At 44.0% G+C, this 259488-nt stretch overlaps 1 protein-coding gene across 8 annotated transcripts; it reads left to right on the plus strand.

The window, feature by feature from the left end:
* Positions 1 to 20379: 20379 nt before the first annotated feature.
* HPN (hepsin) lies at positions 20380 to 182794 on the plus strand. Of its 8 annotated transcripts, none has more exons than XM_069201093.1 (15): positions 20380 to 20676; positions 40864 to 40954; positions 111311 to 111421; positions 113671 to 113806; positions 116370 to 116471; positions 131118 to 131159; positions 135043 to 135172; positions 139368 to 139490; positions 140172 to 140212; positions 143137 to 143302; positions 158768 to 158958; positions 164416 to 164511; positions 168294 to 168436; positions 170895 to 171059; positions 177447 to 182794. In XM_069201093.1, the coding sequence occupies exons 4-15, from the start codon at positions 113737 to 113739 to the stop codon at positions 177483 to 177485; spliced, it is 1308 nt and encodes a 435-aa protein (XP_069057194.1). In that variant the 5' UTR covers positions 20380 to 20676; positions 40864 to 40954; positions 111311 to 111421; positions 113671 to 113736; the 3' UTR covers positions 177486 to 182794. The 8 variants fall into 8 exon arrangements, with proteins under 8 accessions (XP_069057194.1, XP_069057191.1, XP_069057193.1 ...); XM_069201087.1 differs by having other exon boundaries at positions 20544 to 20676; positions 164389 to 164511; XM_069201090.1 differs by lacking the exon at positions 40864 to 40954 and having other exon boundaries at positions 164389 to 164511.
* Positions 182795 to 259488: the final 76694 nt, after the last annotated feature.

The following is a 259488-nucleotide window of genomic DNA, read 5'->3' on the forward strand; positions in this document are numbered from 1 at the left end:
TCTGTAAGTTTATCTCCCCTCTCTTTCTTCTGTTGGGAACCCTGACCACCTTTGTGGGAGTCCCCCCCAGGTACCTTTTTGGACACTCTGGTGCTAACCCAGAGGTCCGCCTCCTCAGCAAGCTTCCTGGGATCAGTCAGCTTACTATCCACTAGGTGCTGGCGCAAATCGGTATAAGTAACATTAAGCATATGCTCTCTCAGGATCAAGTCATATAAACCTTTATAATCTGCTACTTTGTTGCCCCGCACCCATCCATTCAGTGCCTTACTAGAGAAATCAAAGAAATCTACCCATGTTTGTGTGGTTTGTTTGGTGCTGTCCCTGAACCTCTGACGGTATCCCTCAGGGGTCAGCCCAAACTTGGCAAGTAAAGTGGCTTTCTGGAGTGGGTATGTGTTTTGATCCGGTGGATCCAATGTGAGAAGTGTGTCCCTCCCCAATGGCGGCACATAACCCCACATAGCTACCCCCCATTGCCCTTCAGGAACCTCATGAGCCCTTAGTGCAACTTCATAAGCAGCTAACCATTTATCTATGTCATCTCCCACCACAAAACTGGGCACCACATTTTTGGGTATACGAACCTTCTTTTCTCCAGCAGGTCCTGTCTGTATGCTGCCACCATTATTGCTGGATTCAGACTGTCTTGCCTTGATCTCCAGCTCCTTGAGACTCAGTTCATGAGCCAACAATAGTTTCTTTTCAGCCAACGCTCTTTCAGCTTCCACTTGTTTGGCTGCTCTTTCAGCTTCTGCTTGTTTGGCTGCCCTTTCAGCTTCTGCTTGAATCTGTTTGGCTGTTCTTTCAGCTTCAATCTGTTTGGCTGCTCTTTCAGCCTCAGCTTGTTTGGCTTCTCTTTCTGCCCTCCTCTCCTCCTGTTGTGCCTCAATTTTCAGTTTTGCCATTTGCAATTGGAACTCCCTTTCCTCTCTCCTTTCCTCTGCGGTCAGGCTTTGCATGGAGACACTGCTCCCTGGTCTGGAAGGGTGCACAATTGCAGTGGTAACACCATCCATAGATAGTGAAAATCCTTCTGAGGGGCCATTTTCTGGCTCCTCTTCCTCATCATCCTCTAAATGGGCTTCTGCCCAGGCCCTCAGCGCCACTTGAAAGTCCTCCTTTCTGGAGGCCCCTTGGGTGGGTACCCTTAATGCCCTGCAGAATCCTCTTAGTTGTTTGACCGTGTATGTATCCAACTGGACTAGGTCAAAGTCCCCTGTCTGAGACCCAGTCAGAGACATGTTGAGTGAGGATTTAGTTTTTGAAAATTGTCAGGAAAAAACGGATTTTCAAAAAGAGATAAAAACCAAGTTGACCTTCAACTGTGGGTAGGTAGTGAAATACTTAGCTACTGTATGTCAGTGCACAAATACAAGTCCTATCCTCACCGCTGATCACCAATGTTAGAAATGGGGTTTTTGGTTGGCAGTCAGGTTACCCTCTGTCCAAGCAAAAGCCCTCACTCTAGTCAGGGTAAGTCACACACTATCCAAGATTATCCTGTGCCCACCCTCTGGTAGCTTGGCACGAGCAGTCAGGCTTAACTTAGAAGGCAATGTGTAAAGTATTTGTGCAATAAATCATACAATACCACCATATAGCACCACAAAAATACACCACACAGTGTTTAGAAAAATATATAATATTTATCAGGATAATTGTAGGTCAAAAAGAATAAAGATGCAATGGAAAATTGTAGAACTATCACAGGAAAGTGATATAAAGGGTCTTAAGTCTTTAGAATGTAATAAAGTGTCTTTCAAGCACAAAGTACCTGGTTTCTGGTGGAAAATCTCCTCAGAGGGCCACAGGTGAAGAGATGCGTGGAAAAAGGGGGGTGTGCGTCGATTTCCTCTCAGCACACACCGACTTGCGTCGTTCTTTTCCACGCGGGGAAGTCGGGCGTCGTTTTCCGGCGCGCAGACAGTCTCTTTTTGTGGATCGCGGGGATTACCAGATGTCCCGGGTCTGTGCGTGGATTCTCCTGCTTGTTTTCCGGCTGCGCGTCATTCTGCGGGGCTGCGCGTCGAAGTTTCGATCTCACGGTAGGCGTCGCGTCGATTTCTCCTTGGAAGTCGAGCGGCGTTGTCCTTGCGAGGCCGTGCGTCTAAAGTTTGGTCTCACGGCAGGCGTCGCGTCGATTTCTCCTTGGAAGTCGGGCGGCGTTGTCCTTGCGAGGCCGTGCGTCAAAGTTTCGCACTCACGGTAGGCGTCGCGTCGATTTCTCTTGGAAAGTCGGGCGGCTTTGTCCTTGCGAGGTTGTGCGTCGAAGTCTCGATCGTCCCGAGGGCGTCGCGTCGATCAGCGTCGGTGTGCGGCGTTTTTCTCGCCGCGAAACAAGCTGTGCGTCGAAATTTTCGGCGCACGGAGCGTCCAAGTGAAAGGAAGAAGTCTTTTTGGTCCTGAGACTTCAGGGAACAGGAGGCAAGCTCTATCCAAGCCCTTGGAGAGCACTTTCACAGCCAGACAAGAGTTCAGCAAGGCAGCAGGGCAACAGCAAGACAGCAGTCCTTTGTAGAAAGCAGACAGGTGAGTCCTTTGAGCAGCCAGGCAGTTCTTCTTGGCAGGATGTAGTTTCTGGTTCCGGTTTCTTCTCCAGCAAGTGTCTGATGAGGTAGGGCAGAGGCCCTGTTTTATACCCAAATGTGCCTTTGAAGTGGGGGAGACTTCAAAGAGTGGCTAAGAAGTGCACCAGGTCCCCTTTCAGTTCAATCCTGTCTGCCAGGGTCCCAGTAGGGGGTGTGGCAGTCCCTTGTGTGAGGGTAGGCCCTCCACCTCCCAGCCCAGGAAGACCCATTCAAAATGCAGATGTATGCAAGTGAGGCTGAGTACCCTGTGTTTGGGGTGTGTCTGAGTGAATGCACAAGGAGCTGTCAACTAAACCTAGCCAGACGTGGATTGTAAGGCACAGAAGGATTTAAGTGCAAAGAAATGCTCACTTTCTAAAAGTGGCATTTCTAGAATAGTAATATTAAATCCGACTTCACCAGTCAGTAGGATTTTGTATTACCATTCTGGCCATACTAAATATGACCTCCCTGCTCCTTTCAGATCAGCAGCTGCCACTTCAACAGTGTATGAGGGCAGCCCCAATGTTAGCCTATGAAGGGAGCAGGTCTCACAGCAGTGTAAAAACGAATTGAGGGTTTTTTACACTACCAGGACATATAACTACACAGGTACATGTCCTGCCTTTTACCTACACAGCACCCTGCTCTAGGGGATACCCAGGGCACACATTAAGGGTGACTTATATGTAGAAAAAGGGGAGCTCTATGCTTGGCAGGTACTTTTAACTGCCAAGTCGAGGTGGCAGTGAAACTGCCCACACAGGCCTAGCAATGGTAGGCCTGAGACAAGGAAAAGGGGCTACTTAAGTGGGTGGCACAATACGTGCTGCAGGTCCACTAGTAACATTTAATCTATAGGCCCTAGGCACCTGGAGTGCACATTACTGGGGACTTATAAGTAGATTAAATAGTTCAATCAGGTATGATCCAAAGTTACCATGTTTACAGAGAGAGAGCATATGCACTTTAGCACTGGTTAGCAGTGGTAAAGTGCGCAGAGTCTAAAAACCAGCAAAAACAGTATCCACAAAGTGGAGGGAGGCAGGCAAAAAGTTAGGGGTGACTACCCTAAGGCTGTCAGGTCTAACAGATGCCTAAAAAGGTATTGTGGACAGCCAGCTGTCAGAAAGCTTTTGATGAGCTTCAGCAGGCTATGTGTACTGCATCTGTCCTAAAAAGCCCACATTACTCCAAAAAAAGAATTGTCCAGACAGATGCTTCTGAACTGGGGGTTGGCGCAGTGTTATCACAACTTAACTCAGAGGGCTAGGATCAACCTGTTGCTTTTATCAGTAGGAGGTTGACCCCTAGAGAAAAGTGTTGGTCTGCCATAGAGAGGGAGGCTTTTGCTGTGGTCTGGGCCTTGAAGAAGTTGAGACCATACTTATTTGGGACTCACTTCATTGTTCATACAGACCACAAACCTCTCTTATGGCTAAAACAGATGAAAGGTGAAAACCCTAAAGTGCTGAGGTGGTCCATTTCTCTACAGGGGATGGACTTTACAGTGGAACATAGACCTGGGAGTACCCAATGCAGATGATCTCTCCAGCTATTTCCACGTAGACAATGAAGACTCATATGGGCAAGTTTAGCCTTATTGTCCCTCGTTTGGGGGGAGGGTCATGTAGGAAAGTACCATCTTTCTTGGAATGTTACTCCCAATTTCTACCTATTTGTCAGTATGTTTTGCCTGTCTCACTGGGATCCTGCTGGTCAGGAACCCAGTGCTCATAGTTTGTGGCCTCATGTGTGTGCTGTCAGTAGTGCTTAACTGTGTCACTGAAGTTCTGTTAACCAGAATTTCAGTGCTTATGCTCTCTCTGCTTCCAAATTAGTCACTATAGTTTAGGGACTTCATATTCTAATTCCAATTGGCACACTGGACCCCCCTTATAAGTCCCTAGTATATGGTACCCAGGTACCCAGGGCATTGGGGTTCCAGGAGATCCTTATAGGCTGCAGCATTTCTTTTGCCACCCATAAGGAGCTCAGACAAACCCTTCTTCAGGACTGCCACTGCAGCCTGCATGAAATAGTGCACACACTACTTCACGGCCATTTTTCACTGCACTTAAGTAACTTGTAAGTCATCTATATGTTTAACCTTCATTTACTGAAGGCTAGGTGGAAAGTTACTAAGTGTGAGGGCACCATTGCACTAGCAAAGGTGCCCCCACGCTGTCCAGGACCAATTCCCCAGACTTCATGATTTCAGGGATACCATTACACGTGCGCACTACATATAGATCAATACATATATGTAGTTCCAAAATGGTAACCCGAATATGGCCATGTAAGGTGTATAAGATCATGGAATTGTCCCCTTATTCCAAATCTGGGATTGGGGGGCTAACCCCATGCAACCTGGGGCTCCACCATGGACCCCCAGTACTGCCAAACCAGCTCTCTGATGCCTGCACTGCAGCTACAGCTGCTGCCACCTTACAGACAGGGCTCTACCCTCCTTGGGTCTGAGCAGCTCAGTCCCAGGAAGGCAGAACAAAGCATTTTCTTTGGGAGGAGGGTGTTACACCCTCTCCCTTTGGAAATAGGTGTTACAGGCTTGGGAGGGGTAGCCTCCCAGAGCCTCTGGAAACGCTTTGAAGGGCACAGATGGTACCCTCCTTGCATAAGCCAGTCTACACCGGTTCAGGGACCCCCAGTCCCTGTTCTGGCACAAAACTGGACAAAGGAAAAGGGAGTGACCACTCCCCTGTCCATCACCACCCCAGGGGTGATGCCCAGAGCTCCTCCAGTGTGTCCCTGGCATTGCCCATCTTGTTTTCCAAGATGTGGGGACACTGGAGATCTCTGAGTGGCCAGTACCAGCAGGTGACGTCAGAGACCCCTCCTGATAGATGCATACCTGGTTAGGTAGCCAATTCCCCTCCCAGGACTATTTAGGGTCTCTTCTGTGGGTTCCTCTACATATTCAGCTTGCAAGTTTCTTCCAGGAATCCTCTGCATCCTCTGCTTCAGATTCTGACTGTCGGATCAACCACAGACTGCTCCAGGAACCGCTGTAACTGCAACAAAGTATCCAGAAAGGCTACTGTGGCCCTGCAACTTCAGCTCCAGCCAGCAACTGCAACAGTTTTCAAGGTGTGCATGCACTGAGGACTCCCTGCCTTCACCCTGCAACAGAAGAACCGAAGGAATCTCCCGTGGAGTGACGGAGTCACTTCCCTGCTCCTGCAGGCACCTTCCAAGATGACAACGGGTTCTCTGGAACTCCTCTCCTGATGACGAGCGTGCTCCCTGGAACACAGGTGGTAGACCACTTTGATCCAGACTGTCCTAAGGACCAGCCATCCAAATTTGGCGAAGGTAAGAGCTTGCCTTCCCAGTTTGTGACAGTACCCATGTGCACTGCATCATCTCTAGCTCCTTGGGATTCTGTGCATTTCTTCCAAGAATCCTTTGTGCACAGTGTAGCCCACGTCCCCAGCACTCCATCCTGTGACGCACAACTCGCTGCGTTGTTCTCCGGCGGCGTGGGACCTTCTTTTGTTGTGCTGCATCAACCACAATTTTCACATTCTTTATCCACATGTCCTGGGACTCCCGTGGGGGCTGCCTGGTCATCTGTGGGCTCTCTCCAGTGTTTGGAGCCCCCTCTGACTCCTCAGTCCAAGTTGAGCCCCCCAAGTCCCTTCTGGGTACAGGCAGCACCATTTTGATGCAAACCGCAACTTTGCTTGCTTGAACCAAGGCTTGTTGGACAAATCCAGCTACGCAAAATGCCTGCATCTAACTTCTCGATGTGGGACATTTCCTGCATCATGCAGGATTCTGCAGCCATTTTCTTTGGTGCTCTTCTGCAGACCGGAGAATCCTCTTTTGCACCATCTTCTAGGTTGGCAGCGTCTCCTGTCCTTCCTGGAATATTCTGCGACTTCTGGACTTGGTCTCCTCTCTTCACAGGTCTTCAGGTCCAGGAATCCACCTTTTGTTGCTTGCAGTCTTGCCTGGTTCTTGCAATACCTCTAATCACAACTTGTAGTGTGTCCTGGGGAAACCTGCAGTACTTTACTCCTACTTTCCTGGGCTGTAGGGTGGGGTATTTTACTTACCTTTGGTGTTTTCTTACACTCCCAGCGCCCCTCTACACACTACATTTGCCTAGGGGGGAATTTGAGATTCGCATTCCACTTTCATAGTATATAGTTTGTGTTGCCCCTAGGCCTATTGCATTCTGTTGTATTTTCTACTGTTTGCACTATTCTATAACTATTTACTTACCTGATTTTGGTCTCTAGTCTATATATTGTGTATAATAATTACCTCCAGAAGGGGTATTACCTCTAAGATATTTTTGGCCTTGTGTCACTAAAATAAAGTACCTTTATTTTTGGTAACACTGAGTATTGTCTTTTATTGTGTATAATTACTGTGTATCTTTAGTGGTATTGCAGGGCCTTTGCATGTCTCCTAGTTCAGCCTAAGCTGCTCTGCTACAGCTACCTCTAGACAGCCTAAGCTGCTAGAACACTGCCTACATTTCACTAATAAGGGATAACCGGACCTTGTATAAGGTATAAGTACCTAGGATACCCACTACAAACCAGGCCAGCCTCCTACAGAATACTGGTAAAACTAAAGATGCATATGATGAAAATGTTTTTTGTGACTATTGTAATTGTCCCAGTTTGCATCTTATGCAGATGGCTAGACCCAGCGCCACTTGGTCATTTATCAAAGGAAAACTTGTTATTTAGCCTGTCGTCATTTGCATATTCCTAATTCCCTTATGATCACTGTAAGTGGACCCACATGCAAGGACGTTTTCCAGAAAATATTTCCTTCTCTCCAACATCCCCAGCAACTTCTGCATCAGGTATGTGAAAGCAGCTTATGCAGAAGCAAGCACACCCAGCATGCAAACAAACTGATATGACACTTCTGTAGTTACAATAAGAGGTTAAATGTCCACAATTAGGATGCAATTCTACCTGGTGGTATGCACTAGATAGGTCCAATACTGAAAAGTACCTTGCATCCTTCACACTGGGCAACATTCCATTAATATTTGGCAAAGGATGCTGATCCCATCATATGTTCTAATTTAAATCTCAAAAATTTACACACACATAAGTATCCTTCCATCCTCATTCTGTACTATTACTATGGGTCTAAGTCATCCTGATGCCTCTATCGGTTCATGAGTTTATATTCATAATATTATATATATAACTATATATATATATATACATATATATATATATATAAGTGTGTGTGTGTATATCACTATACGCGTGACACGTTCATAGGTCATTGCATAGTTTCTAAACAAGTTGTTTGATTTGATGGTTATGAGTTTCTGTTTTTATTTTATCTATCACAATAGGTACATATTAGCTTAACTATTTATGTACAAGCATTTCACTGTTGAAATATCAAGGAAAGATAAAATAATGTTATAAAAGCACACAAATAAATTAACTTCAAATACTGCAACTCTTGAAAGTCTGTGTTTATGTTTATACGATACAACTTTAAATCACGATATATTATATTTCTTACACATATATCCCCCCTACTATGTAATTATGTATCTATATATTTACTCCTATTGTACAAAAGTAGAAAAAAAAAGAAAAATATGTATTCACTTGAAAGCTTTACTCTGTCTCACCATCACCCTATATCTCTTTCAATCTATCCTCTATTTAGTAGAATGGGTTTGGGATGAGTCAGAGGGTGGAGATAGAGGACCATGCCGCTGTCCCCTGAAGAGAGGCTAAGACCGAGTTTGTTCTGTAGCTGACCCTGAAGATTAAGATCCATTTGGTAAGAAGCTGGCTATTTTGAGTCTTGTTTTAAGGAGGGCCCCTGCACTGCCTCTGCCCCTGTTCTCTGCCAGCCTTTTCATGGTGGTGTTACTGCCATGAAAATCCTTAGAGCAGCGCTGGCCTATCGGATTAGGATCCCCGCCTCCTCCAGACCCCCAGGATCCAAGATCCTGGAGGTGCTGGCGGTTCCCTGTTGGTTCGAACGCCAGGGTTTTAATGTGGTAGTCGGACAACCGCATTGGCAGCAGTCCAGACCGCCACCGCGAGTGTGGTGGTCCATAGACCGCCACACTCATAATAATGGCCCATAGTCTCAATGGATGTTATTGTTCTCTTGTTTTCATTTATATTTCCAGGTGGCTAGTCTCATTGTGATTAATTTGCACCATTTCACTCTTCTCAGTAGTTTGTGCATTTCCTTCTGGTTGCAGAGTCCAAGGTGTTTACTTTATGGCTCTTACGTGATTGTAAGGATAGGGAAGTGGCTAGGGGTAGATGGTCACTAGTCTGCTGGTGCATTATTGAAAAGTTCAGCAGTTGGCCCGAAAGTACTTTACTCAAGAATAAATCATGCACTCTGGTACTCCTTAAGCACTTTTAGAAATGGATCTCTAGTTGGCAGTGGTTTGCACCCTGTCCACGTAAGGACCTTCACTCTAGTCTGGGTAAGGGAGTCACACAGCTAAGACAACCGCTGCTCGGCCCCTTTGTAGCTCAGCACGAGCAGGCAGACTTATCCCAGAGGCAATATGTACACATTTGCACAACACACATAACACCAGTTACACAATAAATACACCACAAAGGAAACTTCACAACAGGTGATATAAAAATAAACTGTATTGCACAAAACATCATTAGACTGTAGACCAAAACAACATAAATCAGCTAAACCAGCAGGTGTCAGGTCAGCATCATGTGTGCAGAATAAGGAGAAGCATTTCTCTATTGTACATGTCGTAAAACACTGCAAGTGAAACATTACTGTGCATATTTTATAACCCCTGAAGCAATATCTGTGCTCTTTAGAAGAGACACAACATATACCAATCCCAGAGCACAACAACTGCAGCATGTAATAAGGGAAAACACACCTGTCACCATACCAGTATAGGGCCCAGAGCTCCTAGGCTCCTATAATGGGTTGTACCATAGTTAGGGATCTACCACGCCACATACAGAGTCTCCTGTGCTCTTTACACAGTAAATATGGTATGTTCTCCGATTGTGTTAGCAGGATCGGGGACCTCCGTCGAGGGTCCAGTCCCGTTCTGTTACTTTCACAAATGCTCCTGCACCCTCAAAGGTATGCCGCCCATTGTGGGGAACCCTTTTCCTGTCGCTGCAGAGGGACCTCGTTGGGTTCTCTTCTCATTGGCAGGAGAACAACTGACAGCCTTCCTCGTCCTCGCAGTGTGACTGCCGACTCCTGCATTCCTACTCAGGACAGGGAAGGGACCCCAGTTGAGGGTTCCCTCCCCACCCTGCTACTGAGTTGGGAAGCCAGCCACTCCTCCTGCGGGAGACCGTGGTCAGTCCTCACGCTCAATTTCGCACAGCAGCTATCCAAGTCTGTGCAGTGTAGCTGCTGTTTTTAGTACCTGGAGCCTTTCTTTCACGGAGCCCATCCCCCCCACCTTGCCCGCATTGGCATTAGACAAGCTTACCAAGCAGTCCAGGCCACAGTGGTGAATGCACCACAGTAGGTGCCTGCTGGTGCCCCTGAGGCGCAGGATAGGGCACGCTTACCTCTGAGGCCTCTCTCCTTCCCGATACTTCCTTACCCTGGGGGGTGGGAGGGCTTCATACTGGAAGCAGGGGAGCTCACTTCATGCTCCAGAGGAAGCCATTTGCAGTGCTTGGTAGAAACATACAGGGCCTCCCGCAGCATTCACCTCACACAGGTGTCATTATGATGAGAGTGCTCTTCACGCGCTGTCTAGACACATCATACAAGCGATCCTCACGTATTGCAAATAACAAGAACTAAAGTGCTGTTCACATGCCGAGCCCCATAAAGCACTCTCCTCATGCTCCACAATGGCTAGGGGGCTCTCTACGTGTGCTCAGATGGAGGACAACAGCACACAAGCAACACAATTGCATGGGTAACAGGAGGGCACACAACCCAGCCCCTGGAGACAGCTGAGGGGACACAAGGCTGAAGGGCCTGGGCAAGCAGGCCAGCACAAGGTCCTGATGTAGCAATAGCAGTCCCCCTAGTGTCCTAGCAGGTCACAGGTCTGCCCAACAGCAGGGCAGTCACCAGGCAGCACGTGGCGAGTCCTTCCAGCAATATAGTGTCCAATCCTTAAAGTGTCCATCAGTGTCTGAAAATATGTGGGACAACCCCCTGTACGTATGCACATATTGCGCAGCTTCCACAAAAGGAGTGAGGGGGTTCCAACCAGAATTATCTGGTTCCAGGAATGTCCCCTTTCTCCTCCAGCACTAGCTCCAGACATCAGTATGGGGTGAACAAGCCTGTGTGTGAGGCCAGGGCACCGCCTTTACAGATGCATGCATGCCTATCCTCTACCTCTCCCACCCCAGGAAGACCATTCAGTATGCAAATGTGCTCTTGTTACACCTCCACCCTCCCTTTGTACAGGCTGTCTGAAAAGTATGCACAAAGCCCAGCTGTCACTCTGCCCCAGACGTGGACTAGAGTCAAGCTTCAAAACCACCAGAGTTATAAGCACAGAGAAATGCCCACTTTCTAAAAGTGGCATGGTAATTGTTGGAAATGGGGTATTTTGTTGGCAGTCAGGTTACCCCCTGTCTAAGCAAGGACCCTCACTCTAGTCAGGGTAAGTCACACACAATCCAAATTATCCTGTGCCCACCCTCTGGTAGCTTGGCACTGAGCAGTCAGGCTTAACTTAGAAGGCAATTTGTAAAGTATTTGTGTAATAACTGATGCAATAACACAGTAGAACACCACAAAAATACACCACACAGTGTTTAGAAAAATATATCATATTTATCTGGATAAATACAGGTCAAAACTATTAAGATGCAAAATGTATATGTTGAAATATCACTGTAGAAGTAGAAATGATATAAAGTGTCTTTTAGTCTCTTAAAAGCAATAAATGTCTCTTGCAAGCACAAACTACCTGGTTTGCTTCTCAAGCTCCACAAGGAACCGCAGAGGAGGAGATGCGTGGAAAACAGGGAGGTGTGCGTCGATTTCTCGGGCCACACATGGTGATGTGTCATTTATTTTTCACGCAGGGAAGGCTATGCGTCAATTTTTGGCGCTCAGTCTTGGATCCTCTTCGGGTTGTGGAGTTTTCGGACGCCTCGTGGACGATGCGTTGAAATCCAGCACTTGCAGGATGAAGTCACAAGGGCTGTGTTAATTCGGTGGGTGTTGCGTGGAAATTTCTACCGCACGGCAGGCGCTGCATCGATTCCTATCAGGAAGTTGGGCTGCATTGTTCCAGCTCAGCTTTGCATCGATCCAGTTGCTGTGCGTTGAAATTCCGGTTGCTACGCTAGTGCTGCATCAATCTTCTCCTTGCGAAGTCGGGCTGCGTCGTTCCGGTTCGGCATGCAGTGAATTTTTCACCGGGATGCAGGTTGTGCGTCCTTTTCTGCAGGCTGTGTGTCGATTTCCGCCACACAGGGAGTTCTTCTTGCAGGAATGAAGTCTTTTTGGTCCTGAGACTTCAGGGAACAGGAGGCAAGCTCTAGAAAAGCCCTTGGAGAGCACTTCTCAGCACAGCCAGAGAGCAGCAAGGCAACAGGGTAACAGCAAGGCAGCAGTCCTTCTCAGAAAGCAGTCAGGTGAGTCCTTTGGGCAGCCAGGCAGTTCTTGGCATGCTGCAGGTTCTGGTTCTGGTTCTCTTCTCCAGGAAGTGTCTGAGTTGGTAGGGGCAGAGGCCCTGTTTAAATACCAAAATGTGCCTTTGCCGTGGGGGAGACTGCAGAGTGGCTTAGAAGTGCACAAGGTCCCCTTTCAGTTCAATCATGTCTGCTAGGGTCCCATTAGGAGGTGTGGCAGTCTTTTGTGTGAGGGCAGGCTACTGTCCTTTGACATGTAAGTGTCAGGCCCTACATCCTTCCAGCCCAGGAAGACCCATCAATATGCAGATGTATGCACATGTGGCCGAGCATCCTCTGGTTGGGGTTTGTCTAAGTGAATGCACAAGGGAGCTGTCTACTGAACCTAGCCAGACATGGATTGTAAGGCACAGAAGGACTTTAGTCTAAAAGTGACATTTCTAAAATAGTAATATTAAATCCAACTTCACCAGTCAGCAGGATTTTGTATTACCATTCTGGCCATACTAAATAGGACTTTCCTACTCCTTTTAGATCAGCACCTACCACTCAAACAGTATATGAGGGTAGCCCTAATGTTAGCCTATGAAAGGAGCAGGCCTCACAGCAGTGCAAAATGAATTTAGGAGTTTTACACTACCAGGACATGTAAACTACACAGGTACATGTCCTGCCTTTTGTCTACACAGCACCCTGCCCTATGGATTACCTAGGACCTACCTTAGGGGTGACTTATATGTAAATAAAAGGGGAGTTTTAGGCTTGGCAAGTACTTTTAAATGCGAAGTCGAACTGGTAGTGAAACTGACACACAGGCCTTGCAATGGCAGGCCTGAGACATGGTTAAGGGGCTACTTAAGTGGGTGGCACAAGCAGTGCTGCAGGCCCGCTAGTAGCATTTTATCTACAGGCCCTGGGCACATATAGTGCACTTTACTAGGGACTTATAAGTAAATTAAATAGGCCAATTGGGTGTGATCCATTATAATCATGTTTAAGGGAGAGGGCATATGCACTTTAGCACTGGTTAACAGTGGTAAAGTGTGCAGAGTCCTAAAACCAGCAAAAACAGTGTCCAGAAAGTGGAGGGAGGCAGGCAAAAAGTTAGGGGTGACCACCCTAAGGCTGTCACATCTAACAGTAATAAAAAGAACCACCTACACCATTACGCAAAACTTCTCACTACCATTCCAACCATACCAAACATGCCTACGCCACCCCTCATAGATCAGACAATACCACTAAGCCATAGAAAAGGGAATTTCCAATGCAATCCTGCGAGAGAGGCAGCACTTGCAGTAGTGAGAAACCAAATAGGCTGTTTGTTACTACTAGGACAGGCCACACAACCAGGCACATGTCCTACCTCTTACCTACACAGCACCCAACCCATATGGCTAGCTAGGGCCTACCTTAGGGTGACTTATATGTAGTAAAGGGGAGTTCCAGGCATGACAAATAAATGTAGATGCCAGGTCCCTGTGGCAGTAAACTGTGCATGCAGGCCCTGTGGTTGCAGGCCTGAGACAGGTTTGAATGGCTACTTCTGTGGATGGTGCAAGCTGCTCTGCAGGCCCGCTAACAGCATTTAATTTACAGGCCCTGGGTATAAGAAATACCACTATACAAGGGACTTGTATGCAAATTAAATGTGCCAATGAGGTGTAAGCCAATCATACCAGGTTTCGAAGAGAGAGAACTTGTGCTTTAGCATTGATCAGCAGGGATAAAGTGCTCAGAGTCCTAGAGCTAACAAAAAGAGGTCAGAAAAGTAGAAGGAGGGTGGCAAAAAGGTTTGGGGATGACCCTGCAAAAAGGGCCAGGTCCAACACCATGTATGTAATAGCTATGGCAGTAGTCCGCGTTTGTACCTCCAACTTGTGCGATTGTCATGTAAGTGCATTTTTCGCAATGGCCAAGGTTGAATTTATTGATGTTAGTATTGCATTGTGGTGTAACAGGCTGATGAGCTGGAGTTTAATATTGCTACATAATTGTTTCTGTGATTCTTTCATTACTGTCAAAGGTATCCCATTCTTCTTGATTGTAGCTAGTTTGTTCAGAGTTGTAGAACTCAGTTGTCATGCGCTCCATAAATGCTCACACTACCCAGCCCCTGTGTTGGTAGTCCAGAGTTATTTAAGTGGAGGCAAGAACTTCCCTACCACCTTATCCTCTACAGCTTTTCGGTGGACTTGTACCCTCCCTGTACCTGTCCCCCTGATGTCCAACTGTATTGGTGTGGAGTTGACAATCTGCATTAATGGGGGCACAGAGGCTTTAAGCTAGTTTCCAATATGTCAACCGCTAGTATGTTGGTTGTTGTCAATAGAAATGGACTTGAGCGATAGTTTAATTAATTCAGTTATTGAGAGTTGCTCCCCTAGTTTTGTGCCGGAGTTGGCTCATCATCTTGCAGAGTCTTTTTGGCTGGTGGATGTTTCAGTCCTCCTGCACATTTCTGCTCTGCACTCATACTGTACTTCAGTAGGTTCCAACATATCGTCGAAGGAGCTGTATGTAAGTTTCTCAGCTCTTTCCCTCTGGGAATTTGCTGCTCTAGTAAAATAATTGCTTATTGCATTGGCACTGGTCTGAGTCCTGGAGTTTTTATACTCCGAGAGTCGAGATGTTGCTTACTTGTGGTTGGTCTCATCTTAGTGCTCCTATTATACTTTCCTTTCCATTTGGTCATGGTAAGACTCTGGCTTAAAATCTAAACTCTGTAAAAGACTTTCCAATTCTCTTGGGAAGTACTGCCTCTCTTAAGGTCAGTGAGGAAGCACTTCCAGGCTGTTCATGCTTAACACTTTTCATGCGGCTACTGGCTAAGTCTAAATTAAGTGCCAGAGATATTGTTTTGGTGCCCTCCTCACTTTCTTATTGAGTTCTAATTTAATTGGAGTGTTGTGTGGTTATATTTTTATAAGGTGACTGGAGGTTGGCACAACTAAGGGTAACAGGAGGGTACCTGGAATGGTAATATCAATATCAATGTCAAGTCAGTTGCCGATGTAAGGTCAGAGTGCCACAAGCCACAGTGGCATAGGGCCAGCTGCTTCTGCAGCAACTTCCTGAGACCTTTCTCCCCACACAGGGTGAAGCCTAGCAGCTTGGTATCTCTTAGTCTCTCCATCTCAATGCTCACTGTTTCGATACTGGCCCCCGCCTCCTCACCTCCGTGCTCATTATTTAGGTTTGGTAGTTTGTTTCTGTGCCTTCTTTACCTTGCACTTGGGGCTTGTTCCTATCTCTTGATCTGAAGAGAAATCCATGGAGAATCACTAGGAGTGTGTGACTTTACTGGGAGCTTTGCTGAAGGCCTCCCCTGAAGTCTCTCTAGAGCCTTCCTGGAACCTCTTGAGGGCCGCTCTAAGCGCCTGTCGCTGCTGCCTCCCTGGGGCTGCAAACCCCCCTACCACTGCTGAGGTTTCCACCTATCCCTCTTTCAGAGCATCTGCACACACCGCCCTTGCAATGGCAGGCCTGAGACATGGTTAAGGGCTACTTATGTGGGTGGCACAATCAGTGCTGCAGGCCCACTATTAGCATTTAATTTACAGGCCCTGGACACATGTAGTGCACTCTAATAGGGACTTACAAGTGAATTAAATATGCCAATTGGGTATGATCCAATGTTACCATGTTTTAAGGGAGAGATCATATGCACTGTAGCACTGATTTGCAGTGGTAAAGTGCGCAGAGTCCTAAAGCCAGGAAAAATGAGGTCAGAAAAAGAGAAGGAGGAAGGCAAAAAGTTTGGGGGGTGACCCTGCAGAGAGGCCATTTCCAACACACATCTATAATAAGACTTATTTTCCAAATAACTTGTGATCTTGTCTTTGTTGCTCAGCTTCACCCTCCCTAACATTCCTTTTGCTTCTTGAACTTCTGAATATTCAGGTTTATGACCAACTTTACACACCTTTTCTTTAATCTTCAGCTCTTTAACGTAGTGAGATGTGTTCTCATTGCACTTAGCCATGTTAATCGACTTTTGCGAGGAAGGTGTTCTTGGATCCTTAAATTACAAGTTCTTTTAATCAATTGGTCTCTTATAATTTCTTCATGGAGGTCATTGAACTCGCAAGTAGCTGTTAATGTGTGCAACGCTGCTATGTATTGATCTATCAATTCACCAGGACATTTGTTTTCTTGACGAAATTCTCCTATTGTGCTTTGATGAACATTTCAGACACGTTCTCTGATCCTTCTTCCATGTCTGAAAGATAGTTGTCACCTTCATCAGCCCTGCTCGTCTTTGGGAGTGCTTTTAAAACTTTTCTACCTTCCACTTTATGACAATGTTTTAGCATATGAAGTTTTTTTGCCCACAAATGCAACACCCACACAGCTTCAAAATAGATTTCAAAGGCCTCAACAAAATAATACCATGGCATGAATGGTTCTGCAGCACTATCTATAAATGCTAGTGGGGCTGAAATAGATTCCATGTGGCAGCGATCTCTCAAATGGTGCAACGGACCTGATGAATTTGTGCACCTGAGAAAAGGTTAGACAATTCCTATTTCTTTTTTCTATTTTCTAGGGAAGGGTGTCCAATGAAATTGCAGGTTACTTCTTCCACTGTTAATTGACTTGAACGGGAAACATCCGGAACAACGACTTTGGAACAACGATTACATTGTTAACGCAAGCAGAACCACGATTGCGTTAATGATGACTCTCTTTTTCTCTGACTTAACCACCCATGTGCTGAACAACGCACATGCGTGGTTAAGGCAGAGAAAAAGGGAGAGTGCATCAGGAGAGGACGTGGTCAAGTAAGTGGGGCTGGGGCAGGGTTGTCGGGTAGTTTTCGGGGGTGGGGGAGGCTGGGTTATTTTTTTTTTAGGGGTGGGGTTGGGGATTAGGGGTAATTTTGTTTTTAGGGACGGCGGGTCGGGGTTGTTTGTTTTTAGGGCGGGGTGGTAATTTTTTTTTAGGTCTTAGGGTTGGGGTAGTTTTATTTTTGGGGTGGGGTGGGGTTAGGTTTTAGGACTCAGGGTGGGTGGGGGTACTGGGGTAGTTGTTTTTAGGGGTGGGGTGGTTGGGGTAGTTTTTTTTTTTAGGGCAGGGGTGGGGGGCCGGGGAAGTCTGGAAGGTCGGAGGTAGCGGGGGTCGGGGTAGTTTTGTGTTTTGGGGTGGGGGTCGGGGTAATTAAGTTTTTATGGGTGGGGTGGGGGGGTAGTTTTGTTAGGGGCAGGGGTGGGAGTCTGTTGTTTTTAGGGTGGGTAGGGGGTCGGGAAGGTTTTTAGGGCTCAGGGTGCGTGGGGGTATCGGGGTAGTTTTCTTTTTAGGGGCAGGGGTTAGGGAGTCAGTTTAGTTTTGTTTTCAGGGGCGGGGTGGGGGGGGTCAGGGTAGTTTTGTTTTACGGGCTGGGGTGGGGGGTCGGGTAGGTTTTTTTTAGGGGTGGGATGGGGGTCGGAGTAATTTTGATTTTAGGGTGGGTGGGAGGGTGATTGTTAGGGGGGTCGGGGAAGGTTTTAGGGCTCAGGGTGGGTGGGGGTACTTTTGCTTTTAGGTGTGTAGGTGGGGGTTGGGTAGTGTTTTAGGGCAGGTGGGGGGGCTGGGGTAGTTGTGTTTTTAGGGTGGGGGTGGCATGCTACAACCATGCATGCCGTTCCCCACATGCCTTTACGAAAAATAATTGTAAAATCATGCGTGGTAAAGGCATTCGTGGTAACAACGCGGTCGTTGTTCCGACTGTGTTGTTCAAGCATGCGAGGTTGGCGCATGCGTTGTTTCATCATACAACCGACTCAAATACATCAGCATATGGCAGCATTTAGTGTTGATAATTATTGGAGGGCTTGTGTAATCGTGAAGATTTCCATATTATTATTAGGACTCTCCTCTTTGTAAGTCTCGCCTCAGACAGCGCGTGTACTGTTTGTTGCAAGACATTTTGTTACCTTACAGTGAGGCTTAGGGCCCATCCATCATTTAGTGCTCGGCTTCATTGTTGCTCTCATTTGCTTCTAATTCATCAGCTTCTGTAGGCTTTCCTTCCTCTTCTTGTGTTTGTCTCTTTCCAATGGCATGGATGCATTACTGTCCTTCCACAGCTCACTTTTTCATCTGCAACAATTTTCATTTTGTTTGAGCACAGCTGTCATTTTCCTCCTGACTGCCCTCCATTGTCTGTGTGCTTCCCCCAGCACTTCCTGTCCATGCTCTGTTGTATGTTTGCTTGCCCCAGTCACTCCTACCCACCTTCTGTTGTCTATGTATTTGCCTCAGACCCTCCCATCCACACTTCAGTGTCTATCTGCTTAACCCAGCCCCTCTCACCCACTCTCTGTTGTCTGTGTATTTACCTTAGCCCCTCCCGATCAAGCTCTGTTGTCTGTGTGCTTGCCCATCCCATCTTGCTTTCCCCCGCAGAGTGGGTTGAGGGACAAGGAAACAAAAGGCAGGGCAGGCAGAAAGAAAAGGATGAATGTGGGGGAAGAGGGTAAGTGATACACATTAGTGATATCCGTATCATAGCACCTTTTAAAATATTTAAAGACATGTTTTAAGTATTTTTAACCATGCTGCACAGCAGCTGAGCTATTGCAAATCATGGTTACAAATCACTGCCAAATGCAATAGCTCTCATAGGCAAGACATATGGGCTCTGCCACTGCTTGTTAAAAGTTGTTTGCAGAAGAAAAACTTTTGCTAACATCCACTCATTTTTAATATTATAAAGGTAACTTGAGAGAAATGGCACATCCACTCTCTGTGGCAACTTGCTAGGAAACAAAATAGGAAATGGCTATGGGCGCAGTGGTGAAGGAGCATCACAGCTGAAAACTAAAACGATGGTTGAGCATTGTTTTATTTTTCAGCTGCTGGCTCAGCTAGCAGCATGTGCAGGGAGGAGTAGGCTGGGCCAGGGGAGGGAGGAAAGGGTAGGGTGGAGTGCACTCAAGTGTGCATGTGTGTTTGGCCGTCCATCTTAGGCTGGCCAAACATGCATACACACTTAAGTTTCTCCAACCCGGCTGTGTAGAAACTACACAGACTCTCATGCAGTGTCTGAGTGGCAGACCAAGCCCTCAGACATCCTGGTGCTGCTCTCATGCTAGGTTTAGCATGAGAGCAGTGCCGGGATTGCATGGTTAGCCTGTACTGGTGTCCCACTGCTGGGACACTAGAAGAGTAGAGGACAAAAGTGGCAGGCGGCATCGGTAACGGTAAGTTTAAAAAAAATTTTTTTTATCTCACCTCCCCTGTCCCTTCACACCCCCTACCACATTACCCCCCACCACCCCCTGACATTTGCGGCAGTTGCTGCTGGCATAAATGTCACAAAACTAGAAAACATCCCTGAGCTATGTATGCGTAGGCCAATAATTGGATCTGCGTTTCTGTTTTAAAATTCTCATAATCCTAATGAGATGATTTTGTGAGTGTATTATAAATGTCAAACATGTCTCAATCTTTTTCTCATGTTTGCTTTGGGATGGGCGGGATAGAGACATCATTTAAGCAGTGGTGAGAGAATCACCAAAGGCACCAGCCAAACTCTTAGCTCAACTCATGATCCCCATGGACCCTCCAGCCCAAAACGAGCTGAGCTTTCATGTGGCTTCTACCTGCTACCCACGTGCCAAGAATTTAAGCCAAAGCATTAACCTTTGATTAAAAACAGGAGAGAGAGAGAGAGATGAACCCGAGGTCAATTTGGTTTCCCTGCTAGGCAAATATTTTATTACACTGAGGTTTCCTATTTATCATTATTGTATTTGAGAACACATTGAAATACGTGAGTTCAGTATGTGCACTGAACAAAAACCTATATTATATTTGTTTTAGTACACCGTAATGTTGCTCTATATATATAATAATATAATAAGAATGTAGGGGACACATAGGGTGCCCCTGACAACTGCTTTGCCTCTTACGTCACTAATGGCATTGTCGTCAGGGCGCGGGTTGAGGCAGGGATGCACCGGCGCTTGGTGCAACACTAAGTGAAATCTGCAAACTGCAGTGCCTCCCACCTGCGCCGTACCCTGCCCTCCACCTGCCGGGCTGGCACGCGTAGCTCGTGCGCAGGTTAAGGTGGGCGGAGGGATAGCGGGACAGGTAGAGTTGCAGCCTAGGCTTCGGAGCGCGTTTCCCAATCAGCAGAGCGCGTTTCCCAATCAGCAGAGCGCCTCCTGCACTTCCCTCCCCGTCCCCTCCTCTCCCTGGACTCCCCTCTGCCCCGCCTGACGGGAATCCGACCCGAGACTCCCACAGTTACGAAAGTCGAGGCAGCGCCCTGGTTGCGACTCCTGAGTTTCCAGATTTCTTGTTGGATTTCTGCTGGTTTTTTTGGGGCTCGTCCGACACCGCATTCGGGGCCTTTGCACCCCCCTTACTCTACGCCCCCTGTTCTAGATACCTCTGGAATGTGCTAGTGAGGGGGATGTTGTCGGCCGACGGGGGCTGTTACCGGCCTGAGACCTCTGCGGAACGGAACACTTCCCTCCGGCGGGGGACCTTCAAATAGACTCGCGGTGGCTGAGCCAGAAGGCCCCTCGGTAAGATGTTTATACTAAATACATTAAAAAAATAAAAAAAATGTATTAGGGCGCAGACTTTTAAAATATCTCCCAACTTCCTTAATAGCAATGCTGCGTTGTCACCATCGCTGCAAGATGCGTCTGGGCTTTCCCCGTTTGTCTGAATAGAATCTAAAAGCCGGTGATTTCCGGAAGAGTGGCTTTTGTCCCCTCGGATATCCAATCTAGGGCAAAGTAATCTGACAAGTGAAAGAACTGAAACGTTAAACCCAGCTGCGGACAGTGCTGGATCTGTTAGGAAATGTGGGTTCCCTCAAGAAGAGAGATTATTGGTGGAGCTCAATGCATAGACTAATGTACCTCAAACTGCATAGCGACATTAGAAAATAACTCAGAGTTCAAGGCCAAGGGCTTTAGCTGGCTCCAGGACTCCATTTTTGCAGTATTTCGAAAGACATGCTTTCTCCACGGATTCCCTCACTGTCACCCTCCAGTGGCGCCCCTCATCTCTCCACAGCTCCTTTTTCGCATGCCTTTATTTTATTTTAGAATGTACGGTGTCTGTGCACTTAACACCACACACAATCATATACATTATACGAGGACAGAGAACAAATGCTACTGAGGACAATGAGGGTCACGAGTTGTAGGAGTCACATGTCATCCTTACAAGTTGACAGTATATTTTAAAATGGTTTACTCTGGAGAAGCACACGTTTAGGATTTAAAACGTGCCACAGTGGTGTGCTTTACTAATGCATTTCTATTCAAGTTGGGCCCTTTTTAGCAAACTGGAAAAACATAACGTTCTAAACTACACAATTCAGTTTTCATGCAGCTCTTTGATGACAATTCATTGGCCTCTGTGCTATTTTAGTGGAGTAACTTATGACCAGCAAATAACAAAAGGATGTCCGCAACAAGGACAGTAACCCACTGTGCTATCCACATAAAAGTCACTTCTGTGATCTGCATGCAACACGTTCTTTGCATCAGGCACATTAACCATCTGTACTACCTTATGATGAATCAAAACTGACACCAGACAAAACTCTGATTTTTACTGTTGACCGAAAACTGGTGGATACACTAAGAACACTATTGCGGCTGTTTTTAAATATATTAGTTTTTTATGCGCACGGCGCTCTCCCCTCTGCAGGTTAACACCACTATCTACTTGTTCATAGGATGGGGTAATTCAAAATCCACTTCTCGTGTAATAAAATTCAATTTTCCCATCTGGTGCCATACATACAGGTAAGAGATTATGGCAGTGTTCTTAGTATATTAGAACTCAGAACAACCTCTTGGATCATGTCAGAGCTCACACCACATCAGGTGTCAGTTTCTAGCAAGGCTGTAATTTTGCCACCTTTCCTGTAAATTGACAAGCATGGGATGCAAGTAGGCAAAAAAGCATCAGATTCACGCCTGGAGTGGCCCATGGGCCTGTGCATTCGAATGTTTGTTTGTGCACACCTTCAAACTTACATGTTTATCAAGTCCTCTAAAATCTACTCCCAGATTTGGAAAGGTCGCAATTTACTCTAGACAAGTGCAGGAATATTTTTTGCCAGAGTGAGAGAAAGAAAAGTGTGGGTCTATGGAAAGGGGTTTCTCGATAGGAAAAAACAGAAACAAATTGCAATGGATTGGCAAGAATTTTCCTAAGCAAATATACAAATGTAAAAAGGAATTCAGAAAAGTTGCTAGATGTATGTTTTCTAGGACTAGGTCTGTAAACACTTGTGAATGCCTGAAAGTCATACATCTGCACCAGTGCAAGGCTGCATGCCTATGAGTACACTTTGTGACATTCTTTAAGAATGGGGAACCTAATTTATTTTTCATGATGTTCATAATGGCTTTACACTGATTCTTGAAAACTAAGGCCCATATTTATACTTTTTGACGCTAAACTGCGCTAACGCAGTTTAGCGTCAAAAAGTTTTGCGCCGTCTAACGCCATTCTGAAGCGCCATGCGGGCGCCGTATTTATGGAATGGCGTTAGACGGCGCAATCAGACCGGCGCTGCCTGGTTTGCGTGGGAAAAAACCACGTAGACCAGACAGCGCCGGCGTAGGGGGAAGATGGCGCATGGGCGTCTTAAAATGGGGCAAGTCAGGTTACGTCGAAAAAATCGTCTTAACCCGACTTGCGCCATTTATTTTCGACGCCCATCCCCCATCAACATGACTCCTATCATTGTAAAGATAGGAGTCATGCCCCCTTGCCCAATGGCCATGCCCAGGGGACTTCTGTCCCCTGGGCCTGGTCATTGGGCATAGTGGCATGTAGGGGGGCACAAATCAGGCCCCCCTATGCCACAAAAATAAAATATAAAAAATAAAAAATAAAACTTACCTGAACTTACCTGAATGTCCCTGGGGTGGGTCCCTCCATCCTTGGGGGTCCTCCTGGGGTGGGCAAGGGTGGCAGGGGGGGTCCCTGGGGGCATGGGAGGCCACCTGTGGGCTCATTTTGAGCCCACAGGCCCCTTAACGCCTGCCCTGAGCAGGAGTTAAAAAGTGGCGCAAATGCGCCGTTTTTAGCCACGCCAACTCCCGGGCGTCTCTTTTGCCCGGGAGTATAAATACCACGTAAAGTCCTGGGAGTCATTTTTTAGACGGGAACGCCTCCCTTGCATATCATTAACGCAAGGAAGGGGTTCACGCTAAAAAATGACGCACATTCCGGGAACTTTGGCGCTATTCGCCTCTAACGCCATAGTATAAATATGGCGTTAGTTGGCGTTAGTTTTGCGTCGAAATTGCGTCAAAAAAAACGACGCAATTTCGGCGCAAACGGAGTATAAATATGGCCCTAAGGGCCGTATTTATACTTTTTTTTAGCGCCGCATTTGCGCCGCTTTTTGACGCAAAACGGCGCAAACCTACAAAATACAATGGTACTTTGCAAGTTTGCGCCGTTTTTGCGTCAAAAAACGACGCAAATGCGGCGCTAAAAAAAGTATAAATACGGGCCTAACCTTTTTGTTCAATATTGGCATGTATCAAACACAGTTTTATTAAATCTTGCTTCACAGAAATGGTATTTAAAGTTGTCTAAGTTTAACAGTGTTTTTTCAAGTTGCCATTTTATGTATACATTTATTTTTGCCAGGACACAATCACATTTCTGTCATGCTTCTCTCTGGCTTTGCTTAAGATCAGAGAGCATTCTGGGAGTATTTCACATAGCCTCAAATTGTTACATCTTGCAAAAGTGTACATTGTGTAATTGCAACCACTGTCAGTCATGCAAGCTGAGCTTACAGCTCACTTGATTTCTTTGAGCTCGCCCACCCTAATAGGGTTTGCATCAATGAACCACATCTATAATTTGGAACAATCATTCATGCGAATACAAATCTCTCAGTGGTGGATGATTCTCTTTCTCACAACATTCTGTGGTACTATACAGTTAAAGTGCTTGTACCACAGGGCGATATGGCCAACCTACTTGTCCACTGGACAAAACAAATATGAAAACTTGTTGTCCTTCCCCTCAAACTATATTTTCTGGGTGGCAATCTACATTAACTTCTGCCCAAGAATAAAGGAAGTTCAAGGGTCGGTATTTTTTTCTTTGACTGTAGATAAAGATGATATATCAGTGATGGGAACTAGATGTGGATTTAGCACTGTGGTAGGTTTCTGCTGTGAGTGCAGTCATACAAATCAATAGACTTACACGTGTATTTAGTTTATTGAAATAATGCAATTTGTAGGTGGAATTCTTCATGAGCAACGTGGCATGTTACCTAAGTCAAGATTTTCAATCAAAAAGATTAAATACTCAGTAGGACCTGCAAGAACTGTGTGACATCAACATTTCATCACTTAATCACAGTTTTTCATGCTTCTTCCTATAGATAATGTACACTCTTACCCTGATACTGTGAAGGAATTGTCTCCGTCATCTGCACAGTATTATTGGTATGGTCACTAGCTGCTGTGAGTCTTTGCCTGATCACACTGACTATAAATGTCAATATTTTGTAATGGCCTCAATGCAGGATTTTGTCTCTACATCAATTAGAATTATGCAGGTGAGATCAATTAAGCAAATGGGGAGGGAGATATGCCCAAAATAACAGATTTGAGTGTAGTAGGGAATGTTTTATTGCATGATTAATAGTATTGTGACTAGGCTAATGTTATGTGCAACATTTCCAAATTAGATATAACTTTGAATTGATGGATTGAGCCCCACCAGGTGCCTCCATCAATCTGTGAATTCATCGGGGTAAGTCCTGCAGCTATTCCGAAGCCTGATCTCTAGTGACATGAAGAAAGACAATTCACTGTTGTAGATAGATTTTTTTATGGACTAAGAGCTGTGAATCCGTGTTTATCAAAGCACATACCAAATCTATGCAGTTGACCACTGCATGTTTAACAAAGATTTTTTTTAAGTGTAGAATTTGCACAAAATTCCAAAGTATTCTTCTTTGAAAAGTGATAATCAGTAAAAAGTCCAGCAAAAAGTTAGTTTTGCAGGTGAAAAAATGTACGAGACTTAGGCCTTCGTTACGACCCTGGCAGTTGGACCGCTGCCAATGTGGTGGTCCTGGAGCCACATTATGACTGTGGCGTTTCTGCCCCAGTTGGACCACCATCACCACCACTTTTCAGCCGGCCAACGGCCTGGCAGTACCAGCGGTCCCAATCCGCCAGGGCAGCACCGCCACCAGCGCTGCCCTGGGGATTACAAGTCCCTTCTCCGCCAGCAATTACATGGCGGTAGCCCTGCCATGTAAAGGCTAGTGGAGACAGGGTCATGGGGCCCCCTGCACTGCCCATGCACTTGGCATGGGCAGTGCAGGGGCCACCAGGGCCAGCCCCGTCGCGCTGTCTGACAGTGAAAAGCGCAATGGGTGCTGGTGCACCCTACGCACTGCAATATTGCCGCCGGCTCAGTTATGAGCCGGGGTCAATGTTGTGGGCTGTTGTCCACTGGGCCAGTGGGAAACTCCTAATGGGGCCCATGGAAGGGGACCGCACTGGCGGTAACCTGACCGCTGGAGTTTGTCAGTCAGCCCCTTCTGCCAAACTCTTAATGTCCCCCTTACTTGCAGATGGGTTCTCAGCAAAAGTATTTTGAGATGGAAACTTTGGCCCACATGAGGTTTTGCAAAGTTAACACACTTCACATGTTAGTCTATTGCTTAGATTGCTTGTAAAGAAAAACATGAGATCATATATTTTACAGTGGGATGCAAGGACGTGTGTATTTGTTTAATGCATATGCACCTTATAATTAGAGTAACTCTGAAAAATAGCTGAGAATCCAGTGTAATACTTTATGGTTATTACAGCAAGTCAGGTGACAGATGGGTTCCTATTTTGTAGGAGAACAATGTTGTAGCTCACCCCAGATTTTTCAGAATCTATTTTTGCTGAATGTAATACTCTGTACAATTTACTAAGCAGGAATAAAATGTCTGGATGGTCAAATTGACTTACCTGTTATTGACATATTCAACTTGCCTATAGGTCCCTAGTATAATGTATATAAACTGGACTCTGGGCCTGGAAGGTAGATGCCACCTCTAGATTGCAGCACCTATCTACAGAGTTGACCTCTAAAATACATCTTCGTGTCTAACATATGTAGCCAGACTGCAGCAGCCTAATAGCCTGCTGCAAATCCGTCAAGTTAGGATTTTTGGAGGTGAGGAACCCTTTTCTGAATGTTATAAAATCACTTCTATGATGACATTGTCGTCCACAAACTATGGTGTCTGGAATTGAAAAGCTTTTTTTTACCTGTAGAGTTGTAGCCAGATCCTAGAAAATGTCAAAGTAAAGATAATAAACTTAAATCCATAACTTGTTACAGGTATCACCTAAAATAGTCATTCAAAGAATATTTGTCATGTTTATAAAAAATCCAAATAATTGGTGATGTTAGGTTTAGCATAGGTAACTTTTAGAAAGTAACTTTTTCTCTGCTTACTTTATTGTTGTTGTCTGAAGTTCCTGCAGGCTAATTTTCATCAACCTGTAAGCGGCTGCCCAGCCAGTGCTTGACCTTAATGAGATGTGAAAATTGCTTAGGCCTCGTGACATGATAGGCTCCGTGTGGGGCATGTGATTCCTCTCAACTCAGGAAAGACAGCTGGGGACGTTCCAGGAAATTCATTCATTTGAAAGGGGCAGGGTTGAGGTCTTGTCATTCACAGGTTATTGTATAGTGAAACCTAGAGAAGGGCAACACTTTGTTCCCATGATCCACACTAGCTACTACCAGTTTAGAGTAGACACAAAAGAGAGCACGGTTCATTTACCTGGCCATACCTCTAGGTAGACAAATGCACTTTGTACAAGGGAGGAAGAGTTTCCTCATTTTGGATTTTTAGGAGTAAGGTGTACTGTGGGATTGTTTCAAGCAGGGCAAACAATAAATACTGAAAAAGTGGCTAGGCTTACCCCCGGACAACCTTTATCTCATTATTTAGGGAAGGGCCAGGAGTCACCTTATTTACTGGCAACAACCATGACACCCCAAGGAACAATCATCAGGGCATTTACTGGATCTACAGAAGATTAGAAGAGGACTGGACCCTGTTTGCTGTAACTTGAGAGGAGCCCTAAAGGACTGGACCAGGTCCCTTTTGTACCCAGGACAAAGGAGAGGAATTCAAGGATCAGTTGGTTGACCTGGACAAGGATTGAGCCCTGCTGGTGGCCTTTGCTGAAGTGAGTCATGATCTCTAAGTACTGTCTCTGAGGCTTGGGAGCCTTACACGTGACCCAGAGGAGCTGCTCCAGAAACCTTGAAAATGTGGTACTTTGAAAATGTTGGAGCTTCTAAGACCTCCAGAGAGTCAGCAGGACCTCCTGGCAAAGGGGACCGATTATTATGCAACTTTCTCAGACACAGCTTTACGCTGGCTTACCTCATTGAAGGATTTTGAGATTCATAAAAAAGACTAATAGCCTGATTTATATATTGGGTTACTATGAGGGGTTACTCCATCACAACGGTGAGGAAATACAGTACGCCAAAATCTAAATCCCATTGGATATAATGGGATTTAGATTTCATCAGACAGGATATCTGTCACAGTTGTGATGGGTAACCCCTCCGCCAATATCTGAATCAGGCCCTAAATCAGAAGCCAAAAACTTAGAATGGGATGAGCCCACCTGGTGTATCTGACACATGCTGTGGTGCAGTTTGCCTGAAACGACTATCTTTAGCACTCAGTGGTTATTGGTGCTATTTTTACTTCAAATTTTAAAAGTCATATCTCCATTTCCCCTTCTCGATTTTTTTTATTGTTTTGGTATCATTCTTTTTATTAATATGTACTCTATTTTTCTAATTTAGTTTGGGGGGTTTATTCCTTGTTGTTTTGCCCTTTAATACTGTTTTGGTATGGCGTAAATACTTTACTCATTGCCATAAATTAAGCCCGTCTGCTCTGTGCCACAGCTACCAGGTGTTTGAGCTCAGGTTAATTTAATGAATTTTGGGTGATCACCCACACCAGATCACAATCTACTTCATTAAAAAAAAGTGTTCTTTGTAATGATGTGCCCTCCGTTTCCTTATGAAATGCAGGGGGATTGGTGCATTCTGATTTTGGTGGGGAGGCTGTTCCACATATGAGGAGGATAGACAGAGAAGACCAGCCTTATGGTTTTTGCTTTCATTCATATTTTCATCTCGAGCCTAGCACCGTTTTGGTTGCCATTATGGCACAGTCTACATGGCCTTGTTGGTGATATAGCTGATGTTGAAAGTTATGCAGGCCCTGGGGTGGGATTAAGTTCTTTCACAATTTGGGTTATGTGATATAATGTCTTTAAACCCTTGATGAGATTGTCTCCAGTGTGTAAGATGTCTTTGACGATGTCTTTGAGGAGTTGACAGAGTGATACTGAGTACTCCATGGAGCCTCAGTTTATTTTTTCCCGCATTCAAGACGACCAGGGTTTGCGTTACAAATTTTGATAGGTTTCTGGAATAATGGTTTCACTTTTTTCAGAAGAGAGAACTGGTACAAAGTTATCAGTGTTTTTTTGGTAATGGATTCTGTGATGGTGAGTTCTGCATTTAGTGGGTTTTGTGTTAATTCGACAAAGGTGTATTTTAGAATTGGGTTGAATTTTTTGTGACAGGTTAAAAGATAGTTATGTCACTTGGTAAGGTACATAATAACACTATGTAAAATGTAGGCCAACTCGTTCTTTCTTTACTCAGAGGTCGGCAAATTGAGCCTGTTTTTAGGCGCTTAGAAACAAAAGCAATATAAGGACATAATCATCATATAGAAAACACCAGAAACTGAATTGTATTCCAAAGCCTGAATAGTTGGTTTTCATTACCAATTTGAACTACGCCATATTCATGACCCTTGCAAAATGAAACGCTAAGTAAGCTGCCTTGGGTACTTTGTGGCCAGCACTGGAATATCATTTTCGTGTTTCTTCTGTGCAGATAAGCGTTCCTCCTTTAATTTGTGAAACAGATCAAACGTTTTTGAAGCAGCAGCCTTCCACTGCATGCCCTGTGCCCTCCAAGGTACCACCTGCCGCTTTTCCTGCTGCCCTTAAACCCTTTGCTCCCACTCCTCCATCCACTTGTCTACCTGTAACATTTACAATAAGACAGTGGGAGGGGCATCATAGCCCCTAGGCTGCAAAAGTTTAGAGACACCTTAATGGAACGGTTGCTCTTCTATTAGCATTGGCAAATGGATGCAAAGCCTGTGGCATTTCTAGAGGGGGCAAGATGGGGCCCCAGCCACAGCTCTTCTTAATCGGTGGCCCCACCAGTTTTATGTGCGGTCCATTGTGTGCCCTCCCTAAAATTCACATCCAGGGATGTCACTGTGCAAAGCAAGTTGCACAAGCCGATGCCCTGGAGAGCTGAAGAGGGGTGGTTGGAGGCTCTCTCCTGTTTACACAGGGAGAAGCAGGACTTTGATCCATCTGTCTGTGTTTGCACTGTGACTATTTTTGTGATCAACGTTTCATGACCGTACGAAGTAAGAAGTGGCCTCACATATGTGTATGTTTATCTGAAGACACTTGCTGTTATAGGAGCATGTGCATGTGTGCAGGCATGTGGTGGTCAGTGTATGTGAATGTGTACCCACATGTATGAGTGTTTGTTTTTGGATCCATAGGTAAAGTGGTAATTTGCCTCCATCTCACAGTCGGAGCCTAATACATATATTTCCGCTTGCTGTGTTGGTTTTCACCATTCTGGCCTGTTTATTTATTCAAAGGTTCCTTTCACTGTCTGCAAGTCATTTTCACACTTTCCCTCGATAAAGCAGATATCTCTTGGTTATCATAGGGGATTTCATCCTGTGTACCAGCCTTAAGATGACCCTCGGACAGGACTTCATTCATACAGTAGATCCAAACGCCATCTCAGTCAATGTCTGAGAGATAAAATAGCCCCCTATCTCAAAATAGGCACCCAAGACTGTATGGTAGTATCAGCCTGCTCCTTCCACGTGCATAATTTAATGCCCATTCCTACCACACTTGTTTTAGTGGGCAGAATATGGTGCTGTCTTTAATGATTGGCTCAATTGCAGACTACTGCAATGCCCCCTGCTAACGAATTAATACATATTTAATCCAACTTCTTGAAATAATTCAGAACTATTTGGCAAGACTTGAGGTGGCAGTAATCTACCTTTTGTGCCAATAAGAATATAGGGGGTCATTATAACCCTGGCGGATGGCGGAGAACCGGCGGTAAGACCGCCAACAGGCTGGCGGTCTTACCTTGGTGAATTATGACCATGGCGGTTACCGCCATGGTCATCTGCCGGTTCTCCGTCCGGCCTGCAGGGCTGGCGGCCGTCAGTATACCGCCGGCGGTATTTGGACCCGGCTTACCGCCGTGGATTTCCAGCGGTTTCAACCGCCATGAAATCCATGGCGGTAAGCACTATCAGTGCCAGGGAATTACTTCCCTGGCACTGATAGGGGTCTCCCCCCTCCACCCCCCACCCCGACTCCCTCCCCTACACCCCCACCACCCCTGCCACCCCCCAAAGGTGGCAGAGCCCCCCTCCCCGCCCGACCCCCAACATAACATTACTCACACACACCTGACACGCATGCAGGCACCACCAACACACACACACGCACACACCCCGACATACATGGCTACATCCACACACACAGTCAGACACGCACACCCACATTCAAACATACACGCACACATCCATACAGCCATACCAACAGCCATACACGCACTCATTCCCATACACACAACACCCCCGCAAGCATACACGCACCCACACACCCCCTCTACATACACATACGCACACCCCCATGCACGCACACAACACACAACACCCCCCACCCCCTTCCCCTAACGGACGATCGACTTACCTGGTCCGTCGATCCTCCGGAAGGGGACGAGAGCCATGGGGGCAGCTCCGCCGACACCACACCGCCAACAGAACATCGCAATGGCGAATCACAGGACGTGATTCGCTGGGCGGTGTTCTGTTGGCGTGTCGGTGGAGCAACCTCCACTTCCCCGCCGCCCGGAAGTATGGCTGTTGGCGGCTCTCCGTCGGAATAACGACGGAGAGCAGCCAACAGTCATAATACGCCGAACGGGCGGTCTTCCGCACGGCGGTCCCTCGGCAGTCTTGCAAAAAGACCGCCGAGGTTGTAATGACCCCCATAGTTTCCTGTAGCAGCTGTAAAAAACTAACAAGCATTTGCAAGGCAATGGGTCTCGCATTTGCTCGAGTTAAAGCTATTAGCTTTGTAAAGTCCTAACCGGACTTTTCTTGCAACATAAACTGAAAATCAAAAGCAAAACAGTTTCACATAAGTGAGCCGACGGCCACCATGAGTGCAAAGCAGACACACAAAAGGAAACAGAAGTTTGCTCGCAGTGAAACGGATCGGCAAAAGTGCAAGTATCCACGTAACTGGCAAAAGTGCAATTATCCCTGTAACCAGCAGAAGTGCAGATATCCTTGTAACAGGGTCGATGTCATGCAAAGCGATTGACTCCTGCCCAGCGGGATCACACTTCCTACGAAATAAAGAGAAAAAGTAATCCTGAAAACATGGAGCCTCGTACCTTTTCAGCATTTGGCCGGTGCCCTCAAGGCGGACTAAACACCAGAAAAGGCATGATGTATGCATTGACGTGGATCGACCCCTTGGAAGAGGTGGCGGCATAGCCATTATTTATAAAAACACCTTTAGGTGCGTCACATCCTCCTTTGACATTCCAGACTGTGAAAGTTTAATTTTCTCTCTTTATCTGTCCCCCGCTTTTACTTTTTCTGGAATGCTTCTCTATCGGCCTCCTGGACTTGGTACTCGCTTTTTAGACTCCTTACCGGAGGTCGTAGCCAGTCTCATTTGTAAATCCCCTAATTTTACTATTCTTGGGGATTTCAACATCCATCTTGATAATGAAAACTGTCCTCAAGCTAAATCACTACTAGCTTCTCTCACTGCACTCGACTTAACTCAACATGTAATTGGATCCACTCACACCAAAGGCCATACTTTGGACCTTATATTCAGCAATTTCCCTTATCTCACCGCCCGCCTCCTTTGCCTCTAAATTGGACAGATCACTCCCTTCTATCTTTTTCTTTCCCCTATAATGTCATACGAGATCTGCAATCCACTTCTTTAACCTCCGGGCGTATCTGGTCAAAGCTGATTTCCAGGGAGTGGCGTGCTGCTCTCCAAGCCTCTCTTAGGGTCAACAGCTTTCCTGCCTCTGCAGATTCATTTGATGAGTGGATTTCCTCCTCTTTGGATGGTATTCTGCCCATTAAATCAAGAGTCAATAAGTCATCCCATAAGGCTAAACCCTGGTTCTCTCCTTTCTTATTAGAATTAAGAAAGAAATGTAAAAAGTTAGAAAGAATCTGGAGAAAGAATTACAGCCCCTCTGACAGATAAGTATATAGGCAATCTATCAGACTCTATCACCAAAATATTAAAGCCGCCCAGTCCACCTACTATGGCACAAAAATAGAAAATTCCCCCTGCTCTCAGAAGGAAATTTTTCAGATCTTCAAAGAATTGACCATAATCCCTATGCCAGCCCCTCCCACAGAGTCCTCCGTTGAATATAGTAATCGCTTGGCATCTTACTTCCATGATAAAGTCATCAAGATATATTCTGGGTTCTCTTCCTCTCTTCCCCTGGAGTCATTAGAACATCAAGCAATGGATCCCGCCTTTTCTGGAATCGCATTAACTGCTTTTGCACCTCTTACGGATGCTGTAACAACCAACCTCCTCCTTAAAATTAAATCGGGCTCTCCCCTTGATCCCGCCCCCCCTGCCATTCTCTCGCGGGTCTCAGATATTGTTGTTCCTCCTCTCACAAAAATACTGAATCACTCCTTATCTTCAGGTTCTCTCCCTTCATCTTTTAAGCACGCCATCATTAAGCCTCTTCTAAAAAAGCCTAAGCTGGATCCTTCTTTATTGGAGAATTATAGACCTATTGCTCTCCTTCCCATCTCAACAAAAATCCTGGAGAAGCATGTCAAATATCAATTAACCAGCTATCTGGAGAGCCACGAACTCCTCCATCCTACTCAAATGGGCTTTAGAGCTCACCATAGCACGGAGTCAGCTCTCCTTACAGTGACGGAGTCAGCCCGTCAACATTTGGATCAAGGGGCTTATGTAGCCGTTATTTTACTTGATCTTAGCGCAGCTTTCGATACGGTGGACCATAATCTTCTCTGTTGCAGGCTCTCTGAATTAGGGATAGAAGGTTTAGCACTGTCTTGGCTTTCTGCTTTCCTTAAAGGAAGATCCTTTCAAGTTCTGGATAGAGCCTTTTTCTCTGAGATTTTTCCATTGACTTGTGGAGTCCCTCAGGGCTCCTCCCCGAGTCCGACTCTTTTCAATGTTTATCTATCCCCGCTGGCTAAAGTGATTGTTCCTTATAACTTTTCCCTGGTCACCTATGCCGACGATACTCAGCTTGTGGTATCACTATCTAGTTCTGGGGATTCATCCGCGGCCAATCTTTCTTGCTGTATGAAGGATATTGGAGACTGGATGATTCAATCTAAGCTTAAATTTAATGATGGGAAATCAGAAGTTATTGTCTGGGCAATGGTTCCCCAGCCTCCCCCCTCTCATCGCACTCCGAGGCTTTTAACAACCTTCCTCCATCCAAGGCTCAGGTAAAAAGCCTTGGCTTTTGGTTGGATTCCCGCTTGACTATGGATTTTCAAGCAAAAAAAGTCTCCTCTACATGTTTTGGTATTTTAAGAGTCCTTAGGAAGGTTTTTAACCTTCTACCCTCTACAGCTAGAAGAATCCTCGTTCAAACTCTGATTCTTTCCCGCCTTGCCTATGGGAACTCTCTGTTTCTCAGTTCCCCGGCTTATGTGATAAAGAAGTTGCAGACAGTACAGAATGCAGCAGCCAGGCTCCTTATTGATCTTCCCAGACATCTGTCCGCAAAGCCGGCTCTTTCAACACTTCACTGGCTCCCCATCAAGCAGCGTACCCACTTTAAAGCCCTGCGTATTGTTCACAGGGCCCTCCATGATAAGGGTCCGATGTTCTTTAGAAAACGGATCCTTATCTATGCCCCCTCCCGAAGTCTGAGATCTTCCTCCTTCCGACATTTTAATATCTTTCGGTTTAAGAGAGCTTGGGGAGCCAATTCCTTCTCTACCAAGGCTGCCCGCCTTTGGAATGATCTTCCCTCTGAGCTTCATTATGAACCCTCAGAGCAGCTTTTTAGGAAAAAACTCAAAACTATCCTTTTTTGTAGGTAATTTTCTGGATCTTCCTTGTCTCTGGCAGTAGTCATGTTATGCTAGCGCTGGGATGCCTTAGGGTAACTATGCGCTTTATAAATCCTTAAAACTAAACTAAACTTTCACTAATTAAATCAAGCGAATTTTAAAAGGCAAGCCCACAAACCAACCAAACTCATGGGCATGACATGGGCGTGGTTAAAAAGCCCACAGAGGGATTACACCAGGGACAGAGCGCTTTGCACGCTCGACCCTTAAAAGGGTTTATTCAATTGTTCTAAGTACACTTGCCTAATAGGGAAAGACCCAAATAAAACTGTATAAATTGTTATTTTTTATTAAAATGATTGTCGCAAGCATATAGCACTGTGTTTAGGCAGTACGTTATTTTCTTTTTTTTTGTGGTATATCCTTGCAATAATAAAACAAATCAACATCTCTCTAGCTTCCAAAGACCAGACCTAGTGCCTTGGCCAACGCTTTTATTTTATGTATTCAGAACAATAAAGCATGAAAACAAGTTGGGTGTTTTTAAAATTGTTTCATTTTATGATATATTTAGAGGAGAACTAAACTGCTGAATGCATTTATTTTAACAAATGGAAAGTTGTATGTTCTATTGAGACCTGCAGAACGTAACCGTTACTCATTAAGACACTGTTTACCTTCAGGTCCTGACACTGCTTTTGACAACTTTCAGTCAAAGGAATGCATGTCAGAGTTAGGGGATGCAAACCAGGGGGTGCAACTGCAACTAATGGTCACGCCTATTTAAGAACCATGATCCGTTTCTTAAAATTTTGGAGCTACAAACCGCAGCAATTCTACCAATCTTAAGCCAACGTCTTACTTAATACCCTACCATTCAGCAAATTTCTCTTTGAGGGAAGATCAAGGAACATACTCTCCCAAAACAATAAATCCTTCAGCTCCATTCTATTTAGCTGCCAACCCTTATTTTTAGCAGATGTGCCTTCTGCTTTCTTTTGCTTTGTTGCACCAAGATACAGTTCCTCGTTACGACCCTGGCGGTGTTAAGACTGCCAGGGTTGCTGTGACGGTCTGACCGGCACCAAAGCAGTGGTCCAACCGCATGGGCGGCGCTCATACTGCCACATTATGACAGTGGATGGTGTGCCGCAGTGGGACTGCCAGCACCGCCATTTTCCTTCCAGAGGAGGGGCTGGCGGTGGTAGCGGTCCTAACCCGCCAGGGCAACACTGCATGCAGCGCCGCCCTGGGGTTTACGAGTCCCTCCTCTGCCAGATTTTACATGGCAATTTCACCACCATGCAAAGGCTGGCAGAGACGAGGTGCTTGGGGCCTCATTGGGGCCCATGTACTTGGCACGGGCAGTGCAGGGGCCCCCTTGGCCAGCCCCATTGCTCAATTCACTTTCTGCGTTGCACACAGTGACTTGCGCAACTGGTGCTTGTGCACCCTACCCACCTCAACATTGCCGGCGTCAATGTTGTGAGTTGTTTCCCGCTGGGCCAGAAGGAAATTCATAATGGGGCCCACAGAAAGGTGGCTGCACTGGTGGCAACCTGACCAGCAGAGTTTGTCGGACAGCCTTTTCTGCCCACCAAACTTGTAATCACTCCCATAGTCCCGTGTGAAGAAGCGCTCTATAAGTTCACTTTAGCATAACATAAAAAAATTCAAATAGCATAACTTAAAAATATAAAAACAATAATCCTGATCTATGTTGGTATTTTGAGGATGTCTGTGCCATCTACCTGGCACAAACCTTTGCCATAATATTCATGCAGGTATTTGACCAATGTTCTCCTTTGGAATTCTTGGTAAATTACTTAAATCCTTGCGTAACCTGGTGTCTCAAAAAGTGGAATGGATCCAAATTTCCCTGGGACTAAAACCTTATCACCAGGGCCACATAGGTTTTGGAGTACAGGAGTGGCTCTGTGTGGGAACACTCCCAAAATAAGCTGGGGTTCAGAAGGTGATTGAGCATGAAAGGTGCCTTTACATCTTGATTTTATATTGTCATATTTACTATGTATTTAAAGAGAGGGATCAAATGTCAGACTACATCTCCTACCAAAATTCTGCTTAGTCTTTTAACACGTAGATCAGTGTTTACTTTTCTTTCTCTGACTGCAAATTTGAAGGATTTTGTAAAGTGAACTATCTAATAATCTTGCTGGGGTACTGAGCGTGTTGGAAGGAAATGCTGCAGGATGTCACTTTTATTTCTGGCGCATAACATTTAAACAATTGTAAGTGAACATTTCAAAACAAATCAGAAGTATTCTAATTCAAAGTGTGATGGAAACAAAACATGAATAGAATTAAACAAATCAAGACATCTTTCTTTATGGTGTGCAAATGATAATCTGCCTGAAACTCAACACAGACAAAATGGAAGTGCTGATCATCACCAACAAACACCTCCTGGTGGCCCTCAGAACTGGGACCCTCACCCACACTGACAGACCATGCTCGCAGTCTCAGCATCATCCCGGACAGCAAACTCTCCTTGAATACCCAGGTTAATGCAGTCTCTTCCACCTGCTTCCTCACTCTTCGCATGCATCCAGAAAATCTTCAAACAGCTCCCTATCAACACCCTAGGCACCATCTCTCAAGCCTTAGTCACCAGCCGCCTGGACTACGGAATGCTCTTTGTGCAGGAATCACTACAGACCTGCTGAAGAGATTGCAATCCATACAGAATGCTGCAGCCAGACTCATCCTAGACCTCCACAAAAAGACCCAAATCACCCCCCCACCTTTAGAAATTCCTGTGGTGCCCCATATAGAAAAGATGTCAACTCAGGATGCTAATCCACACCTACAAGGCCCAGCAGAACCAAGGACCAGCCTACATCAACCACCGCATGAAGTTCCACCAACTCTCTAGACACCTCCTGTTCCCTGGTGCACTCCCCACATCCACCGAAGCAACAGTAGAGGACGTTCCTTCTCCTTCCTTATGGCTAAATCTTGGAACAACCTCACCATGCACATCTGGACCACCACTTCACTCGTAGAATTCTGAAGACACTCAAGACCTGGCTGTTAAACTGCATCCACCAATGCAGCACAACTCTTAGGCCCTCATTATGACATTGACAGACCTTTTGGAAGACTGCCGTGCTGGTGGCCACTAAAAGACCGCCAGTGTTGGTTGTCTCACGACTGCTGTATTTCAAGCCAGAGAATGAAGATTGCTAGATTACAGCCATAAACCCGACACCGCCAGGCCGGCAGAGGGCGAGAGAGAGGCGGTTCCACCACCAGCATTGCCACACCACGAGGGCTCCGTCTACCATATTACGAGCAGTAATATGGCACAGCGGTCCTTGCATGGCGGTGCGGCATTGGTGGTGGAAGCACCGACATCCACCCCCTCCCGGACAGCCACCTGGACGTGGGCTGCTGTGCAGCCCAGACAGGTAGGTGGAGCAACCAAAAGGGTGTGTGTATGTGTGTGTGTGTGTGGCAGTTGCATGTGTGTGGTGTATGTGTGAATGTGTGCAAGCATGTCTCTGTGTTTGTGTCCAAATAGTTGTGCATGCGTGTGTGACTGTATGCCTGTGTGGACGGGTGGAGGAGTGTATGAATGCAGGGGGGAGTGTGTGTATGAATGCAGAGGGGAGTTTTGTACGAATGCGGAGCGGGTGTGTATGAATTCGGAGGGTGTGTGTGTATGAATTGCGAGGGACTGTGTGTATGAATGCAGAGGGGGGAGTGTGTGTATGAATGCGGAGGTAGTTGCATATGTGTGAGAGCAAGTGGGGGTGCGTGTACGTCTGTGTGAGAGCAAGTGGGGGTGTTTGTATGTATGTGTGCGGCCCCATGGGGGGGGTGTCTGCAAGTGTGCAGTCGAGTGGAGGGGGTGTCTGTAAGTTTGTGGAGGGGGTGTGTGTTGTGTACTTGTAAGTGTATGTGTAGCGATATGGGTGTGCATGAGTACGTGTGTGTATGTATTATGTATGTGTGGAGGGTGTGTGTGAATGAGTGGGAGCGGAGGGGGGATGTGTCGGGTTGTGAGTGAGTATGGGTGTTTGTATGGAAGGGTGCGACTGAGTGGGGGGGTATGTCGGAGTGTGTTGAAGAGTGGGGGTGCGTGAATGAAGGTGTGTTGAGGAGTGGCGTTGCATATCTGTGTTTGGTTGGGTGGAGGTGCATGTCTGTGTGCAAATGAGTGGGAGTGTCTGGATGTATGCGTGCATTTGGGTGGGGATGTCAGTATGTATTTGTGCGGTTGGGTGGGGGTTTCTGGATGTATGTAATCAGGTGGGATTGTGTGTCTGCAAGTGTGTGGACATGTGGAGATACATGTGCTGACGACAGGAATGGGGATTCCTGCCGCTGGGTGCATTACCACCAGTGTTTTCCTGGTGGGGCAACAGCCGCAAAAAGCCTGGCAGTTTGCAGCCTCTTAATATGTCCGGCGGTCTTAGGAGCTCACTGGCAGCCATGCTGGTCTGAACGCACCGGCCGAACTGGCGGTGTTGTGGCGGTTTGGCTTTGGCCAAACCGCCAAACTCGTAATCCGCAGCGGTTAGACTGCCACCCAAGTGTAGCGGTCTTAAGACTGCCACACGTGTAATGAAGCCCTTAGTGCCTGGATACACTCTGGGGTGATTAGCTGTGCTTTATAAATCTTGATTGATTGATTGATACATATTTGCTGAAACTCAAATCCTCCACTTTATCCTTTTTTGTTGGTGCGCTATATAGTTTTGTCAGTAAACCTGCATGCTTGTATGATTTGTATGTTATTTCAATAGAAAATGTGGTGCCTGCAAATGACAGTGCGCTTCAGCACCATAGTTTGAAAAAATTTGCGCCAGTGTGCTCCAAAATTCACGACCGGCCACATACCACACCATTACCACACTCTTGCTGAATTCATTTGCTACTGTTGTTGACTATGACTTCAGTGATGTATCATTGATGGCAGCACCCAGTTCTGTGAATTGTTCCAACGCCACTGCCGGGGTGTGGTGATTTACATGTGTAACTTCTTTGTAAAGGCTGCTTTTTGCTTGCAATTGTGAAAATGTACTTTAAGAACCTTGTTTAGCGCATTTTCAATAATTGATCCCATACCAGGACATAAAGATTATGTACGAATTCAATAGAAGCTGGTGCAAATCTGTTAGACATTAACAAGGACTTGTTCTGTGCCTATATGCAGGACCTTATCCCCCAACTCTCTCTTTCAGTTTCTTCCAGATAACCACTGTTCATGAATGAAGTGCGATTTTTCCATTTCATGAGCTCCCTGAAACCCCTGTCATACTGCATTCAGGTTCTAGACTACAGCCTGCTTCCAGGAATTCGGGGATTTTTTTGAGGAAACAAATCAAAAATGACTGCAGGTTTCCTCTACTTTAACACAGCAGTGCAATGTGTTTTGTTTGTTTTTAGTTTTTTCTAGAAATTGCGCGCATTCTGTATACCAATTCAGAGTATACTATCTAATCCTAAAATAATCTTTTGTGTCTGGCGTGAAAGTATTGGAAATTTGAAGGGGAGTGATGCTTCTAAGGTACAGCCTTAATTAACCATCTCTTCTCCCTTTTCTGATGTATGCAATCCAGCTCCTAATATTTCATATTTTTATCCTGGTGTGTGTGTTTAACTACAATCTGTGTTTTAAATCTAATATTTTCTTTTAGTCTGACAGATTGTAACCTTGCAGGGCTTGCCAGATGGATTGTGGCAGGAGTCTTATGTTATTCTACCAATTTGCAAGAGACCCCCCCCACTCAGTCTGTATTGGTTGAAGTAAATCTGGAACAAGCTAGTTCAGTGCTTCCACCCCAGTCGCCTTTTTCCAACCCCTAAATATTTATCCTCCTCAAAGTCTGAGAGTCTCCATTCACTTCTCCTTCTACACAAAAATAACAGAGAGAAATAGGAAACATTTCACTTCTGAAAGAACATATTTACCCAAGGAACTATCATGAGCTCCAGGAACGCATGTTTTATTTCTCCAAAATATCAAAATGAAGATCTGTTTTGAGCCTTTTCTAGCTTTGTTTCTATCAATTTTAATTATGCTTTCTTAATCTGTGCAGAATCTGACTGCCACAAGGCTCTATTCATAGGTTGCATTTTCCTTGCTGTAGTGGGCTAGGCTAAAAAGATGACTGCATTAAGGGCCTTATTTATTTAGATATAGACAGAATTGGTACTGGCTTCGCTTTTACGTCAACTATACAGTCCGACCGCTCTATTTAGATGCTGGCGGGCCCATAGGTGATAGACCGCCCGAGTCCTGCAGTACTCACCAGAACCTTACACCCGCGTCAATGGTGCAGTTGGTGGAACCGCAGACAGTTTTTCCACCGGGCCAATCCCGATGTGCCTTCCCGCCAAGGCATCTGTGGCTTTGGAAAACCTCCACACCTGACGTGGCTGATTGGAGGGGATGCAAGGTGGAAACCTACCTTTTTTCTCTTTTCCACTTCAGTTTCCATTATGAACCCGATTGTTAAAGTCCTGCTTTTGCTGCTGCTACTTGACCACAAAGAAAATCGATCCTGTCGTCAACGGAATCGAAGGTGAGCATTTCATATTACACATTTACATTGAATTGTCACACTTTTGCTCTGGACAAGTGCATTTAAAAGAAATGTCCTAAACAATTTTACCTACATGTGAAGTGCATATTTATTTCACCTGGTTGTTTAAGAAATTAGAATGAACATACGTATATCAACACATAATCATAAAAAAATTGTATTATAGTGGTGTAACTCTTCAATGGAAGAATTAATACATGCACCAGATTTTCAATGTCCATCACCATTGAAAGCAGTGACAACGTTTGGACCTGACAATGGGACATGTCAGAGAAATGCTATGTTTACAGTTAAGAATGTGAGTATGAATATGTATTTCACTGTTACATCAATTACAGCCCGTCAACACAAAGAATTGTACATAAAAAAAATATTATATGGCAAACTTTGTGTGAGTAAAACTCAAGTAATCATTCAAGAAATGCTTCTCTCATGTACACTATTTTGGCAATGTAACACATAAGTGACAGTGAATAATGTTTGCAAGATACAATTTCACCACAGTGTATTGCCCTTAACTTTCCTGTGACCTCCTCAGGGACGGGCATCTGATGGGATGGGTGGGATTAGGTGTGGCAGGGTCAAGGCAAGGTTAGTTAAGAATTAGGAAGGAGTAAGGGTTGGAGGAGTGGGAGTGGATTGCCTAGTTGGGGTAGAGGGAGCTGGAGTGGGTGATGTGGTTTTGTCTGTGTTTGTCAGTTGCATGTGGGTCTGGTGTGTGTTGTGTATGTTTGCTTAAGTGTTGTTTGGCTGGTGTTTAATCTTCAGGTGATTGTGGTTGTTTTGGTTCTGATTGGTGTTGCCATGTTTGTAGGTCTGCTTTTGTGTGAATGTGTTGGTTTAGATGAGTGTGGTTGTGGTGCATGTGGGTATAGTGTCAATGGTGTGTGTATGTTCTGTTTTTGATTGTGTTTCTTTGTGTGTTTTCTGCATCAAAATGTTAGTTGTGGTGGCACAGGCTCGTTATGTGAATGGAGTGTTTTGTATAGTGTGCTAGGCAGGTAGACACATTTAGCCACAGTACATCAGGTGTGTGCTGCTAGCACCCATCCTATAGCACCAGGCATAGCACTATGTTGAACACCACCAATGATGGACTCCCTCCATCAGGAATCCACCACTAGGACAATGCAAGCACAATGGTGAAATCTAAATATGGTCGGCGGTATCCCAGCCTGGCGGCGATGGAGTAATGTCAGCCAGCATAGAAGTCCGCTGTGCCGTCGGCCATGCACCTGTTATGTGACAGAAAGCACTTGGTTGCTGCGGACAGAGGTTCAGCTGGCTGGCATCTACATATGGTGGGTGAGAATCTGTCAACTTGACAGAGTTCTTGAAATTGCTGGAACCAGTGCCCATTTTCTCTGTTAGCCCCGATGGGAATGCCCCATCTTCATCGTTGTACTGTGTCTTTAGTGCATATTGGAAAGCATCCAGGTTATCACGTCTTTACCAACAGGCCCCATCTCTTTCCAGACTCCTTTGTGGATCACAGCATGGCACTGGTCAGGGTTGATAGCAGTTGTTACATATGTTTCTGAAGTCCGTACTCCCGGATCCACAGGATGCACCGTCACCAAGGGACAGTCAAACATACAAAGGTGCATTTCCACTGAGCAGTACAAAGGAACAACTGGTGATGTTTCAGTTCTAAGCGTTGCACAGCTTTTCAAGGAACAATTGGAGACACTTGGCATCACTGACAAGCGTCTCAGCAGTATGGCTTCTGCTCCATTCATGGATTGTACCAGCAGTCCCTCCAACTCTCTTTAACGTTGGAGGTGGGTCACAGTAACCTTGAGATGAGTTGGGGCAGTTGGGTACACACACACCACAGACATTGTGCAGGGCCTCCCTTACGGTCTCTTGTAATGCTAGAAGTCCCCTGAGCACACAAGTGTCAAAAGAACTTGCAGTTTCTTGATACGCCCTCTACTCTGGGAAGCCTTTCCACCAACTGTATACTGCAGGGCTCTCCTTTGGGACATTCTTCTCCTACATGGTGACTACTAATGCCACTCTCTTATCAGCTAGCTAGGCTTCTCAGCCTGTGTAGGTCCTCTGTTTCTTCACCAGAACATTGTGTACTTTGGCAGATGATAAGGGTCCTCCTATCTGTGAAGCTGGCTGTAGGTGACACCAGCTCTAAATCTCAGAGAATTCTCCAACACCCAGTGGGTGACACCCAACATCAGCCAGACAAAGTCTTAGAATACTGACCTGTGTTTTCATTCCTCCTCTTATATCCTACTTCCAGAATGGGCTTGTGGAGGCTACCCTTTCAGCCACTCTCTTTTCCTGTCCAATGAAAGGAGAGTTACATGTGAATATTTCTTCTACAGGAAACACAAAACCCATGCACAAAACATTGGAAAGCATTCACAGTTGATACATGCAGCACATACGGAGCAGGAGGAGTGAAAAAAATAAATATGTAGGGAGGTGGGGGTAGTCATAAAGAGAAAGGAAACACATACAAACCCATGGATGTGCAATAATACATTTAAAAAGTCCCCTCTTGGTGGCATGGTTGAAGCACTGCGCTGGATGGCGGTGTTTCTGTGAGCTCTGTGGAGCCACTACCGTGCCAGAGCCTTTAATATCGTGATTCAGTCACTTTGACGGTGTTGTCAGAGGGGGGAACTGATAAGTATCCTGTTGGGAGAGTTGCAATGTATTGGGTTCCCGGTGCTGTGGCGGTCTGACCGCCAGATAAAGACCCTGGCAGTCAGACAGCCAGAGTTCCGCCAGAACGGCCATGATCCATGATCCCAACAGCACTGCCCTGCAGATTATGACCTCGTTCCCCGCCAGCCTTTTCATGGCGTTTTCACCACCATAAAAAGGCTGGAGGAGAAAAGGTGCAGGGGTCCCCCTGCCCAGCATCCTCGCAATATTCACTGTCTGTCTTGCAGACAGTAAGAATCGCAAGGGTGCTGGGGCACCCTGCGGGCTACAGCATAGTCGCAGGTTCGATTACAAGCTGGAGACAATGTTGTAGCCTGCTACCCACTAGGCTGGCAGGTGGAAACAGTGGTTTCCACCCACTGACCTAGAGGGAAACCGCTAATAGGTCTGGCGGGTTGGTCGCCAAGAAGGTGGCGTACACCCTGTTGGGAGTTTGACGGTCGGGCTTTCCAGTCCGTCAAACTCAATATGAGGACCTTAATGTTTGAACTACAGACCGTCCTCTGTTTCTTGGCAATGACTACCTGAAATTTACAACATTTTATATGCTCCTCTTTCCTGATGTTTTTTCTATGTGATTTTAAATGCCTCCTACCCCATGATATATTTACAATATGCCTTCTGTGAGTGCACTTCTGATCACTATACTAACTGTTTCACTTAATGGCTTGTATAGTTTCTGAGTGCTTGTCAAAAGAAGGTGAATTATTACTTATGGACTATAGCTATGTCAGAGTTTGACCCATTGCCATTTCATTTTGTCTCCCCTTATCCTCCCCCACCAGAGCTGTGCTACGGTTTTCCCCTATTTCCCCCTCTCACTCTGTCTTATGCCATGGCGGACTCCAAAGAGTCTGGGAACAAAGGGGAAACTAAAATGAACTAAACAATATCCCCCACTTCCTGACTCTCTTATCAAGGGTAAACTTGGACATTCAAATGCAATAGAAGCCCTTTTATCTAAATTAAATGCTGTGCATGACATTGTGCAAAGCACTAAACCTAATATTGGTCTACTTCAAGTAGAGGTGGCAGCAATCAAGAAAGATAGGAAGGACACCAGGTTTAATCATGCTGAAGATAGAATACTCAACATAGAGTATCACTCAACAACACATGAGAAGCCTCTTCAAAAGATCAATCAGGTTGTATCATCTCTCAAACGAGATGTCATCGACATGGATGACCATAACAGCTGTGGCACTCTTAGGGTCTTTGGCCTCCCTGAGGGAGTGGAGAAGAAAGCTACATCTGTGACTGAGTTTCTGGAATCCTCAGTCTTACTACCCTCTAAATATCATTCCTTAGAGAATTTAAAATACAACATGCCTATTGATCACCTCCTTTCCAGCATAAACATTCCACACCCCAGGTCTAGCTGTTTTTAAACCCCTACATCTTCAGCACGCAGAGACTTCTCTTGCACAAGTAAGGAAATCCAAAGGATCCTCTTGGCAAGGGACTTAGGGCCAGATGTAGCAAGCATTTTGCATGCCCACTGGCTTGGGATCCCCATTTCGCATTGGCGAAATTGGGATCCCAAGCCAGTGCGCTGCAACACTAGGAGTAGGACCCCCCCTTGTCCACGGTATCAAAAACCTTTTCAAAATCAATAAAAGGAAGTGCCACGTCGTGAGGCAATTGGTGACGCCGTGCTAAGGCCACATGAAGACGACACACAGTGCTGCATGCTTCGATTGGTCATAAATCCACATTGGTCCGACTGGATCAGTAGTTGCAGGATCCTCTTAAGATGGGATGCAAGAATCGAGGTATAAATCTTCACTTCACTGTTTATGAGGGAGATTGGCCTGTAGTCAGCACATGACCGTGACAGTGGTTGAGTTTTGGGAAGCACCACTATAGTGGCCATATCCAACCCCTCTGGAAAGGAGCCCAGTTGGTCAACCTCCTCATATAAGGCCTTAAGGTGTGGCGTCAGGTCATCCTAAAACACTTTATAGTATTCCAGTGGAAACCCGTCAGGACCAGGAGTATTTCCACTTCCCAGTGAAGAGATTGCCTTGGTTATTTTCTCACTTGTTATGATTTCGTCTAGGATGGCTGCTTCTGCATGGGGCAGTTCAGGAGGGGAATGTCTGTTAAGAATTGACGGGCGTGGTCTGGGTTGATCGTCAGGGAGGTCCTGTACAGTACCTCATAGTAGGAAGCTAATGTATCTGCCATATCTTGCAGCTTGGTTACCATTTCTCCATGTGTTAATGATTTCCGGAATAATTCTAGATGGTTGGTGGTGCAAGGCTAACCAGTAGAGCAGTTTCCCATTTTTGTCCACCCACCCATATACCTTGGCATTAGCCGCATGCCAAAGATATTTAGCTGCTTCTAAAGAGTGATCATGTATCTCTTCCCGTATAAGCAAGAGTTGCTAAGCTCCCTTATCACTCGGTTGTGTAGATTGTTTCCTTTCCAGCCGGATGGTTCAGGCTTCCAGTTGGGTAGTGTGTTAGTGTCTGGGACTTTTCTTGAGAGCAGATGAGATCCTTAGCCATGCCCCTCACCACTGCTTTGCTTGCCTCCCAGAGAGTACCCACCGATGAAACCAGGCCCTTGTTAAGTATTCCTGAATTGCTTTATGCAATTGTTGGGTATGGACTTTGTACCACAGATACCATGCTTTCATTTGTCACATTGGGCGGACCAAATTACAAACCAGAGTGGCGCATGGTCTGGGAGGATCTCAATGTGTGTGAGGTGGTGGCAGTCTGTAGCAGGTAATAAAACAAGGTCTATTCTAGATTGTGTACGGTGTGCTGCTGATGTATGTGTAAACTGACGGCGTCGTGAATGCCAAGTTCTCCATGCATCACATAGCCCCAGTGACCCCAGCCAACTCGACAATCACGAGGCCGCAGTCTGCCTTTGACCATGGGGGGTTCTGTAGTGTCCCAAAGGGGGTCAATAACTCCTTTAAAGTCTTCCCCATAATAGTGATCTCTTGGGGCAAGTCTAGGAGCAGTTAGGTGAGGTTGCACAGAACAATGTGTACAGCCTTGGAGTGACATATACACTTACAACATTGACATTGAGTCCCTCCACTCTCCCCATCAGGACCACTTACTGCCCTTGTTGATCTCGCTGTACCTGAGTGACTACCATGGGGAAGGAGCGGTGAAGCATTATAGCTACCCCCCTCGCTCCACGAACAAACGCAGCATGATAAACCCTGTCAAAGCCTCTACGAGCCAAGAAGGGACAACAGTCCCCGAGAAGATGTGTCTCTTGTAGCAGGAGCATACCAGGTCGGTGGCGGTGGACGTATGCAAGTACCGCTGTACGACTGATCTCATCCAGAAACCAATAACGCTCCTTCAAATAACTTGCATCGGACCAATCATATCTGTGCGTGTTAGTCAATTGAACAGTCTCCTGTGGGCCTCTCTTGGCACCCCCTCGATCCTTGACCAGAGGAGTGGGATTATTGCCCTGATATTTGCCATAATGCCTATTCTCCAGTAGTGTATGCCTAAGTCCCTGTGCATTTAGTTAAAGGAACAAACATTGATCCTGAACAGCAACAACTGGTGCCACACAACTTCCCTACCCCCAACTCCCACCCCCCCAATACTTCCCCAAGAAGCATCTGACGCCCTTGAACATTGAAGTCTTTAAGTCTTTAAGATCATAATCCCAATCTAATGGGCAGTGGTGGACCTCTCCATAAAGCAGGATTAAAGAACATATGTTGATAGCAGTTATGTAACAATAGATGAACAAATGTTAATTTTTACTCGCCCTGCCTTCTCATACTGGAAATGTCACAGTGCCAGACTGCAGGACAAGTCAGAGTTGCTAGTGATACCTAGGCGCTCAGGTGTCAGTCCCCATACCGGCAGCTTCGTCGCGGCACTGCCAGCATGAGTGATTGCTGGTTGCTCAAGTGGTGTAGACTGAGTGACTCCCCCCTGCAGGAGGCCCACAGGGAAGCTGGACAGAGACCTGCGCTGCGTTCCGTGCCTCTGAGAGTGCGTGCGCTGCAGTTGATTTTGGGACCGCAGTAGTTGGTTATCCAGTGTTGGCACCCCACAGTCCCGTGGGGAACCAAGGCCAGAGGGGCCCAATGGGATCTCCTCAGTTATCCATGTCCATGCTGCTCTGGGGGTCTCCAGAAAATGAGTTTTGTTGTCATGAACCACTCTGAGTCAAGCTGGAAATGGAAGACAATAAGGTACCTCCATTGCCCTCAGCTTCTGCTTAACCTCTTCATAGGATCTACGCTGTTGCTGGACTTCTCTTGTGTAGTCTGAGAATATGAGGACATTTGCTCTGTCACAGCTCAGCTCGCCTTTAGCACTGGCCTCCTGTAGCACTGCGTCCCTATATTTGTAGGTAAAGAACCGGAGTATCACTGGCCTTGGAGGGGATCCAGGGGGAGCCTAGTTGGTAGAGCCCTATGAGTTCGCTCAATTGCAAACCAGGGTGTGAGGCGATCCAGCAGTACCCATGTTTTAAACCAGTCTTCCAAAAGGATGACAAGGATAAGGCTGCTGTACCCTCGGGAATGGCTATGATACATATGTCATTACTCCTTGCGCGATTTTCAGCGTCTTCCACTCTGCGATGCAACTCTTGACGTCCAAACTAGCAGCTTGGACTCTTGAGATTTAAGGGCGTTCACTTTGTCTTCCACCGTGGATATTCTAGATTCCACCTCTGTAATCCTTGTAGTTGCGTTGCAGAGGTCTTTGAGCACTAGTGCCACATCAACCCTGACCTGATAGGAATACGCCATTCCATTAAAAACTTCCAAGGTCTCTATTTGTGCACAGCGCATGATTTAATGGATGTGTGGGATTTACAGAACCCGGGGGGAGTGATTTTACTTTTTCTCTTCTCCCCATATTTCCTTCTCCAGGATTGATTACATTCTGCTCAATGCTGGGTTAGCGCAGGATTATTTGGATTCTACAATATAACCTATTTTGACATCCAATCATGCTGCTATTATTGTCTCTTTTGTGTTCTTCCTGACGCGAATGAGCAGGGCACGTGGAGAATGAACACTGAACTAATGGATCCTGAGGAGGACAGAATATGGCTGAGAAAGGAAATCTGCCAAATCTGGAGGAAAACTCTGGATCGGTTTCCTCCCCAGTAGTCTTGTGGGATGCTCTGAAATGTGCTTTCAGGGGTTTTCGTATTAGTCTGATGGCTAAAAGAAATAAGGATATAAAGGCATCTTTGGCCTCTCTTGATAAGCTAATTAAAGGGGAGACATCTCTTGTGAAACATACTAGGGACCCCTCTATATTGCCTGAGTTTAAACGACTCAAATATGAATACAATGTTATTATAAGCAAGAGAGCTCATTTAGAAGTACGGTTCAAAAAAGTAAAAACCTCATCTATTTAAAGAATGCCAGTAAGTGCTTAGCTGCATATCTTAAATTTAAACACAATAATTCTATTATTTCAGCACTTGTGGATTCTCAGAGGGTCACTAAAACTAAGACGGCTGATATATTAAAGATTTTTAGGAACTTTTATGAGGTTCTCTACACTGTGAAAATCAGAGCTTTGGGAGAAGCATGTGTGATCTTTCTTAACTCTGTTCCTATGAAATCTCTCTCGGATGCTGACAACAGTCCTCTTAATAAACCAACCAAAATGAGGGAAATCATACAGGCAGTTAAACTTATTCCTGGGGACAAAGCCCCTGGGCAAAATGGCCTCCCGATTGAATTCTATCAATCTATTTCTGACACAATTTTGCTCCTTTTGGAATCCTTATTACATCACTTTGTTACGTCCGGCCCGGCCCAGGTAAAGGTACTGCTGCAGAAGCTACTATAGTTGTAATTCATAATGAAGGGAAGGACCTTCTTGAAGCTAAAAATTAAATACCTATTTCCGTCTTGAGTATGAAAGCAAAGATATATGCAAACATTCTGGTGAAATTACTAGAGTCCTTTATTCCTAAATTATTACATCGGCCATAGTCTGGATTTGTTAAGGGAAAACAGGCATGTTAAAAATGCTCATCTTTTTTGTCACGGTATCAAGTAAGGAGCCCTTTCTGATTCCCTGGCCTCCATTGTAATAGCCTTGGATGCTGAAAAGGCTTTTGATAAGGTATATTGGCCCTTCCTTAAGGCTATCTTGGATCGTTCTAATCTGGGTAGTAATTTTTGTTCAGTGGTTATGTCCCTTTAAACAAACTCTATTGCTAGAATAAGAATTAACAAGGCTCTCTCTCCCCCACGTTTCCTGTTCTCCATAGTACTCTTTAGTGCTGTTCTTTTTTTCCATTTTTATTTATTTTTGGCTATAGATATTGTGGCATTACTTGTGGCTCACATACATTTAAAACAGCTGCTTATATGGGTGATATTCTTATATTTTCTGAAAACCATGATAACACTACTCCTAAATTCCTTTCTATAATCCAGTCTTTTGCGGAATTTTCAGGATACTAGTTGAGCAGAAGAAAGACAGAGGTTTTGCCTTTAAATGTTCATTGTCTTGCTTCTTGTATTGGGCATTCAGGCCTTCACTGGCAGCCAAAAATGATTAAGTATCTTGGCATATGGTTTTCTAAGGACTTGGCAAAATCAACAACTTCTAACAAACAGAAGATATTAGATAAAATCTAAATTGATTTATCTTCATGGTCACCTAACTTCATTTCTTGGTGAGGCAGACAGGAGACTCTGAAGATGATGGTCACACCACTTGTTTTTGGCCATAATGCTTCCTGTCTGGCTGCCCTCTAGTTCCTTCTCTTTAGATAAATTAGCATCCAGCTTTATGTGGTCTAATAAAAATACCTAGGATGAGTCTTAAGAAACTTAGGACCTTATTTAAAAGGGCCTAGCGCCTCCTTGCGCCACATTAGCATCATGTTTCATGCTAGTGTGGCCCAACAAGGCCAAAATCACTGCACCAGATTTACAAATCAATGCATGCACCACTTTGTAACCCCTTGCGCCACATTATTCCTACGCCAGGCATAATCTTTGCAAGGGGGTGTTCCCCTGTTTGTGGGGGGGTGATAGAATGGTGTGAAGAAATCTAAAAGATTTCTTTGCAGCATTCTGTGCCGCATTTGGAAAAGTGGGCACACCATTGGTTACAGTGGGGCCCTATGTACTGTTCGGGGTTAGTGCTAACATTTTGGCTCTAACCATGAACAGTACATCAATTGTTGACACTATTGCCCTACCCTGTGCCATGGTGTGCCGTATTTTAAATACGGAGCACACATGGTGGTGATAGGGGGGCCGCAACGGAGCAAGGAAAGTGGCGCTGCACTATGTGCATCACCACTTTTCTTAAATCTGCCCCTTAGACGTCTGCACTCATGGGTGTGTGTGACTTGCCAAATGGGTTTGACTATGAAACAGCTTTCCTTGTGGCCCACAATGTGGGTTGGCTTGATACCGCTGTTAATATGTTGGTTCCTTGGCTTTTAATTGAACGTCATCTCATGCGCTCTCTTTTCTAATGTTTAACTATGAACTCTTTAACTCTTGAGCTCAGCCCTCTCATATTTTTTACAATACGATCCCAGCTCTTAGACTTTTGGTCAAGTCAATGTCTCCTACTCTATGTAAATCCTGAGCTAGCTCCTTATGGAATAACTCAAACACATCTGCTATAATTTCACTTGACCTAGGCCTGGTTTGGGCCATAAAAGGTATCAATGTAGTATCCGATCAGAAGGAAGATGACGGACCTCCATCATTTTTACAGGCCAAATATTAACTGTCTAATATGTAATTTTATAGCATTCTAAAGATAAAAGCAAATATTTCAAGACTTGGTAAATTACCCCGCTCAGATTTCTCTTTTTTTATCCAACAAGTGAGTCGATGGGGTCATGTAGCATCAAAAATATACAAAACGTTACGCAGCACTCTGGTTAATTTCTCGTTACCTCTTAAAAAATGATGGTTGCCATACTTACAAGAGTCAAACTTTCCCCCAATGATAGCTCGTTAAATATTTCTTTGAATCGCCTTAGTAATAAACTAATCTCTATCTCAAACATGCTTCTACACTGCTCATCTTCTTTACGGGACTCTAGCTAGAATGTTTAAGGTAAAACTGCTTTATTGTGATCACTGTTGGTCATGTAAGGAGTCCACCAGTAACCTTGATCATATGTTATTTATGTGCAAATATCTCTCTACCTATTCGACAGAAGTTCATGATCGAATTGAGCATATTTTTAGGGTATCTTTCCTTCTTTCTATTCCTCTTATTCTGCTGGTTCCATATGTATTGATCCCACCTTTATGTGCATCTCATAAGGATATGGATCTATTGGATTTACTTTTGACAGTGGCTGCAAAAGTCATCTAGGTAGAATGGAAAGCTCTGAACAATGTTTCTTTTCATACATGGTGGGATTGGATTACTTACCATAGGAGCATGCACAAAAATCTATCATTCTATCCAAAGATACCTGTCCTGTCTAATCGCTTCAGCAGACTCTGAGTGCCTTTATTGCTTTAACATAATGAACTTTTTATTACCACTTTGTTACTGATTTGTACTTTACATCTTCTTGGCATTTTCCCCTTCCCCTTATTATTCTCCACTACTTTCTTCTTTTCTTTTCTTTTTACTTCTTATCTTTTACCAATTCTATTTTGTTCTCCATTTTTCTTTTTATTCTCAGTACTGTGAATATTCCCCAGGGGTCTAGGATTCTTCGACTTGTATTTGCCTTCTTTTATATTATTATATGGTGTTCTTCCTCACTATCTGTAAATTTGATTAATATTCTTTGAATGGTGAGAACTTGTTGTTAAGTTTATGCTTCCCTTTATATCTGAAGCACACCAACATCTTTTTGCACATATATTTGATTTTATGTCTTCTGTTGTTCTTTAATGTATGTGGTAGTCCCATATTAGTGTGGGTATTCAATGTACTCTTTGTGTGTGTTGTGTAATCAATAAAATATTTGGAACAAAAACGTCCCCTCTCTTATGCCGTGCAAGGACCTCTTCCAGGCGGAACAATGAGCCCAAACAACTCTTGCACAGAACAAACAGAAGAATGTGGCTGAAAGCCTGTTGGACAACATAGCCATCCAATCATTGTGGGAGCAGCTGACCCAATGCCCATTCTAAGTATAGTTTTTGGAAATTTAAAGCAATAGGTTTGCCTAAAGACATAAGAAAGGAAATAAGGCATCTTTATTTGTAACCTCATATTCCTCAGTGCAAAGTGGGGGTAAGATAATATAAAGGGATGAGTCCAAACTACTGAGCGAGCAAGTGAATAAATAAATCATGCCCCACTAGAAGTAACTTACTAAGGCAGCACCTTGAGACCCTCACTGGTGATTTGCCATGCTTTACAAATGTATGATTGATTGACTGAAGGCAAACATGATATGACAATGGTGAAAGCCCCATTGGTGTGAGTTCTATCCAGCCTATGGTGAGTGCCTCACAAAAAGGCCTACACTGGAAGAGGCCGCTGAAGCATGATTGTTACCTCAGTTAATGAGGATCATCACAATGTAATGTTTCTGGTACTAAGAAGTATTTGACTAAGCAGAGGACATCAAAATTCAGCTGGCCACTAGATTCCTTTAAGTCAATAATGAACTGATCATTTGTAATCAATATAGATTAATGACAGATGGGAAGAAGCAGTCTTAAAAGAGTTGCACTTTGAATGACTGAATTATATGATGATCAACTGGAATGTGCAGTGGCACCCTTGAACACTGAAGAGTATTTGGGAACATGATGAGCTAGATGTTTTTGCTTCAGCTATAGAGGCTCATGGATTTTCATGAGTCCATGTGAAAGATAGCTCTTGTAGAGAAATACTTAACTGTCAGGAATTATAAAGAGGAACAACACAAGGATGACGTCTGTCCTTGTTATTATTTGCTGTATTAACAGAGCCACTAGAGGAGTCATCTCTGTTAGAGGCTATTTAATTCTAGATGAACATTGAACATAGAGTATCTCTTTGCTTCAGTGGTGATGTTTTAGGGTACTTAAGGGGCCCAGTAAAAACAGTACTCAAGCTACTAAAAGTGATTTATGTTTTCAGTATCTATTTGATTTGCAGACACTTCACCACATGACAAACAACAAGAAACTCTTTATGCCAGTGTTTGTCCCATGGTGAATTTTGTTTTTGGTCTTTTAACAGTGCCTTTCTGTGCTTCCACTGCCCTTCCACTGAGTCTGCAGGCATTTTGCCACCTACACCTGCAGCACTGTTTAATTAAGCACCACAGTGCAGGTACCAACATGTCCATCTTTGTAACAAAGAGATTAATTACAAAACTAAATAACGTTTGTAAGCATAAAAGAAATGTTAAAAATGTGGAACATGCCTTGAAGGTGTTCAAGGTCTAGAAAGGCCCAGTGGTTGCCCACAGGTGTTATAGATAAAGATAACATGAGTGATCATTTTTAAACATTAACTTGCTTCTACACAAGGAAGAAGAGAGAGAGGAGAAATATGTAGAAGAAAAGAACTCCCCATGCAATGAACTCATTGAAGGAAATAGAGGAAATATGGGGAAAAAAGCAGGACTCAGATTGGCCAAAAAAAACAAAAAATGCAAAATCTTACAAAGTGAATGGTTTGCCATACAACAAAAGCAGCTAAAATGCAATTAGTCAACTATTACATTATTTAGGAACCAATATAATATTGCTTTAAGAGACTTGTGTTCATATTAGCAGAATTCCACTTATCCATCAAAAAATTGGCAGTTCTAGCAGCAAAACCCTAATAAAGTAAGATATATTATTGTTATGATGTGGAACCAAATAACTATGAGATCATAGATAGTGATTGAGACTCCAAAGTTAGATGAACAGCAGCAATGTTAAAGATTTGAGATAGCACTATTACAATAGCACGCAAGTATGGTCCTAACTCGGTGATTCATCTACGTTTAAAGAGGGTTTAAAATGAAGCCATTGTAAATATCTTGTGGAAATTGGAGCACTTTTGTTTTAGCACAGATTGATAGACCTACAGAAAATTGACTAGAAACATTAAATAAATTATAAACAGTCATACAGAGTTCAATTATAAGCTTATACTGAACGGCCAGCTTTAGAAGAAAGGAACCTATTGATTAGTGAGCATACTTTTTATTCATCTCATCGTCATTATCTAGGATAGACTACTATTTGGTTTCCAGAGTTGTATTGAATAATAACATAAAGTAGAAATAGCACAATGAACCTAGTCAGACTATTCCACATTATCAATGCTTATTGACCCAGAGTACGTCTCATGCATAAGGAATATTGTAATATTAACAAAACAAACACAACTCATATCATTGGGTGGATTCTAAGCATATTTAAGAGGTATAATCTTAACATTTTAATCTAGGACATGTAGAGAACAAGAAAAACTAAAGAAATTATTAAACAAAATTGGTATTCAAAATAATTCATTACATGGAAAAAATATATGTGGAAGAACAAAGGGCAGCGCCGCCAAAATATATAGGATGGTGTTATGGAAAATGCTACTGCAAAGAATCATTTTGAACTCCTCAACAAATCCAGGAAATTATTAGTGCATCAAACAAGAGAGGCAAATGTAGACATCACCCAGTCAACTTCAGAGATCTTAATAATAATACAGTTGGAAATTAATCAAGATATTTAGATGCTGAGTATAAAGAGAATTTAGCTGTCATGATTCCAAAACCAGGTGGATCTACTTAGTTAGAATTGTGAGAACCTAATAAATTGGAATCTTACAAATGAAAAGACAACAAGACCTGACAGAATTCCAACAGAAAAAGGGGAAACGTTTCTGCTCAAATCCTAAACACTTTATATCATATATGTGCCCATTTTCCATGTGACTGGTCAAGAACACAAGCTCACAGTATTCTGTTAACTGCAAAATGATCCAACAAACTGTGCTTCATATTGCCTCATATGTTTGCTGAACAAGGATTCTAAAATCTACAATAAAGTACAAGCAGGACGCATGCTGAAATACATTCAAAACGTTTTTTGTGAAGATCAGCAAGGATTTATGACAAATAAAATGATTATAAAAATATTTCAGAACATATAGACTGTATTGATGATGCAACAGTGGAATCACATCCTTTTTTAGCAATATTTGTAGATGCTGAGAAAGCTTTTGATCACATGTAATGAATGGGCTTATTTATGGAATATACTTTTTTCCATTTCAATTAAAAAAAATAATTAAGCACTATATCATTGTCCCATCACACGGATCACAATGAATCAAAACATAAGCCAGATCATTGTCATCAGCAAGGGTACACATGCCCATTACTACTTCTGCCTTTGATCTATATGTAGAACCCCACTGCTTTGTACTAACCTGAATCATCAAGGTTTCCATCTGGATACAGCACAACATAATGTTAAATGTTATGCAGATTATTTGTTAAACCCATGTTCAGATTCTATGTTATTTACAAAAGCAATCAAAGCTGCAATATACTTCAAAGCTATCTCACAATGTTAGATTAGTATTGATAGAAAGGATATTATGGTGTGGAATACCATGACAGGAAATGAGCAATCAAAGCGTATGTCAGACAATGTCATGTACCTATTGATAGTTTTCTCCAAACAAATACATTACATTGTCCCCTAAAATTACTTGCTAAAATGTAGAGAAAGTAAATAGCTACCACCTCATAATCAAAAATCCTTAATGGCTAGATTGTACTACGTTAAAAGGACAATTTTATCAAAAATAATTTACCTCCTTCTGCAGCTTTCGATGTATGTCCCTCACAGCTTTTTAGTAGGTTGGAATTTAGGGTTTACCAATTCAGCTGGAAACCATCAAAGATGGCAATAACTTCAACAGATAAATGTAGGATTAGCATGCCCCACATTCTGCGCCTACTACTAGGCAAGCAGTCTACATTAGATGCAATATTTCTGGCCACCGAAAGAAGTGCAAAATAAGAATTTGAGCCTGTATCTGTCTACAAAATGTTATCCAGCCTAAACCACTATTGAGATATCTGTTGGACCCATCTCTGTTGGCTTTAAGAACTCTGCATACTTTACCAATGCTAACTAGTGCAAAAAGTGCTTACTCTTGATCCTCCTAACATGGTGAATTTGGCTTATGCCTAATAGCCACTCTTAAATTACCTATAGGTCCCTAGTAAAGTGGTACTACATGTACCTAGGACTGGTAAATTAAATGCCACTAGTGGGCGTGCAGCACTGAGTGTGCCACTCGCTTAAGTGGCTCTTCAAACATGTCTCAGGCTTGCCCCTGCAGCATTTGTGTGTAGTTTAAACTGCCATTTCTACCTGGCAAAATAAACATTTTGCAAGGCCCCAGCCCTCCTTTTTAATACATTTAAGTCACCCCTAGGGAAGGCCTTAAAGAGCCCAAAGGGCAAGGTGCAGGGCAAGGTGCAATTTATAAGACATGTAATGTGAATACATTTTGATTTGGCATTACATGTTGATGTTTCATTTGTGAATCAGGTATAATTGTAAATATTATTGCATGAGCACTCATGTAGGCCCATATTTATGGAAATGTTGCACTGCGTTAGCGTAATTTTTTTACGCTAAAGCAGCACTAACTTAGCTCCATATTTATATTTTGACGCTACATCCGTCAAGTCTCAAAATATCAGAGTTAGCACATTTTTGGAAGCGCCAACCCACCTTGCACAGAATTGCGTCAATGATATGCAAGGTACGCGTTCCCTTCTAAAAAATGACGCTAGCCCCCCCCCAGCGCCATATTTACCTCCCACAGCAAAAATGATGCAGACTTAGGTAGCAGACCCAAAAAATGACGCTAAGGCTGATTAGGGTCCCAATTTAACGCATGGTCGGACCATGCATTAAAGTGATGTTAGGCACAGTTCTATGGAAAACACCATGGAGTTCACCATAGTTTCACCATATTGGGCACATAGATGCCCACCCCAAACCCCAGCATCACCACCATACACACCACATGAACACCGCAAGTGGAGGGAACCCATCCCAGGTAAGTATACATTCTTTTCTGTCACGTGCCACTGAGGGCCTCTTACATGGGGCCCCCTGGCTGGCAATGGTTCTGTTGCGGTTGTCCTGGGGACACAGGGTTGTGGTAATGTCTCCTGTCTATACTTAGACAAGCGTCATTTTTTGGCTGCTTGTGTGACCAAAAAATGCCACTAGGCTGACTAGTGGCAGATTGTTTGCAGCTAATCCGTCTAACGTCATTTTTGACTCACTAGCACCATTTTTCTTAACACCATCCATTTCTGGCTAGCATAATTTCTTTAGACGCTAACCATTCCTTATTGCCATTGTGCGTCTTTTTTAAAATATGAGACACGTATAGCACTAGGGAATGACAGTAGCTTCTTGTAAATTTTCCATAAATATGGGCCATAGTATTTCACACTACTCTATTGTGGTCTCAGACAATCTAGGATCAGGGCAGGGAGGAAGGAAATTCCAGACACATCTGTAGGGGAAATACTCGAGAAGGTTCTCCCACGTTCCCAAGTCACAGTGGGCACCATGTATAAATATTGGACCTTTCAGCTCTTCAGATTACTTCTGGACCTGTGGGTTCTAAAGAAGAAGGACTGCCCAGCTGTGTGAAGTTGAAGTCTGCCCTGACGAACAAGGACTGTTCTTCTTCTACTTTGTTGCTCAAGGACGTTTCTGCTGCTGTTGACTGCCATGCTGAGGCCAGCCTGCGTGTTTGGGCCCAGAATCTTCAGAGTGTCTCCAAGGCTTAGTCGTTTGCACTCCTGTTCTGAGTTACAGGGGCATAACAGGTTCCTCGGTGCTGATGCAGCTCTATGCAGGACCACTCATCGCAGCTTCTGCTCTCCGGCTTTGCTAGCATGACTCAGAGCAATGCATCTCATTGCCAATGGAAATCCTTGCAGTACCAGCAGCTTTATTGACCTCGATGCAGTATAGTGCATTGCGATTCCCACATCATAGCCCTTGTTAAGCAGCTCCAGCAGCACTGAATAAAGGCATGCATCTTGACACAGAACCTCACACCATAGCTCCCCTTGGTGGTAACTAGACACTAACGCAGCACAGTCCGACACAGAACTTTGCATCTTGACATCCAGGACACAAGGTAATTTTAACAGCAAACTGAACTCAGTGCTGTAGGCAGCCAGCTCTTCATCTTGCTTCTAAGTGATACTTTTCTTCAAAAGATTTAAGATTGCGTATCTCCGGTTCTACAGATTCGATTTTTGTCCTTTTGGAGTCAAATAGTTTATAAAAATGTGTTCTATATTTCTAAAGTGATGTGGGAGTTTTTGTGTTGTGGTTTCACTTTCTAGCTGTTTGTGTGCTGCATTAATACTTTATACATTGCCTCTAAGTTAAGCCTGTCTGCTTTTGTGCTAGGCCACCAGAGAGTAAAGCAAAGTTTAATTTAATTTAATTACTTTTTGTGGTTTACCCTGGCAAGAATTGTGGCTGTTGCTTGAGTAGAGTTTCATCCCTCCCCAACTAACAATCCAAATTCTCACACAGACTATCCAGTCTCATGTAGGGTTAACAGTGTCACTGTAACATCTTTCAAATATGTCCAACATTCATCGAGATTATTTGTTTTTACTTTGGCATACTTTACTTTGTGGTGCTTTACTTCACGGTTCTTACCATTATAGTCTTTGCATTGCTTAGTGTTATGCCAGTGGAATCGGCAGTACAATGCAAGTCATTACTTCATATTAAATGTTTGACTTCACCTCTTGCAAAATATATGCAGAAACTTGTTTTGGTTACACCAATTTAATAAATAAAAACTTGTAAAGTTTTGAAACATTTTTTTAAAAATTTTAAATTACAAAAAAACCCTCTTCACCACTTGTCTCCAATCATCTTTTAACCATAAATCCCCCACTATCTCTAAACACCATACATCCCTAAACCTTGAAGACCAGTCTGTCTTTTAAACACCACCTATCCCTGAACTGTAAACACACATCTCCATCCCTAAACTCCAGCCCTAAAAATCCCTCTCTACCCCTAAATACCACCCATCTCTGGACCCCAATAATTATTTTCCACACTTTTAAACTACCACTCATCTGTGAACCTTAAAAAACCCTCTCCAGCCATAAACACAATTCATCCCTTAGCCCTAAAAATCTCTCCACCCCTAAGCATCACCCATCCCTGAACTGTTGGACTCCTCTTCACACCCAGTCCTTGAGCCATAAAAAACCCTCTCCACTTCTGAACAGCATCCATTTCTGAAGGCTAAGATCCCTGACCACCTTTAAACACCACCCACCCAGAACACTAAAAATTCCTCTCCACCCCAGACACAACCCATCCCTGAAATATAATTCTCTCTATCCCTGAACACCAACCATCCTTGAACCTTAAAAAACCCTCACACCCTAAACTGAAACACGTGCCTGAACCATAAACCCACTTTCCACTCATAAATACCACTCATCCAGAAACCTAAAAAACCCTCTCAACCCCACCCATCCATGAACCCTAATAGCCTTTCTCCACAAACACACCCCATCCCTGAAGTCTTAAGCCATCTCTGAATTCTAATAAACCCTCTGCACCCCTAAATACAACTCATTCCTGAATCCTTAACCCATTCTTCACTCCTAAACAACCATCCACACTTAAATCCTAAAAACCCTATCCACTGTTAAATACCACCCATCTCTGAACACAAAAAAATCTCTCCACCCATATACACCAGCAATTCCTGAACCCCAGGTTCCCCTGCTTGCTCCTCATCCTAGAACCCTAAAAAACCCTCTCAAAGTCTAAATACAACCCAACTCTGATGGATAAAAGCCATCTCTCCACCAGTAAACCCTAAAACTCTCTCTTCACCCGTAAACACCACCCATCCCACTACCAAAACCATAGTATACCACTTACCTATATGTGAAGTAACAAATCAGTTTGTGATATCATGTAATGTAATAACTCCTGATGAAGTAGTTATAATGATAGAAACACAATGAGGTAACTGTACAATGAAGTATTTAATACCAATGTTAAGGTAGGATACCATCGTAGGCCACATTCTCCCAACCATATTTACCAACTACAGACTAGATTCGTTCAGAGATGACTAACAATGTCAGACTAGCCTTTCTCAGAAAGATGCTTTTTTTATTCCCCTCACTATGTGTCTCTGGGGGACATGGCTGACATGAGACCATGTCCTCGTATACTAATCACAGAGTCATGGTAATGGTAGTACAGTTATTCATCAACCTGCTCAGGCTTCTCGGAGGAAAAGAGCTTCTGAATGTGAGACAGACCTCTCCATACGGTGCTGATGCTTAGCGTCAGAGAAATAAAACTATAAAACTGGGTAAAGTGTGTTCACATAATTACTCTCACCACCAGATTTCATCACTCAACAATAGATCAGGCTCTAATATGAAAATCAGAAAAAGGCACAAATCTGTAAATTTGCAAATGCTTTCCCTCACACTAATCTGCACTAACTGCAAAAAGTTATGATGTGTTAGCCATGTGAGGCATTTCTTTGGAGTCTGGGCCAGTCAGTGTTTAATGGGCAATATACACAGTGGCTTAATGTTGGTGTCCGGGCTATGTGGTAGTGATGTACACAACTGATGAGTAATACCTATGGTAATCAAAATCTCTGCAGTGAAGTGATTACACTTTTACAAAGTGTGAACAGAAATGATGGTCAGTTATAGCCAGAGATGAGGAATTGAAATTAGTTGTGTGGTATTTGAGGACCTGTTGGACAAGAGAAAGTGTGTTGTCATCGATTTCCAGACTGGTGGGAATTATCAGTTGAGGGGGGATTATTGTTTAGGTAAGATAGGCTGGTCCCTCTGGATGGTGTGTGAAAGAGATTGATCAGTGTGGTTCATAGGCGACACTCAGGAATGATTGTGAACGAAAGCTGTTGCAAGAAAGGTATTGGTGGCTGGTTATCGGGTAGCAAGGGAAACAAAAAGGAAGGCCTTCTGCAATGTGTGGACGGTCAAATAGGATTCTTGTGTCACGAGTTCCAATCATGGTGGGAGTGTGGGAATGTTTGGGCATTGATTTTCATGTCCACTGATCTTTTTTTCACCAGTGGCATGTAGGAATGCCATTGGTTTGATGATTCATGAATAGAATTTATTGGAAGTAAGATTTGTTGATAAACCAAATACTAGGTCTATCATTGAATTCTAAACTGATTTGTTGTCCAAATGAACAAAGCTACAATTGTTTGAACATTCAGGCTAAGGGCCTGATTTGGATATTGACATACAAGGTACTCCATCACAACTACAACGGATATTCCAACCTCTGTATTAGAATACTCTTTTCTATAATTCCATTACTTTGTTTGGAATGCTGTTTGCTCACATTTAGCAGTGGTCACTTGGGAGGTATTGTACTGCAGAGAAGACTTGCAGTGACTCTGCTGCTAATACATAAAGTCAATAAATCTTTTCAGACAACTTACTTGGCTCCAATAATGTTACTCGCCATAACATGTTTTTGACAACGAGTTGCTTGATCAAACCCAAGCAGACGGCTAACAGTGCTCCAATTGCTCCAAGGTCTTGTTGATCTGAGTCAGAAGGATGCTCCCCTGAATTACCTCTGAACTCAAGTGCAGAGTGTCATTAGCACCGGACCAAACAAGTGATGCAGCTGTGTCACTGTGCTAGCTCCATATTTTCAAAGTGACACACTTGGTCAAATGGGTTACTTTTCCTGGCCCTGCGTTAAAAAAAACCTGTGCGGTATCTGGCTGTGTCACATAAATTTTAATGTATGCAGAGTTAGTGTTCCATCAGAAAAAGTCACTTACAACTGATGCAGTGGTATTTACAACATTTCATGAAGATGCATCACGCATAGCCTGCAATGTGTCAGAATTCCTACGTCACCAAAACCCAGGCATATGGACTATGCTGTGGCTTTAAAACAGGAATCTGGCCATTGAAAGTCACTTCACACCCCGGAAGATGTCTGTTACGCACCTCCCCACTGGTTCGAGTAGGTCAATACACGTGCCAATCATGTTGTAGGACCACTTGACCAACCTGAAAGCATTACACCTATGATACTATCATCTTCTGCAAACAAAGCAATGTGATGGTGTATACGTTTTACAAGGGGCAGGCCAAGATTCTCACTTCTCCTAGGAGGAATGGATTCCCAAGTCCAAGACTGCGTACTTCAAAAAGACAATAGCTAAGTACACACATAGGTAGATAACACATGTATTTCCACTTCACATTCCAACATATACTTTGATTCACTTACATTACACTGTCACTCACTATATCACACATACTTAGGTCTCAGAATGCACATACGTTGACTGTACCCACTGTAATGTGAATATGAAGTTGCCTCCTACTGTGCAAGAGAAAAAAAGAGGTAAAAAATCACTCTCTCCAATGCATTATTGTGTCTCCAGCCCGGCGGCCGTCACACTACCGCCGGCGGTATCATGACCCGGCTCACTGCCATGGATTTCATGGGGTTGGGAACCGCCATGAAATCCATGGCGCTGAGCACTATCAGTGCCAGGGAATTCCTTCCCTGGCACTGATAGGGGTCTTCACCATCCCCACCCCCGAGTCCTTCTCCGACACCACCGACCCCCCTGCCCCCTCCCCGACCCCACCCCCAACATCACATTACTGATTCACACCCGAAACGCACGCAGGCACCACCAACACACATGCACGCACACACACCAATAAACATGCCAACAGCCACACACACAGTCATACACACACACCCACATTCAGACATACACGCACACATCCATACAGACATACATAGAGACAGCCACGCACACATTTCCAAACACACAACACCCCTGCATGCATACACGCACTCACACACTCCCTCTACATACTCACACGCACACCCCCATGCACACACACAACACCCCCTCACCCCCTCCCCTAACAGACGATCAACTTACCTGGTCCGTTGATCCTCCGGGAGGGGACGGGATCCATGGGGGCTGCTCCGCCGCCAGCACCCTGTCAACAGAACACCGCCACTCCGAATCACAGAACGTGATTCCGTGGGCGGTGTTCTGTTGACGTGGCGGTGGAGGTGGCGCAACCTCCACTTCCCCACCGACCACCAGTATGGCTTCTGGCGGCTCTCTGTCCCGAAAAGGACGGAGTGCTGCCAGAAGTCGTAATGCGCCGAGTGGAAAACCTCCTGCACTGGCGGTCTTCAGCACAGCGGTCCCTCAGCGGTCTTGTAAAAAGACGGCTGAGGTTGTAATGACACCCATGGTGTTTACACTAAAATGAATTATAATTTTTAGATTTCAGATTTCAGATTTCGTAAATTGCCAATTGCTCTATCCATTTAGGGTGTCTTCTGCCAGTGTCCTGGGCCACATGACTGTGAATGGCTCTGCTGTTTGGTTGTGTGTATTCCTGACAAACTGTAATACAAAAAGGGCTGTACCTTGCTCCAGATACATTTCAAAGGGCTTTGTCTCCTGCATACATAAACGAAACTGACACCAGGCTTGCCCTGTCTTTTCTTCCTACATACTTCTTGGAGGCTTGACAGGGGAAGGGAAGAGCCAGAATCAGAAATTAGGGTAGTACAGGGAATGCCTCAATTTCAAAGGCTGGCACCAGGTATAAATGTTGGACCTCTTAATCTACTCTTCAGTACACTCCGGAGCTGTGGACATTACAGAAAAAGGACTGCCTCACTCCCCATAGGGCTACTCTTCTGCCCAAGGCCTACCTTATTCCCCAGAGGACTACGCTGCTGCTTGATGACTGCCTTGACTCACAAAGGGATGCCCTGCTGCTCTCTTAGAAAGAAAACTTGGCCTGCTCCCTTCATCCCAGGCTACCTGGGTGACTCTGAGGGTCAGTTCGCTGATTTCCTGTCTGAGCTGCAGGGACACAACACTCTCCAGAGGCCTCTCTGCAACTTCCCAGCAAACCGTGTGTATCTAGACCCTCATGGACTTGCAACTTGGCCTGCCGGAGCCCTGTTGGCCTCTGCTAGTGTGAGTTCCGGATCCCCAAGTGATAACCCCCCCAAGTCTTGGACCCATTGGAGTGCACTCCTCTCCTTGAAAAGGAGAAATCCTGAAGTTTTGTGCTACTCATGCTCCTGTGTATCTGACTCTTCAGACCACAGCGACAGTCAGCAACTACCATCAATGCAAGATCGGCACTATGCGCTCCAGCAGCAACCACCTTTTGCGACACCTGACTGGTTCTTCGTGATATAGAGATGCCAGCCTGAGCTACCCAGCTTTTGTCTTCATGCTACAGCGACGACCAGCCATAATGTTCTTCCTTCTCCTCACTGCTTCCTCCACTAGGAACAAAACTCTTTGCGCTGGACTTTGAGAAGGTAACTGTTTCAGTGGGATTAACCTGTTTCTTTATCCTACCCATGCTCCATTGCGGTAGGCCTGAACTTGTGACTTTCCCCCAGGCTAGCAAGACCAGATGACTGTGTCTTGTGGAAGTGGCACATTGTCTTACGTTCTACATCTACCTCTAACTTAAAAATTGCACAACTCCTGATTGTTTTTTTTTCGGTCTGGTCTCATTTTGTTTATTAACTCTGTTTTTCTAAATTTGTATGGGATTTTTTTATGTTGTATTTTAACTACATTGAATTTTGTATTTTGCATAAATACACATTACCTCTAAGCTAAGTCTGACTGCTTTGTACCAAGCAACCAGAAGGTTAAGCAAATGTTAATTTTAGTAACTTTGTGGTTCACCCTCACAAGTGATGATACTACCTTCCTCAACCAATAACCCAATTTGTTTCCTACAGTGTGGAAAATTGTTTTACTGCTGCAGTTGACTTCTTCAGGTCTAGCCCACGTTCAGAAGAAGTTTGAACGAAAGCTAGCAAGCATGACGATGTACTAAAAATGTAAAGATATGGCCTAAGAAGAAAAGTTTACATGTTAGTTTTCATCTTTTTATCAAAATAGCAGATGAGTTAACTATGGAGATCATATTGTAATAAAAAGTGAGAAACTAACACACCCCTCCAGTATTAGCAAAGATTTGATACTTAATGTTCGTTAAGGTCAATTATAGTCCTCTGTGATTAAGAAGAGAATTGGAGCTGTATTGCCCTGACATGGATAAGGAAAATGACTTGTTGGTTAGGGATTGTCTCATTTTATTAGCTTGTTGAATACATTCAAGTTGAGTAATCCACCTTTAAACCCTATTGATTTAGCTACTAGTCAGTAGAATAAAAAGGGAATAAATTAGGAATAAAAATACATTTGAATAGACATGATTGGCCTATTTCATTTTCTGTCTCCACAATACAGCTTTGCTTTTCTATTGATGGCTTATCATACTAGGTGACCAGAAATACTTTTTGTGGCTGAGCCAACTGCTAAAAAGGCTGCTATTTTAATAGAGATGTAGATTCAAGAAAGAAATTCTTAGCATCGGACAACTGTGTTCAATTTGTGGGTTCAGATATGCAAAGCTTTCTGACTAATTCTGGAGTGCAACATCTTAAGATCTGGCTTTATCATCTACAATCCAAAGGCCTTGTTCAGCAAATGAACAGGATGTTGACTTACTTATTATGTGGGCCAAAAATATTGAATGTGCGCATTCAATAATAAAAGTGTATCCTTTGACTTGTTAAGGGCGCACAACCCAACATTAGTCTTGTTTCTATCATGGATGGCCAAGTGGCTTAGAATAGGGGAAAATTAGTCTAGTTTTATTGTGCTTGTGCACATGAAAGGAAATGAGTAACAGGATAGCAAATGAATTTAATGTAGTACCAGAAAACACAATAAAGAAGTTTCCTTTTCTTTGGGAGACATTGTGCACATCAATATGGAGGTGTTAGAAAAAAGGAAACATATTATGGTTACCCCATTTCTATAGAGAACGTTTTTGGCATTACAGATAAAGGGCCTGATTACGAGTGTAGCGATCCTTGGACCACCACACTCGTGGTGGCTGTTGGACCGCTGCAGTTGTGGCAGTCCGATGGCCACACTACACTATGCCAACCTATCGCTGTCTTTGCCGGAATCTTTGATCTGGACGGACTGACGGTGGCTAATTTCTGAATCTGCCAAAACAGCGCTGAAGTCAGTGCCGCCATGCTGATTACGACCAGGTTCTCCGCCAGCCTTTTCATTGTGGTTTCACTGCCATGAAAAGGCTGGCAGAGAACAGGTACAGGGGGACACAGGGAGGTCCCCCTGCCCAGCACCCTCGCAATGCTCACTCTCTGTTGTGCAGATAGTGAGCATTGCAAGGATGTTGGTGCACCATGCATGCGGCAGCATTGCCGCTGGCTCAATTACAAGTCGGCAACAATGCTGCTGCACTTTTCCGCTGGTCTAATGGGTGGACAACTTGGTTTCTGCCCGTCAACCCAGCAAGAAAGTTGTAATGAGCTGGCACGGAGGTAGCCAGTATGGCAGCAGCCTCCCTGTCGGAAGTTCGGTGAATGCGTCATCCTGTCCGCCGAACTCTCAGGCCCAAAGTTTGGGGTAGTAATCAATCAATATCATTCAATCAGAATTTATAGAACATAGATTATCATCCACAAGTGTATCCCATCACGGTGGTGGAATGTGGAAATAATCATAATGTGTCTCTAAATGAAAATGGCAAATCAGGGAGTGAACAATGGTGGCTTGCATATTCCATACAGAAAGCTCCCTTCATAAATCTTCTCTAGTGACTTGTCTACCCTGGAAGTTTAGACTATATCATTAGCACATAGGGTTGTGTCAAATATATCTTATTCACTCAAATAGGATATGTTTTTCTGTATACCTTCATTTATCTTACATGTTTTCCTGGTGTTACCTTTTAGGTTCCCATATATTTTTAGCTCAGTCTTGGTTTAGCAGTTTTATTTTTGTTGTGTGTTTGTTTCTTGGTTAGGTGATCTTGTTTCCAATTTCTTTCATGTTTAAGTATGGCTTTTGTTTTCCTTGTGAAAAAGGAGATAATGTTGTAGTCTAGCTTTGTAGTTCACCTCTCTATTAGAGTGTTCGTCCTCTATAATCCCATATATTTGTTTGGAATGTTGTTTGAGAGAGTTCCACAGTAGTCACTTGAGAAGTGTTGGACTGCCGAGCAGATTTGGTGTGCCTCTGCTACTAATATTGGAAATCAATAAATACTTTCAGACAAGTTCCTTGGTTCTTGGAATGCTACTTGCCATAACAATGTATTAGTCCTAGGAGTGGGTTATTTGTTGTGTGCTATGCCCTGAATACTGTTTGGTGGTGTTGGAGCAATAGACCTGAACCAGTGATTTAGGTTTTTACCAATTTATCCGGAAACATGAAGTCCCCTCTTACTACTGAGCCCATGAGAGTGGCTCTTGGACGCAAGTGAGGAATTAATCTGAAGCTGCAAATCGACAATTTGTTATTATATATCAAATACGTTTTCATGGGAGTCAATGATGAGATTTTGGTGTGAGTTTCAAATCTTTATTAAATCTTTAAGTAATTATTTATTTACAGTAACTCATCAATATTAGTGAAAATATCAATATGATAGAGAACAAAACATAAAGTGCATTACATAAAGTTTAGCCCTATTCCAATCTAAGAAAAATGTGAAGAAATGATCAGACAGAACCCATGAAGAGTGCCACATCTGAGAGGTGAAAGCATGAAGCTATAAGCATATATTTCATATCATCAACAGAACTTCCCATAAAGAGGATTAAAAACCTTATTAAACTCAGAGTAGCTTAGGTTTGGGCAGAAGAAAATAAAGGGTCTCTCAGAATGAATCTTGGAAATGTCAAAGAGAGTCTGGGAAGCAAGAGTTTAACTATCAGTGCAAGCTGGTTTTTTATCACCTTTTGCCATAAAACAAAAGCAGTACAGGGATAGAGCATTACATTGCTAGGGGAAATCACCCCCTTTCCAAAATGCTTCTATTGAGAGCACCTATTCATAAGAAAATATTCTATGGAAACTAAACTAAACACTTTAAGATATTATTATATTTAATAAAAACATGTTGATGAGAAAGTTGAAATATTTGTGCAGTCCATTGTCCCAACACATGTGCGCCATCAAAGTTTTAACATTATGTTTCTGCCACAAGTCAGGGTAAAAGAAAGAAGGAAAATGAATTTAATCAGCGACTTTAGTCAAATACATATGACTATGGAAACTTGTTGTACATACTCACATTTAAAGTACAACATTCCTTTGAGGCCTCCACATTGTGTTTCAAATGTTAATTATAATAATCTTCATTTAGTTAAAACACTCCTACAACTGTTTTTTTTAAAGGAATGAGATGTGTTATAGCCTGCTTTTCTTTCATTTGCAAATTGGGTACATTTCCTAAATGGGCTGGGCTTCTGGAATGAAGAGGGTTGTTTTCAGTTGGAAATTGAGCTACACTGGGCTGGTCATATTTTGTGTGGCTCTTATGAAGTTTAATTTGTCACATTTATTCTGGATTTAGGGCTGTATTTATATCCTGGCAGTTGTTGGACACCTACGATATTTTGTGGCTAGTTCTGAAGGTCATATGTGAAGTTCTGTGTTAAGTTCAGAAGCTAACACTTGCTCTCGCTGTACATTGTACACATCACATAAAAGGCCTCATTAGGAATATCATCTCCCATTCTGGAGGCACAATCTGAGCATGGTGTTTTGTCTACATTTGATATCTCATCTGACACACTACCTGGAACATTGAGCAACATTAGAAATGCATTTTGTCCATATCTAGTGTCTTTGTGGGGAGTTCAGAATGTCACTGTTCTAAATTTGTCATCTGGAATACTGTTTAATTGCACCACCATCTTGATTCAGTATCCAATTCTTGAGGCCTCATTTTGAGAACTCTCTCAATCTCTAATGGGACCACTTATTTATATCAGCGTGGCAATTTTGTGTTCAGTTATGGAAACTACCTCTGGCATTTGGGCCTCTCTGTGGAGATCACCTCTACCATGTTGTTTTCACATTAGAAGTTTGATAAGCTGTCAAGTCTGCTGACACATAATTTTCATTTTTTTACTAAGGTAAACAAGTTTACAAATAGGAGAGAACAGTAGCTTTAATGAGTCTTAAATGTAGCAGAAAATAATTACATGTTAAGGTCACAAGTGGCAGAGGCTGAACTCAAAGGTTGAGGTGGGTTGAGGTGCCTTGTTGGGGGACCAGCAAAGTAGTTTCTCCTTTGAGAAATGATGCCCATATAAGATTAATGATCATTGAAAAATACATCATTTCAAATCCTTATGAATTGTGAACACTGTTTATGAGTTTAAAACCACCTGGAGAGTTGGCGATATCCCGAAGGTTCATTGTCTCTTAAGCCTTGCCAACAAGCAACCTGGTTTATTGCCTAAGGAGTGTAGCCGGGCTGTATACTCATTGTATTTATAAGAGCGGAGGTGCTCCACTATGGTGGCCTGTCTCATCTGGGAGAGGGCAATTGTCCTATACAGTCACTGCATTATCTGCATTACGGAGGTCCACTGATAGCTCCTAACAATAGCTCCTAACAAACTCTGGCTATGTTTTGGAGACAGACCCCCCTCATAACCACCTTAAGAGCATCCCAATCAATGCCCCTGGTCGTGGCCATCACATGGTTGTCATTGAAGTTGTGGTTGATGTGTATAAGATGGGATTCAAAGAATGTCTGATCATCTAGTCTATCTTCTTGTAGTTTACGGGTAGGGACCAGGGGAGTGAGTGTCTCCTTAGGTGACGTCTATTGTGTGTGCTGTGTGATCTGATAGTACCTGACCCAGGTAATCAGAATGAAATACACATGGGATTAGGTCAGAGGAGCACATAAAATAGTCTAGGCAGACATAGAGGTTGTGGCGGACAGAGTAGTGAGAAAGGCAGAGTTGCAGGTTATGAGTGCTCCATACTTCTAACAACAGCCATTGCTGGACCCAACTAGACAATTGCTGGGAGTGTTGACAGATCGGTTGTGTAGAAAAGGGGGGGAGCATCTAAAGAAAAGCGAAGGCTTCATCTATCGCAGACTGTAGGCTCTGATTCGAGGTATCTGGGAAGGGTCCCCTGTGTGTGTTGTTAGGTTGTGTTGTGTTGTGTTGTTAGGTTTGGGGCAAGCTCTGCCCTTTGACTGAGTTTATGTAGTAGTCAGAGGGCGCTAGCTACTCTCAAGGGAGCCTCAATCCTATCCCAGGCTGATTCTGTATTTCACTGCATGGAAGGAAGAACGGTGCTGGTGAGTCTGCCTGTACAGTCCAGGAAAAGATGCAGCAGTTTTTGTATTCTGGGAGTGTGGGGGGGCTGCTCCTTACTGCCTATAGGATAGCATCCCTGATGTAGAAGTTCTCATCCACATCTCCAGGAACTCAGGCATCGGCTTGACCCCTCCGTCCCAATGGAAGACTCGCTATTGTTATGGTTGATTCCTCTCTTTGGCATCCTCAGTGTGGAATTTTAGCCTTTGCATTCTCTTCAGGAGGTCCCAGGTGCTCTATTACTGGGCCTTTAGCTAGGGGGGTCATCTCTGAAATGTGGCGCTCTGTGTTGGTCACCCTCGAGGCCAGCTTCTATTGGCCCTCGTGAAGAAGGCCATATTCTCCGTGGATTTCCTCTATGCGGGTCTCTGCCGACATACAGGAGGTTTCAATGTCGTGTTAGATGGCATCTAGTCCCACAGCTGAGTCTTGAAATTGCTGGAGGTTCCCGGTCCCATTGTCCAGTCCCTTCCCAGTTGGGATGTTGGTGAGGATGGACAGGACTGGTGCTTGGTGATTTTCTGCCTGCCAGTGTCGGCCCTGGATTTGGATCCTCTAGGTTATGTCAGGTTGGCGCTGAGCAGCTGTGAGTTCGTGGTGAGGCAGAAGTGTATTGCTGGTTGCTTTGAAAGGGCAACCCTGCATCCTAGACCCCTTGTGGGGTCAATTGAGCACGGCAGAGTTCATGTTTTTTTTGTGGGGGAATGGTAATAGGAAGCCAGAGGCAGTCCGCATGGTGGGTCCGGGTCCCCGCCTTAGGGTCCTCATGGCAGGGTTCCCCTTCTGTATTCAAGGCCCGATGCCCATAACCTCCCTCATGCCACCGCTCCCTTTCCTTCCACTTGACCGAAACTGAGCCATGACAATGTATATCTAACATAGGAGCTTGTTGCCTGGCAGCTGGAAATGGATCGCTGGTGCTGTGTGTAGAACCCGTTCCCCAGAGAGGGGCTCCTAACCTCACTCCAAATGAGAGGTAAGACAAATCAGAGGTTCTTCTGGCACTGACTTGGCTGGTCCACGACTGTCAGTGGGGTTACACCAAAAAGTAAAGAGTGGAGCTCCCAGTGTCTTTCCCTTGTGTTTCAGCTTGGTTCCTTGCTACAGTTAGTTCATGTCCCCTTCCCCTCTGGGCAATGTCTCTTCACCCTCAGGGCCCAGCTGTGCTGTGACTCCACTCCCTCAACGTGGTTAAGGTGGCTCGCACGCAAACTAAGGTCTAGTGCGCAGGCACTCCCCGCTCCCAGTAACTCTTGGCGGCTCATTGTGCAGGCCCGTGGTGGGCACAGCAGTGCGGGCATGCGGTTGGCAATTGGGGGACTCTATGATGTAAACAATGTAAACTAATTGGCTTGATCTGGCGCCCAAAGAGGAACTGTTTGCCTCCCACCCCGTCCAACAGGAATTGTCGCACTGGAGGGGTAATGCTCTTGGTCCCCAATCCACATTCCCTTGCCTGGAGAGCCACTTGCACCTCATGTGAAGGATCGGGCTGTCCTCTTGGCCCGCGCAGTGTTTTTCCAGTGCTCTGTTGAGGGCGGAGGGAGGGGCTCTAGGCAACACACGACTCCCTAGGGCCACCGAGCAGGTGGGACATCAGCGCTGTACTACTTCACCTTGTGGGGGTCCCAGCAGGTCTGTGGCAGGGTAGCACTTCGCCCCGTCAGCAGGTTTTGACCCCTGCATGCCATCCCTCCAGCTGCTTGGAGTCGATTCAGGTAAGTCGGCAGGCCTGCAATTTTAGATCTAACGGGAAGGAATACCAGAATGGGTTGTCACCCCTTTAATGGGTCTCGTGCAGTCCTGCGCCTGCACCATGGTCCTCTGCACAAGTCAAAAGTGAGGTAAGGTATCGTTCAGCCCACAGGTGCTCAGGGTAAGGGCAGGATTATGGAGATTGCAGGCCTGGGCTCCGGAGCTTTTCAAATGTGCAACCCCCATCTTTGGCTGCTTGGCCACGTCTCCAGGGGTCATCTAACAATATTGTTTGTTACCATTACTGTCCCAACAGACAAGCAGTGTAGGAAGGTTAATTGTGAATTATGTGGTACTGCACTTGTCTCCAGGCCACAGTGCTGGTTATCCCACAACTGCCTTTTGCTGCACTTCAAGTAGAAGAGCCCTTACTGCGGGGTGAAGAAGTGACAAGACTGCTTTCTACATCATGAAATTTCTGCAACACATTTTCCTCACCTCTGTTATACACAGACGCTATAGGGGATCATTACACTTGGCTAGTTTTGTGTAGACTACAATCACAAACTGTATGCAGGGGCCCAGCTTTTGCTACTCAAAAGACTGTTTAGAATACAAAAACTGCAGCAAGACATTTCCTACAAGTTTGCCTAATTGACCATATTACAACAGTTCTTCAAGAGTTTCGCTTCCTACCCATGCACAAGTGCACTGCCTTCAAGGTAGCTCACACACCTACCTATGTCTAGGGTCCAACTTTCAGCCAAGTACAATTGTAAGGCTTTTCACAGAATTGGATTTTTTGCTGTAAACAACAACCCCAGCTAATCACTGTCCCCAACATAAGGCATTGTATAAATAGAATCTTCAGCCAGGCATTGAAAATATTGAACTCCATTCCATCAGAGACAGCATTCACCACTTGGAAAACATGGCTCTTCCCCAACAGAAGATAATGGAATGCACAAGCCAATACAAACTGAGTCCTACTCTGTCGTGGAGTATGATGACACAGGGTGCAGTATCATACCCACCATAGAACTGGAACAAAATCTTCTGCAAGGATGGTAGGTACAAGCATGCACACAGCAATCTCTGACTTATCTTTGCTCCACTCCATGCATAATTGCAGCTACACATTTGCAGCAACATAAGAGCAACCATTTCCAATCATGTAATACACCAAAACACTTACCAAATTCATCACTCTCACATTGCCACACTTTTCCACCCAGGCACAACAAAACACACCATGTTTAATGTATATTGTATTGTAAAACAAAAAATTGTTCCCTGAAAATTGCTCACTATTGCAATCTCATCTACAATTTATTATCAAAGAGCAGCTGTAAGCATTTGGGGTTTCTCCTGGTACCACAGTGGTTGACAGGAACAGGTCTGTTCAATTAAGATTATTTAAAAAGAGAACAGTGGCCTAAGCCAGACAGCAGTGATTTGTGATATGTAATCTGCTGTGAGAGTACTGGCTGGCAGACAGAGAGGGACGGAACTGCTAACGCAATAAGCTTTGGCAAAGCCAATAGGTCGTGCCCATGAGAGTTATTGGCTTTGGCAATGTTTGGTAGCCATGCCGTACTGTAGCAAAAATGCTTTGCTGTGTGAATAAAACTAATTTTTGAAAAGTGCTATGACGCAGCTAGGGCTAATGTGCTTCTGTTTTTTTAAAGTGCATTAGCACTGGTGTTATCATCATTCTTTTTTTTATATTACTAATATTGTTAGCGTTCTGCATAGCAGCCACACTGCTACACAGCATGGCTACAAATCATTGCCAAAGTGAGCAAGGTCAGTGCTGTACCACATCAACAAAAGGCAATGGCAGAGCCAATAGTCTCAAAGGTGAGACCTGCTGGCTTTGCCAATGTTTGTTATATCTCAGCAGAACACCCCTAGTGAAAATACATTTGGAAGAAGATCTGTTGCCACAATAAAAGCAGATGACATCTGGTGTCACAATAAACATTCATTTCAAAGGGTGAAAGTTTTTATTTGAAGTGTGTGTGACATAGTAAAACATAGCTGCAAAAAGGTTGATCAAGGGTGACAAGGGAGAAGAAAGAATACAAGTATTACCTCAATCACAGCACGATTAATTGAAGGATAGCAGTCGGTACTTGGTCCAGGCACCAGCCGAAAGAAGAGAAAGTGAAGCCAACAGGCAGTGGCCAATTCGAACACAACAAATAAGAGTGACAATGAACCAAACAGATGCAAAGCAATGGGTGAGCTGCAAGCCCCTTGTTGTACACAATATCTTTCCCAAGTGAGAGCATGTGCAGAGCCTGCGCTGTTGCAGGGGAGACCTACAAAGCCCTGCAGAATGCATTAATATCAGGCCAAATTGTACTGAATTAACTTAGTAACTGTGCTCATAATTCTCAGGGAGGAAAATGTGGAGGAAAAATAGGCAACTGGTGCATATTACAGCACATGTTTTACACTTTATTAAAAACAATCAGGCCTTCATTACGAGGCTGACGGTCATGAGACCGGCAGCCTCGCAGTGGCGGTCTTACCACAGCGGACCTGGTGGTGAAGACCACGGCCTCACAAGTTGTGGTGTTTGGCAGAAGCCAAACCGCACAATGCCGCCTGGCTCGCTGGGGCGGTCACACAGATGTGCCGGCAGTGAGCTTCTCCAGCCTGGTGGCAGGCTACTGCCTGCCGGCTAGATTACGAGCCTTGCAGTCACCCCGCCATGAAAACCCTGACGGTAACGCACCAGGTGACAGGAATCCCCCTTCCTGTTGCTGGCACATGCACCCCCCACACGTCCACACACATGCAGATACCCGTCCACACACTTACAAACACCCCTCCACCTTACACATCCATTCTAACAACCCCACCCACTTTCACACTGATATACACACACAAGCGCACCCGTCTCTGCCAACATTCACAGCCCCGCCCCTCCCCAATCATCCACACCCACACCCAGTCACGAACGCATACATTTGCATACACCCCAATCTGCATACACATAAATTCACATACACACCCCTCCACATACATTCACACGCATATGCATACATTCACACACACCCCTCTGCATACGCATACATTCACACACACCACCACTCACTCACAGACTTGCATACATGCACCCCCACTCACTCGCTGACTTCCACACATGCACCCCCACATGCATGCATGCCAATACACTCACCTACTCACTCGCACCCCGACACAAACCCCTCCCCTCCGCATACATGCAGACACACACCGCCAACCGCTCGCTCACAAACATGCAGTCAGACACCCCCATTCGCACACAAACACGCACTCAGACTCCCCCATTCATGCACAAACCCGCACACACCAAACACATGCACCTAACACTCCAAGCTCCCCCTTTCGGACAATCAGCTTACCTTTTCCGGTGTGCTGGTTGTACTGGAGGGGATGGGTCCTGAAGCTTTTGCACCAGTAGCACCACCACACCTGCAGGACTCTGCCAAGCAATATTACAGCTTGTAACATGGCGGGTGGAGCCTTGCTGGTGTGGCGGTGATGGTGATGCAACCGCCTCTGACTGAGTCTGACTTCTACTCATAATTGGGCGGAAGTCCAAGCACAACTCCTAATATGGCAGTCAGCAGACCGACAGCACTGGCTGCAGCAGCTTAGGCAGTCTTTCGAAAAGACCACCAACGTTGTAATGAGGCCTTCATTTCTGATTAGGAACTGATAAATAATGACAGTACTGTAGGACCTCAATTGCAAAAAGAACAAGTGATGGACGAAATGCTGAACAGTGTTGAAAATTCACTCCCAGTACAGAGATCTGGGCCTAAATCCATTGTTTTTTTACTATCCATGACATTCCTGTTTGGACCCAGTCATAGGCAAATGAGTCTTGACCCTCTTCCCTATGGGAACAGTCCAGCCCGAATTGACAGGCCAGGTCTTCCCTGGACTGGAAACAAGCATCCTGGGACCGGTTTGGGGGTATCACCCCTCCTCATCTAGGCTAGGGCCTGTCACAGAAAACAAGCGAAGGGCTGAAGAAAATCATGTATTTGTGATAAAGGAATTTAATTCTTAAAAGAAAACATTGGCTACTAAATCAGACATACATTTTCTCTGCAGTAAGGGCCAGATGTATGAAGAAACCACTTTGCGATTCTCTAATAGCGATTTTTAAGAAATCGCTATTTCTGATTCACAAAATGGTATGTATCATATTTGCGATTTGGTAATAGCAATTTCTTAAAAATCACAAATGTTATTACTGAATCGCAAATAGCGATTGTAAGCCCATTCGCACCTACGGGCCTGTAGGCCCATATTTGCAAATTTTTTGCATTTCCCAAATTGAGAATTCCTAACTGAAATTCGCAATTTTGGAAATCTAAAACCTCAGGGTGCTGGGGTTCTAAGGCCCCCTCTGCTGCACCCCAAAAAATATTTCAGGACATGTAAGGCGCACACATGCCAAAGGGGCATGTGTGCGTTACATGTCAATTTTAAAAATGCATTTTTAATGCATTTTTTAAATTTGCACATGGTTCCCACCAAGTCTCACTTGGTGGTAATTGTGATTCCTCAATGCCCAATTCGCATTAAGGAAAAGCTTGGTACATGTGCTTAAGAAATCCCAAATAAGGATTCCTTATTTGGGATTTCTTATTTAGAGAATCGCAAATTGCGATTCTCTAAATGGGCTCGAACTTTTAAGGAATCGCTATTTTAGAGATTCCTTAAAATTGCATAGCGAATACCTTTCATACATAATGAAAGGCATTTTTGCATTTGAAAACTGCCATTCGCACTTTTTGCGAATGCAAAAACGCTTGTTACATGTGGCCCTAAAAGTGATGCATGTCTAATGTAATGTAACTCAGTAGTTTAAACCCACTTTAGATATTTATACAAAGAGAAATGACACTGGTTTTGAATATTGTACCTTGAAAGTATACCCAAATACAACAAGTTGAAGGCTGGAACGCTTGAGTTACACTCAGCCACTGGCAATCGCTCAGAGCAAAATCCATAATTGTTTGCCCACCATGCCACATCAGTTTGGATCCAGCCATGTGCAAATTCGTCCTGACCCTATTCCTCATGGGATCAGTTCAGCACCAAACTACTAGGCCAGGTACTTCCCAAATCAGAACACAGGCAAGCCAGGAACAGTTTTGCCTTTGTTATAGGCTCTTTAGCTGGGTACAGATTGGTTCCAGTGGCACTATGAACTCGGGACCCATGTCTAGGCATACTCAGAGAGATCTCCTTAAAGACTACTGAGGCATTTTTACACTTAGATGAGTGAATGCCTGTAAAAGAGGTTGACAACCACCCAATGTGGGTGATGTGACATATGCATCCTGTCCTGCGTGTTTCTTTAGGTTATGCTCATTATCAGTTATTTGCTTTTCAAATTTTGGACACATATATATGTTGTTGAATTCCTACCATTCCGTCACAATTGGTGGGTGATGTCATCAGTGATGTCTTCAATAATGGAATTTGGGATTTCATTAGTGATGTCATCAATGATGTCACTTGACATGTTTTTTAGTTCTCATCTCATTCTGTCGCTTAACTATAATGTCACTTTAACCTTTGTTTTTCAATTAATTTGTGGGCTGGCTTTTAATGTACACCAAGTCCTTTTTATGATACCTAATTTTAACATATTTTTAACCATTATTTTTCAAGTGAATTTCTTTTTTATATTCTAATTGAGCTGTAACACCTTCTTCAGATGGGCAACCCTACTGGGCATACCACAAGTACAGCATTAAAACATCAGGTCCCAAAACTGTATTGCATTGGGGCCTCATTGTTTAAAAAATGGAAATCACTGGGATTACCTAGGTATCCATTACTCACCCTAAATGAAAAATCAGGATGTACTCATCATGCCTGTTAAATTACTTTTATTATTCTTTGCCAGGACACAGGTGGCAAGTCCAGGAGTCCTGCAATGGTGGCTACAACATTTTCATCCCGCTGTTGCATCGATCTAATCCAAACACTCCGGTACCATGATTCCACCTTGGGAACCACAGTGCCGAATAGGATAATAGATCAGGTTTGATAATCTTTTGAATTATGGAGTAATGGTTCCGGTACTGTAGTGTTCCCACAAATTAATGCAAACTATTTCTGAGGGGCAACCCTTTTACCGGCCCCCACCACTGCAAAACCGGCCCCCACTCTTCCAGCCTCCTGGGGAAACGCCTGATGCCCGCTATGGCCAGTCTGACCCAAGTCAGAGCCCCATTATAAAGGCTTATTTCTTGAAAATGGTTGGCAGATCATAAAAAGCATGGTTTCTTGGTAAAGTTCTAAGTTTGTGGCAAACTTTCATATGGAAATTAAATGGAAAATCACACTTTTGCAAGCCTGTGGAAATTCTCACTTTAGTATAACCACATTGGGACTACTGCTGCCAGTGTAATATCTGATGTTCTATTTTTTTCCACTCATTTTGCGTTTTTATATTTCAGCTTCCCTTCACTAAGCTTAAACTTGTTCTTATAATCTTCTTTAGCTGAGTTTCGTTAAGTATATATACACGTCATTATAACTGTATCATTCTTTATTTCACATTTATATTGTTGACCCTTTTTGATTAATTGACGATATACATATCGTCAAAATACATACATACACATGGATTCAAGAATAGTAAACACTATGTACCTATATATGTTTACCATGATATTATTTTTGTGGTCTCGGATGGCTGCAATAGTTTTGCTTTAGAATATTACCTGGAATGCAATTATCTTCTGAAACATTCACCTGAAATCAGGTGTTTGAATTCGCCATTTTGAAGTGTTGTGAAGGTTCTCATTGCATGAAATAACATATTTCTGGTAGAAAGAAAACTAGCCCACAAAATGTAGCATGTATCTTTTACAAAAACTCCTTTTTAAGGATATTTTTAGACAATATGTACTTTTGTTTGGAAATAAAACACCTGGTTAATAAAGTTTTTTTAATTGGGCATATTTAAATAAAATACTTTCCAAAACTGATAGAAACGACCTATGCCATGGGTAGGTAAGCCCATGTCAGGAGTGCAAGATTGGATTATTGCACTTGAGTATTGTATAGGTTTTCGTTGTCATAATTCAGAATAGTTCATATATTTCCAGTAATAACAGAACATGGTAGAAAACCTTTCCAAGGATGGAATATTAGGTGCTCCCAGATGCTACTGTCACTACGGTCTTTGTTTATATTGGCTGGAAAGGTCGTGATGACTAAGCATTTTATAAAGTGGACTTTTGGATGGCACTTAAACAAGCTGAACAAAGTTCAACATTTTTGGAACAGATTTCGATTTCAGTTTCACAACCTTGATGTTGCACAGAGTTTTCGGGTTATTCTCCATTCTGTAAGCACATCTTTTATAGTTATATTTTTAAATTATGAGCATGTTTCAAATATAGCATAAATCCTGTCTCTGACAGTTTAAAGGTTATACAGTTACTCCTGAGTAGGCTGTGTCCTGTCCACCCCCTTGTAGTGAATCTGGAACCATAGCAGGAAGGGCAGGACATGTGTGCATTTCAAAGGCATATCTTTGAAGTCTCCCTCATATCAAAGGCATCAGAGAGTATAGGAACTGGACCTCAGACACCACTACTTCAGTACACCCCTGGACCTGTGGTTACTCTGCCAGAAAGAAGGGCTGTTGTACTGCTGAAGGACTGCCACTCTGCTGGACTGCTGTTTTTCTGGACTCCTGCTTTGCTCTGCTGACCTGTTTCCTTGTGCCTTCTTGCCTGGGAATGAGGAGGACTGGACCTGCATCTCTCCATCCCAAAACCCCGATGACACCAAAGGCTAGTTTACGGACCTCTTGATCTCAAGTCTCAGGGACATAAAAGACTTCCAACCACCCTGCACGTGGACTCTGCAATGTGTGAGTCTACTCTGCAAGTGGTGCCACCCCAGTCCTGGATCTTTGGAAGTGGTCCTGAGGTGCTTCCCAGTGGAACTAATGCATTCTCTCTGCCGAGCTGCGCATCCGTGAGCAGAATTGATGCATCTGTTCAGCTGAGTGGCGCATCCTCATGCAGAAGTGACTCATGACCACTGCTGCGGCTCGACAACCACAAGTAAAGCTCCACATCACAGCTTTACTTCTCATTGGAACCTATACATCTTCTCAACAGCTCAACACATCCCTGTCATCAGACTTCACACCGCAAGCCCAGTTGATGGGATCCTCACCATTGACAAAACAGCACCTTCCACTACATCTTGGAATCAATGCTCACATCAGCTGCCCAACACTTCTTCGCCTCTAGTCCACACAATGCTCTGCAAACAGGTTTTAAGATACTTTGTTCAGGAGGCTTAACAAGGTCCTTGTAGCCAGCCTGTGCTCCATCACAGTCAACCTGAACGTTTGACTTTGTCAATGTCCTGTGCGACCAGACTGGCGCTTTTTGATTCTAGTGCTATTCTACAGTTTATTCTTAAACAATTCATAACTGAAGTTCTACTGATTGGATTGTTGTCACTTTCACCTTGTGTATTTAGTAAATTAATCTGTATCTTCTAACCTGGTGTGGGATCCTTTTGTGTGTTGTATTTTCACTATTTTACCTTTTGAAGTGTTGCACAAATACTTCACTCATTGCCTTCAAGTTAAGGCTGACTGCTTTGCGCCAAGCTACCAGAGGGTGTGCACAGGTTAATTTGGGTTTCGCTTGAACCTTACCTTGAAAAGAACTGTGGTTGCTGCTTGACCAGGGCTAACACCCCAGTGAAACAACAATGCAATTTCTCACATAGGGATATAGAATAAACATTAATGCCAGCCATTAACAGACACTATTTATATTATGCTACTTCATTGCCTATGATGGAGCTCCCCTTATTCCAGTATTCCACTTTAAAGCTCTCACATTTTTTAATGCCCTTTCCTGGTCTTGGGCCTATAACAGGAAAGAGGACATTTAGGGCCAGATGTAGCAAAGCTTTAGCGAGTTGCAAACAGCGAAAATCGCCGTTTGCGAGTCGCTAAAGCCCCTTTGCCATGTAGAAATGCATTTTGCGAGTCGGAACCGACTCGCAAAATGCATTTCCGAGTCGCAAATAGGAAGGGGTGATCCCTTCCTATTTGCGAGTCGCAATGGTATGCATTTTCATTTGCGACCGCGATTGCGGTCGCAAATGAAAGCGCAGTTATCATCCACTTGAAGTGGATGGTAACCCAGATGCAAACGGGAAGGGGCCCCAATGGGACCCCTTCCCCTTTGTGTCTGGCACAAAAAATAATTTTTCAGAGCAGGCAGTGGTCCAATGGACCACTACCTGCCCTGAAAAATACCGAAACAAAAGGTTTCGGTTTATTTTTCAAAGTGCAGCTCGTTTTCCTTTAAGGAAAACGGGTTGCACTTTGAAAAAAAAAAGACTGCTTTATTAAAAAGCGGTCACGGACATGGTGGCCTGCTGTCTCCAGCAGGCCACCATCCCCGTGAGTGCCCCTACTCGCAATGGGGTCGCAAATTGCGACCCACCTCCTTAATATTAATGAGGTGGGTCTTTGCGACCCCATTGCGAGTTGCAGAAATTGTCTGAGACACCTTTCTGCATTCCAAATTGCGAATTGCAATTTGCGAGTCGCAGGGACTCGCAAATTGCAAGTCGCAATTTGGAATCTTCCTACATCTGGCCCTTAATGATGTATTGCTATTTTAACATACACTCACCAGGAAAAGACTTAATCGAAAAGGGGGAACAGAGAAACCATGAAAAGATGGAGCAGAAGGCCTGCAGCAGCCATTATTCAACTTCTGCCATTGTCATCAGTCAACATACGTAGTCAACAATTTATTAATGCTGAGGGCTGTACCAGACCCAAAAGCTTCTATTTCTGAGTTATGGCTCTGAACCGGAGGACGAGGCTATAACAATGAAGATAGTCTTTAATGACTGGCATAAATACCTGAGGAAGGGTTATAATGGTATTGGAAAATCTAGCTGTTATTGGTACTCTGCCACTCCATTGTTGGCAATGGAGAGCACAACATTCTATGTGCCAATATAGCGTTGAAATCTGTTGTTAAGTCTTCTGTCATTGTTACAGCTGCCTCTCACAAATATAGACTCAAATTGATCTTTGACAACTGGTATCGCCCAAGGTAGAATGGGTATAATGCTGTTGGAGTATTTCACTCGCAATGGATTAATGCTCTTTTTCAAACCTTTGAAGAGAAAAAGATTGGTATTCTCCTCCTGCCAAGGTCTTACCACATAGCTACCAAATTATCGTTTGTGGCAGACAAAAGGATAGCTCCATCCATAAGCATTTTCCTTCCCTTCACCACTTCCAGTAACCTGCTAAAACCACACCATCACAGAACGACATGGTGGAAATTGCCTCCTAATTCTGACACGGCCTCCCAGAGTAGAATGATGTTTTCGAGAGTAGGAGTGGGGCCCAGTAGTTCGTAATTGTCCCCCTAGTGCCTTCCTGGTATCTGAAATTATTTTTTGCATTCCCCTACAGGCCATCCATAGAAGTGTAGGATGCCTCAGGTACTCCAGAGGATTTCTTTAGCCCCGGGGAGCTTAACATGATTAAGTACAAAGAAAGAGGAGGGAGAGGAAAGTGAAGCCCTGCAAATACGTCCTCCCTAATATACTAAAACTCACAAAACAGTATTGCTGGGCTACAGAGCTTAGAGATTGGACTTTTTACTGCTGTATGTTTCAACACAATGAGTAGCTTGTTGCATGCATGTTTGTGCTGACTATAGCCCAACAACAATCATGTTAGGAAGAGCCTACAACCACTCAAATAGGAGCACTTAATATTTTATGAGGGCGATCAGAGGCAACAGTCCTACAGGAATAGAAGACTGTCTTAAAATATCAGCCAATGGTGTTTTGCTTCTGGGAGTTTCAGGCAAGGTGTACAAAACCTTAAGAGAATGGAAGAGTAAAGTTAGTATCCCAACATCCTGATTTTGGTTGACAGCCATCCTAGTACCCAATAAAGGTCAAGAGACTTTCATCTGACTTATGATGATAGCTACATGTCTCACATATCAGTGATCTTGGGGTGTAGTTGACATATACAATGACAAACAAGCAAGAAACCGGAAACACGCTAATAGCTGCGACATTGATCCCTTGATAAATGGTGACTTCAAACAGATGTTTTCTCTTCACTTCTATGAAGTCCCTCACTCAGTGTCAGCAGGAATCCTGGGATTTGTGCAAGTATCCGTGCATGCTCTTGTTTGTTTGTTTGTCTTTGGTTAATGTTTCCTAGCATCCGTGTTGTCTCTTTAACAGGCGACCATTGTCACTGTGTTTTAATAAGTCCACCAAACAAGCTCCTTTGCCATGAATAATAAATGTCCGCATTAGTGAGACCCGTCGACCAAATGTATTTGGAAGCGAAATGTAACAGAAGTCTCTATATTTCTTGGTGACAGCTAATACAGACCACAACCACAAGTTAGACGGACCACATTTATAAAATAGGACAACAGGGATACAGACCAGGTTTGTAGACCTTTTAAATAGACATGTGCTATAGGCTGCAATTCATGTTCTGCAGACAAATTAAATCAAAGCAAGATAGCACTATCCAACACAGACCATGAATAAAACCATAGAGTCCTTTTAAAACAAACATACTGGGCCACTGATAAACAAAGTCCATGTTCATCAAATTGCTCTATATTTGTAATGCCTGCCCACAAAATAAAAGCAGTAACTGAACACATCAAAATCTATGTTTTGTTTGGAAAGTCTGGGAAACAGAGACAGCATAGCCTGAGACTAATAGATATGTTGAGCTGTTTCTATGGACCTCTCTTCTACTCATTCTTCCAGGCACTAGTTTTTATAGTATTCCATTGTTCAATGTATCTCAGCCATTTGTCAGATTCTGATCTAAATTCCATCTGATAGATTGGTCATCTAAACTAATTCCAGAAAAATTGTTGACACTTTCATCAGACTCTGAAAAACACTGTTCCAGTATGAAAGATCTCATGAGGAAGTCCATGATGACAATCATACGCTGACAGGTACATATTGTTACTAGAGAGATTCTCTACCCCAATTCTGAAAAACCGGAATGTGGTTACAGTCAATGTATTCCCACTTCTGTCCTACATTTTCAGTTCTCACACATGAGAGAGGAAGCTACACTACATACTCCTGCCAATAATTTCTGCCCTGAAGTGACTTCTCCTGCTGAAGAGACATCCATGTTGATGGAAACTGTGACCTGGTTTGACTCTTTCATTAAGGTGGAATTTCCTTCATAAATATTGGGATGTGATACCTCCATTTGTTTTCGTTAATGATTATTCTGCATTGTCCCCGTAATTATTTGATCAGACTTCCCTCCCCAGTTTACTTCCACTCAAATGCATATTTATTTATGAGACAAATGTTACAAGTAGTCACAATTTAAACTTTTTGATGAAAATTTACGGTCTAAAGAATAAAAGGTCTAAGAAAATATTCCAACGTAAGAGAATGAAGACAAGAGCCAGATCCCAAATTTTCTTCTTGCATAACAAATATGTAGCATTATCTGCACAAAAGAATGTGTGAGATTATGGCATTGTGTTTTTCCACACAGAAATCTGTACTTGTTTCAGTAAAGACCCTATAAAACACCTGCATATAACCATGTAATCTATCCTTTGTATGACTGGGGGCCAATATATTTTTAAAGGGATCAAGAGATATCATCAATTACTATTATAATTCCAAGTGTTCAGTCTGATACAATGTACCAGTGTAGCGAGCTATAACTGAGCAGTTTTTAGGCTCAACTGTGAAAACTGTAACAACAACATATCAAATGTATAGAGCGCACAGTTGCCAAAGTAGACATCCAGGCTCTTGTAATAGAATAAAATCTCTTAATGATTAGTGGTTAAAGATGTATATTGTAAGTTGAAGCCTACAATGACTTTCCATAGCAATTTGGTGAAATTGTGGAACCACAGTTTCTGTTTGTTTAATTTCAGCCAATGAACTGTCAGTGGAAATACCACACATATTAATGAATGTTTGTCAATATACTGTGTGCCACAAAGAAAGTGCACCTTAAGAGGACACATCTTGGAGCTATGCGCATTGGTATGTTTGTCTGTAATGCAGTATAATTGATCTGCAGACCTGTAATGTCTATCAAATAGTAAACAACAAACATATCCTAAAGAGGGTAGGCTGAGAATCGTGTGACTGTCCCATATACACAGTGCATAGATGCTCAGCATACTCTACTGATGCAGCTCTGTAGTAAACATGGTGCATGGCTTGGAGCATGCATTGGTGAAGCAGCTACGATGTGTGCCCAATTCAATCTACCACCGTAGGATTGTCATTTATGTGTGCTACAAGAGTGGCACTCTGAGTTTATGCACTATTGGTACACACAAACAGCACCAACTCAACCTGCAGACTTTGGCTTTTTGGCCTTACATGATGAACTCCTATAAAGCAGTGTAATTAAAACCATTATTGAGTTGTAATTGGATTTATTACATAACGTCTCATCTGTTATGCATTTGAATGGTGTTGTAGGAACTCCTAACCCAGTTGGACTATCCTAATTAAAAGGACTGTGATCCAGGACCAGTTTTACTAAGTACAAGGATTATTTGTTTCACCTAGCTGTATGGATACGGCTCAGATTAAGGAGGCCAGAACAGAATGCTGCCTCTGAAGACTTTGTCAGATTGTTTTTGGAGTGGACTACATTTAAGCTACTGTATAAGGTTCTAAAGAAAATATTGTCAATTATTTCAGTACCTTATAAATGAATCACCCTCATCAAATCCCGACTATGGTCCCTTTAAATATTTTGAGTGGGGCCGAAATGTTGACAGAATAAAAGCTCCATAGGGCTTTGTAGAGTTACTATCAAGAGCAGAGTGGGTCATTATAGTCAAACACAAGGAGAGTTTCTCCCTCCTATTTGGATCCTTATGCCTTCCGGCTTACTTCCCTTTTTTGGTTTTTCAATGGCTTTATCTGTATTGTATTTATGTTTTTAGAATGGATGTGTGGTTGGGTTAATGTGACTCTCTTTGTGGTGGCACAAATAAGGCCTTTCTGTTTTATATATTAATATGGGAGTTTTCGGTATATACTTTTAAAAACACAATTTGCATATTTAGTTGCACTCTTTTGATTTTGAGTTTGGTTTTCAGACAAGTGTGACTGTTTAGCTAATTAATAAATGGGTGTAAAGTCCAAGGGGCATTTTCTTGATATGTTCATTTGAATATATTACACAACAGGGTCAGTTGGAAATCACCATCCATTGGCCCAGGGACCTTGCCCTAGGGAAGGACACTGTTCACACAAACAGATAAACATGACTCTTGTTATCTACAGTATGCAGCTTACCCCATATAATCAGGAAGAAGGGATACCCAGGTTATTGGAACTGATTATAGTGTTCACATAGATCGAGTAGGCTCTTCTCTCAGGGGTGCAAGTATAAAAACAACTGTAATTCCACTGTCATCCTCCCCATAGCCTGGTGAGGACGGATATTCTACACAACTATGGGTGATCAGTGGGTTAGATGTGGTATTTACACTGCCCAGCATCTGGCAATGTTTTGTTGGTGATTTTGGTGATAGAGCGATTTCATGCTGTAAAGGGTTTTACTGCCTCCTCATTATCCCAACCAGTGAGGCTGAGGCCTCTCAGCACCTCATCTAAGTTTACTGGAGACACATTCAGTCTGCACCTAGATCATTATCGCTAGGCAACCTTGCCCTATATACATCTTTAGAGGGCTTTTCCAATTAAAAGAATATATGTAGAACATAGAAAACATGCTGCCTTCTAAAAATAGATGGAAATGCTAGTAATAATAAAACTAAATATAGCAGCAGGTGTTTGTATTGTAAATAGTCTATTGTTTTAACGTTAAACCTGTTGGCCTTCTTGGAGTGGTAAAACAATACACTATGGACAACAGCGTTCCATAGTGATATCCTGGTTTAGAGGAATTGGCCTTGTGAAATATAGCGCACTGCAAATGAAATGAGTGGCAAGCAAGCAACCCATTAGCACTTCTTGGAGAGCTGAATTATTCCCTTAAGCATTAAAGCAGAAAAAGGAGATGCAAAGACATGAAAGGGGAGCTAGAAAAGGAGAAAATTCAATAGTAAGTGACTGTCCCACCAGCCCTAATAATGAAGCACACTCATTTTCAGGTAGGTGTTGTGGGCGTGTCCAGTCTTCTATTTCTTTTGATAATTTATTTATAAGGTGACACATATAGGTTAACCATTAATTAACCTTCGAGGTTGACACATAACGTTTACGCTTATGACCTATGTGGCCATGAATCACCAAACCAGTTTAATAAAGTTCAAACATTTATTGCACTTTACATTAACAGTGCTAAGATCACATAAATGAAACACACGACTAAAAGATAAAAGTACAGAAACAATACAGGCTGACCAAATATTTGAAAGAATCTTAACCTAAACAAAATATTTATCATTAAGCATTCAAGAACCACCATGCAGAATAATAGCAATAACAGATGTATGATAGACACAGAATACATTTAGTTATCGCAGATGAATTGTTCACAATCAATTTATATGAAACAGTCAAATTTAGAATCTGGCATCCTTAAATATCACTCTGATTTGATAAGCCTGTTTGGACATCATCTAAAAAGAAAAGAAGACAAAAAATAATTTGTAAAATATCTGACTATGGCGCTAACCAAAAATAGCGGTTGAATTTTCTAGAGAGAGAAAACATAAACATCTACAAGAAAGACAAATACACATTTGGTTATACCTCTCCTAAATGGATTAGCAAGCAGCGATGTCTGTGGAGCATCTTCTGGTCTTCTTCATTTGGGCAATGACATAACAGGGAACAGTTCAGTAATGTTTGATCTTAATGCATCTAAACTCACAGAATCATAGGCAAAGAACTAAGGATCAGAAACAGTTCACTAGCAGAGTAAAATAAAGTCTGCAGACAAATGAGAACTGAACTTACATCACTTGAGTTTTATATATTAAATCCCAAGAACGCAACTAACTAAGCTTCTATTGGTTAGTCTATGGTGTGAATTAGGTCAGAGCCAATTAACTTGACTCCCCATTTCAGAAGTATCTTTTCTTCATTTTCTGCATTCACGATTGGCTCATCTTCCCTCACTCCAGTCACCAGTTTCCGCAGTAGGATACAATTGCTGCAGGTTATCCATGAGCACTGCAAACTATTGTTCCTGGGTGCACACTATCCCACCCAGGAAGACACACAAATGTTACAACATAAGAACATAACTTTTTTCACAGTGAGCAAGTCACACAGAATGCAAAACATATGTTTGCAGCGTTAACGTTTTAAACATTGCCTCTGGAAAATCACTAACACTTGAGGCCTTTCAAAACCAATGCTAAAACATGAAGAATAAAACATTTCATAATACATTTCAGAATATTTAAACTGTTAATCCTTTAGGAACATATAATTATTAATTTTTCAGTACATTTAACTAGGAATAAACACAATACATTTTCGTTAGGCAGTTATTTTCATAATAATTTGCATTGTTTATGGTGTCCACCATATCACCTACACGTTTTTTATTTATTAATACACTATTTTCAAACAACATTTTACTTTATGTTATTTCACACTATATTTTAATATTAAAATTTTCATTAATAATGTTTGAACTCCAAAAGTGTACACATTTAGGCAGAAAATGCCATGCAGACTGAAACATTACTGCATGCAGTTCGCTGTCTTAGAAGCAGAGTGTAAATGCTAGTCAGACAGACCAGTAGCAGAACAGAGTGGGCCCAGGGGCTCTCTGTGTATCTAAGTGGACATACATTTATTTAAAGAATGTGTGTGCTATAAAATGATTTTTTATTGCAAGATCCTGGGAGGCATCTAAGTAGAAATTCTACCTACGATTAATATATAGTGCCGCTCTTCTCCCTCTAAGTTTTGTCACAGGCAGGAACCAACACAAAAACTATTCACTACAAAGGTCATCTGATATTTCTTGTCACAAAATACCTATCTGTAATCTTTAACCCCTTCGCTGCCAGGGCTTTTCCCCCTCCTGTGCCAGGCCTTTTTTTGCCTATTTGGGGCAGTTCGCGCTTAGGCCCTCATAACTTTTTGTCCACATAAGCTAACCAAGCCAAATTTGCGTCCTTTTTTTCCAACATCCTAGGGATTCTAGAGGTACCCAGACTTTGTGGGTTCCCTTGAAGGAGGCCAAGAAATTGGCCAAAATACAGGGAAAATTTCGTTTTTTTCAAAATAATTGGAAAAAGTGGCTGAAGAAGAAGGCTTGTGGTTTTTCCCCTGAAAATGGCATCAACAAAGGGTTTGCGGTGCTAAACTCAGCAGCTTCCCAGCTTTCAGGAACAGGCAGACTTGAATCAGAAAACCCAATTTTTCAACACAATTTTGGCATTTTACTGGGACATACCCCATTTTTGCAATTTTTTGTGCTTTCAGCCTCCTTCCAGTCAGTGACAGAAATGGGCATGAAACCAATGCTGGATCCCAAAAACCTAAACATTTCTGAAAAGTAGACAAAATTCTGAATTCAGCAAGGGGTCATTTGTGTAGATCCTACAAGGGTTTCCTACAGAAAATAACAACTGAAAAAGAAAAATATTGAAATTGAGGTGAAAAAAACATCAATTTTTCTCTACGTTTTACTCTGTAACTTTTCCCTGCAATGTCAGATTATCGAAAGCAATATACCGTTACGTCTGCTGGACTCCTCTGGTTGCGGGGATATATAAGGCTTGTAGGTTCATCAAGAACCCGAGGAACCCAGAGCCAATAAATGAGCTGCACCCTGCAGTGCGTTTTCATTCTATACCGGGTATACAGCAATTCATTTGCTGAAATATAAAGAGTAAAAAATTGCTATCAAGAAAACCTTTGTATTTCCAAAAAGGGCACAAGATAAGGTGTTGAGGATCAGTGGTTATTTGCACATCTCTGAATTCCGGGGTGACCATACTAGCATGTGAATTACAGGGCATTTCTCAAATAGATGTCTTTTTTACACACTCTCCTATATTTGGAAGGAAAAAATGTAGAGAAAGACAAGGGGCAATAACACTTGTTTTGCTAATCTATGTTCCCCCAAGTCTCCCGATAAAAATTATACCTCACTTGTGTGGGTAGGCCTAGCGCCCGCGACAGGAAACGCCCCAAAGCGCACCGTGGACACATCCAAATTTTTGGAAGAAAACAGAGGTGTTTTTGGCGAAGTGCCTACCTGTAGATTTTGGCCTCTAGCTCAGCCGGCACCTAGGGAAACCTACCAAACCTGTGCATTTCTGAAAACTAGAGACCTAGGGGAATCCAAGGAGGGGTGACTTGCGGGGCTCGGACCAGGTTCTGTTACCCAGAATCCTTTGCAAACCTCAAAATTTGGCTAAAAAAACACATGTTCCTCACATTTCTGTGGCAGAAAGTTCGGGAATCTGAGAGGAGCCACAAATTTCCTTCCACCCAGCGTTCCTCCAAGTCTCCCGATAAAAATGATACCTCACTTGTGTGGGTAGGCCTAGCGCCCGCGACAGGAAACGCCCCAAAGCGCAACGTGGACACATCCAAATTTTTGGAAGAAAACAGAGGTGTTTTTTGCGAAGTGCCTACCTGTAGATTTTGGCCTCTAGCTCAGCCGGCACCTAGGGAAACCTACCAAACCTGTGCATTTCTGAAAACTAGAGACCTAGGGGAATCCAAGGAGGGGTGACTTGCGGGGCTCGGACCAGGTTCTGTTACCCAGAATCCTTTGCAAACCTCAAAATTTGGCTAAAAAAACACATGTTCCTCACATTTCTGTGGCAGAAAGTTCAGGAATCTGAGAGGAGCCACAAATTTCCTTCCACCCAGCGTTCCCCCAAGTCTCCCGATAAAAATGATACCTCACTTGTGTGGGTAGGCCTAGCGCCCGCGACAGGAAACGCCCCAAAGTGCAACGTGGACACATCCAAATTTTTGGAAGAAAACAGAGGTGTTTTTTGCGAAGTGCCTACCTGTAGATTTTGGCCTCTAGCTCAGCCGGCACCTAGGGAAACCTACCAAACCTGTGCATTTCTGAAAACTAGAGACCTAGGGGAATCCAAGGAGGGGTGACTTGCGGGGCTCGGACCAGGTTCTGTTACCCAGAATCCTTTGTAAACCTCAAAATTTGGCTAAAAAAACACATGTTCCTCACATTTCTGTGGCAGAAAGTTCGGGAATCTGAGAGGAGCCACAAATTTCCTTCCACCCAGCGTTCCCCCAAGTCTCCCGATAAAAATGATACCTCACTTGTGTGGGTAGGCCTAGTGCCCGCGACAGGAAACGCCCCAAAGCGCAACGTGGACACATCCAAATTTATGGAAGAAAACAGAGGTGTTTTTTGCGAAGCTCCTACCTGTAGATTTTGGCCTCTAGCTCAGCCGGCACCTAGGGAAACCTACCAAACCTGTGCATTTCTGAAAACTAGAGACCTAGGGGAATCTAAGGAGGGGTGACTTGCGGGGCTCAGACCAGGTTCTGTTACCCAGAATCCTTTGCAAACCTCAAAATGTGGCTAAAAAAACACATGTTCCTCACATTTCTGTGGCAGAAAGTTCAGAAATCTGAGAGGAGCCACAAATTTCCTTCCACCCAGCATTCCCCCAAGTATCCCGATAAAAATGATACCTCACTTGTGTGGGTAGGCCTATCGCCCGCGACAGAAAACGCCCCAAAGCGCAACGTGGACACATCCAAATTTTTGGAAGAAAACAGAGGTGTTTTTTGGGAAGTGCCTACCTGTAGATTTTGGCCTCTAGCTCAGCCGGCACCTAGGGAAACCTACCAAACATGTGCATTTCTGAAAACTAGAGACCTAGGGGAATCCAAGGAGGGGTGACTTGCGGGGCTCGGACCAGGTTCTGTTACCCAGAATCCTTTGCAAACCTCAAAATTTGGCTAAAAAAACACATGTTCCTCACATTTCTGTGGCAGAAAGTTCGGGAATCTGAGAGGAGCCACAAATTTCCTTCCACCCAGCGTTCCCCCAAGTCTCCCGATAAAAATGATACCTCACTTGTGTGGGTAGGCCTAGCGCCCGCGACAGGAAACGCCCCAAAGCGCAACGTGGACACATCCAAATTTTTGGAAGAAAACAGAGGTGTTTTTTGCGAAGTACCTACCTGTAGATTTTGGCCTCTAGCTCAGCCGGCACCTAGGGAAACCTACCAAACCTGTGCATTTCTGAAAACTAGAGACCTAGGGGAATCCAAGGAGGGGTGACTTGCGGGGCTCGGACCAGGTTCTGTTACCCAGAATCCTTTGCAAACCTCAAAATTTGGCTAAAAAAACACATGTTTCTCACATTTCTGTGGCAGAAAGATCAGGAATCTGAGAGGAGCCACAAATTTCCCTCCACCCAGCGTTCCCCCAAGTCTCCCGATAAAAATGATACCTCACTTGTGTGGGTAGGCCTAGCGCCCGCGACAGGAAACGCCCCAAAGCGCAACGTGGACACATCCAAATTTTTGGAAGAAAACAGAGGTGTTTTTTGCGAAGTACCTACCTGTAGATTTTGGCCTCTAGCTCAGCCGGCACCTAGGGAAACCTACCAAACCTGTGCATTTCTGAAACTAGAGACCTAGGGGAATCCAAGGAGAGGTGACTCGCGGGGCTCGGACCAAGTTCTGTTACCCAGAATCCTTTGCAAACCTCAAAATTTGGCTAAAAAACCACATGTTCCTCACATTTCTGTGGCAGAAAGTACGGGAATCTCAGAGGAGCCACAAATTTCCTTCCACCCAGCGTTCCCCCAAGTCTCCCGATAAAAATGATACCTCACTTGTGTGGGGAGGCCTAGCACCCGCGACAGGAAACGCTCCAAAGCGCAACGTGGACACATCCAAATTTTTGGAAGAAAACAATGCCTACCTGTGGATTTTGGCCTGTAGCTCAGCCGGCACCTAGGGAAACCTACCAAACCTGTGCATGTCTGAAAACTAGAGACCTAGGGGAATCCAAGGAGGGTGACTTGCGGGGCTCGGACCAGGTTCTGTTACCCAGAATCCTTTGCAAACCTCAAAATTTGGCTAAAAAAACACATGTTCCTCACATTTCTGTGGCAGAAAGTTCGGGAATCTGAGAGGAGCCACAAATTTCCTTCCTCCAAGCATTCCCCTAAGTCTCTCGATAAAAATGGTACCTCACTTCTGTGGGTAGGCCTAGCGCCCACGAAAGGAAATGGCCCAAAACACAACGTGGACAGAACATATTTTTTCACAGAAAACAGAGGTGTTTTTTGCAAAGTGCCTACCTGTGGAGTTTGGCCTCTAGCTCAGCCGGCCCCGGGAGCCAGGGGGGGCAGAAATGGCCTAAAATAAATTTGCCACCCCCCCAGCCCCCCCCCCCCCCGGGAGCGACCCTTGCCTACGGGGTCGCTCCCCCTGCGGGAAATTGGCGCCAAAAAACAAATCCCAGGTGCTTAGTGGTTTCTGCCCCCTTGGGGGCAGATTGACCTAAAATCGGCCAATCTGCCCCCAAGGGGGGCAGAAATGGCCTAAATACAATTTGCCCCCCAGGGGAGCGACCCTTGCCTGATGGGTCGCTCCCCATCTTGAAAAAAACAAAAAAAACACAACAAAAAAATTTGCCCTGGTGCCCTGAGGGTTCTGCCCCCCCCGGGGGCAGTTCGGCCTAATAATAGGCCGATCTGCCCCCAGGGGGGCAGAAATGGCCTAAAATAAATTTGCCCCCCCCAGCCCCTACCCCCCCCGGGAGCGACCCTTGCCTACGGGGTCGCTCCCCCTGCGTGACATTGGCGCCAAAAAACAAATCTCCGGTGCCTAGTGGTTTCTGCCCCCTTGGGGGCAGATTGACCTAAAATCGGCCAATCTGCCCCCAGGGGGGGCAGAAATGGTCTAAATACAATTTGCCCCCCAGGGGAGCGACCCTTGCCTGATGGGTCGCTCCCCATCTCTAAAAAAAAAACCAACAAAAAAAAAACACAAAAAAAAAAATGTGCCTTGCCGCCTAGAGGTTTCTGCCCCCCGGGGGGGGCAGAAATGGCCTAAAATAAATTTAGCCCCCCCACCCGCCCCCAGGGAGCGACCCTTGCCTAAGGGGGCGCTCCCCCTGCGTGACATTGGCGCCAAAAAACAAATCCCCGGTGCCTAGTGGTTTCTGCCCCCTTGGGGGCAGATTGACCTAAAATCGGCCAATCTGCCCCCAGGGGGGCAGAAATGGCCTAAATACAAGTTGCCCCCCAAGGGGAGCGACCCTTGCCTGATGGGTCGCTCCCCATCTCTAAAAAAACAAACAAAAAAAAAAAAAAATTGCCCTGGCGCCTAGAGGTTTCTGCTCCCCCCCCGGGGGCAGAAATTGCCTAAAATAAATTTGTCCCCCCCAGCCCCCCCCCCCCACACCCCTGGAGCGACCCTTGCCTACGGGGTCGCTCCCCCTGCGTGACATTGGCGCAAAAAAACAAATCCCCGGTGCCTGGTGGTTTCTGCCCCCTTGGGGGCAGATTGACCTAAAATCGGCCAATCTGCCCCCAGGGGGGCAGAAATGGTCTAAATACAATTTGCCCCCCAGGGGAGCGACCCTTGCCTGATGGGTCGCTCCCCATCTCTAAAAAAAGAAACAAAAAAAAAAAAAAAACACAAAAAAAAATTTGCCCTGGCGCCTAGAGGTTTCTGCCCCCCCTGGGGGCAGATCAGCCTAATATTAGGCCGATCTGCCCCCGGGGGGGCAGAAATGGCCTAAAATAAATTGCTCTCCCCCCCAGGGAGCGACCCTTGCCTAAGGGGTCGCTCCCTTTGCGTGAAATTCACGCAAGGAAAAAAATCCCTGGTGTCTAGTGATTTCTACCCCCCTTGGGGGCAGATTGGCCTCATCAAAATAGGCCAATCTGCCCCCAAGGGGGGCAGAAATGGCCAAAATACAATTTTCCCCCAAGGGGAGCGACCCTTGCCTAAGGGGTCGCTCCCCACCAAAAAAAATAAAATGAAACATAAAAAAATAAATAAAAAAAAAATGGTCCCTGGTGCCTAGAGGTTTCTGCCCCCCCTGGGGGCAGAAAAGGCCTTCCCGAAAATATGCCCCCCCTGGGAGCGACCCTTGCCCAAGGGGTCGCTCCCTTTTGTCAATATCAGTAAAAAAAAAAAAAATCCCTGGTGTCTAGTGGGTTTTCAAAAGCCGGATTGCAAGCAATCCGGCTTTTGAAACCCTCGGAGGGACTTCAAAGGGAAGGAAATACTTTTCCTTCCCTTTGAAGCCCCTCCGGGCCTCCCAGTCATTGAAAGAGAAATGCAAAGCATTTCTCTTTCAATCGTCGCGCTGGAAGCAGAGCTTCCAGCGCGACGAGGGAGGCCCCTGTGATTAATCAGCACGCGCGCGCGCGTGCTGACGTCACAGGGGGGGTGGGGGGGGTCGGGGTGGAAGGGGAAGTTCTTCCCCATCCATCCTCGACTTGGGGGGAAGATGGGGGTTGCACGGGGGCGCGCTAGCGCGCCCCCAAGCTCCCCTGTGCCATGGACGAGATGATCTCGTCCAAGGCACAGGGGAACTGTAGCCTTGGACGAGATCATCTCGTCCAAGGCACAGAAGCGGTTAATATAGAGAAATAACACTCCGCTCTTTAATGTATGATGTTTTCAACATATTCTTTTCACTATCAATATGTCAACCCTAATGTGTTTATCATAACTTTTCATAATAAACAGATCAGACCCATGGCTACAGAAATATTTTATGTAGTAAACCAGTCAGGTCTGTAGCAGTTTCAGTGGCTTATCACAGTAAAGAACTAGGGCCTCTAGTACTGAGCATATGCTTTCCAACAAGGCAGCCATCAGGCATTCAGTAATAAAATTACATAGCATAAAAATCACAGTTGGCAAATCAAAATACTTTAATTCCTAAGAGGGTCGAACAAGGATTCTGATAGTAAAAATTGTCTATACCCACGATTTGTCAGAGGAGTAACTAGCACTAAAATACTTGCCTACTAGGCTAATCGTTGAGATTCCATGTAACAAAACACTAATCTCTATTAATTACAATCTACCCTTAAATAACTATTGACTTTAGCATGTGCTTTCCACAATCAATATGTCACATCTACTGTGTTTATTTTAACTTCTCATTATAAACATTCAGGCCTCTAACCTTTATCATTGGCTTGTCACCATACCCAGCTCCGAGCTACTGGGTGGTACCCACAATACAGTTACACATATGTAGGAAATATAGGGGATCATTACAACCCTGGCAGACGGTGTTAAATGTGCGGTAATACCGCAAACAGGCCGGCGGACAAAAAAAGGGAATCATGACCCTGGCGGAAACTACCAACAAAGACAGCCACTTTAACACTCCGCCCACCACGGCGGTACAGACAAGCAGCGCGGCGGTCACCGCCAACAGACAGGCGGGAGACAATGTACCGCCCATAGTATCACAATCCGCCACCTTTTCCGGGGCGGATTCACCGTAGATAAAAACATTGCGGAAACAGTTCCAGCAATGGGAAAACGCTCACCTTAACACATCCCACGAGGAAGGAGGACAACATGGTGCCGGAATTACAAATCCTACCTGACCTTCTCTTCCTACTCATCTACGAAGACCAGCGCCGGTGGCGGGGAAGACATCAGTGAGTACTTCACCTATGACATAGGGGAGGGGGGAGGAAAAAGTTAGGGGGACACACATGCAACACTCCCACCCCCACCCTCGCATATTACAACACACACACCAATGCATTAACAAACATCACATTAACAACCCACAACCCCCCGGAAGAATGCAAAGACAAAACAAAATCAGTTCAAACATTGTAATGTATCAATATACATGTGTCAACTATATACAGATATATATAAACTCATACAAAGGTATATACAGTGCGAGAAGCAGTGCAGATATGCACATCTCAATGTCCGTGCACCACTAGTCCAAAAACGCATGGGCGAGGCCCACACAAGATACCTGTCCACAAACGGAGAGAACACTGCCGGGGCATCAGAGAGAAAAACTACAGGCACCTCAGGGGGAAGGGAAGGGAGGGCACCTCAGCCGGATTACAGCACCACGCCACATCCACAATGGGGCTCCATGCCCACTGATGTATCCTGGGGAGTGCAAAGCCACAGTCTCACAAGTCTTTACAGTGGGTGGGTTGCCCACTGACCAATCCTGGGGAGTGCAAAGCCACAGTCTCACAAGTCTTTACAGTGGATTGGTTGCCCACTGACAAATCCTGGGGAGTGCAAAGCCACAGTCTCACAAGTCTTTACAGTGGGTGGGTTGCCCACTGACCAATCCTGGGGAGTGCAAAGCCACAGTCTCACAAGTCTTTACAGTCGGTGGGTTGCCCACTGACCAATCCTGGGGAGTGCAAGCCACAGTCTCTCAAGTCTTTACAATGGGTGGGTTGCCCACTGCATTATCCTGGGGAGTGCAAAGCCACAGTCTCACAAGTAGATAACAGCCTCCACTGGTTCTGGAGGGGGACTGGTGCCCACAGTGCTTCATCCTGTGAAGGACAGACGGAGTGGATGGATCTCTCCACTGGTTCTGGAGGGGGAATGGTGCCCAGACTGGATTAGTCTCCCGTGACAGTTCCTGTCCCGTCACTGTCCCAGCTGCACATGGGATAACGATTCTTGAAGTTGCGGTCTTTTCCTTCTGCAGCGGTGCTTGCCCTGTTCAGCGGTGCATGCCCTGTTCAGCGGTGCATGCCCTGTCCAGCGGTGCTTTGCCATGGCGGTCTCTGGACTGTTCAGCGGTGCTTTGCCATGGCAGTTCCTGTACTGTTCAGCGGTGCTTTGCCATGGCGGTTCCTGGACTGTTCAGCGGTGCTTTGCCATGGCGGTCTCTGGACTGTTCAGCAGTGCTTTGCCATGGCGGTCTCTGGACTGTTCAGCGGTGCTTTGCCATGGCGGTCTCTGGACTGTTCAGCGGTGCTTTGCCATGGCGGTTCCTGGACTGTTCAGCGTGCTTTGCCATGGCGGTTCCTGGACTGTTCAGCGGTGCTTTGCCATGGCGGTCTCTGGACTGTTCAGCGGTGCTTTGCCATGGCGGTCTCTGGACTGTTCAGCGGTGCTTTGCTATGGCGGTCTCTGGACTGTTCAGCAGTGCTTTGCCATGGCGGTTCCTGGACTGTTCAGCGGTGCTTTGCCATGGCGGTCTCTGGACTGTTCAGCAGTGCTTTGCCATGGCGGTCTCTGGACTGTTCAGCGGTGCTTTGCCATGGCGGTCTCTGGACTGTTCAGCGCTGCTTTGCCATGGCGGTTCCTGGACTGTTCAGCTGTGCTTTGCCATGGCGGTCTCTGGACTGTTCAGCGGTGCTTTGCCATAGCGGTTCATGGACTGTTCAGCGTGGCTTTGCCATTGTGGTTCCTGGACTGTTCAGCGGTGCTTTGCCATGGCGGTTCCTGGACTGTTCAGCGGTGCTTTGCCATGGCCGTCTCTGGACTGGGCACTGGTGTGTGGCATGACGGTCCCTCATTGCCCAGCGGGGCTGTGGCTGCCGGGGCCCACCTGGGCAATGACTCCGGTGGTGGTCTCCTGACTAGTGACGATACTTGGGCCCTCCTGGGCAATGCCAATGGCGGTGGTCTCCTGACCAGTGACGATACTTGGGCCCTCCTGGGCAATGACTCCGGCTGTGGTCTCCTGACCAGTGACGATACTTGGGCCCTCCTGGGCAATGCCAATGGCGGTGGTCTCCTGCATTCCCATGCATTCATGTTCCCTGAACCCAGCCCCTTTCCCTCTTACAACCAGCCCTCTCCACCCAGGCCTAGCCCATACAACGTGCTCCCTGTGTACTTACCTGTTGGTCTGGAGGACCGTAGAGTAGCGTGTACTGGGGGAGGACCCCGTCTACTAGTTTCTCCAACTCCTGAGCAGTGAAGGCAGGGGCCCTTTTCCCAGACGCAGCAGTCATCGTCGCTTCCAGACAGGTCACAGCAGCTCTTGCAGTGTAGGTCCTCTCCTGTCGAAGGTCAAGTATCGAGTGATTGAACAGCTAGAAAATGGCGGTCACGTCCGCAGCGGTGACGTCCTCGGCGGTGCGTATCATCACCACCGGCACACCTGTTCATTGGCTCCTGGGACCCGTAGGGTCCTATGTTAACCAATGCAGCATTGCGCCGCGGTCTACGACCGCCTATCGCAACGGTGTGCAACGCCAGCGCAGTTACCTCCCAATCCCATTGTCCCACTTTAGAGGTCAGGCATCCGCCATTTCAGGGGACCACATGGCTTCTTTTACTACTGCGTCACACATAGCTAGGCCTACACTCAACACACATACAGGAATGGTTTTGTGTTTGGTGTGGTGTTCTGTGTATCTGTGGGTACATACCTGGAACTTTGTTGACTCTGTGGTCGCTGTTATCCTTCCTAGGCACCGTCAGCTGGGACAATTGAGAAGATGGCGGAATCCTCCGGTGTACCGACCGCTGGTGGACCTGTTGACAGTGGAGGAGTGACATTTACTCGTCACCTACAGGTTTGACCGTGCCACAATCCAGGAACTAGGTACCCAGTTGGAGCCAGACCTGTTGTCATCAATCCGCCATCCCACTGGAATCCCCCCTGACGTGCAGGTGCTGTCAGTGCTCCATTTCCTTGCAAGTGGGTCATTTCAGACAACAGTGGCCACGGCATCTGGGATGTCCCAGCCTGTGTTTTCCAACGTGTTGTCCAGAGTGTTGGCTGCCCTGCTGAAACATGTAAGGAGATACATCATTTTCCCTGAGGTGGAGGATTTGGCTACAGTGAAAGGTGACTTCTATGCCCTTGGACATATCCCCAACATCATAGGTGCTATTGATGGGACCCATGTAGCTCTGGTCCCCCCCACAGGAGTGAACAGGTGTACAGGAACCGGAAGAGTTATCATTCGATGAATGTGCAGATGGTATGTTTGGCAGACCAGTACATCTCCCAGGTAAATGCTATGTTCCCTGGCTCAGTGCATGACGCCTACATTCTGCGGAATAGCAGCATCCCTTATATGATGGGTCAACTCCAGAGGCACCGGGTGTGGCTATTGGGGGACTGTGGTTACCCCGACATGTCATGGCTACTGACCCCGGTGAGGAATCCCAGGACCAGGGCAGAGGAACGGTACAATGAGGCCCATGGGCGGACTAGGCGGGTGATCGAACGCACCTTCGGCCTCCTGAAGGACAGGTTCAGGTGCCTCCATATGACAGGTGGTTCCCTATTCTACTCACCCAAGAAGGTGTGCCAGATCATCGTCGCCTGCTCGATGCTTCACAATCTGGCTTTGCGACGCCAGATGCCTTTTCTGCAGGAGGATGGTCCAGATGACGGTGTTGTGGCAGCTGTGGAGCCTGTGGACAGTGATGAGGAGGAAGCTGAGGAAGAAGACAACGACAACAGGGAGTCAGTCATACAGCAATATTTCCAGTGACACACAGGTGAGAACATTTTCATTTTTACCATTACATTCACTGTCACATGTCTTCCTCTATCCTGTGTGTAATTTCATAGCATTATTTGGTAACTGAGTTGTACCTTTCCATTACGGTTTCACAGGTGTGGTTACCAACGTGTGTTATCTGCCTGCATCCTTCAAGGACTTGTGATGTGTGACATAGGTATGTTGGCTTTACAACTATAAACGCATTTTGACACTGTCATTGATAATATATTTTACCAAATCACAGACTGACTCCAGATTTTTGTGTGGTTCAAGGGTGTTTATTGAAGTGTACAAAAATGGAGGGGGGTTGTACTATGGTGATGGGGGACAGTGGAGGAATGTCCATGGCAGAGTCCAGTCCATTGGTCACACAGGTGCACTGCCCATATGGGCATAGGAAGTGGAGCTGGGGCAGTTAAAGTATGGACAGGGAAACAAAGTGGGATAGTGGGAGGACAATCAGAGTGGTCTAATTTCCTGGCGGGGGTCTTGACATCTTGCTCTGTCCTGTTCCTGGATCTCAGGGACCGCTTGCGTGGTGGTTGTCCGTCTGCAGGGGGTGGGGTGCTGGTGTGGTGGTCCTGTGGCTGGGCGTCCTGTCCACTAGCGCCGGCGGAGGTGGTGGGCTGTTCATTGTCCATGCTAGTGTCAGGGGCCCCTTGGAGTGCCACGGTGTCCCTCAAGGTCTGCTGTATGTCCTTCAGCACCCCTACGATGGTGCCCAGGGCGGAGCTGATGGTCCTGAGCTCCTCCCTGAACCCCAAATACTGCTCGTCCTGCAGGCGCTGGGTCTCCTGAAACTTGGCCAGGACTGTTGCCACTGTCTCCTGGGAGTGGTGGTATGCTCCCATGATGGAGGAGAGGGCCTCTTGGAGAGTGGGTTCCCTTGGCCTGCCCGCCCCCTGTCGCACAGCAGCCCTCCCAGTTCCCCTGTGTTCCTGTGCCTCCGTCCCCTGGACCGTGTGCCCACTACCACTGTCCCCAGGTCCCTGTTGTTGGGGTGGTGGGTTATCCTGGGTTCCCTGTAGTGGTGGACACACCGCTGATTGACGTGTCCTGGGTAGGGAGGTATGGACCCGCTGGGTGGGTGCTGTGCTGGTGTTACCAGAGGGTGGAAGGTCAGTGTTGGGCTGGGCCTGTGCAAGGGGAACCGACTGTCCCGAGGCCCACGATTGTCCGGGCTGGTCATTAGGATCCAGTAGGGCAGAGCTGCTATCATCACTGTGGGCCTCTTCTGGGGGTGGAGTGGAGTTGTCTGGACCCTCCGGTGTGGTGACGGTCCTTCGTGATCCTGCAGGAGCATAAGTGCATGATTATTGCATGTGTGTGTGTCATGGTGTGCAATGGGTGGGTGACCGTGTACACCAGTGCAAGCATTCCTGTGGGGGGGCTTGTGTGATGATGGTTGGGGGGGTGTTCTGGGTATGTGCAGTGAGCATGCTTTGGTGCGGGGTGACCATGCTTAGTTGTGTCATGGAGGTGTTGGGATGTGTGGTTTGTGTTATTAGTACATTATTGAGGAGTTGTAGTGATAGGGGAGGGTGTGAGGGTGGGGGTGTGTGATAGCATGCAGGTAGGGTGGGGGATCTGATAGTTAAGATTTGACTTACCAGTATCCATTCCTCCACCGACTCCTCCGAGGCCCTCTGGATGCATGATGGTCAAGACTTGCTCCTCCCATGTTGTTAATTGTGGGGGGGGGAGGTGGGGGTCCGCCGCCAGTCCGCTGAACCGCGATGTTGTGCCTGGAGACCGCTGAACGCACCTTCCCCCGTAGGTCGTTTCACCTCTTCCTGATGTCCTCCCGATTTCTTGGATGCTGTCCCACAGCGTTGACCCTGTCCACGATTCTTCGCCATAGCTCCATCTTCCTGGCTATGGAGGTGTGCTGCACCTGTGAGCCAAATAGCTGTGGCTCTACCCGTAGGATTTCCTCCACCATAACCCTGAGCTCCTCCTCGGAAAACCAGGGGTGTCTTTTGCGTGACATGGGGTGGTGTAGGTGGTGTGTGGGGTGGTGTATGTGTTGATGAGTGTGGTGATGTGTAGTGGTGTGTGGTGTTTTGTGCGTGGATGTTGTGTGGGTGATGGTGTTGTGTGCCTCTGTGTGGTGGGGTTGTCTATTCTATGCTCTCTCTCTGGCCTTCTTCAAAAATGTTGGTCGTAGGGGTTTGTGGGTGATGTGGGTGTGTGTTTTATATTGAATTGGGTGTGTGGGAGTGTTGGGTGTATGTGTATCAGGTGTGTGTATTTTGAATTATCCAATGTGGCGGTGTTTTGGAGATGTGTGTGTATTTTGAGCGCGGCGGTGTGTACCGCCAATGGAATACCGCAGTTGAAAGACCGCCGCATGGATTCGTGGGTCGTAATAGCATGGCGTATTTCTGTTGGCGTGGAGGTGGAGGTGGAGGTTTTGTTTTCGCCAGTTTAACACTGACCTTTGGTGTGGCGGACTTGTGTGGGTGTCTGAATTTTGGCGGATTCCGAGATATGGGTATTAATAGCTGTGGCGGGATTCGGCGGTCGCGGCAGTGTATTGGCGGTCTTCTGCACGGCGGCAAGCGCCTTTTACCGCCAATGTTGTAATGACCCCATAGTTGTCAAAACAATGCTAAATCCCTACTCAGGAGCCTCATAAGAATTACCATAGTGTGAAACCATCAATCCCCATGCTGTTTTCAAGTGGATACAAAACACCAAAACCCTTGCCTTCTACAGTAATCTGCGAGATCAGACCTCATGCTACAGAAATATTTTTTCCTAGTGAACCAATCAAGCATGTAACACTTAGGTCAGTTTGCAAAGTACGACACTGGGCGCAAAAGTATTTTGCAACAAGTTCTTTGTACCTTTGACCATATGTTTTTAGGTTTAGCTTCTTAGTTCCAACATGGTGTGTGTTGAAGTCCATCCTTGATAGAGTTCTGTTTTCTATTTATAATTATTTTTATCTGTTTGTCCTTTGTTCATTTTGCTTTTGTTCAGTCAGTGAACAGGTGCTTAATAAAGGTAATAAGTACAATGACAATAATAGCAATAAAACCGCTACCTTATATACTCACCCCTCAATAATTATTTGGTGAACTTGATGACTGTTAAGCAGGCAACAAAGCCATTCCTGATACAATATGTTTTTACCTCATAGCTTTACAAAGTGGTGGAATAAATTACCTTACAATGACACAAAATGAGTTTGACTATTTTACTGAACTCTGCATATCTTGTAACCAAAGTCTGTGTATCTATCTATCTATCTATCTATCTATCTTTCCTTAACTTTTGTAGAGGGGTCTTAACCCCCTTAATTAGATGCTGACGACAGAGGCAAATGGCAGGACAAAAAGTCTTCAACAATAAAATAAAAAAAAATCTTGAAGGCTTTCCTGATCTGAAAGCCTTTGGAACATGACATAATTGATACTGGTCTGGGTGTTCACTTGGTGCAGCTGTCTTAAATGTGTCTAATAATTTCTAAAAACTGTGTTCAATGTGTGGACATGTGTGTGCAAAATTATATTTACAAAGTTTTGCTAAGGTGGCTATCTTCACAAAACAACAGATGCATGTTACGTTTCTGTGGAAAATGTAATGATTATTTATGTGATTGTTCTTCATTTTTTTTTTGTATGGGTATTATATTGCAAAAGTATTGATATTTGGAGGTCTTTCTTTATGAATTCTTGTACTATGTGATGTAATACATATGGTTATACATTACATCATGTTCTTTCCTTAATTTTGTACCATAGATTCCTTTGTTAGGTTGAATACATGTTTTAGTCTGTCATTAATTTCTGTACTTGCTTTTGGAAGCTTATTAGATCAGCTGCTGTACAGGTTCTAGAGTGTGTAAATACTGCAGCAGTTGGAGACTGACTCCAGACCTGAACAGTTGGTGATGCTGTCGTGGATCTTTGGATTAAAGACTCATGTGTGAGAAATTCTTCTTTCTCAGAGTTGGGTAAAAAAGTTCTATGTGCGTCGGAGTGTGGATCCACAGAGCAGTCTACAGTGAGCTTTGTCCTATGGTTTTCAGGATGGAAAAAAATAAAATAAAACTGGACACACAAGTTATTGTTGTTTACCACGTCAAAGGAAGGCGTGAGATGGAATTCCTTACAGCAGCTCCCTCTCGCCTCATCAGAATAGGGTGTGACGTACACACTGAGAGACATTGCGTCAAAACAGTGCACAGCGTCAACCCAAAGAAGCGTGTGACATTAGCAACCATGTTAGAAATGCGGGGTCATGTGTGTCAAAACAATGCAGTGTGTCACCAAGGAAGTGTGTGATGTTCCCATGTTGAAACGCCAGCTCAAGATAAGGCAAAATAACGTGGAATGACAAATTTACGTCGTCAGTGCTGTCCTGCGGTCTAGTTTTCAGCACAACGTAGTTCAGATAATTTAGCGTTCACGCTGTGTGGGCTTCAGAATTGTTGCGCTGTGGGAAGTACGTTTTGACCAGTAGTTATGAACATCGTGTGTTGTAACTTGGGCGTCCTCCTACATGGTATTTGACTATTCATTTATAACACTCATTTTCTGTTGTGTTACTTATTCTATTTGTATTCTAGTGACAATTTTATCTTTTTAAAGCTACAACAGACAATTCCTGGAATTACATTTTCAGTATATATTTCATGATTTGCAGCAGTTTTGTTTTAGGCTTTTTTCACAACAAAGAGTTGCATTATTAGTTCAGAGTTTATTCATTTATTACAAGCATCGTTTTGACTGAACATTTGCTGTTTTCAAGTAGCGCATGGCTTCAAACCAGACAGTGGTTCAACCGCCACCTTTTCTACAGAAAGCGGGTAAACCAGAGGTAAAGTGGATTGAATGTCTATGGAAATTTGGAAATTACCTCAAGCTATCGATGCTAATGATTATTCTCCAGCTGCAAAATATGCACTTCTTTTCAATCACTTCGGTAATACTGGCAACAAGTGTTTGATAATCTACCACCCATTTCAACTCCTTTAGGTGATGACCTGGTTTGGAATGTTTATGTGGAAGGAAAAGAAAGGATCAAAAAACAGTATTCAGATGAACCAAATGTGTTGTTGGAGAGATTTAAATTTGCAATGTGTAAACAGTCGGTTGAAGAGTCAGTTGAGGAGTATATACCTACTCTGCGTGTGCTGGCTGCGAAATATGATTTTGGAAGCAATGTTAATGTGTATATTAGGGATCAGTTTGTCTTTTATTGTTCTTCAAGAAAATACAGGAACGTCTTTTAGCCTGTCGCAATCCTACTTTGGAAGAAACGATTGACTTAGTAAAGGCCATTGAAAGATCCATTGTTACTTCAAAAGTGGTGTGCAGTCAAAATGGGCAATCTATATTCAGTCATGTTATGGATGATGCTAATGTGTGTGCAGTCACTGATAAGTATTTTAAATAAAGAAAGGGACAGGTACAAACTACAAGGTCTTGTTATCGATGCAGTTCTCGTAATCACATTGGAAACAATACTTTGTGTACCGCTCTTGGGAAGAAGTGTTTGAAATGTTGTAAGTTAGGTAATTTCCAAACAGTATGCAGACAAACTGGCCCTAGCTATAGCATGTCCACTAATGGAGCTAAATTGAAGACTAGTAATGTCTGTACTCAGGATATGGATAGTATGAATCAGGACTGCATGAGTAAATTTTCTAATGTTGTATTAACAGTATAACTACCTAATCTCAATGATCATCAGCCAGTCAATCATCAAAGGTCCCATCTGTTAGGCACTTATAGGTACTAGGAAAATATCTGTTATGGCAGACTCAGGAGCACCTGTGACGATTTTGGCAGGTAGAACTTTTTTCAGTCTATGTTCTAACACAGAAGTGGCTGATGCTGTCGTGGATCTTTGAAATAAAGACTCAACTTTAACCTTTTTCATTGTGTGAGAAATTCTTCTTCCTTGGAGTACTCCACACCTCAGAGACCTGACCACGGTCTCACTACAATTATTTAAACCCAAATCTCAGAAAAGCTGTTGGTGAAGCACAAAACCCCCAACATCACACTTCCTATGTTTGATAGATTCTTGTGACAACTGTAGATCGCAATAAACCCTGGCCCTACACATTCTTATTGGAGCTGATAGCTAAACACAGAACATGGCGTCATACGCAGCGGTTCTTCATTTAGGGATGTGATTGCTTACCTGCATTGGGAGTTTTGAATTGACTTGCCATGAAAAAAACAGTTCATAATGAAAACTTACAATTATTTATCATAATATTTTATGGGACAAGGGAACATTAGAGCTGTCTGACGTATGTAAGGCTTCTGCTCTGTGCGAAACATCAGAAACAATAGTGAAATAACTTTGCTGAATAGGGGTTTAAGGTCGCAGTGCTGATCTTAGGAGGCTCCCAAATGCAGAAGGTAATATAACTGTGCAAGCCTAACTAGCTAAGTGGACTGTCAAGACACAAAAGATGCAAAAACAAAAAGGTGATGAATGGAATACTTTTAAAACAATGGATTGGGATGCAAACCCGAAATGATTGCCAGTGACTGAGATTGACTCAAGCATTCCAGCCATCACCTTTTTGTTGTTGCAGTTGCTGCCCTAAGTGCAACAGGAATTCCCAGACGTGTGTCCCCATGCTCACTGCATCTATAGCTGATAAGTCCATAATAAAGGTGAAACCGGTCCTGGATTACTTGTTTTTGAGTTCAGGGAGAACCCGGCCTGGCAGTTTATGCTGGACTGTTCTGCTTGGAGGAGGGTAAAGGCTGACTTGCATATGGCTGGGTACAAACAGAGGTGGCATGGTGGGTGAAAAATGGCGGTTTGGGATGCAGCCCGAGCGGTTGCCAGTGGCTGAGACAAATGTGTAGAAACACAAGAAATGAGTCAAACTCATGAACATAATGACGTGCAAGACAACAATATCTGACCTGCTAGCAGTAATAAACACAAAAGTAGCCTTACTGAGAACATCCACAAAAACTAAGAGAAATGACTAAAAACATAGACCAAAATAGCAAGAAGCAAGGCTTTACACTGGCTAGTACAGCCTTCATATCAGGCAAAATGTGAGAGCAAGTCTAAACAGTAACAACTTTCAAATATATGAAACCAGTACTGACACACCTGTGCTACTATTGATGAACCAGCAACAGAAGTGGTGAAACAGCTGAGTTGTTTTAGGTATTTTATTGCTCATGGCAAGGTAGCATCAAGAGTCCAGCCCGACCCCCCTAAGATGGAGATCATCTAGGGACTCAGCACGTTACCTAGATACATACAGTAAAGTTTCAATCTGAAATATACACATTTACTGATATTAACATACGTTCCATGGTTGTAGTTGACAGGAACATAGGGGCCTATTGTACAAAACAATTTTGTTCTTACAAAGCCCTTGTTTCAGTAAATCAATGAGCTTGTGATTGCAAACCATCTTTCTGCTATGTAGCAGAACACTTTTACAATTTGAGCTTTTCTGACTTGTAAATGGCATTTTGCAGCCCATTACAAATTACAAACAGGAACGGGAGCCCCTCGCTTGCTTGGGAGTCAAAATGGAATGTATCAATGCTTTGTGACCACAAATGTTGGGTTGAGCAGTCTCAGAGGAAGCAGGTAGTGTTGAAGGGGACCACTGCATTCCCACCCAAATGTGTTTCTTTATGGTATTATTTTTTCATGGTTAGAGGGACCAGCTAAAAAACAGTTTCCCATTTGGGAAAGTGAATATGAGGTTGGTGGTTCTGCCATTCACAGAAGATTATTCATTGTGTCCTTAATAATTAATATTCATTAGGTATTTCAATCTGTAACCCTATTGACATGGACTTTTCTCAATGTGACCTATTTATACATAGGTTGCTTTGCAAAATGATAAGGTGTTTGGAGGGTGCAATTCACATCTACTACGTGCAACCTGACTGTACATATATTCGGTCCTCTGTTATTAGAGATATCATTAAAACTACAAAAAGAGAACAAAAAGGCACCTTTGTGAGCCAGAGACTTTCTTACAGCACCATTTCAAGAAACTAAATTTTTAAATAGTGATTTACCACAACCATCAATTTCAACATATTATTATAAGGCAGAGACTCAAATAAGTTAAATCTAATGCTTTTACAAAGAATTACTTGCATGTGTCTTTGGCATGGAGTGACAATGACAGCTTCCCTTTTTTAGTCTTTAGAGATTCAGGTGACAGGGCAAGGCAGGATGTCCAAAGCTTTTATTGTTTTAAAAACGATTTAGCAGCCTTTTATTTGTTTAATAACACCTACTTAATTTTCTTTGCTCAAAAGCAAATTAGGTAAATTGTGAAAAAATACACTTTCAAACAAATGACATAAACATATCTGTAGCAAAAAAGATGATGCTGTCTTTTATTGACAAACCTCACAAAAAGAATAACTCAACAACTGAAAAAGGGGTTTTGTGCCTAAAATATCTTCTAACATGAGAAAAGGAATTGATTTTTGGAGAAAAAACTATTTTGCTCAAAAAATAAAATCGATGCTTAAAATATAGTTATTCATGCAGCGTCCAGACACATTGGAGCACTTTGTGAATTTTTAGTCTGGAACAGGATTAGTTCATTCTTTGTGGCTGGAAGAGCAAATCTGTGATGCAAATTTCAATTTAAATATAAAATAATTTTCCGGTTTACAACATCCGGTTTACCAACCTACCTAGAAATGCAGAAACATAAAGTCCCCTCTCTTACTGTGTCAAAAGTAAGTAGACCTCACAATTCAATTTACATTTTCATGGGAGTCAATAATGAGATTTTAGTATGAGTTTTAAAGCATTATCAAATCTTTTTAATAAATAGTCATGTATTCAAAGTCATCAATGTTAACCAATAAAACAGAAATACAATAAAAAGCAAACATGAAGCATATTCTATAAACGTTAGTCCCTATTCTAAGCTAAGGAGAGCGTGAATAAAAAATCAAGTAAAACCCATGAAGAGCTCTTAGCTCAGATATGAAAGCATTAAGCTTTTTCATAAATCATAAGCTGAACTTTCCATAAAGAGAGGTTCACGAAACTCAATAGAGTTTCAGAGCAACATAGATTCAGGCAAGGAAATAAAGAATCCCTCAGTGTGAAACTGTGAAGTGCCAGCAAACGGTCTGGGTCAAAATGTATCTGAAGAAAGTCTCAAGGAAGATTCTCTAGATTGTCAAAAGAGTATCTCACCCTACTCTAGGAATTTTTCCTATCAGCGAGTGTCACAAATTGTAGCAGGAGTTCATTGTCTCATCTAATCAGACAGATGTCTCTTCATTGCAACAGTATTGCTTCCGCCAACTAAGCAAACTAAACAAACAGCATCCAAACTATGAGATACAAATATGCTATAAAATGTAACAAGACCATCAAGTCAGTTTAGTTTTTTAGTGCTTGTTGCAATAAGACAAAATCAGGTCATCGTGATAGCTGCACATTACTTGATGAAGTCATTCTCTCTCTCATAAGCTTCTATTAACAAAATGTATTCATAAAGAAACATTTTATAGAAATTAAACTAAACATTTTAATACATGATTATATTCTATGAAAGCTATACGTTTGAGAAAGATGAAGTATAATCTCCATTTATTGATTCTGTTGTTGCAAAATCACATTTACGTCATTGAAGGTTTGTATCTTGAATTCTGCAGTCTATTTTGGAGAGTGGTCAATAGCTCCCTAGGCTATTACGTTTATACCTTATAGGTATTGTACAATGTGTTTTTCTGTAATGTAAAAGGACCACAGCCGTATCTCCTCTTTTTTAATCCACTTGTCACAACGGAGATCTTTTATTTATTAGGTATGAGTTGTTCATGCCAAACCCATTTTAATGGATTCTGTGACTACCTAATGTACAGATATTTTAAAAGAAAAACCCATGCAATCATTTACAAATATGTGCAAAGGAGACACCTATTCTAAAACAATTTAAAATTTGCAGTTAAAAATTGAACAAAGAGCCATACTGCCATATTTTTAAAACAATTACGAAAATAGACTTTGAGATCCGCCTTATGAGATGTGATGACAAGAGAACAGGGCAAAGAACATCCAGTGCTGGCAGAGCTTTCCCACAGTGTCCTTTTGCTCATTAACTAGTTTGTACCACTGATGGCACGCTTAGTTCCAGAACAACTGTGTTGGCACAGTCCAAGCATTGTGAAATGTCAGTCAAACCCCCCTTTACATACTGGTGTTACCCAGAAACACATGTCTAGATTCAGAGTGTACAGCTTCAGTGCATGGTAATGAAACATATAATCTTGTCTCATTTTCTTTTAAGCGTGTTGTCCAAATTCAGCATCACAATACCCTGACTCCAGATCGTGACGTCTGCTCCCAGAGCCAAGGTGGATCATTAACTTTTACCCAACAGAAATGGCAGGGAAGGGCGGTGAGTAAAGCAAACAGACTGCTGGTGGAATTCCCAGGGAAGGACGGTATGTCTCTTCTCTGGCAGGGTGGGCATTAAACATTAACTGGATGTGGGAAGATGAAGCAAGTAACCTGCCTCTAGTGACATTTCTTGGGGATGATGGAGAGGAGTGGAATTTCACAAGAACACAAAACTGGTCTTTCAGTCCCCTGAAACCCAACTTTCTTTCCCGTGAGGTGGAGATTCCAATGTTAAATAAAAGTGTCCCCGCTACACATTACACTGAAGATAGACAATACTTTCAAATAAAATATTTTAACGAGAATTGAAATGGTTCCCTAATACTTGTGCTAGGTCATTGGGTCCACTCTACCTTTCTCGTTTACAATTCGAGTATGTTGCATAAAGTGTGTTTCAAAGGATGATGGGAAGCAGCATTCACAGGTAAGCCTGCATTCAAGCTAATCCTAAACCTGACTGGTTATACTCCTTTAAGTGTGCTAGGAGGGTTACACTGATGAAATTGCCTCTGCCACAGGCTTAAGGTTCGTCATTGGACGACAAATTATGGAAGGGAAGGAGCCATCCTGAAGTGGATGTGTATTAGTAGGCATAGAAGGATGGCTGCGCCATTGAAGAGCTGATAGTATAGAATACTTTGAGATTGGCTGGTTGACAGACAATGTAATGAAAAATGTGTCAGTGCAATGATATTTATTCACTGGTTATCGAAAGTATACATACATGTGATATTATTGATGGCCTCTTGGACTGAACAGCCCACTGCATCCCCACCTCCAACCCTAGATCTTTCCACAGCGAACATACCATGTCATTCAGCATTCCCTCCTTCATGGACTAGTTCCATCAGCCACCTCATCAAACTCCTCAACAGATAGCTACAATCATCTCAACAGCCTCAAACAAATCATCCACACATACATGAAGACCCATCATAAAACGCCCAATCCATCATTGATCTTAACCAGCCAAGATCTCAAAGAGAAAACAGACAAGGTTGAGGAACTCATTTGTGAGACTAAAGCACCAACAGAGATTGTTCTGTATTTTATATATGTTTTACTCTCTTACCCCTAATAAGGCCCCAGGGCTTTTCCAGGATGATTTTGCTCCGTTTGTCATGCATGGTTGGAAGATTGTATGGTCAGCTGTGAGCAATACATTGCAAAAAAAAACCTAAAAGAATATATTACTTGTCAAATTAAGAACAGCATCTACATACTGAAATGCCATTATGGGTTACTATATGTATGCAACATGAGAATCAGGCTGTCTGAGCATAAAAGCAATATATTATCTAGAAATATCAATCTTCTGTGGTAGTTATATAAGCCAGCTGAAGTTCCAGAACTTGAAATTATATATACAAGGGCTGACATTGACATGTAAAATTTTCTTTGATGCAAAAAGAAGTCTATAGGATTAAAAGAACTGGACAGTTTACAACCAGAGGGCCTTAAACGATCAAATGGAAATGGCTTTCTTTCTTTAACTGCTGATTTGTAAAACTATGGCTATATTTTCATAATAATCAGCGTTACCTTTTGTATTACCCTGTTCATCAGGTTGTACTGTTTGCTCCATACAGTTTTGTGCTAGTTTATTCTCTTTACTATAGATGTGTACGCATACCACATGGGTCTCATGGAGAGTCGTTCTCTTTCTTCGGGCCTTGCTTTAACATCTTGTTTGATTATCCACTTTTTACACTCACTTGGGTGCTTGTTCTCTCCCATCTTTATACATAGCTGTTTTAAACTGGCATAAAATCCATTCGAACTCTTGTGATGTTCTTTTCTTCCACTATTAAAGAGTTGGTAGTATACCTATTGGACCCTTGCACAGCAGGACTGCTTTCACAGTGAGGGCGTCTTACTTATAAAGTTAATTACAATGGGCAGTTACTTACTGCATGAGTGGTGGATAGGAATTTCTCGGTTCATGCATTCCTCAATGCCTGGAATTAGGAATGTTCGATTCTCCCTTTTTCCAGTTCGGAACAGGAGGATGTGGAAGCGGTAAACATTCCTGTGATTTCTCATCTGCTTCCTACTGAGTGGAAAAAGGACATTTCGCTCATTCTACATTTTGTGAGCCAGCCACAAAAATCACAAATCTATTCAGATGCACCTCATTAGAAAATTATGGCTTGTCCACATTCTAACGAACAAGTGTACTTGGCTTCTAAACTTTTGCATTTATGCATTACCAAAACCAATAGTTTACTTTTTGCCCTCTTTTCACAGATCCCTAAACATTCAACAGAATCAGCCTTAGCAGCTATTCGAGCTCACCACGAGCACGATACACTGATGTCACAGACACACCTGCAAGAGGAATCAAAGTTTACAAGATGGCCGCCCCCGGAAAGCATGGAAAAAGGTAACATGCAAAGTGTTGATTTGTGGCAAGCTTTTCAATTTTGAAATAACATTTCAAACTATATAAGGAGAGGACCTACACTTAACGTTCTGCAACGTTTTACACTGATCTTAGAAATACATGGAAACTTATAATCTGAAACAGGACCCTTATCACTGTTCATGGATTTTTTTTTTTTCTTAACCCCTTCGCTGCCAGGCCTTTTCCCCTCCTGTGCCAAGCCTTTTTTTGGCTATTTGGGGCAGTTCGCTTAGGCCCTCATACATTTTTGTTCACATAAGCTACCCACACCAAATTTGCGTCCTTTTTTTCAACATCCTAGAGATTCTAGAGGTACCCAGACTTTGTGGGTTCCCCTGAAGGAGACCAAGAAATTAGCCAAAATACAGTGAAAATTTCGTTTTTTTCCAAAAAATTGGAAAAAAGGACTGTTTTTTGCAAAGTGCCTAACTGTGGATTTTGGCCTCTAGCCCAGCCGGCACGTAGGGAAACGTAAAAAAGCTGCACAGTTTTGAAAACTAGACACCTAGGGGAATCCAAGATGGGGTGACTTGTGGGGCTCTGACCAGGTTCTGTTACCCAGAATCCTTTGCAAACTTCAAAATGTGGCCAAAAAACAAATTTTCCTCTCATTTCGGTGACAGAAAGTTCTAGAATCAGAGACGAGCCACAGATTTCCTTCCACCCAGCGTTCCCCTATGTCTCTCGATAAAAATGGTACCTCACTTGTGGGGGTAGGCCCAGCGCCCGCAACAGGAAATACCCCAAAACACAACGTGGACACATCACAATTTCACAAAGAAAACAGCAGTTTTTTGCAAAGTGCTAGCTGTGGATTTTGGCCTCTAGCTCAGTCGGCACCTAGGGAAACCTAGCAAACCTGCACAGTTTTGAAAACTAGACACCTCGGGGAATCCAAGATGGGGTGACATGTGGGGGCTTTGGGTTTCTAAAACTGACCCATTGGACCCAGCCTACAGCCCCTAGGGTTTCCGCACTGAAAAGCATTGGGCGCCCGACGCTGTTTGCACACCCTGCGCCCGGCTGCCTCTGTGCCTCTTAGGGTGTGTGTTTGGTGGTCACCTGTGGCGCCCTCTGCACTCTCCTAAACCCCCCAGGTCTGTGTCCTGAAACCATGGGCACTTACCTGCAATCTCTTCTCCACTAAGTCCCTCAGTCCTCATAGGATTCCATTGCAAACCTGACGCCAAACTTGACCTCTGCACCAAGCCAGTCCCATGTTGCTGGTGGTGCACCTTTGGGGTCAGCCTAAACTTTGACCTCAGGACATCCTAAATCTCGAAGACTGGAATCATAAGTCGTGTACTTACCTGTTGTCTGTGCTAGCACCCCCGCATTTATTTGTAAACTGCTTTACTTGCTAAAACCAAACAATGTAGATTTGATACATATGCCTGATACCTAATTACAACTGTACTTACCTGCAACAAAGCTCTTCCGCTTCCAGTAATAAAGTAACAAAATATATTTTTGCTATATACAAACAATTGGCCTGGAGTCATTGAGTAGGTGCCTCATTTAATGATTATGTGTTTACAAAAAATACTTTACACTACCCTCTGATAATCCTAGCTGCTCGACCACACTACCACAAAAGAGAGCATTAGTATTATTTACTTTAGCCTCTGTTAAGCCTCTGGGAAACCACACTATGGCCCAGATTGAAGAATGCCTAGCAATACATTAGAGTCATTTTTGTTTTCACGCTAATGTGGCGTTAGGCTTCCAAAATCGCTGCACCATATTTACAAAGTGGCGCAATGCATGCAAAGCGCCACTTTTTAATCCCTTGCCCCACATTATGCCTGCGCCAGGCATAATGTATGCAAGGGAGTGCTCCCCCCTTGGGGCTGGGGGCAAAGAAAATGGCACAATGAAATCGAAACAATTTCTTTGCACCATTTTTGGTGGCATTTTTAATGCCTGCTGCATTAAACGGAGGCACACCATTGTTTTCAGTGGGTCTCAATGGGCCTTTCAGGATTAGCCTAAAAATGTTTGCCATTAATCCTGCAAAGCTCCAAACTGGCATCAGAAGGTTTGACCCTAGTTCCCTAAGTACCTCCATGGTGTGCCGTATGTTAAATACTGCACACGCATGGTGGCGTTAAGGGGGTGCTAGCAGGCACATGAAAAGTGGCTCTGCATTGGAATTCAGCGCCACTTTTCTTAAGTCAGACTCTATATGTCATTTTGATATAGTATATACAGAGCCAGTGTCCTACACGGTAGACTAGCTAATACTGTACCACCTTTTTAAATCTTTCCCCTTCCATTAACTGGCGGCTAAGTGGTGTCAATTTTCCTAAAACTCCATATTATATATCAGGACTGCATCATGACAATAATGTGGTGAAATTATGTATTGGAAGGAAATTTTCATACACCCTCACAAGCAGAATTTCATCCTTGAGGTATGCACCTCAATAAATGACCTAACCAACAGAGTTATGAAATGGCCTACAGATATTGTGTTCATAGTCACTTTTATGTCTTTAGCTACCTATTCCTATATGCTGTCTTTCTTTCTGTCTTTTTCTAGGTAGCCCCAGAACAAGCTACTGGTCGAAGTCAAGGATTGTTTGTCTGATGATCTGCATCTGTGTCATTCTGGGTGGCATTGGCAGCACTGCTTGGGCTGTAGGTAAGCTTTGAAAATATGTCATGTGCCACATTCATTCTTTACAAACTCAGTCTTGCATCCACTGATGTGATTATTGCGCCCATCCAGAAGGTTACCTATCGGTTTTAGCTTCTAATACTTTAAGCACATAGCCTTAGAATGACCATTATTACAGAATCTATAATAACTACTATGCTTTTGGGATTGCCATGGAATCCTATAATTAGTGTATTGAGTCTTTGCAATTAGGAAATAGTGAGAGCCTTGGGACCACCCATGAGTTCTTATTTACTAAGACACCCTGAATTGGGTTTGAATTAGGAATACGTTTTAAAATGATTTCTTATTTTAACTTTTGTCTGATGCCCAAACCCTGTAATAGACTTGTTAATTAAATAATTTATGGTAAACTCAGAAATGGAATTTGTGGCCAGTTAACCAAACGCTGCTTGTTAGGAATTGTAAAGATAGCTAAGGGGTGTGCGGGGGTCTAATAGCTACTTGTGTTATCCTCCCACATGGAATTTGATCAGATAGATACTTCCTTGTGGAAAGGCCTTGTTGGTGAACACATTTGTGTAGTAAATTGACAATTATTGAATGTGTGATATTTTACACAGCCAGGTTTACCAAAAGTGGTCTTTTGACATTGAGCATATAAAAGAAAGTAAGGCTAGATCCAGCAGAGCAGGAATTGGGTGGAACAGCAAATGGTTTTAGGGCCTTCAAGAAGGGTAGATTGTTGAGAAGGTTGCTTATTCATTAAGAGAGAGGGGTCCACTGTTTGGAGGATTGAATAATAAAAGTGCATTTACTGGGTCATCATCTATAATGAATGGATGGAAAGGAAAGATTAAGAGGGCAACTTAAATTACCAGATGCATTTTACTGGTGACACTTTATTATGATGAATATCGAAAAGCATGATTAGAGTTACATAGTCCATCAGGGAGAGTCAAAGTGTCAGGCGTGTCTGTTTCAAACGCCTGTGAAATGACAGAGAATACAATGGAATGTACACATGTATAAGAATAAATGTCTTTGTTTTTACTTCAATACCATGATTTGATTTGTTTTGATTTTTTTTAAGCAAAATGTATGCAAACACCAAATTCTTTTCACTGGGAACCAACAAAAAGAACAAGCACCAGGTCACATAGGAATTTATTGAGAGAATCCTTTTAATTTCCGATGGGGCCAGTACTAGCAGTTACTGCCCCCTTCACAATTATAGGATCCACAGGTACACTGCAAGTCTGTTTACTTAAATGGGAGGAAGCTGCTGAAATGCGTGGTAAATGAATAGGTAGCAGACCAATTAGATCCACAATTACACATTCCCAGAGAAATCATAAGGTATATACAAAGTGGGCAGTTGCCCAGGAATGCCGCATTTCAAGGGTGCCCCTGGAAAAGGAAACTTTCTCCTTCTCTTGATCACCCCTGTCTCTTTCTATATCTCAACCTCTCTTCTTCTTTCTGCCTATGTCAGTCATTGGCTCTCTGTGCCCAGTGTTATCTTAGGGAATTGGGGGCAAGACATAATACAACCTTTTTGGGTGAACACTCCTTCCATGCAAGCTTCAAATAGGCAAAAATGCTTAATAGTGTTCAAAAGTATTAAGCACTCCGGCCCCCAAAATATGTCTTGCCCGGGACCCTAAAAATCCTTAAGACTACACTTCAGGATCCTCTGGCAATTCCTCATTTCTAAAAACAAGGACTGATCTGAGCTATCTTATTTTTATGGTGATTTTTTCCAGATTTTTGGACCTCAAAACATAAATGAAATGCCAGCCTCGCTTATATGTTTTGCCATGGGAACCTGTAGTAGGTGCTGGCATTGAGATTGAAGCGTTATTGCAGGGATGCAAGAGAGGGGGAAGCGAGCCCTTTGTGAATCATCTGAGTATCTGCACCTATAAAATGGATTATCTGCTCTACAGCCCAAAAATGTATGCTACTGTGGGCCTGAAGGACCTGGTCAAACTTCTTCAAATGGCAAGTGGAACACATCGCTGTATTATGGGCCTGCTGGAGTTTCGACAAAGCAAGGGCTGGAAAGCAAAGATATAGTTGTTACAATACACTTGTTGAAAAAATAGAAGCATAAAGGTCTTTAGGAAGAGGACGAAGTTCTCATCTTAATAACCTCAGAATTTAGAAGATGGAAGTGAAGACTCCTTTGATTTGGGCATACCATTTTGCAGCGTCTTCCTTCGCTTGACTGACCCTCAAGTCATGACAAACACCAACGTTGATCAGTAGGTAATCAGTTTGAGGGGGGTGAGTTTCAGAGAAAGACTCAGAGGGCAGGGGAAAGTGAGATGAATGAGGATTGGCAGGAGTGCTAAGTGAAGAAAACACAATATTTTGTAAAAGAACCAACATTTTTGAAGACTTTCGAAGCAGAGATGGAGAAAATGCGTGTGTGCGTTTTCCTCTGTGTATATTAAAATTTCTTGTGAAATCCGACAGACACCATACCAGACTGAAAGCATCTGTACCCAACTATTTTACAGGAAATACATCTATTAGGTGGATGTAACACCTCAAACAACCCCCATGAAGCTACGCCCTTGGTGGCAGGACAGGTCAGTTCCACCTCAATGGTCGGGGCAGCAGGCAGGCCCGGAGGGTTGATGCAAAGTCAGTAGTGCCCCTCTGGTTCAGCAGGCTTCTCATCCAGTTCTTCTTTTGTGTCCATCGAAGATCTGTCTTCCTGGTATCATGGGGTCTCCTAAATTCTCAATTTAGGAGGTGTTAAGGGGAGTGACGGTTAGTAGCTAATGAGCTATTCACCCTTGAGGTCATTACACCCCATAGAAGACAACTTCCTGTGGTGAGTGGGCATCACCCCTCCAGAGGTCCTAAATTTCACCACACACAAGATGGGGGGATTTCCTAGGTGTCAACTTCAGGCTGGCCACCCTAGGGGGTGTGCCTAGCCTAGAACTGTGACACACCTCCTGCATAGCTAATTTACCGCTGGTCCAGATGCCAAATGGGCCCTAGGGCAGGAGGGTTGGCACCTTTCTCTGAGGAAGGCCAGGTCTGCGTAGTAAAGACTGTGGGCTTCTTTGAAGCTCCTTGCCTTGGAATGCAGGACATCCGGTGTTGAGAGGTGTCCACACCCCAGCCCGGACAGGCTTTTGTTTGTGACCTCCAGAGAGTGAAGGCTCTCCCCTGAGGGGTCAGATTCCGGTCTGTTGGTAGCAGACTGGCCAGAACTGGTCAGTGAGCTCACAGAAGTTGGTAAGTTTTCAGGGGGCACCTCTAAGTTGCCCTCTGGGTGCATCTATTATTAAATCAATCACTGTAATCAGTGAGGGTTTATTAATATGAGATGTTTGATATCAAACATCCCTAGTTTCAGTGAAGCCATCATGTAGCCGGGGAACATTGAACAGTGTCCATCACATGAATTTAAAATGGCTTCACTGCACACTTACTATGTCTAAGAATCAACAAAGACATAGGAGGGGCATATCTGCTCTTGCAGATATACCCACACATGTAATATAGTGCACCCTACCTTAGGGATGTAAGGCCTGCTCTAGGGGTGACTTACAAATATTACTTGCAGTGTTTTAGGGGACATGGCGCACAGAGCGTGTGGCATGTCTTGTTTTCACTTTTAGGGGGCACCTTGTTATGCACCCTGAAATGGCAGTGTGCAAAGGGTTGGTGCTTGGTCCCTTAAAGAGGCAGCTCTTACAGGCCCTATTCAGGACCCATTTCCTAAGTACCGATGGTACCATTTACTGCTACGGACAGACAGAGATGCTAAAAGGCCTGGTCACTTGGGGATGAAGTGACCAGGTGTCTTGTTTAGGGGAATAAACACTGGCACTCAGGTCCTGGTTAGCAGGAACCCAGTGCCCTTCAGTCAATGTTGCATCAAAAAAACAGGGAAAAGGTTGGGGGCAGTACTGCAACTAGAACTCAGCTTTCTACACTTACTTATAGGTCTCCAGGAATGATCTAATTCTAGACATAACCTCAATGCACACCCCAGTATCCAATCCAGCTAAGCATCATACATGTGTGTTTGAATATTTAACCGAGAACTAATGCAGTCTGACAGGTGTGAAATGCAGCTGGATAGTTACAAAAATGTTTGATTCTTCATTAACTGGTCAGAATAGAGTGCATGAAGGCGTTAATCTGACTCCATTCTTTGCAATCAAAATCCCTTAGTCCAGCATTTGAGTCTTGTTTATTTTAGAGTGGTCAAGAGTAAGCATTGCATGGGTCACCAACATCCTATATAGTAGCTGGATAGTACAACCTATGCGCTTATACATCTAAGTTCTATTATAGAAGTGATTTTGCTTTCTGGAGAAATTTAAATATAGTAGTCTCTTACATGTATTGCAACATGAAGCTTGACTTTTATTTGCACCCGCAGCAATGCAGAACAATCCCTCTGAAGGTAAATATTTTTTAGTACATATGACAGGCTTCCATGCTTTCGACTTTCTCCAATCGAGAAAGGGCATGCTCATTTAAGAAATGTTAGGTACATAGAGAATGCCACAGTGAGGATTCTTTGCAGGGAGCCTACTGCATGTGAAAGATAGAAGAATGTCCATAATTCAGGGAAGTGGAGGCCTCTGTTGTAGCAAAATGGGATGTACCATGGAAGCATCATTAAAGAGAGAGGGTACCACAGAGCAGAAACCTGGATTCAAACTGTGAAACCCCCACTCACAGCATAAAAGGCAGTTCCGCTCATCCAAAACTACTCCAACTGGAGATGGAACTAGTGTCCTCAGCCAGAACACAGCCCTCAAATGAACCCATCTAAGGCCTGCACAATAACCTATGCTTTACCATGCCTACCTGTCTTGCTGGTTGATGTCTGCCAAAAGTTTCCTTTTGTACAGCAGATTTCATACAACCTGTCTGTAACTATGAGGGATGTATGCCAATGTCGAAGCCAGTTTCTAGTCCGTTCATTTTTTAAAGGTGCTTTGATCAACTTTATTTGAACTATCAAGCTTTAGTTAAAACCTTATAGTGAAATTCATTGTAGGGCCTTCCCAACATCACCTGTACAATTACATCAAATTTTTATTTAATTTTCACCATTGTTGTAGCCCTAAAATGTTTAAATCACACCTTTCGCGACTAATTTAACAAAATGTTCTTAACAGATATGCTCCAACCTCTCTGTATAGTTATTTTAAATTAGTGGTGAGTTAAATTAAAAACTTCACTTATGAAGTTGGGTAGAATTTGACAACTCCAAAAATATGTGAAGCAGATTATACTTCTTACTTTATATGAGGCAAAGTTTATCCCTTAGAGCCTTCAAGGCATGATTATTTTTAGATGCAGAATGGCCCAGGTAGGACCTCCTCCAGCATAACAAGGTTAAGTGTGAAGACTGGGGATCCACCACTTCAGGTAAGAGGTGTCGAAAGGAGTGCTCTCAGCTGAGGCTAGCTTTTTGGTTTAAAAAAATAATAAAAAAAGAACTTCATAATCTTTACATTTCACAGCGCCTAAACACAAATTTGCAAGTTGACTCACTCTTTAATGTTACACCTCTCAATTTTAAATTTTAAATTGAAATTTGGATTGTGGAAAGGTGATTGTGTGTGCTTTAATATCTAAATTATAAAACTTCCATGTATTGGACAAGTTAAGTTCACACGGTGTGCACCCTTAATATCAAAACGAGAATATTAGTGGCACAGAATATTGAAAATAGAATATCAAATCCAAAATATTGACAGGTAAATAAGTGTAGATTTTCTATAACTGCAAGCAAGTGGAGTGCCCGACACTGTAGAGGGCGGCCCCTGGAGGTTTCAGTCATCTGCAGCTGCGCGGACGGCAGTGTCCAAAGCTGTGGAGGCACAGGGCCTCATGCAGCCATGAGAAGCAAAGGCGGGTATGAGCTAGTGGCACAGCCATGCAGGAGACCTTGGCAAGAGCGGCTGCGCCTGGGCTGCATTGGGTGGCTGTGACCACCGCTGGGACACAGCCCAAGTAGAGTTTAGACTGAGACGAAGCATGGAAGCATGATCTGTAAGTAGGGGCCAGGGTCATGCTGTACCTAAATAAGACAACCAGCTCTGAGGCCAAATGGAGGTGGTTGCTCTAGTTACCTGGGGTGACATTTCTTCCAGAATGGATATGGGAAAGTCGAGTATGGCACTGGAAGACACTGGCCCTATTTGAAGCAGTTAGTAGCTGAACTGTCACTCTCATTGGGAACACACAGGGGCACTGATCTGAGTTGGTGGAGGGATGAGAAACACTACAGGATGCCACATATCCTAGCTGTAGATGAATGCTTTACTGCCTTTCTGCAGATAAAGTGGCCCAGTGGGAGGAGTGCCCCCCATGAAGCACTGGGAATGCACCTGCAGGCTGAGGCCTGATCTGGAGGACGCTTAGTGGCCCTATTTAATAGGCAGCATAGTATGGAATCAATTGGTGGTGAATTGGGACTGCTCATTGTTGCCCCTGTATTCTGAATCCTGCTAAAAACGTCTCATGGACAAACCCATGGGTAAAGACAAGCAGGCATTGCCACACTCGTATAGGAAAATTGACAGGTTCACAAAATTGAAGGCAGGAGCCAACCATGGCACAGGTGGCAATGGAGGAGGGGCCCTCTAACCTCACAGCCTCGATTCTGTTGGCCATGCAAGATTCACACCAGTCAAACCAGTCATTGGAGAGGAAGAGAGAAGTGAGTTTAAAAATCACCCTGCTGAAGCAGGATTTGAGGAATAGAGTCAATAGAACGATGGAGATTGAAAATCGCATTACTGAAGCTGAAGACACTCCACACATTCCAATCCCAGATCATGAGACTCAAAAGGGTGCTCCCGAAAAAGCAATACAGTCAATCTGGCATCCCAGAGGGAGCAGAGGACCAGCAGCTACACAGTTGGTAATGAATGAACTGCAGCGGTGGGTAATTAAAGAGGAGTTATTGCTATATTTCATTGTAGAAAGAGCACACAGATTGCTGGTCTCTCACACATCACTTGGGGTGCCACTGCGGCTCGTGATGGCCCAGAAAATAAATATGTGAACAGGGAAACTATCTTGAGGGGCACCCACAAAAAAGGAAAGTTGATGTGTGGTGCATCTCCTGTTATGGTTATTCCATTTTACACACTCAGAGTGCAAAAAGAACATTGTTCTTTCCTGGAAGTCAAACTTAAAATTATGAAAATACAGCATATGCTTCTATTTGCTGCAAGTTTCATAGTGATCTATAAGGATAAGATACCTTTCTTTTGCACCCCGGAGAGTGCATGGGACTGAGTGGAGCAAACATCCAAAGCAACCAGCTCTCGCCTTAGGGTTCCCTGGAAAGGCAGAAGAGGGTGGGGCCTGGAGGCATTTGCCACGGTGCACATGTCAGAGCAAAACCCACCACCTCTGCAAAGAGAATGAATTTACTGATCCAAAGCTCATAAAACCATTGTCAGGGCATGACATAGCTAGTGATAACATGAGTAAGACTTGATTTGGCCCACCAAAAACTACGGGACCATCATGCGTGTGCTCTACCTGCACCTTACATGATAATGGGCCACACCTTCCGTGCTGCAGCTCAGCTCCAAAGTTTCAATCTATTTGTTGATCCCAGCATGTGACTTTCGTGGGGGGAGAATGGGATATTGTTTTCCAATTAGGGTTTGTTGTGGGCCTTCAGATACTTCTAAACAGGGAATATTTAGTGGGAACTTTTGAGCTTGCACTCAAAACAGTAGCAAGTTTTTCACATACATTCACCAGAGTTTACACATACATTGCCTACGCCATGGTTGCGAACAGGGGTTGGATAATCCAGACGGGTTACAAATTCCTCTCCTGGAATGTGAATCACCTTAATAACCAAATCAAATGGGGTCTCATTGAAGGCATGAGAGGCAGAGGGACTTCTCCTTCTCTGGGGTGCATGATTGTTTCTCCCAAATTGACTGTTGCTTTCTCCCAATGACTGGCATTCAAGATTTAGTTGCTGCCACAAGGAACCTCTGACAACTTCCCAGTTCTCTTCTGAATATACAGGAGAGAGGAGCACACTCCCACTTTATGGAGAGTTGGGGCCTGATTTAGAGTTTGGCAGACAGGTTATTCCCTCACAAACATGATGTATATCAAATCGTCCATATTACAAATTCCATAGGATATAATGGAATTGTCATAGCCGGATGGGATTTCCAACACTTTTGTGACAGAGACATCCTCCAAACTCGAAATCACGCCCTAACTTGGAGCTTAACAGATAGTAAATTAATGAAGGACCTACATCTGGATTCGGAAGGATTCTTAGCCAATAGATTCAGCTGTATTCTTCTGAGGCACATTCACCGCAGTGAGGAGGAGGCAAGGTATGTCCCTAGTCAGGTCCCAAAAGAGGGGCAGAGGTGTGGATATAGCCATATTTGAAACAAGATTACTGCATCTCCCCTTCAAGATAAAAAAAAATAGTCCAAACTAACCTTGAGGACAAGACCAAACTGGTCAGGTCCCAACTAAATAATATCTCAGTGTAAATATCCAGAAGCCTGTAGGGATGCTACAGTAGTCATTTCTGCAGTATGCCACCACAAAGGTACTGCAATGCAACATGCTTCTCCTGCCTAAATAACACTACTAACCAAGGAATTCAAATTCTTACAAAAACCTTCAAATTCAAATTCTTACAAAAACCTTAGTCAGAAGGAGAAGAAGCAATTGAAACACAAATAAAAAGAAAGGTGATGTCCACATTTTGGTGACATTGGTATGTCCAAACACAGAAAGAGAAGAGGTGTTTTATCTGTTCACATCTTGTGTCAGGTTTTTAGTAGTCGAATACAGTTACCATAGTTAATATTGTGTAGATTCAGAATATTGCATGTGACTCATAGCCTCAATATCTCAGAGATGTGGAATTATTACTGCTTCTTAGGTCTAACACTAGGATTACAACATCCTGATGAAGGGCGATGATAGTACTCTGCTGGCACCTAAACAAAACTTGCAACTACACAGCACAAATTCCACCATCTACATAAATCAGTGCAGGGGACATTCACAGTAGCCAACACCGTTTAGGCTCTGCCATTAGGTAAGAACACCCAATGTGGACATGTTGTCCATCCACACATACACGTTTGAGAATGTTTGGTTTAGTTTGAGTGTTTTGTAAAGCACTGCATTCACCCCAAAGGGTGTCTTCGGCTTCTTCTTTTATTTTCATAGGTCTGCAATCTCCCTATGATGGAAGGGAAAGGAATCCCATTTCTAGCAGTAAAACAGAAAAAGTGCAACCTCCAACCAGTTGACAGCACATTTTAGAAATAGCAAAAAAGAGTTTGTTCTGTGATCTTAATTATCTCGCTGGCTATTATATATTGAGTTGGGAGTTCAGAACACAGGCAGAAAAGGATAAGAATATTCTGTGCACCAGACACATAAATTTAAAGAGAATTTGAACTTTACTTTTGAAGACCAAGATAGAATACAATAATAAAGACACATTGAAACAAAGACATTGATTATCTGCCCCTCGTGAGAAAATGTAAATAGATTTAAGAAACACTTCAAAGAGCCAGTCTTTCTCACTGCATTGAGTTGATCCACCATAGACAGTTGAGTCCATTTGTACATCAAAGTTTTTTTTCCGCAGGCTGATAATAGTGGTTTGGGAACCAAGGAGTGTGTCCAGAAATAGAGGACCCAGAAAGGAGAGAGTTGTGCTGGACAATTATCTCTATCTTGTCTTCATTCCATTTCAGTTGATTTGTGCTCTCCCATCCTTCAACTTTGGATAGGCAGACATTGAGGGGCATATTTATGAGCCCTTTGCTCCACTGTTCATCCCTTTTTGTTCAAGGCCCAAACCTTGAAATCATATCAGTGAGGCCACACAAATCTACTTTGGGTGGTTTAGAATGGCCTCAGAGAAATGGAGTAATGCAAGGCAGCACAAATCGCTGCTCTGCCTTACACTGTGCAAGGGAGATGTCCCATGGGTGTTGTGGTGGGAGTTCCAACTCAACACCCATGGATTTTGATGAAACCCCAGATTTAAAAGAGCTTGTAAACCTGGGAATGCCCTAATGCCCTCCTATTCTGCAACAAACATAGAAAGGGCAACAATCCACCCATGATTGTTTTTTGTGCAGGAAGGTGTCCTTCCCTCCACAGAAACAATCCTGTCTGCAACACAGACACCCTTACACCATGGTGCAAGGCTGCCTGCATTGATACTTGGCAGCCAAAACGGCACCAGTGCAGTAGGAAGGGACAGGAATGCACAGTATTGCGTAGATACTGCATATTCCTACCAATTACCTTTGAAGCAGGGCAGTGCAGTAAGGTGACTTACTGTGCTGCCCTGCATCAAAAGCCCGTAATTATGGGCCTGAGTCGTTAACATCATCTGTTATCTTCAGCACAATCTGAGTGTCGTAAGCATGCTAAAATAGGTCAAAATTACAAGAGCAATTCAGTTTGACTAAAGGGATTTTGTAGAGATTGAATAGTAAAGGAGATAAAATAGAATGCTATTTTGTATTGTTTTGATTTGCTTAGATTTAAGTTTTGATATGTAAGCGAATACGATTAATTAAATATATCTTTTGCATGGCTAGAAAGCGGTTAGGTAAGTGATTGAGTTATCTGAAATATATTACATATCACTTTAAGTAATGAAAAGGCACATGTTATGAACTGTTAGAGTGCTGTTTCCGGGGCAGAGGTTTTTTGGATGGTTCTTAATCCTGTCTCTATGACCCATTGACTGAAATGACCCATTGACAGCTTCCAAAGCCAACTTTCGCTGAATGCCAAGTCTTTTAGCTTTACCCTATGATCCACTCTTACCGTCAATACCTACATTCCCTGAAAAAAGTTTCTCTTGTAAAGTGAAAAACATTTCTTTTAGAAAGCGACATAAAAGCTGTTGTTTAAGCTCTCATACTGTATAATGGTAATGCCCTGCTCCACGGCCTCCCAGATTACATCCCTTAAGAGCATCCACCACACTGCAGCATGTCACATCTAGTGGCTGAAGAAAAATGATCTTATCACCTCGATCCTGACGGATCTCCATTTGGTCCTCTTGCCGGCCAGCACTATTTTGAAAACAAGCTGCGTCATTTACAAAGCCGTCACAACCAGTGATCCTGCTTATCTGTCGGACAAGCTCATCATATTTAAGCACATAGGCAGGACACCATCAGAATGCAGACTATAAAGTGTAAAAAAGAAATGCATCATACATTTTTCCATCTATGCACCCAGGATCTGGTACAACATCTCTGTATCTATCAAAACCGCTCTAATGCTGTTTCAATTTAAGAAGAACGACAAATTACATACCAATGTAATAATGAGCCACAATTGAGCTACGACTGAAAAAAACGTGATTGACTTTATGCTTGTCTTTCATCTCATACAGTGCTCTGCTGACTTTTGGCTAGGTTTGTTCTATAAAGGTACCATATATCTACATACATACATAACTATATACATATGTACAAACATTGCCACTGTAGTCCTTAATTCATTTAACTCTGGTAGAATGTTGAAATAGATTTCCACTTAATGTTTTGTTATGTTCTGTTAGAATACTCAAATGCTCAAATGCCCATGGATGTCATGGCACTGGTTCAGCCGTATCTTGTATTGAAACCATACTACAGATCAAACAGCTGGGTTTTCAAGGCTTTCCGGAAGGCTAGAAGATTTGCCATATCTTTAATCTCAAGAGACAAAGATTTCCAAGATTTAGCAGCATCAAGAGTGAACCATCTTCCACCCCAGGAGACTTTGTTGACTCTGGGGATAAAAAGATTTTTAGATATTGCTGACCATAGTGTCCTAGTTGGAGTGTACTATTCATACAAAGTCTTCAGAAAAGCGAGGCCCAGACCATGCACCACTTTATAAGTGATGCATAAGAGTTTGAACATTATTCTCTGTTTTATAGGAAGCCAGTGCAGTTTCCTTAGCCCCCTGGAGGCTGACTGGAACTTGGGGTTCTTCAGAAGGAAATGTGCCACTGCATTCTGCACTGTTTGTAGTTTGTTGACTAGCTGTTTTTCTATGTTTAAATATAGACTGTTGCAGTAGTCTAGTTTAGTAAGAACAAGAGGTGTCACCACCAGTATCTCTAGATCCGAAGGAATGTAAAGGAGGATTTTCTTTATAGTTTTTAAAGCGTAGAAAGCAGATGACATAACAGAGTTAACCTGGTTGAAGTATGACCGGGGGCAGGAGTGGGCCTAACTCTTGTGGCCACCAAGAAGGGGACCAGAAGGAGGTTTCAGTACCAAATACCAAAACCTGAGTCTTCCAAAGTTCAGTTTCAGACAATTGTTGTTCATCCAATCGCTGATCGCTAACATAGAGTTACGGAATATAAATCCCCTATTGATATAATTATTGGCACAAGTGATGACAATTTGAGTATTGTCTGCATAAGACATAAGAGAGGAGCCGGAAGATTATATCAGGTCGGCCAGGGGGTAGCATAAACATTAAACAAGGTGGGACTTAGTGAAGGTCCTTAAAGGACCACACATGGGAGTGAGAGAGAATTTGGATATGAATTTATCCTGGGATATGAAATTATCCTTGTTCCAGGCCATGGAGATTCAGGGCAGTGCCTCTGATCCCTAACTGGGAAAGGCAGTCCAGCAACAGCTTATGATTGACCATCAAATGCTGCTGATAAGTCAAGTACACTAAGTACCACCTCCTTGGTCCAGTGATAGTCTGATTTCCTCCGTGGCCTTAATGAGTGCTGCCTCTGTACTGTGCCCAGAACTAAATCTAAACTGAGTTGGATCTAGTAGGCAGTTGCTGCCGAGATATTCCACTAACTGTTTATTCATGATCTTTTTCACAATTTTAGCGGGCAAAGGTAGTCTATATGGACCGATAGCTATTGGGATCCAAGGCTTTGAGGTTTGTGTGTTTTTATTAGGGCAGCCGTGACTCACGCTTCCACTGTGAGGGAAAATAGCCCTCTTAGAACATGCATGAGAATATTTCAGTTAGTCTGGCAGCAGTTGAGTCTGGTGCTAGGATGACCACCCTTGGAGGGCAAGGATCACAGGAGAGATCCAGACTTAGTAGATCTAATTAGGCCTACTACCTCCTCCATTGAAGGGGGTAAAAACTCATCCAGGATGCCCAAACTGACCTGGTTGGAGGTAGCCAACTCTTCACTGACTGGATGAAGGGTAAAAGTGGAAAGTTTAATATAAACTTGTTCCACCTTGCTTTTAAAGAAATCTTCCAGAATACTGCAGAAGTCTTGGGTCTTGCCAGCCAGTTTGTCCATCTGTGGTGTTAACAAATTAACTACTGTCTTAAATAATGCCTTTTTGGAATTTTTGGAGGATTCAATTTCGGGGGGCGCAGACAGGCTTTACTTTGGCGTCAGCAGCGCATCAGTTGTGCGGACGAGCTCAAATGTTGAGTAAATAGTGTGCCAGGGGGCGTGGTTAACATACTGTGAGGCGCGATCAGCAAAAATAACCCCTGACTCTTGTCCCAGGCTTCCCTGAAAAACAAGAATCTACTGGTAAATAAAAGCAGAGTTAAAATAAATGTGTGAAAACGAAATGATGGAACTATTAAAAAAGTGGAGAAGCACTTCAAATATGGCTCCCAACGAGTGATATGGGAGTCAGGCACCTCCCAAACAAAGTTCCTACGAGGAAATTAAAATGTGGGCTCATACAGGTCCAGCAATGCTGTTCGGACAAGCTCTGATTTTGAGCAAATATCCCGCCATAGACTTGGGGCATGCTAGGGAGTGTAGCTAATGTGCAATGAGGTAGATCAGCAAAAACAGTTGGGCAACTTAAATAACCCCTGACTCCTGTCATAGACCACCCTGAAAACAAGAATAAACCGAAAAATAAAAGTAGACAACTAAAAAAGGGAAAAAGCCCTTTAAATATGACACCCAATGAGGGAAATGGGAGCCAGGCGCCTCCCAAATAATGGCACTGCACTGCCTACAAGGAAATAAAAATGTGGGCTCATAAAGGTCCAGCAGAGCTGCGCTGAGGCGCTCTGATGTTGAGTAAATTGCCTGCCATAGACAGTGGTGTGGCTAATGTGCATTGTGGCACAATTAGCAAAAATAATTGGGCAACTTAAATAGCCAAACTGGGGTCCAGCAACCCCTGACTTCAGTTCCAGGCTACCCTCAAAAACAATAACCTCCTGGTAAATAAAACTAGAGTTAAAATAAATGTGTGAGAACAAAATCATAAAACAATTAAAAAAGGGCAGAAGCCATTTAAATATGGCGCCCAAAGAGTGAAATGGGAGCCAGGTAACTCCCAAACAATGGCACTGAAGTGCCTAAAAGGAAGTGAACATGAGGGCTCATACAGGTCCAACAGAGCATATTTTACGAAGCGCTGCATCGTTTCCTTCTCGTTTTGTTGGGATAGTGGTGGGGAATGGGTGGGGAGAAAGAAGGCATAGGCAGGGTAGTGTAGCTTCATTCTTAACTCTTCTCACCTTATATCTATCTTCCATCTTTCTTCTGTGTTTCGAAGGAAAGACAGCAGTACCTCCTTTCCTGGAGACTCCAGATTCTGTGTCATTAGACAGGTTCTTTTGCATTTGTCTTCTGATTCCATCATCTTATCATCTCTCTCTTCCTTTTTGCAGTGACATACGCCTTGAAGAGCGACAATCAAGGTCTGTACTATGGTAAGGGATAGTTAAATTTAATATACATTAGACTAGTTGCATAACCATTACAATTCACTGGTTGTCTGATTGAGTTCCAGGGGTATGGCTAAAGCACTCTTTAATGTAATCAAATATGTTGCTGTGTACTTGCCTCGTGCACAAAAAAATACACAAAGATCCATTATACATCTTAATTTCTGATGAATGGAAGTATCTTGTGTGAGCACCTCTTAGGTGCACACCTACTGTAGGTGATGACTGCATGGGCCAATTTTCTTGGTACTTAGAATATGTGCAGGAGGTGGGTCATAAATAATTTACTCCATGTGGTCTATAGACCTGTAGCTTAGCATGGTGAAGGCACCAAAATACACTTAAGTTTCATTGATTAAACTGCTGGTCTTGTAACCCCTGGGCATGGTTTCAGATCATGGCTTCAGCATTTGACCAAAGTTTCTGGCAATGCCTTATGGACATGGACCTTATATAGTGTGTATTTGGAATTGTCTAAAGTATAATAAATATGGGTCCACTTTCAAACCCATTACTCCCTGATTTCACTTGGACCTACATTCGGGAATTGCTTCAATGATATGCATTGTGGATGCATTTAGGCCCATGAAGAGTCACAACTACTTCATAAATATTAGCCAGAATATTCAGAGGGATCCATAGGTGGATTATTAAAAGTATTCCTAAACTGTCATACTTCCCTGTGACCGAGATGGGAAACATCCTGAACAACTAGGTCTAAACCACTACTTGCCTGAACCCCTACTGCTAAACAACTAAAAAGTCTCTACAACTAAGTACTAAACAACTACTGTCTAAACAACAATTGTGCCTGAATAACAATTGCCTGAAGAACTAATTTTAAGGTAAGGTTTTCTTTTTGGTTTTTATGGTTTATTAGTTGTTTAGAATATATATATATATATATATATATATATATATATATATATATATATATATATATATATATTAGTTGCTCAGGCAATTGTTATTCAGGCACAATTGTTGTTTAGACAGTAGTTGTTCAGTACTTAGTTGTAGAGACTTTTTAGTTGTTTAGCAGTAGTGGTTTAGGCTATAGTTGTTTAGGACCTAGTTGTTCTGTCACATATTCGACTGAGATTCTGGTAAATCCGTTGGCTACTCTACCTAATGCAGGGCTGTGCTACATGGAATGCCTAAAATACTAAAATAATAGTACCAAAAAGTACAATGTCAAGAATATATGACTTTTGAAACATCTAAAATGGGGTTGCACTTGTGTATATTAGTATGTTTTAAGAAGCTTTTACCAAATACATATGGTGAACCTCATATTGTTCTGAGTTAGTGGTATTATCCATGGAATCCGTTTTACCTACATGGCACCTAACCAGAAATTCTTTAACTTCTTAGCACTCCGCAATGCCACTACGATTACTGGCAGACAAAAAAAAAAACCTGTGTCTAAATGGTGCTATTTACCATATAATCCCTATCTGAGTGTATTGCATGTGCCAAGGAGTTGTACACATGACGTAGCTTTCAATTTGTCAAAATTATCCCTTTGGCTGAAAGACACTTAAAATACAGTCCTTCTATGCCTCCATTGCTCTTGACTTGAGTTCCTGCCTGTTGCCGAATGCCACTGAACTTTGAATCTCTGTAATAAATAATATACCTTTAGTAGCTGTGTCTTGTATGCTGTAGACTCTTGCTGTGATTGTACAGCACTACTTCTGTAATGTCTGAAATATAGATCTCACCATCATAGTCAGAACTCCCATACTAATCTGCAGAGCATTAACATCGTCTGGCTGATTAGGATTATGTGGCATGGAAGACCAACTTTCTTCTCAAGGTTATCTAAACTGAAAATTATGCAGCACGTTCTCTGTCCGTATTATTTTTATCCATTTGAAATAGAAACAAAGTTTATGGTGAAACTTGCAAATTTTACAAATTATGTGGCAGTCGATCCATAATTATTCAATAAACTCTGACACAGAAGCATCTAAATCTACTAAGTCTCACCATTTCCCATTGTTTTATTAACAATTTATTCAAGAAAGATAAATATTTTTAAGCCATTTAGTGCCCATTGCTAGCTGCACTTTGAAAAAAACAGCTTTTTCAAGCTAACAGCCCAGTAATAAACATGTAACATAAAAAAACTAGTAGTATGTGTAATACGGTCCTGTATTGGTTAAGGGTTCTGGGGACATTTGAAAACCACTCTACCTTCGCCCTTGTGGTTTATGATGTCACCACAACCCCTCAATGGCAATATTGGACCAAAGTACACATTTGGCTGTTATGCATTTTATATATGATAAATCTGTGTTCTGACCTTTATTTTTCATTATTGATTGTCCGATCTTCCATCATATATAAACCCCATATCCATGTACACCTACAATATGCTAGGATGTGCAATATGCTCATAACTGTTGCCCTCTGTATGTCCAAAAAAACTACATGGCAACAAACTATTAAGTAGCAACATGTGACCTCACAGTTGATTTTCCTCTGATTACTGGCAGTGGTAAAGTAACGCAATCTCCATGTGCCTACTCGCATTACCATATAACCCCTATCAGAATAAATAGCATGTACTAATTTGTCCGGTTAGCGTGGCAGTGACACTCGTACCTATGCAACAGACTATCTCAAATATCCCTTTGACAGACTAACCCTAACTTCGGATCTTGCTGTGACTGCATAGCACTTCAGATTGATCCCCCGTGAATATTCACATGATTCTGGGGCTGACTGTTTTCTAACTTGGTATTGTGCTGCATAACACTTCCAATGGATCCCTTGTGAACACCCAGGTAGTCCTGTCAGAAAATGCCACGTAACTTGAAAAACCTGCAGCCTAGCACCTCCAGTGGATCAGCCAGGTGGTCTTGCAGATGGAGAGCATGTAAATCAGAATCATTCATAGACTTGTGGCACTTACCATAGATTTTCCTCTGGACATCTGAGAGTTTCCTTAAGATTAGCCACTCCTGATTCCATTGAACTTACTATTGACTAACCTATGACTGGGTGGTGTCTGCCGTTAACATATCATTTGAATATTAGGTTTTTTTTTTACCTTTTGTTGTAAAAAGTAAAATGTTTTTTTACATAGCAATTCATAACATACTTAAACTACCGAATTTACCAACATAGAAGTATGCTTTGCTTGAATTCGAAATTCTGGCCATCAGATCACTGCAGATAGAAATGGCAAGCATTAACTCTAATCCATTGTGCTGGAATCATTGCATAGCTTGTGCCATGCAGTTCTCAACAGTACATGAACCTTACAGTGGAATCCCTATAGCTTCTTAGATAACTAACATGAAGGTCCACTCACTACGTGAAATGGGAGCTTACCATAAAATCCTAATCACTGTCAGGGGTGTAGCATGAAAGCACTGAGATTGCCATAAATCCCCCATGTGGTAAGTGGAGGAACTTAGCATGAATTCTCTGTAGTTTTTCAAGGGGGTCATCAAATCCCCATCATTCATTAAATTCTCATCAATAAATGGAACTGAACACAGAACCTCCGTTTCCTTAAGTGCCTGAAGCTTACTAAGACTCTATGGAGCTTATCATTTATTCTGCTGCAATGCATGACAGTTTTTCTTGAAATCCCCATTGCTACAAAAAGCATACCATTAAATACTTCTTCTGTTATATCTGCAAACCTTGGTTTATTCTGTTTACCATGTAACCGTTTCTGTCACTCCTAGTAAGGTTTCTTTGACCTCCCTGCAAAAGCCTTCCATTTATCAGTGTCACTAATCATGGTGCCTTCAGTCACAATCTCCTCAATAACTCCTAAGATTCAACAGTGCATTCATTGCATGGCCCTTAAGAGCATCTTTTTTATCTTTGGTTTATATGTCTTTCACAGTCCAGGTTAGTTCTGCAGACTCCAGGCTGACTGTCTACGATGAGGCGGAGGGGAAATGGCGGCTGGTCTGTGCCACAAGTGCAAACTCCTTGGTTGCCACGTTAAGCTGTGAAGAGATGGGCTTTATCAGGTAGGGATGGGAATGTCATGGTGGTGAATGGATGCAGTCTTTGTGCACTGGATGCTTTTAGTGTTATTGCTTGCATGAAGTAAATGTTTCAATCCAAGCACAAGTATGTATTGCCTTCGGTTCCAATGGGCTATGCCTGTTCTCAAGAATTCACCTTCAATGGCTCTTTCCTTTGAACTTTATGGAATCCTTTCCCTTCCATCTAACTACTGATATAATTTAACTAGGTGTCCCATTGCATCAGCACCTGTCCTAATGGTCTAAGGGATGTGGATACTGATCAATATCCTATGCATCATCATTGCAGATGCCATAGATTGGCATCACCTTTCCATTAAAACAAATCACCATCAGTTTCCCAAGACTGAATAAGACTGCTTGAAGTATATTATTGACTAATTCCATACTTTAGCAACCCACTCTTTTGAGCAAGAGTATTTACATCAGAAATGTTATAACGAACAAACATATTAGTGCTAGATGAGAACATCCGCAGCAACATTTAAACCCTCATTCTAGGTGGGCCATTTATTTTAATCCTTCACACACATATTTCTGCATAGCATAGGAAATTGGAGTATTAGTTGACGGGGTGAAAACCCCGCTCAAATAATAATCACAATGCTTGTTAGGCTGAACCAAAAAAGTCACTAAATGAACCTGTGCTTAACATTCTGGTAGCTTAGCACACAAGGCAGCATTGAAAAACAATTTTGGAGAGTTTTATTGCCAAGACTTGTAAAAGTTCATTACACATGTCCTACTTTTTAAATATCATGCACCCCACCCTATGGGCATTTAGGGCCTCCTTAGGTGTGATTTGTAAGTATTAAAAAGGAAGGTTTATGCCTGGCTACATATTTATTTTGCCAAGTCGAAATAGCAGTTTGAACTGGCATGCACAGGCTGTAAGGGCTGAACTGTTGAGATATTTGACAGTGATACGTTAATGGATGGCACACTGAGTGTCATGGTCCACTTATAGCATTTAATTCACATGCCCTAGTTGCATATAGTGTTTTATTATAGGGGCTTAGAAGCAAATTAGATGAGCAAATTAGGAGTATGCTAATTTTAGCATGTTTAAAAGAGAGAGCACGTTCCACTGTTTAGAAGAAGTAAAGTGGGCAGAGCCCTATCGCCAAATTAAATGGGTTCAGCTAAAGAAGGCAGAAATCAGGGGAGAACCCTGCAAAATATGGTAATTTCCCAAACATGGAGATCGGAATTATGAGTTTTGCTGTAATTAATGCATCCTCACAAATTCTTCCTAGGTTGATTCCAGAAGTTTAAACATAATGATATTTAGTCAGGCAAATGCCCAGTTAATACCAGTTAAAACCGGTACCTGCTGATTTTGGTGTGGTAGGGAATGTTATGGTATGCTCAATTTTAAATAGCACCACTTGCACTAGTTCTAAATGATCACACCATTTAAATTCTAATTCCTGGATTAGGACATTTTAAAATGGGTGATAGTTCACCTCCAGCTGGACCACTCTTACTGAAGACATTGGAAATAAGGATGAATGGCTGCTGTTTAGTATAGGAGATGGCAACAAGGTCATATAGACAAGTATAAATAACGATAGGTGATTATTTGAGGTGAGTATGTGGATGATAATTATTTGTTGGATGAGAGTGCTTGTTGACAGCTGTTTGGTATTGGGTGCCCTTGGAAATGTGGGCTTGAGAAAAGGTATATTGAGTACGGGTGTGAGAGAGGTAAGCAGAAGCGGGCCATGAAATACTTCAAATGCAAGGGCTATGAGATTATATAAATTCCTGTCTTCGATAGAAGCCAGTTGGCTTTGTATCAGCAATGCGTGATGATTTTTATATAAGACATTAAAGAAATTTCCATGGAGAAGTTTAGGTTAATTGGATGGGTGGAAGGAGCAATGCAAAAGACCTGCTGGTAGTCCCTAATCTTATTTGTCAAATATGTGCATGGATGGGGAAGTGTGTGTGGATTTTACCAAGGGTAAGTACCCCAAACCTTGCTGTGATGACTTTATTGTAGGTGAAAGACTCCACTTGCATGTTAGTGTTGAATGCTTACTTGGGGTGGAGACATGTTGGGACATGGAGAGAAGTAATGGAAATGGAGAAAATAAGCACAGGGTGCAGTTCAGAAGAAAGGCAGGGGAAAGCTAGAATTGAATGTATGTATGAATGAATCTGTAAGCACCAGGGACCAAGATGAAAGAACGGGTCTGCACTTCCAGAATGTGATCTTGGCAATGTTTGTAGAAGGAAGGAACTAAGCAAAACCGAATGCATGAGTATAGTATTGTGATCAACTGGACTGGTGTGAAAAGTGGAATGAAGTGTCAAATCGGTCAAGGAGTGTTCTGTTGTAAACTATTGTGAAGAGAGGACCTCACATGACCCCCAGTGTCATGGTGGTAGAACCCCAACACTGTGTAAAAGTAGGCTTTTTATTCAATTGACTGGATAAGAAGCAATCATTTTCTTGTTTAGACAATACACACCTTATTTTGAAATGTATATTTTTTAAGTATATATGCCACACAATATGGTGGTAGTAGGGGACCACAATGTCTTTGGAACAGCAGCAAACAACTGCTTGTGGAATGGAAGGAGAACTTGAAAGTAAAGTAGGTTCGAGGCAGGTTACTTCATACGCTTGTAGCTCCAGTCGAAGGGAGCAGCTACAAACCGTCCGGAAGCAAGCTGGCCAGTCACAAGTCAACAGAGGTTTAATTTGCCTTTTCAGATAATTCCTGTCTGGGTGATCTTTAACTGATGCAGAATCACCTCAGCCTACTCAGAAATAGCAATGGCAGTATGAACATGGAAGTAAATTAGGGCTAGTTAGAGGGAGTAGTGACTACCCTTTGCTTGCTTTTTGGTGAATCAGGTACTTACCTTGATAATGCTGGTCTCAAAGGCCATGTAGGAACAGCAGTAACAGAATGCATGAAGAGTATTCAGAGTCATGTTTCGTTTTTTTAATATCCTCTCCTTGCACATACTGGAGCAGCACAACAGCAAAGATGAGGATGTTAATGGTAAAGAATGTAACAATGTGTCAAAGGATACGTCATATAACCTCATAGCCCGCTGAATAGAGGTATAACGGCTGTTAAAGGCCCTGAATTTAACATATAGGCCTGAGCCACAGACTTTAATAACCAATACAGCCCGAGGCAGAAGAGCTATTAGGCTATTAGAACATTCCAACCTCTCAGGGAATAATGCTCTCATTTATAAAAAGAGAAACAGAATGACAAACATTAGATCATAAAGCAGAAGGATTATACCAGCCATTATTTGCCATGAGGCACATCATTTTCCCCAATGAAGCTCCCAACATTCCAATGTTCTAATAGAGAATTATAGCCTGTCATAGTGGGCTATACGGGCCATTAAAGGCCCGCTCCAGCATTAAAGCCTTTGTCAAGGGAGCGTACATTTAACCGTAGAAATAGTCCAGCTATGTCGGGCTATAAAACTAGTAGAACATTCCACTCCATGGGGACAGACTGTTCTAATTAGTAAAACAAAGGCATTTCTGAGCCTGACAGGGTTGAAATCTCCCTCTGCTCCCAAACATTTGTTCACAGCTGTTGCTGTGACTGTACAACAACTAACAGAACAAGCAGGGCCATGGCTCTTAGCTGTTGAACATTCACAGCAAGAGCTGTGAAAACAGGCTGACGTTAGCCTCTGGTTCTCCCCGGCTTGGTTGAACTGCTTTTTGTAGTTCAGCCAAGCCAGAGAGACCCAGGAGCTGTGTAGCATTCACCCCTTCTCTCCATCTGAAACCCTACTACGTCTGAGCTACAGGAGAGGGAAGGGCGAAGGCTGACTGTGTTGCCCTGCACAGCCTCTGCCTTTCTTTTTACTCTGCCTAAATAATATATTTTTGAGAGGCAGGAAAAAGAGAAAGGCAGATGCTGTATATTAGAACACTGGATGGTGCGAGCAGTTCATATAGGCCACTGCTGCTCCATTGTCTTCAATGGAGCTCCCAACATTCCAGTGTTCGAATATCACTTCTGCTATTCCTGTAATTTGGATGAATCAATGCACAAGTTTATGGGGTACCAAACTGTATGTCATGGATTGCAGCTGTGATCCCTAAGTTACATTCACATGTCTAACTTCTGTATTTTTATGTATGATCTGGGAGCATTCCTACAACATACTTCTCTCTGGTCTGTCACAGGGCCATGGGGCACTCAGAGCTAGATGTAAAGACTGCCGGAGCTAACGGGACCTTGGGGTATTTTTGTGTGGATGAGAAGCAGCTCCCCAGTGCCAAGCGGTTGACTGATGTCCTTTCACCATGGTAAGCTGGTGGCTTGTGCGTGAAGGAATTATCTTGTGCTACTTTCTATCACACTGTGCTTTTTTGGTACACTTCAAGTGTTGCTCTCTGTGGATCACTGAATGAATATCTCTTGCGTCCTGTACAATGAAAAATAAACAGTGTTTTCCAAAATTGCCAAGAATCATTTTATTAGGTTTTGTAAAATTACAATTTCTACATTGCTGGTGTCTAGGAGAAGCCGATGAGTGCCCCCCATGGCTTTTCCAAGTCAAGGTGCTGTTGAGTTTGACATTTAAAAAACATTTCTTTAGGGTACAGCCAATGTCTGTAAAATGGCTGACCTAAGACTGTGATGGGTATCCTGACTATCCTATCACAAATGCCACAGTCTACAATGCCCTTTAATTCAGAGGTCGGGATATCTGTCACATTTGTGATAGAGTATCCCACCCTCCAAACTTTAAATAAGGCCCTTAATCTGAGTAGTTAACTTCTCAAAGTTAAACTTACAAAGAAGTAGACCACCTGCTCTTAACATGGGAAACCTGGCTATTTGTTCCTTGAAAAGGGAATCAAAGTTGTTGAATTTCACCAAAGCATCTTCACACCATGATGCCACTCTGGTGTTTGATTCTCAGAGTTTGAACCTACATGTTACATTCTAACATCTCTCTGACAGTTGTATTTTTCCTTTTTCAGTGAGTGCCCGAAAGGACTGTTCCTTGCCATCCAGTGTCAAGGTAGGAAAGACAGAATTGAAGTTTATCAAGGTTTTGGAGTACTACTAGTGGTATGCATCCGCCCCACTCATAGTGTCCTATTTCAATGGCTTGAATTGAGATGGAAAGTTCATTCAATGTATTGTATTGAACATGATGTCTCTGTCTTGATGAGAGGATACCAACTTTCTGACCCTTAGTTCTCCCTCTTTTATGACATTTCCTCTGACAGGCAAATGTCATATAAGGTGAACTACAGGTCCAAAAACCTTTACTCAAAGACGCTGTTGTTCGATACTAGTTGGTCTCCTCTCCCAGGAGCTATTATTACTTGTGAGCCAAGGGGAATACCTCAGAAGGAAGGATTGCAGCCTAAAGCAAAGACTAGTTACTTAAAAACAGAAAATGTGAAACACCAGAAAAAAATGTAATTCATTTTTTTATTTCCTTTAAATAAATATGTGCTGGGGGAATGATATTTCTACAAATTACTTAACAGAAACTAGTGAAAAATCGATTTCAGCAAAAAAAGAGTGCAAGCGCACAGATACTCATTTGCAGCATAGTGCTGAAGCCCGTAATAGGTTTTCAAAACGTTAGTATGTATTACAGAATAAAGTTCACATCCAAGCTCTGTGAGCTGCCTCTAACAGGCTGTGTTAAGGAGGTTGAATCATTGTTAACCACCTGCCATTTTAAATGTGATAATGTGTTTAACACCTAGGTCTTGTCTGGGTTGCCATGGGCCTGCTCTTAAGCACATATCTGCAGGTTTCTCCAGATGACATTTAGGCATCCTGCACCATGTCATATATGCACACTTAATGCCAGCATTGTTGCCATCTTTAATCAAGGGCCTATGCACTTATGGACAGTTTAACAATCATAAAAACGTGAAAGGGACATACAATATAATGATGGTTGTTCTAATTAGTTAAGCTGAGAACAATGCACTTGCTAATATGATGCACAAATGAATTGTTGGGAATTAGGTTACTGGTTGAGGGAGGTGAAACCGTACTCAGTCAGCCATAACAATTTCTGTTAGGGGTAAACACAAGCAAACCCCAAATTAACCTGTGCTTAACACTCTGGTAGCTTGGCACAAAATCAGTCAGGCTTAAGTGAGAGGCACTGTATAATGTATTTTTGCAGCACCTCAAACAGCAATAAAGTGGAAACACAACACAAGAAAAATCCCACACCAACAATAGAGTTAGATTCAATAAATTGATACCAAAATGACTAAAATCCAATTAGTATAACAGTAGATATGCAATTTTAAAGCCTTGAGTAGAACTAGTGCGTAAAAGCACAAACTGTGGTAATCTGTTTGCGCCAGACAAGGAGAAAGTCAAAGTTCAGGCTTACCACAGTGGAGCATGGGTCAGATACAGGGACCCAGTTAGGTCTGCTGAGCAAACGTATCTTAAATCCTGGTTAAGGAGCTCTGCGAGGTCCCTGCATCAAGTATGCTTCGCGCAGCCAAGGTGGTGCAAGGGCCTCATGTGGAGATGTACCATGAGAAGGCGGTTCCAAGGAGCTGCGAGGCTGCGATGTGAGGTCCTGCATCATCATCTAGGATACCGCTGTGAGGGGCTTGAGATGTGAAGTACTTCATTAAAAATGCGTTGTGCATCAACTGGTTCTGAAGAAGTTGCTGGGCTTGTGATGTGCAGTCCTGCATTGTCATTGAGGATGCCTTCCTTTAGAGGCTGTGGGCTGTGATGTGCTACGAAGTGCTGCGTTGAAGATGCATCGCACAGCAGTAGCGATGCAGAGTTTTTTGAGGCAATGCCTCATTGATGCAGTTCTGATGCAGAGTTTTGGGAGGTGATGTGTCTCACTGCATCAGTTCTGCTGGGGCCACGGATGCTTTCACGATTTCATGACTGCCAACACTTGTTTGTTTAAAGCAACTCTTGTCCCTTAAACGCCCAGGCACTATTTTAAAAAACACAAATGTAATTAAGCATACAAGGAATGATACAGGAGTGAACATGAGTCCACTCACCCACAACAATAGCTTCAACTTAGCACTCTGTCGCCATTTTAAGTCGGATGTCGGTAAATAGTTCATTTGTTTCCAAAACCAACTGCATCTGACAATTTCAAACACATGCATTACTAATATATCTATGAACAGTCTATTATTTCCATAAAATGTGCGATACTGATTAACATTCTGAGTGAATTTAAAGTTTATTGCATATTTATAGCAAGTCAATTAAGGATGACTTAGCAAAGTGTGACTTATGGCAAATGTATCTCGAGTGCATGCTCTTACACAAACGTACTTTTACATAAACGTGTCTATGTAAGGGGGAATACTGCCCCATATGCTGAACATACTTGTGCCCATAGTTATACTTTTTTAGCGCCGCATTTGCGACGCTTTTTTGACGCAAAATCGGCGCAAACATACAAATTACAATTGTAGTTTGTAAGTTTGCGCCGTTTTTGCGTAAAAAAACGACGCAAATGCGGCGCTAAAAAAGTATAAATATGGGCCTTGGTCTGTGTGACATGTACAGCACATGGGAGTTTAGCTTAAGGGATGTGAGGGAGCTCGGTGAGGTCAGTGTTTCACTGATGTGAGGGTCTGTCCACAGCCTATTCTGATTAGACCTGTCGTGACAAGGTAGCAGTTAGCTAAAGTAGCAGAGGTGGTTTCCTGGTGCCCACCGGTGCTGAATTGTGTATGCTGCCCATTTGCTAAACCTTGCTATCATTGATCTTGTCGAGGAAGGGCAAAATCCCTTCTGGTTAGCGCTGAATATTAATGAACCACGAAGCTGAGTAATCGTTTCTCGCAAAACCCACTTCCTGCCTGCATTACCAACCCTGTCTGATTTGCAAACTGTACTCTGTTTTGGTGAAAAATCCATTGCGGGCACCAATGTGTACCTTTTGTGGTCTCTTCCATGCATGTTTCTGTTTTGCAGACTGCGGTCGAAGGAAGCTGCCGGTTGATCGGATAGTCGGAGGGCAGGATGCCAGTCTAGGAAAATGGCCATGGCAAGTCAGTCTCCACTATGATGACACTCACCTTTGTGGCGGATCCCTCATTTCTTATGAGTGGGTTCTGACTGCTGCCCACTGCTTTCCTGAGTGAGTAATATTAGGATTGGGAATTCGGTGTACAGCTCTAGAATTAGCGTAATAACTCTTCGCTTATTTCTAGCATCCATTGGCTGTGATTTACATTTGTATAATTTTCCAAATATGAATAGACAGCAAATTAGTTTTCCGTTTCACAATACGCTAGATGGCTGCTCTCTTACAAAGAAACATTCAAGTTGAATCACAGTGCATTCACTCACTCATTCATTGCACTCACTCGGGCTAAGAATAATCTATTCTCTGCTCGCGTGCAGATCTTGCAGGAGTCTTCACTGCCTGAGTTTCAGGTTTAGGAAGCTTTCCCCTCAGAACAAGTGTGGGCGTGAAGCCTTCAAATAATAAAGCCAAGGTTAAAGTGAAGTGATGGTTATCCTTCGGTATAACGCCTTAAAGGATATTGGAACAAATACCCTGAGAAATTCACCTAAAACTACCACAGTTAACGTGCAGCTATGCTTACACATTGAGAGAGACGCCTGTTGAATCCACAGGTTATGGTTAGAAGCACAATCCGTAAGTCACACAACAGCCGTGCAAGAGACAACTTTCACACTACTGCAACAAACATGACCTCACCCTAAAGGAAACAGATACAATTACAAATGTGAGTCATCTCACAGGTGAGGTTGCATACCATTCTACCCTTGCCCCTTTGACAGAGATGGCTACGAATGTAGTATTGTAATTGTATTTATATAGTGCTTACTACCCCTGACGAGGCGTCGGATCGCTTTTGGGCTACTCCGGAACCCAAGAGGAATAGTGGTGACAGTGTAGGAAATATGAGTACAGCATTAGTATCATTAATTATGAGTACAGCATTAGTATCATTAATTATGAGTACAGCATTAGTATCATTAACTGGTTTGCATATGCGTCATTGTTTAATTTAATATAACTTTAAAGTTGTGTTTTTTTTTTTTTAAATGTTGTTAGGACATGAGCATTGCATTTAATGTGCGAGTTCTGGCTTACACAATGGTAATTGAATGTTAGCTGTAATAGATAACCCTGGTAACCCTAAAGAGGTTCAGATACCTGAACAGGCAATTTAGTCACATTGCTCACTTTATTTTCAGTTGTCCAAGATGAACGTTCAGAATATTTAACTTGAGGGGACAGTCAGTTGTATAGCTTATCTAGCTAATGGGGAAGGTTCAGTACATATCATAGCCAAGCCCCTAAAACCGCTCCAGTATAGAAATTTGCAAATGCATAGCGAAAATTAAGTGTGGATACACTGAGATGCAAACTCTTAGAGAACATGAATGGACACTCAGTGGCATTCCCCCACACTTTATTGGCTACAGGTAAGACCTTTCTCAGTGGACAGTTAATGAGAGATTCTGCACACACCTATAAAGCAGCTGCAGCAAGAAGCCTAATACTTGAGTCAGAACTAGTGATGGTTATGCACATGTACCACACAAACCCCACCGAGGCTACAACTGGCTCCCTTACAGATAAGAAATATGAACTCAACTCCATTCTTACAATGCAGGCAGAAAATGCTGTACTGTGGATCAAACACCTGCATTATGAATTTAGCAAAAATGCGTACGGCTCTTGGCCCTTCCAAATGAAAGAAGGTGCAGCTGCGTCTACCATCCCTGCCATTCACAATACTGCTAAGGTGTTAACTAACGCCATACACATTATATAACAAGAGCCTTTGTTACCTTCTACAATAGTATTCAAAGCAGGAGTCCCTCAACAGATATTTTTAGATGCCTTAGTTCTTCCTAAGTTCTCACAAGCACACCAAAGGGATCTCAGATTAGGTTGCAGATGCCACAAAAACAAGCCAGTGGGTAAAGCACCTAGAAAGTCTGGGTTCCCAGTAGAATTCTACAAATCACAACACACGAGATTGCTCCTCTATTGGGTAAGCTGTTTAGGAAATCCATCAATATCCATCAATATCGGATGTCTTGCAACAGGATTTAATAGGGCCTTTATTTCATTGATCCCCAAACCAGACAGAGATCCACTTCAATGTGAGAACTACCGGCCAACCTCACTGATTAATAATGACATCAACCTTTTAGCGAACATCGTGGCAGTGAAATTGCACTCTAGTCAGGGTAAATCACACACAATCCAAATTATCCTGTGCTCACCCTCTGGTAGCCTGGCACTGAGCAGTCAGGCTTAATTTAGAAGGCAATATGTAAAGTATTTGTGCAATAAATCATACAATAACACAATATAGCACCACAAAAATACACCACATAGTGTTTAGAAAAATATATAATATTTATCTGATAAGATGCAGGTCAAAACGATCAAAGATGAAATAAGTAAATGTTGAGATATCACTGAAAGGTGATATAAAGGGCCAGATGTATCAAAGGTTTTTACCCATTCTACGTCTATGGGAAAATGTGTTCATACATATGGCCCAAAGTGTCTTAAGTCTTTGCAAAACAAATACATGTCTCTTAAAAAGAATAAATGTCTCTTGCATGCACAAAGTACCTAGTTTGCGTTCAAAATCTCCGCAAGGGACCGCAGAGGAGGCGATGCGTGGAAAACGGGGAGGTGTGCATCAGTTTCGCCCCTTCGCACACTGACATGCGTCATTATTTTCCACACAGGGGAAGGCTTTGCGTTGATTTCCTGCGCGTGGACTTGGTTCCTCTTCGGGTTGCGGGGTTATCTGGCACCCCAGGTGCGTGGAATCCTGGGCTTGCGGAGCAAAGTCACACGCACTGCGTCGATCCAGTAGGCGTTGCATGGAATTTTCTCCCGCATGGCAGGCTCTGCGTCGATTTCCCTCTGTAAGTCGGGCTGCGTCATACCGGGTCAGCTGTGTGTCGATCTGTTGGGTTGTGCGTCAAAGTTCCGGTCGCACCACAGGCGCCGCATCGATCTTCTCCTTGCGAAGTCACGCTGTGTCGTCCCAGTTCGGCGTGCGTTGAATTTCTCACAGCGGGGCAGGCTGAGCGTTGTTTTTAGCAGGCTGTGCGTCAAATGTTTTTTGCGCAAGGAGTCCAGTTGCAGGAGTGAAGTGCTTTTGGTCCTGAGTGTTCAGGGAACAGGAGGCAAGTCCTATCCAAGCCCTTAAAGAACACTGCTCAGCACAGCCAGAGAGCAGCAAGGCAGCAGGGAAACAGCAAGGCAGCAGTCCTTGTCAGAAAAGCAGTCCCAGTGAGTCCCTTGGGCAGCCAGGACTCTTGGCAGGTCTGGTTCAGGGATTCTTCACCAGCAGGTTTCTTGTCCAGAAGTGTCTGTGAGGTAGAGTGTCTATCCCAAGAGGTGCCTGTGAGGTAGAGTGTCTACCCCAAGAAGTGTCTAAGTTGGTAGGGTCAGAGACCTTGCTTAAATACCCAAAAATGCCTTTGAAGTGGGGGAGACTTCAAAGAGTGGCTTAGAAGTGCACAAGGTCCCCTTTCAGTTCCATCCTGTCTGCCAGGGTCCCAGTAGGGGGTGTGGCAGTCCTTTGTGTGAGGGCAGGCTATTGTCCTATGACATGCAAGTGTCAAACCTTCCACCCTCCTAGCCCAGGAAGACCCATTCAAAATGAAGATGTATGCAAGTGAGGCTGAGTATCCTGTGTTTGGGTTGTGTCTGAGTGAATGCACAAGGGAGCTGTCAACTAAACCTAGCCAGACGTGGATTGGAAAGCACAGAAGGATTTACGTGTAGAGAAATGCTCACTTTCTAAAAGTAGCATTTCTAAAATAGTAATATAAAATCCAACTGCACCAGTCAATAGGATTTTGTATCACCATTCTGGCCATACTAAATATGACCTTCCTACTCCTTTCAGATCAGCAGCTACCACTCAAAACAATGTATGAGGGCAGCCCCAATGTTAGCCAATGAAAGGAGCGGGCCTCACAGTAGTGTAAAAACTAATTTAGGAGTTTTACACTACTAGGACATGTAAACTACACAGGTACATGTCCTGCCTTTTGCCTACTCAGCACCCTGCCCTATGGGTTACCTAGGGATTACCTTAGGGGTGTCTTATGTGTAGAAAAAGGGGAGTTTTAGGCTTGGCAAGTACTTTTAAATGCCAAGTCGAATTGGCAGTGAAACTGCACACACAGGCCTTGCAATGGCAGGCCTGAGACACGGTTAAGGGGCTACTGAAGTGGGTGGCACAATCAGTGCTGCAGGCCCACTAGTAGCATTTAATCTACAGACCCTGGTCACATATAGTGCACTGTACTAGAGACTTATAAGTAAATTAAATAGTCCAATTTGGTATGAGCCAATGTCCCAATGTTTTAAGGAGAGAGCATATGCACTTTAACACTGATTAGCAGTGTTAAAGTGTGCAGATTCCTAAAGCCAGCAAAACTGAGGTTAGAAAAAGAGAATTGGAAGGCAAAAAGTCTGGGGATAACCCTGCAGAAAGGTCATTTCCAACATATCCTTGTTCCAGCCTAAAGCCAGGGTAGACTAATGAACTCTCTGATGGACTTCCCTGCTTAAGGCGATAGAACATGACAATGGCCCACTACTGCAGGGGCACTTGTCAGTTCTACGCCTTTCTGACTCAGTGAGGCTCCTCTGTCTATACTGTCTGGGGCCACTGAACTGACCCATGGGGAACCCTTCTCATCACCTGAGGACCCCATCTGTGAAGCTCCTAACTTTAATTTGCTCACAGATGCATCCCAGTATGCAGACAGTACCACCATGACCAACAAAGTGATGTGGCCTGTTCCATTCCTTGGGTCTGATTTCTGTCCCTAACCAAGGGAAAACTCTGTCCACAAGGACAGAAACTAACAGACGCTACTGACAGCTGTCAGTGTCAAGAGCCAGGCCCCAGACCATCCACTGCTAAGTGGAGACCCTGAGGGGGGCCGTTGGATGAGATTCTCCTCCAGCTGGGGGGGTTGGTAGGGAGCTCCCAAGGGGCTCCTGAAGCATCCCAGAATGGGGGGCAGTAGCCACAGGGGTCCTGCACCCCTTCTCCATTCTCACCAGTTCAGGGGTGGGTCCCTGATAATGGTCACTCAGCCCAGCGTCTGTACCCCGAGGCTCAACAGAGTACAAAGGTGAGTCCTTTCTCACCTTGCCTCTGCATATGGGCTCACATACCCTCCTCTGGGGAGTGGTACTGCCAGACTTCTGAACTGCCAAGGCGCCCCTAGGGGTCAACCCTCTCAGTTCTCCTGACACTAGGGGTAACTCATTCCCCAGAATGCAGTCAATGGCAGCTGGGGACTAATTATGACCCGTCTCTGTATCACCTCCCCACCCCACTCTAGGGACACCAGGGCCATGGGGTGGAAGAAATCCTCCCCAATGGCTGGAGTCACTCTACACACCTGTCCGGTGTACTGCTCTGGTGGCACTAGTCTCTCCACCATCATGGTAAGACTAGCCCCTGTGTCTCTCAGAGCGGTGACTGGGACCCCATTCACTCCCACCTGGTGGAGAGTGACGACTCCCACCCTCAGGGATCACCAGTTTACCCTCTGAGTCCACCTCCCAACTAAAGGAGATGAAGAAATGGTCTACGCCCTGCCCCTGGGAACTACTTTCCCCCAAGGCCACATGCCCCCCCCTTAGATGTCCCAATAGTAGGTGATTTCTTTGGACAGACAGAGTCCCCTTTCCTGTGTCCTAGCTGGGAACACTCAGAGCAGCAGGGTTGGGAATGGGATGCTTTGGGCCACTGCCCACCAGAACCACCACCCTGTTTCTCAGATGGGGCATGGCAACCCTTTCCTCCCCCCTTACTCTGGGACTTTTCGGGGTCATCTCTAACCTCACCCTCACTCTGTTGGGGGGAACTGGAACTACCCTTCTTGGGGTCACTCTGAGATACCTTTTTGGACACTCTGGTACTAGTCCAGAGGTCCGCCTCCTCAGCAAGCTTCCTGGGATCAGTCAGTTTACTGTCAACCAAGTGCTGGAGCAACTCTGTAGAACAAAGACTGAGCATATGCTCTCTCAGAATTAAATTAAATAACCCTGTATAATCATCTACTTTGCTGCCCTGCACCCATCCATTCAGTGCCTTACCAGAGAAATCAAAACAGTCTACCCTAGTTTGTGTGGAGAGTTTGCTGTCCCTGAACCTCTGACGGTATTTATCAGGAGTCTGCCCAAACTTGGCAAGTAAAGGGGGTCTTCATGGGTGCATATATGTTTTGATCCCTAGGATCCAGTGTAAGAAGTGTGTCCCTCCCCACAGCTGGTACATACCACCACAAGGCTGCCCCCCATTGCTCTACAGGAACGCCATGAGCCCCTAGTGCAACTTCGTACGCAGCCAGCCAGTTATCAGTGTCATCTCCCACCACATAACTGTGCACAACATTTTTAGGTATACCAACCTTTCTTTCTTCAGCAGGTTCTGCATGTATGCTGCCACCATCACTGCTGGACTCAGACTGTCTCGCCTTGATCTCCAGCTCCTTGAGACTCAGTTCATGAGCCAACAACAGTTTTTTCTCAGCCAAGGCTCTCTCGGCTGCAACTTCAGCTCTCTTAGCTTCAATCTCTTTAACTGCTCTTTCAGCCTCATCTTGCTTGGCTTCTCTCTCTGCCCTCCTTTCCTCCTGTTGAGCCTCAATTTTTAGCCTTGCCATCTGCAATTGAAACTGTCTCTCCTCTCTCCTTTTCTCTCCGGTCAGGCCTTGATCAGAGACACTGCTCCCTGGTTTGACAGGGGGCACAATTGCAGTGGTAACATCATCTACTGATGGCAAAAAATCCTCTGGAGGAGCCATGTTCTGGCTTCTCCTCCTCAGCATCCTTCTCTGAATGGGCTTCTGCCCAGGCCCTGAGCGCCATTTGAAATTCCTCTTTTCTGGAGACACCTTGGGTGGGTACTCCCATATCCCTGCAGACTCCTTTCAGCTGTTTGACAGTATACGTCTCCAACAGGGCCAGGTCAAAATCTCCTGCTTGAGACCCAGCCTGAGACATGTTGAGTGAGGATGTTAGTCAAAAATTGACAGGAAAAATTTAAATTGCAAAAAAAGGTAAAAATCAAGTTCACCTTCAACCGTGGGTTGGTAGAGAAATACTTAGCTACTGTATGTCACTCCACAAATGCAAGTCCTATCCTCACTGCTGATCACCAATGATAGAAATGGGGTCTTTGGTTGGCAGTCAGGTTACCCCCTGTTCAAGCAAGGACCCTCACTCCAGTCAGGGTAAGTCACACACAATCCAAACTATCCTGTGCCCACCCTCTGGTAGCTTGGCATTGAGCAGTCAGGCTTAACTAAGAAGGCAATGTCTAAAGTATTTGTGCAATAAATCATACAATAACACAATATAGCACCAAAAAAATACACCACACAGTGCTTAGAAAAAATATATAATATTTATTTGATGAGATGCAGGTCAAAACGATCAAAGATGCAATAAGTAAATGTTGAGATATCACTGAAAAGTGATATAAAATGTCTTAAGTCTTTGCAAAACAAATAAATGTCTCTTAAAAACAATAGATGTCTCTTGCAAGCACAAAGTACCTGGTTTGCGTTCAAAATCTTCACAAGGGACCGCAGAGGAGGCGATGCGTGGAAAACGGGGAGGTGTGCGTCGGTTTCGCCCCTTCTCATACTGACTTGCGTCGTTATTTTCCATGCAGGGGAAGGCTTTGCATCAATTTCCGGCGCGTGGACTTGGTTCCTCTTCGGGTTGCTGGGTTTTCTGGCACCCCAGGTACTGTGTGTGGAATCCTGGGCTTTCGGAGCAAAGTCACAAGTGCTGCGTCAATCCAGTGGGCGTTGTGTGGAATTTTCTCCTGCACGGCAGATGGTGCGTCGATTCCTCTCTGGAAGTCGGGCTGCATCGTCCCGAGTTGGCTGTGTGTCGATCCAGTGGACCGTGCGTCGAAGTTCCGGTCGCAACGCAGGTGCCACGCCAATCTTCTCCTTGCGAAGTCACGCTGAGTCATCCCAGTTCGGCATGCAGTGAATTTCTCACCGTGGGGCAGGCTGTCTGTCGTTTTTAGCAGGCTGTGCATCTAATTTTCACACCACAAGGAGTCCAGTTGCAGGAGTGAAGTCTTTTTCGTCCTGAGACTTCACGGAACAGGAGGCAAGCTCTATCCAAGCCCTTGGAGAGCACTTCTCAGCACACCCAGAGAGCAGCAAGGCAGCAGGGCAACAGCAAGGCAGCAGTCCTTGTCAGAAAAGCAGTGCCAGTGAGTCCTTTGGGCAGCCAGGCAGTTCCTCTTGGCAGGTCTGGTTCAGGGATTCTTCACCAGCAGGTTTCTTGTCCAGAAGTGTCTGTGAGGTAGAGTGTCTACCCCAAGAAGTGTCTGTGAGGTAGAGTGTCTACCCCAAAAAGTGCCTAAGTTGGTTGGGTCAGAGACCCTGCTTAAATACCCAAGTGTGCCTTTGAAGTTGGGGAGACTTCAAAGAGTGGCTTAGAAGTGCACCAGGTCCCCTTTCAGTTCAATCCTGTCTGCCAGGGTCCCAGTAGGGGGTGTGACAGTCCTTTGTGTGAGAGCAGGCCCTCCACCCTCCCAGCCCAGGAAGACCCATTCAGAATGCAGATGTATGCAAGTGGGGCTGAGTATCCTGTGTTTGAGGTGTGTCTGAGTGAATATGCAAGGAGCTGTCAACTAAACCCAGCCAGACGTGGCTTGTAAGGCACAGAAAGATTTAGGTGCAGAGAAATGTTCACTATCTAAAAGTGGCATTTCTAAAATAGTAATATTAAATCCAACTTCACCAGTCAGCAGGATTTTGTATTACCATTCTGGCCATACTAAATGTGACCTCCCTACTCCTTTCAGATCAGCAGCTACCACTCAAACAATGTATGAGGGCAGCCCCAATGTTAGCCTATAAAGAGAGCAGGCCTCACAGTAGTGTAAAAACAAATTTAGGAGTTTTACACTACCAGGACATGTAAACTACACAGGTACATACCCTACCTTTTACCTACACAGCACCCTGCCCTAGGGCACACCTTAGGGGTGATTTATATGTAGAAAACGGGGAGTTTTAGGCGTGGCAAGTACTTTTAAATGCAAAGACGGATTGGCAGTGAAACTGCACACACAGGCCTTGCAATGGCATGCCTGAGACAAGGTTAAGGGGCTACTGAAGTGGGTGGTAAAATCAGTGCTGCAGGCCCACTAGCAGCTTTTAATCTACAGACCCTGGGCACATATAGTGCACTCAACTAGGGACTTCTAAGTAAATTAAATAGCCTAATTGGGTGTGATCCAATGTTACCATGTTTAAAGGGAGAGAGCATATGCACTTTCGCACTGGTTAGTAGTGGTGAAGTGCGCAGAGTCTAAAAACCAGCAAAAACAGTATCTCAAAAGTGGCGGAAGGCAGGCAAAAAGTTTGGGGTGACCACCCTAAGGCTGTCAGGTCTAACACTGAGTATCCTGTGTTTGGGGTGTGTCAGAGTGAATGCACAAGGGAGCTGTCAACTAAACCTAGCCAGACGTGGAGTGGAAGGCACAGAAGGATTTAAGTGTAGAGTAATGCTCACTTTCTAAAAGTAGCATTTCTAAAATAGTAATATAAAATCCATCTTCACCAGTCAGTAGGGTTTTGTATCACCATTCTGGCCATACTAAATATGACCTTCCTACTCCTTTCAGATCAGCAGCTACCACTAAAAACAATGTATGAGGGCAGCCCCAATGTTAGCCAATGAAGGGAGCAGGTCTCACGGCAGTGTAAAAACTAATTTAGGAGTTTTACACTACCAGGACATGTAAACTACACAGGTACATGCCCTGCCTTTTACCTACACAGCACCCTGCCCTAAGGGTTACCTAGGGCATACCTTAGGGACGTCTTATGTGTAGAAAAAGGGGAGTTTTAGGCTTGGCAAGTACTTTTAAATGCCAAGTCGAATTACAGTGAAACTGCACACACATGCCTTGCAATGGCAGGCCTAAGACAAGGTTAAGGGGCTACTGAGGTGGGTGGCACAATCAGTGCAGCAGGCCCACTAGTAGCATTTAACCTACAGGACCTGGGCACATATAGTGCACTCTACTAGGGACTTATAAGTAAATTAAATAGTCCAATTGGGTATGAGTCAATGTCACCATGTTTTAAGGAGAGAACATAGGCACTTTAGCACTGATTAGCAGTGGTAAAGTGTGCAGAGTCCCAAAGCCAGCCAAAATTAGGTCAGAAAAAGATAAGAAGGAAGGCAAAGGGTCTCGGGAAAACCCTGCAGAAAGGCCATTCCAACAATCCTAATCTGGGACAAAGTTCAACTATCCATGTGGGGGCGAATTCAGACTATTAGAATGATGATTGCACCACACTTTAATTATATTTGTAGTATTCTACCAAATCCAATATCAGTGACACAACTCCTCTTTATTTACCACCTGACATATATCTACTGTACTGTATATGGTAGGGAAACTCTCCTATCCAAAACTATCATACAGCTCAACATTTACCACAACTAGCTTACAACTTTCACTTGGAGTTAGAAACCCCAGACTGGGTTCTGTTGGAAAATCACCTGCAAGGAGGAATCATCGACATAGCAATTTGTCATGAGAAAACTCTTTCTGAAGGTCTTAAATAAATCCCATAGTGACAGGAACCATTAGGATGAGGATAACAGGCCACAAACCGTCGAGCAGCATCCTATCTTACACTCTAAGGTACCCCTATGGCACAAGTCAGAGATCCAGGTTGAAGGGAAGAAGCTATACTGGCAAGCATAGGTGCAACATGGCATTAATAAATTAAAACACATTAAAGTGAAGGAGTCTCACAAAACCTTCCCAGATCTTACTGTAGAATTCCAGCTTGAACAGAAACACTTTTTGAACTGCACGGAATTGAAGGCTTACCTGACTAACACACTGCGAATAAATGAAAAAACAGGAACATGATACAACTTTTTTGATTATGTACAAAAATAGGGCACATATCGGAAGATACTCTCCGGCCTCAGTGAACCATTAATCAACTGTCTGTACTCTAAACCAATGGTGTCCCATCTCAAAGACAATTTGCAACCACTCTTTCGTAGATCATATAACGAGGAAGAATGGTCTGAGTGTATGCCCAATTATGACCAAGGCCCGAGGAAGGCCAGACTTATGTTCAGCTTCTTTAAGAGTCTGCATAATCGACACTAGCCTCCTTCCAAACATCATAGGATGAGATTTACTCCAAATGCACAGTGCTGCAGTTGCCATTCTGTACAAGGAGAAATGATACATATTTTATGGTCTTGCCCAACACTGCAGCCTTACTGAACATGGAAAAGACTGTAAGACACAAGTGAACTTTTCATCCCATTCTCACCTGAACTAGCCATTCTTCATGACATGCAGGATGTGGTTCGCATCAAAAACCACAAAAGGCATTGCTTAGATTCTTCCCTAGGAGTGGGACAACTCTGAATACTGCGTCACTAAAGATCCCCAACATCCAGCGGTGGCCACCACATAACGCAAGGAGAGGGGTGGAGCCCAGAGACAAGGTCCCTGCCGCATCTCTTCCTCTGGTGTCCCAGCATTCACTGCGGGCAGTACGGGCGACGCTTCTTCGCCATAGCATAGGAGCTGCCCCTGCCAACATGCCCAGAGTGGTGGAGTGGCTTGAAGCAGTGGTAACAATGGCTTTCCACAAACGTGTGATTTATAAACCTGACAACTAGCTTCACAGATTCAGTGAAATCTGGGGGCCATATCTGCAATGAATCATTTCCTTTTGGACATCACATCATTCTATCAAACATACCCTCAAACGACCACCTGTGAGATTTAAGTATCATATTTATACTTCCCTATTCTCCTTCTCTATGCTTTCCTCTCCTTGCATTTGTGTACAAAATATGAAATAATATGACTAGGATAACACATGTATTACCCATCTACGACTATTACTTTTGGCTTATATTCATAACTATATGTTATAAGCTTCACAGCTCGATGTACCATAGCACTCTTGCTTGCATTGTTAAATGTACACCTACTGCATTACAAGTGAAGTTTGTTTAGTTGTAAACACAGTAAACACAAGGTCAAGGCTTCGTTTTCATATCAAGTGCTTTGAGGGAGTTGAGTATTTCAAAATTGATGCTATCTTTGTTGGGACATAACATTCCTCTGCATGGTGATGGACGTGCACCCCTGCACTGAGTGCCCACCTGTACTAATGTCTGAGATACTGATGTCTGGATCCCTAATGCTGTTTTTTGTTGTACTAGGCAAATACAGATCATTTGTGGGTGTCATGACATAGGCCTGTCTCACGGTCTGAAGTCTTGTTAGACCGGGAGGGGCACTGAAAGCGCTAGCCTCATATTGTTGAGAGGCTACTGCTTTTGCTAGTAAGCAGCATGAGGACAGTGATGGCAGAATACTGTGTAGTGATCAGTAGGAGTGAAAAGTCTTTCTAAGCCTTTGTCACTGGAGAGGTTCACTCACTTTAAAGGTACCACTGCTGTGTGCTTAACTCACCCTTGACCTACATTGGTTTGGTGTGAAATGCTGCTTAGTGCATGAGTGATGTATCTGCACTGGATGTCTGCATGTTCTAGGTATAAGCGCCCCTGCAATTGATACAATACATGAAGTTTGCAGTGGGTGCATGTTGAATGGGTGTGCTGGGTGTCTGTGTACCTATGACTGGTGCAGTTCATGAAGAATACAGATCTGTACAGTGCATGCATATTATATGCATTTGCTGGATGTTTGTATGCTTATGAGTGGTGCAGCACAGGAAGGATACAGTGCTGTGCTGTGCATGTGCTGTATACATGCACTGGGTATATATGTGACTATGGATGGTGCTATGCATGCCAAACAGTGGGTTCCATTTTGGGGAACCTAGGCCTGCATGCTGAAACATGATAAGGTAGAGGAATCCCCCAGACAGATTTCTGTATTGCTCCTTTCCTGTAAGCTGGTGAGACGCACACTGGAGAGGAGAGAGCCAAGCTTCCCCCATACATTTCACACAGTGCTGTTTGATTCAGTGGGAGGTCACAAGGAAGGAGTCTGGGCACATCTCAGGAAGGAGATGGGGCTAATAAGAGAATCATAAAGAGTATGGCTGGTGCCCTGGGCTAACCCAGGTGTGAACTCGAGTCACTCCCATAACCAGTGTTGTGGGGCTATCAGCACTGAATACTCCTGCTGTGACTGCTTTCAGAAGGAAGAAGAGTGCAGCGACATGGGCACTTGAAAAGAACCAGACCCCCTCCATCAACGTCAAAGATTCAGTCTCAAAATCGTATTTGGTGTCTAGAACTGGACTATAAGAAATTGAGCTTGAGACCTCAAAAACTTCCATCTTCTAAGCAACCAGACTGGGTATGTGAGGAGGAGAAGCTCTGCGAGACCTCTGCCTGTGACCAGGATTCGGGGCCAAGACCTGCTAATCTCCCTTCTAGTTGAGGGTACGTCACACAAGGAACTGAAGACCACCTGCCCTGAAGCGTGGATCACCTGTGCCTGCCTGCTTGCCAATACCAGAGTTCCTTGAGGAAGAACAGAGAATTGGAGGGAGCAAGCACCTGTGAGAGCCCTGTTGAATGTACTTCCTTTTTGAGGTTGAGAAAATGGCTGCTGCACTGATCGGATTGTTCCCCATGTGTAGTACAAAGTCGTTGACTCTTGTATGCTAGAAAGGTCTGCTGCATGAAGATTGCCAAGCTGGGAGGGGTAAACCCCCTATATTGGGAGGGCGACCACCAAAGACTTTGCTATGAAGAGTGGGCTGCAGCTCTCTACAGGGAAGATAAGGTAACTGTATGCCAGAGGGGCTCTCTGGGAGCAGCAACATATGTGACCTGGTATACAACCCTCTGCCAGAGAAGTGAGGCTGCCGTAAGTGAGGGACTGCTTCAGGACTGTGGCATCACCACCTCCCTACAAACACGCACACAAACACACACACCACAAGATGAATCAAACAATTACCCTGTACGGAGGTGCCTTAAAGTCTCACAACCATGTGTGAGAAACTCTATGCCTGCTGAGTATAGCTCGCGCAGGCTATGTGCAGCAAAACTCACCTGATTCAGCTGTTGCGGCTCCAAGTCCCCATAGACAAAGTGCACTTAGGAACTGCTGATTCTCCAATCCTGCAGGTGTTAGTAAGACTGATTTCTGGCCATTATGAACTTGCTTGATAGTTAGTGCTGTGGAGCTGAACTCTTGAGACTCTGACTCCTAGGGGAGCTTGCCCTGGATGTTGTTCATAGTGAATGAGGAATAGCCACTATTGCTAGGATCAAGAAAGGAGTGGTACCCGGGGACCCGCCTGAAGAAACACTAGATCCCCAACCTCAGGGGTACTGTGTGATTTGTGAATGTTGAAATTTTGCTTTGTGCTGGTAAAAGTAGAAATAATTTACTTCTCTATTTTCATAAAAGTGAGTATTTGGCTGGACAATGAATGACTGCTGCTGCTGCACATATTTTAACTATTATAATTTGCCAGCATGTCAGTATTTTTCTGGCAGTTGGTTATTAGCTTTTTGTGACCATCAGATATCTGGGGCCTCCAATTTTATGTATTGATTCTTTAGACCCTTACCTGCAATTAGTTTCTTACTGTTCTATCTTGGTCTCTGCTATCATTCTACCAGAATGCATATCTATTGTAGAATTATTGCTAGGTGATAGGTACCTCTTGTAAAGGTTCTAAAACACGTTGCCAGACTTAGGAATCATGAGTAGGCAGTAATATACCTCGTTTTTTATGGTCCTAAAATTATATATAAGAAACAAAGGAACACTATTAGAGACCTTACTCTGTCATTGTACGGGCCAGTCTAAATATTTTTGTATTGTACCTTTTGCAACTGAATTGTATCAGGTCAATGGCAGTTTACTGGCTGCTTGAAATTGCATGGTCTGATCAACTCATCATCGACATCTGGTTCTTTTATCTTCAGTGGTGATGCTGGGGACTGAACAAATAAACTGTATAGCTTTCCATATCTGCTCACTGGCAACTATTCACTTAGAGTACTTTGAGATGTATAACAGATGTTTTTTAAGATATTGACAAGTACGTATTGCAACCAGGTGTACGTTATACATGGAACACTTATTTTCCAACTGCACCTGGATTAACTTGTGCATGCAACATGTTTTCCAGTCAGAGTAACTTTATTGTACTGATGTTGTCTCTTGCCCTCATTCCCAAAACACTTTTCTTTCAGCCTTAGTAGTGTCTCACTCATACTCCTTGGATTTAATTGTGATAACCCTGATATTGTTATGCTATGTTTCATCTCCTTAGATTTGATCCTAGGCTGGTCGCACTCTCTCAATTGTTATTTCTCATCAACTGCCACAAGTTACTATTCACTCTTTATATTTAATTTTATCTCAGTTTTCTATCTTCTGGTGTGTTTTATCTTCCTTACATAATTTCTTTCTCCTTGTCCTACCACCATTCTTCATTTCAGAACATGACAGCCCCCACCCCGTTCGTAGTCTTCTATTCGAAGTTGTGATCATGACTTGCTACTGGATACTCATGCCCATGTTTCTTTGAACTGCAGAAGGAATCGTATTGTCAGCCGATGGCGGGTTTTCACTGGAGCTGTCTCTCAGAAGTCCAATAGTGCTCTACGCCTGTCTGTGAAGGGCATAATATACCATGCCGGGTACCTGCCCTTTATGGATCCTAATAATGAGGAGAACAGCAATGACATTGCGCTCATGCACCTCACTACACCCCTCGGGTTTACAGGTGAGTGTTTTGATACTTTACTCTATTTTTAGACAGTATTGTGTAAATGTGCAAGACACCATTGAGATATAGTTCTATCAGGACTTAGCACTATTAAAAACAGACTGTGCCTAATGTCTGGGGACCTAAGCCCTAGGCATCTCTATCTGTGTAAAAAATAATTCTGAACATATGTGCTTGAGGACTGTTATGGGTCACAAGTTTAAATTCAATGGAAAATACCTTGAGTGGCTAACTCTGCTTTTTGCTGGTCATTTTAATGCAAGAGGCACCATAGCTCAAATATTTTGTATCTGAATGACTGTTGGATCCCAAGTTGAACCTCAGAAGATGGTTAATGGTTAGATAGAGACAGTAGTTAGATTTCAGTCTATTACTTTTAAGGTTGAAACTGCCAAGAGTCTAAAATAGAAGATACATCTTGAGACTGAGAAAGGGTAATGTATGTGTATTTCGATTTTCAGACTGAGCTGATTTACATTTTGTTCTATAGGGAGCATAGTCTCGTCTCCTTAGGTATCACATAGATGGGTAGAATGGCAATAGTCAATTCCAATACAGTTCACAGAAGAAAGTACCTATTTCCATGTGTATGGAAGTGATTGTGTAAGTGGTTTTCAACAAAATAATGCTCTTTAATTTTTATCCATCAGTCGTGTTGAGATGAATGATAAAATAGTCATTATAAACATGCAGAATGCGTAAGGGGTCATGTCTACATCATTTTGATCTGCGTATATTTAATTGTAGACTGTGGTAAATTGCAGCTTCCTGGATAGCTACAAGTTTTACTGTGGTCATACGTGTTGGTTCTGCACAATTTGCTTCCCTCCTAATTTTTTACATCTTCAGTTCACAATGCCTTGGTACTTCTAAAATTCATGTTATAATTATGGGCATTCTCAGCCAGTAAAACATATATGTGTTAAAAAAAGAGGTGCTGGGGGCCAGTGCTCAATTTGTAATATGATGAGTGCTGGTGCCTAAAGCTCTTCTCTGGCAGTGCTAGTAAAATCCAGCATACCGGATATCAAGGTTGCATAGTCTTGGATTCACTTCAGCCCTCCTAAATCCATTACCAGGCCCAGTTTGTGTGTCTTTACCTTTCTGGCACACTGTCAATATGTATTAAAAGTGTTGTTCCCCAAAAATGAGAACCAGTGGACCCCACTGACAAACAACAGCTCAAAGTAAGCACTGTGGGGGCCACCAGAATCTTGTGGTTCACCACTAATTAGTTTACCATTTCTCAATTCAATTGCCACCTCTATACAAATCAGAAATAATATAATCATGCCAATATTATTTCTGATGCCCCTAGCCACAGGGCCATTGTATCTCTGCTGTCTGCAATTAAGCAGTTAGATTCATGAACATCCATTTGAGGCAAATTTACCTTGGCTGTCATTACCTATGGTGTGGCTACCTCGCATATAATTCTTTGTTTTGTAGCCTGAATAATGAAACCATTAATGAGCACTGCACCAACCCATTTATGTATTTCTATATCTGTTTTATTTAATGCAGAAGTGCCCCAGGGCAACAATAACAAGTTGCCTGGATGCAGTGATTAATAGAAGGATTTAGTTATTGTCTGAGAAAGAAATCAAGGTGCTAAGATTCAAATGACCAAACATTATAGGAGAAATTGAGGAACAAAAGTAAACAGTTAAGGGAATGTATCATTGTAAGACCAAAGGAGTAAAAGTCCCAAGAGGATCAACCTATAGCCAACTTCCTCTGAAAGGAAGATTTGGGGCCTGATTCTAACTTTGGAGGACGGTGTTAAACCGTCCCAAAAGTGGCGGATATACCACCTACCGTATTACGAGTCCATTATATCCTATGGAACTCGTAATACGGTAGGTGGTATATCCGCCACTTTTGGGACGGTTTAACACCGTCCTCCAAAGTTAGAATCAGGCCCTTGGTCTTTTCATCAGAAGTGCCTGTATTTGGCTCATAGTCAACTGGGGGATTACAACGCTAGACCGATTCAAGAATCCTTAGTTTACAACATGAACTGTTGACTCAACATGAACCTTTTGTATTCTTTCTTGTAGGTATCACAAACATAAAGTCTTTATTAGGTATAAAGTGTTTGATATCCACCAACAGTCTGATTTAGAACTGTGCTTCTTTTTACTAATGTGTTTATGTGCAACTGGAGATTGAGATTCTTGTCAAGAATAACACCTTGTGATTAAAAATTATTGAGCTGAGGTTGAGTCATAATTGTGCTAGTGTTCAGCAGTTGAGAAGTAGGCTTCAGTAAGGGGTTACGTTTCAGAGAGACGGTGTCATCCAAAATAGGATTTTTCCCAGGATCTGTTCCATGAGATGGTTTGAGGAAAAAATGCTTTTTTATAAAGCTGTGTATCATCTACATAGATTTTGGATGTAATATCAGGTTGTTTGTAGGCGTGAACCAAGGGTGAGAAATAATAACCTAGTGGTGCACCTTGCTGAAGTGGGGACTGGCTGGAGTAGGAGTTTGCAATTTTTGCATGTTGACGTAGTGGTTCACAAATAAGGAGAATAAGCTGAGACCCATTCTTTTAAACCCCATTCTCTCATAGAGAATTTTCAACAGTGTGGGATGGTTGACCGTGTCAAAGATAAAAAAAGAGTGAGGAGGCAAGAGGTCTTTTGTGGAGGATGAGGAGAGCATGCTCAACAATGTGAAGCATCATAGTCTGAGTTCTGTATCAGACCCTAAAGCCTGACAGGTGATTATTAAAGAGGTTGTTTTCTGTGCTGAATTGCTTGCATATATTTTCAATGCTCTTCCAGAGCGGGCAAAGAGAGGGGATGCTGTTTCTCAATTGCCCTTGTGAGATTTCTCTCAGTTCAGGCCAAGTGGGGCTGGTTTTCTAAGTTAAAGTTTCTCTTGCTTGGCCTGTGAAAGATTGTGTAGCTAACTGTTCTTTCTTATTGATTTTCCATTTGAAAAAACAAGTAGAAAGTTCACAGTTTTCTTCTTCTGTTGTGTTAACTGTTTTTCCAGATCAGAGTCGATTTGTTGGTTTTGCAAGGTTTACCTCCCAGCAAATAAAGGAAGATTTGGTATCTAGGATAATTGTCTTATAGTATTTCTTTTCATGTGTAGTTTATTAACATTCTCTCTTGTTAAAATGCCATGTTGGTTCCAACTTTTTAAGAACCTTTCAGTACTGGTTAAGTTGTTTTTGAGAAGCAGCATGATGATGATTTGTTTTTTTGCTGTTTAAGTTAACTGAGGTCATCTTCATCCATGAATGCATTTATGGTTTTTTGGAGGGATCAGCCATTGTTTTGGCTCCTGAATTCGTTGAGATGCATTTGAGAGATGCATTGATTTTGTCTGAAAGAGTGTTGATATCCTTGTTGTGCTTTGCTTTTCTTTTGCTGTTCTTTGATTTGTACTCAAAAAGTTATGGAAGAAAGGAATGGAGGAGTGGTCTGATCAATTGATTGGAATTTGGGGGTCTTGTTTGTGTTTTCACTTGCAATATATAAGTCGAGGCGATCCCTTAGCATGGCAGGTATGCTTTGTGTGAGGTCAGTACTGTGTAACAATAGCAACAGCGATTGCAATGATTGAGCGGTGACGGTCTTCAAAATAAAGACTGAGAACAATGTGACCTGTACAGTACTGGATAGTAAAGATTTGGTTGTCTCTTGAAGAGTGATACATGAGATGCAGTTTGGTCTAGATGTGACTTCCATTTTCAATCCTATGGAAAGGCAGTGGAACAGTTAGAAACTCTGCGTTCCTAATTCAAGAGAAAGACATTGGAAAGATTAGAAACTCTTCTCTGCCAGCATTTTTACCATCAATGGAGTTTTATGCTTTATTGTTACCCACCATCTCTTTTCCCCATAGTGCATGCAGGCGTTAAAGTAGTTGAAGTGATTAGAAAGCCTAGGACTTGTTGAGAGGTGTTGCGGATGAGCTCTCCATAAAAAGATAAAAGATCCAGGTCATCTTTTGTTGTTAGGTCTGCAGGTGCGTGATTTGGCATCCTGTTGCCCACAGTAGATGTGATCATAGAGTGTAATTGGGGTAAGACTGTAGCATCATAATCCAATATACTTCTAATATCAGAATTCTATTAAGTAGATTTGGGCTTTCTTTTGTCTATACGTATTTCTGGATTGAGTGGTGGACCAGTGTTCTATCTCTTTCAAGAGACTTGGGAGGGCAACTATTTATGAGATTTAATAGAGGATTGATGAGGGGACAGAGATTACATGTTCTCTTTCAGGATGAACAAGAGGAGGCCAATCTTTTGGCATAGGAAGTATAGCTTGATGGGCAAAGCGTTTATGCATGCATGCGAGACTGCCTGAACATTGGGACCAAAGGTCTGTACTCACCTCTGGGTAAACCCATGTTCGAGTTGTCATTAGGCAGTACAGAGGGGTATCTGGGAGGGAAAGAGGGAATGCTTTAAAGTGAAGGAAAAGGGAGTTTTCTCCCTAGATTTGCAATGTCAAGAGGAGAAAGATTAGGTTGGTTGGCCGGCAGTGAGGAGAGATTGGGGAGGTTTGCAGTGGGGAGTGGACCTCAGAATGTAACTTGTACCATTAATCACAGTGGAGGGAGATAGGGTGGTGATGGTGAAGTGATGTATCTTGGGACATGTGGTTTGACCCATGAAGGCTTCACAGGTATTCTATGCTAGAGGAATAGGTCAGGGCTGATTAAACATTGTGTGGGTGTCTTGAGGTATGATTCATAATGTGACATGGTATATGTCTCATATGCAGGAGTGAAATGTCAGGGCCATATTAAGACAACCACCAGGGGTAAAAATGGGATCAGGGTGAAAAACGCAACAGTTACCTGTTTTAAAAGCCTTTCGGGGAACAAGAAGAAAGGATCTAAAATGGCATTGACTTTCTGGCGTACTAGCAATGCCATCTAGAGAGGCAGATGTGAGTTCAACCGAATAAACGCAAACTCTGCAACACTGAAACTCCAGGCAGCTTTGTATATCCCTCGTTGTGAAATGGATGGACCTACCCATCTATACACAGCTCCTGGGGATAATAATGTGAAAACCATAACTAGAGAGAAAGATGAAATCACAGAAACATTGCCTTGGTGAAAAAAACTGGGAAAATCAATTTGCTGTGTTCATTCATCGTCTGCCTGCTGATTTTTAACCCATGCCAGACAGGAGAGTATTAGGGAATTTTTGCTGTTTTGTTCTACAATCAGCATCCCCTTCCCACAGAATGGAAAACATTTTTGCGCAGCTCTAGAGCTGAGGGCATGACTTCAGTCTCATGCACAGTGGAATTCTACAGTTCCCAAGTAGACACAGTGGTCAAGTGATACCAGTCCGCTGCCTAATTCTGGTTATGACAAATCACTGCTTTTCTCAGTATTTTATAATATACAATGTGCACAATGATACCCATTACCTGTACTGGCTTTAATAGGACCTGCCTCTTCTCCACTGACCATAGAGTATGTGCAGCCAGCTTGTCTTCCTGCCATGGGACAAGAGCTGATTGATGGCAAGGTGTGCTCGGTGACCGGCTGGGGTAACACTAAGTATTACGGTAAGTAACTGAGCTAAATGTGCATTCTTCCACACGTTTGTGTCCTACCAATCAGTCTCCGAATGCCTGTACCACGTACAGTCGTGAATGTGAGTATTGCATTACTGATACCGATAAATGATGTAAAATACAACTATTGGCTGCTACTGTCAGCTTTACCAGTTACTTTATTGGTCCATAATATTAGGACACTCTATCTGTGTGGTGCTGTAAGCCTTTGAATATGTAAATAAGGTGTGCCATGTCAATTTTCCAGTTTCGATCGTTGGTTGTTTTCAATGCTGCATTTGTTGGAGAAGCGATTATTTGTGTTCTCATTATGAAACTTTGAAGAATATAAATTTCAACTCTCCTATAGAGGATGAAGAAATCATGTAGTACGCAGCTTTCATGCGTAGTTTATTCTACCTCTTTAGAGTCATGCATAGAACTGACTGATGATGAAGAGTCCATGCCCTTGAACCCCCAGTTCAATACATTTTAGAAGCAAAACATCCCCAACATCTGGTCTGCTGGTTAGTTTTTTAGTATGTGCTAAACAGGAACACTCAGGGAGTCATTCAAATTAGGGCAATAATAGGATATCTGAGAACATTGGATACATGGTCCTTTCATCTCCTCGCGTTTCTGTCCTTCGTGGGAGAATGCCTTTTTGGCTCAACTATCAGTAGAACTCATGCAAGTGAGCGAACATGGTGGTAATTGTTAGAGAGGCTGTCAGATTTATGGATTTCCACTATCGCCATTCCCACCAGCCTCCATTTATCCAGATATATCAGCCAGTTAGGTCCAAAACAGACTAATCTTGCAAATAACTCCAAGGAACTTGGCAAAGAATCTGAGTTCGTGGTGGGCATTAGTCATGCCTTTTCCAAAGATAGGTTTGGGATCTGTAAGTAAGTAGAGGAAGGTCTTCCCTGATGCAATACTCGGGCAGTTCTGCTGTCACATATGTCCCCCTTTAACAACTATCACCATGAAGGTGGGAGTGGTTTCTGGTTACAAAATGGATATTGGCATTAGAAGTTGCTGAAATGTGATGCTTTCATTCACAGTCAAATCATTGTCCTCTGTTAGATAATGCTGAATATATTGGGGTGCACTTGAGTGCTAAACCATATTTCATGAAGGCCACACAATAAGTTCTTCCTTGTTTTCTCAGTTATTTTATAAAAACATCCAATTTACATTCAGTGCATATCAGTGCAAACTAACAAAGGTAGTGGCCCTTCTCAAACATACGGCATGAGGGAAGCTCTTCCACCACGTTTGATAGACCTGCCCATGTCAACTGTTGCTACTGTTAACATCAGTATTCGCCTCATTAAACTCAGCTGTTTAATCTTTGCAATTCATTCCTGACAAGTAGCACCCAATATGGTCTCTGAATAGCCCGATCACATTTCCTGTTAGATAAACTCACTAAAACTGTCATTTAATACAAGATTACTATTAGTTAGCACTTCTAACCTATTGATAGTCACCAATGCTATTTAATCAATTAAGTATGAACTATCAAGTGAATAAACAAAATTTGCTTCTTTCTAGGTGATCTGTTTTTGTGTAATTTCAAATAATATGAACTTGGAAACAAGAAACTCGTATTGTGTTACTTAGCAAATGTACCTGAAGAATATAAAATTGGTTCTTACATAAGAGACAGTAAAGAATTAGGTAGGAGTGAGTCCCAGGACCGTATTTCCTAAAGTGCTGCAAAAGGTGCTACAATTGTGTGTGTGCGTGTGTGTATGTGTGTGCATTTTTTGCTGCCCAGTGCATTGCGGAACTACAGAAGTTTCCATAGACTCTTGTGCTGTCTCCTCTGTAACACAAATAGTGCTGGCTCACATATTGCCACGCTGGCTTACATATGGTCACGCTGGCTTACATATTGACAGGCTAGCTTACATATTGCTGGAGCTATCCTATAGGGGCACTTCCTCTTTTTCCTGGTGACGTGGACCCATGCAAATGAGGAAAACATACACTATTCTTCTGTGACTGCACCATGTTATGGAGGTAGCCGCAGGGGCAAAGAGACCTTGAGAAAGTGCAATGATTATGGCCCTCATTACAACTTTGATGGGCGGCGGAGGCCGCCCGCCAAAGTTGCGCCGCAGGAATACCGCACCGCGGTCTGAAGACCGCGGCCGGCATTCTGAGTTTCCCGCTGGGCAGGCGGGCGGCCGCCTTAAGGCCGCCCGCCAGCCCAGCGGGAAACAACCTTCCCACGAGGACGCCGGCTCGGAATCGAGCCGGCGGAGTGGGAAGGTGCGACGGGTGCTACTGCACCCGTCGCGTATTTCACTGTCTGCTATGCAGACAGTGAAATACAAGCGGGGCCCTCTTACGGGGGCCCCTGCAGTGCCCATGCCATTGGCATGGGCACTGCAGGGGCCCCCAGGGGCCCCGCGACACCCCCTACCGCCATCCTGTTCCTGGCGGGCGAACCGCCAGGAACAGGATGGCGGTAGGGGGTGTCAGAATCCCCAAGGCGGCGCAGCATGCTGCGCCGCCTTGGAGGATTCTGACGGGCAGCGGAAAACCGGCGGGAGACCGCCGGTTTTCCTGCACTGACCGCGGCCAAAGCGCCGCGGTCAGAATGCCCTAAGGGGCACCGCCAGGCTGTCGGCGGTGCTCCCGCCAACCGCGAGCCTGGCGGTCACAGACCGCCAGGCTCGTAATGAGGGCCTATGTGTCTCAAAGAGGTGGCACACAGTCAGTCAGCATCCTGAGGGCCACCCGCTGAAGGGGGAACGGGAGTCCCACAGACCACTTTACATTTTCCTGAAGGCAGGTACAGAAACTAACTACATCCACCTACAGAGGAATCCCTGGCTCCCTTTTGAGGTGCAGGCAGGTGCAACCTACTCAGTGAGACAGAGCGGCTGCTTCAATCCGCCAGTCCATCTTTCCCTAATACTCTGGCCCACAGCAGATGCGGGGCAGCCCAATGTCAAGGCTGCCCTGTGGAGAGTCCTTTATTAGAAGTAGAGTGCACCGATGCACCGTTATGAAGCTGCACTGCCGCATGAACAGGGATATTGTGTCCTATTTGTAATAAAGCATCAGGTAATTTTGTAGGATGCAGTCTCATAGTGCAACACAGTCCATGTATGGAGCTTAACAGTTTTTTCGGGAATGTGATTTGTAAAGTAGCTACTTGAAATTTAATTCTAGGGTCTTGGGATTGTCTGATGAAAACCTTAGAAAAGTTACATGAACACCAGCCATAACTGCTTTCCTGGCTACTGGTGCAAAAGGAATTTTGTTTAGTAGTCTCCCTGAAGGGAGAACCTTTTACACTGTTGGCGCACAGTGGCTTATTGTAATAGTATGCTGTATTTGTAATATAGTCCCAAGTACCTACAGTATGGTAGTGCAACATTGTCAATGTATGGGGGGGGCTTAACAACTTTGTCAGGAACAAGATTTCTAGAGTAGCTTCTTCACATTGAATTTTAGCGCCTTGAGAATGTATGTTCCTAAAGATGACCAACTTTGAGAAGTTAGATGAACCCCAGCAGAAACTGGTTTCCTGGTTACTGGTGCAAATTACACATTTGAGGGGGAATTGTGTCTAGAACTCCCCCTGGAACCCCCTCCTATGTTCACCATCTTCTAACTGGTATCCTACAACAGGAGGGTTCATTTCTTTTAGTTTTAAGGGGAAGCACTTACATTATTGGCGCAGAGTGGCTTATGGTAGTCGCTCATAGTTTATTCCGTACTTCCCAGATTCAACCAGTTTTTTTTCTCCAAACTCTTCTTGTCTCACACAGGCCAGCCGTCAGACATCCTGCAGGAGGCCAGTGTTCCCATCTTAAGCAGCAGCATGTGCAACGGTCCAGACTTTTATGACAACCAGATAACTGCTAAGATGTTCTGCGCCGGCTACATTGATGGCGGTATTGACGCTTGTCAGGTAAAGGCAACAGTTGGGCAGACTAGGAGGTAGCTTACTGATTTATCCAGAATCCAGAATATTTTGGTCAATTGCTGATGGTCGCATTAGAAATCATAGGTTTCTCGGATGTCAGCTTGAGCATTCAAACATATCCAGTAGGCAAGGAAGCCAGAATTACAATGATCTGTTTACAAATAGCACTTTATATTTCTGAGATTGTACTTTGTGTTGTGTTCTATGTAAGTATGGCCTAGGTTCATCAAGCCAGCAATTGTACAGAAGTTCCAGGTTTGACAAATTTAGAGTCATCGGATGGTCTGACTTTTTTACCCAAAGTAACTCCTGCCTCCATGATGAAAATTAGAATAGTGACAAAAGCCTGACTTGTCAGTACTTTGTTCTTTCTGCTTATGAAGCAATAAAAATGAAGGTTCCTCCTTTGTTAATAAAAGAGCTAATGTTATGTGCAATTTTTTCCTAAACTTGGTGAGCATGGTGTGTCAGAAGTAAGCCTACTGTACTTCATCTGAATATTGAATATGCTTAAGACTCTACAAACCAGCGTACTATGGGAACTCCTACATGCAAGGGGTAATTAAGCTAACCCAGTGTGAACTTAGATTGTCTGGCATACCCTGATATTGGTGAGATGTCTTCTTTGGGATGGAAGGTAAGTATTTTTAGTGGAGTTAGCAAGGATCTGGGAAGTGGACAAGGGACATTGAAGCACTCATTTACTGAGACGATGATTAAGTGTCTGGTGATAGCACACTCAACTCTAGAATATAAAATCACAAGGATAATTGTGCAGCTGGGTCCCACATGATGAGGAAAACTAAAGGTGCCTGCCAAGCCAATTAGAGTTTAAATGATGATCCAAATAATCCAAAGGAAGTAGTCCACAGGAACCAATTGAAGAGATCAACTTGTACAGTACAGCAAAAAAAGAATCCACAGTAGAGCATTGGACCATCGTCCAACTAAAGTGTCAGGAGTGACGTCGAAAATGTAGTTCTTCCAAACTGAAGTTTCACTCTGTCTTCCAATACGACCAAGAGTGAACCGCCACTCCTGCCAAAATGACCCTGAGTGAACTGTCACATCCCATGGGGAGAAAACAGCAGAAACTAAGGCTCTCTGCACATGTCTTGAACACTTGATGGCAGTAGCACCAGCTGCCTCTCCTCCCCTGGGTTGAAATAGCTTTCATCAAACTGTTTGTGTAAAAGTGGCTCGTTGAATCAGGTGCTCCCCTACAACCTTGTGACTGCAATTTGGTTGTTATATTTTAGTGCATTTCCCATCTCATGTGCCACATTGATTCACATGGTGGACCAGGAAAAGTAAAAAGCCAGCAGTCGTGTCAGAAGAGCTGCCCTGTAGCATCGGAGGGGCTGCCCTTCAAAGGGGGACCCCTAGTGCCACTTCCAATAATATCTACGCCACACCATGTTTTCCAAGAGCAGATCCACCAGTGACTCTACTGTACGAAAACCAAATTCCCTGTACTCTAAATGAGATGAGGTAAAAAGAATATGGATGTTCTCTACTTGTAGTTGATCAGTGGTCATGGTGGGATGATAGAGGTCGCTGCCACTGAGACCTTTTGTTGGACAGCACAGTATCTAAAGGTAAATCATTTTGATCTTGAAGTGTCAAGGAATAGTGATGGCAATTAAATGGTGTCTCCATTGAGGAGATGAATTTCCAAGATATCTTGAAGATCTCTGTGTTGGGGGTTCCAAGCATTTCAAATCCATAGCCTTAGCACACACGGGGTCTCTGTGGTTGGACAAATGCACCAGCAGTTGCTGGGTTATTCTTGTATTACCTCTTAGGATGGAGGAGGATGTTTTTATTGAAGGCAACACATATATAACATGCCCACAAGTAATGTGCTGGGATTGTAACAATAATTTAAACCCTTGATTTCACATAGGGTGTATACTTTTCTTAAACCAGTTTTTGCACCCTTCTTCTTTAACTCTACATCATAAATGAACATTATTCTCGCTTGTTTGTGTGCTTTATTCCATAATCTGCTAACATTGCTACCTGCTCACTTGTTGAAATTACTGTCTTTTAGGCTTCTTCTTAATGTATGACTCATATGGGATATAATCATTCCCTAAAGACACAAAAGCACAATTTAAAACTGTACCTATGCCTGTAGTGGTACTTCTAGTTGTTCACGTCTTTCTGAATGCTCAGGAAAGACAACCAGACAAAGCCATATCACCATCCACTAGATAGAAAGGCTCATTATAGTCACAATTAATTTCGACTTTTTTAATTTGACATAAGAACTATCTCAGATGTCTGATGCGGACATTTCAGGGCCAACTCACTCATTCACTCTTCGATGTCAAATAGGATATGTTTTGGGAATGGTCATTCCGGGTGCTCTTGGAATACATTACAAAATGATTGCTATAATTTCATGATGGTAATTATCTTCCCTTTATTTTTTTCATAGGGGGACAGTGGTGGTCCCTTTGTTTGTGAAGACAGCATCTCCAAAACAACACGCTGGCGGTTATGTGGGATAGTGAGCTGGGGAAGTGGCTGTGCACTTGCCAAGAAACCAGGGGTTTATACCAAAGTGAATGAATACCAGCACTGGATCTACCAAGTGATGAAGGTTGGTCATTCTAGATCACCACATTCCTGTGGAATGTGATACCATTTTTATAGCCAGTGAAAGTATTTGATACAAACCTTCTTTTGCTAATTATGGCCCATACTGGCCTTACTTTTTTTAATTGCTGATCATTAATTTTAATTTTTCATATATGATCATGTTTCACCACATGCACATATCTGGCTCCACCTTACTATGGCCCGCATAATAATGACACCATGGCGTCCTAACTATAGATCCAGTAAGCATACCCAACAACAACAGAAACAAGAAGCTAAAAAGAACCATCATGCCCCACGATTGAAAAACGGGATTTGATAGATAAATTGTTCATTGAGTATCAATAGACAGATATACTTTTCCATGTTCAGAATGAGTCACACCCACAATTAATCATGACCTCTATTGTTTTACTGGTGTAACCGTATCTCATACATAAATTTACCTAGTGAGCCTGTTCTGCTATCCTTTGACCATCTTCATCAACTCCACAAGGCACTTCCATTTCCATTAATTTCATACCCACTCTCCATGGCAGAGGCTTATCTGAATTACCATCAGTAAACCCTCCCAGCTGCCCACTGTCACCCTTTAGTCTGTGCCTTTTATTGTGTTTAATTATCTTGAAAGACCATTTTCGCACCTCTTTAAACCAAAGTGTACACGTGGATGTGGTGTGTGCCTTCCACCCCATAGCGATATTCATCTTGGGCAATACTAACCCCACGTTTGTGAAGCAAAGCATACTTTTACATTTTTAAAGTGCTAGATCAGTCCCAGTAAACAGAACAAGGGGGCCAGTAATACAGTCTTTGCTCCATTTCACCTATCGGTCCCATGACCGATGTCCATTAGGTCTGGATTCGCAAGCACTCCAGCCTGTGCCTGTTGACACCTGGGAAAGAGGTCCACCGACCCAGGAAACACCTTGGCTATGCTTTTTGAGGCTAGAAATAGATTATCTTATTAAAATTGGGGGTTTCTCATGGAGATCTTTGTGTCGTCTAGAGCAGTGACCGACTCATCTTCTGAAAGGTCTCCCCACCGAGACTGTTCCCATCATGCTTTCAAAGCGGATATTGTGATGTATAAAGAAGGGGCCATTGTCGTGTACAAGATGATCACTGCATGCTTACAAGATCCCAACATGAATAGTCTGCTAAGAACACCCATCAGTAACTATTAAAACATATCAAAACTCCACACATTTGCCTTTACTATACAAACACTATGGGCCCGATTGACAAGAGGTACTTCTGAGCATGTGAAGTAATACCGCTGTAGTATTACTTCAAGTACTCATGAATGTAATTCACATATGTATGGATATAAGTCTTTGAGAATGCCTGTCCTATGTTAATGGCTGATTCAGAAAAACGTTTATGAGTAAAGGAAGTAGCTCTACAGTAGTACGTTTTTATGTTCTATTACATGCCTTTGTGAATTGGCCCCAAAACTGGCAACTAGCTATTAGTAAAAGTGCAAAGAGGACGTAGCTATTCCCATTTATATTAATTGCATATGACTGTTCCCTGAATATTCCTATTTAAGATGTTTTGGGGCCAATTCACAAAAGCTTGTAAGAGCGTGTAAAATACTGATGCAGGAGTACTCTAAAAAACCTTTGAGAATAGGCCTCAAATTGTAGAGAGTTGTCCACCATCAGCGCATAGAACTCTTCATATGTCGTTCTACGTTTTAGATGTTTTAGATGGATGTGTGGGAATGATAAAAGGGGAGTACATATGAAATCGGGAATGCATACTACAGAGTGGGATTGGTCAAAAGTAAAGAGAAGTTTTGGGAGTAGCACAGGAAGTGAAATGTGAAACTACACCTATAAAAGGGGATATCAGATGCAAATCAGTAAAGTTACACCCATTTCTTCCCCAGTAGTTTTACAGCCGAACTAGGTTCATGTCTATTTCAGCCAGAGCCCTGGATTAAGTCAAACCTTTCACTTTTTCAGTAAAGATTACTGCAAGGGGAACACGTGGAAATCAGTGCTGGAAGGTATAACACTACCAGAACAAATACCACCACCTTAGCAAAACATTAAAAAATCGTACTCATTTTAATTGTTGTATGCTCCCATACAAATCAAGTTGTAAATGTCAATACAAATATAAGAAGATGAAGTTAAAAAAATATTGTTTAAAAAATAGTCATATGAACTTCAACATTGTGTACATCGAGATACATCACATCGTACAAATGTAAACAATTATTAAAGGATAAGAACTAAAACACCATAAAACCGATGTAAAGTCATATGACTGTAAACATTGCATACACCTATACAAAATCATATTGTAAAACATGTAAAACGTTAACAGTAAACGGAATAAAATGTAAAAAAAATGAAACTATATTTACTGCATTAATCTGTAATCATTGATGACGCCTATATAAATCCCTATTTAAAATTGTAAACATAACATATGAACCTACATAGAGAGATTACAAATATACAAATTGTTAATGAATTGTAAAAACATGTGACTCATCTCACATCTGATACTACCTATGCACACTAAAAACCACATCATAACACAATGCGTGTTCTAAATATAGATGTAGAGAAGTAGATGGAGGGATAACAAACTTGTGGAGGAGTAGATGAGATGGGCTTCCAAGGGGAAAAAGTGTTCACCATTGAAAAAAGTACTACTGTACCTTTTATTTTATCTTTTCATTTAAAGAGTTTTATATGGCGCTGGCAAGATCCGAGGGTATCAGAGCTCTTTACAAACTTTTGATTGTCGAGCATTGTCAAGGCACTGTTGGATAAAAGTAGGTTACAGGCTAGAGTCCTTTGAGGTCATATCAATTACAGATTGCAAGACCACAGGATTGAGTTTTTTAAAGTCAAAATACAGCAATTCCTGTGGGGAAGCAAGCAATAATGGGAAACACGAGGAGTAAGTTCCAATTGGGATTCAGGTGTGTTTTAGGCATTGATTGAGGAGAAGATCTTTTTATTGTTTTTTCTTTAACCTCAAGAAGAAGGGGTTTGTCCTGATGTTTACTGAGAGGGAATTCCCCATTCCTGGTGCATTGCCAGAGAAAGAACATGAAAGGGCTTCTTGTTTGTGTTTTTGGGGGGATGGGAAGCATAGTGTTTGAGCTCCTTAGGTTTCTCAATTCTTCTGCCTTAGTGTCTTTGGAAGCAAGATAGGTTGGTTTTCCTGTGTGAAGAGCTTTGTGAGTGAGATAGGCAGTTTTGCACCAGCAATGAGCTTCAGTTGGGAGCCATTTCACGTTTTTCATGGCGGGAGAGATGTGACCGTGATATTTGATTTCAGTGACCATCCTTGCTGCTGCATTTAGTTTGGCTCTAAATTGAGCTAGGTGTGACTTCGCAGTGCTAGTGAGGGGTGAAATTCTATAGTCTAGTTGTGAAATAACCAAAGCTTGTGTGGCGGTTTTTAGATCATGCTGGGGGAGGAAGGGCTTGATTTTATGTAGAAGTTTTAGATTGTGGAATTAATTATTTGCTGTATTCTTTATGTGAGGGCTCATGATCAGACTTGGGTCAAGGGTGATCCCCAGGGATTTGATGAAATCAGCCAAAGTCAGTTTCCAGTTTCAAGAGTAAATGAAATGTATCCATTTTTGGACTTGAGTGGTGTGTCTGTTATTTATTAGGAAGAGGAATTCTGTCTTGTCTTGGTTGATGTTCAGATGGTTGTGTGTTAGCTAATTTTGGATTTTAGTGAGCGTCGTGTTTAATCGTCTTAAGTCCTCTGGTAGGGCTATTTCTAAGTAGAGATGGATGTCGTCATCATAAAGGTCATATGGGATGCTAGCTTGCTTGAGCATGGTGGCGAGGGGCTTCATGTAAATATTGAAGAGTGCAAGGGAAAGCACTGGGCCTTGGGGGAAACCCCAGGTGATGGCAGAGCGATCTGAAATAGTGATGTTTAGTTTTATTTGTTGGGAGTGGTTTTGTAGGTAGGAAGTGAACCACTTCAGAATCAGGCCTTCAGCTCCAATCTGATTATGGAGGGATTTTAGAAGCAGCTTGTGGTCTGCCCTGTCAAAGGCCAACCAACAAGTCTAAAAGGATGAGTAGGCAGCAGTTATCAGCATCTTGCGACTTGTGTAAGTCATCTGCTATGGTAAGAATAGCTGATTCCTTGCTGCAACCCTTTGTGAAACCAGATTGGAGATGGTCAAGAAGGTTGTTGGAGTCATTGTGTTAGTTGAGTTGGGAGAGAATGCATTTTCCAGGATTTTTTGCCAAGAAAGGGAGGTTGCAGATAGGGCTGAAATTGTTGGTGACCTGCAGGTCAGCATCTGTCTTTTAGCAAGAGGGTGACTTGGCCTAGTTTGAGGCCATCAGACATAACCCCATTGCTCAGGGAGCTGTTTATTATCTTAGTCCAGAGAGGGGTTAGGGCATGGTTGAGGCTTTATGCTGGGGGGGGGGGGGGGCAGTGGAGGGTCAGCAAAATGGAAAGAGGGCTTGGATTTTGCAGTTATCTTTGAGATGTCCTTCTCTGTGAGTGGGTTGAATGACTTCCATCTCTTGTGGGTAGTAGGGTATCCTGAGTTGAGATAGCATTCTGCGGGCTCAGGGATGGGGTTCGCTGTTTGGGGGTTCAGAGAGGGAGAAAGAGTAGAGACTGTGGTTGGCTGGGACTGGTGGTTAAAGGGGAACTCGATATTTGTGCTCTTCTTGTTGAAACATTTAGTGAAATTGTCACAGCATTCTTTGGTAACATGAGATGGGTTGTGGATGGATTTTTTTCTCCAAAGTCATTCTGCAACTGCCTTCTTTCAGTGCAAAGGTCTTAGTTAAACCATGACCTCACAGGGGTATTTCTGATGTTTTTGAGTTTAATAGGAGCAATTTAGTCTAGGATGACTGTTATCATTGCATTGTAGTGATTTGTAAGTTCAGTTGTTGGGAGGTTATCTGTAGGGGAGAGTAAAGACAACATTTTGTCTTCCAGATGAGCTAGGGAGATCTGATTTATGTTATGAGACCACTGGAAGTTTTTCTGAGGGTGGATTAGGGGTATTTCCGCTTAGTTGATTTTGAACAGAATGATGTGGTGATTTGACCAGTCAACTGAAGGATGTTATTAATGTGTACTGCTTGTGTGTGGCCTATGATGGCATTGAGGGTTGAGCCTCTGTTGTGTGTTTGACTTTTGCAGTGTTGGGTAAGCCATTTACTGCTTAAGAGTTAATTTAAGGATTGGGTGAGCGTGTCGTTCTCCACATTCTAGTGTAGTTTAGGGTCACCTAGGATGATATTGTTGCCACTGGTTAGTGAGCAAAGTGTTACGATTTCCAATAGGTGTTCGCTGAAGCAGCAAGTGTTGTTTGGAGGGTGGTATACGAGGTGACATTTTGTAGTTTTGTTATTTTTCACCTTTATGTTTGCAGAGAGCTATTTAAATGTGGAGTATTTGAAGGTGTCTGTTTCAGTCATGTGTATGGAGTTCTTGTGGATAATGGCAAAGCCACTGCAGAGGTGGTCCTCCCTGTCTTTGTTAATGACGGAGAAACCTGGAGGGACTAGTAGGTCAAGGATCAGATAGGAGCAGTTGTTTAGCCATGTTTCAGTGATTAATGCAATGTCATGGTTCAGGATGGATTTCCCCAGTTCAGTTGCATGCCGATCTGCATTTTATGACCATGCAGTTCAGATTATTGATGAAAAGGAGAAGTAGAGGGAAATAACGGGGTAGGGTTGTTGAGGAAATTAATGGATTGGAGTTTAGGGTTGGTGATGGTTCTAGGGATTGGATTTAATTTAGTAGTTGGCTTGGTTAAGTGATAGAAACATTAGACATTGGCTTTTCCCATTGTGGATTTGTAGTGTGTGTGCAATTCAGCAGTAGGACAATGCCTACACCTGAAAAGCTCAGATGGGTTTGGGAAATTTGTGTATGGCACAGCTTCCAGGCATATTCCTTAGAAGGATGAAGATTGTTAAAAGTACTTTAAAATGTGAGTGTAAATCTCTCCACATATTTTTATTTATCCATGAATTTGCCCCTTTGTGTTCTAATCTAATTAATGTTCTATTTTCACTACTCACATTCGAATCTGATTTTCACTTGATTATATTTCATACTCTTTGTTCCATTTTTCCTCACTTGTCTCTGCTTCTCTTCATTCTCTCCTCTAAAAATAATTGAATTGCATTACTTCCCATTCCCTTTTGCTCTTCCCTTTTCTTTTCATCTTTTTTGTTTTCTCTTTTCACTTTTTGCTGTTCTGTCTCTCTTAATTTTGCCTTGTCTTTGTATCACTTCTCTAATCTGCTTCTCCATTTCCTTGATCCGCTTCCATTTCCCCCATTTTTTGTCCGTACTTATGTTGTGCACCCATAACTTACTTCCTGTCTTTATCTGCTCTCTGTCTCTTCAGATTCACTCTCAGGTCAATGGAATTATCAGCATGAACTGATGGTGAATTGGATTCTTGAAAGAAGACCAAATTATTCCCTCCCACTGGGCCTTTCGATTGAATCAAAACCACCAGCACCAAAGTCAGCAGTGCTCACAGCAATGCCAAGCTCTGCAGACTCAGTTCTTGTGCCGGTTCGGAAGGGGTTGTTCATATGGTATGCTTGATTTTGTGAGGGATTCTATATGCAATGTTAACCATATGGGGCCAGATGTAGCAAAGGGTTTTACCCATTCTGTGTCTATGGGAAAATGTGTTCGTACATATGGCCCATGATCCTTTACACTGACCTTCAATGGCACCTGCATACAATGTGGACAGACAAGACTGCCTTATCATCCTCAAAGGAACTACTCGTAAAGTTGCTCTTTTTTTCTTTTTGACTCAAACTGCCTTCATATAGGGTGACCTGCATATGCAATTGACTAATCACATGAGCAAGGGAATTCATCACAGCTTAAGAAGAAAGTTTGTCATGAATTATGTCAAAATGTTGACATAATCCTTCAGTTTAAAAAAAATTTAACCTGGGTGCTTAAAATACCAATTTGACATCAGTTTTAACTGTGATGATAGAATAATCCTTGTAGTACATTTAAAATAGGAGCAAAGAAAGATAGAACTTAATAATTCGTGCCTTTCTTAATCTATGAGGATGGTAGATAATGATTACTCAGCAGACAGTGGAGAAGCAACGGTGTGCCGAGCAGTGTTCACATTATTGGGTAAACCCCAAAATGGCCGGCCAGTCTGCTCATTGTAAATCGGGAGAAGGATATGTTGGACCTCATTCTTACATTGTTTGCTAGACACAGAATGATCTTTTGTTATTAACTCACCGTCATCAGTAATGCATTTACTCATGGTCTAAAGGCTCACTGGCATGAGGACAAGAGTTCCCCCATATCTTCTAGCATTATTCTACTATCTGCCTATGTTGCACACTATATTTAACAAGTTGAACAAAGCTGAAAGAATATTAAGGCTTTAACAGAAAACCCTTTCTGTCTTCAATGTGTTTCAGTTAGTAAGACAGATCACCCTGCATCAGTGAAGTCTGCAAAAAAAGTATTATTTTTAACGAAATATCCACTCACAATGCATCCAATTTTGTGCCCGTTCAGTGAAAATGAACCTAACATGGACGATAGTCTCCTAAAATGCACAACACTAGCTCATTCCCTCCGACATTATTCTAAGCTTAGGCCTTGAGGTTTGCTTCTTCTCCTGAAAGTGGACTTCAGTGTTGTTGTTCAAAGAAACAGGGGAGAGATATAGCCTCAAATCTATATTTACGATGTAGTTAATAACAATTAAAGTGACCATAAAGATCAAAGATTTCAGCTGAAGAATAAGAAGAATTAAAAAAGGCAACAACTGGTCAAAATGTATGCTTGTTTTTTCAAAAATGGGCCTTTTGCTTCAGTGGTCATGAAGGAGTTATAATCTATTATTATTAAGTTAAATGGTTGACCCTGAAACCGAATGACAGTATTGCTAATTCTGGCTACTCTGCATATTGGAAATCAAATAAGGTGACCTGGAAGAATGGATAAAGTTGTTTATTGCTGAGGTTGGGCTCTCAGTACAACCGGATTTTCTTAAAGTTCTCTTATTTTCCCAGCGCCTTGAGACCCTCACGGGTGAGTTGTTGCGCTTTACAAAAACTGATTGATTGATTGAGTTTGTCTTTTTGTAATGTAGGCCAAAATGGAATTCTTAAGCTTTGGTAGCATACAGGGGTTGAGCAATACAGCAAAACAAATAGTGAAACAGTTAAAAAATAAAGAACATAATATTCAAACCAACTTAGTAAAAAAGGAATTTCCACATATATGTATGTAGTTTCTGAATTTTTATCACTGAAGTCCGTTTCCTGGTGCTTGAAAGTGAGTTAACAAGAACAAGATATAAAGAGGCGTTTATGCAAGGCCTCTTCAAACAGCCAACTCTAAAACATGATAAAGTGAACAAAATTGTCCTTGAAGGCCATCCTACGTCACAGGTTTAAATATAAAACAAAGGATATTCTTCCAGGACAAAGTACAATGTTTAGATATACTGTAAAGCTTTTCTAGTTTATTTGTGTGCCATACCTGCAAAGGTGGACACGTTTGTTGAAAAAAAAATGTTTCTCCAACCTTACACTTGCCCCGAGCAGGCGACAATATATGGCACAATATATGGCACAAAGCTCTGCCTACCTTTTTATTACCTTTCTGTCTACGAATGGTTTCATGTCATTGCCCATGTACCACATATGGGATGCTCCCTTCACGCAAACTACAAATCTCTAGTTTGTGTTACTTTGAGGCAACTTTCAAGCACAAGTCAAGATTTGGATTGGAAAGTAAATCTCGTTTAAGATCTTGCACTAGTTTGACACTATAAACATATAAAAGCTTGATAAAGCTGACCTCTTGTTTCTTTATTTGCATTTGTACAAGACATCAGACAAAGTCACTAGAGGAAGACAGACCAGAAGAAGGGTTTGATCCATTATAGCTGGGTTGATGCCAGCATGCACAAGCGAGTCCTCAGCTCCCTTAATTGTACTGGTTCTTTCTGAGCAGTTCCTAAAAGTATGAATTATTGTTTGGTGTCCTCAGCTACATCGCCTGCATGCGAATATAGTTCATCTTACTTTAAAAAATTGCTGTGGTTGACCACACTGTTGCTTTATTCACTGGACTGGTTAAAACATTTGTAGAATATGTAACTCCTAAAAAATAAGATTCCAAAATATAACTTTAAAAATTAAATATCAGTTTCATGATTTTCAATACAAATACCCCTATGCTGTATGAAAATTCAAAGATATATATACATTTATTTGAAAGGGGTTTATTTTAGATACAGGTGATTATTGACCTATTTGTGTATCTGTTCCCTGGCAATAGCTAAAATATCAACAATAACAAGGCACAGTCTTAAATAACATTCTTATTTCTATCACAGTGTTGTACAGGAGCAGGCAGCTCTCATACTGCAGACATATGTGTGAACTTCGTACAGAGACCTAAGGAAGGCCTCGCTCCGGTGTTCATTAGGGAAATTTTGCCACTTGAACTGAAGCAGATGAGAGCTGAGACAAAATGTATTGGTTTTTGTCTGTAAATGGATGAATGTTTACTGGTTCACAACAACTCTGATGTATTCCTTCCACAGCTTCACCATAATTCTATACTTTAGCTTTATCCTCTTCTGCCTCAGTTCCCATAGCTACTTAGTTTGTATTAAAATGCAAGTACGGTGGATAATCAACAGAAACCTTTGAAGTTCAAATTACTTTCACTATTGGATTTTCAGCCATTTTAATTTATAGTTCCATTAGCAGGCATCTAACGCCCTGTCTTCATGTGTATATATGTACTCAAACATGGCTCTCTCTTGAAAGAGATGTCAGCCATGAAACATCAATATAATCCATTATGTCTCTCTTTGATCTGGCACCAGGAGTAATGGATGTGAACATGAGTGTATGATGATCCTAAAAACATGAGTGTATGACATGAAGTTCTATCCCCTGGAGGACATTAAGATGTTTTAGTGCATGTTTTTCTTTAAGCATGTGAAGTATCCATTGAAATTTACTTTCTTTCCTTAAAAATGTTTTGTGACATTTTTAAGTAGTACAGGAGTTATGATGAACATATCATTCATACTTACCATTTTACTTTACCAATGGATTGCTATAAAGTGCTCTTTTTTTGGCCATCATAATCTGTTCTTATTAATTAGTTCAGAAGTAGTGCACCCAGTAATTACTGATAATGCAGGTTATACTATTTCTGAACATTTTCACTTATCTCAAGCAATTTTACCTAGTGAAACATAGAAAGGAAGCATCTGTGGTATGACTTTTCTTGGTAATAGAAGCCAATCTCTGAATCGGAACAGTGAATATGTATGGTTGGCCAGCAAAGCATTTATATTAGAACATTGTGGCCCCATCTCCAAATTCTGAGTGGAGTAATCAACAGAATGGATAATGAGGTACTGAATCCACTCATCCCCTTACAAACCTAAATCCTTACGTTGAAATTAAGCTCTGAATTGACCACCTCACCTAATGAGGGATAGCAATACATTGGGACACATTTAACCTGATGTATAAGACGGGTGGGAGGAAATGTGGACGATGGACAATCTGCTTCACATAAAATCTTGTTGCTTCTATCAGTCTGCAAGACTTGAAGGTCATTTGAGTAACTTCAATCTCAGTCAGCAGCCTCTAGCCCGGTATGTCTCAGTCACTTTCGGAAAGAAAGCCATGCATAAAAGTACAGAGACCTTCTCTAGCAAGTCACTAGCTACAAAATCTCAAGATATGAATAACCACTAATCCTAAGGCTACAAAAGTAATGATACTACTGTATATTGAACAAAATAAAGTAAGAAAGATAGAAGAAACAAAGAAAGGAAGGATGAAATGAAGAAAGGGAAGTTAGCAGAGCACGAGCATGTCATTTACATTCAGAAATCTCAACAAACAATCAAGAGATTTTTTGTGCAAGAAGTCAGATATGAATAATCAATAGATTGCGGCATTAGATTTAAGGGCCAGGTGTGTTGCATAAATATGGATATACCGTAATAAAGACAGTGGTAGTACCCTTGGATCAGTTGTTTGTAACCAGCAGCCAGCATACCATTCATACTTAACATGCATCATTGCAAAAAGACCTGTCACCGTTGCTAACAATATTTATTATGTCCAGTAAAACCATTATGAGAATATCTTCCAGAAGATGGTCTTCTGATACGCAATCCCACTATTTCTAAGAGCTAGGAGGATTTTCTCCCTCGGTTCCTTCTACCAGCATTCTTCTGAAATTAAGGACACATACATTTTATTATTCTGTTAGCATCTTCCTTCTTGGAAGATCAGATAGTTTTGGCTAAAATTATTACTAGGTACACACAACATGGAACTGTTGGTGCACATGAAGAAAACATAATCATCAGTTTCCTAGCTGCACAGTTCCTTGAAACTTTAATTAAACATACAATTGTTTAGTCATAATCTCATGGTGGCGTTGAAATTTGTTAACTAAATTTGCACTATCTGTTGATTATTTTGACAGAAAAATGCAATCCATTACTGTCATGCCATGCCATATAAACTGATGTCACATTTGTTGTGAAAATAATTTGATGCTTTTTGTAAAGGTGATGATCTAGTTTAGAGTTTCATGAACACTGACAACTTGTTTGCTTTCAACCTGTAGCATAAGATACGTTTCAAAAGTTGTAAATATGCCAATATTTCAATGTTCTTCTGTTTCAGATAAAATGTTTCAAACTTACAGTGTGTCCCTATTTTTATTTTCTATTCTAAAGCTTTGCCATTTGCATGTTTTATATGTTGAATTGAATCAGCTCTCTGCATATGCTTTGGGCTGCCAGATCACATAATTTGAGTCTTTCTTAAGTTTTAAAAATAATTTAAATCACTCTTGGCATATTACACAAAGATTCAGTGGGAAAGGCCAAGCCTGTGACTAAGATGACCTCAGGTCATTGAAGCTCCGGAGGCATCACCCAAACGCTGTCATCCCCAGGCACAATCTCACCTCTGCTATGTGCCAGATCCCCTAGCCTGGGAGGTGCAGGGGGCACTGCGCCCGATACTGCAGCTCATTTGCCCCGAAAAATACTGGATCAGCAGCTACTTCATGAGCCCGCTGCCATGGCCTGACATGGCCTTTGGAGGGTCCATGCAGACAGGGTCTGTGGGAGAGCCTGACGGCGGGGCCGTGGGGTGCACGGCCTGGATCAGTGGCCATCTCTGTTTGCCACTGATCCAGGACCATCTCTGCATTCGCGCCCTCCGTGCATCAATGACATATCTGTTAAGCCATGGAAAGGCCTCTTCAGTTCAACAAGGACGTGCCCAGCTGTGTCCCTTACTCCATAGTCATGGAGGGCCTACCAACGAACCCAGCCAGGACAGAGAGCCCTGAGTTCTTTATTTTCCTGTGCCTTTCAAGACTACCTGCAACAAGTCAGCGCTCCGAACCACTGCTATTCACCTAAGTTCAGCTGCATATGGATCCAATCTATCAATTAAGGACTGAGCAGTGAGTTGCTATATGAAAACTGACGTGGCAGGGCCTGCTTACTATCATTCGCTAATATTGCTTGACGGCCTCCACCTGGGCCGAGCTGTGACTTTCTGGCACCTTGTACTGTTTGAGACCTTTTTATGTCCCTTCTCCACACTCTTGGGACCGATTCAGCTGCCTCTCTGTGCCTTCCTTCACCCTAATAGGTGTCGGCCTCTGCCCTCTGCTCCTGGCACACTATTGCTGATCTCAGCAGTGGACTCTAGTAAGGCACAACACTACGGCATGCACTGTCACCACCCTCTCGCTGCTTTTCTGCATCACTGGGGGATGACACTATTAGATGCCTCTCTCTTTTACTGGTGCTTGGCCTCACCCCATGGTGCCTGACGCGCTATAACTACACCGGAGTAATGGGATGTGGGGTCCCTAAGCAGAAGCAGCTTTCCTTCGAGGCCACGAGCAACAGCAACATTCTCCTCCAGGTACTGGAGAGCCTACCCCTGGAGCTGACTTGAAGCCCTCACTTCAGGGCACTGCCGCCATCATGGCTGAGTTGCAGGCTGCCTTGAAAGCCATATACACAATATTTGACACCTTGACTAATCGCTCAGACTGGATGAATGAGCATCTTGACCATCACACTACAAGATTCTGTGGCGCAGAGCGCAGGATATCAGAGATCAAATACGAAAATGTTGCTGTTCTGAGGTGCTTTGAAAAAGTGGAGCGGCTACTGAAACCCCCTGTTGCTAAAAATTAGGACTTGGAGGCTCAGTCACACCGCAATAATGTACGCATTGCAGGGATAGCGGAGAACACCAACACAGAGTGCAGAGTCATTTTTGTGGCAAAACAACTGGTGGAACTGTTTGGTATTGAGGCCTTCACTGATACCTTTGGCATTGAGAGTCCTATAGATCATTTGGACCACGTTCCATACCTGGAACACCTCCCCGACTGACCATCGCTCGGCTCCTCAGTTTCTGAGATTGAGACACGGCACTGCATCAGGCTCGCAAGAAGGGGCCACTCTAATATCAGGACTTGACACTAACCCTTTTCCCAGAGTTTACACAGGCAGTCTAGGAGGCATGACGTAAGCTCGCCAATATGAAAAACACTCTCCAGAAGTGTGGCCTCAGGTATGACATGCTGTATTCAGCTCTTGTGCGAGTGGAGATGAATGGACGACACTATGGGCCTCATTAAGACCCTGGCATCAGGCAGTACACTGGTGGTAACACTGCCAAAAGGCTGGCGGTTTACCGCCAGTGGATTATGACCATGGCGCATTAGCCACGGCCATACCGCCAGCCCCTCAACTATACCGCCAGGCTTCCATAAGCAGCGCTGCCCTGGGGATTATGAGTCCCCAACCGCCAGCCTGTCCATGGTGGTAAACACCGCTATGGAAAGGCTGGCGGAAAAGAGGATTTGGGGTGCCCCCAGGCACAGCCCGCTCGTGCATTTTGCAGTGAAATGCACATCGGGGGCTGCTGCACCAGCTGCACATCAACATTGCCGCCGGCTCTATTATGAGCCGGCTGCAATATTGATGTGACTTTTCTGCTGGGCCATTAGACGGAAACGCTGTTTCCGTCCGCTGGCCCGGCAGAAAAGTCATAATAGGAAGCCACCAATACCGCCAGCACTGTTGGTATACTGGCGCCTGCGGCTTTGGCAGTCTTTTTGAAAGACCGCCGAAGTCATAATGAGGGCCTATGTGTTCACTACTCCTGCAGATGCTGTTCAGTTCTGCAAGCAGCATAAGATCAGCAGGCCTCGCCTAGACTCCCACTGCTCACTGGGTCTATAGCTCCCTCTACATCTGGATCTCAGCATAGCCCGCCACCCTGAGCCATCCTTTCTTTGTATGTATTACTTAACCTGTTTTTTTGCTGTACAGATACCCTGTTGCTCTGGCATAAATAAACTTTGCTCTATGGGCACAGCTGACCTTCGAATTGCCCAATTGGACCACTTCCATCTATATGCTTACCAAACGTACAAGTGGGTGTTGCTCCCTTGAACCTTGTCACCCTCTGAGATGCATAGCACCCTGTTTGTTCCTCTGATTTGTTCAGGGGTTATTGGGATTCACCAGTTGTTGTCGTTTCTGGTGTGGGTGTAGGGAGGGTGTTCTATTGTAATATTGTGCCTGATCACATTTGCTAGATCACTACTTTGTTGCATGACATTCCATAGACACAGTGTTCTACACATGCAGGATATTCAATTTTGGCTACATGATGCAATGAACTAGTGGGGACCGGACACTTGTTCTCCCCTGTATGACATGGAACATCAGGGGCCTCAATAACCCAAGGAAAGGGAAGCAGGTTCTTTCCAACTGATTTTTTTCACACTACAGTTCATATTCGCAAGGAGTATTTATCCTAATCCATAAATGTATTGCCTTTGTGTGTCAGGGAAGTGTCTCTGATCCAGAGGGACAGTACCTGCTGGTGCAGGGATGTTGGCGGGTACAACTGTGTTAATGGTAAATGTATACACACCAAATGTTGATTCCCCAGAGTTCTATCATGAACTCTCTGCTCTGATGGGTTGTTCCCAGGCTGACTATGTCTTAATCAACAGTGACATAAACATTGCATGCCATCCTCACCTTAACTCACCTGGCTCTGCAACGGTCACTAAGCCACATTTTCTGCAGGCACTCGCTGACCTTGACACCTTTCAACTCACTGATGCATATCACCTTCTTCATTCGCAAGTGAAGGATTATACCTTTTACTCTGCCCCGCACAGCATCATTTGGACTCATATCTATCATTAGTATATGTCTATGGAGCACTAGTATGACTTACTGATATTGCACACAAACGCCGCACTCTTTTGGATGATTCCTCCATAATGGCAATATTACTCAACCCGTGTCAGAGTCCTTTGTCAAGGTAATTACGCTTCCTCGAAAATGCAGTACACAGCAAAGTTTTCTGTACAGGAGACTGAGATACCATAAACAAATAATTCATGACTAATACTGGGTCTGTTTGAAAATGCTATGTACTCTGGGAGGCCTTCAAGGCCTATACCAAAGAAGTATGTATCGCTAAACACACAGGAGTTCTCTGTCTTATCAGAAATGACCTAGCCAAAGTGGAGGGGAAACTATGCAATATTGATATGGTAGACATGTCCACCACACATATCCCACATCTATACAACAGAGCCACACTGATGCAGGAATTTTGAGACCTGGCTGCGTGGGAGGTGCCATATTTAAGCAAGTATGCTAGAGCACTCGGGTATGGTGAGGGTGAAAGGCTGGGCTGCACATTGGCTCAACTCCTGCAGCCGCCATAAAATGCAACATATGTGATGGGTCTCTTGCAGGCTGACGGCACGGCAATTACCAACAACACCACTATCGAATATGTGTTTACAACTTATTACAGACAACTATATACCTCATGTGTAGGCGAGAATGATTCAGCCCTGGCTGAGTATGTAGCCGAGATAGCCGTTGTTTGGTTCGAGTCTCGCCAGCAGCAATTCCTGGCTGCCTCAATTACTTTTAGGGAAATATCTCAGGCTGTAGGACGCCTGGGCTGGATGGTTTCAGGAAACACCTACAAATCATAGGTCTATGCTGAATCGCATGAAATAGACACACTTCCCCCCATGCTGCGAGAAGATGTCATTATCTTACTGCTCAAGCCCGGTAAGCTTCTCCGCCTTCACACCTCCTACAGACCATTATCACTTCAAAACCATTATAACAAAACATTGGCCAAAGTAATTTCCCCTTTAATGGATGCTATAATTTCTCCCATGCAATCTGGTCTTGTCATACACCGCTCCACCTCAGTCTTTTTTTTTTGCACTTCGCTGTGATAAATCAGATCTCTCCCACCACCCCTGTGGCAGTTGCCTCATTAGACACTGAAAAAGCGTTTAACTCCATCAAATGGTCATTCCTTTAAGCTGCATTACCTAAATTGGGAACTCCCAATAGCTTTAGAGACCTCATTATGCTACTCCTAAACACCCTTTGGCGGGCTTTAAAACAAATGGCACACTCTCCAAGACTTTCCCATAACAAGAGGTACACAGCAGGGCTGCCTGCTCTCCTATTTATTATCGCTATGGACACACTTGTCAGGCATCTTCAAGAACCTCACCTGGATCGTTACTGGTCTCTTTATACGTGGATGATATATTGCTAGTTGTCAGCGATCCACATACCAACCCCTCAGCAACCCCTCCCCCACCTGAGAGGTGGCCACTGTACCTTCTGTCCTCGACTAGCCTCTGTAATGGTGCATGGATTCCCCTATGTATCTAGGCATTTTCTTTATATATGGATTGGTCCGAGGTGATACACCATAACTATGACCCTGCTATAGATCACGACTCAGATAGAACGTTAGATTAAATTGCAATTGGCAGTGGCCGGGTGCAGTGCCATCATCAAAATGGTGGTTCTTGAACGATTCCTATACCTTTTTAAAAATATTTCAATTGCTCTGACCAATAGCTTTTTTTCTACACTGTAGGGACTTTTAACATTGCTTATATGGACTGGCCACCGACTTCATATTCAATGGGACACAATGATACTCCCCTATGACCGAGGCAGCTTCAGGGTTCCTGATATGCACTTATACTACTTAGTGGCTCAATTGCACTTCACATATTATTGGTATCACCTGGATTCCAGAATAGCATAGCTCAAGTCTGAGAGATTCCAAGCACCCAATCTCCCCCTTCCTTCCATACTCCCTCGGGGACAGCTGCGGAATCTCACAGAAATACAGTCTCTTTCTACCCCCTGTTGGTCCTGGTACAAACTTCTACGCTATTTGGGCTGGGAAGCCCTACATTTTCCACATATACCCTCACACATAACCCATGGCTTCCACTTACCCTGGAACATTTAGTATAGTGCTCACTTACCTCATATCAGCTGTGTATTGTGGGTGATCTGTTTATTAATGGTACCCTGAAGCTTAGTTCCACCATGGTGGAAGAGGGTGGTCCAGTACATATGAACAGCTTTGTATTCCACAGTTTGTATAGTACACTGTGCAATACCTTACCTACATACCCCAAGGAACCTAAAGCATTTTCTCCCCTCACATTAGTAATCTCCACCCCAAATAGCTGCTGATAAATGTCAAGACTCTACCACACTCCTTTACAATACGGCCCACTGGTGCAGAGAAGTCCAGAGCTGCCTTGGGGCACTCCATCCTGGATAAAACCTGGTAATAATGGTGTATGCAAACTAAGCTAATCTCAAATAATTATCACCACAAATTACTTCACTATAAATATCTACACTGAGCATACACAACCCCTAAGGCCTTAGCCAAGCTTGACCCCAGTAGACTATATTAATGCCGTAAATATAAAATGGACCAAGCTGATTTTGCCCACTTGTCATAGAACTGTGCAGTAATCAAATCATATTGACAGGGGATTTTTTTCCATGCTGTCTCATATTAGAAAAGACATTTGATGTAGACCCTCTGATGCCCCTGCTGGGTTATGTTAAGCTCCTTGCCCCCTGGCCTGCGGAGCTTCATTGTCATTGCGTTGCTTCTAGCTAAACAACTAGTGGCTCTCCATTAGGGCAATAGCTAACTCTCCACTGTAAGCAATTGGTTGCAGAATATGTCGTAATGTGATACCACCAGTGAAATTTACACCTCCCTACAGCCACTTACCTCCAGATCTAAGGACACTTCAAGATTATGGGGGTCATTTTGTCCCTGGCGGGCGGCGAAAGCCGCCCCCCCTGGCGGGAACCGCCATTTGGCCGCTCCGCGGTCAAAAGACCGCTGGGGCCATTCCAACTTTCCCGCTGGGCCGGCGGGCGCTACCCAAGGTAGCACCCGCCGGCCCAGCGGGAAGGGGGCCTGCAACACTGAAGCCGGCTCCGAATGGAGCCGGTGGTGTTGCAGGTGTGCGACGGTTGCAGTTGCACCCGTCGCGCTTTTCACTGTCTGCTAGGCAGACAGTGAAAAGCAGGCTGGGGCTCTATTAGGGGGCCCCTGCACTGCCCATGCCAGTGGCATGGGCAGTGCAGGGGCCCCAGGACACCTGTTCCCGCCAGCCTGTTCCTGGTGGTGAATACCGCCAGAAACAGGCTGGCGGGAAGGGGGTCAGAATCCCCTGGGCAGCGCTGCCCTGGCGAATTCGCCCAGTCGGGGGAAATCCGGCGGGAAACCGCCGCACCCGGTTTTCTGACTGCGGCTTTACCGCCTCGGTCAGAATGGGCAGGGAAGCATGACCCCCTATGTCCTAACATTAGACTCTTCACTGGAGCACGGAGATGTGAACTGATGCTTCTTTCACAGTTGGTGCTTTGTATTATATGTAGACTGTCTAACACCAAGGTTGTATAGTACTGATAAGATGTGTTTTTCTTTTCTACCGTCTGTCAATCATTGGGAATTTGCCCTTTTCTGCCATTTTCTCTCCTTCTTCCTTCCGACTCCCCCTTTCTTATGCATTGCTTATGTGCCTTTTTTTTCTTTTTGAAAAATGTGACACAAATATTCAAAATTAAGACATTGTCAAGGAGACACAAATAATACCAGGAGAATTTACTAGTAAAACATAGTACATGCATATTGCAGAAATACATCTTTAATGTTTAACTAAACCAGTCATGCATGTCAAGACATATGTACTGAATCGGTTTGTAGACATTGTCTACTTAGGTGATCAAAAACAGCTATGCCAGTATTGTTAGGAGCAGGTAGAGAGACCTTACAGACCTGATGAAGTATCTTGAGCCTATTGAGGACTACATTAACCAGGAAACATGTCAAGAACTAGACACGAAGGGTTGTAACTCTTTGGTTTATGATTGCCACATAGAGACATTACTTAAAATTGTAGTCTGCCTTAGAAATTTTTAACAGTTTAGGTCCCAGCAGAGAATATTCTGAGAGACTTCTAACTTATTGTACTAAAATAATGGTGGTCGTTACGTACATGGCAGTCTGGACCGCCATTTCGGCAGTGGTGGTAATTTCCGCCAACGGCATGGTGGTCCAGACCGCCATATAATGAACGTGGCAGAACCGCCATGGATGAAACGCTGCCACCGCCAGGCTCCTGCCACCATGCAGCCTGGCGGTGGTGGCATTTCAGATCCGACAGGGCAGCTCCGGATAATGAGTCTGATTCCACCAGCCTTTCCCTGGCAGTTTACACCACCAGCGGAAGGCTGGTGGAATGAGTAACTCAGGCCCCCCCGGGGGGCCCTTCACTGCCCATGCATTTGACATGGGCAGTGCAGGGGCCCTCATGCACAGCCCTGTCGTGCATTTCACTGCCTGATTTACGGGTAGTGAAATGCACGACAGGTGCTGCTGCACCTGCCGCACTGACACATTGTCATCCTCCATTTGGAGCCGATGTCAATGTTCAGGCCCTGTTTCCAGCTGGACCTGCGGGCAGAAACTTGTTTCCGCCCGCCGGCACAGCTGGATGTTCATAATGTGGCCAGCGCGGGGTTCTGCGTGCTGGCGGTCTTCGGTCGACCCTGCTGAGATCATAATAAGGGGTTAATAGGTGTTAGCCAACCTAATTATTGGTCCTTATGTGGAGGCCTTAATAATGGCTCTTCAAAAAAGAAAAAAAAAAGTGTCCTGAGTTTACTGAATTCCACACCTTGTTAATTTTACCATTTGGTGTGAGGAGTGAGCTGAATGATTAAGTCTACTGCTTGCATTGGTCAGGGCTTTGCACCCTTTTTGCTCACACAGATTTGAGGAATATGCTTACAACCCTAATGATTACGGCATTTTTACGTCACTTAAGGCCACTTCCAAGTTATACACCACTTAGGATTTCGCAATCTTGTTGTGTTGCCTAAGCTAGGGCTTCATAGCTGCCAAGTTACTCAGGTTGCTGCTCCACTCCAGGTTTTTTTCCTCTGAATTCTGGGACTTGTAGTCCTGTTTTATAATAGAATAAATAAAACTACAGGTCCCAGAATTCAAATAAACAAAACCTGGCCTGGAGCAACACATCACACATGGACCTGGAAATCTTGGTTGGCCTAGGGCTCTGGCACAGTTCTACAAAGTTCGGCGAAAATGTCAATTCAGATTACTTGTTTATTTTGTATATTCACTATCAGACCTTAAAATGTAGTTATCATGGAACCTGTAGCCGACTTGTGTCACCAAAGTTGTTAGCAAAGTCATGGTTTGGATGAATTGACACTTTTATGAGTTCTGCGAAAGTTAATGACATGCAGCACATAAGCCAAAGACAGACAGGCTAAATTAGCATGTTCGAAATGGAGTCTGGTTTTGGGTATCTTTATTACATCCCCTGCTTGTATATCGAGCTATGATGTAATTGAATCAAATGCATATGTATGACATCATTGTAGGGATTCTGTTTGACAGAAATAGCGTAGAAATTCATGGTCTCAGAATACAAACATGAAACTTCATATCTGAAATGAACTAATTAATAAAATCAGTACAAACAGCATAAAATGAAAATATGTAAAATAGCCTAAAATGATGCAGTAAGCTTTGCATGAATATTTCTTTTAAGCCTTGCACGCTTAAATCAGTACATTAAAACATTCTACTACATAAAATATGTTATCATATCATTCATCTATTAGGAAGAGATGTGTTTTGATAATTAAGTAGAGTAGGCATGATATTGAGTATGCTAAATTTGAAAAAAATAATGTGGCTTGGAAAAAATGGAAATGAAATGAAAGAAAAATAGTCCGTTAATAACTCTTCTTCTTTATGACACAGCCTTTGAATGGATACAGAATTCTGTGCATGTTTTTTGTTGAATTAGGGGACAACTTCTCCTAGGCGTCTGCTGCGGATGTTTCCTAGAATGCAGGATTGCAGGCAGCATATGAGTGAAAAATGAGATGGATTGGTAATGCAGAGATATTACCGGCTACTCATGAGGTGGATAGACTATAGACTGGAAGAAATGCTGTGGTTCCAAAGCACTGAGAGATAATGAAAGTGCTTAGAAGGATGGTTCAAATGACATCAGTCATGTGAACCACTGCTCGAGAAGCTTTTCAAAAGGTGATGCTCTTCTATCATAGTTAGCATGGGCAGTTGCATTGCTCGATAATGCTGGGGTGTGGCTGAAGTGGTTTCTGGAGCAAGCTCACATCTAGGAAAAAAACAGGGGCTGCTACAGATGTGGTTCCAGGTTCACTTCAGTGGCACAGTTCATACACCAAAAAACAGTTTTCACTTGTAGAGCATCCATGTTGCGAAAGAACAAGATCCACTTCTCACTCGGAAAGCCATCTATGTCCCATTTGGTGCACTACGGTTTCTCAGCACTTTTGCTTACCTGGATACGTGTACTTCATGTTGTCGATATCCCTGATGGACCAGGAGGAAGGTGACAACACCATTGCTCGGTAAGTAGTAGGATTGGGGGAATCCTCCAAAAAGACATGATACTAAGGAGCGAAAAAATGATGGAATATTTCTGAACACAGCTTTGAATCCAGCCCTAAACTAAATCTGTTCTTGCAAAGTGCACAATACTTGTTATACTGGCCACGTTAAAAATCGTTTGTACGATAATACTAAAATGTCTTTCGGTGAAATGTTTCTGCTGCAAGCTTGCTGATTTTATCAAAACGCATGTCTTTCCTATTACTCCTAGGCCAAAGGATACCTTTAATTACATGTTTAGGTGGTGGGTGAAAGGTTCTTCCACAGCACTGTATTGTTTTAGAATCCATAGTCACATAAATCTGTCTTGATTCAAACCCGCAGCAGCTGATGTTGGTTAACATTGAAAAAAAAACATTAATTAAAATTGTGTGGTAACGGACAAAATAGGAATTACTGACAAAACAAAAGTCAATCAAGGCATCAAATTCCATGCACAGAAATAGAATTTCACAGTAGTGAATGAACAAGAGTGATACACACAGGATCGTCTTCATTTAAACACATGTAGGCGAAATAAAATTTAAACAAATGAAATAGATGTGAATTTTCCTTGTACCAGCCCAATGATGTATATTTCTGGCAATCATGAACATCACGAAAATTAAAAGTTGTAATTGGCAGAGAATGAATTCTGTGTATCAGTCATCTCACAGGTCGATTTTCACAAACAGTAAATGTGGGTTTAATGTCGTGTGTGGCTTTGTATACACATACTCTGCAAACTCATGCCATCTAGTTTTGGGTCCGGAGTGGTGCAAGTTTTTTTCTTTAAATACGTTTTTGAGTCACTGGCTCAAGTGACTCCTCCTCTCTGTGATACTGCGCATTGGCATCGACTCATTTGTTGGATTGTTTTCCCGCCGGTGGATGAGAAAAGAGAGTAAGAAAGGAAAGCATTGACAAAGATGTCCATGCAAAATGTAAATACATATAAGGGAAATTATAGAGAAAGTGATGTCCATACAAAATGTAAATACACAAATAAAAATATGTAGAAATATAATGTAACAGCATTGGTCCCAGGCGTTCTGGGAGGAGGGAGGACACATATGAACCTACAGCATTACATGCTACATACAGATACAGAAGTAACATTTTCTGTTCGATGGCATGTGTGGCTGTAGATACACATGCTCTGCATAGACTGTAAAGCAGTCCCTGCTTTGAAGCAGTGGTAGCCTTTAGGAGCTGCAGTAGATTGGAAAAGTATACGTAGCAGCTAAAGAATAGATGCTTACTGTATAGGTAACAGTTTCCTTTTCTTCATTTGATCAATGCTTACAAATTATACTTAGAAGTAGGCAGATTAGTCATTGCTGTCCGTGGCAATGTTAAATTGTAGGACTGAAAAATAGCTGTTTCCTTTAGACGTTGCCAGGGCACATAATTTGATTTAAGATTTTGTAAAGCCCAGTGTAGTTGAATTATAGCTCTAAACTGAGCTCGGCCATATTGTAAAAAACTTAAGTCTCCTTTAAGGAGACGTAATGCTATAGATGTGATGGTATTCAATGAATACACTCTTTTTGAAAGTGTGTGCATTTCATTGTCGATAATCTTAAAAACCTTTTTTTTACCTGTCTGGTGATATGTTTGTGCAGCTTATTTTTCCCATTTATTATAATTGGCTTACATTCCTGCAACTAAACATCATATAGTTCTAGTAAGGCATGATCAGAGGAAATCAGAAAAATCCATATTCTCTTTAATTAGGGACAGATGCTCCTTCACAGGAGAATGGAAAGTGCTAAGCATGGTTGGCACTGCTTACCCACACAATATATTCAGTAATGTCTACAGGTATGCATCTGTTATATTGGCAGAACAATTAGCTTTTACTCAACTTAGTGACCTACTGCACTATTCTAAAGGTATTTCATTCAGAGTGTGGAAAGGCTGAAAGGTTCCACTCTGAATCCTTCTTGATGTCCACTAGGATTTGCTGTACAGAATTGGCCACCTACTTCTTTTTAATTTGGTCAGTGGAGATCTGTCAGTTTTTCTTTGAACCAGTCAAAGGAGGCAGGATTACAGTTTGTTCACCTTTTGTCCCAAGAACTGGAGCAGGTGGCTTAAATGATGGTCCAACTTGCGTATCATCATTCCTCAAACTAGGGGGCATATTTACAAGCCCCTTGCCCTGCATTTGCGTCTCTGCAACAGCAGCTCAAACCACTACATCATTTCTATGAGGCAACGCAAAGGCAGTTTGTGTGGCTTTTAATTGCCTCATAGATATGGAGTAAGGCAGGGCAGTGCAAATTGCTGCGTTGCCTTACTGTGTGCTAAGGAGGCGTCCCATGGGGTGGGCTTTCCCATGCAACACCCATAGATTTTGACACATTTTGTAAAGCTGGTGATGTACCAAATCCTTATGCCTCCCCAGTGGAGGCACAATGAGTAGAAATTTATTTTGCCTCATTTTCTCCTCTTTCTCTCTGCAGCACACAGAGAAAAAGGAAAATGCCTCCCAGGATTTTTTGTGCAGGAAGGTGTCACTCCTTCACAAAAACAATCCTACATGCAAGACTGACACCCTTGCACCATGGTGCAAGGGTGCCTGCGTTGGCGCTAGGCAGCCCATTGTGCACCAGCACAGGGGGAAAGGACAGGAATGCGCTGTATGCTATAGATAGGGTTGCTTTCCTGCCCTTTCACTTTGACACAGGGAAGCGCAACAAGGTGACTTGCTGCACTGCCCTGTGCCAAATCCCCATAAATATACCCCTAAATCCCAGCCATCAGCATCTTCTCTTTTCCAGTGATGGCTTCAGAATGCTTCATCTCAGATAGCTTGTCTCTGACCTCTTGGATGAATGAATGAAACAGTACTTGATAAAGCACAGAGCTGCTCGGAAAAGAAGTGACCTGGCTCTCAACAATCAGCTTAACCAAAAGCTAAACCTTAACAAAGAGCCTGGAGGCGGAGCCTACAGGGGAACAGGTGGCTGAGCTGGGGGAGGTCCCTTAGCTGTCACAGTGGCAGCAGGAAGGGGGACCCACCAGGGAGGCATTCTGTGAGGCACTGAGGACATGGCCTACTCTAGTGGGTTTGCGGCGTGGGTCAGCCTGTGTGCTGGTTGTACCCGAGTGCTTCAGAGCCTTCCTGTTGGGCCTGGCTCATGATGTGCCTTTAGGTGGACATTTGGGGCAGGACAAGACCTTGAAACAGCTTGTCACCCACTTTTACTGGCCATAATGTGCAGGCATTGAGATGCTCATTGCAGGTCTTGCCAGACTTGTCAGGCAAGTGCCAAGAGTGGGGGGAAATGTAAGGCTCCCCTCCAACCCTTTTCAGTGGTCAGTACCCCCTTTGAAAGGGTCAGTATTGACATTGTGGGGACTCTGGATCTCAAGACAGCTATAGGCAACAGGTTCATCCTGGTCTTGGTGGACCATGCCACCTGGTACCCAATCACTGCCCCTGTGGTGGGTCGTGCGTTGATGGGGGTTTTTACCCACATGGGGTTCCCCAAGGAAGTGGAATCTAATAGGGGTACCAACTTCAGATCTACTTATATGAAGTCTCTGTGGCAGGAGTGTGGGGGTAAGGTATAAGTTCACCACTCCTTACCACCCCCAAAGCAATGGTCTGGTTGAAAGATTCAACTGCACCTTAAAAAGCATGATCATGGGCCTGTCAGAGCCCTTGAGCTGGAAGTGGGACGTCCTCTTGCCATGTCTTCTATTCACCTACAGGGAGGTGCATCAAAAAGGGCTTGAAGTTAGTCCTTTTTGAGTCACTGTATGGCCACCCTGTCCGGGGACGTTTGAGGCTCATAGAGGAGAGCTAGGAGAAAGCCCCCAGTAAACTTTCCCGGGATGTATTTAGCTACATGCTGGCCTTCAGAAGCCAGACTGCTCACTTCAGAGCTCTTGCACAAGAGAACCTGGAAGCGAGTCAGGCAAACATGAAACAGTGGTATGACCAGAATGCCACTCTGGTCGAGTTTCATCCTGGGCAAAAAGTATGGGTAATGGTGCCAGTGGAGCCTATGGCACTCCTCGACAAGTGGACTGGGCCATTTGAGGTGGTGGAGCGCAAGAGCGAAGTCACCTACCTGGTGGACTTGCGGACTCCCAAGAACCCTTTAAGGGTCCTGCATGTGAACTGTGTCACTTTGAGCGGCCTGAATTGTCCATGCTCCTAGCGACAGATGATGGGGTGAAGGAAGAGAGTGAGCCCTTCCTGACCTGTCTGCTGTAGAAAAAGATGGGTCTGTGGAAGGAGTGAACCTCTCCCCCTCCCTGACCTCAGAACAACAGAGGTACTGTCACCAGGTGTTGGGTCAGTTTGCCTCCCTGTTCTCCCTAATCCAAGGGGTCAGACACTTGTGTACCCATGATGTGGACACTGGGGACAGTCCACCTGTTAGACTTGGCATCATTGGCATGGGTTCTCCTAACTTTTTGCCTCTACTTCCCAGGTTGTTTTTGTGTGCTGGACTCTGTTCAGCGCTGGACACTTTTACCACTGCTGACTAGTGCTAAAGTGTAAGTGTTCCCTGTATAAATTATATGTGTATATTGGTTATCCATGATTGGCATATTTGATTTACCAATAGGTACCTAGTAAAGTGCACTAGAGGTGCCCAGGGCCTGTAAATCAAATACTACTAGTGGGCCTGCAGCACTGGTTGTGCCACCCACACTAGTAGCCCTGTAAACGTGGCCCAGATCTGACACTGCAGTTTCTGTGAGTGCAGTTTTAAACTGCCAATTCGACTTGACAGGTGTACCCACTTGCCAGCCCTAAACCTTCCCTTTTTATACATGTAAGGAACCCTTAAGGTAGGCCCTAGGTAGGCCTATGGGCAGGCTGCAGTGTATGTGAAAGGTGGGAGATGTACTTATGTGTTTTACATGTCCTGATAGTGAAATACTTCCAACTTTGGTTTTCACTATTGCAAGGCCTATCTCTCTCATAGGTTAACATGGAGGCTGCCTTTGAATATGATTAAAGCATAGATTCCCTTTGGGAGCACATAGACATGTGGAGTTTGGGGTCTCTGAACTCACAATTTAAAAATACATCTTTTAGTGAATTTGGTTTGTTGTGTAGGTTCTCATTATCCTAATGAGACTACTGGATTCTGGTGGCAGAATCACCTGTACTGCGGGCGACTGAGTCTGAACCCGCACCATGTGACTCTGGTTGGCCTAATCCGGGTTTTTTCTGGCTAACTCGTAGTGCCTCATCTCCACCCAGGAGCAGGGATGATTAAGGCAACCGGGTGCATGACATAAATGACTCCTCAGGGGAATCGTGGTCACATCAGTTTCTCTCAGTTACATTAGTCTCACATGTGCAAGGACAATCAGAGGCAGAATGAAGTTCAATAAGGTTTTATTGAACTAACTGCATCTTCAATAATAAAGCATGTATTGCAATAACTAGGACGATGAAGCACAACAGAATTAAAATGGTGACAAGGAGAGTAAAACACATGAATAACGTTACCATATTGTCACTAGTGTTCGTAAAGATAGTTCCTATCTAGGCTATGTTAGAGCACAGCATGTTAAGCTCTAATTCTGCCCTTCAGGTTCCCCCTGGGAAGACATCATCCCTCATACCTGAGCAAGAGGCCTGTGGTCTACATAGTCAGCCGGTGCGAAGCAATCAGCATACAGTCGTGGTCATCTGGCTGGATTCTCCCTCTAACGTACATGGGTCAAAGTAGTGTTTTTATAATATGTAAGAGTGTGTATGTTTCTGTGAACACTGGAGACAATGCATACCACTTTTGACGGCAACCTATCTTACTGCAGCCTCGAGAAAAACACAGAGTGAAAGAAATGTCTTGTTTAAGAACGTAGTGCTGACCTAGGCAAAGGACAGTTAGATAGAGAAAATAAAACAAGACCGTAAATGTGGCTATTGTTAAACTAATATAACAAAGCTATAATAAAACATATAAAGGTTAAAGTGCGCAACAGCAGGCCTAGTGTGCTAAAATAACGTGTATAAAGCAATAGCTAAAATGGCTACACAACAGGTTTTTAGTGTGTTTGAAAATGCCACTCCAGTTGAGGTGTCACTTACACCTGAAAGGGCTATGCCAGCCCTCATACAATACAGTGGCAAGACAGGATCTTGAGAACAACAGAGACGTCTCTTTGAAGTAGGCCAACATGGGGGCTGTCTTTAAATATGATTAAAGTGTAAATTCCCTTTGAGAGCAGACAGACATTTGGAGTTTGGGGGTCCCTGAACTAACAATTTAAAAGTACATATTTTAGTGAAGTTGTTTTTCAGATTGTGTGTTTGAAAATGCCACTGTTAGAAAGTAGGCATTCTCTTGCTTAAACCATTCTGTGGCTCTGCCTGTTTGTGGATTCCTTGTCTGGGTCAATTTGACAGTTGGGCTGTTTGCACCTCTCCTCTAGACAGTTACACAAAGGGAGCTGGGGTGTGGCCTGCATATCCTGATGGGCCATCTGGGCTGAGAGGAGGAGAGGAGGAGAGGAGTGGTCACTTAAACCTGAAGGGGCTGTGCCTGCCCTCATACAATGCAGTCTCTAACCCCCTGATGTGTGTCCGGGGACCTGGCCTGGGCAAGGAAGGATCTTGAGAACAACAAAGACTTTCCTTTGAAGTAGACCTACTTCAAAGGCAGAAAGGGTATAAGAAGAGCACCCAAACCCCTGAAAATCAGATGACTGCTGGAACCAAGAGGAACCTCTGCCAAGGAGAAGAGCTGGAGAGGCTGGAGGAGGAGTAATGCCCCTTTGCCTGTTACTGTGTTTTGCTGGGCTGGCCTGCAGTAGCTGCTTCTGCCTGAGAGGGGATAAAGGCTGACTTTTGCGTGACTTCCCACTGGTGAAGAATTTGCAAGGGCAAGAATTGAGCTTGCCTCCTGTTGTTGAAGTCTCAGGGACAACAAAGACTTCTCTCTGCCAGCACTTGGGCTTTCTGCTGAGAGTCCTGCCTGCCAAGTGGTGCCCTATACTGTCTCTAGGCCCTTGAAAGGTGCAGCTGGGGACACATTCGATGCAGCACCAGCTTCATGGCTGAAAAACTACGCACCGCCAGCCTCGCGGCTAAAATCAACACTCCACCTGCATCGCGGCTGGGAGATCGACGCAACATGGCTGGAGAAATGACGCGCAACACCTGCATACGCAAGCCCCCACGCAGGGCGGTTTCTTGACACCGTGCGACCAGATTTCAACACAACATCGCTAGGAGCAGCAAATCAATGCAAAGCCTGCCCGGGCCCAAGGTACCTGTCTGGATCAACGCATCTCTCTCTTGCGATAGGGAAGAAACAACCCACACCAACCCGACCGGAGGAGTTACGACGCACACCCATGCTTGCGAGTGGGAAATCAATGCATCGCTGGCCTTTTCCGATGCACACTTGCCTGTGCGGCTTTATTTTCACGCTACCCAGGTACTGTTGTACGCTAACAACATTCTCACTGTTTTCTAAAGGACTTAGGACTCTTGCTTTTTCAGTTTATAACTTGACTTGTGTATTTTGGATTTTTTTAATTTTGGTCTTGTTTTGTTTATCTATTTTTCTAAACCTGTGTTGTGTCATTTTGTAGTGTTTTCATTGAGTTACTGTGTGTGTTGGTACAAATACTTTACACCTTGCTTCTGAAGTTAAGCCAGCCCACTCATGCCAAGTTAACAAGGGGGTGAGCGGGGATTAACTGAGGGTGATTCTCCTTTACCCTGTCTAGAGCGAGGGTCCTTGCTTGGACAGGGGGTAACCTGACTGCCAACCAAAGACCCCATTTCTTACATTGGTGATAAGGGGTTGGGATTGGACTTGTATTTGTACTTGACATACAGTGATTAAGTGTACACTACTGTTTTCAGTGCATTACGTGGCCACATACTACTTGTCTTTGTGATTTTTGCTTTTTTCAAATTTTTGGATTTTTCCCTACTTCCATTTTGTGGTAATCCTTGATTGACTTTTGAACTCCATTTGGGAACTTGTTTTTCTGCTTTTGGAAATTTGCACTTTTAACTCTTCATCATGTCTCAGTCTGGAGATGCATCAGCTGGAGCTGCCTCAGATTTAGCGAAGCTGGAGAGCTGTAAAGTTGCCTAGTTGAGGCAGTTCTGCAAAAACCTTGCTTGTCCCATTAAGGTCTCCACCAGGAAGGAGGAGCTACAAAAGGCACTGAGGTCCTAGATAATGGCCAAGGAGGCTGAGGGGCACACATCTGGTCCCTGAAGCTCATTGGGGGGCGAGTCTGTTGAAGCACTTTGAGGTAGAGAGAAGGGATACTCTGAAATCCTTAGGGGATCCCCAAGGGCTCACTTACCATATCATGAAGGAGCCCTGATCACTAGGTATGGTCTCACTCATGATTAGTATAAGGACAAGTTTAGGTCCTATAAGAAGAAGGAATCCCAAACATGGTTGGAATGTGTTGATTCTTTTTGCAGGTCACTGGATGGTTGGGTGAAGGGCAGTAAGGTAACAATGTATGATGGGCTTTAAAATTTGATTGCTTGGGAGAACTTGTACAGTTTATGTTTTCCAGAGCTGCGTCAGCACCTAATTGACAACAAGCTGACTGACCCCCAGGAAGCTTGTGCAGGAAGAGGACCGTTGGGAGAGCACCACGGTCCAAAAGAGATATGGGGAGACCATGCCAAGAGTGGGCAGGGTCCCCATCAGAGGAAGTCGGGGGGAGTAATGGTAAACAGTGGGAGTTCTCTAAAGGGCCCCAACCTAGTTCCCAGGATAAAGAATCCCAGCCCCCAATAGAAAAGAAACCAAGGATCTCTACAGGGAAACCTGCAGAGAAGGGATCTTGCAGGTGCTCTGCATGTGATCAGGAGGGTCACATGAGGGGGGACCCCAAATGTCCCAAGTGGACACCGGCACCCACTGGTGCTCAGTCACAGGGTTTGGCCAGTGTAGCGCTTGGGGAGCAGTTGGTTCCTGGTTGGTGGGAGCCAGCTGAGATTACCCTTGTCTCACCAGGGGACAGTGAGATGGGACAGAGGACCCTCATGCCTGATAACACTAAGAAATACAGGCTATGGGTGACCATCAATGGATAGAGGGTGGAGGCTCTGAGAGACACAGGAGCCAGTGTGACTATAGTGAGTAGTCACCTGGTGTCTAAAGAGAAGATAGATCCCTGTGTACTTCAGCAACTCAGATCGCCTGTGCAGAGTGGCACAGGCTCCCTTTGAATGGGGGGGTTCTCAGGTTCCTTGAAGGTAGCTGTGAGTCCAACGATGCCTGTAGATTGTTTGCTTGGCAATGACCTGGAGGATTCCCCTTGGCAGGAGGTGGAACGCAGGTCACACTTGGAAATGCTGGGTCTGCCTGGGTGGGCCTGTGTGTCTACCCGGTCTATTGCAGCCCGTCAGGGTGATCAGGAGATCCTGGAGCCTGACAGAGTGGCCCAGGTGTGTGCCAGAAGGAGGAAGGGAAAGGGGCACAGGGAACCGGCCCCAGAAGTTCCCATGGTCCAGGAGGAGGCTGAACCTGAGGGGGAGGCCCTGGAGCATATAGTGGAACAGGTGGCTGAACTGGGTGAGGTCCCTGAGTTGTCACAGTGGCAGCAGGAAGAGGGGCCCACCAGGGAAGCATTCTGTGAGGCAAGGAAGTCATGCCCCACACTGGAGGGTTTGCGGAAGCAGGTTGCAGACCAAGCGGCTGGCAAAAAGCCTGGATCACATTTGATTTACTGGGAGGATGGTCTCCTGTATTGCGAGCCTAAGGTTCCTGAGCCTGTCTCAGCCTGTGTGCTGGTGGTACCTCAGTGCTTCAGAGCCTTCCTACTGGGTCTGACTCATGATGTGCCTTTAGATGGTCATTTGGGGCAGGACAAGACCTTTGCGCAGCTTGTCATGCATTTCTATTGGACCCAAATGCTCAGGCACTCTGATGCTCATGGTAGGTCTTGCCCAACTACCTTTCCCTGTGGTTAGTTTCCCCTTTGAGAGGGTTGGTATTGATATTGTGGGGCTCTGTATCCCAAGACAGCCATGGGCAACAGGTTTATCCTGGTCTTGGTGGACCATGCCACCCGGTACCCGGAAGCCATTCCTTTGAGATCCATCAGTGCCCCTGTGGTGGCCCGTGCATTGATGGGGGATTTTACTGGCATGGGGTTCCCTAAGTAGGGGTACCAACTTCATATCAACATATATGAAGTCTCTGTGAAAGGTGTGTCGGGTAAGGTACAAGTTCACAACACCTTTCCACCCCCTAAGCAATGGTCTGACTGAGAGATTCAACTGCACCTTGAAGGGCATGATAATGGGCCTGTCAGAGCCCTTAAGGCGGAAGTGGGACGTCCTTTTGCCATGCCTTCTGTTCGCTTACAGGGAGGTATTTACAGGGAGGGTGCCCTAAAGGGCTGGGCTTTAGACCTTTTGAGCTGTTATATGGTCACCCTGTGATGGGACCTTTGAGTCTGGTAAAGGAACCTTTGGAGAAAGCCCATGCGTGCGTCGTTTCTTCTCTCCCGCAAGAGAGCGATGCATCGATCCGGACAGCACTTCAGGTCCGCACAGGCTTTGCGTGGATTTTCCACGTTCTGCGATGTTGTGTTGAAATCCGGTCACACAGTGTCAAGAAACCACGCTGCGTGGGGCCTTGCGTCGTTAACAGCAGTCACGGCGGGTGTTGCACGTCATTTCTCCAGCCACGTTGCTTCGATCTCCGAGCCGCGATGCAGGTGGAGCGTAAATTTTAGCCGCGAGCCCGCCGGTGCGTCATTTTTTAGCCGCAAAGCGGGTGGTGTGTCGATTGTTTCCCTACACGGCGGTCTTTGCGTGGATTTCTGTCCTTTTCCACCAGCTGCACCTTTTAAGGGCCCAGAGACAGGTTAGGGCACCACTTGGCAGGCAGAACTCTCAGCAGAAAGCCCAAGTGCTGGCAGAGAGAAATCTTTGTTGTCCCTGAGACTCCAACAACAGGAGGCAAACTCAATTCAAGCCCTTGGAGTTTCTTCACCACTGGGAAGTCACACAAAAGTCAGTCTTTGTCCTCTTTCAGGCAGAAGCAGCTACTGCAGGCCAACCCAGCAAAGCACAGTCAGAGGCAAAGGGGCAGTACTCCTCCTCCAGCTTCTCCAGCTCTTCTCCTTGGCAGACGTTCCTCTTGGTTCTAGAAGTAATCTGATTTTCAGGGGCTTGGGGTGCTCTTCTAATACCCCTTCCTGAATTTGAAGTAGGCCTACCTTAAAGGGAGGTCTCTCTTGTTTGTGAGATCTTGCCTTGCCCAGGCCAGGCCCCGGACACACACCAGGGTGTTAGAGACTGCAGTGTGTGAGGGCAGGCACAGCCCTTTCAGGTGCTAGTGACCACTCCTTCCCTCCCTCCTAGCACAGATGGCTCATCAGGATATGCAGGCTACACCCCAGCTCCCTTTGTGTCACTGTCTATGGAGAGGTGCAAACAGCCCAGCTGTCAAACTAACCCAGACAAGGAATCCACAAACAGGCAGAGTCACAGAATGGTATAAACAAGAAAATACCTACTTTCTAAAAGTGGCATTTTCAAATACAATTTAAAACCAACTTCACTAAAAGATGTATTTTAAAATTTTGAGTTCAGAGACCCCAAACTCCACACCTCTATCCGCTCCCACAGGGAATCTACGCTTTAATCATATTTAAAGGCAGCCCCCATGTTAACCTATGAGAGAGATAAGCCTTGCAACAGTGAAAACTGAATTTGGCAGTATTTCACTGTCAGGACATATAAAACACATTAGTACATGTCCTACCTTAAACATAAACTGCACCCTGCCCATGGGGCTACCTAGGGTGTCTTACAAGTAAGAAAAGGGAAGGTTTAGGCCTGACAAGTGGATCCACTTGCGAAGTCAAATTGGCCGTAAAAACTGCACTCAAAGAAACTGCAGTGGCAGGTCTGAGTCATGTTTACAGAGCTACTCATGTGGGTGGCACAACCAGTGCTACAGGCCAACTAGTAGCATTTGATTCACAGGCCCGGGCACCTTTAGTGCACTTTACTAGGGACTTACTAGTGAATTAAATATGCCAATCAAGGATAAGCCAATGAACAATACAGAGAGCATATGCACTTTAGCACTGGTTAGCAGTGCTAAAGTGCCCAGAGTCCTAATGGCAACAACAACAGGTCAGAAAAAAGAGGAGGAAGGAGTCAAAAAGATTGGAGATGACCCTGCAAAAGGGAAAAAGTCCAACACATGTCATAACCGTGAAAATCTACCAAATTTGTTTTTCAATGTTGCAAGGCCTATCTCTCTCATAGGTTAACATGGGGGCTGCCTTTAAACATTATTAAAGTGCATATTCCCTTTGGGAGCACATAGAAATGTGGAGTTTAGGGTATCTGAACTCACAATTTAAAAATACATCTTTTAGTAAAGATTGTTTTTAGATTGTGTGTTTGAAAATGCCACTTTTAGAAAGTAGGCATTTTCTTGCTGAAACCATTCTGTGGCTCTGCTTGTTTGTGGATTCCCTGACTGGGTCAATTTGACAGTTGGGGTGTACATAAGATTACACTACAATTTACTGTTACCTTTGGTATCTAAGAGTTCCGTTGGTGTGGATACTATTGGAGTCTGTGTGTTCAAACGCTGATAGTGAAATTGAAAGTGAAGTAGGACTAAACTTTCATACAACTTACAACTTTTGTTTAAGAAAAAAACCTCAAAGAAATGGAAAGAGGACTCACGATAATCGTGAATGAAGGAGAAAGGAAAGACTAGACAACAGTGACAAATTTATATTAATGTGTTGTTTTAAATAGATAACAGTGACGACTTTATTTTTGTTAATTTATTATTTTAATTGAATATTTGTATTGTTAAAATAGGTATTAATGTAGGAATTATTTAGCTGTACAAATCGCATATATATATATATATATATACAATGCTGTCAATTTTACCACCACCTGCATTTTTAGAGGGTCTTGGGGATCCGATTATGCAATGGTAGGATTGGCATGAAGCATTTGAGACGTACTGTATTTGGAAGCAATGGATGGATGTGCATTCACAGCTAAAATGAAGCTGACGATGTTGAAACATAATTTGGGGGTTGAAGGTAGGAAGGTTTGGAAAACCTTACCAGGTATTAGAAATGCAGAACAAGTAGGAACTGATAATTCTGATATGGAAGAGGAATTGTTTGATGATTATGATAAGGCAATAGGAGCTTTGGAGGATTGTTTTGGTTAAAAAGCAAGTGTTGTGGTGGAGAGACATACATTATTTTCTCATGCACATGGTGTGGATGAGTCCATTGACCAATATTGGGCTGTGTTACATAATTTAGCTATTACGTGTAAATTGAAAGGTTTACAAAATGAGATTATTCAAGATTGATTAATAGGACAAGTAATATAAAAATGTAAGAAAAATTACTAGGCATGAAAGAACCAACATTGGAAAAAGCTATTGGTGCGGCTAAGAGAGTGGAGAGCACATCTAAGTATGTAGAAGAGTTAAAAAATCGTGACAGTATTTGTAAAATAAAAGAGCTGGGAACTAGAAATCAATTTAAGGAAGAAGGAAAAAAATGAGTAATAAATGAAAATTATAAGATAGTGTGTTATTAGCAGTAGGAGTGTAAAACATTGAGCATTGGTAGTAATTGTCCAGCAATGAAAGTGAAGTGTTGCAAGTGTAAAAGAATAGGTCATCTTACCAGGGTTTGTAAGACTGAGGGAAGTGTTACTAAAGTGAATTGTGTAAGTGACCAAAGAAGAGTTGATAAAATATACGTGGAGAAAAAATCTGATTCGGAAGAAGTGGAAGTGTTGATGGTACAGGAAGTGGAAGACATATTAAAATTGGAATCATACAATACAGAATATTGCCCTCCAAAATGCTATGTAAATATACGTGGGAAGGAAATATGTATGTGGGCAGATTCTTGTTCTTCTTATACATTAATCAGCAAAGATATATGGCATGGGTTGGGAGGCATGGAATTACAAGAAACACACATTCAACCAGAAGTATATGGTGGTGGTAGAATAACAATTTTTGGCTGTTTTGAAACCAAAATGTCTTTTAAGTATAGAAGTGCTCTATGTATGGTTTATGTGGTGGATAAAGATAAGTTGTTGTTAGGATTGAGAGATCAACGCGCTTTAGGTATAAAGTTAGATCCAAATGAGGAAGATCAAGTGTTGGTAACAGCTCCTGATGCTATTACAAATTTGTTTAGGCAGAATTATCATGTATTAATGGCATGTTGATGTGAGGTAATAGATTGTTGGTTCTGAAATCATTACGAACTAAAGTGTTATCTGCTCTACACGAGAGACATGGTGGTATGTCTGCTATGAAGCGCAAAGTTTGATTGGATTTTTGGTGGCCAGGTTTAGATCATGATGTGGAAAGATTTGTTAGAGAGTGTATGGCATGTGCATGTAGTGACAAGACACATATTACAATAAGTACACCAGTGATAGCTATGGATTATCCTGAACATACATGATTAGGGATAGATGTATGTGGTCCATTTGATATATTAGGAACTGACAAAAAGTTATGCTGTGGTGCGGATGGATTATTATTCAAAATGGCCAGAAATTACTTTTGTTAGGGAAGTGAAATCTAAGGTAATTATAGAGTTTTGTAAAAAAGTGTTCAGGAGAGAAGGATATCCTGAGATTTTAGTTTCTGATAATGGTCCTCAATTTGTGGCAAACAAATTTTAGGAATTCTTAAAACACAGTGGATTTATGCACAAAAAAACTTCTGTATGTCATCCTCGTGAAAATGGTCTAGTTGAGAGATTTAATAGAGTATTGCTAGAAAATATACACCTTTTTTGAGAAGTTAATTGGATTGGAAGAAATAAATAAAGAAAATGGTTTGGAATTATCGTACAACACCATATTCTTTAACTGGTGAAACTCCATTTGTATTGTTAAGAAGTAGGAAGGCTTGTACTATAGCTGTTCCAGCCTGGATGAGGAAGATACAATTGTGAGAGTAGATGAGGAAATATGTAGTTAGATAACAACAAAAGTACTGTTCCAAAGAAAAGATTGACACAAAGAGTAGGAATATAAAATTGAATGTTGGTGATGTAGTAAAAGTAAGAAAATTCCAGGATTACAGGAAGGGTGAATAAAAATGGTCAGATCCTAGGAAAGTTCAAACGGTAATGAAATATTCTGTGATTTTGGATGATGGGAAGAGATGGAATCTAAGTGTAGCAGCATTGAGAGACATACATTTGTAAAAGAAAGTCGTGAAATAGTAACGGAACAAACAAATGTAAAGGAAGACATTATAAAATGTAAGAAATGGGTTAGGAAGATGGAAACATACAGTGAAGCAAGCGTCAAAGGAAAATTTCAAGAAAATTTGGCTGTTAGAAATGGGGTCTTTGGTTGGCAGTCAGGTTACCCCCTGTCCAAGCAAGGACCCTCACTCTAGTCAGGGTAAGTCACACACAATTCAAATTATCCTGTGCCCACCCTCTGGTAGCTTGGCACTGAGCAGTCAGGCTTAACTTAGAAGGCAATGTGTAAAGTATTTGTGCAATAAATCATACAACAACACAATATAGCACCACAAAAATACACCACACAGTGTTTGGAAAAACATATAATATTTATCTGATAAGATGCAGATCAAAAGAATTAAAATGCAATCAATAAATGTTGAGATATCACTGAAAAGTTTTTTAACAGCAAACCAAGGCCCTCATTACAACCCTGGCGATCGGTGATAAAGCGGCGGTAAAAAAAATGGAATTATGACCACAGCGGAAACCGCCAACACAGACAGCCACTTTAACACACCGACCGCCACAGTGGTAGTAACAAGCACCACGGCGGTAACCGCCAACAGCCAAGGTTCCGCCCACTGTATTACAAGAGGCCTACCCGCCACCTTTTCTGGGGCAGTACCAATGACAACAAAAGCATGGCGGAAACAGATCTCAGAAGTCAAAGGACTCACCTCTGGAGATTCAGGGAACAACCATGACGCCATGGAGACCGAACTGCAGATCTTCCCCATGCTGGTCTACCTCCTCCTACACCAGGAATACCAACGTAGGCGATGACCACCACGGAGACTACTGCCACCTAGCACACATGGGAGGGGGGAGGAAAAAGAGAGTGACACACACACACGCAACACACAACACCCCCACCCCCAACAACATACACACAAATACATGCAACAATATTACACATCCACCCTGTGCCCCTCAGGAATAATGCAAGGACAAAAGGAAGTGATTGAAGTGAGTGTAATAAGATAAAAATCTAGACAAACGTCCTCAAAATTCAAAACATTATTTACAGATATACAAATGGAGGGACACTGCCCAGTCCATAATGTCTGTGGGCCACAGGGCCACATCACATAGGCCAAGGCCCCATCTTACTCCTGCATCAACACGGAGACAACACTGCTGGGGCATCAGGTCGGAAATACACAGGCACCTCAGGGGGACGGGGAATGGTGGGGGCACCTCAGCTGGAAGATGGTACAACACCACTTGTCCTGGAGGGGGCAACATGCCCACTGGTTGGTTCTGGGGAGTGCAAGGCCACAGTCTCTCTAGGGGATGGCTTCTGGAGGGGGTCTTGTGCCCAGTGTGATCCTCCTGGCAAGGATGCGGTGAGTGGATGGCTTCTTCCACTCGTTCTGGAGGGGGCCTTGTGCCCTGTGATGCAGATCTTTGGGAGTGCAAAGTCACAGTCTCTCACCTGGGTGTCATACCCACGGGATTCTCATTGGGCAGGATGCATTACACTCCATGGAGGCAGGACTACAGACCATCCGCCGGCGGCGACGGCTGCACACTGGTGGCAGTGCTGGTGTCAGTGCTGCCAGTGGTTGGGGGGGCTCCAGCCCTTCCCCTGCAGCCTTGGATGGCTGAAGCGCCATGGTTGGTGTTGGAGACTCAGATTCTGTCACAGCACCAGGCCTCCTGTCCATTCTGCCTGCAAGGGCAGGCCTTTGCCCTTGCCCTTGCTGTCTGGTGGTGCCTTCTTGCCCTTGCCATCTGGTACTGCCTCCTTGCCCTTGCCGTCTGCTGGTGCTTCTTTGCCCTTGCTGTCTGGTGGTTCCTCCTTGCCCTTCCCCTTGTAAGCTGGTGGTGCCACCTAGCCCTTGTAAGCTGGTGGTGCCTCCTTGCCCTTGGCAGCTGGTGGTACATCCTTGCCCTTCCCCTTGGCAGCTGGCGCATGCACACTGCCAGTGCTGATGGGTGTCACCTTGGAACCTCTCACAACTGCAGTAGCTACCGAATCTACAGAGGCTGTGGACTGGGTGGCTGAGATGCTGGCCTGGGTTCTGTCCACCCTGGACCGACATGAAGGACGGGGGGAAAGGGGTAGGGAAGAGGTCAACGGTGGAGAGGAAAAGCTTCTTAGAGACACTGGGGCGGGAAGAGGGTGAAGGTTTGGGAGTGGAGGAAGAAGGAGTAGTTGTAGGAGGTGTCTGCTGTGTTTGGGTGTAGGTGCATGGGCTGGATGCTGTTGTGAGGTGGATGGCTGTTGGGTGTCTCAGTGCTTGCGTTTGTGTACTTTGGGAGGAGGGGGCACAGACAAAGTGGGAGAGGACACTGGGGACGCATGCATGGGTGTGGGGTGATGACTGCCAGTGAGGAGCATGTAGTGATAGGTGTGATGGTCATGGAGGCAGTCGGTGTGGATGTAGTGCATGCAGGTGTGAGTGGAGACACTACTGGGAGGGAGGTGGACAAGGAGGAGGAGGGGGACACAGTGGAGGCAGTGGGTGTTGTCATGTCAGCATCTGGATGGTGTTTGTGGGAGTGCCTGTGGGATGATGTGTGGTGCTTGTGTTTTCCTGAACCACTCGTGTCTTTTGTCTTGGGTACAGACTGGTCTGAATGTGTGCTTGGGGTAGGTTGGGGCTCAGGGGAATGGGACTGGGCAGAGGAAGTTGGAGGGGGAGGCTAGAGACAGGAAGAATGGCTGCCATCTGGGAGGAGGCCAGAGTCTGGAATGATCTCTGGTGGCCCGCCACGCCAGTGTGAATGACCTCCAGTTATGCATTTGTATTTTGCAAATGCCCTGCCAGGCCCTGGATGGAATTCACAATGGTTGACTGCCCAACAGAGATGGATCGCAGGAAGTCACTAGCCTCCTCACTCAGGGCAGCAGTGCTAACTTGGGCAGGGCCTAAGTTGCCTGGGGCGAAGAAGATGCCCACCCTCCTGGGTGAGCAGGCACAGGAAACTCGCTGAGGGGCTGCTGGGAGGGTGGTGCTGGTACGGGGGTGGCGGCTGTACCTGTAGTTGGGGTGGCCACAGAGCTGTCCGCCAACACTAGGGAGCTTCCATCAGAGGAGGTATCACTTTCAGAACTGTTCCCTCCTGTCTCCTCAGTGGTGCTCCCCTCGCCCTCCATCCCACTGGTACCCTCACCGTTGGTGGATTCGTCCTCCTGGGCCCTGTAGGATACAGCTCCTTCGATCGCCGGTGCCTCTGCTCCTCCGCCAGATGATACTAATGCACAGAAGGACAGATTGACAAAACAAAAAGGGGGGAAGAGACAGAGGATAAACTTGGTCAATGGCAGCAACACTACCACCATTGGCGTACACAACACACAGGGGACAGCCCTATGCACTAGGCAATGCACTACCAGTCACAATGCTAGTCATAAAGCCACGGACAGTAATACCTAACGCCGGTTGCAGCATACCTGAGACCCACAGAGCCCTACCCAGTAGTGGATGCCCACTAGCTTGTTTGGAGGTGGAGTTCATCAGCCCCTGCCCAACATGGAAGCTACCCTGCAATGTCTGGCCTGGCCTAGGGGCACCAACAGGTGCACATCCCCCACCCAGAGACCACCCCACCATGCGCAAGTAGTATATTGAGAACTGTACTCACCCCCTTGTGGCTGCTGTGATGCCCTCAAGCGCCCATCCAGCTCCGGATAGGCCACTGCCAGTATGCAGGACATCAGGGGGGGTCAGGGTTCGATGGGCACCCCTTCCTTGCTGGGAGGCCATCCCCAGAGGGGCCTCTGCCGTCTGCCTTGCCCAGCATCTCAGGTCCTCCCACCATTTGCGACAGTGGGTGCTCCCCCTGCCGTAGATCCCCAGGGTCCACACGTCCTTAGCGATGGCATGCCATATACCCTTTTTCTGATGGGCGCTGACCTGCAGACAAATTAACATAGAAAAAGGTATCAGTCATACCGTCCGGCCTGTTACACTCATGGCCCACAATAGCCCTTCCATCCCCTTACGCACATACATTGCCCACCATAAATGCAGCACGCTGCCCAGGACCCCTCAACCACCCCCCTTACATGAGGCCCTCACATACAGCACTCCATGCATTCCTGCCCCATGCATCATGCTCACAGTGTACTCACCTGTTGGTCTGGAGGCCCATACAGCATTCGGTACTGGGGTAGGACCCCATCCACTTGTCTCTCCAACTCCACAGCGGTGAAGGCCCTAGTGACACGAGCCATGGTCAGTTCCAGACACAGGTCACAGCGGCACTTGCAGTGTAGGTCCTCTCCTGTTGAAGGTCAGGTAGCAAGTGAGTGAACAGATAGAAAATGGCAGTCACGTCCGCGGCGGTGCGTACCGTCACTGCCGGCGTACATCACCATTGGCTACTGTATCCCATAGGGCCCAGTGTTAACCAATGAGGAGTTGCACGGCAGTACTGGACCGCCTCCCGGAACGGCGCACAATGTCAGCAGCATTACCTCATTTCCACCTGTCCATCCACACAGGACAGGCGGCCGCCATTTCAGGGGGGGGCAGGCCATGGCACTTAACTGCGTCACAGCATACATAGGCACATTTTGGGGCTAAACATCAACATACTGTTTCTGTCACAACATGCAATGCACTGTACATTTAGGAAATGTTCAAAACTGACCAAATGCTCATTGTTTTTCCCCCTAGATTACAACCGCTGAGGATGAATAGGAGATGGAGACATCCCCCGTGTACAGGCCCCTCTTGGACTTGGCAACAATGGACGACAGGCACATTATCCTCACCTACAGACTTGATAGGGCCACAATCCAAGAGCTGTGTGCCCAATTGAAGCCAGACCTGATCTCACCTATCTGTCACCCCACTGGGATCCCCCCTCTTGTGCAAGTCCTATCTGTGCTCCATTTCTTGAGAGTGTTGTTTGCCCTGATGAAACACATGCGCAGCTACATCGTTTTCCCCCAGGTGGAGGATTTGGCCACAGTGAAAGCTGATTTCTATGCAAAGGAACATATCCCCAACATTATTGAGGCAATAGATTGTACACATATTGCCTTTCACCTCCCCCCCCCCCCAGGAGAAAGGAACAGGTGTTCAGAAATCGAAAGAGCTTTCACTCTATGAATGTGCAGATAGTGTGCCTGGTGGACCAGTACATCTCCCATGTGAATGCAAAGTATCCTGGGTCTGTGCATGATGCCTTTGTCCTGAGGAGTAGCAGCATCCCATATGTAATGGCTCAACTCCAGAAGCACCGGGTGTGGATAATAGGTGAGCCCATGGTCCCCACCCATTGGATGTTGGTATATGGGTGTGGGATTGGCCCTAAGAGTTAGTTTCTGGCTAACTGGTATCCCTCGGTATTTGCAGGTGACTCTGGTTACCCCAACCTCTCATGGCTACTGACCCCAGTGAGGAATCCCAGGACAAGGGCAGAGGAACATTACAATGAGGCACATGGGCAAACAAGAAGAATTATAGAGCGAACCTTTGGCCTCCTGAAGGCCAGGTTTTGGTGCCTCCATCTAACATGTGGATCCCTGTCCTACTCACCCAAGAAGGTGTGCCAGATCATCGTGGCATGTTGCATGTTGCACAGCCTTGCCTTACGTCGCCAGGTGCCTTTTCTGCAGGAGGATGAGGCTGGAGATGGGCGTGTGGCAGCGGTGGAGCCTGTGGACAGTGACGAAGATGAGGCAGAGGATGAGGATGAGGACAACAGAACAGCAATCATTCAACAGTACTTCCTGTGACACACAGCTAAAACACTGTAACTTCACCTACCATTGCAGTTTTGTGTTGTAAATTTTCACTGGCAGGCTGATGTTCCCACTACTATGGCCACTTTCTGTACCCTTTGACATGTCTATTCACAGATATCTGTGCCCCACTCTGGCTCCTGGTGTATTGATTGCAGCAAACTGCAGGCCATACCTAAGTATACATGACTGTACAGTTGAATTGCAATGTCTACAGATTGTTAAAAAATACATAGTTCAATCACTTGACAGACTCAATACTATTTTTTACATGGATGTTTATTCATGTGCTAATAAGTGGATGGGAATTGCTATAGGCTGGGGGGTGGTGCAGGAGAGTCCAGGATAGAGTTCAGTCTATTTGTATCAAGGGTGCATAGGTAGTAGGGCAATGGCCGTTGAAGGTGGACAGGGTGACAGAGTGGGACACAAGGGTGACAATCAGGAGAGTCTTATTTCCTGGTGGGGATCTTGGCAATGTTCTTTGGCTTCTGCTTGGACCGCAGGGACTGTTTGCATGGTGGTTTTCCTTCTGCAGGGGTTGGGGTGCTGGTGGCCTGTTGTTCCTGTGGCGGGGCCTCCTATCCACTAGCAACAGCGGAGGTGGAGGGCTGTTCATCGGTGTGGCTAGTATCATGGGCCCATTGGTGTGTGCCACTGCCTCCCTCATAGTGTTGGCCATGTCTGACAGCACCCCTGCAATGGTGACCAGGGTGATGTGGATGTCCCTCAGGTCCTCCCTGATCCCAAGGTATTGTCCCTCCTGCAGATGCTGGGTCTCCTGCAACTTGGCCAGTATCTGGCCCATCGTCTCCTGGGAGTGCTGGTATGCGCCCAGGATGTTGGTGAGTGCCCTGGGCCTATCCTCCCCTTGTCGCACAGCAGTACTCCCAGTTTCCCTGTTGTCCTGTGCCTCGTCCCCTAAACCGTGTGCCCACTGCCACTGACCAGAGGTCCCTGATCATCCTGTGTTTGTGGTATGCCCTGGGGTCCCTGTAGTGGTGGACACACTGCTGATTGACGTGGGTGTGGAACCTGTGGAGATGTAAATGCAGTGTTATTATTTCTGCGTGTGACATCTTGTGCATGGTTGTGAGTGCCCTGTCAGCTTTGCCTTGTGTGAGTAGTTATTTTGTGGGCTAGGTGATTCTCTCTAGTGTGCATGCTGTGGTGATAGGTGTCCATGCAGGTCTGTGAGTCGTGTCCATGCATTGTTGTTGCATGCAGTGCTGGGTACTGGGAAGGGTGGATTGTGATGATGGGGTGTATGTGAGGTGGTGGGGTGATGGGGGTGAGGGTAGGGGTGGGGGTATGTGATGGCATGCAGGTAGGGGGGAAGTAGTAAAGATTTGGCTCACCAGAGTCCAGTCTTCCTCCTACTCCTGCCAGGCCCTCAGGATGCAGTATTGCCAAGACTTGCTCCTCCCATGTTGTTAGTTGTGGGGGAGGAAGTGGGGGTCCACTGCCAGTCCTCTGTACTGCTATCTGGTGTCCTGCTATCACGAAACACACCTTCCCCCGTAGGTCGTTCCACCTCTTCCTGATGTCATCCCTTGTTCTTGGGTGCTGTCCCACGGCATTGACCCTGTCCACGATTCTCCACCATAGCTCCATCTTCCTAGCAATGGATGTCTGCTGCACCTGTGATCTGAATAACTGTGGCTCAACCCAGATGATTTCCTCCACCATGGCCCTTAGCTCCTCCTCAGAGAACCTAGGGTATCTTTGTGGTGCCACGGGTGTAGTGTGAGTGGTGTGTATGAGGGTGTGTGGGATGATGTGTTGGGGTGTGTGCTGTGAGGTGTGTGAACACGGCGATGCATCATTTAGTTTTCACGCAGGGACGGCTGTGCATTGATTTCCGGTGCTCTGTCATGGATCCTCTTTGGGTTGCGGGCTTTTCAGATGCCCCGGGGACGATGCGTGGATTTCCTGCGCTAGCAGGATGAAGTCACAGGAGCTGCTGATCCGGTGGGCGTTGCGTCGCATTTTCTACCTCACGGCAGGCGATTCCTCTCTGGAAGTCAAGCTGCATCGTTCCGGCTCTGGTGTGCGTCAATCCAGTGGGCCGTGCATCTAATTTCCTGGTCACTACGCTTGCGCTGAGTCGATCTTCTCGTTGCAAAGTCGGGCTGCGTCGTTCCAGTTCGGCGTGCAGTGAAATTTTCATTGCGGTGCACTGCGTCTAATTTCGCCACACAAGGTGTCCTTCTTGTAGAGATGACGTCTTTTTGGTCCTGAGACATCAGGAAACAGGAATCAAGCTCTATCCAAGCCCTTGGAGAGCACTTCTTCACCACAGCCAGAGAGCAGCAAGGCAGCAGGGGAACAGCAGGGCAGCAGTCCTTCACAGAAAGCAGACAGGTGAGTCCTTTGAGCAGCCAGGCAGGTCTTCTTCGCAGGATGCAGGTTCTGGTTCAGGCCCTGTTTAAATACCCAAATGTGCCTTTGAAGTGGGGGAGACTTCAAAGAGTGGCTTAGAAGTGCACAAGGTCCCCTTTCAGTTCAGTCCTGTCTGTCAGGTTCCCAGTAGGGGATGTGGCAGTTCTTTGTGTGAGGGCAGGCCATACACCCTCCCAGCCCAGGAAAATCCATTCAAAATACAGATGTATGCAAGTGAGGCTGAGTATCCTGTGTTTGGGGTGTGTGTGAGTGAATGCACAAGGAGCTGTCAACTAAGCCCAGCCAGACGTGGATTGTAAGGCACAGAAAGACTTAAGTGCAGAGAAATGCTCACTTTCTAAATGTGGCATTTCTAAAATAGTAATATTAAATCCAACTTCACCAGTCAGCAGGATTTTATATCGCCATTCTGGTCATACTAAATATGACCTTCCTGCTCCTTTCAGATCAGCAGCTACCACTCAAACAATGTATGAGGGCAGCCCCAATGTTAGCCTATGAAGGGAGCAGGCCTCACAGCAGTGTAAAAACGAATTTAAGAGTTTTACGCTACCAGGACATGAAACTACACAGGTACATGTCCTGCCTTTTGCCTACACAAAACCCAGCCATATGGGTTATCTAGGGCATACCTTAGGGGTGTCTTATATGTAGAGAAAGGGGAGTTGTAGGCTTGGCAAGTACTTTTAAATGGCAAGTCGAACTGGCAGTGAAACTGCACACACAGGCCTTGCAATGGCAGGTCTGAAATAAGGTTAAGGGGCCACTTAAGTGGGTGGCACAATCAGTGCTGCAGGCCCACTAATAGCATTTAATCTACAGGCCCTGGGCACTTATAGTGCACTCTACTAGGGACTTATAAGTAAGTTAAATAGTCCAATTGGGTATGATCCAATGTTACCATGTTTAAAGGGAGAGAGCATATGCACTTTTGCACTGGTTAGCAGTGTATATGCATCTCACTGAATAAAAAGCACCATTTGGATAAGAATTCCTTATTTATTGAAGAAAATAAGTTGTTTTAGATTTTATCCGCGAAGCAGGTGGCGCATCATTTTTCTTCCACATTGCAGGTGGTGCATCGAACATTTCCCTGCACGGTGTTCTGTGCATGGATTTCAGTCCTTGTTCTGCCAACTTCACCTATAAAGGGCCCAGTGCCTGGACTGGGCACCACTTGGCAGGGCAGGAGTCTCAGCAGAGAGTCCAGGTGCTGGTAGAGGAAGTCTTTGATGGCCCTGAGACTTCAAAACAGGAGAGAAGCTCAGATCAAGCCCTTGGAGATTCTTCTCAAGCATGAATGCACAACAAAGTCCAGTCTTTGTCCTCTTTCAGTCAGAAGCAGCAACTGCAGGCCAACCCAGAAATGCACAGTCATAGGCAAAGGGGCAGGATTCCTCCTCCAGCTCTTCTCCTCTGCAGAGGTTCCTCTTGATTCCAGAAATAATCTTGAAGAAATCTAAAGTCTGGGGTTTTGGGTCCACTACTTATACCCGTTTCTGCCTTTGAAGTAGGCAAACTTAAAAGGAAGGTCTCAGTTGTTTACAGGATCCTGCCTTACCCTGGCCTGGCCCCAGACACACACCAGGGGTTGGGGACTGCATTGTGTGAGGGCATGCACAGCCCATTCAGGTGTAAGTGACCACTCCTCCCTCTACTCCAGCTCAGATGGCTCATCAGGATATGCAGGCTACACCCCAGCTCCCTTTGTCTCACTATCTAGAAGGGATTTACAAACAGCCCAACTGACAATCTGACCCAGATAGGGAATCCACAAACAGGCAGTCACAGAATGATTTAAGCAAGAAAACTCCCACTTTCTAAAATTGGCAATTTCAAACTGACAATTTAAAAACCAACTTGACCAAAAGATGTATTTTTAAATTGTGAGTTCAGAGACACCAAACTCCAAATTTCGATCTGCTCCCAAAGGGAAAATGCACTTAAAAATGATTTAAAGGCAGCCTCCATGTTACCCTTTGAGAGAGATAGGCCTTGCAACAGTGAAAACCGAATTTAGCAGTAGTTCACTGCTGGGAATGTAAAACACCTCCGCACATGTTCCACCTTTAACATAAACTGCACCCTGCCTATGGGGCTACCTAGGGCCTACCTTAGGGGTGCCTTAAATGTATAAAAAGGGAAGGTTTGGGCCTGGCAAGTGGATACATTTGCTAGGTCGAATTAGCAGTGCAAGACTGCACACATAGATACTGCAATGGCAGGACTGAGACATGTTTACAGGGCTTCTCATGTGAGTGGCACAATCAGTGCTGCAGGTTCCACTAGTAGCATCTGATTTACAGGCCCTGGGCACCTCTAGTGCATCTTACTAGTAAGTCAGATATGCCAATCATGGATAAACTAATTAACAATACAATTTACACACAGAGCATATGCACTTTACCACTGGTTAGCAGTGTTAAAGTGCCCAGATTTCTAGGAGGAAGGAGGCAAAAAGATTGGGGATGACCTTGCAAAAGGGCCATGTCCAACAAAACCCCCTTAGCGCCTTGAGATCCTTCCGGGTGAGTAGTTGCACTTTATGAAACCTGATTTGATTTGATACTGTGAAATCAATAATAACATTTGCATTGATAATGATTTAAGAATTTACATGAATTAGGCTAATATAGAGAAATCAAGGGCCATATTTATACTTTTAGATGCACAACTGCGCCAAGGCAGTTGTGCGTCAAAGTTTTTACCGCTGGCTAACGCCATTCCAACGCGCCATGCGTGCGCCTTATTCGACGTTAGCCGGGGTTGCGGACTGGCTGCGTAAAAAAAAATGACTCACACCAGGCAGCGCCGGCGTATGGAAAAATGGGGGTTGTGCGTCAAAAAATGGTGCACGTCAGGTCTGAGGCAAAAATCAGGCCTCAAACCGGACTTGCGCCATTTTTGTTTGACGCCCAACCTCCATTGACATGACTCCTGTCTTAGCAAAGACAGGAGTCATGCCCCCTTGCCCAATGGCCATGCCCAGGGGCCTTATGTCCACTTGGCATGGGCATAGTAGCACGTAGGGGGGCCCAAATCTGGCCCCCCATGCCACTTAAAAAAAACGAAAAAAACTACTTACCTCAACTTTCCTAGGATGGGTCTCTCCATCCTTGGGTGTCCTCCTGGAGTGGGCAAGGGTGGCAGGGGGAGTTCCTGGGTGCAGGGGAGGGCACCTCTGGGCTCCTTCCGAGCCCACAGGTCCCTTAACGCCTGCCCTGACCCAGGCGTTAAAAAAACACCGCCCATCAGGCTGTGCGTCGTTTTTTAAGGCCCACCCACTCCTGTGCGTCAAAATGACGGCAGAGTATAAATAAGGCTCACAGGCCTTAAAGTCATTTTTTGGAAGGGAACGCCTACCTTGCATATCATTAACGCAAGGCAGGTTCCCCCTTCCAAAAAATTACGCACATGGTGGGATTTTGACGTCTGCGGGGTCGGGCGTCAAAGTATAAATATGGGGCAGGGTTTGTGCCGAATGTGCGTCAAAATGTTTGACGCACATTCGGCGCAAGCAGACTATAAATATGCTCCCAAGTGTTTTGGAAAATGTGCCCTCCGAAGTGGCCACCATTACGTGTACCACATTAATAAACAAATTACATTACCTGTTTAAATAATGTGCACAAGAAGAATAACATGTATTAGTAGACCATACTAACGTATAGATGACATGTATTTGCTTAAACTTATTATGCATAGATTAATTGAGAAATTTTGGGCCTATTCGACAGAGCCTCATTCTAAGTTTCATGGCATTAATAAATGTTCGTAAATGTTGGCCAAATAGTTTGTAATGTTGCAAAGTTAAACTAGATGATGTCTTAACTTTCTTGTGAGAACTGCCTGCTGTAATGCCACATACCCTCTACCACTACAAATCTATGACTGATGCATGAGAAGCAAATGTTCCCATGTTTACAATGGCTTCACTGACGCGATTGTGAATTAAAACTAAAAGTTACCTAACGAAAACTGGTGACAGGAGAAGAGGAGCCAATCATTGACGTGCAAAAGACTGTCTAACTATGTCACAGATTTGAGAATTAATAATTATTGGTTCAGCTGTGAACAGCCGATATTCTGACCAATGACAATGTGAGAAAATACTTTATGGATTTACCCCGACTACACTTTGCAGGAGAGTTAGTTCAAGAGAGTCCGAAGATGAGAAGCAGTTAGTTCCAGTTTGAGTTCGAGAGACGTTCCTGGAGAGATCCAGAGCAGTCCTTGGTACCTTGTCTCAGACTCAATACTTAGCCATTGATTAACAATATGAGTGTTAGTTTATTAGATGATGCCCATCTAATTTTGTTCGCTAACTTAGAACTCACCTTGTCTCAGCCAGTTCCTGTGACTTCCACACCTGCAAATGCTGAGAAGATGGATGTCCAGCTGACGAAGAAGTTTCTGCTTGCTGATCCATTCAGGAGAGGTATAATGAAATAAAAGTGTATTTTGTCATAGATTTTTATTCTTTCTTTCTAGGTACCAACTGCTATATTTTTGCTAGAGCCATAGCTAGATGTTTTTCAAAGTAACTTTTTGTCTGACTTTTCCTTTCTGCATAAAAGCCATTCATGTCATCTGAATTAGAAGGTTAGTTAGAGTGTCCATATTCAACAATCATTATTATTAACCAAGGATTGATTTTGTTCCACTGTGAATGCCTAAATGTATGCTATCTCATTAGTTCAGTTGTTGCAAATATTACTTTGTATGGTGGCTCTTGAATGTTTAACCCCTTCTGTGCCCAGGACGTAATGGTTACGTCCTGAGGCACAGTGCTCGTGTGCCCAGGACGTAACCTTTAAGTCCTGGGCACAGAGCACAGAGGGAGCGCTAGCACTCCCTCTGTGGTGTTCTCCCCCCACACCCCAAGACAGGGATGGAAGGGGAAGCCCTTCCCCATCCGCCCCCGACCGCCCCACACCCCCTGTGACGTCAGCAATCAAAGAGGCCTCCTCCCATCGTGCTGGAAGCTGTGGAGGAAGATGGAGAGGCTGCTAAAACGCCCACTAGACACCAGGGATTGGTATTAGGCCGATCTGCCCCTAGGGGGGGCAGAAACCTCTAGGCGCCAGGGCAAATGTTTTTTTTGTTTGTTTTTATAGAGATGGGGAGCGACCCATTAGGCAATGGTCCCTCCCCTGGGGTGCAAATTGTATTTAGACCATATCAGCCCCCCTTGGGGGCAAATTGGACGATTTTAGGTCTATCTGCGGGCCAGCTGAGCTAGAGGCCAAAATCCAGAGTAGGCACTTTGCAAAAAACACCTCTGTTTTCTGTGAAAAAATTTGATGTGTCCACGTTGTGTTTTGGGCCATTTCCTTTTGTGGGCGCTAGGCCTACCCACACAAGTGAGGTACCACTTTTATCGGGAGACTTGGGGGAACGCTGGGTCACCGAAATGAGAGGAAAAGTGTTTTTTTGGTCAGATTTTGAGGTTTGCAAAGGATTCTGGGTAACAGAACCTGGTCCGAGCCCCACAAGTCACCCCATCTTGGATTCCCCTAGGTGTCTAGTTTTCAAAAATGCGCTGGTTTGCTATGTTTCCCCAGGTACCAGCTGGGCTAGAGGCCAAAATCCACAAGTAGGCACTGTGAAAAAATGTGATGTTTCCACGTTATGTTTTGCCTTCCTTTCGTGGGCGCTAGGCCTACCCACACAAGTGAGGTACGATTTTTATCGGGAGACTTGAGGGAACACAGAATAGCAAAACAAGTGTTATTGCCCCTTGTCTTTCTCTACATTTTTTCCTTCCAAATGTAAGGCACTATGTAAAAAAGACGTCTATTTGAGAAATGCCCTGTAATTCACATGCTAGTATAGGCACCCCGGAATTCAGAGATGTTCAAATAACCACTGCTTCTCAACACCTTATCTTGTGGCCATTTTGGAAATACGAAGGTTTTCTTGATATCTATTTTTCACTTTTTATATTTCAGAGAATTAATTGCTGTATACCCGGTATAGAATAAAAACCCATTGCAAGGTGCAGCTCATTTATTGGCTCTGGGTACCTAGAGTTCTTCATGAACCTACAAGCCCTATATATCCCGCAACCAGAAGAGTCCAGCTGACATAACGATATATTGCTTTCAAATATCTGACATCGCAGGAAAAAGTTACAGAGTAAAACGTGGAGAAAAATGGCTGTTTTTTTCACCTCAATTTCAATATGTTTTTATTTCAGTTGTTATTTTCTGTAGGAAACACTTGTAGGATGTACACAAATGACCCCTTGCTGAATTCAAAATATTGTCTACTTTTCAGAAATGTTTAGCTTTCTGGGATCCAGCATTGGTTTCTCACCCATTTTGGTCATTAACTGGAAGGAGGCTGAGAGCACAAAAAATTGTAAAAATGGGGTATGTCCCAGTAAAATGTAAAAATTGTATTGAAAAATTGGGTTTTCCAATTCAAGTCTGCCTGTTCCTGAAAGCTGGGAAGATGGTGATCTTGCCACCAAAAACCCTTTGTTGATGCAATTTTCAGGGAAAAAACCACGAGCTGCCTTCTGCAGCCCTTTTTCCCCATTTAAAAAAAAAATAAAAATGTTCACTGTATTTTGGCTAATTTCTTGGTCTCCTTCAGGGGAACCCACAAAGTCTGAGTACCTCTAGAATCCCTAGGATGTTGGAAAAAAAGGATGCAAATTTGGTATGGGTAGCTTATGCGAACATAAAGTTATGAGGGCCTAACTGCCCCAAATAGCCAAAAAAAGGCTCGGCACAGGAGGGGGAAAAGGCCTGGCAGCGAAGGGGTTAATGTTAAATGCTTTGGGGAAATTAAGGTTTGGCCACTGATTTGGTCAACCTGTGTTGTTCATATATGTCTATCAGCTAATATTTAGATTACTTTACGTGACATTAGCATTGTTAATCTAGGAAAATAAATATTCTAACTTTTACTAAAAGGTGTGGTTATTCATGGTCACATGGACCATGGTGCGTGAGCTTTATTGACTCAAACCTTTTGACAAATGTTAAATGTATTTTGGTATGTTATTGTTAATTGGGTTATGAGTAGGTTTTTGTGCCCATGGGGGAACACTCTTAACTTAGCCAAAAGTTCCTTCGAACCCCTAATGCATCCTCTTATGAATAAACTACAAAAGACAAATAAAGTCAGAGGCGCTCACAACACTCTTGTCCCTGCTTCTGGAAATGCCTCTAGGAGTGCAAGAACACAGGAGGGTATACAGACTTCATAGGTCTCCTAAGTATTTGTTGAGACGGTTAGATGACTCCATAACGCTCATTGTTATAATTTTTGTAAGCGTTTGTTTATGCTTCTGTTTGTTTATAAGGGGAGGGGATGTGTTACTTCATGAGCTAGTGTTGGTTTGCTCCAGATTAAGAATGTTGCTGTTGTCATATTTTAATGTTCTATTGTTCTAATGTTCGATGCCTTGAGTGGGAGTTCCATACTAGTCATTTGTCTGCTGGCTGGTGAGGGAGCACCACATTGAGGCCGTTTCCTGCAGTAAAGGTTTTTCACGTCCTTGATGGGCAAATTTCTTTACAAACCCTGGCTGGGATTACCCACTGTTGACTGCAGGTCATAGTAGATGTCAGTGGAGTTATTTAACTGTCTAATCCATCATGCTGGCTACTGTTTATGTTGTACCTACCAAACCCTACCACGATAATATCAGAAATGGCTGGTCCAGGCAGAATGCACTAGTGTTATTGTCGTGAGGTTGAGGCCTTGCTTAACAGCAAGGGAATTGCAGCAGAGGAAACCAAGTAAGCAATGAGAGAGGGATTATGGAAGACAAAAAGAAATAAGAACGGAAAACGTTTGTGGACATCATCTTCAAACACAATTTACAAGCCATGCTTCATCATAGATCACCTCATCGCACCCTGGAAAAATGGTACTACCTGGTAGGTCCCATGTGGGACTATCATGAGGGAGTTCTTGGAAATTACTAATCTGGATAAATCTGTGATCCATGCATTTGAACTAAAAATACCTAGGATAAACCACACGGATTCCTTTATTGGGTGGTAATCCCGGTATTTGTAAAAATTTGCTAGAAAAGTATTGTCAGGGGATGTTCTTGGATACCATGACCTTTATGTACCCCTGTGGTGCCGACATGTTTCTGCCTTCTTCTAGAATAGCTAGATCTTGGGCTTTCATCAAGGTGTATGTAAAAACCACTATGGATAATATACATGAAAAAACAAAGCACGAAGGAAAGGACATACTTCTCCTTATGAGAACAATGGTAAATTTACAAGATGTAAAGAGACAGAGGGAAATGGTAGTGCTAAGGTAGACAATTAATGAGAAAAAAATGTATATACCTAAAAAACATTTTAAAACATTAAAAACACACTTGTGCACTACACACGAGGCACACAACTTGCTCGGTTGAGTAACAATAGACACGTAAAGGTAAACCGCATGCTCAACTGCTGTGCAATCCCTGCTACCTCACCTAATTCAGGGAGATCCTGTACCTCATGGTTTGTTCAGCAGTAGGCAACTACTGTTGTCACACTCTGCAAGGGATAAGTAGTATACATAACCCTATCAATAGGGTCTGGCATCTTGCATTTTCTGGCTTCAAATTCAATTGGTAATAAAATCTTTCTCATATTTTTGTATTTAATACTCTCAGTTTATCCTCATTTATGCCTTCCTATAAAAAGACCATGTTTCTGCCCATAGCCAAGTTAAACAAACATCATGGTCTTGGTCTATAGTTAAACATTATTCAGCCAAACCAGGGAGAAAGATTTCCTGTACTGGAAAGAGTGTATGTTGTGTACTTCCTCAAAGAAGGCTGCCCTCTGCATTCCTACCCTGCCCTTCTGAACAGCCATCTAATAGAAAGATAAACTCCATGTAACTATCTTTTTACGTTATCTCGATCCCCTCCCCATCCTTGATGCAGGATCTCTTGCTTCTGTGCTGGTTAGCTGATCATGTTCAGGCCGCAAGGCGAGGTGCGAGTTATGCATCTCACTATTTTTCAAGGATGTGACACGTTATGTCAAGGAGGTGTGTTCCATTAAAGTCTGGTGAAGTGTAGTTTGTTATGTGCCCTGCTGTTTGCTTAGCTCCAGGACACCATATTAATCAAGGCTGGGACACGTGCCACTAAAGGTTCCTGCAAGGGGCTAAAAGTTTCAGACCCATGTTTAAGAAAATGAGGCGCATCAGAGATGATGCACCACTTTTTCTACACACACCTAGCAAGACCTAACGACACTATGGTTGCACCGTATTCATCATACGGCTCACCATGGCATTCATTAGCACAATAGCTTCAACATTTTTAAAGCTATTGTGGCGCTTTACAACATTAGCGTCAACATTTTTTAGCTAGTGTAGCAAAGTGCAAGAAGGCCCATAGGTTTCAATGGGAGCGCAATTGTAACGCCTGTTCTGAGCAGGTGTTAAAAATGATGCCAAAAATGGCACAGTGAAATCTGTTAAATTTCACTACGCCATTTTTGCGGGCCTTCTAGTGCTGGAATGCCCCACTTGCATACACTATGCCTGGCAAAGGCATAATGTGACACAAGGGTTAACAAAATGGTGTAATAATGCATTTTGTAAATCTGGCACAGGGAAAAAGCCACTTTAGAGTCTCCTTAGTATAAAAAACAATGAAACTATGTTGCCACTAAGGTGGCAGTAGGGACTCTTAAATATGCCCTACAATGTTCTATGTTCATTATGGCCCAAGCCAAGTGCCTCACGCTCATGTACTGCATCGTATGAGGTCCACCCATAATCTGGCTGGGAGGAGTGCATCCAAAGTCAGAGTGCACTAATCCACACCCTACCCTGCAACGTCTGGTGCACGTCCTGAAGGGGGAAAAAAGAAAACAATCAGTTCAATGCAACGTCTTGCCTGATCAAACACTATCACCTCATTTTCCCCAGGTCACTGTAGCCTTTAATAAAGGATTGTGAGATGCTGAGTTGTCACTATGTAAGTTCTTATTAATTTCAAAGAGAGGTGAGTACTTTTCTTTCCCTGTGTTGGGAGAGTCTACCTGGTGCAGCAAGGGGTTTATTACCATATAATAGGTAAGACATATTACTGTATTATGGATGTCATAAGAAGTTGTTCATAAATTCAAGAAATGTTGCTACATGCAGAACTCCACACAACGATTGCTAGTTTCAGGTCATGACCTCAAGTGTGAGGAAAGTCCCGTGTACTCAACGGCATCACAAATGTATGTGGGACATTGTGACACATACACAAATAATATTACTGTCTTGATATAATTATCTGCCAAGAGTACCACATGAGTAATTGTCGTTCAGTCCTTGGGTGTCAGTGCGCAATCTAAACACCCAAGGCTGTTTATATTTAAGAAGCGGCCTATTCATGTTGGTGCTTCTTTTTCCTGTTTTTTTTAATAATGTAAACTTTGCACTTGTATAACCCACTACTCACCTGTTAGGGTCTCAAGGTGCTGTACACATACGGCTGTGGAACCCCTCCTGGCCTTTCCCTGTGAAGGGCCTATTCCTGGCAACTCCCAGGGCGAAGCCAGGCATGGAACCCCTCCTGGCCTTTCCCTGTGAAGGGCCCACTCCTTGGCAACCCCCAGGATGAAGCCAGGCATGCAAGCACTGTCAGGGCAGTTGTGGAGATTAAGCAAGCTATTGCCCAGAGTTACAGAGTGGGACCCATTAATTAGATTAGGCACCAAGGCGAGAATTATCTGGTCCAAGGGAATTGAGCCCAAGACCCGCCAAGGCAGGAATTGATCGCTGGTCCTGAGCCAGATCTTTGCATCAGGGTCTGCCGCTCTAACCATTGTGCCACACTTCTCCACCTTTCAATGCTATCCGCGCTGTGCTTCTTTACACTGAAATGTTGAACGAGTTTGGTGTTGTCTTTTTTACACCTTATTGTGCTTCTGTGTTCTGTAATTCTTGCACGAGCTTTTCCTGTTGTTCTGCCAATACACGGTAAATTGCAAGGGCATTTAAGTACTTAGATTACGTTGCAGGAATTACAGGTAGTGAGGTGTTTTTTTAAACTCAGGTGTATGGTCTAAGATTACACATTTCTCTGTGATTTGGCATTCCCCTCAGTTCCCACACGGTTGTCACAAAGTCGCATACTCGCTCAAAATTGTAAATGAAGACCTTTTTGAGACCTTTCAAACTTCAAGGACATGATTGGGTGTCTGAAGATGCAGCCAGACCCACCAGTGGCGCGTGGAAACCTTTAATCCACATTAATCCACAAAGGGTTCCTTGCGACAAAAGTACCCTTCAATTTAGAGGTCAAGAACCTTCGCTTTGAAGGCTCAGTAAGGGTGCTGTTGGCTTGCCAAAGTAGTAATTATGGTAATAAAAACTACGTTTATCATGTTTTCGTCACCTTTGGATTCCCAAAGACATTACGAGGAAAGAAACAGAAGAAGAATCAGTAAAACCAAAAAAAGTATTGCACAATAATTTTTGTCTTGTGGTGATGACGCTCGCCTCGTGTTTCCAGACACCCCAAGAGCTGTCAGTGAGGGACAGGATTGAGATGTATGTATCCTGTCAAGAAAGCAAAGAGAAAGAGTTGTTGCGTCTATGTAAAGTAATTAACGTTTGATGGCGGGATTACTTGTTCATTCAGTTTCTTTGAGGGGTTTCTACCATGCCTATACATGTCACCCTATAGCGTGGGTTGTAAATAACATGACAAAGTTCCATGTAGACTCTTGAGGACAGCTTTACTAAAATGTTGCACTGTGTTTGTGTCACAAAGGTGAAGAAGACCAGTACAGGATGTTTTTTAGTAATCTACTTTCCAGTGCAGAACCCGTTTTGCGCTGCTAAGTAGTCTGAACGTGACGCGAACCAGCCCCCATGCGGTCATTCCATTTATGATATCCTCTGGCCACGCCTTGCGAGAGGATGTAACACGTGCACATCCTGGGGCATACTAGCGACGATAGGTCATGCCCTCGGGAAGTACACGCCTGTTTCTTGTAAGCATGTGAAAATGCTTTCACACAAAAACATTTCCAGAACTACTCGTGCGAACCTGCGACTTCTGAAGCTTCTCAAGAATTCCGAAAAATATACTGCAAGCATACGTGTAAGCCTACTACAGTATTTCTTCAAAAATGTCATTAATCATGCCCAATACTTGAACGCCGCGCTTGATGAATAAAGTGCATTGAGATCCCCAAGCTATTGCGATTTAAAAAAATCATCAGACTTCGCAACCTCAAATATCAGACTGTAGTAAAAGTACTTTGCAAGTCCGGAAAGGTCTTTTTCACCCAGGTAGTGCCTTGTTAGCTTATCCTCAGTTGCAAAGAAGAGGGTGGTGAAAGGGGCGAATGCCTTCAGATCCTTTGTTGTTACAGTTGTGGTTGCAAATCATTGTTGGTTACTACTATCGTTAGCATTCAACTCTTACCTTCTGAATGTTGACGGGGTTGGGGGAAAACATTTCTTTCTAGGACCTCTACTTGTTCCCACCAATGATGTCCCCTCCATCTATTTTTATTTTTAATAACCATCCTCTTGACAGAGGTTTCGTATGCAGGTACTGCAAATGTTGTGGTTGCTTGCTGTGTTTAGAGGACCCCGACCCCTGCAACATGCCCTCTACCCCCTAGATATTATTGTGGCAGGAGGTTTTGTGACCTTTTGCTAATGCTTTGCAATTTGTTCTGCGGTTGATTATGCTAACGCACCTGGTCCTTAGTAAGTAAACTTATAAGGGGACGCGTATAAGTCGATGTACCTTTTGATTCGCATGGCGTATCCTAGCTGCGGTGTAACCAATGTTCATCAATAATCAATACACAACCCAATAACCATTAAGCAAAACATTGATCAGTAGCTATTAATTTCAACATTCATGAATAACCACAACTCAATATATCTTTTAGCAATTTTATTTCCCTACTGGTTACAATACTAAGTCATGAGGTTAATTCAAACTTTATTCAAATCCATTCAAGATTAATTCATTAGTGACCACCAGTAACATAATCTAATCAGATCATGAGAAAACATGCATTCTAATGCCTCAACATAAACCAAAAACAATGAATATGTTAACAGGAGTAGCAAAATTCAGCAAATTAGTCCATCAATCGTTTGTAACCATATATGTCAACGTCTCAGGATAAGAACCTACCTAACCCAGATTAGCATTAGCATGTGGGACTTCATGCGAAAACAGTTTAGAACCTGAATTTGGAAAAACATCCAGCTTAGGAGAAAAACTATCTAGACAGCGCAGTTGGTACCTAGAAAGAAAATGCACAAAAGGTAATTCAGATTGTCATAGCTACCTATCCGCGGTATGGATCAGCAACAAAGTCAGTCTTCGTCTTCAGGTCATCAATCGATCAGCATCTCATCAGGCTCTCAAGAGCGGAGCCCAATGACAGAATCTTGAATCTCTTCTCCCCAATATTGCATCAATTTCGAAATAAGGTCTCTCTCTGGACATCTGCACCTAACATCTCTGAACTCTACCCTTCTATCATGCCATTATATCAAAGTCGCCCAGACTATCCCCCAATTACTAATTGGTCAGTTAATCACTAGTTATGACTCTATCCAATAATCTTAATTTTTTGAGTCCTGGGAACGTACATCTCGTCTACTTTGCATCGATTTGGATACATCTTTTTCTCCGTCATCTCCTGTTCGTCAGTTCATTGCAGAAAATTTTAGCTAACCAGTTTTATTAACCAACGAGCGGTTCATGGTCAGTTCAGCACATTAGCTTCTCTTCATTGCGCTAACGATTCAGCTTCTGCATGAGGCCTGGCAAACTAGGCCACAACTTTGGCTAAGTTAACTCTACAATATACTGCAAAGCACACGTTATATATCTCAATATGACATAGTACTACATCGTTTTAATACATTTTCTGTATTTCATACATGCTATTTATCTTATTGGTACATTTGTGAATCTTGGTGATCGCCCTCCGAGGGCACATTTTCAAACGTGCACATTATTTTTCAAACTACTTAAACATTCATTAATAATTTCTAATAAATATATCTGCATTATCAATTTGTAGATACATCATTTGCACCGCCAAATGAAAGTAATGCTGTAAATTGAACAAAAATAACTACTGGCGGTTCTGTCCTTTGTAAACCAGGCCCTCAGTTTGTTGCGAAACATTTTAGTGGGAAGATGTGGCCTAGCGCCAATGACTTTGGAATTGGAGAACCAGGGCCCAGATTTATCAAACTTTCATGCAGCAGAGGTCACCTTGCTGCACTGCGTAAAAGGTAGAGGGCAGGAATGAGCCATATTTAACATTATATGGCGCACTCGCGTCCTCTCTTTGAGCTGGTTCACAATGTATTGCCGTGCGCCAACGTAAGCACGCTTGCGCCACACTTCAAGGGTGCCTGCGTTGTAGGTAGGATTGTATTTGTGCAGGTAGGCAGCTTCTTGCACAAAAACAATCCTCTGAGGTTTTTTCTTCTTCCTTTGTGTGTTGCCTGCCTAAAGCAGCACATGTAGAAAGCGGAAAAAACAAGGTGAAACAAGGTGAAATGAAATATTTCTCCTCATTATGTCCCCCCTGGGAAGGCATAGGAAATTGATGCATTCACAGGACTACCACTCATGGTAAATCTGGGAATGAACTGAAATCCATGGGTGCATGTGTAGTAACTCACACACTACACTTATGGAACGCCTCCCTGGTGTAGAGTAATAACATCAGGGAGGCGTTTCATAATGCCTTTCATTATTCCAGATTTACCAAGCACCCCATGGCCATTTAAGGTAGCCTTCCGTTGCTTGGTACATCTGACTTTAGTGTTGTGTTGCACTTGCGTTACCTTGTGTGACGCAAGGGCAGCACAACACTGTGATAAATCTGGCCTGCGGTTTGAATTTCTGCTCGACTCTACATCCTCTGCTCTAGGTAAATCGCCTAATGTACCCAAGCCTACAATTATGCAATGCAATACCATAGCTACGGTGGAAGGAATGTGAGGGCCAGACCAGCCCTTTTTAGGGTCAAGCCTGCGTCGCATGTGCTTGCGCTTGCGAGACGCTTTAGGAGTTAGAAAAGGGCTCGGAGCCCCGTCCACGTCATGTCAGTGTCTATCATTGGTTCGTGTGCTTGCCTGTTAAGATCTGCTTGCTTTCATTAGTGGAAGGCACACATACGTCATGCCTTTTCCAGGGGTTAGCCCTCCTCGAGCGCAGCGACCAAGTACTGAAAACATGCGAGGCTCGCTGTTTTCTGTCAGGTTTGTGGACTACTTTTTATCTTTTGTTCGCAGCGCGCTCTCACTTGTTTCAATTGTTATTGGATAGGTATGATTGCTCCCATCTTTTCTGCCTGCAAAGGATTAAATATTATGATTACCATTGTAGCGTTCGACCCTTTCACCCAACTACAACATCGATAAACAGAGCTGCAGCAGTAATTGCCACATTCACAGCAATTCTAAATATCGCACAGCGGGAAATCGCGTTGATGCAAAAGCGAAAAAATACTGGCAATCGGGACACAATCAGACTGTGCATCGGGTCAAGAGAGAAGGGACATAATGACATTTTCTACGTGAAAACCTCCATCAACACACACGAATGCCCTCTCCACAGAAAATATATAAGAAATATGCATTGTCATTCATACTTTTCATGTACTCTCACGCCTTTTATAAATACATGCTTAGCACTTGTAGGTTTGAATAAGAAGCTTTGGCGAAACTGATTTTAAGAGGCTGGCACAACAGAAACATAACTTAGTAAGATCCGTCATCCAATAGATCGTGTTGAGGCATTAGAAATGGCAAACGCCAGATAAAGCCCCATGTGCAAGGTGGGTGGAGGGGCATATACACAGTGAGACTGGGAGAAGTGGTATTTAGTGTGTCCGATAAATACATTATAGTTTAAACCGAGAACGGTAGCATAAATGGAGCTCGGTGCCTATCACACTTAGTTAGACAAGTCACAGTACCTCTAGGCCATTTTCCACCCAGTAATTTTTGTTATGTTTGAAACGCTGAAAATTACTTGGACAAATGCAGTTGATGTGGTTTTTATTGTACACTGGATTAACCAGCTGCAAAGGTTTACGCAGGGGTTTGGTGCAACTACTAGAAATGTGTGGCCCACTTGTTGTGGGGCCTTAAGTGTTTAAAAGTGGACATAAGAAATGATAAGAGAAAGTGGTAAATGGTTGCTAATTTATTTCTAATTTATTTCATTATTACATAGCACAGCTTGCAACAGTTAAGTACTCATACAGGAAGGTAATTACAGCTTCACAAGGATAAAGCGGGATTGACATTGCTGTCAATAAAAAAAGATGGAATAACATCTCTTGTCAGAAATAGCTCTAATACCTGATTTAGCGATATAATACCGATGCTGATTTGAAGCATCGGTATTTTTTCATCTAAAGTACACCCCTATCCTGAAGGTCAAAATCTGAGTATATGGATGTAGAGAATAAATACAGGGAAAGGAACACTGAACTAGATCAGCATATAAGCCAAGTGGGTTGGATAGTCTTGGTGGCAGGCACTGAATACAGTTTGTTCTGTGGTGTTCAAAATATATTTGTGACGTTGTGCAGGTGTTACGTGCTGGTTGTCCAGGATCATTATTTGGGCCATTGGTGCTGGGTGTCTATATTTTTGGAGCCCTGCCACCATTATTACTGTTCTGATCTCTAAACTGCTACAAGCATCTCTGAATTATTAGTGAGAGGACATTTGGTTCTACACAGAACTAAGCACAAGCATTTCTGAAAACAACTATCGGGCATTGCACTGTGGATTGCACATGTGGCCCATGTTGGCCCTCATGTTACTGGCAGAATTTTGGCTTATTTAACAGAAATGTGATATTAATGACCCAGCCATATGGTGCAGTACCCTGGTTCAATTGACAAAATACCAGAGAATAAAAGCAACACTCTGGCATTTCAATGGTAAAATAAACACCAAATTTTTAGGTCGAGCATAGCAGCAAGCAAGCACTGCTTTTCCGATGTGTTAATATGTATCTGGGATTTTAACCACACCCACCACTATCACTCGTTCATGGGCTTGCCCTTCAAAAATCATCTATTTTTGTAGTTAAATGCATCACGTTTGCCCCTCCTTGGGGCGGTTTAGTTACCGCCTTGGACATCGCCCCTGTTACATGGCTAATTGCACTGTTGCTGATACGTTTGACTGCCAGCAAACTTCTTTTCCCTTTTGTGTGCTCCTTCACACTGATGCCGTGGCACTTTGAATGGGCTCACTTATGTGAAACTGTTTTACTTTTCATTTTTAATTTACGTGGTAAAAAAGTCCGGTTAGGAGTTTAGAACGCTAATAGCTCTAACTCGAGCAAATGCGAGACCCATTGCATTGCAAATGCTTGTTAATGTTTGGCCCCTCAAATGACCCTGGCAGGCTTTCTTTGGACAAATACCTATTTCATTTTCTGAATTTTACCTGTGTTGTTTGCTGGTTACTTTCTTACCTGTTCTTTGGACCAGCAGAGAAGGATTTATGGACCCCACAGGTCTAGCTCGTGTCACACATGTGACAGAGGAAAGCAAAAAGGCAAGGAAGCTAAAGGCTTTTGTCTGAATAATAAACTCTTGACAACAAATAGATCAGAGCATTTTTAATAATAAACAATTATGTTTAAGTGTGATGATTTGAAGAAAAAAAAATGTTGTTCCATCACATGCTTGAAAAACATACAAGCGTGTTGCAATATTTAGGTTGCCTGCCTGAGTTCTAATCCTGGCCTATCTACTGCTCTTCATTGTTTGACCCTCATAATTCTCTTTATCAACATGTGCCGCATGTCTTATTTGAGGGAGTATGTAGCTCTCTAATAATTCCTTGAGAGTAAAGTTCCTGTGGGTGGCGACTGGATGATCCACGGATAGAATGCCAATGCCATTTTTGAACACCCACAAAAGTACATGTTTGTTGGTAGCTAAAACCTAATTTTAGATCATTTTCCATCCTGTGGAGAGATGTAGCATGTGTGTTTGCAATTGCTGTTTTTTATTGTGTGTGAAAAATACATGACTATGGGCCTTATGAACAAAGCATTTTTCTTTGTCAGAAAGGCCCCAATTGGAAGAATTTCTCTGTTTGCTTCTAGAAAAATGCTTTTTTTATGTACAAAATGCAAGATGTGAATCAGTAACTTGTTATCGAATCACAATTTGCATTTGCAATTCAGTGTTTGGAAGGGGGTGTGGTTTGTGCATTCCTTCCAAATACTAAATCGGTATGGTTTGTATGACTGTTTTGTGACAGAATTCCATTTAAAAGTGGTGGTTATCCATTCACAAATGGGAAGGGATCATTTTGGGATCCCTTCCCTTTTGAGAATGTTAAAAAAAAATTATTTTAAGAACAGGCAGTGGTCACACAGACAACTGTCCTTAAAAATGAAACAAAAAAAGTTTCATTTTTTTCTTTTTAAACAATCCCATTTTCCTTAAAAAACAAAAAACATTGCTTTATTTAATAGCAATCACAGACATAGCGGTATGCTGAAACCAGCAGGCCACCATCTCTGTGATTGCAGCAAATTTGTAACCTACCTAATTAATTTATATGATGTAGGTTCCTCTACTACACATCCCCGGTCACTTGTATACACTGGCTGTTAGATCTGACAGCCTTAGGCTGGTCACCCCTAACTTTTTGCCTGCCTCCCTCCACTTTTTAGATACTGTTTTTGCTGGCTTTTAGACTCTGCGCACTTTACCACTGCTAACCAGTGCTAAAGTGCTTATGGTCTCTCACTTTAAACATGGTAACATTGGATCATACCCAATTGGGCTATTTAATTTACTTATAAGTCCCTAGTAGAGTACACTATATCTGGCCAGGGCCTGTAGATTAAATGCTACTGGTAGGCCTGCAGCACTGATTGTGCCACCCACTTCAGTAGCCCCTTAACCTTGTCTCAGGCCTGCCATTGCAAGGTATGTCTGTGCAGTTTCACTGCACGCTGAAACGGAACGACGCAGCCCAACTTCCCAACAAGAAGATCGACACAGTGCCAGCGTAGCGACTGGAAATTCAATGGACGGCCTCACTGGATCGATGCACAGCCGAGCCGGAACAACGCAGCCCGACTTCCAGAGAGGAATCGATGCAGTGGCTGCCATGCGGTAGAAAATTCGATGCATCGCTGACTGGATCGATGCAGCTCCTGTGACTTTGTCTTAGCAGCGGCGGAAATCCACGCATCATCCCTGGGGCATTTGAAAACCCCGCAACCGGAAGAGGATCCAGGACCGAGCACCGGAAATCAATGCACATCCGTTCCTGCGTGAAAACTAAACTAAATGACGCATCGCCGTGTGCAGCCTGAGAAATCTTTACGGCTACCCTGCACTTACAATGTCTTAGGTTTTGCTTAAACACCGTAGGGGCATAGTGCTCATTCACTTATGCCCTCACCTGTGGTATAGTGCACCCTGCCTTAGGGCTGTAAGGCCTGCTAGAGAAGTGACTTACCTATGCCACAGGCAGTGGGAGGTAGGCATGGCACTCTGAGGGGAGTGTCATGTCGACTTTTTCCCCACCAGCACACACAAGTTATGAGGCAGTGTGCATGTGCTGTGTGAGGGGTCCCCAGGGTGGCATCAGACATGCTGCAGCCCTTAGAGACCTTCCCTGGCAACAGGGCCCTTGCTACCAGGGGTACAATTTACAAGGGACTTATCTGTGTGCCAGGGCTGTGCCAATTGTGGGAACAAAGTTACAGTTTAGGTAAAGAACACTGGTGCTGGGGCCTGGTTAGCAGGGTCCCAGCACACTTTCAATCATAACTGGCATCAACAAAAGGCAAAAAGTCAGGGGGCAACCATGCCAAGGAAGGCATTTCCTTACACTAACCCTGACTAGAGTGAGTGTCCTTGCTTGGACAGGGGGTAACCTGGCTGCCAACCAAAGACCCCATTTCTAACACTGGCAGTGTCTGATGAAAGTGTGATGTGGTGAGAATGCACTGGACTCATAAATTGTACTACTTCTGTATATTGGGAGTACTCAAATATGACTCCTAAAATCATTTATCAGATGGTGCAAGATCACCTTTTATTTCTTACTTTACCTTTCTGAGTAGAGGTACACACATCCTCAAAATGACTGCTGCAATGGACAAAAACAGAAACACATCCACTGTAGATCCAAAAGAAATAGTAAGGCCTGCCACGAATGGCAAGTTCAAGCTGACTATTAAGCACTTTTCTATCCAGGAAAAGGAATCAATGCGGCATATCATTGCAAGGACAGACTTAACTAGGCACTCACTCTTTATTCAAGTTAGTTGCTCACTGCAGCAGTATAGCCAACTCTGCAGCATTCTGCTGCTCAGTTTAGGGACAAATTGAAGCATAGAGTCTCCAGGAATTGCCTGTTACATGACTTGTCAGACATCTCAGATATCTTTACCCGACAAAAAATGCTAACACTACTGAAAAGAATATCTGCCATCTTGAGAGAGCTCAATAAACTCCTAATAAATGCTGGAGATCCTCTCAGGAGAAGCAGTCAAACAATTCCACTGTGGCATTCATGGAAGAGGTACATTGTCCTGTTGGAGGTAAAACTGTCTGGCTGAGAAGGGCAGTGTGAGCGAAGTATTAATACTCTCCCATTGAAAGTGTGGCAGGGCCTGCTAATAAGTGCCTGCAATGTATCATTAAAGACAGTTCAGCAGAGTTGCGCTAAGAAAAATCACCTTTAGGCAAGTGCTGCTTGCTTAATGGAGATCTGCCAGCACTATTTAATTACAAGTATTGCAACCACTCAGTATTCAATCGCCACCAGGCAAGCCCTGATAGGGAAACCTAAAGGGAAAAGGGAAAGAGGAAGACCAAGAAATCCCTGGTGCTGTGGCCTCAGAGGCTGACTGCAAGGTTACACCTGGGGTTAATTGTAAGAAATGCCGTAGACAGAGATGGCTCCAGAGGTGATGGCCTATGCCCCAGGAGGGGTAGTAGGCATACGTAAGTATAGCAACCCTTTGGATAAGTATTTGTAGTGTCCAATTAAAAATAAATTAGACCTGATACAAAGTGATGGTAATAATTCATTAAAGGCTCAGTAGTCTCTCTGAGAAGTGTTTGTATTGCAGCTCGTTTGAGAAATTTCTGTGTTTTCCCAAAGAAAGTTTGGAATTGTATTTATCTATTGTCAACTACCATGGAGAAGGTTTTGTGTCTCCCTGTGTTACCCTATCAATCAATGGTTCACACCATGGATTTCTTCATTTTAATCCACAATCTGGTTGCAGTGAGACTGCGTGAGGTGGCCCTTTCCTGGTTTTTCTCCTTTCCTTCTAGTGAGAACCAGATATTGGTGACCCCACCATTACATTCTGAACATTCACCATTCTCCTTGTAAGTTCCACTGGTTCTTCTCTTCCAACATCTAACTGCTGGGGCATTTATTAAATCTATCAGTGTGGATGACACTCAACTTATCCTGTGCTTTAGCCTGCCTCCGTCACAATTTCCTCTCTTCCCTATCTGGAATTGAGGTGTCTGACTAGTAACTTATAGAAGCTCAGTGCCAACAATATGAGTGTAGGATTTTGGGCCAGAAGAGGATATATTACCAAGGCTTTTGGCTCGGCGAGATGGGTAGGTCCTCTTCACTAGTCCCCAAGGATAATAACTCTGGCATTTGCTTTGATAAGTTGCTGTCTTTGGTGGAACAAGTGAGCTCTGTAACCTCTTGTGTTTTTAGAAGATGTTGATGATGGAAAATATTCTTCATTTCATCGGTCAACATCTGCGTGCTCTAGTGCTGGGAACAGCAATTCTGTTAATAGGTAACTATGCTGGGGCTTACTTACTGATAAGATTCAGGGATTGCAGCTCATTCTGAATATCGTGTTTAGGTTGTATTTACCCTTCATAAAGGTCTCTGATGTTACAACATTATTATTATTTTTTAATCACCTTACATTATTTTTTTAAATCATCATACTTACTTATAATTATTAGAGTTATTAGTGAAAAATACTCAAGAGTTTATTATTCAGACCAATGCCTGTAGCTTCCTTGCCTTTTTGCTTTCCTTTGTCGCGTGTGTTACTCCAACTAGACCTGTGAGTTCAATAAATCTTTTTCTACTGTTCCTAGGAACAGATAAAAAATTAAACAGCACAGGTAAAATGCAGAATAGGTATTTATCCAAAGAAAGTCAGCCAGGGACATTTGGGGGGGGGGACAATAAAAAGGGCTGGCCCGACCCTCATGTGCCCCCTCCCCTGAGCCACCGCCCTGCATCTAGTACAAGTCTGAGTCGATAGGAGATCATGGAGATTATGCTATGGCTCATACCCATATACTAATCTTGCATAGTCTAACGTTCTCTAGTTCCTATACTATACTTCATCACATTTATTTATAAGGGTGACCCTCCATTACCAGCAAAATGTGTGTGTATACTATTTTGCACATTATTGTGGAAAAAATATGGTAAACCTTCTTACCACTTATATGTAAAAAACATACAGCAACCACTGGGGTCATGTAATTACTGTATTGTGGTTTTAGCACTAGTTTCACAAGGCTGTCTAACTGAGAGAAATACTGTTTTGATTCTTGACTAGTAACAGTATGCTTGCATGTATGTACACTGTGAATTGGTGTGTCCTTCTGCAAAGGGGTTCTGTGATAACTGACTAAAGAGGCTTCCACTCAAGACCTGTCACATAGGAACTGGTGCCGACATCCATTGACATCCATAAAATACAATACATAAAATACAAGCCATACTTCCCCGCACAGTAAAGCTCCAACAGCTCACAACTCATTGGCAGAAACCAGTAATATTTTAAAACATTGCCAGTGGAGTCCTAATAAAATGTGTGATTTGTTGTACACAATTTTTGGGCCAGTGACACATAACACGTTCTCCATTGAGGCTTCTTACAAAATGATCCTTTGTTTCCCTCAGTTTCTCACCTCAGTACTTTCTCCTGATCTGACTTTATACTCAGACTGCCACCTTACAGCATACATAGGCACTACCTGCCCCGTATGACTAAGTTAGAAGTCCTACTGCTTTTTGTCTGCTTTTGCATTAAACATAGGAAGGACGGTGTAAATCAAAAACTTGAATATCACCAACATGAATAGTACACCAATGGACCAGTGGAAGTCTCAGAAAGACAGCTGTTCTGCTCTGATGCAAGAAGGCCTGCTACTATGCTGGCCTGTTGCCTTGCTGCCACAGTAAGAAGACCTGCATCTTGAACACTGGACAACCAGAGTGACTCCAAAGGCAAGTCAGCTGGCCTCCTGATCAGAGCCTCAGGGATGGAAAAGGACCCAAGAACCTTTTACCCAGTACCTGGACTCTGCCTACTGCGAGTCTTTCCCTGAATTTGTGCCATCCCAGTCCTGCACTCTTAGGAGTGGGCCTGAAGCTGCTCAGCCAGTCCAGCTGTGGACTTTTGGGCAGAACCAATGCAGCACAACACAGTTGTGGCGTCCTCGATGATGAAGCAGGACCTCACATTGATAGCCTTGCCACTGGCTTCATTGTAACCTTTGCTGAGCAATCAATGCTCAGTGCCGGACCTCTCATCACCACCCACAGCTCATTGGAACCGCATGATGCATCCTTGACGCCAGATCTTGCAACATTCTGCAACTAGGATTTTAGGTACTTTATTCAGCTGGCCTAACTTGGTCCCTGTTAGAAATGGGGACTCTAGTTGGCAGTCAGTTTACACCCTGTCCAAGATATCCAGCTCAGATAACCCCTTCTCCCCCCCTTGGTAGATTTGCATGAGCAGTCAGGCTTATCTCAGAAGCAACGTGTGAAGCATTTCCACATAACACACAGTAATACAGTGAAAACACTACAAAAGGACACCATACCAGTGTTAGAAAATTAGCCAATATTTATCTGTGCAAAACAAGACCAAATCGAAAATAATCCAACATACAGTAACAAAGATATGAACCTTGCAAGAATTAACTTAAAAGTACAGTTCCTTGAAGTTGATAGCTCCATCTGGAGCTATCACAGCGTTGTGAACAACAAATCCAACAGTTCAGGACGCCGGGTTGCGGGACAGTTGTGGTGTCAGGAAGACCTGCAAACAGTACCTTGGAAATGTAGGGTGTTGTGATCCTTGCAATAAGATCCGACGTGCAGTGTTGCTGGCAGGCATCAGTGGGCGTCGGACCCTTAAAGTCACACGTGTTGCAGATCGAACTCCGAGCTGATGGCAAAGTGAGGGGTGCTGGCGTTGATGGAATCGAGGCTGCGGTGCGAAGTGGGCAATGCGACATGTGGTGCCCACAGGTCACGGTGCAGGCAGCAGCTCGGTGATAGCATTCTGCGGCCTCGTGTGAAGTGGGCGGTGTGACGAGTGGAATCTCTAGCTCGAGGTGCAGGCAGCCGCTTTGTTGTTGCTGAAGTGCTGTTGTTGGTAGCCTCACGGCGGTAGTACGATGCTCTGTGCAGCGCCCAGGAGTCACGGTGCAGACAGAGGTGTCTGTTGACGATGCTGGAGGCAACGGTGTTGGTGGACCTAGGCTGTGGGATGGGACGGTGCTTCGTGTACCTCACAAGCGGTGTCCTCAGTCCACAGTGCAGGCAGCGGCTTCAGTGTCAGCATAGAGCATCGTCATAAGGGATACCAAGGCTGCGGTGTGAGCAAAGCGATGTGGAGTGTAGGGCCCACAGGTCACGGTGCAAGCCGCAGCTCAGTGATGGCTTCGGGTGGTGGTGTCGGTGAGACCAGGTTTGCGGTGTAAAGTGGGGAAGGCTCCGTGCATCGTCGTCAGGTCACAGTGCAAACATGTTGACGGCTTGATGGTAGTTTTTCTTCTGTTGCAGCACAAAGCACACAGTTCCCATTGCTGTAGGCAGATGAATCTGAAGTCCTTGATATCCCTGTGACTTCAAACAGGAAGGAAGCTCTACTTCAAGCCCTTAAAGACCAACCCAGCAAAGCACACATAGCAAAGTGGCAGTCCTCCTCCTACAGCTCTTCAGCTCTTGTTCTTGGCAGAGGTTCCTCTTGACCCAGAAGTGTTCCACAAGTCTCAGGTTTTGGGTACACTACTTATACTCATTTCTGGATTTGAAGCAGGCAAACTTCAATGGAAAGTCTGTGTTGTTCAGGCCTGGGGTGGCCCCAGACACACTCCAGGGGGTTGGAGACTGCATTGTGTGAGGACAGGCACAGCCCTTTCAGATGCAGGTGTCAGCTTCTCCCTCCCCACTCAAGCCCAGGAAGACTCATCAGGATATGCAGCCCACCTGCCAGTCTGACCCATATGTGGATTCCACAGACAGGCAGAGGCCTAGAATGGTTAAGCAAGAAAATGCCCACTTTCCAAAACTGGCATTTTCAAACAGACAATCTAAAAACCAACTTTACCAAAAGATGTATTTTTAAATTGTGAGTTCAGAGACCCCAAACTCCCGATCTCTATCTGCTCCGAATGGGAAACTGTGTTTAAAAGATATTTAAAGGCAGTCCCCATGTTAACCTATGGGAGACATAGTCCTTGCAATAGTGAAAAACGAGTTTGGCAATATTTCACTGTCAGGACATGTAAAACACACCAGTACACATCCTACCTTTTAAATACACTGCACCCTGCCCATGGGGCTACCTAGGGCCTACATGTGGGGTGCCGTACATGTACAAAAAGGGAAGGTTTGGGCCTGGCAAATGGGTGCACTTGCCAGGTCTACATGGCAGTTTAAAACTTCACATACAGTGGCAGCTCTGAGACATGTTTATGGGACTACTCATGTGGGTGGCACAATCAGTGCTGCAGGCCCACTAATAGCATTTGATTAACAGGCCATGGGCACACATAGTGCATTTTATTAGGGACTTACTAATAAATCATATATGTCTTTTTAAATTGTGAGTTCAGAGACCCCAAACTCCACATCTCTAACTGCTCCCAATGGGGAACTGCTCTTAAAATTCTTAAAAGACATTCATTCAAAGGCAGTCCCCATGTGAACCTATGGGAGAGATAGGCCTTGCAATAGTGAAAAATGAATTTGGCAATATTTCACTATCAGGAGATGTAAAACACACCAGTAAACTTTCTACCTTTTAAATACACTGCACCCTGCCCATAGGGCTACCTAGGGCCTACATGTGGGGTGCAGTACATGTAGGAAAGGGAAGGTTTGGGCCTGGCAAGTGGATGCACTTGCCAGGTTGACGTGGCAGTTTTAAGCTGCACACACAGTGGCAGGTCTGAGACATGTTTATGGCACTACTCATGTGGGCGGCACTGTCAGTGCTGTAGGCCCACTTCTAGCATTTCATTTACTGGCCATGGGCACACATAGGGGGTCATTCTGACCCCAGCCGGCGGCGGTATCCGCCGGCCTGGCTGGGGCCGCCAGAATACCGCTGCGCGGTCAAAAGACCGCCGCGGGTATTCTGGGTCTCCCGCTGGGCTGGCGGGCGACCGCCAAAAGGCCGCCTGCCAGCCCAGCGGGAAACACCCTTCCATGAGGATGCCGGCTCCGAATGGAGCCGGCGGAGTGGAAGGGGTGCGACGGGTGCATTAGCACCCGTCGCGAATTTCAGTGTCTGCTAAGCAGACACTGAAATTCTAAGTGGGGCCCTCTTACGGGGGCCCCTGCAGTGCCCATGCCATTGGCATGGGCACTGCAGGGGCCCCCAGGGGCCCCACAACACCCCATACCGCCATCCTGTTCCTGGCGGCCAAAACCGCCAGGAACAGGATGGCGGTATGGGGGTCGGAATCCCCATGGAGGATTCCCCTGGGCAGCGGAAAGCCGGCGGTACACCGCCGACTTTCCGTTTCTGGCCGCTGCTGTACCGCCGCGGTCAGAATGCCCAAAGGAGCACCGCCAGCCTGTTGGCGGTGCTCCCGCGGACCACGGCCCTGGCGGTTTTTACCGCCAGGGTCGTAATCACCCCCATAGTGTACTTTACTAGGGACTTACTCGTAAATCGAATAGGTTAATCATGAATAATCCAATCACCAATACAATTTACATAGGGAGCACTTGCACTTTTGCACTGATCTGCATTGGCAAAGTGTGCAGAGAAAAATAAGCCAGCAAAACAGATCTGAACAAATAGGAGGAAGGCAAAAAGCTTAGGGATAACCTTGCAAAAAGGGCCATTTCCAACAGTCCCTTGATCTGGCCCTCAATCTATCTTGGTCAGCCTCAACTTGTGACTTTGTACTAGTCCTGGGTGACCAGAGAACCACAGTTGGCACTTTGTGCTTTTAGGCTCTATTTTCACTTAAATCTTTGGAACTGCATGTTTCTGTTTCTACTGATTGGATTCTTATCATTACAGTCTCAAATTCTTTATTAAATGGTACCCTATTTTTCTAAATTGGTGTGGAATTTGTCTTGTGTTGTATTGTCACTTTATTACTCTTTGAAGTGCTGCATAAATACTTTCACATTGCCTCTAAGTCAAGCCAGACTGCTTTGTGCGAAGCTACCAGAGGGTTGAGCATGGATAATTTAGGAATTGCCTGTGTTTTGCCCTAACAAGAATTGTAGTTTCTGGTTGAGTAGGCTTTTACCCCTCTCAACTAGTAACCCAACTTTCTAAAGTAAGGAATTTCAAATCATATAATAGGGGAAAGCAGGCCTAACATGTCAAACAAGCATTGGCAAAGCCAAAAGGTCTGTTGTAGGCTGCCAGCCTTTTGGAAATTGTTATTTTCTTTTGTCATGGGTTTAACAAAACGTCATTGTTTGGGAAGCTGTCTGGGCCTCATCAATCTAAAAAAACATTGGCTAAAGGCAAAAATGTTGTTTTGGTCCTAAGCACATGTTGCTGTAGCACTTCCAAGTACTGAATGGAAGTTCTTTGTGTGTTCATGTGCTCCTTGTGAAAGCGCAGAAAGCTGTAAGTCATAGTGAAGTCAGCCAGTGACTGAAGTAGGCTGACACATTGCCCCTTGATGTATACTGCAGTGGGTGAAAGAAAAAAGTTAATTGCAGTTCTACAGACTAACGCATGAAGTCTGTCTGAAAACCCTAATAGGTAACTATGTTATACACATAATTTAGTAAAGCCAAAAGGTCTTGGCTAACACAAAATAAAAAAGGCAATCATTCTTGCACTGGCTGTCATCCTTTTACCTATAGGCAAGAGGGTGAGAAGGAAAGAGGAAGACAAGAAAGGCGAAGGAAAAAAGGCACAAAACAAAGAGGAAGGCAATAAACAAAGAAAACATTCGAAAAGAAGAAAAACAGAAGGGAGGAAAGAGGGAAGAAAGGAAGAAGCGAAGAAGGAAAGAAAGAAAGAAAAAATGAGGGATGCAAGGAAATAAAAAAGTGAAGACCGAAAGAATGGTGAGGAGATAAGAAGGAAGAAAAGAAAGAAGAGCAGAAAACTGGAATAAAAGGTAGGGTTGCAAAGATAGAGAACCCCATGGACTTACATTTGGAGTTCATGTGTGCTTCCAGAATAGTGTGAAAAACAGCAGTCAGATAAAAAAAGGCTCTTCAAAAGTAATTTACAACAGCATTGGCAGCACACAGGAACTGATAAAACTGGAATGTTCCATTGCTCTCATCTGGTGGAAAGTGTCCTGCTATCACATCAGGCGGTACAAACCAAGGCAACACTAAATTAATAATAAAGGAAAATAAAGGAAAAACAAGAACGCTGGCACTGAAGGGAACAACCTTGGTTGTGTGGATGTGCTCCATGCAAAAGGACAAAATACAGTCAATCAAAGCGAGGTGAGCCCGTGGCTGACATAGGCTGGCTTATTCCCACATTCTGTACACTGTCGTTGGCAGAAGCAGAATGTTAATGACGCAAGAAGAGACCAATGGATGAAGACAGATGGCTGGATGCCTCTTAGTGTAAATATATTATACTATAATTTTAGTAAAATCATAAGGTCTCCTCAAAAGGAGCCATAATTAGCGGACCTAACCATTGGATTTAGACTCGGAGCTGCCAAGGGAGAGGCCCAATGAGGTATGCTAGCTGTGTTCACCTAGTGGTGCAAGTTTCTCTACTCTGCCCTCTAATCTTTGCACAGATGTACGATTTTAAATGACATTTTTATTTCGTATAAATCATTCCACTTGCATTTGTGCTGGATCTATAGGAATCATTTTACCGAAGCACTCCAAACAATAAACACTCAAGAAGTGCAATTACAGTCTGAGGAAACACAGTAATGATGACATGTTCCAAGATCCTTTTAATTATGTAGTTTTCCCAAAGTCCATATCTTTATAGAAATGCAAAGCATCCGGTACATAAACAAGAGAAGATCAAAGGCAGCCAATGCGTGTTTTGTCAACATCAAAAAAGTGGTGCTTCCCCAAAATTGTACAGACAGGATTACAGCTCACTGCCATCTTAAATGGATTGAATCTTACTGATGAAGGATACTAGTCTGTTGACTAACTCTTGAGAGGGATGAATCCAGGAAGTGACACAGCTAGGATTAATAAGGTCCCTCACAATCTTGAATAATGCACAGGATAAATCTACTGCTTGAGAGATATTGTCAGAGACAACAGATTATGGCCCTCATTACGACCCTGGCTGGAATCATGATGGTCATCCGCCACTTCACCATTCCGACCGCCATGGCGGCGATGACCGCTGGGCTGGAGATTTCGGTCTCCAGCCCGGCAGCCGTCACTAGACCGCCAACGGTATTCAGGACCCTGCATACCGCCATGGATTTCGGGTGATTGTGAACCGCCATGAGATCCATGGCGGTAGGCACTATCAGTGCCAGGGAATTCCTTCCCTGGCACTGATAGGGGTCTCCCCGACCCCCTGCTACCCTCCACGAGTCCTTCCACCACACCCCACCCCCCACAACCCACCCAAAGGTGGCACAACACAACCCCCATCCTCACCCCAACATGCACATATACACACCCCTACACGCACGCGCCCCCAACATGCACATACATGCACCCCTACACGCACACATACATCACGACAGCAAATACCCGCACACATACAAACAGACATGCACACCGACTGATCCGCACACATTTCCCATACACAGCACCCCCCGCACGCATACACGCACTCACACACACCCTCTACACACTTACACGCATACCCCATGCACGCACACAACACACATCACCCCCCCACCCCACCCCAATGGACGATCTACTTACCTTGTCCGTTGGCCCTCCGGGAGGGGACGGGATCCATCGGGGCAGCTCCGCCACCAGCACACCGTCACCAGAACACCGCCACACCGAATCATGGGATGTGATTCTGTGGGCAGTGTTCTGTTGACATGGCGGTGGAGGTTGAGCAGCCTCCACTTTCCCGATGACCGCCAGTATGGCTGCTGGCGGCTTTCTGTACGGAAAAGGACGGAGGGCTGGCAGCGGTCATAATACGCAGCGCGGAAGACCGCCACCACTGTCGGTCTTCAGCACGGCAGTTCCTCGGCGATCTTGCGAAAAGACCGCTGAGGTCGTAATGAGGGCCTATGTGTAAAAGAGGCTAGGGTTCCACTGCCTAAGTAGGTATGCCCCCCAGGTTTTAACAGAGTAGTAGTCATGCCGTTTTATTTCAGTCTGTCTTACTTAAAACTTCTCAGCATGCAAGTGGGTGGAGAACTAATAAATGCCAGGGCTAGATCTTTGCATGCCTTTCCTGACTTGAGGAACAGACAACTCGGAAGCTGACGTGAGGGCAGTGACAAATGCTTTTAGGAGCTGATTTGGGTTGCCTGAAATGGGAACTCTAGTTTTGTGATCCAAAAACACCATGATGGCTTCTAACCTGATCTGAGATTTTAAGGTGAACTTTTTAACAAATAAAAACATTGATGTCTATATCCTGCCAATGTTTGATGGCTGCAACGTTTACAGAGGTATGAGCCTTGTGCTCGAAATGACCTGATAATAATTAGGAATGGTAAGGTCGGTGCTCCACCCAAAATATATACGGGGTCTCGCAGAAATAACCAGGTGGGTGCCACCGGGCCACACTTGATTTGAGGCTAATCAGTGCCCGCTCTTTGGGCAAGCATATGCTTGAAATAGGAGATCTGATCGATGCAGAACGGCTTGACTGCCTCTTCATTACAGAAACCTGGGCAAGAGAAGACTCTGACCCGGGTTTCTTAGAGGCCTCCCCCCCGGGTTATTCATGCGCTAGAGTGGACAGGAAGGGGAAGAGAGGAGGCGGGATTGCGGGTATTTTTAGGAATAACTTTTACTGTTCTCTGGAGGAGATTGATACAATCCAGGCCATCCATGAAGGGGCGTATTTCAAGCTACGTCTCAAGTATACTATTCTTTTTCAGGGCCTGCTTATTTATAGGCCACCAGGCCCCAAGAATGAGTTCATCGCCGCATGGCCATTGCTTTGTCACCTAAAGCTATAGTTTTGGGGGACTTTAATCTCCATTTCGAAGATAAGTCAGACGCAGCCACTAGAGAGTTTCTGGGCCTGATGACTAGTTTGGACTGGGATCTTTCTGATCCAGTTCCTTCACATAGTGCAGGGCACACATTGGATGGTATTTTTACTAGGCAGGATACTTGCACTAGACTACACAACAGGGCCCTTGATTGGACAGATCATCATCTGTTGACTTTTAACGTTGCCGGCACGGAAGCTATCATCAAAACCACTCCCGCTCCTAGGTCCGTCAGGCCTTGGCATAAGGTGCAGGAGGCAAGCCTAGCCAGGGCACTTAAGTCGGGTTGGGATCAGGCAAGAACTCAGGGCTTCCCGAGATTGGAGGCTTTTGATATGGGGATCAGAGCAGCTATGGATACATTGGCCCCCCTTGCCATACTAGGTCACAAACGGGGGCGTGTTACCTCAGCTCCCTGGTATTCAGAGGAACTCAAAAAGTTGCAGAGATTATATCGTGGCCAGGAACGATAATGGCAACTTAATAAGACCTTGAAGGAGAGAGGCAAACTCAGGGTTTTCCTAGAGGGTTTTCCTAGCCATCAAAAAAGCCAAAACTGATTATTTCTCACGCATTATTAATGAAGCACAGAATGTACCGAGGGAATTATTTAAAGTGGTTCAGACCCTCACTTTGCTGTCTCCACCTCCTGGCTTGGAGAATTCCCCTAGCTTCTGTCAAAAAGTTGCTGACTTTTTAAAAAATAAAATTGTTTAACTGCACGCAAATTTTGAACATCTTCCAGCGGTAGGGAATACAGGGGAACTGGAAGGCACTTTGCTCCAAGCTTCTAGTCCTACGCTGAAGAGCTTTTCTCCTTTATCGGCCAAAAGGATTTCTGATTTATTGCCCAGAGTTAATTCTGGATCTCCGAATGACCCTTGCCCTCCACGGATATTAAAGCTAGCCCCTGACTTGATTTTGACTGCCCTGGAACCAGTTTAGGCTGACATACTGGCAGAAGGGAGCATTCCCGAAGCATGGAAAGAATCCATTGTGATTCCTCTTATTAAGAAGCCGGGTAAGGACTCTAATGACTTAAACAATCTACGACCAATCTCCCTCCTACCCACAACAGCCAAGATTCTTGAAAAACACCTTAACACTGAACTGGCCTCTTTTCTACAAGCCAATGGAGGATTCGATCCATCCCAGCATGGGTTTCGACAAGCCCATAGCACGGAACCTGCCCTGCTATAGTCGGCCGATATCATTTGCAGAAGAGTAGACCAGAGGGGAGGGTTCTATCCTTGTGCTATTGGATCTCTCCACGGCTTTTGACACTATATCCCCGCAACGCCTTATTCAGCGTCTGCACCAGGCAGGAGTTAGAGACAGGGCACTTGACATCTTTAAGTCCTTTCTTACAAACAGATCCATTACGGTGTCCTGTGGGAATTACAGGGCCACCCCTTTTCAACTGCCATGCAGTGTACCTCAGGGGTCTTCACTGAGCCCCACTCTATTTAATCTGTACGTAGCTCCTCTGGCCAGTCTAGTATGTTCATTCGGCTTTCAGATTGTATCGTATGCGGACGACACACAGCTGATTATTCCGGTCTCCCACAACTGGGAGGAGGTCGCCAACAGATTTTATCAATGTATGAGAGAGATCAGCAGCTGGATGAGTAGTAATTGGCTCAAACTTAATGGTGAAAAGACTGAAGTTATATACTTCAGACTGGATATTAAGCTTTGGAGCCCTCAATGGTGGCCAGCATCGTGTAGCGAGTGCCCAGCCCCTTGCTCTTCGGCCAGAATCTTGGGCATTGTATTCAATAGATCCCTCTCCTTTGAGCTACAAGTTAACCAGACGGTTAAATGTTGCTACTGGGCATTAAGAACGTATTTCCTTTCCTGCAGGGAGACCTTAAAATTGCTGTGGTCCTAGTGCTGGTGATGTCCAGATTGGACTATTGCAATGCCCTAATGCTGAATATAAGCAAGTTTGCTCTCCACAGATTACAACTTATCCATAACGCAGCTGCCCGCCTGGTTTTATATCTCCCACGCACTGCCTCTGCTAGCAGCTGTCTTAAACAACTCCATTGGCGGCCGGTGGAAAAGCGGATCAAGTTTACGTTTCTATGTTTAACCTACAAGGCCCACCACCAAGATGGCTGCAACTGTCTCAGATCTACTTTGCAGCCGTACCAGCCGGCACGGGCACTTAGATCTTCTGCTCGATAGCTTATTTCAGTGTCGCGCTGTCATAGGGCGAGATGGGGGGACAAAGCCTTCTCGGTGGGGGCAGTTAGACTTTGGAACACCCTTCCTCAGGAGATGAAGCAGATGGAGTCATATCTTGGCTTCAGAAAGAAACTGAAAACCTGGTTGTTCCCACTCTAGGATTGGAGACCATGACCACGGCTATGGTTCCCTTTCCACTAGTATATTTTCATTCTCACAGACTCTCTGTAGCGCTTCGATGCTAAGGCCGGAATGCGCTTTACAAATGGCTTACAATTACAATTACAATTACTCAACATATGATTGAATAATCCAAAACTGCATTGCAAATAGAAGCTGCATCAGCCTCTTGGTTTACCACAGTTCATTTGCCAGCTCTGAGATTAGTAGAAACCCAAAGCAGAGGTCTAAAGAGAATCATAAGAAAAAGTAACCAGTTCCCCAAGAGAGCCATGGTTGCATTCTTATCTTTCCACAACAGCAAGGTCTACCTGTCCAGACAAAAGTGTTCATTGATCAAGGCGTAGTCCATAACACTGGTGGGCCAAGCCTTTCAGAAAGTCATATCTGTTCCACTGAAAGACATACCCCGCTCATTAATGGTTTTGAAATGCAATTCATTACACAAATCCTGTTAATACATCACAATGGAAGAAATTACTTCAGTCAAAGTCTACCTAAACATGATTTTTAAAAGCCAAGGAGCGACCTGTTGGCAAAAGAAAAGTATTATGATCCCCAGTGTTCAGTGCAAAAGAATTGAATAGGGTACAAGGAAGAAACGTTCATGGACCCAAGAGCATTTTGAATTATGATGACACATACAAGTACTGTTTCAAAGAAAAAAAGAATTAGCAGAACATCCAGTCTGTTAATGTCCAAATAAGGGTGCTTATTTAAGAAAGGTTGCACTGCACACAGTGCAGCGCCACTTTTCTTGCTCCCTTTAGCACTGCCCTACCGCCAACATGTGTGTGCGTATTTAAAATACGACTCACCATGGTGCAGGGTAGGGGGCAATAGCATAATTTGTTTACGCTATTGATGTACTCCGCAGGAGTAGCGCCAACATTTTGGCGCTACTCCTACAGAGAACATAGGGGCCCATTGTATTCACAGCCATGCCCCCTTTTAACGCCTGCTCTGAGCAGGCGTTAAGAGTGCCGAAAATAATGACACAAGGAAATCTGTGTCATTTTTTGGCCCCCTTTGCTTACTTTATGCCTGGCACAGGCATAATGTAGCATAAAGGTTTACAAAATGGTGCAATGCATGTATTTCAACATTTTTAAATATGGCGTGGCATTTTTGGCCTTCTAACATCACATTACCGTAAAACAATGACACTAATATGGCGTTAGAATGGCGTTAGGGGCTCTTAAATATGCTCCTAGGTTTGCCTCAGGCTAGTTGACAATTGTCAGCTCAACTGCGTACCTGGTAATTGACCTTTCACACCTCCAATGGCTGCCTCTGGGGCCCTACATGTGACGGCACAAAAAAGGTAGCAAACTACTCATTATGTAGTTGATTATTGACCCATGTCTTCAAAAAGTAAAAAAAAGTATTTTTTAAAGGAGCGGTGAAAAAACAATTATGTCACAATCATCATTCTCTGTCTTGCTTTCCAAGCTCACCAATTTCTAGGATAATGGTCATGGCTGGAAATATTAACCCATTTCCTATCACCAGCATCAACTAGATGAAACACCTTTTTGCATTCATTTTGTAACAGCTAGAACATGGTACTAGCTTTAGTGACAAGAAGAAGGCTTCAGGTGAACTCCATTCCTTCATACTTTGTAAGAACTTGATTCCTGTCACATCCGTCTTTTCTTGCTTCCTATCATTTATGCCCTTGCAGTCATTGCTTTATTGAAGGTGTTATAGTGTTTTCCAAAACATGGAAAATGTGCAAATTTCATGTGAAAAATATTGTTCAAAAATAGTGTTTTTATAATGCAATTAGTCATAAACCATGAACTAATGATGTTGCTCCTGAAATTAGTTACTTAGGTCATTTAGAAGGCTAATTAATGAGACGAGTAGGTATGTCACATTTTTGTGCAAAACACCATCTTTCTAATATCGATGTTGTTGTACTTTTTTGCTTATGCAGGGTCATACCCACTCTTTTTGCCTCCTGCCTCCTATTTTTGCTGACCTGTTGTTGTTGGCTTTTGAACTCTGAGCACTTTACCACTACTAACCAGTGCTAAAGTGCATATGCTCTCTGTGTAAAATTGTATGTAATTGGTTTATCCATGATTGGCAAATTTGATTTACTAGTAAGTCCCTAGTAAAGTGCACTAGAGGTGCCAGGGCCTGTAAATCAAATGCTATTAGTGGGCCTGCAGCAATGGTTGTGCCACCCACAAACGTAGCTCTGTAATCATGTCTCAGACCTGCCATTGCAGTGTCTGTGTGTGCATTTTTAACTGTAAATTCGACTTGGCAAGTGTACCCACTTGCCAGGCCTAAACCTTCCCTTTTCATACATGTACGGCACCTCTAAGGTAGGCCCTAGGTAGCCCCAAGGGCAAGGTGCAGTGTATGGTTAAGGTGGGACATATAGTAATGTGTTTTATATGTCCTGACAGTGAAATATTGCTAAATTCGTTTTTCACTGTTGCAAGGCCTGTCCCTCTCATAGGTTAACATGGGGGCTACCTTTAAATTTGATTAAAGTGTAGATTCCCTTTGGGAGCGGATGGACATATGGAGTTTGGGGTCTCTGAGCTCACAATTTAAAAATACATATTTTAGTAAAGTTGATTTTAAGATTGTGTGTTTGAAAATGCCACTTTTAGAAAGTGAGCATTTTCTTGCTTATACCTTTTCTGTGACTCTGCCTTTTGTGGATTCCCTGTCTGGGTCAGTTTGACAGTTGGGCTGGTTGCAGCTCACACTACACAGTGACACAAAGGGAGCTGGGGTGTAGTCTGCATTTCCTGACGATCTATCTGTGCTAGGAGGGAGGGGAGGAGTGGTCACTTACAACTGAAAGGGCTGTGCCTATCCTCACACAATGCAGTCTCCAACCCCCTGGTGAGTGTCTGGGGCCTGACCTGGGCAAGGCAGGATTTCACACTCAAAAGAGACTTTACTTTGAAGTAGGCCTACTTCAAAGGAGAAATTGGGAATAAGAAGGGCACCCAAAACCACAGACTTTAGAACACTTCTGGAAACAAGAGGAACCTCTGCCTGGAGAAGAGCTGAAGAGCTGAGGAAGAAGAGCTGCCCTGCCTATGACTGTGTTTTTTGGAGCTATCCTGCAATTGTTGCTTCTGCCAGAGTAAGAGGACAAAGACTGGACTTTGTGTGTCTTCCATCTTGTGAAGAAATCTCCAAGGGATTGATTTAGAGCTTGCCTCCTGTTGTTTGAAGTCTCAAGGACAGCAAAGAGTTCTCTCTACCAGCACCTGGAGTCTCTGGAGAGACTCCTGCTCTGACAAGTGGTGCCCTATCCAGTCCCTGGGCCCTTGAAAGGAAAGATAGTGAAAATCCAAGGAAATCGACTTTGGACGACTCCGGACAGACGCCACTGCTGAATCTGGTGACGCCGCCTGCAACCAACTCCGTGATCTTCGCTGGAATGCGACGACCTTCGCAGGCCCAACTTTGCTGCAGCCCCGCCAAAGTCCACGACTCCGTGGAAGTCGCTGCATCACGTCGTGACTGGCACCTCTTGAAGTACGCGTATTCAATGTTTCACACAGACGCCGCGATCCCCGACTACGCGCATCGGCTCGTTTTCATTTCTTCACCAAGGTACTGTACCTGGGGGTCTACGCGACTCTGTGTCTGGCGCTGCTGGTGTCGGATTGTTGGGAAGGACGCCATGGTGACACCTCACCGAAGCATTTTGTGTTTCTAAGCGCTATTTTTGAGTTTAATCTTTAAAAAATCATAACTTGACTGGTGTATGTCGGATTTTTGTCGTTTTGATCTTGTTTTGTTTAGATAAATATTTCCTATTTTTCTAAACCTGTGTTGTGTCATTTTGTAGTGTTTTCATTACGTTACTGTGTGTGTTGGTACAAATATTATATTTTTACACCTAGCACTCTGAAGTTAAGCCTACTGCTCTACCAAGCTACCAAGGGGGTAAGCAGGGTTTACCTAAGGGTGATTCTCTTTTACCCTGACTAGAGGGTCCTTGCTTGAACAGGGGTAACCTGACTGTCAACCAAAATACCCCATTTCTAACAGATGTAGTTTCTCATGTTCTGTTCAACCTTTTCCTGTTCATTCTGCCCTTCTAATCAGTGTCTTGCTGCAAAACCATCTCTCTTTTTCTCCGCAAAATACCAAGTGAATGACCTAAATGTAATAGTGATGTACAACATAATTAGAAAAACTGTATGTGGAATAAAACTTCAACAATGTACTCAAAGCACCATTTTCAAGGACTTTCTCTGAAAGTGTTGGTGAGGACATGCAGACTCAATATGCCATTGTTAGAGGTATGTTTCATTATATTTTGATCATTTCAGGAGCGTGGTTGCTGGTTGGCAAGATGCACGATTTTTCTAACCTTAAGAAGTGGAATGGTGTGAATGTTTAATAACATAAATGAATTTTTCTAATTTGCCAATGCAACCTTAATTATGATAATACGATGCTGAATTGGCTTAAACTATTTTTAGAAAGTGTGACTTGGAATCTAGTGACCATATTTATGACCCCCGGTTTGAGCTGCTCTTGCATCATGCAATGTGGTGCAAGAGCAATGCAAACTTTAAGTGAGATTCATGAAGCCATGCAAGGCCTCCTTGTGTGGCCCTCCGAGGCTTCATAAAACTCGAGTAATGTAATGCTGCACAAATCGCTGTCTTACATTACTCTGCGCCAGGGAGCCGTTTCCATGGCTGTTGCGTAAGTGTTCACACGCACCATCCCCAGATTTTAGTGCTTTCCCAGATTTACAAGAACTGGTAAACCTAGGAATGCGCCAAAAAGAAATGGCACCCCAGGAGAGGCATACCAAGAAATATGTTTATTTCTTCTCTTTTTTTTTCCTCTTTCTATGATTGCTGAATTATGCAGAACACATAGAAAGAGGAAAAAGTCTTTCAGGATCGTTATTTGCCCAGGAAGGTACTCCTTCCTTCACAAAAACAATCCTGCATGCAATGCAGCCATCTTGCGCCTTGGTGCAAGGGTGCCTGTGTTGGTGATGGGCTGACTAAAGTAGGGGAAAGAACAGGAATGTGCAGTATTCTTTTAAATAGCCCGCATTCCTGAACTTTCCCTGTGATGCAGGGCACAAGCAAAGTGATTTGCTATGCAGAGCTGCCCTGTGCCACAAAGCCCATAATTCCGACGCACTTCCAGGTCTGCCAGTATTGGTAAATCTGGGAATGCCTCTGAATACATGAGTGCAAGGGAACATCCACACTCCACCCATGTAAAACGTCAACCACATAGAGTAACACAAGGCAGCGACTTGCCCTGTCTTCCGTTCCTCCTGATTTACCAAGTCGCGCAAGGCTACGCAGGGTGGCTTGTGTGGCTTGGTAAATCTCATCTAGGTTTTCTGTTGCCCTTGCGTTACCTTGCGTGGCACATAGGCAGGGCAGAACTTTGATATATATGCCCCTTACAATACTTATTTGAATTCTGTTAACTAGGGATTCATTTGTTCTATGTGTTTGCCTTGATTTTTTAATTCTGTATTTTGAGCCTTTATCGCATTTCATGCATAATTTCTCTGCACCGCATTTACTTTTCCTGTATTAAAAGTCCACTTTTTGCTTTATTTTTTGGCTAGCACTCATTTCTTTAGACTTCCAATATTTATAACTGTTTAACTCTGCTATGTTCAGTTATATTGATGAGGAGTGCAGTCTCTAACTGCTAGATCAACTGGAGAGATGCTGGAGCCGAATAACTTAGGTAAAATTTTGAGCTAATCAAATATTGAGGTTCAGATGATTATTGGGGTATCGCTCCCACACAGATCTGGAAGACACATGTGTCCCTGCTATTTTTTAGATATGTTGTCCCGTACTCAGTAAGATTGCTTTTCCTTCTATATCATAGACAAGCCGGGCTCTACAACTCTAGCTGGTGTTAGTGTGCCTTTCTGACTACCTCAGCTGCCACATAGAGACACTCGACCTTAACCACTCCTCAATATTGTTTAGTCTAATTTAAATGGTCTTTGATAATGATAAAAAACGTTTTCTCTTAAAAAAAACCTCCTGAAAACTGTGTTTCAGATGGAAGAATAAAACCTGAGAACCTCTTTCCTTTTGACAACGGCTTTTACCCCAGCAGCCTCCATAAATATTCTGTGATTCTGGTATCTTAGGCCCATATTTATACTATTTTTGCTACGCATTTGCGCCATTTTTTCAAGCAAAAGCCGCGTGAACTTACAAAATACCATAATGAGCCAGACATTTTCAGGCCTAACTGCTTTAGTGTTGTTTTGCGAGAAAAAGTACAGTGCCAGCTAGCCCCATTCCAAGAAACCAGCTGGGTGCCATATATATGGAATGGCGCTAGCCGGCGCTAATTCCCTGTTAGCGTCCTTGGAAAGGATGCTAACAGGGCAGGGGAGGCGTAGGGGAAAACGGGGCTTGTGCACCGAATTATGGCGCTACACTGTTTAGAAGCAGAAAAATGGCTCTAAGCAGTGTATCACCATTTTCTGGTGCACAACCCCGATGGACATGGCTTCTGTCTTAGTAAAGACAGGAGCCATGCCCACCACAACAATGGCCATGCCCAGGGGATGAATGTCTCCTAGGCATGGCAATTGGGGCCAGTGCCGTGCAGGGGGCCCTAAGTCAAGGCCCCCAAGTGGGGTCATATAAAAAAATATATAATTAGCGGAAATTACCTGGGATGGGTCCCCCTTCCTGTAGTGTCCCTCTGGTGTGGGTGGGAGTGGGAGGGGGTGTCCTTAGGGCCATGGAAGGGCACCTGTGGGCACTTTCCATGGTCTCTGACCATGGAAATATGCCTATAGTTCCCCTAACGCCTGTCCATACCCAGGCATAAAATAAATGCGCTAAGGAAGCTTAGCACCATTATTTAAGGCCCCCATCCCACGTGCTGAATTTTTGCACCAGGGAATAAATATGGCGCAAAGGCCATATTGTCCTTTTCTGGACGGGAATGCCTACCTTGCAACTCATTGACACAAGGTAGGTTTTCATGTTCAGAAAGCAACGTTGACTTCATAATTTTGTCGCTAGACGTGTGTAGCGCCAAAGTATAAATATGGAGTTAGGTTTGCAGTGAATTAGCGTAAAAAAATTACGCTAATTCAGCGCAAAAAAAGTATAAATATGGGCCTTAGTGTTCATGATAGGCAAAGGTCACCCAGCGGCCTGCGCAAAGTGCCTTATTCATTATGTACTTAGTCAGAACTCTGCACGTTTTCTATTACTTTTAAAAACCACAATCCGCACAACGTCGCTTTGTTGGTTTTACAAAGAAGGCGTCTGAACTCTTCCTCATACAGAACATGGTGTACCAGAAGCACAAAGAAATATCTGCACGGAATCCGGAGTGTTTGGAAATCTGATATGCTACTGGAAGGTTAGGAGTCTGTCATCAGCAGGTCAGTCATCAGAGTGTTTACTGCCTCCGGAAACTGCGTGTATTTTTAGCACAGGCCTTTATTTGCATATTTTGTGTGCAGGTACAGCCAGCCAGGCACCTTGGCTCTATATTTTGGACCCCTAATGCTTACTTTGAAATACCTTTCTGAGATGTTACTAATGATTTTTACTTATTCAGTATTATACTTAAGTGCCTGACAGCACTTTAGGGTGTTAATACATAGGGTAGATTAATCAAGGCTTTGCGCTGGCATCAGTGGTACAAAAAAGTGATGCAGAGCACCGCAAATTATTGAATTGAGATTTACTTACCAGTCAAATCCTGTTTTCCGCTAGAAAGCAGACCTAAGTAACGCAAATTAATGCTTTGTGCTACGTTGCATCAAAGAGGTATCCAATGAGTGATACATGAGTGTTCCCATGCAACTACCAATACATTTTTACACAAAGCCCTATATATCTTTTTAAGTAGATATGGTTTTGCATCAAAAATGTATGCCTCCCCGAGGCAGGCATAACATTTTAGAACATTTCCTTTACTCAAAACTTTTCAAACTCGGCATGCAGCACTCAAAGTTGGAGGAATTTAAAGCTTTGACTAAGTTTAATGTTTTGTTACTAGAAAAGTACCCTCTCAGTACAAAATCTATTTTCAACATCAGGAACACCCTTGAATTATGGTGCAAGGGAGTGTGCATGGCACAAGGGTGCCTAAAGTATGCCAGTGCAGAGAGCAACAGCGCCATATCATAATAAATTAAATTACCCATTGCTACAATGGTCTCCCTAACCCTTTCCACAGACTCTCCCCTCCTCCATTTCTCCTTTACTCTTCCCAAGCCTCATCCTATTACTATAAACTCACAATTAACACTTCTGGATTCTTCCCTCCTCTATCCCCCCATTACTCAAGTCAATCCAACTAACAAACTCACATATCCTCTGCTCAAATTAACTCATAATAATACTAAAACTGTACTCATATTTCCCTAATCCACCACTAATTCCTCTTGGGTTCTGGAGTAGCGTGCTACTCTACAAAATGCGTTTCGACGCCTCATCAGGGGTAGTAAGCGCTATATAAATACAATACAATTGTAGTTATGGCACTGTCCTGATCTCTCACTTTGACGTGCACACCAACTTTGTTTAAACATAGTTTTAGATAGGGGTAGAAGCAGTTTTAACCACAAAACACAGTATTAGCCACAGAACCAGCTACAAAGCAGCAGAGTGTTTTACACATAGGAGATCAGCAGTGAGTGCAGCTGAAGGGGGGGCATCTGGGAAACAGCGTCAAGGTCAGGGGTTTATAGTGGAGAGGGAAGGTGTGCTGTGGGCAGGCCTCCAGGGAGGGTCAGGGCAGAAAGCAGAGTGGAAGTGGAGGTGCGATGGTGGAAAGGATGGGACATGTAATTCTTCAGGGCTGAAGTGGCATCAGTGTGGTGACTGCATGGCAACACGTTGCTTGCGAAGAAAGGTTTTCAATGAATGCTTTACATTAGTTATTTTATCATTATTAGGCATTAGAATAATAATTGTATTTGTATTTAATTATTTTAGTATAACTTGTAATTTTAGATGTGAAATTCGTTTTTTTAATACATGACGGATTTGGGTGAAAATGTATTTAAAATGTAAGTTACTGTTACAGTATTAAAGCGTTTGGCACACTTGATCATCAGTTATATTTTTATTTACTTCTTTTATCACAGAGGCCGAATTATTTGCCCAGCATTACAGATTATTTAAAGTGCTGGATTTAAGGTTAAAAGGGAGATCTTAAGAATCCAAAGTGTGCAAGTGCCAGAAACAGAAAGCAGAGCTTGGGTTCCCACTCATGTAACAATAAGCACGCAGTCTACTTTCCTTACGAATCCAGAATCTCAAACGAATATCTCTCGAGAACCATCGTGTGTTTTATGTCGCTAACCACTAGGCCTCAGTCGAGCCCGAGACGTACTGTAAACACACGTAA

This window comes from Pleurodeles waltl, chromosome 7 (assembly GCF_031143425.1).
Source record: "Pleurodeles waltl isolate 20211129_DDA chromosome 7, aPleWal1.hap1.20221129, whole genome shotgun sequence".
NCBI classification, from domain to species: domain Eukaryota; kingdom Metazoa; phylum Chordata; class Amphibia; order Caudata; family Salamandridae; genus Pleurodeles; species Pleurodeles waltl.

Excerpts from the sequence above, each read along its gene's own strand:
- HPN (XM_069201090.1), top strand. The coding sequence starts at position 113,737 with ATGTCACAGACACACCTGCAAGAGGAATCAAAGTTTACAAGATGGCCG. Across the intron at positions 143,303-158,767 it reads GCTGCCCACTGCTTTCCTGA|AAGGAATCGTATTGTCAGCC; the intron begins GTGAGTAATATT and ends TTTGAACTGCAG. Across the intron at positions 171,060-177,446 it reads GGATCTACCAAGTGATGAAG|ATTCACTCTCAGGTCAATGG; the intron begins GTTGGTCATTCT and ends CTGTCTCTTCAG.